This window comes from Macaca thibetana, chromosome 12, assembly GCF_024542745.1.
Source record: "Macaca thibetana thibetana isolate TM-01 chromosome 12, ASM2454274v1, whole genome shotgun sequence".
NCBI classification, from domain to species: Eukaryota; Metazoa; Chordata; class Mammalia; order Primates; family Cercopithecidae; genus Macaca; species Macaca thibetana.
In genome coordinates, this window is record NC_065589.1 from 34,570,090 (window position 1) to 34,843,675 (window position 273,586).

A 273,586-nucleotide genomic window follows, 5' to 3' on the forward strand; every position below is an offset into this window, starting at 1 on the left:
ATGCCTTGCAACTCTTTTTTCTGATAATGAGAATACTTACTTATATTTGAAGACAGATTACATCCTGGACAGAGAATGTGGAAACAGGGCAACATTAATTTATTTAGGAAGGATCAAGTGCTCCAACATGAAATGTGAATAAGTTCAATCATGAACTCTTTCGTAATAAAAATGTACAAAGCAACACTCAGAAACACTGCCGTACATGGAACCTGGTTGCAACCTGCTCCTGCCCACCGTTGTCTGGAGGACTTTTTCAGAGGCTCCAGAATGGTCTGATTCAACAGTTTTTGAATCAACTGAGTGTGAAAACAGGCTAGCATAAGTAGGTAGGGTGACTCCACTCACACAAATACATGGGAGTGAGTTATTTGCAGCTCATTAAGTATCACAAGGCCTCTCCCCACCACATACCCACCCATCACCCACATCATATGCCTCCTAGGAAGAATGATTATACTGAAGCCAACAGCATAAAAGAGCCATTTTCTGGTTCTGGGTTCTAGAAAGATATCCTAGACCAAAAAATAGTTTACTTGGGAAAACTAAAAAGAAGCTCCACTTATTTCTTACTTTCTGTAACTTTGATCTGCATGTGTTGTTGTTGTTGTTGTTGTTGTTGTTGTTGAGACGGGGTCTCACTCTGTCACCCAGGCTGGAGTGCAGTGGCGCATAAACACAGCTCACTGCAGCCTCGAACTCCTGGGCTCGAGGGATCTTCCCACTTCATCCTCCCCAGTAGCTGGGACCATAGGCACACTCCACCATGTCTGGCTCGTGTTTTTAATTTTGTAGAGATGGGGTCTCACCATGTTGCCCAGGCCAGTCTCAAACTTTTGGGCTCAAGCAGTCCTCCCACCTCTGCGTCCCAAATTATTGGGGTTACAGGCATGAGACCCTAAGCCCAGCCTCATTTTTTAAAATTTCATTTTTTACTTTAGATTCAGGGAGTGCCTGTGCTTGTTTGTTACATGGGTAGATTGCATACTGGTGGGGATTGGGCTTCTAGTGTACCCATTACCTGAGTAGTGAACACTGTACTAGAAAGGTAATTTTTCAACCCTCCCCCCTTTTGGTGCCCCCAGTGGCTATTATTTCCATCTTTATGCCCATGTGTACCCATTATTTAGCTTCCAGTTAAAAGAGAACATGAGAACATGAAGTATTTGGTTTTCTGTTTCTGAGTTAGTTCACTTAGGATAATGGCCTCCAGCTCTATCCATGTTACTGCAAAGGAAATGATTTCATTCTTTTTTATGGCTGTGTGCCTTTCATTTAAAATTAAATTTTGAACAGATCCTGTGAACAGCTTATGTGTGGGGCTCCTTCTGCATTACTTTTTCTTTCTTTTAGGGACAGGATCTCACTCTGTTACCCAGGCTGGTCTCAAGCTCCTGGGCTCAAGCTGTCCTCCCACCTCAGCCTCCCGAGTATCTAGGACTACAGACGCACGTCACCACAACTCAGCTTCCTTCTGTATAATTTAATTTAAATTTTTTATGTTATTTATTGTTAAATGCATAAACTTACAAACAATTATTTGAGAGAGATTAGTTTCTTGTACATGGACCATTAGCAACCTATCTGTTGGGTAACAACTATTTGCATAACAATGAATTAAAATGTGTGAAATAAGGCAACATCCAGCAGGAGCTGAAGAACTCAGTGTTGTGGGTGTCAGGTTGTTTTGTATCAGTGATTCCAATTCTGGTGAAAAGGAATGAATGGTATAAAAGCTCATTTGGGCCGGGCACAGTGGCTCACGCCTGTAATCCCAGCACTTTGGGAGGCCAAGGTGGGCGGATCACCTGAGGTTGGGAGTTTGAGACCAGCCTGACCAACATGGAGAAACCCTGTCTCTACTAAAAATACAACATTAGCCTGGTGTGGTGGCAGGTGCCTGTAACCCCAGCCACTTGGGAGGCTGAGGCAGGAGAATCACTTGAGCCCAGGAGGCTGAGGTTGCAGTGAGCCGAGATAGCACCTAGAAGGTAGCAACCTGGAGACCCCTCCTTCTAGATCAGGTACATGGGGCTTCACAACTCCCTGCCCCGAAAGTTCAGAGTCTGCCTCTAGGGCTGCATGGGCCTTTTCCCCAGGGTCTGTCACCCTGGGGGCTGACCCAGCTGTCAGTATGTCATCATAGGCCTGAGGAGTGACTTCCTCTGGGGAAGCAGTCAGTGAAGTCAGGACATGGCAGCTGAGGTATCTGCATACACATGTGGGTCCTTGTGGTGCAGGACAGGGTCTAGGCTGGGAATCTGAGGGCAACCATTTGTTTTCTTCCCCCAATCCTTGTAACTATCAGGGGTGTGCCTGCCATTAAGGACCTGTTCTGGCAAGGTGAAACTTGGCTCTTTGAATTTTTCCTGGCAGTTTAGTTTTGAGCAATATCAAAGTTTTCTTATACTCTGGCTGCCAGGGCAGTTCAACTTGGTTTTTTAATTTGTTTTGTTTTTCCTTTTTTATTTTTTTGTGGAGAATGGGGTCTCACAATGTTTCCCAGGTAGATCTCAAACTCTGGGGCTCAAGCTGTCCTTCTGCCTCTGCCACCCTAAGTGCTGGGATTACAGGTGTGAGCCACCACGCCTGGATACCAGGGAAGCTCGACCCAAAGATTCACTCTTGATAGGACATTTTGTAAGAAGGGAAAATAGGTCATCATTTCTGATTAAAATTCAGTACATCCTTTTTCATTATTTTTATTTTTTGCACTACTCTGCAATATGATACCTCCATTTTGCTGCATGAAATAAAAGGTTATTTATCAGAGGCCAAATATTACTAAGCACTGTTATAAACTCTCAATATGGGCTGGGTGCGGTGGCTCACGCCTGTAGTCCCAGCACTTTGGGAGGCTGAGGTGGGCAGATCACTTGAGGTCATGAGTTCAAGAACAGCCTGGCCAACATGGTGAAACTCCATCTCTACTAAAAATACAAAAAATTAGCCGGGCGTGGTGGTGGGTGCCTGTAATCCCAGCTACTCAGGAGGCTGAGGCAGGAGAATCACCTAAACCTGGGAGGTTACAATGAGCCAAGCTCATGCCACTGCACTCCAACCTTGGTTACAGAACGAGACCCGGTCTCAAAAAAAAAAACCAAAAAACAAAAAACAAAACTCTCAATGTGAATTAACTCATTTCAACAACACTTTGAGGTAGATAAGATTATTACTATTATTATGTCATCATCATCCCCATTTTACCTATGGATAAACTGAGGCACAGAGAAGTAAAGTAGTTTGTGCAATGCCTGAAAACTAAAAAGTGGTAGAGCCAAGATTCTAACCACAGTGCAATGCTACTTCTATTCAATCTTCTCTGCTTTTCTACCTTTACTTATCCTTCAGGTCAAGCTCAACCCCTCCCTCTTTATAGAAGCCTATCTGAGCAGATCCATCTGATTTTCTGGACTTCTGGACTTTTCTTTGCCTTCATCCCTCCCTGGATGTTTACTGTTTGAGACTGCTGGAAATCTTTCCAAATTTGTATCTATTAGCTCCAACATCTAAAGTAAAAGGCCTCAGAGTATATGTTCCAGGTTGAAAAAAATGTTTAGGTGAAAGGTGACTAGACTGACAGTTGAGTAGGCAGATGACTGGTTTCCCATCACAAGTATGGTAGACTCTGTGATGTACTGCCCAGATCCCCCATCAAAAAAGGACTTGTTGCTCCAGCTTTGGGGAGTGCTGTCAGCAGGTTACCATCAGTGGCCATTTTTCTTAGAGACTGTCTTAACTTCATAGAGCCACCTTGCCCTAGAGTGGCCCATATCCAATGACTAAGGGATGTGGGAATATAAAATCCTGGCCATCTGGGTCAGTGGTGTGCTGGAGGCAGCTTCTACTGATTCTTAAGGCTTGAATATGTACATTTACAATTCTGTGTTCTGTGATGATACATCCAGAGCTTGAAATTAGGCACGGTAGGGATTTTTATATTGTGAAAATTGGCAAACTCTGAAAAATCAGAACTTTTACTTTTTCAGTCAGTTTACCAGTACACCACTGTTCTTGGTTCCACATAAACTATGCTGAAGCCACATCAAGATTGAGACAGTTTTTCTTTTGTAATATTTTAACTTTCTGGACGATTCTCTTGTAATCACCCAATGGCTTCTTCCTGCCCACTGCACAGATAAAATCAATATACTAAGACTGTGGCATTGCAGTAGAGAAAGAGTTTAATTGACATGAGGCTGGCTCATGCAGAGGAACTGGAGTTATCACTCAAATCAATCTCCCCAAAGGCTGGAAGACTAAGGTTTTTATGGACAATCTTGTGGGCAGGAGGCTAGGGAATGGGTGCTGCTGATTGGTTGGGGATGAAATCATCAAGGAGTGGAAAAAGGTTATGGTGCACTCAGTGCACCTCTGGGTGGGGCCATATGACCAATTGAGTTATGAGTCACAAATCCAGGTGAGGTCAGTCTGAAACAGCTATAAACCCAGTATTCGTTTCTACAATAGTGATGTTATCTATAGGAGCAAGTGGGGAAGTCACAAATCTTGTGGCCTCCTGGCCACATGACTCCTGGCAGTAAAGGATTATAGAAACTACTTCTACATTTTATCAGAGTTCAAGCCCCTTCCATAATCCTATTCTGTGGCCTTTCATTAGTCTTACAAAGGTGGGTTTCTGTCCCTGAGCAAGGAGGGGGCATTTTAGGGAGGGACTATTATCATGCTTGCTTTCAAGTTAAACTATAAACAAAATCCCTCCCAAGGTTATCTTGGCCTATGGCCAGAAATGACCAAAGATATTTTGAAGGTCAGAAGCAGAATGGTGTCAACTATGTCAAATTTCTTTTACTGTCATAATTGAAACCACAAAGGCGGTTTCACTCATCTATAAACTGTTAATGGAGGCCTCTGGATAGTACTGACCATTATACAAGCCACCAAGAATCAATGAACCCCATACCTAGAGGACAGTGAATTCCTGTAGTAAATGCTTGTTTTTTCTGTTTTGTTTGGTTTTGTTTTCGAGATGGAGTCTCGCTCTGTTACCAGGCTGGAGTGCAGTGGCATAATCTCAGTTCACTGCAATCTCTGCCTCCCAGGTTTAAGTGATTCTTCTGCCTCAGCCTCGTGAGTAGCTAGGACTATAGGCATGTGCCATCACGCCCAGTTAATTTTTGTATTTTTAGTATAGATGGAGTTTCACCATGTTGGCCAGGATGGTCTCGATCTCTTGACCTCGTGATCCGCCCACCTCAGTCTCCCAAAGTGCTGGGCTTACAGGCATGAGCCACTGCACCCAGCTAGTAAATGCTTGTTGAATGACCACATTCAAATTGCTCTATTGATGTCTTCTGTAAATTCTATCACTTATTCTTGATTAAACTTATTTAGTTTAAAAAGCCTTGGTAGTCGGTGGTGGGGTGGGAAATCATTGAATAGTTAGCTTTGCTAATGGCTTTTCGCTTTTTTCTGTTAACTTATTTGTAGGAGAGATAGTCAAAAGAGTTAAAGACATATATGGCCTGGCCATCAACTAATCGAAAAGAATCCTAGGCCAGGCACAGTGGCTCACACCTGTAATCTCACCACTTTGGGAGGCTGAGGCAGGTGGATCCCCTGAGGTCAGGAGTTCAAGACCAACCTGGCCAACACAGTGAAACCCAGTTTCTACTAAATATACAAAAATGAGCCAGATGTGGTGGTATGTACCTTTAATCCCAGCTACTTGGGAGGCTGAGACAGGAGAATCGCTTGAACCCAGGAGGCGGAGGTTGCAGTGAGCCGAGATCTCACTACTGCATCCAGCCTGGGCGACAGAGCAAGACTCCATCTCAAAAAAAAAAAAAAAAAAAAAAAATCCTTGCCCTAATATAAGAGTAGGGTCCTAGAGATACCCACCATTTCAGCAAAATAGGGTCAGATATTAATCTTTTGTGTGTTGGATCTTAGGATGTGGGAGGTTCCTTGTAAAGAGACCTTAGGATACTTAGAATGCTTAGAGACAGAAGCTAGTTACCAACCCATATGGAACTGTTTCAATGGAACTGTATTTTAACAGCAGGTATGTCCTTGTGGGTGCCTTCCAGCTGAATAGCAGGTTCATTTATACTTTCAAGGAATAACTCTATTTGTGACTTCAATATTTGACATCTCCTATGCTTTTAATTTACCTAACGAGACAAACAACAGTAATTATACTATGTTGATCTTAATAAATATCCTAATCATTTTTACTTGGGCTTATTTTGGGAGATGGGTGAGGTATACTTGGCTTGCAAATTTTAAGCTCTAAATAGCACTAAAAAGGTTCTGATTAAGTTTAAAACACTTTTTGATGAGATTTTTGTTTTATTTATTGGAAGACAGCATTGATCTTTTTGAATCCTGGCTTGAGCATTACTTTAGTAAATGAAGTATAAAAGGAAAATATCTAATGAAAGTATATAATAATGGTACTTCCTCATATGACGTTTAACATTTTTGGAGATCATTTACTAGGTACCATAATACTTGTTGAGGAAAATGCAAAGATGAACAAGATAGGGTGCCTGCCCTGCCAGGGATGCTGAAGGGAATATGATGGGGGAAACTTTGTATTTGTCAATTAACCTCAGTAAAGCTGGGAAAAAATCAATCAATTAATTAAAAATGGGGAACCTAAAATTGGAAAAGAAGCGTTTCCAGGAGTGGGTTAAAAAAAAAAAAAAAAAAGGCTTTTTTTTGTTGTTGCCACATCTACTGCAAGAATGAAGATCATTCTCAGCAACCAGACTGCTGACATTCCAGAAAATGTTGACATCACTCTGAAGGGAAGCACAGTTATTGTGAAGGGCCCCAGAGGAGGCCTGTGGAGGGACTTCAGTCACGTCAATGTAAAACTCAACCTTCTTGGGAAGAAAGAGGCTCTGGGTTGACAAATGGTGGGGCAACAGAAAGGAACTGGCTACCGTTCAGACTATTTATAGTCACACACAGAACATGATCAAGGACGTTACACTGGGCTTCCGTTACAAGATGAGGTCTGTGTCTGCTCACTTCCCCATTAACGTCGTTATCCAGGAGAATGGGTCTCTTATTGAAATCTGAAATTTCTTTGGTGAAAAATACATCCCCAGGGTTCGGAGGAGGTCAGGTGTTGCTGGTTTGGTATCTCAAGCCCAGAAAGATGAATTAATCCTTGAAGGAAATGACGTTAAGCTTGTTTCAAATTCAGCTGCTTCGATTCAGCAAGTCACAAGTTAAAAATAAGGATATCAGAAAAATTTTGGATGGTACCTATGTCTCTGAAAAAGGAACAGTTCAGCAGGCTGATGAATAAGATCTAAGAGTTGTCCAGCTACAGAAACAAGATGCTGGAAGACTCCTAAGACCTATTTGTGATATTTAAATGATGCAATAAAAGACCTACTGATTTTGCAAAAAAATAGGTGTCTGGACTATAAAATGGGAATAAAGGGGTATGTGGGAGATAAGTCTGGAAAGGTGAAGTGTCAGTCAAGACACTTTCAGTTGTAAATGACAGAAACCAACACAAACTCCCTTGAGATAACATGGGCTTAATTGATAATAGAACTGTGGGGTCTAGGAGGTGAGGTTAGCTCCAGACCTGAGGAGATCCTGGGACTCAAGCAAGGTCATTAGCTCTTACTGTCCCACCACACCTTCCCACTCCCCTCACACAAAATCTTCATCCCTCCTTTGGTGTTACTCTCCTCTCCCCTGTCACCTTCCTTCCCTTCTTCAGCAGACAGGCATTCTCACATGGTGGGAAAGATGGCCATCAGGGGCCTCCAATTCACATCCTTCCAGTCCTGTAACCCAATAGGCAAGGCTCCTTCCACAGCTTCAGAGATGAAAATTCCAGGGAGGGACTCTGATTGGCTGGGTCATATGCCCACCCTGGCTCAACCGCTGTAGCCAAAAGACTAGGGTACTGTGACTAGTAGAACTGGCCTAGCATTGATCACATACTTACCCTGTGTCTTACAGGTAGGGGAAGTTCCCAAAGGAAGTAGGAATGCTGAGTGCAGAAAAACACAGATGTCCCCACATGTAGGAGGGAGCCAATAACGTAGAGAGCCTCAAGGTCAAGCCATGAAGTCTGAACTCCTTCTGGCAATAGGAGGCTGTTAAAAGTACTGGAGGCTGGGTGCGGTGGCTCACGCTTGTAATTCCAGCACTTTGGGAGGCCGAGGGGCGGGGGGGGGGGGGCATCACGAGGTCAGGGGTTCGAGACCAGCCTGGCCAACACAGTGAAACCCCACCTCTCCTAAAAATACAAAAAAATTAGCTGGGCGTGGCTGTAGGCACCTGTAATCCCAGTTACTCGGGAGGCTGAAGCAGGAGAATAACCTGAACCCAAGAGGTGGTGGTTGCAGTGAGCTGAGATCATGCCACTGAATGCACTCTAGCCTGGGCAACAGGGCTAGACTACTGTCTTAAAAAAAAAAAAGTATTGGAGTAAGAAAGTGGCTGTGGATTAACAATTGGATTAGATAATCTTCTAGGTTTCATCTCATTCTAGGTTTGGGGTGCTTTTTTGTTTTTGTTTTTTAAGACAAGATCTCACTCTTGCTCAGGTTGGAGTAAGAAAGTGGATGGGGATTAACAATTGGACTAGATCATCTTCTAGGTTTCATTTCATTCTAGTTTTGTTTTTTGTTTTTTTTTTTTGACAAGATCTCACTCTGTTGCTCAGGCTGGAGTGCAGTGGTGTGATCATAGCTCACTGCAGTGTCCAACTCCTGGGCTCAAGTGATCCTCCTGTATCAGCCTCCTGAGTAGCTGGAATCTTGTGCCACCACACCTGGCTGATTTTTTTAATTGTTTAAATTTTGTAGAGATGGATTCTCACTATGTTGCTCAGGCTGGTCTCTAATTCCTGGGCTCAAGTGATCCTCCTGCCTCGGTCTCCCAAAGTGTTGGGGTTATAGGTGTGAGCCACTGCCCCCAGCAAACCTTAATTACTGAGCTACAGCATGAGGCTCCATTCCGTGTTAAAAAAACATTCTGATTATTGAAAGAGAGGCCTTCCTGAATGTTAGGGTATAAAGAAGTCAAAAAAATGGTTGCCCTAACGTAAACTATGAACTTTGGGTGGTAATGATGTGACTGTCAGTGCAGGTTCATTGATTGTAGTAAGTATACCACTGTGGTGCAGGATTGATAGTGGGAAAGGTTGTGGGTTTCAGGAACAAGGCATACATGGGAACTCTGTACTTTCTGCTCAATTTTCCTGTGAACCCAAAATTGCTCTAAAAAATAGTCTATTAAAAGACAAAAGAAGACCGGGTGTGGTGGCTCATGCCCGTAATCCCAGCATTTTGGGAGACCAAGGCAGGCAGATCACAGGTCAAGAGATTGAGGCCGGGCGCGGTGGCTCAAGCCTGTAATCCCAGCACTTTGGGAGGCCGAGGCGGGTGGATCACGAGGTCAGGAGATCGAGACTATCCTGGCTAACATGGTGAAACCCCGTCTCTACTAAAAATACAAAAAACTAGCCGGGCGTGGTGGCGGGCGCCTGTAGTCCCAGCTACTCGGAGGCTGAGGCGGGAGAATGGCGTGAACCCGGGAGGCGGAGCTTGCAGTGAGCCGAGATCGCGCCACTGTACTCCAGCCTGGGCGACACAGCGAGACTCCGTCTCAAAAAAAAAAAAAAAAAAAAAAAAAGAGATTGAGACCATCCTGGCCAATGTGGTGAAACCCCATCTCTACTAAAAATACAAAAATTAGCTGGGTGTGGTGGCGCATCCCTGTAGTCCCAGCTACTCAGGAGACTGACGCAGGAGAATCACTTGAACCCAGGAGGCGGAGGTTGCAGTAAGCCGAGATCATGCCATTGCACTCCAGCCTGGGCAACAGAGCGAGACTCCATCTCAAAAAAAAAAAAAAAAAAAAAAAAAAAAAAAGACAGAAGAAGATGGTGGGACTGCTGTTAGCAGATAATCTTTTTTTTTTTTTTTTTTTTTTTTTTTTTTTTTTTTTGAGACAGAGTCTCGCTCTGTCGCCCAGGCTGGAGTGCAGTGGCCGGATCTCAGCTCACTGCAAGCTCCGCCTCCCGGGTTCACGCCATTCTCCGGCCTCAGCCTCCCGAGTAGCTGGGACTACAGGCGTCCGCCACCTCGCCCGGCTAGTTTTTTGTATTTCTTAATAGAGACTGGGTTTCACCGTGTTAGCCAGGATGGTTTCGATCTCCTGACCTCGTGATCCGCCCGTCTCGGCCTCCCAAAGTGCTGGGATTACAGGCTTGAGCCACCGTGCCCGGCCTACAGATAATCTTTTGAATGGAGATATGAACTTAAATATTTTATATTTAGAGAGGCAAAATGCTCCCAGCTGACACACAGAGGCCCATGAGCCAGTGGCTGCCTAGCTGAGATTATTCTCAGCCCTAAATCTTTCATCCTTTTTCTGGGATTATCCCCTTAATTCTGGTGCTGAGGATCTGTGTTTGTGAGAGTGAATAAAATCAGTCATTCTTTTTTTTGTTTGTTTGTGTTTTTGAGATGGAGTCTCGCTCTATCTCCAGACGGGAGTGCAGTGGCATGATCTCAGCTCACTGCAGCCTCCACCTCCCAGGTTCAAGTGATTTTCTGCCTCAGCCTCCAAGGAGCCGGGATTACAGGCGTGTGCCATGACACCCGGCTAATTTTTGTATTTTTTAGTAGAGCCAGAGTTTTGCCATGTTGGCCAGGCTGGTCTTGAACTCCTGGCCTCAAGTGATCTGCCTGCCTTGGCCTCCCAAAGTGCTGGAATTCCAGGCGTGAGCCACTGCACCAGGCCAAAAGCAGCTTTTTAAATGCATTTTATGTCCCAGACTTCATGCTTAATCCATGAAAAACAATGACAAATCACAGACTCCTGACCTCAGACTTCAAGGCTAGCTTGAAATAGTTTTTCTCAAAGGGTGGTCCATGGATCACCTACATGGGAAGCACTTGAGGACCTTGTAGAAATTATGGAATTCAGCACCCTAATGTAGGTAGACCTTCAGAATAAAAACCTGTGAATGTGTGACCCAGCAATCTGTGTTTTTTTTGTGTTTTGTTTTTGTTTTTTGTTTTGTTTTGTTTTGAGATGGACACTCACTCTGTCACCCAGGCTGGAGTGCAATGGCGTGATCTCGGCTCCCTGCAACCTCTGCCTCCTGGGTTCAAGCAATTCTCCTGCCTCAGCCTCCCGAGTAGCTGGGACTACAGGCACTGGCCACCACATCTGGGTAATTTTTTGTATTTTTTTATAGTGACAGTGTTTCACCATGTTGGCCAGGCTGGTCTTGAACTCCTGACCTCAGGTGATCCGGCCTCCTCAGCCTCCCAAAGTGCTGGGATTACAGGCATGAGCCACCACGCCCGGCCTAGGAATCTGCATTTTTAACAGCATTCAAGAACTTTGACATTCAAAATGCAGCATCACCGAGAAGATCATGACTGTTGCAGAGGCCCCATCTCAGATTTACTGTATCAGAATCTGCATTTTGACAGAATTCTTACCCATTAAAGTTTGAGAAACACCATCCTAGAAGATTCTGTTCCATGTGAGTTTTGAGAACCACCAGTTCAACGGAAGACTGATCTGTGTAGCACAATGTAATGGGTGCATTTATAAAGGAACACATGAGGTCCTCTAGAAGTGCATAAAAGGAGCAGGTTGCCCTGTCAGGCAAAGTTTCCAGAAGAGGTGTAATGTCACCTGCCGCTTTTTTTTTTTTTTTTTTTTTTTTGAGACAGCGTCTCGCTCTGTTGCTCAGGCTGGAGGGCACTGGCTCAATATCAGCTCACTGCAACCTGCGCCTCCTGAGTTCAAATGATTCTAGTGCCTCAGCCTCCCAAGTAGCTGGGATTACAGGTCGTGCGCCACCATGCCCGGCTAATTTTCATTTTAGTAGAGACAGGCTTTCACTACGTTGCCCGGGCTGGTCTCGAACTGCTGGCCTCAATCGATCCACCCGCCTCGACCTCCCAAAGTGCTGGGATTATAGGCATGCACCATCATGCTCTGCTAATTTTTGTATTTTTAGTAAAGATGAGGTTTTATCATGTTGGTCAGTCTGGTCTCGAACCCCTGGCCTCAAGCGATCCACCCGCCTCGACCTCCCTAAGTGCTGGGATTACAGGCTCGAGTCACTGTGCCTGGCCTTTTCTGTTTTGTTTTGTTTGTTTGTTTGTTTGTTTGTTTTAAGAGTGAAAGTTTATTAAAAAGCTTTAGAGTAGTAATGAAGGGAAGTAAAAGAAGAAAAGAACATCTGGAAGAAGGCCAAGCAGGTGACTTGAGAGACCAAGTGCCTGTCACCCGCTTCTTAAAGAGCAAGGAGAAATTAGCCAGGCTAAGTAAGAGGATGAGCCAGGATTGAGAACTCTCATGAGAGGGAATCACATGTACAAAGTCCTGAGGCAAAAGAGAATACTGCAAGTTTAGGTAATTAAAACAAAACAAAACAAAACAAAAAAATGTACCCCTGGCCAGGTGAGGTGGCTCACACCTGTAATCCCAGCACTTTGGAAGGCAAGGAAGAAGGATCACCTGAGGCTAGGAGTTCAGGATCATCCTGGGCAACACAGGGAGACCTTGCCTTTACAAAAAAAAAAAGAAAAGAAAAAAGAAATTAGCCATGTTGTGGTGATGCGCGCCTGTAGTCCTAGCTACTCAGGAGGCTGAGTTGGGAGGATCCCTTGAACCCAGAAGTTCAGGGCTGCAGTGAGCTATGATCGTGCGACTACACTCTGGCCTGGGCACAGAGTGAGATCCTGTTTCTAGCAAAACAGAAAAGAAAGTACCTCAAATTGCAGGGTTTAAAGAAAGTTTATTTAAACTTCGAACATCAACCAAAGGAAATTTTTTCTTAACTCAATTGTTAAAGATTTGCTTATCAATCTTCCAGAGGGTGGGAAGAGGAATCAGAGTTTTAGATGTCTGTGTTTCATCCCTGACCCCTCTGACTTTTTTTTTTCATTCCTTTGTTCATTCATTTATTCAGATATATATACATTGGACCTGTGCTAGGTGCCTACTAGATGGTGGTGAATGAAACTGAAATAGTGCCCGCCCTCTGGGAGTTTGTAGGTGAGATGCGTGAGCGTGGGAAGACCAATAAAATATATAAATGTGTACTTATACAGTGAGAAAATGGCTAAGAAGTGTGCTATGATGGAAAACAGACAGGAAACTGCAAGGAAGGTCTGTCCAATCAGACCAGCATATCCCTGCAAAGCGACCACAGTCACGGTGGGTGGGGTGTGGGTGGTCTTACTCAACAGTCCTGCCCGTGTGCACACACATGCACACTCTATTTTGCTGGGAATCCGCAAGTGGGGGTGAAGACCTCACCTCAAAACCACCCCTTTTCAACCTGCGTAGGAAAGGACGGTGAAAACGGATTTTCACTGCAGCCCCAAAACCGGAAATGAGAAGCAATCTCCAGGTTCTAATAGTCCCACTTTTGGAAATAACTTATTTCTTTGAGTAATTAATTCCCTTAGACAAGGAAGATGCTAAAAACCAGCCCGACCCTGACATGTTCTAAGTGACATTTTCCAATCGCAAACACCCATTTTGGCGTTGGGTGGAGCAGTGAGGAGGCTCCGCGACGCACGCCATTGCTTTCACAATGTGTACGAGAGGAACTGTACATAAGAAAGCAAAGAAATAAGAAGGCCTGGTGGGTGCGGTCAGGCCCGGCCGAGCTGCCCGGTCCCTCGGGCAGGAAAGACACGTCCTCGCAGCCTGGAACCTTGTGTGTCCGGCTCTGGCTGCCCGGGCCGCCGGCGGAAGCATTTCAGAGTGGAACCGCGAGAAGCCGCTTGTAAACAGAGCCGGGCCGGGATGGTCAGCGGCTGGGCTGGCTGTCACCGAGAGGCGGGCGGCGGGCTGCGGGAGCCAAGCCCCCGCCAGCAGCGGACTGCAGGCCCCGCAGGTGAAGGGAGAGTAGCAGCCGGCGCCCGGGTGAGCATCCGTCTGCTTCTGTGCTGCCTGGCCGGCCGGTTTGGGGGATGGGGTGGAGACGACAGCATTGTAAATATCTGAGCAGCTCCCGGGGTAGCGGTGATTTTGCTGTTTCTCCCATGCCCAGGTTTTTATTTCGTGCTGGAGATTGTACCACATTGCAATGGCTAATGGGTGACGGGAGATTACATGATGCATTGTCTGCTTGTTTTTGTGAATCAGGTATATAATAGGAGGAGAAAGTAGTTGAAATAGTACGTGATCTCGTTGAGTGCGTTATTAGTACCCCTGCTATCCCCTCCTGGGGATTATAAAACCAAACCCCAGCAGAGCTTTTAACCTACATCAGACTGGGGCTTCCAGAAAACGATTGTTCTTTCTGTCGACTCTGTCCGTTTTTAACGTATAGTAAATGACACCACATGACTGATGACAAGCATGGTTTGATCTTGTAGGAAAGAATTATTAAGCTAAAAAATCAAGAGAAGGAAATCTCACACCCATCCCTTAAATAAAAATAAGTTACTACTGAGATATATATTTGGATGACAAATTGAGACTGGTCTGGATGTACACCTTGCAAAGCAAGACAAATTTGAATTTACCAGGTTAAGCTGAGATTGAGCCATGCTGTTGTAAACTTATTTAGAAGTTTATTTCTCTCCTTTTTTCTTCCTTGGAAGGGACCAGAGAGAAACAGCTGGATTTTTTTTCTTTGTATTTTAATTTAAGTAATCGTAGTGAGTTGTGATTTGTATTTATAAAGTATTTTATTATAAAATACTACATGTAAATTATAATTGGCATACTTAAAATACAAGGCACTTTTTGTTTGACTGACTTCAAGAAAATGCCTTAACAAAAGCTGGGCTATATATATATATATAGTCTCTAAAAATGTCAATTGACATTTGTAACCTTGGTCACATAGTCTTTTAGACAGGAGATGAATATTAAGTTAAATTGCACCTACAATAGATAGATATACATAAAAGAAATGATACTAATTCCTGATGAGTTTTTCCTTACAGTGAATATTTTTACACTGTCATGGTTTATAGCAAAAACTATAAAGCCAGACTCCTTCAGTTTGAATTCTTGCTTGGTCACTTCCTAGTTGTGTAATCTTGGGCAGTTTACTTAGCTCTTCTGTTTCCTGATCTGTAGAATGGGAATAATAACAGTATTGACCTCATTAGGGTTTTTATTATTGTTATTTTATTTTATTTTATTTTGAGACAGGGTCTTACTCTGTCACTCAGGCTGGAGTACAGTGGCATCATCATGGCTCACTGCAGTCTCGATTTCCTGGACTCAAGCGATCCTCCCACCTCAGCCTCCCGTGTGGCTGGAACCATAGGCACACGCCACCACAGCTGGCTAACTTTTGTACATTTGGTAGAGGCAGGGTTTTGCCATGTTGTCCAGGCTGGTCTTGAACTCCTGAGCTCAAGGCTTAGAACAGTACCTGGCATATAGTAATTGCTATATACATGTTTGTTAATAAATATATAAAATAAAAATATGCCAGTGTTGAAAATGGAATGGTGATTACCAGGGCCTGGAGGGAGGGAGGCAATGGAGGATTTGTTGTTTAGTGCTGCGGTCCCCAGCCTTTTAGGCACCAGGGACCAGAAGACCATTTTTCCACAGAGGGGGTGGCGTGGGGTCGGGGAGTAGAGGGAGGATAGTTTCGGGATGAAACTGTTCCACCTCAGATCATTAGGCATTAGATCCTCATAAGGAGTGTGCAACCTAGATCCCTCACATGCACAGTTCACAATAAGGTTTGCAAAAGAATCTAATGCTGCTGCCTATCTGTTAGGAGGCGGAGCTCAGACGGTAATGTGTGGCTGGTCCATTGCTCAGCTGCCGTGTCGCCCAGTTCCTAACAGGCCATGGACCAGTACTAGTCTGCAGGCATGGGGGTTGGGGACCCCTGGTTTAATGGGTATAGAGTTTCAGTTTTGCAAAATGAAAAGTTCTGGAAATTGGCTGCACAACAGTGTGAATGTACTTAACAATACTGAACTGTACACTTAAAAATGGTTAAGATGGGGCTGGGTATGATGGCTCAGGCCTGTAATTCCAGTGCTTTGGGAGGCTGAGGCAGGGGCATTGCTTGAACCCAAGAGTTGGAGGTTAAGTGAGGTATGATTACGCCACTGCACACCAGCCTGGGCAACAGAGCAAGACCATGTCTTTAAAAAAAAAAAAAAAAAGGTTAATATGGTAAATTTCATATTATACGTATTTTACAACAGTTTAAAACTTTTAAATACCAGTGTTAGCAAACTTATGTTTTCAAAATTTTATTAGCATGCTGCAGTCCCATTCACAGTTAGTTGCCTTTGCCATTATGGAAATGCAGCTTCTGCAGTCATCAGTAAGATTCACTTTTTTAGTAGATTTGTGTCATTGAGATTTAATTATAAAGAACACAAACAAATGATAAGAAACAACACCTAAGACTCTGTGGCAGGCAGAATTCTAAAAATGCCTCTCTACTAAAATTGCTCTCTGTAATCTGTGAAACCTGTGCATATAATAAGATGCCACTTTCTTGATTATGTTATGTGGCACAGTTGAATTTAAAATGGTGCGATTTTCTGGGTGGGTCTAATCTAATCACAGGAGCCCATGAAAGTTGAGAGCTTTCTCTGTCTGGGAAATTGGAGAGACTTAAAGCAGGAGGACTCAACATGCTGTGTTGCGGCTTCGAAGGTGGAGGGGAACTGTTGAGAGGGAATTTGGGCAGCCTCGAGGAGTACTGGAGGCCTAAAGTTGGTGAGGGTGGCCCCAGCAACAACCAGCATAGAAAAAAATGGGGACCTCTGACATAGGCCACAATGACCTAGATTATGTCAACAATTCCAATAAGCTTATAACTGGATTATTTACCTGAGTTTCTATTAATAGATAAGAACCCAGCCTGGCCACTACCTTGATTTCAGCCTTGTGGGAGAGAATCTGAGCAGAAAACCCAGCCAAGCCCATCCAGGCTTCTGACCTTCAGAACTGTGAGAAAATAAATAGGTGTTTTAAGCTACTTAAGTTTGTAGAAATTTGTTATGCAACCATAGAAAACTAATACAGAAAGAAAAATTGAAACAATAGCAAAGTATCATTTTTTCCAAATCTCAAATTAACATAAATTTTCAAAACTCCTCCACACCAATTAGTGTGCAGCGCAGCAGACACTCGCAAATGCTAGGAGGGATGCACAATTGCTGTAACCTTTCCAAACAGCTCATTGCTGAATGTATGAAAAGCCTCAATGATGCTCCTACCTTTTGACCCAGTTAATTCCACTTCTAGAGTCCATCCAAAGGAATTTTTCAGAAATATTTTAAAAGTTAATGTTCAAAGATGCTCAATATAACTTTATTTAGAAAAAAACATGTGTAATAACCTGAATGCCCCAAAACAGGGGAACAAATTATGGTGTCATCAATAGATACAGTGTTATATAGACACTAAAAAGGATTTTTTTTTTAATTTTTATTTTTTTGAGACGGAGTCTCGCTGTGTCGCCCAGGCTGGAGTGCAGTGGCGCGATCTTGGCTCACTGCAAGCTCTGCCTCCCGGGTTCACGCCATTCTCCCGCCTCAGCCTCCCGAGTAGCTGGGACTACAGGCACCCGCCACCACGCCTGGCTAATTTTTTGTATTTTTAGTGGCGATGGGGTTTCACCATTCACAGGATGGTCTCGATCTCCTGACCTCGTGATCCACCTGCCTTGGCCTCCCAAAGTGCTGGGATTACAGGTGTGAGCCACCACGCCCGGCCAAAAGGATTTCTTTCTTTCTTTTTTTTTTTTTTTGAGACAGAGTCTCAGTCTGTCACCCAGGCTGGAGTGCAGTGGTGCAATCTTGGCTCACTGCAACCTCTGCCTCCCGGGTTCAAGTGATTCTCCTGCCTCAGCCTCCTAAGTAGCTGGGATTACAGGCGTGTGCCACCACACCCGGCTAATTTTTGTATTCTTTTTTTTTTTTTTTTGAGACGGAGTCTCACTGTGTCACCCAGGCTGGAGTGCAGTGGCCCGATCTCGGCTCACTGCAAGCTCCGCCTCCTGGGTTTACGCCATTCGCCATCTCCTGCCTCAGCCTCCGAGTAGCTGGGACTACAGGCGCCCGCCACCACCCCGCCCGGCTAGTTTTTTTTTTGTATTTTTAGTAGAGACGGGGTTTCACCATGTTAGCCAGGATGGTCTCGATCTCCTGACTTCGTGATCCACCCGCCTCGGCCTCCCAAAGTACTGGGATTACAGGCTTGAGCCACCGCACCCGGCTAATTTTTGTATTCTTTAGTAGAGACGGGGTTTCACCATGTTGGTCATGCTGGTCTTGAACTCCTGACCTTGTGATCCGCCCGCCTCGGCCTCCCAAAGTGTTGGGATTACAGGCATGAGCCACCACGCTCAGCCAAGGATTTCTTAATGAAGTTTAAAAGTGTGGAAAGGTGTTTGCTAGTTGTGGAAATGATTGCTAGTTGGGAAAAAATGCGTATCTATAGTAAGCTCTGAATTATGTTTAAAAAAACAAAATCTACGTAAGGGCTGAAAGGGCCACAATGGGGCAGTGCTTTTTTTCCAGTGGAGGGTGAATAGGCGTTGTTTATTTTGCCCTTTATTCTCTTCCATATTTTCAAAATGACAAGCAATGAACATGTAGTACTTATTTATAATCACAGAACTCAATAAACATTATTTTAAAAGCTGTTAAGTCTCTACATTGTGGGGAATACAATGACCATAAAACACTATACAGTCAAATACTGGAGATAATAAAACCCATAGATAAGTATGTGGCAGAAAGTGATTTTTTAAAGAAAACAAGATATAGAAAACATTATTATTGAAAAGATTGAAAATAAAGTTGGAAACTTATTTCTCAGTAGGGTAATAAGTGAAAGTTTCATGGTAGAAGGATCACTGAATGTCACATAGAAATAATAGAAAAAGTAGGCACATAGCTGAGTGTTCATTAAAAGTATTTTGTTTTCTTATAGATTGACGGATGTAGGTTTTGGGCTAAGGACTCAGGTTAATTATACTAGTGGAAAACAACTGTGAAGAATATGTAACCATTTACGGAAAAAAATGGTGCCTGATTAGGAAAACCAAGCTGGCCCTAGCCCAGTAACGTCTTCATTAAAAAACATCCAAGGCTAATATTTACTGAATATTTATGAGATACTTGACATACTCTATTACAGTTTAATCTTGTATATAGCCTTTGCTTAAGACTTGAAGTCGGCTGGGCGCGGTGGCTCAAGCCTGTAATCCCAGCACTTTGGGAGGCCGAGACGGGCGGATCACGAGGTCAGGAGATCGAGACCATCCTGGCTAACATGGTGAAACCCTGTCTCCACTAAAAAATACAAAAAACTAGCCGGGCAAGGTGGCGGGCACCTGTAATCCCAGCCACTCGGGAGGCTGAGGCAGGAGAATGGCATGAACCTGGGAGGCGGGAGCTTGCAGTGAGCTGAGATCCGGCCACTGCACTCCAGCCTGGGCGACAGAGCGAGACTCCGTCTCAAAAAAAAAAAAAAAAATACTTGAAGTCATTCATTTACATATATAAAAAGTAGGCAGGTAGACAGGTACTAATTTAATTACTGGTTTCAAAAGACCTGACTTTAATGGGAACTTGGAGAAGGTTAGATTGGGCAGGTTTTTTAGGATTCTTTATCTCTAGACAGTTACCAGCAGCACCAAGCTACTGCTGCTGTTACTTTTATTTTCCCATTGTCATCCTATCCTATTTCACGTCACCCTGTCCCCCAACACCCCTAGAAAAGTACAGAGAGTGTCTGTGGCCCCATCGGTTGCTGGCCAAATGCTGATTTGCTTCAGCAAATGTTAAGCCCTTAAAAGAAAAAGTCTGCAGGGATATCTAGATAGCAAGGAGTTGCTTTTTTCTTCTTGCTTTCTCCTTTTAGAGTACATTTGGCATTTGATTCATAAGGAACTGAACTACATCCTAGCTTGGAGTTTCTGACGCAAGCCAATTAATTCAGAGAACTCAGTGCTGAGTGACAGTGTGATAAAAATGACCACCAGCAATAAATTCCATGCGTTATGTTTGCTCTGTTTCATTGGCTACTGTGGATCATTCCAGACATTGAAAAACATGCATAATTTGCCTTCGTGCTGACAAGGTAAAAGTTTTATTTGTTCCATAAGTAATTAATCTTGATGACAGTATGAGTTATGAGCAAAAGCCAAAGTCAAAATATGGAGGCCATTGCATTAAGATGGCAGGCATGCTGTTTTCATTAACATTTTGTTTGGTTTTCATACACTCATTAATTGTTCATTTGAGTTATGTGGTTCAAATAGAATCCCCCAATCATATGATATGCCACATTTGTGACCATGGTAGAGATTTATTTATCCAGTTCTCCTGCCTAGTGTAACCAGTTTATAATTCAGTACAAACTAAAGCTGTTCTATCTGGCATTATCCAGTTTACCTGTGAATACTTATATAACTGGGAAATTGTTAAATATCCACTTCACCTTGTATTCTGTCGGGGTGATTATATAAATGTTGATTTTTCAGTCACAGAACAAAAAACATGTGTTATAGGTTAGAAACATCAGATATATAACTAGCAGATTTTTTGTTCCAGGAAATTAGCTGAATGATCTCCTCCTACATGTTCTTGATCCACGTTTACCAGCACTATCACTTTTCCAGAACAGCTTCTCTTCCACCTTCAGGGATTCATTGATTTGTTGATTCATCATGTAAGGATTGAGCACTTGTTTTGTGCCATGGCACAGTACTTGGAGGTAGGAATGAACAAGACAGGCACAGTCCATGCCTTCATGAAGTTTACAGTCTAGTGGGGGAGACCAACAGTAAACAAGCCATTTGAAAATAACTTGTGTGCTCACTTCGGCAGCACATACCTTAAAACTGGAACAACACAGAGATTAGCATGGCTTCTGTGCAGGGATGACGTGCAAATCTGTGAAGAGCGCTTTTGGGTAATGTTAAGATGTGTATGGTTTATACCAATGGTAAAAAATTATAAAGTTAAAAAAACTAGCTTGAGATGCATAATAGTGGAGGAAATCTGGGTGCTGTGGTAGCATATAAGAGGCCATTCAAAATGGACCTGGAGGTCAGGAGAGATGTGATTCCTCATCAAGGACCGGACAGCTGAATTACACTTAGCCAGATTGTTTGTGTGTGTGTGGGAGGTAAGGAGGGGACTGGTGATAAAGAAGATGAGGGTGATGGTGGTGGAAAACAGTGTTCCAGGCAGAGGAAACAAGATAGGTAAGAAAGCATGTGGAAAATTCCAGGTTTGGTTTTGTTTTCAGACAAGGTCTTATTCTATTGCCCAAGCTGGCGTGCAGTGGCGTGATCATAGCTCACTGCAGCCTCAAACTCCTGAGCCCAAGCGATCCTCCTACCTCAGCCTACTGCGTAGCTGGGACTGTAGGTTCACACCCCCATGCCTAGTTAACTTTTAAAAATTTTTTTGTAGAGATAGGGTCTCACTATGTTGCTCAGGATGGTCTTGAACCCCTAGCCTCCAGCAATCCTCCCATCTTGGCCTCCCAAAGTGCCGGGATTACAGGTGTGAGGCACCGCACCTGGTTCCAGTTTCTATAAATCTTTTTTTTTTTTTTTTTGAGATGCAGTGGCACAATCACAGCTGAAAGTGCTGGGATTACGGGCATCAGCTACTGCTCCTGGCCTGTATAAATTCTTTATAGGTAGATATAGAGTGGGGGTGAGGTGGGAGTGGGTGTGGGGTGAGGGTAGGGATAGAGAGAGAAATTAAAGAGATAAGGCCAAGAAGGTAGGTGGCCATAAACTCTTTCAGGTAATGTTAAGATGTGTGTAGTTTATCCAAATGGCAATAGGTTTTAATTTTGGAAAGAACATTTTGGTTGCAGTGTGGTGAATGGATTAGAGGAGGGTAAGACTGAAGGGAAGAAGATTGGAAGGTGGTGATTGAATGAAGGCAGTGGAGACAGAGAAATGGGTAGATGTGGCCAATGCTGTAGATGAGAATTCATATGACTTGCTGATTTGGAGTGATTGCAGGTGAGGGAGCCAGAAGGATCAAGAATGATGTTTATCTTTTGGCAACAGAGGATATGTCCTTTACTCTATGGTGAATGCTGAGAGGAGGGACAGTTTTGAGAGAAGATGAGTTCAGTGTTGCATATGCAGGTCTAGAGCATGAGAGTAATGTGTTTCTTTTTTTTGTTTTTCTTTTTGGGACAGAGTCTTGCTCTGTCGCCAGGCTGGAGTGCAGTGGCGTGATCTCGGCTCACTGCAACTTCCGCCTTCCAGGTTCAAGCAATTCTCCTGCCTCAGCCTTTCGAGTAGCTGGGACTACAGGCGCGTGCCACCACCCCCAGCTAATTTTTGTATTTTTGGTAGAGACGAGGTTTCACCATGTTGGCCAGGATCATCTCGATCTCTTGACCTCGTGATCCACCTGCCTCGGCCTCCCAAAGGGCTGGGATTACAGGCGTGAACCACTGTGCCTGGCCGGAGGGTAATATGTTTCTTGTCTGCCACGTAAATTGCAGCTGAAGCCACAGGATGAAGATCACTCAGGGAGGGCAGACGAGGAACCAGATAAGAGGGTTATGGGCAAAACGGGAATACCCACATGTACAATATGGGCATAGGAAGGGGAGCCCATAGAAGGTAGTGGGAGGAGCCTCCAGAGTTGGAGAAATATCAGGAGAGAGCATCCGTGAATTCATGAGAGAGTGCAAGGAGTGGGTGTTCAGTAGGTCAAATACTGCTGTGTGGTTAGGTCAGATGCTGAGTGAAAAGTCTTTAGGGTTTAGCAAAAAGAAAATCATTGGTGACCTTTTCCTGTGAAGTTTCAGCTGGGGCAGAATCAGACTGCTTCTTGAGGGGAGAATGAATGGGCAATGAGAAATGGAGTCAGAAAGTATAAAGAACAAGTTTCTTCAAGAAACTTACAAAAAAAAAAAAGAGAGGAAGGGGAAAATAACCTAGCTGTGGGGAAACTTGGGCGGCAAAGATGGGTTTTATTCGTTTTTTACTTTTTTGAGAAGAGATACTCCTTTTGAATTTTTATGCAACACTGCAACACTTGCGCCACTGAATCCGTCCTTTCCAAGACCACCAGAAAAGCTGATGCACAGCAACTCCTACTGCCTTGAAAATGCTGGAGGAACCTTGAGTAGATTAAAACCTTATTTCGAAGCTTCCTAAACCGAGTGCTGTCGCCACTCCCTCCACCAGTTCGTTGATTTATAATGGAGATCAAAGAGAATGTGGTGACCTTTTCGTTGGTATCAGACAACTGATGGGCATCCTGTACACTGCTTTGGAGTTCATAAAACACTACATTATGTTATTTGATTTGCACTCTGAAAAAGGTGAGAGAGGTATCCTTATTTGCCCTACATCACAGACAAATTACAGTTGGCCCCCTGCATCTGTGGGTTCCACATCTGCAGATTCAGCCAACCATGGATCAAAAATATTAGGAAAAAAAAATTCCACAAAGATCTAAAAGGCAAAACTTGAGTTTGCTAAATGCTGAATACCACATTGACTCCACCAGATGAGAGGATGTGTAGGCACTGTAATAGATATTGTAAGTAACCTAGAGATGACTTACGGGAGGATGTGCGTAGGTTGTATGCAAATATTACACAATTTTCTATAAGGGACTTGAGCATCTGTGGATTTTAGTATCTGAGGGGGTCCTGGAACCAGTCCCCCATGGATACAGAGTAACTGAAATTCAGATTCAAGTCGCTTGTCCAGAATCAAACTTCTCATAATGATACATAGAAAGTTGAGGCCCAGATTGGCTAATTCCAAATATTGTGGTTCAAAAGTGGTTGCCCTACGCTGAAAGGTTAGCTATGGCCTCTGTATTTTCATGGTAGTATGGTAATATGAAACCAGGGCATATATATATATATATGTATTTTAAACAGGGTCTCACTCTGTCACCCAGGTTGGAGTACAGTGGCTCGATCTCGGCTCACTGCAATCTCTGCTTCCCAAGCTCCTGCAGTCCTCCCACCTCAGCCTCCTGAGTAGCTGGGACCACTGCCATACACCACCATGCCTGGCTAGGTTTTTGTATTTTGGATAGAGACAGGGTTTCACCCTGTTCCCCAGGCTGATCTCGAACTCCTGAGCTCAGGAAATCCACCTGCCACTGCCTCCCAAAGTGCTGGGATTATAGGTGTGAACCACCACACCCAGCCAGCATATCATCTTTTAGTAGATTATAGAAACAAGACAGAAGGTTGTGGGTCAATTTTGTTATTTTGTTTGAACCCCACATACATTGATATTTGCCTGTCCCCCCAAAAAAAGTCAAGTTAGTTTTAGAAGGAGGCAGTTTATTTATTTTATTTATTTATTTATTTATTTTGAGATGGAGTCTCTCCCTGTCCCCCAGGCTAGAGTGCAATGGCGTGATCTCGGCTCACTGCAACCTCTGCCTCATGGGTTCTAGAGATTCTCCTGCCTCAGCCTCCTGAGTAGCTGGGATTACAGGCACCCACCATCACAGCCAACTAATTTTTGTATTTTTAGTAGAGACGGGGTTTCTCCATTTTGGCCAGGCTGGTCTTGAACTCCTGACTTCAGGTGATCTGCCTGCCTTGGCCTCCCAAAGTGCTGGGATTACAGGCATGAGCCACTGTGCCTGGTCAGCAATTTATTTCAGTATGCCTTAATCATCAAAATATGTTTGAATTATTGATCGTAACATCTAATTTGAAATATTTCTTTTAATTCTTTTGACAGAAACATTTGTTTGCAGGTTGTTTTAAGCAAACATTTTTACAAGTGTTTCTATTTATTGGCTAAATGAAAAATGATGTCGCAGGGAAACACTAGTAAAAGGTTTGGGCAATTAGGACCATGTAAACATTTGCAGAAGCACTTGTTTTGCCTAAATGAAGTCACAGTTATTATACCCTTGCAAACATTCCAAGTAATGTGTCCAAGGTCACTAAGACAATTGAGGTTAGCTATTTAGAGAACAGCTTTTTACTGTGTTTGTTCAGGAACCTGTCTTCTACCATTCCCTTAGAGAACTTATAATAATAACATAGAAGTATTATAGAGGTGATTTTTTTTTTTTAAATTAAGTATAAACTACTTCCCCAGGTGTAAATGTGATATTTAGCAATTAACTCTCTGGGTCATGGGATTAAGAAACATATTTGGAAATAAATAATATAGTTGCTGGCATTTGACATTAAAATTTGAAGCACCATGTTCATGTACTAAAATTTTAGCCATATCCCAGGGTAATTAATTTGCTCTGAATTGTCATATGGGGCTGTGTGTGTATCTTAGAGTCTTGTTTCTACTCACTGACCATATTTTCCTAGACAAGTAACTTCATCTTTTTAAATCTCAGTTTCCTTATCTGTAAAGTAGTAATAATAGCAGCTTTCTAATAGGGTGGTTGTGAGGATTTAACAACATAATGCAGTAGAGGGCTTAACATATGTTAAGTAGTAAGTACTTTAGTAAGTATGCAATAAATATTAGCTATAACTTTTTAATCTTGGTCTTAGATTAGGGCTTATAAGAACTATATTTTGTTGTTAAACATTTTATCAAATACATCATTCAACCTTTAAAATGTGTCCATCCACATTGAAGGAGTCCTCTGCAGGACATGTTTAAAGAGTTTAGCATAGCCATAGCAGTGCCTGATCCAGCTATTTATTCCCAGCTATCATATGCCTATCATCCTGATGTCAGAGCAAAACAATCCAAGAAGTATGGATCAATCAGAGCTCCAGAATTCAACTCCAGAATGTTCACACATTGTTTGATAAAATCTATGCCATGCTAACGGTAATAGTCCCTAATAAAAGAAATTCAGAAACTGTTTTAATGTAAACCCAGATTAGGGGAATGAAAACATAGTTCCTACTACTCTTTTTTTTTTTTTTTTGAGATGGAGTCTTACTCTGTGGCCCAGGCCAGAGTGCAGTGGTGCAATCTTAGCCCACTGCAACCTCCGCCTCCCGGGTTCAAGTGATTCTCCTGCCTCAGCCTCCCGAGTAGCTAGGATTACAGACGCCTGCCACCAGGGCCAGCTAATTTTTGTATTTTTAGTAGAGACGGGGTTTCACCATGTTGACCAGGCTGGTCTCAAACTCCTGACCTCAGGTGATCCGCCTGCCTCGTCCTCCCAAAGTACTGGGATTAAAGGCGTGAGCCACTGCACCTGGCCAGTTCCTACTATTCTTATCCTTCATACCTTATGCGGTTTTCTTCTGTCCTGTGTGATGGGCAGAGATTTTTCTGTCCTTCAATTTGTACATAGTTAAATGACAGAGACTCATTCTGTTATTTTGCCTTATCTTGTGCTTATCTTTGAGGGTCAGAGACAGTGTTTTGTCTGCCTTTGCCAGCCTTGCTTGTTTCCTGACTAAATTAGTTAAGAGGCTGATTGGTAGCCAAGGTTGTTGTCACAGATTAAGTCCAAAAGGGAGGGAGAGGTCATAGATGCAGCCCATCACTGCTGAGTATGTCTGCCCTTTCAAACAAGAGGTGAGTCACCTTTTTGCTTAGATCTTACCATTGGTCTAGTACTCTTGGGATGCCAGTTAACAAAGACCTAGGCTTACTTTTTAGCAGGTTCGAGTTCAGCAGAGACAGAAAATAAATCAACTAATTACTTCTCTCATACATTTACTCTGAATGCCCATGGAAACTGGTTTTGTGAGTGTGTGCTAAGCCATAAGCTGGTTGTTTTTTGAAGGTTAAAGTTGTAAGTATTCTCCCTTCTGCTGGTGAGCTGCAGTGACCAAAAGAGTTAAAGTCAACAGGAAGTGAGGGAATTATTCATTTGCCATGACATCCTCACCACCCAGCAAAGGCCTTCTATTGGACAAGAATGTGTCTGTGGGTCAGAACGACTTGAACAGCTTGTGAAGAAGGCCTTTGCATGCTTGCCTTCCGCGTGTGGTTAGTTCACATAGTGCTCACTCTTTAGTGGAACCTTTGAGGTTGTTATTGTAGGCTGACAGCTTCATGCCAGAAGCAGCATGATTTCTTTTGTTTTGTTTTTTTTTTTCTTTTTGAGACGGAGTCTTGCTCTGTTGCCCAGGCTGGAGTGCAGTGGCATGATCTCGGCTCACCACAACTTCCGCCTCCCGGGTTCAAGCAATTCTCCTGCCTCAGCCTCCTCAGTAACTGGGACTACAGGTGCATGCCACCATGCCCAGCTAATTTTTGTACTTTTAGTAGAGATGGGGTTTCGTTATGTTGGCCAGGCTGGTCTGGAACTCCTGACCTCTTGATCCGCCTGCCTTGGCCTCCCAAAGTGCTGGGATTATAGGCATGAGCCACCATGCCTGGCCTGCAGCATGATTTCTGGAGCAGGTATGATTGGTTTTGTTGTATGTTTTTGTTTCCTTTGTTTCTAATTTCTTTCGACTAAAGTAATCTCTGTATATCTATCATTGTCATTTAATTGTGTTCTGTTACTTGTAAGAATCTTTATTGTCCCTTAGTTAGTAATGATTCCTTATTTGTGCTTATATAACACGTTTTGTATACTTCTGTTGAAGTGCTTTTTATACTTGGTTTTGTGTCTCACTCTCCACTAGCTATTTAGCTCTTCAAGAGCAGGAGCTGTGTTTTGTGTCTCTAATATCTCACATAGTGTTTGGGTACTTGGTCTGTCCTCTATAAATGCTTGTTGAGGATAAATGGTTATGTGGTTAGAAATCAGCTAACTAATAGGAATAGTCATTGTTTTAGAGTTAATAAAGAACTTTCACATGCTTTGTCCATATTGTGCTTCTCTGCTTTCTCAGGTAGAAGGCAGCAGGCATTGGCAGGACTTCCATTTTGCAGATAAGAAGGGCACAGAAGCCCTGAGTCAGCCTGACTTGCTGGATGTCAGTTAGCTTAGAAGGCAGTGTGGGGACATGACCCTTTCCTGGTGTTATAAATTTATGTTCTTCCTATTGCCACACTTCTCTCACACTGAACAAACTCAATACGTAGTCTGAGTAGCTCAGGGGTTGGATTCAGCCTACTCACTCCTTGTTTATGGTCCTTCTACCAACATCAGGGCCCCTGTGTGATTTAAGGTGATTTAAAATGTAATTGAACTTGGGTGGCCCAAAGGACTCAGTAATTAGACAAGAATTTGAGGAACTTCATTTTCTTCTCTTCGGGAACACAATTGACAATAAATGAATCATCTTGGGTTCTCTTTCATCATCTTTAAAATAGTGCCAGTACTTTACTCACCTCTCTTTTTTGAGATTACTACAAGTGTTTATTAAGAAGTTATTAAGAAGGCCAGTTGCGGTGGCTCACCCCTGTAATCCCGGCACTTTGGGAGGCCGAGGTGGGTGGATCACCTGAGGTCAGGAATTCGAGACCAGCCTGGCCAAAATGATGAAACCCTGTCTCTACTAAAAATACAAAAAATTAGCCAGGCGTGGTGGTGGCCACCTGTAATGCCAGTTACTCGGGAGGCTGAGCAGGACAATCACTTGAACCTAGGAGGCGGAGGTTGTGGTAAGCCGAGATCACACCATTGCACTCCAGCCTGGGCAACAAGAGTGAAACTGTCTCAAAAAAAAAGAAAAAAAAAGAAAAATGAAGTTTATCAAGCACTTAAAAATTTTTTTTTCATTTCCGTAAGTTTGTGGGGAACAGGTGATATTTAGTTACTAAGTTCTTTAGTGGTGACTTGTGAGATTTTGGTGCACCCATCCCCCAGGCAGTATACACTGAACCGGATTTGTAGTCTTTTATTCCTCACCCCCTCCCCACCCTTTCCCCCTAAGTCCCCAAAGTCTATTTTCTCATTCTTATGCCTTTGACTCCGCATAGCTTAGCTCCCATTTATGAGTGAGAACATGTGATGTTTGGTTTTTCATTCCTGAATTACTTCACTTAGAATAGTAGACTCCAAACCCCTCCAGGTTGCTGCAAATGCCATTGTTTCCTTTTTATGGCTGAGTAGTAGTCCATCATATACATATATTTATATCTATATGTATCTATATATATAGATTATATATATAGATATCTCACAGTTTCTTTCTATTCGTTGATTGATGGGCATTTGGGTTGGCTCCACATTTTTGCAGCTGCAAATTGTGCTACGATAAACATGCATGTGCAAGTGTGTTTTTCGTATAATGACGTCTTTTCCTCTGGGTAGATACCCAGTAGTGGGATTGCTGGGTCAGATTGTAGTTCTACTTTTAGTTCTTAAAGGAATCTCCCACTGTTTTCCATGGTGGTTGTACTAGCTTACATTCCCACCAGCAGTGTAGAAGTATTCCCTTTTCACTACATCCACGCCAACATCTATTTTTTTTTTTTATTTTTTGATTATGGCCATTCTTGGCAGGAGTAAGGTGTTATCACATTATGGTTTTGATTTGCATTTCCCTGATCATTAGTGATGTTGAGCATTTTTTCATATGTGTGTTGGCCATTTGTTATCAAGCACTTTATAAGCTTTATTCTAAACCATGCATGTGAAAAATGATTATTTTCTGTAAAAACCAAGTGATTTTTTCCTGAGATTACCTCAGTTTTAGGAGGTTTGTGAGATAATTAGATAAACACAGTCCTGTATTGAATTTAGAAACACAACCTCTATTACGCAGGCTCAAGTAGAAGATTCTAAATAGTTATATAAACTGATGACATCTTTAAGTCTATTTCCCCAGCCCTTTTTGGGTATCTTGCATATTTGGTCTCACTGTACTTCTTTGTTGTTACATTCACTGTTGCAGTCAGCCACACTAGCTGGCTTGGCTCTGATGGTACCTACTTGTACCTCACCAGTTACTCCTGTTGCAGTTGGAGGCTGATATGGTTTTTATCTTGGAAGTTTTTGCCTTCTTCCTCTCAGTCCCAAGATAAAGCTAATTCAAGTGGTTCCTTTGTTTTCTAGTCAATGTTCTCTGCCATGGAGGCAAAGGGAGATGGAAAACGTCAAGTCTGCATTTGTAGACATTTCATAACTGAAGTTTGTGTCCTCCTGCTTTGTTTCTAAGAGCAGGACATACTGGATCTCTGGTGGTTTTTATGAAAATGGGCTTCCCAGCCAGAAGCTTTGGCTTTCCAATTTGACATAAAGGTGCAGTAACACTGCTGCCTTCAGTCGCAAAGCAATCTGAGATTTAAAGTGCCATGCTTATATTTAGTTAGGTTTCTGAGGCAGCAAATGTCTCAATGATTTTGCAGGTGGCAAACAATAAACATGTGCAGAGATGTGCTGAAAAATGCTTTAAGTGGATTGTTGGGGCTATTTCAAAGGGAACATCTCATCACTGGTGTTGTAAAGAGCTTGAGCTCTAAGTTGTTGGAAAATGAACCCAGCCAAGTTGCTGATATTGTAGTGGTTCACAGGACAATTCCTAAGTAATGCAAAGGTGCTTTGGTTTCTATAAAAGGTCTGAGTGAGGTTTTTGCTACCTGATCTTTGCCATGTTATTTTTAAGCCCAGGTTTTAATAGCTAGGGAGCCTTTTCTACCAAGAAAAAAATGTAAAAGTTTGAGTTCAACATAACGTTTTGGAAAATATGTCAAATTTTACTGAAACGAGCCTATAAGGAATTCAAATATAATTTTGCCAGGAAACTAGAGTGGTATATATACTTACAGATGTTAGTGGCTTAAAAATATACTGTTTATTCAGTTATTCATTCAACAAATGCTTACTGAGTACCCGCTGTGTACTAACCACAATTCTATGCCCAATGAGAGTTATACAAATGGAAGAGGGCAGAATTGCTGCTTTCAGGTTCCTCTAAGTCCAGTAGGTAGTAGTGTTACTTGATATCAGGCAGTTTACTTGATATAATTGAGCTTCCTCATTTGTAAAATGAGGGTGATAGTACTCACATTATACATTTTGGGGCTTAGAGATATGAAATACCAAGCAACTACCTGGCACAAAATAAGCTTTTGATAACTTGTAATTATTGTCATCATTGTCATTTGAGAGGGAACATGCAGCATGCAGTATATGTTATGGGGGAGGTACCAAAGATATTCTGTGGCAGTTTAAAGAAAGAACAGACCATTTTGGATCAGGGACCCAAAAAAGCTTGCGGAAGTGGTGGCATTTGAGCTGGGCCTTGAAGAATAGAATTTCAGTAGGTTGAGGTGGGAAGAGGGTATTTCAGAGATAACTGTAAACCTTTCCTGAAATAACTGGAAAAGCATAACATTTGAGCAATAGCGTTCAGTTTGGAGGTAAAGAGTGTGTGAATTGAAATAGAAAGTTGGAATGGCAAACTAGCCCAAGATTGTGAAAGGCCTAGAATGTCAGGTTAAAGAGTTGAACCTTATTGCCAATGGGAGCTTCATCGAAGGGTTTCCCTGGTGCCCAGCACAGTGTCCAGCCCATAGTAGGCACTCAGCAAATACTTATTGAATAAATAAATGAGTATAATTTTAGACAAATGGAGCTTAGTAAGCCAGGTGGAAATGTCTTACAAATAGCTGGGAACATAGGACCAGAATTCAATTCTGAGATTGAGACTGAAGGTGGAAATTTAAACAGCATGCATGTAGAAGAAGTTATTGGAGTTACACATGTGGATAAATTGATTTAAGGAGAACATCATGTAGCTCTAGCCAGAGAAGAAACTCAGACAACGCCCCCATTTGATGAGACCAGGAAGGGAAGGAAGAAGATGGAGACTAAGTGGGTAGAAATGAGAAGAAAACTTCAGTGAATGTAGTACCCTGGGAAGAAACTTAAGAAGGGACTGGTTAACAGCACAAGGAGGTTAAGGACTTTGGAAAACACTAATGGCTGTGTAACAAGGAGGTCCCTTGGTAGCTATAGAAGAGAAGTTCAATTGAGTGGGGTCTTGTGTCAGGTTGTAAGGTATAAGATATAAGTAGGCACAGCACTCCCTGGGACATTTCTTTTTGTCTATTTTTTTTTTTTTTTTTTTTGGCAAGATTAGTATTTACTGGTATTTGATTTTTTTGGCGCATACATTTAAACAAACAGTGTACCCAAACTGTATATATAGTTTTTGATTCCAATTAAATATTGGACAAAAGTACACTTACCTATTGATTTACTTTGACTGAGTTATGAGATCATGACTGATTTTTATTTCCTTTTCCATGTCTGTCACTATTTTCCAGAGTTTCTACAAGTATTTATTACTTTTAGAACTGGAAAAAAATTATATAGATTATTTTCATTTTATTTATTTATTTATTTTGAGACAGGGTCTCACTCTGTCGCCCAGGCTGGCACATAGTAGTTCAATCACAGCTTACTGCAACCTTGAACTCCTGGGCTCAAGGGATCCTCTTGCCTTAGCCCCCTGAGTAGCTGGGACTACAGGCACATGCCACCACACCTGACTAATTTTTAATTTTTTTTTTTTTTTTTTTTTTTTTGAGATAGAGTCTCACTCTATTACCCAGGCTGGAGTGCAGTGGCTCAGTCTTGGCTCACTGCAGGCTCTGCCTCCCGGGTTCACGCCATTCTCCTGCCTCAGCCTCCCGAGTAGCTAAGACTACAGGTACCTGCTGCCACGCCCGGCTAGTTTTTTCTGTTTTTAGTAGAGACGGGGTTTCACCATGTTAGCCAGGATGGTCTCGATCTCCTGGCCTCGTGATCTGCCCACCTCGGCCTCCCAAAGTGCTGGGATTACAGGCATAAGCCACCGCACCCAGCCTATTTTTAATTTTTTGTTTGTAGAGAAAGGGTCTCACTGTGTTACCTAGGCTGGTCTTGAACTCCTGGCCTCAAGTTATCCTCCTGCCTCAGCCTCCCAAAATGCTGGGATTACTGGTGTGAGCTACCACCTCCAGCCCAAATTATTTTTTTAATGGTATGCTCTTTATGTATTGTGGCAATAGTCTTCTCTTTCATTTAAACTTAGATATAATGTAGCCATTTAATGTTTTTCTCCAAACCTATGAAAATGGGATTCCATCTGTGTTTCTAGCTGTCTGTTTCATCTGACAGCCTTCTGAGCTCTTTTTATGAGGTCCACCCTGGCACCATTTCCTTTTCTGCTGCTTGTGACATGCCTGTGCTCCATCCACATCCTTACATCACCATGTAGCCTTGTGGTCCAGAAAGGCCATATTACTAGGGGCAGATCCTCTGGTGGTGTATCCTTCACATTATGTAACTCTTAAAAAATTCTCAGTCAGCCACAACCTTAAACCAAAGTGAAGACCAGGTGAGCACCCTCAATGTGGACCATCCTTGTAATCACCTTTGGCTCTTGTTTTTGCAAATTGATGGACAGACATAAGTTGTCCTAGGTATCTTTGCCATTGCAATTTTCTTCCCAGTCCAGCTGCTTCTAAAATAATATGGCCCTCATAATATTCTGAGTCACTTAGCTAAGAAGGAGGAAGTCAGTGCTTTTACCATCCAGCTCAGGAGGACACGGCATCTCTGTGTGAGTCAGTGTAGAATTATTACTCATAAGTGCTTCTGTCTCTGTGTGGGAGAACTACTGTATTCATCCTGTTCATTAGCCTTGCATAACGATCATGTAAACAACAGATTTCTTAGTTAGAAAATAGCAATACACTGATTCGTTTTGACGCATGCATAGGATTCTTTGGGTTGAGCTCTTTTATTTCCTCAATTTCTCAATCTGTTAAATAGGGGAAATACCGCTTCTTACAGAAAGGGCATTCTATACAAATATAAGATAAAATGTCTATAGGTCACTGAGTTTGGCTGAAAGGCAGCGTATTATAAATAGTTCGTTGCTGACTTTGCCTTTGTTGGACTGACAGACCTTTGTTGGACTTCCAGGGAGAGATGAGGAACACGTGATTGTTGAATGGGTGAGGTCCGGTGGAGTGCTCCATAATTATGTAGCAGTTTACATTTGTAAAGGCATGTTGGAGCAGCTACCTAGTGAATGATCCACACGCAGAGCAATTTGATATTAGCAACTCTGTGGGGTACAGGTAGCTGAGTAAGGCATGCAGAGGTTAAATGGTTTGCTAGAGGCCACCCAGCAAGTGAGTGGTTGAGCCAGATTTAGAACACAGTTCTAATTAGCTCCTGATTTCCAATTTTGTACTGAGGCAAACCACACTGCCCCCACATACTGATCTTATTCCCTTCACTTTGTCAGACGAAGGTCCCCTTTATATTTTGACCTATCTGAATGTATTATTATATTTTGATTAATTTCAAAACCAAATGAGGCAAGCTAGTAAGAACTACTCAATTATAGAAATTAAACTTGACATCAGACTCTTGTACTGTAGTGAATTTGAGAGCTATAGAGCTCAGGAAAAAGATGAAATTCCAGAGAGTAAGGTTGGAAGACAGAGCCTAAAAGAATGAAGACAGAGAGTATATAGGAGGATAAGTAAGAAGGGCATGGTGTCTGCAGTCAAGTAGCTCAGAGTTTAGAGTAGGATCTAGAGAGATTGGCTGATCATTTCAGTACAATGTAGCAAACCCAGGGTGCTATGAGAGCCTGAGCAATTAGGAAAAGCTCCCCAGCTTGGACAAAAGCATGGAGGAGTAAAATAACAAGGTGGGTGGTGTCAGGCCTCTGAGCCCAAGCTAAGCCATCATATCCCCAGCGACCTGCACGTGTACATCAAGATGGCCTGAAGCAACTGAAGATCCACAGAAGTGAAAATAGCTTAACTGATGACATTCCACCATTGTGATTTGTTTCTGCCCCACCTTAACTGATCAATGTACTTTGTAATCTCCCCCACCCTTAAGAAGGTTCTTTATAATCTCCCCCACCCTTAAGAAGTTTCTTTGTAATTCTCCCCACTCTTGAGAATATACTTTGTGAGATCCACCCCCTGTCCCCAAAACATTGCTCTTAACTCTACCACCTATCCCAAAACCTGTAAGAACTCAGGATAATACCACCACTTTTGCTGACTCCTTTTTCGGGCTCAGCCCACCTGCATCCAGGTGAAATAAACAGCCATGTTGCTCACACAAAGCCAGTTTGGTGATCTCTTCACATGGACACGTGAAACAGGTGGGTGTTGGTGAAGAACTTTAACTTGGAGAAGTGGATAGGTCATGAGGCGCTATCTCTTATGCAACACAACAGCAACACATTTGTTCAACACGTGTCTAGTACGTGTGTGTGTGTGCATGCGCTCCAAACGCTATTCCATGTATTGAGGGTACATTAGTGAACACAATGAACACAAATTCCTGGACTCGTAGAGCTTGTATTTTAGTGGAGAGAAATACTAAATGTTAAATAAGTCAATTAAATGGTATCTTAGAAGATGGTAAATGCTTAAGGAAAAAGGGTACCTCAAGACAGGTGATCAAGGTTAACGTGAACAGTAGTAAGTCATGTTCATAGTATATATCCTTAATATTATATGATGAGAATGGTACTTCAAAAACATATAGCCCTGGGTTAGTGATGAGAAAAACATCAAACAAATCCAAAATGAGGGACATTCTATGAAATGCCTGACTAGTACTCCTCAAAACTGTCAAAGACATCAAAAAAAGGTAAAGTCTGAGACACTATCATAGCCAAGACAAGGCCCAAGAAACATGACAACTAAATGTCATGTGGTATCTTGTATAGGATCCTGGAATAGATAGAGGACGTTAGGGAAATTTGAAGAATTTTGAAGAAAGTATAACTTAAGTTAATAATGATGTAACAATATTGGTTCATTAATTGTGAAAAATGTATCATACTAATGTAAGATATTACATAGAGGAAACTGAGCATGGGGTATATAGAAACTGAGTGTATTATCTTTGTAATAATTCTATAGATATAAATAACTGTTGACCGGGAGTGGTGGCTCATCCCTGTAATCCTAGCACTTTGGGAGGCCAAGGCGGGCAGATCACCAGAGTTCAAGAGTTCGAGACCAGCCTGGCAACATGGGGAAACCCCGTCGCTACTAAAAATAAAAAAATTAGCCAGGCATGATGGCGGACGCCTATAATCCCTACTACTCAGGAGGCCGAGGCAGGAGAATTGCTTGAACGCGGTGGGCTAGAGGTTGCAGTGAGCTGAGATTGTGCCACTTCACTCTAGCCTGGGTGAAAGAGCAAAACTCCGTCTCAAAACAAAAACAGAAACAAACAAAACTGTTTTAAAATGAAAAGTTTATTTAAACAAAAGCAGAGTAAGGGAGATCAAGAGTCTAGGGCAGAGAAGGGCATTATGATTTTAAAGAGGGTGGTCAGGGAGGGTCATATGAACAGTTAGCTAAGGAGAGAGTTGTCCATGTTGGGGTGTCTGGGGGAACAGCAAATGCAAAGGCCCTGAGGTGAAAACTTGCCTGCATGTTTAAGAACATCCTCTTCCCTTCTTTGGGCCTCAGTGGCTTCTTCTATGAAATACTAAGGTTGAAAAGATAATCCCAAAGGCCAGTTTCCTTGTCTAACAGTCTATGGCTTTAGACCATGTGGGTTAGAAGTATTCCACCAACCAGCATGGCCAACAATGGTTATATACATTCTTTTTTTTTTTTCTTTGAGACAGGGTCTCGCTCTGTTGCCCAGGCTGGAGTGCAATTGTGCGATCTCAGCTCGCTGCAACCTCCGACTCTCTGGTTCAAATGATCCTCCCACCTCAGCCTCCTGAGTAGCTGGGACTACAGGTGCACACCACCATGACTGGCTCATTTTTGTATTTTTAGTAGAGATGAGGTTTCACCATGTTGGCCAGGCTGGTCTCAAACTCTTGGTGGATCAAGTGATCTGCCTGCCTCCCAGAGTGCTGGGATTACAGGCATGAGCCACTGCACCTGGCCTGTTATATACTTCTAACCAGCCTGCAAATACCAAGCCAGAAGCATAAAAAATAATATATCTAGATAGTTCGATAAATCAAAAAAAAAGAGAAAGAAACAATTACTTTGAAGGTTATTTACACTTTCTCTGTCATGAGTAAAGACTGAATTTGAAACATTGGATGAGAAAAGGAATATCAGTAATCTTCAGTGAACAACTTAATACTCTGAACCTTGGAGCCTCTTATACATTGGGAAACTTGTACTTTGTTTATGTTTGTTTCAGTTTTTAGTAAGGAAAGAATGAAAAGTTTTAAGATTTATTATATTTATGTATATTTCTGTCTCTGGTATACAAGATGAAATTGAAAAATATCCCAAGTTTCAAAATTATAGAAGCACTAAAACCCTGTTACACAGTTGGAGAGACTGAAGGTTTAACTTTAGACTCAGAAAAAATAACCCTGTTTACAGCTAGAAATGTTTTATAACTAGTATATAGTTCTAAAAATAAATCTATGCCTTGCTTCATGAAGTACTAACATAATAAATATCAAAATATGTAAAAGTAGACAAATTCATAGTCATTATCACTTTGCAGGAGGTTCTATAGAGATCCTATGAACTGCAAACCTCCTTGATACATCTAAAATAAAGGTCTGTATATATGAGTTTAATTTACATATGTTAAGCTAAGTAGATTGGTGCTGTTGATATAAATGTAATGGTTTAATGACCTAAGTGGAAAAAATGAATTTAATCATAAAAATTGTGAAGTTTTTACAAAGAAACCACATCCATGTACATTTGTGACAACATGTATGTATTAGTCCGTTTTCACGCTGCTGATAAAGATATACCCCTAGACTGGGCAATTTACAAAAGAAAGAGTTTTATTGGACTTACAGTTCCACATGGCTGGGAAGGCCTCACAATCATGGTGGAAGGTGAAAAGCATGTGTCATGTGGCAGCAGACGAGAAGAACTTGTGCAGGGAAACTCCTCTTTTAAAACTATCAGATCTCGTGAGACTTATTCACTATCACAATAACAGCACAGGAAAGACCTGCCCCCATGATTTGATTACCTCCCACTGGGTCCCTCCCACAACATGTAGGAATTCAAGATGAGATTTGGGTGGGGACACAGCCAAACCATGTCAATATATAATGGAGTTGCTAGTTGCCTAGTTTTGCCTACTTGTAAGTAGTTAAGGATTTAAAAAGCCCTTGCCTAGTTGTTTTATTTGGTTTTTTTTTTTTTTTTTTTGGTAAAGGTACAAAGGTATATGTGACAGTTGGACACTTGAAATGTGACTAGTGTAACTGAGGAACTTTGATTTTACTAAATTTAAATTTGAATGGTCATAATGGCTGCTGTCTACTGTACTGGACAGCATCACTGTCAAGGTCTGCTCTAATTTGGCCCGGCCTTGGTAATCTAGTATTTGAAAGCGCGGGTTACTACTTATGTAGGATTCTTTCTGCCCAGGTAGAGATGTAAGGTTTGGAACTTGAGTTCTGTAGAGAGAAAAGGATGAACTCAAGCCTGCCACTCAGGCCGTGACTTCACCTTAAGCTCTTAGACACCCTGCAGACCGGACCCATACTCTGAGGCCGATCCTGGAAGTCTCGGGGAGTTTGGAGCCTGAAACTCTAAGAACGCCAGAGCAGTTCTGAAGTCCAGAGTCATCATCAAGCATTATATAATCTAAGTCTAAGAAGCACAAGCACAGTCACATTTGGATTTAAAAAAAGGGCAGAACCTTCTTCTCTGCTTCCCTGTGGCACCTTTAAACCCAGCAAATCATCAGTGCCTTCAAAGTTGGTGAAAGGACTCAGGTGTTTATGACTTTTAGACTGATTACGATACAGTCCCAGTCACAGAATTCCTGGTCTCTTTTGCTTACTATTTTAGGTCAGCATATCAGAGATTTGCCAGGGCAGTCTTTTCACAAATGCTCTCAAAGCATTTTCTCTGTGTGAGTAAAAGCCATTGACCTTAATTCCTCTTATCAAGTGCTCCTCCCTGCTCCGTTTAAGTTTTTATCCAAAGCGGGTAGTGATATGTATTCCTGACAATGGCACTTCTGTGTAGGTGTTGTCTGCCTTTGTGCTTGACTGCCATAGAACGGATGGATGTAGAAGTGGGAAAGCAATTCGGCAGATTTGTGTACTGTAGAATACAATGAACCATGTGCCAACGTTATCCTGTTTATTTTCTTCCAGGAAATCAAGGATTGGCATGGCGTTGCTTTGACAAGTACTTCCTGTTGTCTTCACAGAGGTCTTGCTGAAGAATAATCTCAAAGGAACATTTGGTCTCCCTATACATCTGTTAATGTCCATTAGCTAGTAGCAAATGCTTTTAATTACTGGGAAAACATCAACCACCTTTGTGTTTGGCCTGCTCCAGGAAGCCCAATGAAGGTTTCTTCCAGTTGTTTCCATAGCTGTATTGCTGAAGCACCCCTCTTGGGTGAATGTTCATGAAGCCATTTCTGGAACCAGCTTAGGAGGCTGAGGCCTCCTGGAGCCTGTGACATGGAAGCTTTGGAAGTGGATGATATCAGCCCGGCCTTAGAAGTTACGGAGGAATTCTTTAGTACTTTGGATAGTAAGCTAGAAAAGGCTGTGCAGCAAGCAGAGGTTTATGGGATCCAGGAAGTCCCTGAACTGGTGGGGCATGAGGTACTCAGTAACATAACAGACAATGGTGCTATGAGAAATGTCACCTCCCTGGGCAAGGGGGGCATGATTTGGGACCACTGTAAGAGCAGGCTCTTAGAAACCAAAGCTCAAAATGTCTTCCCTGCCAAAGAACAGTTTATGGTCCAGAGAGGGACAACCCCAGATAATCTTTCCTGGATGGAACAAAAGGAAGCATCAACCTTTAATTTTTTCAATATCTGTCAGCGTCGGAGGGACCGGCCTCGTTCTGTAAATGACTTACTGGATGAGACCTCAACTTTCAAGCCAGGGCATGCTCGATCACGATCAGATATTACCCAAGTGGACTGGAGGGTGGTCCTCAAAACCACGCCTCTGCAGCAGCAGCAACAGCAGCAGCCATCGCTTCAAGGCCCGCACGTCACCAGGCCATCTTTTCTGTTGCCCTCACCAAATAAGATAGAAGATGCTCAAGGAAATACCGGTATGTTTTTAAATTTTATTTGTTTATTTCCTTTTTTTTTTTCTTTTGGGGCTGTGACTCAGATAAGCTTATATGTTTTTATATCTGACTTCTACTGAATCATTGCTGATTTTTCCTTTGTTTCTCTTAATCTGCCTCACGAGAACCTTACGCTCCAGCATCCACATCTGGCCTTGCTTATCTAAGCTCCCTCTTCCATTTTCTTATGTACTTTACCAGACCTCAAGTCAACAGTCTTAGTATCTTCCTAAGAGGTATTCAGTGAAAAGACAATTATGGTAAATTCTCCCTTTCTAATCTTGTATGTTAGAATCAGAATACTGTCATACTTAATGTATTAATAGTATTTTCCTGTGCACATTGTATGATACTGCCTATTCTTACAGTAGATCGTACGTTGGGCTGAGCGTATGCTAGGAAGGATTTAAAGATGTGTGAAGACACAATCCCTGCCCTAAAGAACTTTTCATCTAGCTGAGGGGATCCAACACCAGCAAAGACTCAAGAAGGTACTTGGTAATGAGAGACAGTAGATGGGCCATTGAAATGTGTGGGAGGGGCTTTCATTTTACTGTCCATATAAGAGTGAGTGGCAGTGACCGTAAGAGGACAGAAGGAGAAGACACTGTGGGTTGGGCTTCTCAGGAAGGGCTTGGCTTGCAAGGGGACATGGAACTTGAGCTACATCTGGAAGGACACTAAGATGCAGACAGAACATCACAGGACATGGCACTTGGTCAGGGTTACAGTGTAAACAAAGATGGGGAGAAGAGCGTGCAGAAGAGAGCAAGCAGACCCTGGCAAGTAGAGCAAAGGACCCTGTAGCCAGCAGTGACAGGAAATGGCTGGAGAGGGTGGTTAGGTCCTCCCTCATGGCAGAGGGTCTTAAATTTCCTTTCTCCTCATACTTTATTCACATATGTGTGCACATGAATACGTACTCATGAACTTGCTCTTCTGTGAGACACAACAAACTCTCTCTCCATTTTCCCCAGAATTTCCTTTGAGATAACCTCATTTATACAGGCTATCAATTTTTGTTACTAATGACTCTCAGTCACCCTACTCAACCTTTAATGTAGATGGCTTTTACTCAATTAACTGGGAGACCATTTTTGGTACTTCACTGCTGTTTCAGTATTACTTCAATTTCTTTTTTTTTTTTTTTTTTTTTGAGGCGGAGTCTCGCTCTGTCGCCCAGGCTGGAGTGCAGTGGCGCGATCTCGGCTCACTGCAAGCTCCGCCTCCCGGGTTCCCGCCATTCTCCTGCCTCAGCCTCCCGAGTAGCTGGGACTACAGGCGCCGCCACCACGCCCGGCTAATTTTTTTGTATTTTTAGTGGAGACGGGGTTTCATTGTGTTAGCCAGGATGGTCTCGATCTCCTGACCTCGTGATCCGCCCGCCTCGGCCTCCCAAAGTGCTGGGATTACAGGCTTGAGCCACCGCGCCCGGCCTATTACTTCAATTTCTATCATTGCATGGTATTCTATTGATGCGTTCAACATTTTTATTATAAAAATTAGCTTATAAGTGTAACCCAAGGCAAGGATATAGTTTAGTATGTCTGTTAAGGAAATGCAGTGTTCCTGAAATTCATCCTTTTCAAGTCCTTTATTTTTTACACTCTAATTCATGACTTGTAATTCCTTGTCTTCTCTGCTAGGCTCTCACCAGTCTTACATCTAACCAAGGGTAGTGACCATGGGAGTGAAAAGAAAAGGACATTATATATTTTTTTTCTTCTTTTAAAATCCGTTTTTTTAGAGACAAGGTCTTGTTGTCTCCCAGGCTGGAATACGATGGTGTAATTGTAGCTCATTGCAGCCTCAAACTCTCGGGCTCATGGGATCCTCCAACATCAGCCTCTCAAGTAGCTGGAACTACAGGCAGGCCCGGCTAATTTTTTCAGGTTTTTTTAGAGATGGGGTCTTGCTATGTTGCTATGGCTGGTCTTGAGTTCCTGTGCTCAAGCAATCCTTCCATTTCAGCCATCCAAGTAGCTGGGATTACAGGCATGAGCCACCACACCTGGCTAAAAAAAGGATATTTTAAAGCACAGTACTTGATGACTGATTAGATATTAAGGGACATGGCTGGGCATGGTGGCTCATGCCTGTAATCCCAGTACTTTGGGAGGCTGAGGCAGGCGGATCATTTGAGGTCAGAGACCAGTCTGGACAACAAGGCAAAACCCTGTCTTTACTAAGAACAAAAATTAGCTGGGCTTGGTGGCACGCTCCTGTAGTCCCAGCTACTTGGGAGGCTGAGGCATGAAAATCGATTGAACCTGGGAGGTGGAGGTTGCAGTGAGACCGCACCACTGCACTCCAGCCTGGGCGACAGAGGGAGACTGTCTCAAAAAAAAAAAAAAAAAAAAAAAAAGATGTTAAGGGACATACAAGTTGCTGTAAGCCCAGTGCCTAGCAGAATGATAGCTTTGCCTTGAGCTCATGTACAAGCAGTTGCACCTTCTGATTAGCAAATAACCTCAGTAGTTTTTTTGGTTTCTTGGCATTCATTTAGGTTTTTAATCACAAAGCCTCCTTAACCATCCTAAATCCCTGGTGTAGCCCAAGTTAAGAGGGTGTCATATTTCCAATTTTATTTTTCCTAGCTTGTTTTGATTGTAAATACAAGAACTCAACCTTCCTTAGGCTCTCTAAAGACCTGAACTGCTCCTTTGAGTGCTCTACAGACCATGATAATTATTTAATTCTCATGTTTTAAAAAGTTTAATATTAAATTATGTTGAAATATGAGAACTGAGTGGTATTTTGAAAAGTCAACTGTAACAAATGGCATTTGCAAGTATCAATATAATACATTCTGACCACCATTTATTTATTTATTTTTAAATTTTTTTCCAACAGGGTCTCACTTAGTTGCCCAGTTTGGAGTGCAGTGGTGTAAATTATAGCTCACTGCAGCCTCAGTGTCCCAGGCTCATGCAATCCTTCCACCTCATATAGCTAGGACTACAGGCGTGTACCATCATGCCTGGCTAATTTATTATTATTATTATTTTTTTTAGTAGAGACAAGGTCTTGCTATGTTGCCCAGGCTGGTCGCAAACTCCTGGGCTCAAGCAATCCTCCTACCTAGGCCTCCCAAACTGTTGGGGTTACGGGCGTGAGCCACTGCTCCCAGCTATTGCCACCTTTTAGTCATCCAGGAGATAGCGAATGTGGGTAAATGGCATGCCAAGTTTTTGACACCTTTTCTTTCTGGCATTCTCTGGAGAGCAGGCAAGATAAATCATGTTCCTATTGCCCATCAGTTGAAGGGCAGGGGCAAGCAGTGGCCACCCATTTTCAGGCTGCAGTTCTAGATTGCATGGTTGATCACTTATTCTCACAAGCTGGTATTCTCACAAGCATTCGTGGAGGGGTGTGCCAATATCCAGGTGCCTGCTAGTCAAAATCAGCCAAGATCTCTGAGTAAAATTTACTTTAAAACCTTTTAAGTTAGTAATCCGAACTGAAGAAAGACTCATTGTTTCTCCTGAGGAATATGCCAAAAGCAGAGGGAGGCAGTGCAGTACCTTGGCTAGAGCTGGAGGTGAGGACCCAGGAGATTTGGGGTCAGGTAAGACCTCTTCCTTGAGCTGCAGACTCGCATCTCCAACTGCCTGGTGAGCATTTTTTTGGAATGTACCACAGGCACCTCAAATTCAAAGTATCTCAAATGACTCATAATCCTCCTTTCTCCCACTCCTGCTGTTCTTAGTTAACAAGGGTTAATGAAAGGCTGGGGGCTCCTCAGAAGAAATAAAATTTTGTCAGTGTGTTTCTTTTGACGAGGTTTTGTGTCCAGCCCAGTCATTCTCTTACTTGCGGGTGTTATTACTGCATGGTTATGTTTTCTCCAGTTAATATTCATTTTTTTACCTAGCTCCTTTTCTGAACTCACCTTGAATAGCTTAAAGGCTTATCGAAGTGCGTCTTCCCTCATCTGCTCCTTCTTCCTACCCCGCTTCATCCCTTTCCTTCCTCCTGTAACAAGTCAGAGGGTCTTCTTCATCAGGTAGGGCCTCTGCATCTTCTGTCTCAATTGGTGATGAATAATCAGGCTCTTGAGCCTTTCTGAGGATAAATGCTATTTTGGGTACATAAAGCAAATTGGGCTCAGGTATAATGAGGGCTGTGGGTAGCTAGTGTGTAGCAGCTATTTTGCTAATAGGGAAGCCTGGTCTGAAGGAGGCCTTCTGGTCAAACAAAGTAGCATATTTGTTAGAAACACTGACTCTAAACCTAGACTGCTAGAGTTTCCAACTTTGCTTTAGTACTTACTAGTTGTATAACATAGCGCAGGTTTCTTAATCACTCTGTACCCCCATGTTAATTTTTTTTTTTTTTTTTTTTTGGACATAAAGTATCAGGTAATGGTAGTACTGACCTCAATTTCTTGTGGTCATTAAATGGGTTAAAACATCTACAGTGCTTCTTAGAACCATGTTCAGTATGCTTGAACACTTAATAAAAGTTGTAAACATTGAATGATATTATTGTTACTATTATAAATTGAATTTGAAATCCATCAGTGAGAATCAAAGTGACACTAACAAGCACCTCAAGGTTTTTTTTTGTTATAAAATGGGCCTCACAATAAATATTTCTTGAAATGAATTGGCCTTCCTGTGGTATACTTTCTCATAGTTATTAACTGGTTTGTTAATGGGAAATAGACCATTCTTTCCCTCTCTCATACTGATTTGTGATCAGCTACTTAATTGTCATTCACACCAGAGTTTATAGTCACTGATGGAAGCGATTGTTTCTTACCCATTTGTTTTTCTTTCTTTTTAAAGTTACTTTTCACCTGAGAATTTTACCCATTGTTTTATCTTCAGTATCTAACTTAGTGCTTTGAACATGTGCTCAAAAATATGTGCTCGAAAATTTTTTTAATGTAAAATGAGTGTAATCCTGGTAAGAACTAAGCTGATAAATTAAAGACATTAACTCCTTTAGCTGGTTTGTGTCTTTCTAGAAAAAATGACTCCACCCTCTTTTCTGACATCCTCCCTTTCTCCACCTTCACATCAACATTAAGCATTTGTACACCCTCTCTGTGAAGCTCTGTAGCAGCAGTAAATACTGAAAAATGAAGATAGGCTTTTGTCTCAAAAGCTGCCCTGATAAGAGAAAATCAGACACTTTTGATTTTCTCTCCCCGTGTTCACTTTCCCCTCCCTGACTGTGTGTGGGTTATAAAGTGCCCCTAACATTGGAAGAATGTGACTCTGGTCTTGGAGAGCTTGGAGAGCTATTTCGATACCATTTCAGACTCCTGAGTTGCGTTGGCACAATTAAGATTTCCCTTCTTACAGGAATCTGACTGCTGTTTGATGAGCACAAAGCCTGGTGAGATCATTGTGGTTTGCCCTTTAGTCTTTCTGATGTTGGCAATCATTTGAGATAATTTTATAACGTTTTTCAACTTTTCTCTCTTCCTTGATTGTGTTTCTTTACGGAAGATTATTGCTTTGGATTTGGAGACCACTGCTTTCCTAGAATGGGAAAGGGGTATCTGAGAGCAGAATACATGAACCAGATTAACAGTTTGTTTATTACTGTCAAAGCCAACATCTGAGCACCCAGTGTGTTTGTTCTCAGGGTGAGTGAGAGAGCCCAGGTGGAAAGAGAGGGGAAAAAAAATAATAATGGCAGTGGCAGTTGCAGCTAACACTTTGTTCATTGACAATTTTAAGTGCTTTATAGATAGCAGCTTATTTAATTTATAGAACACTCCTGTGACATGGGTTTTTCATTGGTCCTGTTTTAAGGATGATGAAACTGAGGCACAGGAAGCGTAAGTAACTTGTTCGAATTCCCACAGTGAGGGAGAAGTGGAGCCTCAATTTGGATCTAGGCAGTCTTCGTCCGAGTCCAGGCTCTTAACCACTAAGCTGGTGCTGTGCCCTTACTTTGGAAGCTAGTGGTCCTCAGTCTCCACAGCCCTCCACTTTGAAAACCTCATTGGCAGTAAATCCCTATGGGGGTAGTTGGTGGGGATCAGTACGATAATGTTCACTGAACTAAAATTAACCAACTTAGGTATGGCTGAAATTATTTAACACAGAAAGATTTATGTGTGCCTTGTAACTCTATCACTGGTTCAGAAAAACTGAGGCACGCCAAAGCAATCCAGCTAAGCAAGAATTGTTTCCTACATTTAACTTACTCGCTGAAATACTCGGACACAGAGCCGGTCACAGCTTCTAAGGAGACCAATGAATCCGCAAAAGGAAGACAGTCACTTTGCCTTTCATACTGTTTAATGTTAGCGTGGCAACAGCTGAAGTGAACCGACCCCGATGGGTTTGTAAGCATGGAAGGGAGAGCTTTGGGGTTTTGCCCCATTTAAAAAAAATATATTATACATTAAGTTCTGGGATACATGTGCAGAACGTGCAGATTTGTTACATAGGTATACACGTGTTTGGCCCATTTTTTAACTGTCTTACTTTGGAGATTGCCTTGCCTCAGGCAGAGGCAGACCTAGCTCTGACTTCTTAAGAAGGAATGTCGGCTGTGCTAGTGGATGAAGGTTGCCACCAGTTGATGGGATGTGGCTTTTTTCCTATCTTAAATAGTTAACACCATTTCCATCATCTGAGGATTGAGTAGTTCTGTCTCAGGGTTAAATCATAAAGTGATGATGGGAAGAAATAGATCTAAGGCAAAGTGACAGCAGAGGCAATTATCTCTGAAGAACCTCAAGGTAGGTGGTGGACACCAAAGCTTCCTCAGGATCAGTGCCTCTCCTTACTGCCATCCCAATGCCTGCTATGCCCTTGGTAGCTATAGCAAGGTATGACTGGGAACCAGCCCTGAGAGTGGGCCCTGATCCTACTACTAGAATGGCTGATTTCTTACAAGTCAACTCCAGAAAATGAAAAAAAAAAAAAAAAAAAAAAGAATGGCTGATTTCTAGTCTTAGCACTAGTCTTAGTTGTATAAAGACATGCTCTTCACTAGTGTCTGTACTAAACCCTTTTCCCTCTGCATCACTGTTATCTGTTCTTGTTCATTGAGTAATGACACAATCATAAGCACCAAGGACTTCCCTGTGGGATAAAGAAAACAAGGTCTTAACATCTCAGAATTACAATCTAAACATAAACGTATCATAAGGTAAGAACATAAAAAGTCATGTGAACATGTGGACATATATATGAAATATAGGTTATACACACACACACTTATAACAAAGTATAGACACATAGAGGAAGTGAGGCTTTATATAGACAACTTTACTGTCTATTGCGTTTGGTTTACAAACCTACTGAGGCAGGTTAAATTATCTCTATTGTCCTTCCCAACTCCAAAATTATATCATTCTAGGATGTATTTGAACTGACCCTGACTCATGGTTGTGTGGAAGCTAATTACTATAGTCAGATAATAAAAAATTGTAATGAAAACATAGGTACGGTTGAAATTATTTAACACAGAAAGATTTCTGTGTGTCTTGTAACTCTACTTCTGGGTGAACCGCTGTTGCAATTTTTAAAATAAAAAAATTTTAAAGAAATTCTTTGCATTAGCTACAGAGCTCTGAAACTCAACAAACTGCCAGAATCTAACTTACTTTTCCATTCCTGACTGTGTTCACATTTTCATCTGCTTGGCAAGGGCAGTGGTCAACTGGGCTTTTGTTTCCGTCGGTTTCACTCTCTGCTGACCTGGTACCATCCCTATGCCTGTATTTTCTTGTTCTAAGTACTTCAGGAGAAGGTCTCAAGCAGAGATTTTCTTTAGGGCTAGAAAAACCATGGCAGTAGAGTTTCTTTATCCCAGGTTTTGTGTTACTCTGTTTCGGTTCCCTTTTTCCCCATCTTTCACTTTTTTTAAAAAAAAAAAAGCCAAATTTGGGACTTATACTAAAATGACTGCTTTTTCAATTATGATGTTTCTCAAAAGCCTTGGAGCCAGTAGAGGTGGGAATATTCCTGCAGGCTAAGAACAAGTGAGGTCACCAGGACATGGTCTCTTGCTGAATTTATGATTCACCCTTCAGCAAGATTAGTCAGTACAAAGAAGTTGCTAAAATAGGTCACAGAAAATTGATTTTATATGGTCGTATAGTTTCCATTGGTTACATTATTGAATGTTGGCCTGTGGCAGCTATTTGGAAACCCAATATGCCTCATTGACAGCCCACATTCTGATTCATAACACTTCTCTATGGGAACCTTTAAATCAAAATGTCTGATATTTTTTCCCGGTTGTCCTACTAATTTATTTTTTTTTCTTTTTGGCTAAGGAAAACTATGGTTACTAATTTCATAAACTGCTAAAGTTTTCTTTCTAAAACACAAATCTTTTCATATCACTTTGTTCTCAAAAGTGAACCACAGTTCCCCATTTCTTACAAAATCAAGTGTAAACTTTATAAAGCATCCAGGTATCTTCCCAACCTTATCACCTACACCTTCTTCCTTTTGAGCCTTTTTGCCATTTTTGAAAGTGCCATGTGCTTTAAAGCTCCTGGGCCTTTGCTGCCTCTTCATCCCAGAATACTTTCCCTGCCCTTTTCACTTTCCAAAAGTCCTCCATTATCTTTCAAGGGCCAATTCAAATGCCATATCCTCCCTGGGACCTTTCCAGATTTTTCTCAATTAAAATTCTTTTTTTTTTCCCCCTTTCACTTTATGTTCCCATGGCACATTTTACTCTGCTGTGCACGATAGATAATTGCTTGTCCATCCATCTCCCATACCAGATTGGAAGTCCTTTGAAGGTATCAGCTGTATTTCAGAAAACTCTGCTGTACCAAGCATGAGCACGTGGAAAGTTGAATTCTGTGTATTGGTGCTTAAAAGTCAGGACAGAATAGTGATGTTTTGTTTTTTATTTAAAATGGAAAGGGCTTCTCTTTCTTTCTCCTTAGTTACAGCTTGATTCAAGTTGAATGAAGTTTGTTGTTATTACTACTGTCAGTAAGACATTATCACTTAATGAGCGATAATTTTATGCCCAGCTCTGTGCTAAGAAGTGTTCATTCATTATCTTAGTTAATAATCACAACAGTTTAACATAATAGATGATATTATCCTGATCTACAAAGGAGGAAACAGGCTTAGAGAAGATGCAACTAGTATGTGGCAGGGCTAGGATTCTAAGCCAAGCCTAACTCTAAGACTGCACATAACCACTGTGTTACACTGCCTCTCCAGCCTGAGGAAGGCTAGGACTCATGCCCTCCACCACAAATAAAACACAGTGTGATCTAGATTTAAAGTCTGGAGGTTGGAGTACTACTCTCAACTTGCCCACTTTGTGGTATAACCTTGGCCAAGTCATTTTGCTTCCTGGAACCTCTTTCCAAATGTGTTCAGTCAGTTAGAATGCTTTCAGAAGCAAGTAACAAAGTACTCAACCAAAAGTGGCACAAATAGTAAGGCCAAAATAGCATTGTATTTTTTCTTTTATCTAACAGATAACTATTGAGCACTTAGTGAATGTCGAGGACTTATGCAATGAACACTTAACAAGATACCCAGGGCTAGGTGGTCTTGGGGTCATCCAGGACCTACAGGCTTTCCATCTTTTTGCTTTGTTGTCCTTGGTATATTGGTGATTTCTCTTCTCTCCCCTCGTTGGTACAAAGTGGCCACAGCTGCCCCAAGGATCATTTTTTAAAAAATTTTTCCTAACTTCCCAAGTGTGTTCAGATCATTTTCTTAAATACCAGCAGTAAAAGCCAGGAAGAAAGAAAGCAGGGCATCTCTTCTGGGTCTTTTTTCCAGAGGCTCCCAATAGCACCCGCTCCTTGGCCAGAACTGGGTCACATGTCCACCCCTAAGGCAATCTCTGGCAAAGGAAAATAGGCTTATTGTGATTGGATTAAACAAATTATTATTCTTTTCACAGGGCACGGGAGAGGCCATCTTTCCTGAGCATATTGCCCCCATACCTGAACAAAATTAGGTTCTGTTGATGAAGGCAGCTGACAGGTTCTGCCTCACATGTGGATGTACTAGTGGAATTTCTAGGATCCCTTCCGGCTCTAAGTCTCTAATTCTGTAGGCTGCATCAAGAAATCGTAATGGAATGCCATTTATGCCTCAAATCCAGCAGCCTCAGTATGGGAGGGTCTTTTATATTTAATTCCTATAGATTGGAGATATAGAGCCAAAAGCTCACCATGGCAAAGAATAAGCATGGTATGAAAGGTGATGTTTGGAATTGTTTCCTGGGTCAAAAAGCTCAACAAAGGCTAGGGCTTGCCCTCATCACAGAAGACAGAAAAACTCTGCTTTTAAAAAGTTGGGTCTGTGATCTCCTAGTCAGGTTCACACTTGAGAAAAATTGGCCAGGAATGTATTGACTTATGCTCTATCACTGTTGCAAAGAACTGGATGGAAGAGATCCCTAAACTGATATATCTAGCTAATATGTAGCCAGATATGTTACAGGTCTGTTTCCACTAGAGCTGACATAGGTAATCTTTTTTCTAGGTTTATGAGGGGAAAATGAATGGAATATCCTCTTTTTACCCAAAAAGAAAGTCTCCAAAGTAGCCATAGAAAAGACTAGTTCATTTCTACCAGAACAAATTTGTTAATAAAAATATCTGTGGAATACCATCTGTGTACTCCACTGGCCAACACTGTAGCAGGGCCTGTGGAGCGTATTTAATATGTGCAAGACACAGTCTGGCTTTGGTTGCTGTAGTATCATTCTCTTCATGTTCTTTGCTATGGACATGTGTGTCAGTGTCATGATTAGTGTGCCCTGATGTGCCTGTGACGAGGAGGACAAAGACCTAACATTAGTTCATTTTTTTCCCTTTGTTTCTGGCTTAAACATAGTTGAGTACTATAACATGAAACAAATTGACTTGGAAAACTGTGTTTTATTAACCAGGAATCAAAGAAAAGAGTGATGATTGTGATTCAGAATGCCAGAGGAGTCTTCATTGAGGAAAGGCTATTTCAGCTGAACTTTGAGGGTTGAGCACAAAGTCAAGGTGGAAAGAACACAGCGTATGTATGAGATGGTCAGGAGGCTAACCTAGAACAGGGGGACATTTTGGAGTAGTAGGCTGAGACTTTGGAGGACCTTCAAAGCCATACGAATAGACTTACTGTGATATATTTGGCAAGAAGCACCCATACATATCTTGAGACTCAAAATTAAAGGGTATTTGATAAGAAATGTGGAAGTTGGTGGGGTGAAAGGTGGTGATAGGGTAGCAGGGACCCTCATTTTCAGTGGCCTTATGTGTCCATGTAAAGGGACATCAGCTAGAATGGTACTCTTGGCCTCTCTCCATCCCTTTGCACACTCCACCCATGAGAAGGAGGAGTGACTTATTGGCAAGTTTAGGAGACGAACCAGGTAATTCAGCTGCTCTCCTAAGAGCACTAATTCTGGTCCACTCGCCCAGATCTGCTCCTCCATGCCATCAGCCCTTCATGGGCAGTTTCCCAGGAGGGAAGGCCTCTGACTATCCAGTGATGCTTGTGACTCAGAGGTAAGTCTGTGAAATCCTGGGATTCAATTTGCTGCTACGCAACTAAGTTGCATCCTCCAACTGGCTGATGTTTCGATCCCCATGTATCTGGCCACCCTCTGTCCGTCTCAATTGGTTCAAAAGTTGGGTGAGGAAAAGGAATGCTCTTCAATGGGTCTCCTCAGGCCCCAGCAGTACATGGAATGATTGGTAGGTGGAAAGAACTAAGGGATGGAAACCAATCAGGTCTGCCAGGCGTCATGATGTGTGATGAGGACTCAAATTAGGGTGATAGTGACAATGAAGAGAAAGTGGGACTTGTGAAAAGGAAAAGAAGGGCTGTAATTGGGGATAGATGGAGGATAATGGATAAAGGAAAGAGAAAATCTAAGTGAAGGCCCACCATCAGGAATGCTCTTTACCCCTTCCTTCCATCTCTGAGTATCAATTCTACCCTCTCTTCAAAGTCTACCTCAGATGCCACCTCCTTCTCAAGACTTTTAAGAACTCCCCAGGCAAAAGCCTTCTCTTTCTTCTCTTGCATGTTAGAAGGCTCTGAGTACTTTTTGCTGCATATTGCAGATACTTTGGGGCCCATCTTTTCCCCACTATGGGCTATAAACTCTATTGATAGGATCTGTGTCTGATTGGTTTGGTATCTCCACAGATTCTAGCAAAGTCCTTTGCTGATACAGTCAACAATATTTATGGAGCCAGTCTCTGGTATTCAGGAAGGAGAGAGATATCAAGGTCCCTGTTCTCAGGAGGAGAGAGTTCTTTGAAGGAAATAAAGCAAGAGGTGTGATGGAGAACAATTGAGGGGCTCTTTAACCTGAGTGGTTAAGGGATGGCTTCACTGAGGATAGCACTTTTGAGGTGAAACACTGAGAGAGGCAAATAAGGTAGTGGAACTGGGGAGAGAAGCCCCAGATGGAGAACATGGCAACTCAGAGGCCTCGGAGCTAGAATGTGCTTGGCTTGTTCAAGGGACCTAAGAGAGGATTGTGGCTGGAGTGAGAGAAGGGTTATAAGATGATGTGAGATGAGGTCAGAGCAATAGCCAGAGGCTAGGTCATGTGGACCAGGAAGAAGAGGCATTGTAAGCGTATGGAATCTGAAGGAAAAAGACACTTCAGCCATAAGGGGGTAGGATCAAGCAAATACTTTTTTAATAGACACAGTAAACCTTAGGATATTGGACGATAGAGGAAAGGAGGTTAGTAGAGAGAGAACTGCAACATGTTATAGACGAAGGGATTCTAGAGAAGTAGGAAGGAGCTTGTTAACAGTAGAGGTGGAAGGGTCTGCTATAGCAAGGAAGCAAAAAGTTTCTTCTTTTGATACTAAAAGGCTGAAACGGAAAACATCTATTGAACACTTATATAGTGTCAGGCATTGTCCTAAGAGCTACTTATTTCTTCCTCACGACAGTACACTGAGGTACATACTACTATGATAGCGCCACTTTAAAGATGAGGAAACTGAGACTCAGGTTAAATAATTTGTCAACGGTCACGTAGGCAGTAAGGGCAGAATTGGGAGTTGAACCTAGGCTGGTTGCTCCAGCAACTGAGGCCTTAACCACTAAGCTCTGTGGCACTTCTACAGGACATGGGTTAGTATGATGTTGAAGTGAAGTCAAATATCTTATATATACAAGAGCTCCCTACAGTGCACAGAGAAAGAGACCATGGAATTAGGTGTTTGAGGAAAGTGAAGATGGTATGGAAATACTGTTCTGGGGATTGTGTTTCAGATCCACAGAAATGAATAAAAGAATAGATTATCAGGATTAAAGATATGATAGAAGGTGAGCAATATGAATTTGTGTTTCCTGGGGTTAGCACTTCTATCTCTTGCTCAAGAAAGCTAGACTTAAATAGAGAATATAGATGATGGTGTGATCCAGAATTGGTGATTAAATCAGAGAGGTAAGAGAAAACGAGTTTAAACTACTGACCACAGATCTTGAGAAGCTAGGAATCCAGTGAAACAGGGAAGAGGTTGTGCGGGGTGAGGTGGAAGAGTTTTGTGATTGAAGGCCCTCGTGAAGATGGAGTGGAAGGCAGGTGAGGTGGACTGAGAAAAATGCCTGTGTAAAGAATGAAGGAAGGCCGGGCGCGGTGGCTCAAGCCTGTAATCCCAGCACTTTGGGAGGCCGAGACGGGCGGATCACGAGGTCAGGAGATCAAGACCATCCTGGCTAACCCGGTGAAACCCCGTCTCTACTAAAAAAATACAAAAAACTAGCCGGGCAAGGTGGCGGGCACCTGTAGTCCCAGCTACTCGGGAGGCTGAGGCAGGAGAATGGCGTAAACCCGGGAGGCGGAGCTTGCAGTGAGCTGAGATCCGGCCACTGCACTCCAGCCTGGGCGACAGAGCGAGACTCCGTCTCAAAAAAAAAAAAAAAAAAAAAAAAAAGAATGAAGGAGAACCAGGTTGGAATTGATAAGAACTTTATTATGAAGAGTTCTAAAAGGTCTAGGATATTACTGTTGTGGAAGACAGAATTTGTCTCTGGAGTCAAAGAGGGTAAGGAACTGTGTTGTCAAGATCCTAAAACCACAGGGCAAATGCATAACTCACATTATTACCCACCACAGCAACACCCCAGGGTTCTTTCCCACTGAGTCCACATGTGGTCTCAGCATCTTTCTCAGTGCAGAGTTCCAGGAAGTCAATAGCAGTCGATGAAAACTGACTTTTATCTTTGCTTTAGACAGTGCCATGAGGGGTTGTTACTTGAGATCAAGAGTGGGTGGAGCTGACAGTGGGGCAGTGTGTAAGAGATGAAGTTTAGTAGTCCCCTGGAATTAGAGTTGTGGCTAGAGTGGAATTTTGAAATCTAGAGGGTGTAACTAATCTTGGAGAAGTGCACAGCCTTAGAGGAGGGAGTGGGGCTGGTAGGTGGTTGAATGGTTCTCAGGAAGTCTAACCACTTTCTCTCCTGCTCTAGGCTGTCAGTGCAGTGCTGGCAGCACCTGGGCCAGAGCCGTTAGGTGAGGTTGAACCAAGTGGCATGGTGTCTGCAAAGCTGGAAATGGGGCCTAAAAGGCAAGAGGAAGTAGCAGTTGAATACAGATTGTTGGTATTGGCCATAAGTGAAGACGAGCCAAATCAGAGGAATACCTTTGTTCTGAAGTGATGCTTCTTTTCTTTCTTTTTTTTTTTTTTTAAGTTTTACACTTTTATAAGTTTAATGTTGTCACTGTATGTTTACATATTCATTGGTACAATTTACATCAAGTTTTGTACTTATCCATTTTTGCAAAGATATCTTTTCTTTTTTCTTTAGCTAATCAATTATATTGATGGAGGCCTCATGTGGTGGCTCACACCTGTAATTCCAACACTTTGGAAGGCCAAGGCGGTAGGATTGCTTGAGCCCAGGAGTTTGAGACCAGTCTGGGCAACATAGCGAGGCCCTGTCTCTACAAAAATAAAAATAAATTAGTTGGGCGTGGTTGGCGCACACCTGAAGTCCTACCTACTCAGGAGGCTGAGGTGGGAGGATCTCTTGAGCCTGGGAGGTTGATGCTTGCCGTGAGCCATGAACATGCCACTGCACTTCAGCTTGGTCAACAGAGCAAGACCCTGTCTCAAAAAAAAACCAAACGATGTTTTTAATGATGGAGAAGTCTATATTCGAGTAATTTACCACAACCAAATTGTAAGGACTTTAAGAACTTCTGTCACCTTTGTGTCTCCAACAAAGCTTAGTGCCCTGCTTTGCACGTAGTTGGTGCTCCATAAATGCGGGTCAAATTGCTTTGCTTCCTTGTCTTTGAGCCTATATAACAGTTGTAAATCCTGTTTCCTGACTTCCAGATAATATCATTTATCCTTTCAGCTTACTATAGCCTGGATAGCCTGTAGAGAAACTGAAAAGAAAGATGATCCAGTGAAAGAAGTGTCATAGATCTTCTAAACTTTGACAGAGAAGCAGTCCGGGTGAGCCTGTCTAGGACTGCATCCACTTTCTGCTCTGGCTTCTTTTCACATTTATTAATCTTATTATAATAACTTAAGTGTTTCATTTAAATTTTCCTAGATAATTTTGATTTGGAATATTGGCACCACATGGCTTTTGAGTTCTTTGAAAACATTAAAAGGTTGCACTTTGTCTTTCATTCCAACTATTGCCTGATCTTCAGAATCCTATTCCTGTGGGTTCATTCATTATTCTGACTCAGGCAGTCCAGATTTTCCTGGTAAAGTAGTTACCTAAACATTTCATTTATTGTGATCTGGAACATTGTATTTTTTAAAAAGGCAAAATTTTATAAAGTAATCAAAATGAAAGCACATTAATAGTCCAATAATTATATATGCTAATATATGTGAACAAACCTAATTATTTAATCTGTATATATTTATAAAAAATGTCTAAAGGGTTCATATCAAACAGTATACAGGCCGGGCGCTGTGGCTCACACCTGTAATCCCAGCACTTTGGGAGGCCGAGGCGGGCAGATCACAAGGTCAGGAGATCGAGACCATGGTGAAACCCTGTCTCTACTAAAAATACAAAAAATTAGCCGGGTGCGGTGGCGGGCACCTGTAGTCCCAGCTACTCGGGAGGCTGAGGCAGGAGAATGGCGTAAACCCGGGAGGCGGAGCTTGCAGTGAGCCGAGATTGCGCCACTGCACTCCAGCCTGGGTGACAGAGCGAGACTCCGTCTCAAAAAAAAAAAAAAAGTATACAGTCTGGGCAGGAGAATTTTGTGGGTGCTAGGGTGTAGAAGTGGAAACTTTTTTTTTCCTTTTACATTTCTTACTGATTTGGGGAATAATTTTTATTATAAAATTTAATAAATATTTGATGAGCATGAAATAGTATTTGAAGGCAAAAATGACTCTGAGTCATCAGAATGGTATAGACATAGAGCCGTGAAGGTTCAGAGCACAATTGTTTTCAACTAGAAGGGATGAAGAAAGGCTTCAGGAATGGATGAGATTTTATCGTAGCCCTCAAGTATGGGGAGAACTCGGACAAGCAGAGACGAAGGAAGATCTAGGTGGGGGACTGTGGAGAAAATGCATGAAGGTCAGGAGGAGGTGAGCCATGAAAACGGTGATTTGGTCAACTGACAGAAAGATGGTGGAGTTAAGAGGGGCAGCACTGTGTGAGGGGTTTCTGAGGAAATGTATGATGGAGGGGTCAGGCTAATATACCCTGAACCCCCTAATTATCTTAACATCCCTAGAAGTGGGACAACCACCTGTGACATACTCTTGCAAAAACAAAACAGATACAAAACCAAAAAGCCGCCAAGAATGAAAACACAAAAAACCTCACTGAACCTTGAGGTTCAAGTAGCAGTTGACAGAAAACGTGGGAAACAGGAACATTGAAGTAATTCTGTGAAGATACACTCAGCCAAATCCAGAATGTGGGAAATTCTGCAGGATAAATGAACCAGCTTCTTCAGGAAATACATGGCATGTAAAAAAAGGAGGAAGAGAGAACTGTTATAGATTTTAAAAAACTTAAAAGACATGTCAATGAAATCAACATATGAACTCATTCAAACAAACTATCTATATTAAAGAAATGTGCCTGGGTGTGGTGGCTCATGCCTGTAACCCGAGCACTTTGGGAGGCCGAGGCATGTGGATCACCTGAGGTCAGGAGTTCGAGACCAGCCTGACCAACATGACGAACCCCTGTCTCTACTAAAAATCAAAAAATTAGCTGGGTATAGTGGCACACGCCTGTAAACCCAGCTACTTGGGAGGCTGAGACAGGAAAATTGCTTGAACCCGGGAGGTGGAGGTTGCAGTGAGCCGAGATTGTGCCACTGCACTCAAGCCTGGGTGACAGAACGAGACTCCATCTCAAAAAGAAAAGAAAAGAAAAGAAAAATGTTTGGGACAACCTGGGAAAATTAGACACAGACTAGGTATTAGATAAGGAATTATCAGTTTTGTTGGGTGTGAAAAAGTATCGTATATATTTTAAAGATCTTATCTGTTAGACTAGAAATATACCCTGAAGTATTTACAGGTGAAATGAAACTAATGTCTGTGATTTGCTTTCAAACATACCAGCAAGAAAAACAAATAAAAAGCAAGAGTTGGAGAGGGATAGGAGAGATGAAAGAAGAATGGCAGAAAATTGCAATTTTTAAAACTGAACAATGCGTACCTGGCGTTCATCTTACTCTTCTACATGCTTTTCAAGTGTGTTTGAAACTTTCCATAATGAAATGTTTAAGGCCAAGCCAAGGAGTATGGACTTTACTGTGTGGCACCCAGAAACCTGTGAAGAGTGTTAGCCTGAGGAGGGGTGTGAGAGGGACTGTGAGATACCCATAGAGTTTAGCCTGGCAACAATGGGTGAAATGGCCAGGAAGGAGGAGGACTCAACCTTGATGAAGGTGGCCATGAGCATGGAAACTTTTTTGAGAACAGATAGAGGAAATAATGGCAAAAGAGAAACTCTTTGGGGTGTTGGCAGTAGAGAAGTGAATCAGGTGCATGACAGGGAAAATTCCCTTCTTCCTCTTCAGTAACTAGCATTTATTGTCCTGAAACCACTGCACTGGATACTGTAAGGATGAGGAGAAGGAAAAGGGGATCTTCGTTGAGGAGGAACAGAACCAAGTCTTTGTGTTAGCCACAGTAGAAAGCAATGGAGAAATAGTTGTTTTTTGTTTGTTTGTTTGTTTGTTTTGTTTTTCATGAGGAATTTGTCTTGTGGTTTCAGTATGAAATTCACGGGTACAGTGATTTGTTTTGCTCGCCTTTCTCTGTTTTCTTTGGGGAAATGATGATATTCTTTGTCAGTGATCCTATCTGGATCATTTGTGATATTAGATAATTTACTCATTTGCAAAATAAATTATATTACAGTTGACTCTTGAATAACTTGGGTTAGGTGTGGCAGTCCCTCATGCCGTAAAAAATCCATGTTTGGGCCGGATGTGGTGGCTCATGCCTGTAATCCCAACACTTTGGGAGGCTGAGGCAGGCAGATCACGAGGTCGGGAGATCAAGACCATCCTGGTTAACACAGTGAAACCCCGTCTCTACTAAAAATATAAAAAATCAGCCGGGTGTGGTGGCGGGCGCCTGTAGTCCCAGCTACTCAGGAGGCTGAGTCAGGAGAATGGCGTGAACCCGGGAGGCGAAGCTGGCAGTGAGCCGAGATCGCGCCACTGCACTCCAGCCTGGGCAACAGAGCAAGACTCCCTCTCAAAAAAAAAAAAATCCATGTTTAATATTTGACTCCCCCAAAACTTTATTAATAGCCTACTGTTGACCAGAAGCCTTACTGATAACATGAACAGTCAATTAACACACATTTTGTATGTTATATGTGTTATATACTGTATTCTTACAATTGAGTAAGCCAGAGAAAAGAAAATGTTATTAAGAAAATCAAGCGGGGTGCAGTGGCTCATGCCTGTAATCCCAGCACTTTGGGAGGCTGAGGCATGCAGATCAGGAGTTCGAGACCAGCCTGGCCAACATGGTGAAACCCCGTCTCTACTAAAAATGCAAAATTAGCCAGGCGTGGTGGCAGGTACCTGTAATCCCAGCTACTTGGGAGGCTGCGGCAGGAGAATCACTTGAACCCAGGAGGCGGAGGTTGCAGTGAGCCAAGATCATGCCATAGCACTCCAGCCTGCAGGACAAGAGCAAGACTTCATCTCAAAAAAAAAAAAAGAAAGAAAGAAAGAAAAGAAAATCAAAGCCGGGCACAGTGGCTCCCACCTATGATCCCAGCACTTTGGCAGGCCAAGGTGGGAGGATTGCTTGAAGCCAGGAGTTTGATACTAGCCTGGGCAACATAGCAAGACTCTGTCTCTACAAAAAATTAAAAAATGGACCAGGTGCGACAGTGCATACCTGTAGTCCCAGCCACTCTGGAGACTGATCTAGGAGGATTGCTTGAGCTCAAGAGTTCAAGGCTGCAGTGAGCTATGTTTGTACCACTGCTGTCCAGCCTGGGTGACAGAGTGAGACCCCATCTCAAGAAAGAAAGGGAGGGAGGGAGGGAGGGAAGAAGGAAGGAAATCACAAACAGGCTGACAGGTGCACCATGGTGGCCATAGCCATCTACATAAAATAAGTAAATAATCAGGATGAGAAAATATATTTACTATTCATTAAGTGGAAGTAGATTATAAACGTCTTCATCTTCTTCATCTTCATGTTCAATAGACTGAGGAGGAAGAGAAGGGGCTGCTCTTCCTATCTCAGTGGTGGCAGAGATAGAAGATTTTCCAGGTAAAAGTGGACCTGCACAGTTCAAACCCATGCTCTTCAAGAGTCAACTGTATTCATTTGTGATGATATTCATTTATGAAGTCAAACACTTTCACTTCATTATTATATGATATTCATTTATCAAATTAGTCATTGTGAGATTTTATTATTTATGAAATTGAATACTTTAAAAGAATATGTGTGGGGTTAATTAAATGAGTTGGAATGATATAGCCCAGAGAAACAAAAGGTGAACTATGGTAAATTAATGAAAACTTAGATTTAAATACATAGCTTCTGATTTGTTAGTAGCAAAAATATTAAAAATAAACTTCAGTCTGGGTGCAGTGGCTCACAACTATAATCGAAGCACTTTGGGAGGCCAAAGTGGGAGGACTGTTTGAAGCCAGGAGTTCAATACCAGTTGGGGCAACATAGTGAGATTCCTTCTCTACAAAGAAATAAAGAAATAAGCCAGGTATCATGATGTGCGCCTATACTCCCAGCTACTTAGGAGGCTGAGGCAGGAGGATTGTTTGAGCCTCTAGGAGTTCAAGGCTGCAGTGAGCTATGATTGTGCCACTGTACTCCAGCCTTGGGGACAGGGTGAGACCCTGTCTCAACTAAATAAATAAACTTCAGATCCAGTAGAAAGAGTTGTTAGAGAAATGGTAGTTCTCTAGCACTTTATGATCAGATATGTAACTTTTATATCACACACAATATATTAATAAGGTATGGTATAAACAGGTCCTCCAGAGAGGAATGGATACTGCAGAAAATAGCTTCCTGATCACCTTTGCTATTTTTCTTATTTTTCTTTTCTTTTCTTTTTTTTTTTTTTTTTTTTTTTTTGAGATGGACTCTCACTCTGTCGCCCAGGCTGGAGTGCAGTGGCGCGATCTCGGCTCACTGCAACCTCTGCCTCCTGGGTTCAAGGGATTCTCCTGTCTCAGCCTCCTGAGTAGCTGGGATTACAGGTGCACACCACCACACCCGGCTAATTTTTGTATTTTTAGTAGAGATGGGGTTTCTCCATGTTGGACCAGTCTGGTCTCGAACTCCTGACATCATGTGATCCGCCCACCTCAGCCTCCCAAAGTGCTGGTGTTACAGGGGTGCACCAGCGCGCCCAGCTGATTCTTATTTTTCAAGAAATTACATGACAAACAGCAGCCTATAAGAATACACCATTTCCCCAGCCTGGGCAATATGGTGAAACCCTGTCTCTATTAAAAACATATAAAAATTAGCTAGGTATGCTGGCATATACCTGTATTCTCAGCTGGCTGGGAGGCTGAGGTGAGAGGATTGCTTGAGCCTGGGAGGTCAAGGCTGCAGTGAGTCATGATCATGCCATTGCACTCCAGCCTGAGTGAAGAGTAAGACCCTGTCTCAAAAAAAAAAAAAAAAGCCAGTTCCTAGGATTCTAGGATTCACAGTTTTTTTTTTCTGTTTCGATTTAATGTACCACTTAAAGAGGGCTGAAGCTGAGTTGGGAGAACAGAGATAGGAAATGTTGCTTAGTGAGTGGGGAAAAAATGTTGGAACCCAGTGCATTTTTTTCTTCTTATTCTGCATCTAGAAGGTGAGGGAACCTTGAAAATTCCCTCGCCGGTCTTCTCATTCAGTCCACCCAAGCTGGCACCTGCCACCATACCTTCTATAGTTAGAAAGGAGTGAGGTTTTAGCCGGGCTTGCTGCTGGTTTGGGCCCAATTAAAGTAGAATTTTTAATTCCTGGGAGCTGTTGTTAAAAGCTCGCAGAGAGATAAGAAGAGGGGAGGAAAAGTCCTAGCGAAAAGCAGGAGAGGTGGTTTTTATTTTACTCCGTGGACTCAGCTGAGCCGTCGGGTCACAGTGGGGATGGGGATAGAGGGACACATAGTTTTAAGTCTTATTATGGAAAAGATTGAACTATCATCAGTGCTTGATGGAAATGAGACCAGGAGAGGTGGCAGCAGTGTCGCTAACAGCACTGCCTCCCTTATTGCATTATCAGAAGAAAAAGATAACCTGCAAATAGGCATCCATTATCTCTTTCTACAAAGGGATTAGTGTGGGTTGCAAGAAATTAATGGCTTTTGAGTTACCACAGAAATACTAATGAATGTCAGGACCAGAGATGTAAAGCAGGTAAAACTGGCTTTTCTCAGCCTCATTTCTCTCCTTCTCTCTTTTGGTTTGCTATTTTAAGATCTAGACCTATATTATTCTTTTTTTCTTTAGCCAAAAGCAGAAATCTTTAGCCAAAAGCAGAAATCATACCCTTTGGCAGTATGATTTATCTTTTTTAGGGAATGACTCAATTAGTTTATGACTGTCTCCAATGTGTGTCGGCAAAGAGATTGAGAAACATTTCAGAAATTAAAATCTCTACCAGGGAGGAGATGATTGACATCTCTTACATGGATGTCATTTTTTCTTTTCTTTTCTTTTCTCTTTTCTTTTCTTTTCTTTTTTCTCTTTCTTTCTTTCTTTCTTTCTTTCTTTCTTTCTTTCTTTCTTCTTTCTCTTTCTTTCTTTCTTTCTTTCTTTCTCTCTCTCCTCCTCTCCTCCTCTCCTCCTCTCCTCCTCTCCTCCTCTTCTCCTCTTCTCCCCTCCTCTCCCCTCCTCTTCCCTCCTTTCCCCTCCTCTCCTTTGAGACAGAGTTTCACTTTTGTTGCCCACGCTGGAGTGCAATGGCATGATCTTGGCTCACTGCAACCTTTGCCTCCTGGGTTCAAGTGATTCTCCTGCCTCAGCCTCCTGAGTAGCTGGGATTACAGGCGCATGCTACCATGCCTGGCTAATTTTTGTATTTTTAGTAGAGACGAGTTTCGCCATATTGGCCAGGCTGGTCTCGAACTCCTGACCTCAGGTGATCCACCCGCCTCTGCTTCCCAAAGTGCTGGGATTACAGGCGTGAGCCACTGTGCCTGGCCGGATGTCATTTTCATGTCTGATAAGAATGTCAGGAAATCTCTGAAATGATAGTCCCCTTTTATTAAGTACTAAACTAGTATATATTGCACTAATCATTGATTACGGATGGCATGACTAGTAAAACAGTGGGAAAGAGAGAAAAGAAGATAGGAAGGGAATTATACCTACTATGTGCTGAGCATTGTGCTAGGTGCTTTATTTCTAATTCAACAAGTACTTACTAAGCACCCACTATGTACAAGGCAATGTTCAGTGTGCTGTGGTCTAAGAATGAAAAGAGAGACCCTACCCTTGCCCTCAGTGGAACTGATTGTCTAGCAGGAAAGACAGTCTTAAAAAAAATTTAAGACTTATTTTATTTGTTCAGACATGTAAATAAGCTATTATAATATAGCCTGAGCTAAGAGCCCATGATAGAAGAATAATTTAGTAGTGATACCTGATACTGACTCAGGCATGCATGCACGTGTGTAGGTGAGGTTGGGAGAATCAGGACAGACTCTTTTTCTGAAAGAGGGTAAGTGTGCAGTTGCTGATTGAAGCCTTTGGAAGGAGCATTGCAAGCTCAGGGGATAGCATAAGCACAGTCAGGCTCAGAGAGAAAACTGCCATCTAAGCAGAGACCTAAAAAGTGAGCTAGTCGGGTCAAGCTTGGATCTCTGGTTCCTAGACAGAAGGCCCATGAACTGGCCTTGAGGGCTGCTGAAGGTATCTGAGAAATGAGAGTTTGTGAGCAGCACATTTTATGCTCTCTCCTATTCATTGACCCTTCCTCGCTTTACCAACCTGAGAAAAGATAAGAGTATTAGCAGAGAGTTAGGTCCAGTGGCAGAAGGCACGTTCTCTCTTGTGTATTTGGTACTGTTAGGTTGGTGCAAAAGTAATTGCAGTTTTTACCATTAAAAGTAATGGTAGAAATAGACTGTTAATAGACTAATAGACTGTTAATAGTCTATTACCTAGAAAACATGGAACCCTGGCAAAGTGTGATTGATTCCTAGATTCACAAGGCATAACTAGTCACAGTCGTTCCAGTATTTCTGTTTTCCACACAGACCTCTGCATCTCACATTGATGTTGCACACTCCATTGGTGTTGCACGTTCCATGCCCCATACTTATTCTCGTACATGCGATTCCACCCTAGTTCTAGTTTTTATTTTTATTTTATTTTTAAGACAGAGTCTTGCTGTGTCTCTCAGGCTGGAGTGCATTGGCATGATTACAGTGGCTACAGGCATGTGCCACATGCCCAGCTAATTTTTTAATTGTTTATAGAGATGGGCTCTCACTATGTTGCCTAGGTTGGTCTTGAACTCCCGTGCTCACGCAATCCCTCCCACCTTGGCCTCCCAAAATGCTGGGATTAGAAGTGTGCGCCATCACACCCAGCCTGCTAATTAAAGTTTTTAGACTCAAGATTTCCCCAGCTATTTCTTGCCAATTAGGTACCATCTTGGGATTCTGCTACTTTTACTTTGTTTAATTTGAACCAGAAGACTGTCAGTCCCTGATCTGTGTGGTTTCTTGGGCCTGCCTTCTTATAACTAACTAATTCTAATTAATACTTTGCCTTTCTTTTTCTTTCTAGAACACAAGCAGACATTCCCAAACATTCTAAAGAAGGGTTACCTGGAGATTAGAAAGGACCATGACAGTTACTGGCAAAGCTGTTATGCAGAACTTTCACCTTACAACTTATACTTCTACAGCCTCGACAGCAGTGGGAATCAAAACCTCTATGCCACGTACCAGCTTTCACACTTCCAGAGCATATCTGTTTTGGGCAACCTGGAGGCCAGGATGGTGGATACTGTTTTGTATGACAACACTCAGCTACAGCTAAAGGCAGAGTCACCATGGGAGGCTTTGGACTGGGGGCAGAAGCTTTGGGAAGTCGTGCATGCTGCTGTGCCTGGTTACATGGGGCGGCAGAATGAGCTGACAATCTCACCAGGGCTTAGCCATCATGATGACTATACACAGTATCATTGTTTCCAGAAGAAAGCCAGTGGGCTGCTGTCACCGTCCCCTGTACTAGATAGCCCCAAACAGTACCAAAACATCCTCAAATCAGGGACTCTCTACAGGCTGACTGTCCAAAACAACTGGAAGGCATTTACGTTTGTGCTGAGCAGGGCCTACCTTATGGCTTTTCAGCCCGGCAAGCTAGACGAGGATCCACTGTTGAGCTACAATGTGGATGTGTGTCTGGCTGTCCAGATGGACAACCTGGATGGCTGCGACTCTTGCTTTCAAGTCATTTTCCCCCAGGATGTCCTTCGCCTCCGAGCTGAGACCCGACAGAGAGCTCAGGAATGGATGGAGGCTCTGAAGACAGCTGCCAATGCGGCCAGGAGTTCAGAGCAAAACCTGCAAGTCACACTGAGGAACAAACCCAAGGATCAGACGGGTGGGCATGAACTCAGGAAGAATAAACGCCAATCTGTGACTACCAGCTTCCTGAGCATTTTGACGACTTTGTCTTTGGAACGAGGACTCACTGCTCAGAGTTTCAAATGTGCAGGTATGAAGCAGATTTTCAGCCTAAAGCTCATTAAAGAACAATCCTGAACCCCACAATTGGAATTCACTTTAAAAATCCCCTTAAAAGGCTAGTCACAGCCACTTCCTGTTTATAGAAAGCATCTCTCCTCGAGGAGCTTACTATGTTAAAGCATCCGTCCATCCTTATCCCATGCTGTTGAAGTAAATAGAAGCAGCTATGATAAACCCCGTTGAATCAAAATGACTTGGCTAGAGCCTAACGAGACTAGAATTTAGGCTTCCTGAGTCGGACGTGATTCTATTCTCTCTGCCTTCTTGAATAAAGGTCACTGTGAATATGCATGTCACAAATTGTCTCATAAGAGACATTCAAGTCCAAAGCTGACTACTAAAACTCCTTAGGCAAGGAAAATGGCCACAGTCAGTAACTGTCATTGATCTTGACCTTGTCAAATCCTCTTAAGGTGAAATCTAGAAAATCAGTCTTGACAGAAAATGTGGGGGTGGCTAAAAGCAGGGTAGATGATGATTCAGCAGATGACCGCTGAGTCACTACGGGCTTATGCCCATCATGGGAAGCCCAGGGCTTCTGGAACTGCTATGTAAGGATGAGATGCAAAGAGGAGTTTGAGGTCAACAATCTTATTTTGTAAAAGCTTATTACTGCATCTTTCCTCTACTGCCCATTCTTCCACCTTTCCTAAAACAGTAAAATTACCAAAAAAAAAAAAAAAAAAAAAAAAAAAAAAAAAATTGTGCCAGGCACGGTGGCTTACGCCTGAAATCTCAGCACTTTGGGAGGCCGAGGCAGGTGGATCACTTGAGGTCACGAGTTTGAGGCAGCCTGGCCAACATGGTGAAACCCCATCTCTACTAAAAGTGCAAAAATTCACCAGGCATGGTGGCGGGTACTTGTAATCTCAGCTATTCAGGAGGCTGAGGCAGGAGAATCGCTTGAGCCCAGGAGGCAGAGGTTGCAGTGAGCCAAGACAGATCACACCACTGTGCTCTAGCCTGGGCAACAGAGTGAGACTTCATCTCAAAAATAAAAAAAAAAAAAAAAAGGTTTTAAAACTTCACTGAACCTGATCTAGATATCTGTTATAAACTAAATCAAATTATTTTCCTTTCATTAAACCCCAGTTTGTGACATTAAATTTACCATGAGAATGGCTTTAAATGGAAACCTGATTTGGAAGGTTTTAATTCAAGTCTATTAGATTTAAGTATGTTGTTTAAAAGTGATCAAGAAGCTCACCACCAGCCAAAACCACATTTAAAATTTTGTCCTTGCTCCTGCATTGAAAAAAGCCAAATAGGGGTGGCACATTGAAAACCCACGTTTTGAACTTAGGTTAGTTATGATGCTGGTCTTTTCTGTTGGAAAATAAATTACCCAAAGTGAGGATTGAGTGAATCATCCTTGCTTTGACTCAAGGACCTCAGTGACTGTGGACCAGAAACTTGCGGGGTGGGATTGGAGAGACCAGAAACACTGAGCCAGTTAAGAAGCTCTACTAGACCTGGCGTGGTGGCTCATGCCTGTAATCCCAGCACTTTGGGAGGCTGAGACGGGCAGATCACAAGGTCAGGAGTTTGAGACAAGCCTGGCCAATATAGTGAAACCCCGTCTCTACTAAAAATACAAAATTAGCCGGGTGTGGTGGTGGGCACCTGTAATCCCAGCTACTCAGGAGGCTGAGGCAGGAGAATCACTTGAACCTGGGAGGCGGAGGTTGCAGTGAACCGAGATTATGCCACTGCACTCCAGCCTGGGTGACAGAGTGAGACTCCATCTCCAAAAAATGAAAAAGAAAAAAGAAGAAGAAAGAAGCTCTACTAGTTTATATAGATGTATCTGTAGGTATGAAAGACCTGTATTAAGTCACCCAGATACTTTTGGAAAATGGTTTTGAAATAAGGAGATACTAGTTTTAGCAGTTTTTTAAAAAATAGACATTTCAGTGTTTTATACTAGTATATATTTTTTTAAGTTCAGGCATTCAATAATAATTTACTAAGTGCTTACTCTGGACATCCTGGAATTATGGTACACTTCCGTGGCTTTAGATTACAGATGTGGTCAGCAAATCTGTTGTGTTATTGGAGTAAGGAAGAACAGCTCAGCTTAGTTCTCAAGATGTGGAGATTGGAGTAGCTGAATCAAGAAACTTTCTAGTAAAAGAGGGAAGAAAAGCCTCAGGTATTTCACAAGAGGTATTGCCTAATTCACCTCCGTCTCAGAAGTGTGCCTTCTGATGGAGGGTGCACTGCCCATGCTCTGCACTGCATTCATAGCATTCCTGACACTCAAGAGGAAGGAAAAATGTAGGTAGAAGGTGCCATTCAGCAAGCTCATCGCATCCGGGAACTGGAGAAATGAAATCAGGAAAAAAAAAAAAGTGAGCAAAAGAGGGAGAAGGAAGCTGAGTAGAAAAGAACAGGAAACATATTATGGGCAGGAATAGAACTTTCTGGCAGCTGCCTTAGGTTCCATATAATAGGATGCTTCCTTTTGCTGTCTAGATTTTGTGCTCACTAAATTTGGCTTGTGGAGGATAGGTTGGATAAGGGTAGTAGTAGGGAATCAGGGGAGGAAGGCAGTCTAAAATTCATTTGCACTGCTCGACTTTTAACTTTGTGCTTTGGTTCGGAGTTCTGATGAATGGGGCAGAGAGAGACAGGTTTCTAATTTGGGACAGGGAGAAGTTGGTCTTAATTTGTATAGTATGGCACATTCCAAAAAAAAAAAAAAGGAAAGAAAGAAAAGCTGTTCCATTTATATACCCCTTCTTCCCTCAGAAAGTGCTATATTCAGTTGCTTTGTGATACTTGTGGTTTACCAGGTTGTTTTTGTACCAGCACTTGAACTCTGGATTTCTTTCTTTCTTTCTTTCTTTTTTGAGATGGAGTTTCGGTCTCATTGCCCAGGTTGGAGTGCCATGGTGCAATCTCAGCTCACTGCAACCTCCGCCTCCCAGGTTCAAATGATTCTCCTGCCTCAGCCTCCCGAGTAGCTGAGATTACAGGCATGTGCCACCACACCCAGCTAATTTTGTACTTTTAGTAGAGATGGGGTTTCTCTTTGTTGGTCAGGCTGGTCTCGAACTCCCGACCTCAGGTGATCTGCCCACCTTGGCCTCCCAAAGTGCTGGGATTATAGGCGTGAGCCACCGCCTGTGCCCGGCTGAACTGTGGTTTTCTAGGTAAGAATACTTTATTTCCTCATCTCCTGTAGGGGGCAGAGTCTCAAAAGAAAAAGGCAAAAACCTGTTAAACAAACTTCTAAATGTTTTTTAAATTACCTGGGAGACTGTTCATTATATCAGAGATTATTATAGCAGATGGAACGTTAAAAATTGATCTGTGTTTCTCACAAACACAGTTAATCTAAACCAGCTGCTTCTTCCTTTTGTACCTATGTCTTCTAACTTTGCATCCTCATAAAAACACACCTTCAGTGAAGAAGCTGGTAGCATTGCATGTTGATCTTCCAAAATGCCAAAATCTTCAGCAAATTGTTTTTGATGAATTTTGGCTTTATGTACTATTTTAAGGAGAGGCATATTCACTGTATGTCGTGGTTTTAGTGTGCCCCTTTATACTATAAGTTTTTATGTCTACTTAGTTCTTCCCCCTTTAAATAGTTTGGATGAATAAACTTTTAAAGTGGAAGATTGCACAGAGTAGCTCTTTATTATGATGTCATTTACTTGCTATTCAGGGGAGCCACAAATGTTGGCTTTTAAATCTACAAAATAGTGCAATTGGCCTTATTTCATTAAATTCTTTCTGTAAGTGAAGAATTTTCTATATCCTTCTTTAAAACTTAAACAGCCCCTGCAGAAAAAAATGGACCATGGTTATCCAAAAACGCCCGAGGTTATGGTTTTAAAAATATATGCTGATACATAACTGTATGTTTTAAATGTGTACTTGATTTTTGATAGTTGTATCTGATTATGCGTGACTGTTCCATGGCTTCCTCTGCAGCTCCAGGGTTGCACTGAGCTTAGGAAGTCCCAGCCATAGTGGTCTGCTTTTTTTTTTTTTTTTTTGAGACAGAATCTTGCCCTGTTACCCAGGCTGGAATGCAGTGGTGTGATCTCGGCTCACTGCAACCACCGCCTCCCGGGTTCAAGTGATTCTCCTGCCTCATCCTTCCTTGTAGCTGGGATTACAGGCATGTGCCACCATGCCCGGCTAATTTTTGTATTTTTAGTAGAGACGGGGTTTCGCCATGTTGGTCAGGCTGGTTTCGAACTCCTGACCTCGTGATCCGCCCCCCCCCGCCCCCGCCGGCCTCCCAAAGTGCTGGGGTGACAGGCGTAAGCCACTGCGCCCGGCCTCATAGTGGTCTTCTTGCTGTTCCTGGAACCTACTATTATCATGCCTACCTCTAGGACCCTTACACTTTTGCTAGTTCTACTTCTTGAAATTTGAAAACTTAGTTATTTCATTCATTATATTATTTGTTGTGTGCCCAGAAACTTGGAAGCACCTAGATGGGTCAGTGCTGCAGGAAAGCCAACATGGTCCTTGCCTTCATGAAATTTGCAGTCCACTAGGGAAGACAAGACATGAATCAAATAATCACATCAGTGAATGTCAAAAGGCAGCTGTGACAATTGCTACAGATGTGAGGCCATGCATTGGGTTAGAGAACTCTCAGAGATGGTGCCAGGTAGAACTATGTGAAATTGCAGATTTTCAGTCATTTTTGACCTATAAAAATAAAGACAGTTCAGATTACATTTAATGTTTGACCCTGAAGTCACAGAAGGTTCTTGAGCAGAGAAGCACTTGATGGGAATGGTATTTAGGAACAGTTAATTTGGTGGTACAGCTTTTCAGGGACACCTCTGTAGCAGCAAATGAGGCATGCTTCTTCAGTGAAATTACTGGTTGAGGTTTAAAATTATATTTGGCAATGAGGAATCTGTGCTGTTATAATATTAATGCTAAAACAAATGACTATACAGCTTATTAAAGTCTTTATGAATTATGTACCTGTATGTGATTCTGAATTAGGCTATTCACAAAATGCTCCGAAATTAGATTAAGGCAATAGCTCTGTTTTTTTTTTTTTTTTTAGTTTAAAAAAGTTTTAATTGACACAATATACATCTTTATGGGGTACACAGTGATATTGCAATACATATATATAGTGATCAGATCAGGGTAATTAGCATATCCATCATCTCAAACATTTATCATTTCTTTGTGTTGGGAACATTCAGTATCTCCCTTCTAGGTATTTGAAACTACATATTATTGTTAACTATAGTCATCCTACAGTGCTATTGAACACTAGAACTTGTTCCTCCTATCTAAGCAGCTCTGTTTTCTTTAGGAATTTGACATTTGTACCTACCTATTTGCACTTAATAGATACATGGTTTTCTTGGCACTAGCACACACACATATTTTTCCTAAAATTTCCCAGCAATCAAGAAACCTAGCAATTGATTACTATAATAAAAGGGCCCAGACTTGTTTCTGAGTGTGACAAGAGATGCAAAGCTCACCTTTGGAAGTGTTCTCTGTTTGACTGTTTTGTAATCTGGAGATGGAATTGGATGGCCCACTGTAGGGCAGTGTTCCCAATTCTGAACCGAATTTGAACATGTTAACAGCAAAGACAGCAAGAAAAACAGTGAGCCTGGGAGATCCTCTATGCCATTTTCACTGTGTCAGGTTTTATGGTTTTACTCCTTGGCTGCTGTTTAACCTCTTGGGACTGCTGTTGGTAATTACATCTCTCTGGCATTAAGAGCTTTTTTGCTTTCCTTTTTTTCCCTCCAACCCTTGGGAGGAGTAAACCCAAGAGGTGGTGGGGAGAAGTTTTGCTGTGAATTCTTCAGCCATTTAGTGCAAATTCCTGTAATTACCAGCATTGTGTCTTCTCTGAATGGCACATAATACAGCAGAAGCCATTCCTAATTGAGACCTTACAGGAGGTACAAATCCCCTCTTTGTTCAGGCTGACAAATTAGTGCCAGAAAGTGGCAGGGTCTGAGTGGGAATCAAAGGCAAGAAACACAAAGATGGAACTTAAGGCTACAGTAATAACCCTCTCTTGTCCTGAAGGGAAAAAAGTAATGACCAATGAAAAATGAAGTTTTTTTTGTTATAAATTCCCTTGACATGACAGCACCTCGGGGCTGCTCTATTTATTTAGCAAAAGTGATTAAATAGTAATACAACAGGGCTGTCCATTGTTTCCCTGGGTGCCCCCCCTTCACAGACCCCTGCTGCCTGGGCTAATTGATTGACAATGAACCTCTGATAAAGAAGTATGTTGTTAGGACCTGGGGTAGGGGGTGTGGGGGCATTTTCCTCCTCTTTGTGTGTTTGAGAGAGAGAGAGAGAGAAAGAGAGAGTTTCATTTTTGTTTGAATTGCTCTCTAGTTTTTCTTTGCCCCACCCCACCCCCTCTTTCCCTTCTTCTCTCTCTTGTCTCCCCTGCCTTATTTTCCTCCCTGCTTTTTTCCTCCCAAAGCTTTTCAGCGGTTGCTCCCAGCTAACATTCACAAACAGGTAGAGGGCAACTAGAATTGTAGGGCAGGCTTTCAATGAGTTTATCTTCGTAGCTAACTTCCTCTCCCTGTACTCTGTTTCAGCCTGAACAGCAGTATGAGAAGAAAGAAAAAGAGAAGGGGCCTGATTATTGGTGCTTTAAGGCCAGAAAAGTTGTGCTTTTTAGTTTTTTATTTGTGGGAACGGATGTCTGAAACTAGACTTTGCACTAAGATTTTGTCTTAAATTCCTTGCTCAACTTTAGAAAAAAATCTATGTACTAATAACATTTATATGCTTAGTGGGGGGAGTTGTGGAATAAGAAATAAAAACTCAAATTTTTAGCCTCCCCTTAGTAACCAAGAAGCCAAGATTAATTCTTCGAGGATAAAATCTGGCTGCTTTTGGTGTAACTTAGTCCTCCAAGGATGCTGTAAGTTGTGGGAAGATGACCAAAGGCTTCTAGGCAGATAATTAATAGCTCCTAGTTATATATGCTCATCTAGCTAAGCTGAAACTAAATCCCTAATTTAACTCTGTTACAGCTGCAAAAACAAATCATTTCAAGCTCCTATGAAAGCAAAATATATTGAACAAACATTATCGACCTTGCTAATACCACATGGCATTTCATATGATAAATGAGGGTGTATTTCTGGCAAAGGCCTGTTTTATGGCATCATTTCAACATAAAGGATACCTTTACCCTAGCAATACAAGCATCCTTGATAGAAAGTATGGGGTGGTTAATTACTCATTAAATGGCTGCCAGTCTAGAAGTAAGCAGTATTTCTGGTTTGGACCTAGTTAGTTACTTATTGGCTTCTGGGTAAATCATGTAGAATAGCAATTCTTCAGAAAAAGGGAAATTGAATTTGGGAACTTCTTATGCATGTGAGTCTAGGTGAGGAAAGATCTGTTGGTTTCTAAGTGCCCAGAAGGGTTATTGTGTATTATGCTCTTGAAAAACAAGAAGTTCTAGGGTAGCCAAAATCTGTTTTCATTCCCATGTGAAAAATTAGGGGGTCCTTTAGTAGCCAAAGTGCCAGATCTTCTAAGGAAATGAGAGGTAGAAATAAGGAAATTGACTTTCCTTGGTATCTCCAATTATTATCTTTACTATTATTTTCAAATTTGTCTCCCACTTAGAAGTAATAAGGTGAAGATTTATTAGAGTTAGGGAATAGGTATGTAGCTAATTGGGGGAGGAAAAGACAACAAAGGAAGAGTCAGATATACCCCTCCCCCAAACATATAAACAGCTTTGATACATGAGAAATGTTTAGTGCATTGTTGCTTCTTATGTTGTATTGTCTAAGTCATTTTCTCATTGAGTGTTTTGGATTGTTGTCTCCCAGAGGAGAAATCCCTAGGTATTTATGTGTGATAAAGGGCTAAATTTTATTTTTCCAACTTTGAATACAACCGTGGAGGGGTTGCTTATAAGTAAAATCCTTAAGTGAAGTTTTAGTTGGGGGTTTTCAAACCCCTCTGGTGTGCTACACCCACTCTGACAGGCACCTTGGGATATGCAAATAAGAATGAGGTGCAGATTGTGCTCTTCAAATACTTACAGAAACACCCAGCCCCGCAAGGCTATGGAGGGCTTGAAGGGGGTGAGCTGAAGAATGGGACAGGGTGACCAAGGGTCAAGCCATCATGGCCAGTGGCTTGGAGACCATTACATCCTTGTCTCTGCCTTATGTCAGGGAATCTGTACTAGAGAATTTGAAAGCTAAAGAGCTAAAGTGGCCCCCCCGGCCCCCAACTCCACTTTAAACTTTGTCCTTAGTTCCCACAGAATTTAACTCGGGGAAAATCTCCTTGGCTTTTGCTACCATCTGTCAAAGATAAAACTTTCTGTTGTGTGTTCATGATGTAGTAGGTGCTCTGGGAGATATAAGAGGAAGTGTAGTTGTGGTCTGTAACTCCCAAGACTTTACAGTCTGAGGGCACACAACAGAAATTGAGGAATACTGGATAAGTAGGTCAGGTCTGTGCTGTATAGCACTTAGTGTTCAGAAAAGCATTTGGCAAAGCCCTCAAAACAACACACATACTACAATCTCTGTTAACTTGGGTTATCAGAGATTGTAGTATGTGTGTTGTTTTGTGAATAATTGGCAGTTTTACTCAACGATTGTTGTCTAATGGTTCCCTCTTAGTCTAGAAGTTTGTCAGTAAAGGTACACAATAATAATGAGAAGCAGCACAATTTAGTAATTAAGAGCAAGGATTCTGGAGCCAGACCGCTTGGGTTTCCAGTTCTGCTCACGAGCTCTGCGATCCTAAGTAAACTGCTTAACCTCTCTGTACCTCCACTGTTTCATCAGATGTGAGAAAATAATCACATCTGCCTTATTAGTCTGTAGTGAGAATAAATTGAGTTAAAGGACTTAGAACGCTGCCTGGCACATAGTAAGTGTCGTATAAGGCTAGCTGTTATTATTAGGTTTGTACAAAAGTAATTGTGGTTCTTGCCCTTACTTTTAATGGCAAAAGCCGCAATAACTTTTGCACCAACCTAATGGTATCTGCTCACTTACACTATAATTACCTGGATAAAGATACCATAGGCATACTTATCAAATTTGCAGCTATCACAAAACTAGTTTGGAGAGCTAATATGTTGAATGACAGAATTGAGATTCTGAAATGTAAGCTAGAGGATGGATCAAAACAAACAAGATGAGATTTAGTAGGGAGAAGTAGTCCTCTATTTGTATTCAGAAAATTAACCACAAAGATAGAAGGTAGAGAAAACCTGAGCTAACAACAGCCCATGTGGGCATACAAATGAGGCAGCTGTGAAGCCAGGATTTATGTTGCATAGCTACATGAAAACCTTTTACAAGACTGGTGCAGTAGCTCACACCAATAATCTCAGCACTTTGGGAGGCTGAAGTGGGAGGATTGCTTGAGGCCAGGAGTTTCAGACCAGCCTGAGCAACGTAGCAAGACCCTGTCTCCACCAAAAAAAAAAAAAAAAAAAAATAGCCCAGCCTGGTGGCTGATGCCTGTAGTCCCAGCTATGCAGGAGACTGAGGTAAAAGGATTACTTGAGTCCAGGAGTTCTAGGCTGCGATGAGCTATGAACATGACACTGCTCTTCAGCCTGGGTGACAGAGTGAGATCCTGTCTAAAAAAAAAGAAAGAAAAGAAAAGCTTTTACAAAACCGGTCCAGAAAGAAGAGATAATATTCTCACTGCTATCTGCCCTGGCCAGATCGTATCTGGAAACTTGAGTTATGTATGCTGTACTTTAAGAATACACATCCTAGGCTGGGTGCGGTGGTTCACGCCTATAATCCCAGCACTTTGGGAGGCTGAGGCAGGTGGATCACGAGGTAAGGAGATCGAGACCAACCTGGCCAACACAGTGAAACCCCATCTCTACTAAACATAAAAAAAATTAGCTGGGCATGGTGGTGGGCACCTGTAGTCCCAGCGACTCAGAAGGCTGAGGTAGGAGAATCTCTTGAACCCAGGAGGTGGAGGTTGCAGTGAGCCAGGATCGTGCCATTGCACTCCAGCAGCCTGGGCGACAGAGCAAGACTCTGTGTCAAAAAACAAAAACAAAACCAAAACAAAAAACCACACACATCCACATCTATTGATGTGTGGTAGTGAAGGAACTAAAAGCCATAGCTTGCAAATCAATGTAACCTCGAATAGGGAAGACACAAGTATTATCCCCTCATATTTGAAGGCTGTCACTTACAGGAGAAAAGAGGGTTACTATGTGTAATCCCATTGGGCCAAGGTAACAAAAATATCCAGAGTGGATTGGATTTTTTTCTTATTTAAGAAAACTTGATGGCCATGAGTGGGTGAAAATGAGTAGAATGGCAAGAGGCCTGGAATTTTGACCTCAAGACAAGTCATTTAATTTGTCTGTTCTAGAGTTTTCTCCTCTGCAAGATAGAGATTTATTCATTCAGCCTTTCTGCAAATGTTTATGGAAGCCTTACTATGTGCTAAGCACTATGCTTTCTGCAGAGTGAACAAGGCAATCAGTCTCATTTTGTGTCCTTACAAAATTTGAAAACTGGAAGCCAGACAAATAAATAAGTAATTGTAACACACAGTTGAACTCAAAGATGTTAGACTTTCCTTCCAACTCTTCCACCTCTGTCTGGCATATTTTAGAGGGACCGACTTTGGTCTGTGTGGTTCCTTTTATCTCTCATTTTGTGATCCTTTGAATGTCTATAGACGGTTAGAGAAAATGAGATTAATGTGGTCCTTCGTTTAAACCTTATTTAATAAGGAATACCTTTTTCCTTTAGGGAAGAGAACTTAAACTAGTAGAAATATCAGTTGACTAAGGAGACAGGACATAGGAATTCTTTTCCTGGCTCTGATGTCTATCATTAAATAAATTACTTTTTGCAGTCTAAGTTTCTAGGCCAGGAAATAATTTTAAATAAAAATAAATGTATAAGAAGAATATGAATACATATTAAAGTAGTAATGCAAGTCTATGGAAGAAGAATGTTATATAATTTGTGTTTTAAACTATTTCATATCCTAAAATTCAAAGAGATTTGATCACATTATATAAGTAGGCCCTTTGATTTTATAGGATATAAATTTGCTTTTTTGATTTATTCCTGGTATTCTCATCATAGAAGTCACATGTTGGTCTTTGATATGTTTCAGAAGAATAAAATCATTTTGAATTTCAGAAGATACAGATCTTTTGATGGACCTTCCTGAACTTCATAGGCCATAGCTGTGCTGTCGTTTTTTTTTTTTTTTTTAAGCCGTTCATTTCTCGTAGTCTTTGTTGCTATACTTTGGTCTGGAAAGTTCTTGTCCCTTTTTGTAGCTTCCTTTTTGGTTAACATTGTTCTCATCATGTGTTCATTTCCGGCGTAACTTCTAAAGAGAGTGTTAATGTACCATTGGATTCCACATTGACTTCAAAGTTTTTATTTACTGACCTTTCGCTGGGAGAGAAACTGGTGTAGGTACAGTTTTAAGATAGACTTGGGTAGGTTAAGATTCTCCTTAATTTCTAGCTAAGTTCCTTGAAAAACTAAGCTTTTCATGGACCTAAGAATAAAAGCCTGAGAGGTTTTCTAAAATCTATTATACTCCCTAAAGACAGAAACCTGCTTAAGTGAAAAACTTGCCATTTTAAAATATATCACTAGGTAAAGAAATCTAGTAATATAGCAGTACCAATTTATTTCTTGCATTAATATTTTCATCTAATCATTTATATATTCAGCAAACTTGGACCACACACAGTCCCAGAAATTGAGGTGTAGGGGTAAAGTACAGGTTAATTTTGCAGTAGGATAGATGCCTGTATGTATGCCTATCCATCTTTTTACCTTGAAATATGTTAACATAAAAAAGTTTTAATTAAATTACATTAATAAAAAACCAAAGAGCGTGAAACTCCTTCCCTTTTTTCAGGTGAAAAATGGAGCAAGCCTGAAAAGCAGTGAGATCAGGAGGACAGCTGATGTTTGACCATGTTGATTATGGTTCTGGATTGTACTTTGTTGAAGACTTCTGGGTGTGAAAAATCTTTTACACCCCTAAAGACATTTTTGCAAGACTTTATTGACTGCCCTCCCCTCCACCCCTAATTCTAATGCTCCAGATATAATCGAACATTTATCCTTTGCAACCTCCCTTCCTCCACTCTAACGGACTCCTGTCATGGGCCTATGACTTTGTGTTTTACTTTTGTGAGGGCAGGGCCCCAGCACCAGTGTATCTACCCCAGGATCTCTCAAAGTGTGATATGAGTACCATTTACATTAGAATCATGAGTGTGATTTGAGTAGGGATAACTGGACCCTTCCCGAGACCTGTTGAAATCAAAATCTCTGGGATTTTTTAACAAGCTTTCCTATTGATTTGTGTACATACAAAGTTTGAGAAACAATGGTTTGGCCCATAGGATGTTCCTTTTTTTCTTTTTTTCTTTTTTTTTTTTTTGAGACGCCATTGTACTCTGTCACCCAGGCTGGAGTGCAATGGTGCAATCTCGGCTCACTGCAACCTCCACCTCCTGGGTTCAAGTGATGCTCCTGCCTCATCCTCCTGAGTAGCTGGGACTACAGGCACGTGCCACCATGCCCAGCTAATTTTTGTGTTTTTAGTAGAGACAGGGTTTCACCATATTGGCCAGGCTGGTCTCAAACTCCTGACCTCAGGTGATCCGCCTGCCTTAGCCTCCCAAAGTGCTGGAATTATTAGGCGTGAGCCACTGCGCCTGGCCAGGATGTTCTTAGTGAATGGGTCAACCCATACTTCAGTTTTCTGTAGTTTCTATAGGCACATTTCCTTTAACTATTTCTTCTACATATATTTAATATGTTAGCCATTGGGGTATCAATCTGCTGAAACATCTCCAGGTTTCCATGTTTTCCTTACATTCTGGAAATGTCAATGATGTTCTGACAGGGTCTACCTGGTAGCGAGTACGAAGAAAGGAAGGAGTTAGCCCGAATTCAGCTTCCTTTTTAATACATCCTAATGTCATGCCTAATTTTTATTTTATACTCGGTAAACATAGTTGGCGTTTGAGTTTTGAGATCTCCTTTACCTCCCTCACTTTATTTGCTGCATCTGGGTCATCTTTCACCAGGATGACCATAGTGGTCTCCTAACCAGTTTTCCTGCTTTTATTCTGACTTTTTCTAAATCTTGTCTCAACTGCAGCAAGTGTGATCTTATTAAAATTCAGATTGACCCCTGGTAGTCCTCTCTTTACAATTCTTCAGTGGCTTCCCACTTCTTTTGGCATGAAGACCAGCATCCTTAGTGACCCTGCCCACCCCCTCAGTTTCAACTCTCGCCTTCTTGCCACTTTCTCCCTTACACACTGTTCCAGCCACACTGGCTTTCTTCTGTTCCTCAAATGCACCACTTTCTGCTCACCCACCTTAGAGCCTTTGTATGTGCAGTTGCCTCCTCAGAGTATTGCCATCCCCAGCACGACCCGCAGCTCATTCTTCAGGCCACTAGCTTAAATGTCACTTTCTCAAGAACACCCTCTCCATCCCAGCACACCGACTTAGGACCTATCAGATTCTCTCCACTGTAATGCTCGAACTGCCATCCCCACACCCACCATTAGGTTTCCTGCTTTCACCATCTTTTCTAGGAATCCTAGGTTGGAGTCATCTGTAGATACAGTTAACATGTTTCCTATTTAGCAAACCAGTTACAATCTTGCAAGTTTCCAGGCACTTTTTTTTTTTTTTTTAATTTTTGACTGTAGGACCTCTTAGAGCCTTTATTCTACTAATGTGAGATAAAAGTATACAACATTTCCTAACTTACTTAACCATAATACCCTCATCTGCAGGACTAGGATTCTTCAGATATAAGGTACAATCCCCTACTCTGGGCAATGCACTGTCAGAGTTTATTTGCATGGTTTATTTGCACATAATCTGTTTCAACTCCAATTGGATACTGCAATTCAGTTCTGGCGCTGACCACCCAGAATTAGCACAGACCTGGCAAATTAAAGGCTCAGCCCTCCACAAGACTGCTCCCACTTCAGATGCCAGCGCAAGTTCAGGGGTTCCCAGGACACCTGCACAGGGACTGACTGGCTACAAATCTGAGGGTTCCTACCCCTCCTCAGGTTTGATAATTTGTAAGAACAATTCACAGAACTCAGGAAAATGCTATACATACAATTGCAGTTTTATTATAAAGGATAAAACCCAGAAACAGCCAAATTAAGAGACTCAGAAGGTAAGGTGTGGGAGGGCCATAAATGCACCGCTTCTGTGCCCTCTCTCTGTGGAATCGGGCTGCATCACCTTCCCATCAAATTGATACGATCCTCAATGAGGAAGCTCCTCTGAGCTTCAGTGTCCTAAGTTTTTACTGGGGCTTCATTATGTAGGCATGATGGATTGAATCATTGGCCATGCAAGTGAACTTAATATCCAGCCCCCTTCCCCTTCCTGGAGGTCAGGCTGGCTCAAAGTCCCAACCCTCTAATTGCATGGGTTGGTCTTTCTGTTGACCACCCCCCATTCTGAAGCTATTTAGTGGTCCACTATGACTCACTGTTAGCAGAAACTCAGGTGTGATTTTAGGGGCTCGTGAATACCAAAGATATTCATATCACTTGGGGAAATTCCAAGGGTTTTAGAAGCTCCCTGCCAGAGATCAGGGACAAAGACTAGACAAATTGTTATACAATAGCCCAGGACATTGAATGGACATTTCCACAGCAAAAATGGAACCTGGATGAAAGGAGGATGAATGATGGATATGATTCCTCCCCAGAGAATGAGGAAGCTTTGGCCTACTTGCCCTGTTTCCTCATTTCCAGTCAGCTATTCCAACACTGACAGCATCCACCTGGGGAAGGGAGATTTCTGGTGATATCTTTTTGGCTGCTTCTGGGACCAAGCAGACAAGAAACTGACCAGCTCTGGACTGCTCAGCCTGTCTGCAGCCCTCTCAGAGCCCCAACTCAGAGTGGTGGGATGATGGGCAGGCACACTTAGTGACTCTGTGATCTCCACTATCTAACCCAGATATCACTCTTAAATCTTGGCTAAAAATAGAGGGTGTTTCTTTCTTAAATGGATATAAAAGGAACCACAAAATTGATTTTATTTATTACCTTTAACTGCAAAAAAAAAAAAAAAAAAAAAAAAAAAAAAAATGTAGTACTTACCATATACCACTTCCAGAAGGAAACTAGGATTCTAAAACCTAAGACATATGGGTTTGTATCAATTTCCAAAAGATTGAAAAATCACATTCTAACCAGGTATATACCAGTGTACCAAGGATTGTGTCTTACCCATATTTTTTCTATGAAGGAAGTAAATAATGTAGGGCTGAACCAAAAACTTTGCTGAAAATTGCTCCCTTTTAAATCAGCAGACTTGTACCTCTGACACAGAGGATTGACTTAGTTTGAGTCTTGGTCTCCTTCTCCATCTTCATCAATAAAGATGTTTTTCTTGAGCCCCAGACCAGACAAAATAATAGACACATATGATGTAGTGGCTGGGAGGCATCCACACTCAGTGGGATAAGTAATAAATTAGGAGCACAAGAGCTCGGTCTTCTGTTTATAGTTCTGCCACTGATTTATTATATGGCCCCAAGCCAACCTTTTCACAGTCTTGTGGGTCAGCCTCTTCAACACTCTATTTTGAGGGAAGATTAAACTGTCTTGACTATGTACAATTCAAATGTTACAAAATATCAGTTGAACCAAAAGTGACATATCCTAATTCAGTAATTAGTACATCACTGCAATTTTTTCCCCCAGAAACTACAGGGAGGCTTCCCAAACGATCTCTTAGATAAAGAGAAGTCTTATTATGGCCTAATAATGGATGGAAAACCTTTGGGAAAATGACATTTCTCATCCATTGTTAGGATAGGGAGTTTTAACTTGAGTAAAAGGTGCCTGATAATGGTAAAGGTTTCCAGGCAGCCCCTTTAGCCCAACTTTCCTGTGTGATCTTCGTCTCTCAATAATGTCACCCGCCGACATGGCGTCTGAGTGCCTTTCCCTTTCCTCTCTACTCCCATTATTAGATGCTGTCTGTGTGAGCCACCATCCTTGCAGGAGTTTTACAGGTTAATAAATGAATAATACCTCTTCTTTCTTATGCCAAGAGACAGGAAGATGGGGATTAAAATATCACATATATTGCTTATAGATCACATTTATTTTGTAGAGTGGACCCCTAAATTAGATGGACTTACCTGGCCACAGCTGGAGTCCTGAAGGGCATGATGTCCTCTTACCACAGCAGACAGAAACCTGCTTCCTGAAGGGCATGATGTCCTCTTATCACAGCACACAGAAACCTGCTTCCTGAAGGCCATGATGTCCTCTTACCACAGCAGACAGAAACCTGCTTCCTGAAGGCCATGATGTCCTCTTATCACAGCAGACAGAAACCTGCTTCCTGAAGGCCAAGTTGAGCATGCCTGGGTCCTTCTTCTTAACTCGGCAGTCAGATACCTAATTTCTCCATCTGTGAGGAGAGTTGGATAAGGGACGGGGAGAGAAGCTAGGACTATCACTCTGGGGAATTCCCCAGAAGCAGGAGTTCCAGATAATAGGAGTTTTCCGCTTGTGTCTTGCCTACTAAGTCTAAATAACCTGATACAAATAGCTTATCTGCAAATACTAAACATATAGTTAAAAGATTAGCTTTGGAGGTGTTCACAAACATGTGCTTCTAAGGAGATAGAAAAGCCTGGAAAGAAGACAAAAAGGAAAAGAATAAAGGAAGGGAAAATAGACCAAGACAGTTCCTAAACCTGGTACAACATAAAGAATTTGGTTGGGGTAAAAATGAAGAAATTCAAGCGTGGATTTAAAGGAAGCTGATGAAAGTAATCTTTTTCACTTTGAGACTGTTCCTAGCACTACTCAGATCCACTCTCATGACTTTAATTTTATCAAATTGTTATCATTACCAAAATGGCTCAAGTAGAATTACTCTAAGAAATGCCGTCAGGGTTTTTTAGGAGGTTTTAGCAAAGAAGAGGACAGGTTTTGTTTTAAGGATACTGTAAAGTTCAAAGAGATGAGATTCTTGTAAAATATGAGGAAAGAGAAACAGGCATTAGGAATGGGGAGTGGCGTGAAAGAGAAGTCAGAAGGGACCCTGGTAGGACACTGTATGTGATAGAAGCTACAGAGTGGAGGAGACTGATGTAGGAAGTGACTTCTAAATCCAAGCTCGGAGAAGATATAAGTTCCAGAAACAGTAAGAAAAGACAGGTTGCTTTTCAGGTAACCCCCAAAAATAATCTGAACCTTTAAGCCAATAGGAGGTTCTTGGCCTTTTGAAGCAATCATAAAAGAGAGATGTAACTGGGGAATCATAAAAAGAGTGGTGGTTTAATATAATGCTAAATACCAGGGGAAATCACTGTAGAAAATGTTAAGTGCAGCATACATTGGATTCTCTCTGAGGCAAAAGTGTTCAGAACAGGACTGGGACTAGGGTAAGGCAAGCGAGGCATGTACTTTGAGTACAGAATTTAAGGAAGTACCGAAAAACTCTTAGTAATCAAGATTTTAAAAATATGTTGATATGATATTCTTTTTTTTTTTTTTTTTTTTTTTTTTTTGAGACAGAGTCTCGCTCTGTCTCCCAGGCTGGATTGCAGTGGCCACATCTCAGCTCACTGCAAGCTCCGCCTCCCGGGTCTACGCCATTCTCCTGCCTCAGCCTCCCGAGTAGCTGGGACTACAGGCGCCCGCCACCTCACCCGGCTAGTTTTTTGTATTTTTTTTAGTAGAGACGGGGTTTCACCGTATTAGCCAGGCTGGTCTCGATCTCCTGACCTTGTGATCCGCCCGTCTCGGCCTCCCAAAGTGCTGGGATTACAGGCTTGAGCCACCGCGCCCGGCCTCTTTTTTTTTTTTTTGAGACGGGGTCTCACTTTGTCGCCCAGGCTGGAGTGTAGTGGCGTGATCTCAGCTCACTGCAAGCTCCGCCTCCCGGGTTCACACCATTCTCCTGCCTCAGCCTCCCAAGTAGCTGGGACTACAGGCGCCCGCCACCACGCCCGGCTAATTTTTTTGTATTTTTAGTAGAGATGGGTTTCACCATGTTAGCCAGGATGGTCTCAATCTCCTGACCTCGTGATCCACCCATCTCGGCCTCCCAAAGTGCTGGGATTACAGGTGTGAGCCACCGCACCTGGCCTAATATGATATTCTTTAAAAATAAAAATTAATGTAAAAAGTCCATGATGAACAAAATATAAAAGCTTAACTAGAGACAGGATGAGAATTCCTGATTTCTCCTTTTGTTTTGGGTTCTAATATGGCTTGGCATTGGTTCAGAGAAACATTCCAGTAAGATAGTTTATTTATTTTATTTTATTTTATTATTATTTTTTGAGATAGAGTCTCACTCTGTTGCCCAGGCTGAAGTGCAGTGGTGCAATCTCAGCTCACTGCAGTCTCTACCTCATGGGCTCAAATGATTTTCCTGCCTCAGCCTCCTGAGTAGCTAGGATTATAGGTGGGTGCCACCATGCCTGGCTAATTTTTGTATTTTTAGTAGACATGGGGTTTCATCATGTTGGCCAGGCTGCTGTTGAACTCTGGACTTGAGGTGGTCTGCCCACCTCGGCCTCCCAAAGTGCTGGGATTACAGGCGTGAGCCACCACACCCAGTCGAGACAGTTTATTTAATTAGACATCTTCCTCTGAAGCTCTCAGTACTCCAAGTAGCCCAGCCCAGCATTTGTCTTGTTTCAAGGATGGTGAGGTTGACCTTCATTCCCTATCTGGGATTGCAGGAGAATATATAGAGAATCCTGGTAGCCCCATGTTGAAGATAGAACTGATAGAGAAAGAGGGAGATCAACTGTGACAAGAAGCATTCTTTCCATCCACCACTAGCAGCTTTCATGTCTGAAATCAGCTCAGCCAAGCCCTGATTATGCACTTGTTTTTCGAGTAACAGTTCTTGTTGAGCAGTGTTTCACCAAAATTAATTTGTGAAGAAAAGAGCCAAGCTTGGAGCAGATGTTACTAGCAGGTAGTCTAGTGGATGATGGTGCCTCTTTTTCATGGCACTATTTAACCTACCAGCATAAATCATTTTTTAAGGTAAGAAAGTAGAACTGGTGAAAGGGCTTTTCCTCCTCCCTGTAATAAATGGTATATCCATTGCTGGCAGAGAAAAGTGAGTGAGTAGGGTCAGCATACTGATCTCTTATTTTGCCCTGTTGTCTTTCTGTTGTCATAGGGTTTTTCCAACAGTGGCACTATTGACATTTTAGGCCAGATATTTCTTTGTTGTGGAGGGATGTCTTGTGCATTGTAGGATAGTTAGCAGTGTTCCTTGCCTTCATCCATAAGATACCAGTAGCTCACCCACCCACCCTACCAAAAATGTCTGCGGACATTACAAATATCCCCTGTTGGGACAGCAATCTCCCCTGGTTGAGAACCACTGTGCTACCAAAGGTCAAGGCCTACCAATGATGTCTTCTTTTCTTCATCCAGCTTTTTCTCACTTCTTTGTAAATTAATAAATGTCTTCTGCTGAAATAGATGTTGATTATTTCTACCACATAATTTTTGTTGTCGTTGTTGTTGTTGTTGTTGTCATCGCCCAGGCTGGAGTGCAGTGGCGCAATCTCGGCTCACTGCAATCTCAGCCTCCCGGGTTCATGCCATCCTCCTGCCTCAGCCTACCGAGTAGCTGGGACTACAGGCGCCCGCCACCATGCCCGCTAATTTTTTGTATTTTTAGTAGAGATGGGGTTTCACCGTGTTAACCAGGATGGTCTCCATCTCCTGACCTTGTGATCCGCCTGCCTCGGCCTCCCAAAGTGCTGGAATTACAGGCGTTGTTTTGTTTTTTGAGACAGAATCTTGCTCTGTCGCCTAGGCTAGAGTGCAGTGGTGCATTCTTGGCTTACTGCAACCTCCGTCTCCTGGGTTCAAGCAATTCTTCTGTCTCAGCCTCCCAAATAGCTGGGATTACAGGCTCCCGCCACCACCCCTGGCTAATTTTTAGTATTTTTTAGTAGAGATGAGGTTTCGCCATGTTGGCCAGGCTGGTCTTGAACTCCTGACCTCATGATCCACCCTCCTTAGCCTCCCAAAGTGCTGGGATTACAGGTGTGAGCCACCGCGCCCAGCCACCACATAATATTTTATAATCTGAGACCTCTGCATCTTAGGTAAATTTAAGTAAAAATAGTAGGTTATAAAAACAGGACCTTCACCAACCATCATTTGATATCAGGTATATCAAATGCTTTCGGTAACAACTAATAGAATATACAGTTCAAACTGATTTATACAATAAGGGGAATTATTCTCAATCACCTGAGATTTAGGCATCAGTAGATCTGGTAGCTCAAATTTTTCGAACTTTTTTTTTTGATTAAATGCTTCAAATAGCATTTTCTCCCCCAAACCATCTGCTCCTTTTAATTGATGGATTTCTCACAGGAGTCACAGGCTTGAAACATCATGAGCCTCTTTAACAGTCCCTTCGCGTGCCCCCAGCATCGGTCAGTTGCCAGATCATCTGCAGTTTGTCCCCATGCTATCTCCTTCTCTTTCTCTCTTCCTGTTTCCAAGACCACCACCTAATCAAGCTCAAACTGGTGCAGTAACTTAACTAGTTCCCTCCCCTTCCAGCTTTTCTTGCTAATTAATCTTTTCAAAGCGTACATTGCAGCTGGTCATGGTAGCACATGCCTGTAATTCCAACACTTTGGGAGGCCAGGGCGGGAGGATAGCTTGAGGAAAGGAGTTCAACACCATCCTTGTGCAGTATAGCAAGACCCCTGGGTCTCTGCAAAAAAAAAAATTTAAATCAGCCAGGCGTGGTGGAATGCACCTGTAACCTTTGTTACCCAGGAGGCTGAGGTGGGAGGATCACTTGAGCCCAGGAGGTTGAGGCTGCAATGAACCATGATTGCACTACTGTACTCCAGGCTGGGTGACAGAGTAAAACCTTTTCTCCAAATTTTTTATTTATTTATTTATTTATTTATTTTATTATACTTTAAGTTCTAGGGTACGTGTGCACAACGTGCAGGTTTGTTACATATGTATACTTGTGCCATGTTGGTGTGCTGCACCCATCAACTCATCAGCACCCACCAACTCGTCATTTACATCAGGTATAACTCCCAATGGCATCCCTCCCCCCTCCCCCGTCCCCATCATAGGCCCCGGTGTGTGATGTTCCCCTTCCAGAGTCCAAGTGATCTCATTGATCAATTCCCATCTATGAGTGAGAACATGCAGTGTTTGGTTTTCTGTTCTTGCGATAGTTTGCTGAGAATGATGGTTTCCAGCTGCATCCATGTCCCTACAAAGGACATGAACTCATCCTTTTTTATGGCTGCATAGTATTCCATGGTGTATATGTGCCATATTTTCTTAATCCAGTCTGTCAGTGATGGACATTTGGCTTGATTCCAAGTCTTTGCTATTGGGAATAGTGCCGCAATAAACATACGTGTGCATGTGTCTTTATAGCAGCATGATTTATAATCCTTTGGGTATATACCCAGTAATGGGATGGCTGGGTCAAATGGTATTTCTAGTTCTAGATCCTTGAGGAATCGCCATACTGTTTTCCACAATGGTTGAACCAATTTACAGTCCCACCAACAGTGTAAAAGTGTTCCTATTTCTCCACATCCTGTCCAGCACCTGTTGTTTCCTGACTTTTTTTTTTTATAAGTTTACATTGATACTCTGCTTCAAACTCTGGTTGTTCCTATGTCTTTTTTTATTTTTATTTTTGAGATGGAGTCTCATACTGTTGCCCTGGCCGGAGTGCAATTGCATGATCCTGGCTCACTGCAAGCTCCACCTCCCGGGTTCACGCCATTCTCCTGCCTCAGCCTCCTGAGCAGCTGGGACTACAGGCACCCGCCACCATGCCCAGCTAACTTTTTTTTTTTCTTTTTTTTTTTTTTTTTTTTTTTTTTTTTGAGACGGAGTCTCGCTCTGTTCCCCTGGCTGGAGTGCAGTGGCGCAATCTCGGCTCACTGCAAGCTCCGCCTCCCGGGTTCCTGCCATTCTCCTGCCTCAGCCTCCCGAGTAGCTGGGACTACAGGCGCCCGCCACTACGCCCGGCTAATTTTTTTTTTTGTATTTTTAGTAGAGACGGGGTTTCACCGTGGTCTCGAACTCCTGACCTTGTGATCCGCCCGCCTCGGCCTCCCAAAGTGCTGGGATTACAGGCGTGAGCCACCGCGCCCGACACTTTTTTTTTTTTTTGTATTTTTCACATCACCATGTTGGCCAGGCTGGTCTCAAACTCCTGACCTCATGATCCACCTGCCTTAGCCTCCCAAAGTGCTATATCTTATTAATTAGGACCCCTCACTCTGAGCACTCAGGATTCTTATGTTCTAGCTTCACTTTATCATTCCAAGCTCTTTTCTTCATACTCCTCTATCTATAAGCCTCAGACAACTAGAATATCCAGTGTTTCCAAAGATGCTCCCATTTTTCTGACTTGAGCCTTTATGAATGAATCTCCTCTCTTCTTCAAGACCCAGCTGAAATGCCCCTATGTCTACACAGCCTTCCTCGATCTTCACAACTAACAGTGATTGCTTCCTCCTTTCCTCGTTTCTTACCTTCTGCTGTTTAGTTTATAGATTTGTATTCTTCTTCCCCTCACCCTTCATCTTCAGAGGTGATGCTAATGCCTGTGAGGTCCCAGGCTATATTCATTGATGAGCTAAATTATGTTCTTTTATGTAAATTGATTCATATTTTTTGTCCTTGTTGTTTTGTCATCTGCAGGGGACAGTTTTTATAATGTCTTACAAAGGAAGATTACTACTTGGAAATTCACCTTTATAGTTGATTGGTGTTAGTCATAAAATGCCACATTGCCACTTTTATTAGGCTCTGCCTTTTAAGCAGCTGTACAACTGTGGACAGAATTACTTTTTCACCTTCTGCGTCAGTTTCTTATTCTGTAAAATGGGCATAATACCTACCTCATATAATTGGTATGAGGATTAAATGAATATAGACATACACATATATTTACATATGTTCATTTGTGTATATGTAAGGTAGTTATGACAGTGCCTGGCTTATAGTAAGCCTGTCTTACATAAGATGTTTGCTTATAATGTAAGTGTTTATCCATTTGCTTATTTCTTTATTTTTATTTTTAAATTGCTTACCATTTTCTTGAAAGACTTTGGGAAAAGAACACAGAAGTAAATGAGAAAGTCTAGTCATAGACTGTTAGGGAAAAACAGGATGAAAAAATACTAAGTTTAGACTGATTTCAATAAACTAGAAGCTGAATTTGTAAGATTTTATTATTAATATTAAACTTACCTGACACCAATAAAAGCACTATTGAAGCATCTTATCCTAAGAAAAATTAAAAGTAACTCAACAACTCAAGTCATGTCTTGGGAAGTGAAAATCTGTGTTACAGATCATTATATTTACAACTTTTGGGGTGGATATTTCATAGATAGAAAGCAGTCAGATTCTCTAAAATGGTGTACATATTTACTTACGTGCTTTAGCAAAAATCAAGATTTATTGCCTTTCAAGATAAATTTTGACTAAATATTGACTTTAGGTTCTCAATCATTGTTTACCTGAAAGACCAATAAATCTTGACACTTCTCAACTTGAGTTGGAATCTACTTGGTATTTATTAATTTGTTTCACACGATTTATAATCTTAATAACAACATTCCATGAGATTAAATAAACGTTGTAGAGTTTAGCAAGTTTATATTTTCAGTCAGCAGTAATTACTTGACATGTGATTTTCACTTCATTTCTTACTTACATATAGTACCTCTAGCACTGTTAACACAACATAGGTCCTACGTGTCAAAGCTGACTTAGCTATTTAAATATTCAGAGGGGGAAAACCCAAATAACTCTTAACAGCTTATGTAATTACTTTACATTTTAAACCAATTAGTATTCAGATTGGAGTTTCTAATCTGAATTGATTTTATTTTTTTGGTTGCTTTAGTTCTGCAAGTATACTCTAGTAATACATGATTATACTTCATCGATGGCCTCTGTCTTGGATGGTTTATGTCTGTTGGTTTTAATCTCTGTTTCATGCATCTGTCTGTTCTTGTCTGTCTCTCTAGGTATAATGTGTATTGAACATTCACTGTGTCTCAGCACAGTACTAATACTTTACAAACGTAATATTTGCCATATCGTTGTGTTGAGAGGGTTTTTAGAGACAGGGTCTCACTCTGTCACTTAGGTTGGTGTGCAGTGGTGCAGTAATAGCTCATTGAACCCTCGAACTCCTGGGCTCAAGGTATTCTCCTGCCTCAGCCTCCAAAGCAGCTGGGATTGCAGGTGCAGACCACCACACCTGGCTAATTTTTAGAAACTTTTTTATAGAGATAGGGCCTCACTCTGTTGCCCAAGCTGGAGTGCAGTGGTACGATCATAGCTCTCTATAACCTCGAAGTCCTGGCCACAAGCAGTTCTCCCAGCTTGGTCTCCCAAAGTACTGGGATTACAGGTGTGAGCCACCAGTGCCCGGCTGGAAATTCTTTGGTTAGGTACATTCATTGTGTCCAGGAGGAGTTACTTACTTCTCTGAGATTCTTAAGGACAGAGCTGTCCTAGCTATAGCAGCAGTCCATTCTACAAGTACCAGCTGAAGTTAACCTAAATGTGTGTCACCCATGGTAGGAACATGCTTTTTAACATGTGTCAGCTCTCTGTGCAGTGGAACTTTTTTTTTTTTTTTTTTTTTTTTTTTTTCCAGACAGAGTCTTGCTTTGTGGCCAAGGCTGGAGTACAGAAGCACAATCTCAGCTCACTGCAGCCCCTGCCTCCCAGGTTCAAGCAATTCTACTGCCCCAGGAGAGGCAGGGATTACAGGCGTGTACCATCATGCCCAGCTAATTTTTGTGTTTTTAGTAGGGGTTTCACCATGCTGTTTTTAGTAGGGGTTTCACCATGTTGGCCAGGCTGGTCTCAAATTCCTAACCTCAAGAGATCCGTCCACCTCGGCCTCCCAAAGGATTATAGGCATGAGCCACCACACCCGACTTGTGCAGTGGAACTTTATGAGTCAGTTTCAGCCAACAAGGAATGACAATTTCTCATATATAATCTCTCACTGCTATAAAATTTGTAGATGAAGCTGGACGCGGTAGCTCACGCCTGTAATCCCAGCACTTTGGGAGGCTGAGGCGGGTGGATCACCTGAGGTCAGGAGTTTGAGACCAGCCTGGCCAACATAGTGAAACCCTGTCTCTACTTAAAAAAATACAAAAAATTAGCCAGGCGTGGTGGCGCATGCCTGTAATCCCAACTACTCGGGAGACTGAGGCAGGAGAATCGCTTGAACCTGGCAGGCAGAGGTTGCAGTGAGCTGAGATCACGCCACTGCCCTCCAGCCTAGGTGACAGAGCAAGACTCGGTCTCAAAAAAAAAAAAAAAAATTTGTAGATGAACATAAAACGAAGCCCATCAGAAAAAAAAGAATCTGATGAACAGAAATGAACTTTTGTGTAGCTTTGGAAACAACCATCAGTAGATTTCGGGATTGTATTTGAGCATGTGTATTTCCTCCCAACTGTGAAGTTTTCGTCCCCTGGGAAGAGAATTCACTATGAAGGGACTTAAAGCCTTATGGAGAAAATAATTTTGAAGTGTTGCAGTCTAAAGTCCATGAACTCAACCCAAAGACTGTCAGCTGTATGTCATGCTATCCACATTAGCAATTACACGAGGCACACAATTGATTTTTTTCCGGATTTCCCCTATTGTTCCTTTAGTTTTATTTGAGATGCTGTAGATACTATTTGCTTTGTAACTGACAGAATGCATACTTAATGGCATGTGCCTGATTCTCCATCCAAATGTTTAATGTCTTAATTGATTTATGACTAAATAGATAGCTCCTACTTTATGGATCACCACCTTGTCCCAAAGACAAAATAACTTGGATGCTTGGGATGCAAAAAGTTTTGGATCACTGGTTTTTGAGTAGATGTTTCTCAATGGCCCCCACTCTTTATGCCCTTTCCACTCTACAGTTACATAGAATTCTGTAGCCTCAGTTTCCCCATGTTAACTTCAGAGTACATATGTGTGTGTGGTCAGTCTCAAACTTTATCTCTGTTCCCTCTGACAGTGGAGGATGCAAGTCTGGGGCTCAGGTTTGCTTTGCCTCTGCTTCTTTTAATGGACCTCAAAGCTACATTGCAAAAATTGCTTGTGCCCTGTGTCAAATAATCCTTTCTTTATGCCCAACTTTGTGCTAATCCCAGGGAGGACTTTGAATTGTATACCAAATGTAATACCTTATTTTTTAAACTATAGGTTCAAAATTTGACTACTTAGTGAGGCAATTGTTAGAGACTATAAGCTAGGAAAGCTAAGTTCTTTATGACTTTAACCCCTAATTCTTGCAAAATAGCAACTCCTTGAACCTGCATGTCTATTTTTCTTCATTTTGGGAAATCTGGTCTAAAGAGCATATGATTAACGTATAGGCCTTTAAGCAATATTTTACACAGTGCTTACTGCAGCTCACTGTCCCCAGCCAGGAAAATGGAGGGATGGAAGGAGGGACAGGAAAGTCTCGTTGCTCACTCCTGTGGACATCTCTCCCTACTTGGTGCATAAAGTAAAAGAAGATGTGAAACTCGCCAGTTTTTTTGGGTTTTTTTTTTTTTCTATTTTTACAGAGAAAACGACAATGTGTCCTCTCGCCCTCTTTATCTCTTTTCCTTCCTTTTACAAAGGCACCTTCTCTTCTTTTCTATTTGCCCTTGTTCTTTTCCTAGAGCATTTCTGCCTTCTAAATGCAAAAGACTGGATTTACCTTACTGAATTAGGTAAAAGCTTACTTTAAGAGATGGAAAGTGAGTGGCATAACTGACCACACTTAGCACTGTATGAGGTCCTTCCTTAGTGAGAGAGATTCACTTGGATCCAGCCATGGCTTTCTTGTTCTTCCCTCTTATGCCCATGAGTTTTCCGACTGCTGGTCAGGGAAAGGAGAACTGAAGATAATAGTCATAAAATAGAGGGAAGGTGGCTGGGTCTTCCTCAGGATCGCAGCTTCAGTAACAACTGCAGCCAGTTGAGCTAAGTAGGTACACTTGTTAGAAGAAAGATTGTGCTTTTGCGGAGAAGTATGCCAAAGTTTTCCACAATCCTCAGCAACAGATTCTTTTTGGTGTGTTTAGTGAAAGGCCATTTGGGAAATGGACTGTACATGCAGCAAATAGGATTTTGGTTAAATGGTGACATTTGTTTCCAAGAGTGTATCAGAGGGGAGGCTAAGCTCTTCAGAGCATGTGTTCATTAAAGATTTGAAGTGGAGTGGGAAGCAATAATAAAAAAAAAGGCCAGTGGGTTCTCTGGTGAGATAGTTTTTTGTTCCTATGAATTGAATACACTCTGAAAAGTTTCAAAAAGAGTCTGGGAAGAATGTATTTGCTTTGATCCAACATATGGAGTGTTCTTTACTACAAATGCCCTTTAATTTAGAAACATTGCTGAAAAGCCTGTTTGAAAGTATGTAAAAATATAATATGTAAATAAGCCCTAATTAGTTATTTCAATTAATTACTTTTTGTCTCTACTTTACAGCTCTATTTTTCTCCCCATAATGTCGCTTTTCAGAGTCCAGCTTTGGCACCCTCTAAAAAAATGGTTTTTTGTAACAGTGATTATTAAGAAAAAATTTTCCTCTGTTAAAAACCCCACAATGATAAAGTAAAATCCCAGATTGTATATTTTTATGGGGAATTGTTTTAGACATTCTTAGTCCATGATTTGCTACTGTGATGGTAAAGGAAATCTCGCAGTTAATTGAAAAAACTCGTGTTTCCTTCTTCAAATAAATGGCATGTGTTGTTTTTTAGAAAATGAATCTACATCAGGCCACTAACTAGCCTCTAATCTTCTTTTCCAACCATTCTGTGTTCTTTCAAATACAAATACTTTGGATTTGGGGGTTAAAAGTTTTCATTCTTTTTAAAGTGAATAGGATACTCCCAGTGGAGACAAGAATGCTCTGGAAAAACACTGGCAAAATGAAGTCAGGTTGTTTCTACATAGCCAGTTTTTTAGAAATTGACTAAGCACCTAAAGTATTGATTTTTTTGAAGCCTAGAGTGTAAACTGTGTGACAAATTCTGAGCTTTTCACTGAGCAGTCTGCATACCCTCTGCACTTTTGTTGAATAGAAGCAGAATTTTAGAGCTTGAGGGACCTTGGAGGTCACCTAGAAATCAGGGAGCAATCCTCAGCTTTTAGCCATCAAAGTCCCGGGTGTGAGTTGGGGATAGGATGGGAGGGGAGAGGATGCTCATTAGAAATGCAGATTTTTGGTCCCTACCCAAGATCTACAGAGTCAAAATCATCTCAGTGGGAAGAAGGGTCCACATTTCTCACAAACATCTCCAGAAAATTCCATTGCTCACTCAAATTTGGCAACTCACCAATTAAAGCTAACAAGTTTATTTTGTGGTGAGGAAGCAAGGCCTAGAGAATTTCATGGGCAGGGTCACAGTGGTGCTTAGGCAAGAACAGACTCAGGCTTCCTGCCTTTAGACTAGTGATGGTCTGTATACCATGTGCCTAAAGTAGTTTTAAGCATGCAGACAGGTTCATACCTACTTCTGGGTCATTAGGGTGATTTCAGCACCAAGAGTAGGATAGCCTGGTTCTAAATAAGGTATAAAAGTAAAGACACCAGGCCGGGCGCGGTGGCTCACGCCTGTAATCCCAGCACTTTGGGAGGCCGAGACGGGCGGATCACGAGGTCAGGAGATCGAGACCATCCTGGCTAACACGGTGAAACCCCGTCTCTACTAAAAAATACAAAAAACTAGCCGGGCGAGGTGGCGGGCGCCTGTAGTCCCAGCTACTCGGGAGGCTGAGGCAGGAGAATGGCGTGAACCCGGGAGGCGGAGCTTGCAGTGAGCTGAGATCCGGCCACTGCACCCCAGCCTGGGCGACAGAGCAAGACTCCGTCTCAAAAAAAAAAAAAAAAAAAAAAAAAAAAGTAAAGACACCCAAGGACTAAAGGTAGGTGTTTATGTGCTGCTGCTTTTGTCTAAACTAAAACCTGAATGGACTCTATCCACGTTCTCTCATCCCTCTGTCTTTTATGAGCCTGGAGACCTGTGCACAGTTGCGAGGATGTTTAACTCAGTTAACTGAGTTGATCCCCCAGCATGGTGAGCTTTGGATCTGTGTGCTTGGTTGATGTGAACATTCTTAGGCTATAGGCTTTCTTAAAATGCGTGTTTGTGTATGTTAACATTGCCTATGTGTGTTGCATCCAGAAAATTAGAATAAGCTCATTAAAATTATAGACAGATAAACCCAGTAGTGCCTACTAGGGAATATATAAATATCCAGCAAATGCTTACTGATGTCTGTTATATCCAATTTTTTTTTTTTTTTTTTTTTTTTTAGTGTTCTTTGGTGAGAATTTAAACTATAATGATGATCCTGAATTTCTGCAAGATCATGATCACCTTTTAAGTCATTAGGAAAGATTGGATTCTACTCAGTGTCATTTTAGTGTTCAGTCAATTTGTCTACTGATTTTTAGAAACAGTATCCCACTGTCTAGGATATGTTAAGTTCCACAGAACTCTATTCCACAGTTTGTTCTTTCTTTTTTTAATTTTTTTTTTCTTTTGAGACAGGGCCTTCCTCTGTCACTCAGGCTGGAGTACAGTGACATGATCACAGCTCACAGCAGCCTTGACCTCCTGGGTTCAAGTGCTCCTCCCACCCCAGCCTCCCAGTAGCTGGGATTACAAGCCCATGCCACCATACCTAACTAATTTTTTTGTAGAGACGGGGTTTTACCATGTTGCCCAGGCTGGTCTCAAACTCCTGGGCTCAAGCAATCCACTGGCCTCGGCCTCCCAAAGTGGTAGGATTACAAGTGTGAGCTACCGTGCCTGGCCAGTTCCACAGTTCCTATGTGAACACGGATAATATATAGTCCTTAGAATGGGCAACATATTTTAACAGGGATGTTAATGAAAGGCTGTTTTCAGAAGCAGGTGATCAGGTTAAGAGGATCAGTTTTGGAATCACTATGGAAAATTAAAATTTCTATATATACAGTTTATGTGAGTGTACATGTGCCAGATAGTACTCAGTTTATCATCCCTTTAACATAAATATTTATTGATTGTCTGCTATGCGTAAAGCTCTGTGTTAAGTGCTGAGGATAAAAACATAGATCTGGGCCAGGCACAGTGGCTCACGCCTGTAATCCTAGCACTTTGGGAGGCCGAGGCAGATGGATCACGAGGTCAGGAGTTCAAGACCAGTCTGGCCAACATGGTGAAACCCCATCTCTACTGAAAATACAAAAATTAGCCAGGCATGGTGGTGCGTGCCTGTAGTCCCTGCTACTAGGGAGGCTGAGGTAGGAGAATCACTTGAACCCGGGAGGTGGAGGTTGCAGTGAGCCAAGATCGTGCTACTGTGCTCCAGCTTGGACAACAGAGTGAGACTCTGTCTCAAAAAAAAAAAAAAAAAAAAAAAAAATCTGAGGAGATTCTAGCGTGGTGCTGGTTGGACAAGCCCATAAAAAGGCATGATAATTTAAAGAGGCACGTGCTAAATGCCAAATGAGTAATGCAGTAAGTCAGTGAGTGCAGTGAACAGCATTCCAACATTCACAGCCCTGTGACTGTGGCAAGGTCTCCTTTATCAGTCAGGAGCTACATGTTTGTTGGTTCTAACTCATCTTTCACACATTTCTCATTCCTCAGCCAGTCTGAAGAACAGGCGCTTATTATGATTTTTTTGCTGCTCAATAGTAAAGAAATAGCCATTCTAGAAAGGAACTGGATCAAGCTCTGGAAGCCTAATACCGGTATATTTATTTATCTTCTTCCCATTTCTCATGTATTTAAAAACAATGAGATCTAATTCTGTTTCTAGAGGATGCACTGGGAAACTGATTAATTACTGATGCCATTGTATTTGTGATGAAAATGAAAGTTCTATTGAGTCTTGTGATAGTTTCATTCATGGAGCTCATGTGAATCAGAATCTTCTTAGGTTGGTAGTTTGTTAAATAAATGTGTTTGACCTCCTTAAAGTGGAAAAGGGTTACAACACTGATCGTTATATTAGTAGCAGTAGTAGTAGTCGTCGTCGTCGTAGTCGTAGCAGTAATTGTAGTAGTATTGAAAGAGTAATTCATTTCTGCCCCACTTCATGAAATAGGCTTAGTGTCAGATCTCTTTGATTCATGTAGTTCTTGGCACCCAACCATAAAATGGGCCACATGGAAGGATTTCTAAAATGAAAACTGTAGACCGGAAATGTCAGATTAATGATGCTGTTTGTGTATTCTTGATTACCTGTTCTGGATCTGCTGGGATTTTGTCCTTGGGGATGATTGTGATGGAATTTACATACTCAGTAGAAGGTAATTCTTCCTATCTAAAGAAAACGAATGGCTTTCCTTTGGAAGGGCTGTGATTATTCCCAGGTTCCTGAGAGTACCAAGACAGCGCTCACAGTCATGGACTTTCTTGGATCTGAAAAGGACATTGTAGGCAACCAGTAGTCTTGGGCAAGATTTGTTGAAGTAAAGAGCAGAGAAGAGGGTGCTGTGTAAGGAGAAGTAATACGTGTTAATATACGATGGGTGGAGTAAGCACGCTGTGTTTATTTGGGGAACAATGAGGAGAGTTCTCTGACTGGAATAAAGTGATTACATTCCCATTGGACAGTAGTGGGAGGGAAAGTTAGAAAGGTGAGGTGGAGCCAATCAGAGGCCAAATTCCTTACGATGATTTAGTAAGCAAAGGAAGGCTACATATCAGTTTTGGGGATTATTTTAGCATCAAATTTAGAGCCAAATCCAAACTCTGGCTTTTTTTGGCTAGGTGAACTCAGACAAGATACTTAGCCTCATAAAAATCTTAGATTATTTATCTATAAAATAGAGTCAATAATATCTTCCTCATAGAGAAGTTGTGCTGGTTAAACAAGATTCTGTATGAGATGCCCTCAGCAAAGTGCTTGGTGGAAATGGAGTTCTGAGCAGGGCAGTGAGGTGGTAAAGGTGGGGTTGTAGAAAGACTGATCTCTGGCAGCTGTATGCAGAAGAGATGGAATCAGAAGAAACCAGAGATGGGACCAGTTTTTGACCCTTACAGCAATACCCTAGGAGGTGAAGGGACAGGCTGTCAGACTAGGAAGAAAAGGACACAACTGTACAACTCTATTCTCTGTAACTTCTTTTTTTGTTGCAGACTTTCATTTACCTTGAGGTAAATGAAATATAACCTTGTTCTATGATGTTAGAGCTCTATAACCTTGTTCTGTCGTGTTAAAAGTACAGCAGCAATCATAGATTCTTTCTTTTTCCTTGAACAGGCTGCCAGCGATCCATAGGTCTTTCCAATGGGAAGGCCAAGGTGTGCAACTACAGTGGGTGGTATTACTGCAGCAGCTGCCACGTGGATGACAGCTTTCTCATCCCAGCACGCATAGTCCACAACTGGGATACTTCAAAATATAAGGTAGGTACAAAAACTCAGTTCACTTAATAATAATAATTCAGGCGTTCGTATGTTCTCAGGTGGATTATAAAGATGGTGATCAAACAATGTGAAGCAGATATGATTAGGTAGTCTCATAAAAGGTGCAAGACCTTACCTAATGCTTCTTATATATCTCACAGTTGAAAGGCTTCTTAAGTATGACTCTTATTAGTTTCCTCATTTAAAAAGACATGTAGAGCAGTTTTTACTTCTGGTGCTAAGAGAATTCTGAGAGAGGAGCCTCTTTTATTATTTTTTATTTGATCTCCAACATCACAACACTATGGGAAGATAGAAATGGGAAAATAATACACACATGAGCATGCTAGTGATCTTTCTAGGCAAGGACTTATATAATCCAATATATTTCTTTTGTTTGTTTTGTTGTTTTGTTTTGTTTTGTTTTTGTTCATTTGTTTGTGTCGGGGTTTTTGGGTTTTGTTTTTTTTTTTTTTTTTTTTGAGACATTGTCTCACTCCATCACCCAGGCTGGAGTGCAGTGGCATGATCTTGGCTCATTGCAACCTCCACTTCCTGGGTTCAAGTGATTCTTGTGCCTCAACCTCCCAAGTAGCTGGAATTACACACGCATGCCACCACGCCCAGCTCATTTTTGTATTTTTAGTAGAGACAGGGTTTCACCATGTTGCCCAGGCTGGTCTCAAACTCTTGACCTCAAGTGATCTGCTTGCCCTGGCCTCCCAATATGCTGAGATTACAGGTGTGAGCCACTGTGGCCCGAGATATTTCCTATAGTAGAGTAGTGCTCCTACTCACGTGAAGGTCAGTCTTCTAGCAAATCCAGGCCTTTGGAACTAGAACCAGAACCTTGAGAGAAGCTATGAAGACTTCTGAGTAGGGGCGAACAGCAAGGAACAGTACACCAAGCCATCCTCAGGCCTTCATCAGCACTGTTGTTTTTTAAAAAGGAGAGCAAGTGAGAATCTCAGGTATATGCTAATAGCTTTGCAAAGTAACTGCTAACAGCCAAGGAGGCTATTCAGGAAGTATAAATAGCAGTCTTAGTGGCTATAAAAATGCAAGTCAATAGAGGAGAAAAGGAATAGTAAGCATGGGGACACTCCAACTTAGGAGCCTAGAGGCAAGAGGAGGGACCAGCAAAGGAGGCCAAGAAGGAGTGAGCAGTGAGGTAGAAGGATCCCAGGGTGTCTGACAAGCCACGTGAAGAAAGTGTTTCCAGATAAATTGTGACAGATGCTGATAGGTCAAATAAGATGAGCACTGAGAACTGACGATTGGCTTTAGTAATGTGGAGGTAATTAGTGACCTTAATGAAAGCAGTTTGAATGGAGTGGTGGGAGCAAAGGTCTGATTGAAATGGGTTCAACGTAGAATAGAGAGAGAGAAACAAGAAACAAGAATAGACAACTCTTTTGAGAAGTTTTGCTATAAAGGGAAGAAGAGAAGTCAGGAGTAACTTGAAGGGAAGTGGGGTCAAGTTAGGTTTGATTTTTTGTGTTGTTTTAATGGAAAAAAGTAACCGTATGTTTTCTATGCGGATGTAAACTACCCAGAAGAGAGAGAATTGCTAGAATGATATGGTTGAATCAGTGAGAATGATGGAATTGTGTGAACGATAGGAGGGTTTGGCTATTGCTTGGAGCATGGAATAAGAGAAAAAAGCTGTCTCCGGCCTTGGGGGCCAGTAGGTACTTAGATGTGATGTTGGAAGCTTGTTGAAGTTGTATTCCATTTATATTCAGTAGCTTTCATCAGATTCTTTTATTTCAGCATCTGTGATCTTAAAGAGAGGAAATACCCAGTCCAAGTTACCCTGTGAAGTGCCGTTATCTTCTACTTCATAGAGAAAATAGGGGTGATTATGCAATAATCCTGTCAACTGACCTATTAATGTGCCTACATCTGCATCTATCCTCATTGTCCTCTTTCCAGCCACCAAAGAAACATTACTTGTCTTATGAAAGTTTATCCCTTCTGCCTGTGTTCATGGTCTTCTCCTCTCTTCTCCATCACAGTTTTGCCGAATCTCGTCTCGTCTCCATCACAATTTTGCCAAATCTTGTTGATCCTTGGCAGTTTCTTATTCTACTGGACTTCTCTAGGATACACTATTTGACCAGATGGACCATGCTCCTTTTGAATTCTCTTGCCTTGGTTTTGATAACATACCCCCAGTTCTCCTCCTTCTAACTCTTGTTTTTCAATCACCTTCTCTAATTTCTCATCCTCTGCCTATACCTTTAATAGTGGGCTTCCTTAAGATCATTATTTTGTTACCCACTTTATACTCTTTCTATTGGGCCTCTCCCTCACTTACATGGTTTTAACTACAAGGACTCTTATGCTGATAATTCCTACTTTTATCTGCAGCTCCAGTTTTGCTACTAATATTGAAATCTGTGGCTTTAATTGCCTATTGGACATCTCAACTTTCTTTTCAACCTAGTAGTCTTTAAGATATATAAATTGGTTAGCTATATGGTACAGCATTTCAACCCTTGCATAACAAAGGTAGTAGAATTTGGCGAGTCCAGGAATCTAATTCTCTACTGGGGTAGCACTCTAAGCTTAGGATTCTGTTATGATCCTGCATCTTACACACATATTAGATAACATACTTCAATTCATATCAATTCTGATATGACCAGAAGCTTTTCTGATCCTTCTGCCAGAATGTTGTGACATCTGCCTTGAATGTACCTTCTGTGCAAGGTGCTTCAATATGGAAACAGGCTGTATGACTGCTTTTAAAATTGATCCATAATAGTTGTACATGTTTATGGGGTATACGTAATATTTTGATACACACATACTGTGTGTAATAATTAAATCAGATTATCCATCACCTCAAAATATTTATCATTTCTTTGGGTTGGGAACATTCAAAATGTTCTCTTCTAGCTATTTTTGAAATATACAATAAATTGTTATGAACTGTAGTTGCCCTACTATGCTATCAAACACTAGAACTTCTCTTTCCAACTATATTTTTATTATTTTTTTATTTTTTTATTTTTTTGAGATGGAGTCTCGCTTTGTCACCCAGGCTGGAGTGCAGTGGCGCGATCTCGGCACACTGCAAGCTCCGCCTCCCGGGTTCACGCCATTCTCCTGCCTCAGCCTCCGAGTAGCTGGGACTACAGGCCGCGCACCACCACGCCCAGCTAATTTTTTTGTATTTTTAGTAGAGACGGGGTTTCACCGTGTTCGCCAGGATGGTCTCGATCTTCTGACCTCGTGATCCACCCGCCTCGGCCTCCCAAAGTGCTGGAATTACAGACTTGAGCCACCGCGCCCGGCTTCCAACTATATTTTTATACCCATTAACCAGCCTTTCTTCATTCCCCTCTTCCCCCTACTTTTCTTAGCCTTTGGTAACCACCATTTTACTCACTACCTCCATGAGATCAATTTTTTTGCTCCTACATGTGAGTGAAAATGTGTGATATTTGTCTTGTCTGTGCCTGCCTTATTTCTTTTTTTCTTTCTTTTTCTTTCTTTCTTTCTTTTTTTTTTTTTTTTTTTTGAGACGGAGTCTTGCTCTGTGTCTCCAGGCTGGAGTGCAGTGGCGCGATCTCGGCTCACTGCAACCTCCGCCTTCCAGGTTCAAGTGGTTCTCATTCCTCAGCCTCCTGAGTAACTGGCGCTTACAGGCATGCACCACCACGCCCAGCTAATTTTTGTATTTTTTAGTAGAGGCGGGGTTTCACCATGTTGGCCAGGATGATCTCGATCTCTTGACCTTGTGATCCACCCTCCTTGGCCTCCCAAAGTGCTGGGATTACAGGAGTGAGCCACCGGGCTGAGCCGACTTATTTCACTTTAATTTCCAGTTCTATCCATGTTGCTGCAAATGAGAGAATTTTATTCTTTTTTTTTTTTTTGAAACAGGGTCTCACTCTGTCACTCAAGGTGTGGAGTGCAGTGGCACGGTCATGGCTCACTGCAGCCTTGACCTCCTAGGCTCAAGCAGTCCTCCCACCTCAGCCTGCCAGCTAGCTGGGACCATAGGTGCACACCACCACATCTGACTAATTTTTATATTTTTTGTAGAGTCAGGGTTTTGCCATGTTGCCCAGGCTGGCCTCGAACTCCTGATCTCAAGCAGTCTTCCCACCTCAGCCTCCCAAAGGCATGAGCCACCACACCTGGACAAGAATTTTATTCTTTTTTATGGCTGAATAATATCCCGTTGTGCAGATATACCACATTATCCATTTGTCCATTGATGGGCACTTAAGTTGATTCCATATCTACCTTCTTTTGGATATATATCTAGCAGTGAGATTGCTGGGTCATATGTTAGTTCTATTTTTAGTTTACTGAAGAACTCCCGGACTGTTTTCCACAGTGGTTGTACTAATTTACATTCCCACTAACAGTGTTTGAGCATTCATTCCCTTTTCTCCACATCCTCACCAGCATCTGTTATTTTCTGTCTTTTGAGTAACAGCCATTTTAACTGGAGTAAGATGATATCTCATTGTGGTTTTGATTTGCATTTCCCTAATGTCTCTTTGACCCGGGCTAACAGTGGCCATTTCAAAGCTGGGGTTCAGCCTAAGTATGGGACTATCTCATTCGCCCGGCTAAGTTTTTGATTTGCATTTCCCTATGATGACCTCGTGATCCACCCGTCTCGGCCTCCCAAAGTGCTGGGATTACAGTTGAACCGCGCCCGGCTGTTGAACATTTTTTAACATACCTGTTGGCTATTTGTATGCGTTTATTGAGAATTGTCTATTCAGATCTTTTGCTCATTTTAAAATAAGATTTATTTTTGTTGCTATTGGGTTGAGTTGCTTATATATTCTGTTTATTAATCCCTTGTCAGATTAATGGCTTGCACATATTTTCTTCCATTTGGTACATTGTCTCTTCACTTTGTTGGTTGTTTCTTTTGCTATGTGGAAACTTTTTAGCTTGATGTAATCCTACTTATCTATTTTTGCTCTTGTTGCCTGTGCTTTTGAGGTCTTACCCAAAAAATCTTTGCCCAGGCCAATGTTCTGAAGCATTTTTTCAGTGCTTCCTTCTGGTCATTTTATTTGTCAAGTCTTACATTTCAGTCTTTAATACATTTTTATTTGATTTTTTGTATATCCTGAAGGGTCTAGTTTCATTCTTCTGCATATGGATATCCACTTTTCCCAGCACCATTTACTGAAGAGACTGTCCTTTCCCCAGTGTAGGTCCTTGGCAGCTTTGTTGAAAATGAGTTGGTTGTAAAGGCGTGGATTTATTTCTGAGTTCTTGTTCTGTTGCATTGGTCTGTGTGTGTATGTCTGTTTTGATGCCACCTTGCTAACAGATGTCTGAGACTTACTTTCATTGGAGCTATGTTACCTGGGAGAAAGTAGGTGGGGAAGGGTCCTAGAGCTGTCCCCTACCTGGAATCTTTGAAGTCTTATAAAACAAACATGAAAATTGTGAGTGGTCAATTGGCTTATGTCCTTTTCTAATATATCCCTGGGCAACTCTCTTTCCATTTCTACCCAATAATCATCTAAATCTTCACTGTTTTCAAGATGCCTCTTCCTATTTATTCTCAGCATATGACCTTGTCTCCTATTCAAGGAGAAAAATGAAGTTATGAAATATGAATATGAATATCTACAAATCTGTCTGTATTTGTACCTATCCTGTTTTCCCTCCTAACTTGAGAGAAAGAAGAACCCCTTCTCTTGTTTAGTGACCATCTTTCCACCTGTGCTCCAGATATTTTTATCCATCTGGGGAATCCCTGCTTATTCTTTGAGAGCTAAAGAAGGCATGTCCTCCGTGGTGACAGTTTTTTTGTTGCTCCCTACCATTCCCCGTTGACTACATTGCTGGCTCTCTTCTTCGTGCCACCATCGTGTCATGTGGACCTTGAGAATTGGACTGTTTTTTTTTTTTTTTTTTGAGATGCAGTCTCACTCTGTCACTCAGGCTGGAGTGCGGTGGCACGATCTCGGCTCACTGCAAGCTCCACCTCCCGGATTCACGCCATTCTCCTGCCTCAGCCTCCCGAGTAGCTGGGACTACAGGCACCTGCCACCACGCCCTGCTAATTTTTTTTGTATTTTTAGTAGAGACAGGGTTTCACTGTGTTAGCCAGGATGGTCTCGATCTCCTGACCTCATGATCCGCCCACCTCAGCCTCCCAAAGTGCCGGGATTACAGGCGTGAGCCACCGCACCCGGCCGAGAATTGCACTTATTAAGGGATTAATAGCAGGAACTTGGAGTTAAAACCTCTACCTGTTATCAGGTGCTTGATTTGTTGGGGCAAATTGCTTGAATTTCCTAGAGCCTCAGTTTTGTAATCTGTAAAACCAGCCCAGACTGCCAGGGCCCAAGTCTTGGCATTGTCACTTGTTAGTTAGCTGTTTAACCTAGACAAGTTATTTAGACTTTCTAGGTGTCAGTTTCCTCATATGTAAAATGAGGATATTAATGCCTTATAGAGTTACTGCTGGGTAAATGGGTTAATGCATGTGTCATGTTTAGAACAGTGCTTAGCACATAGTGTGTACCAAATAAGCATTTGCTTCCATCATCATTTCACATATTTACCTAAAAGAGTTGTGTGAATTGGGATAATATAAGAAAAGCACTTAGCAAATGACTGTGATAAGTACTTAATGAATGGAAGCTGTTACTATTTTCATTATCATAATAACATCTCTATAACAGCTAGTTGCTTGTCTATTTTCTCTATAAAGGTGAGCTCTCTGGGCATACAGAATGTGTTTTAGCACAGTTCTGGCATATAGTAGATAAGCAGGAATGTATATTAAATGAGTGAAAGCATGAAGCCTGTCCCCTGGGAACATCAAACTCAACATTTCCCAAATTGGCCTTATCACATCACACTCACCAGATGTTCCCCCGAGTGCACATTACCTGTCTTGGTGAATGGCCCACAGTCACCACTACCAGATGTGGGAAACATCCTGGACTCCTCCCTCTGCCACACCTACGCTGCCTAAGCAGTTAGCAAAACCAAGCCTTCATTTTAGCTCTTGAGACCATGCTCTCCACTGTACTCCAGTCCCACCACACTAACTCAAACCCTCAGTCTCACTCACATGAAGGAAGTTAGGAGCCTCCTATTTGCACTTCCTGCCTTTAAGCGTCGCTCGCTGGTTAGTATATTTCAAAAGAAAGGTCCTAATCTTACCTTAAGTAAGTTTCTTACTCTCTCTCTGTCTTAGTTTCTTCAACTTTAGAATGGAAATAATAATAGAGCCCAGTTCATAAGGTTGCTGTTTGCTTAAATAAGTGATTTCACAGAAAGCACCTGGCACAGGGTGTGGTGCATCATAAGCCCTCAGTTATGGTTAGCTTTTACTACAATTGTATACAGGACAAATACAATTCTCTTAGCCTCCGTGATCCTTAGCCCCTGCCTGCCTTCCTAGCTCCTTCATCCATAACCGTTTCCCAGCACCAGTCTCTTCATTAATATTACAGCCATCCGTCTATATCCCTGTCATGCCATGCTGTTTCATACCTCTTGTCTTCCTCTTGCCCTCACCCACAACAGCAAATCCTAAAACCCAGCTTAAAACCTCTTTTCCTCTCCTGATTCTTTCTTTCTTCTCTGCCAGACAAAATTATCATTCTATCCTCTGCTTCTTGTACTTGACACTTTGAATATAGACTATAAATATATTTGCCATGTGTGTATTAGATAAAAAATTATTTAGAGGGAAAGAATGCTAGTTGAGCTTGGCTTAGAAGTTTTGGATTAATCTGGTTGGAGCGGGGCTTTGACAACTATGAGAGGTGTCTAGAGAGGAAGTAAGTGAGGCAGTCCCAGCCCTGTGATCCATTGAGAGTTTAGGCGTGTAGTACCTGCCACCAGAGTACACACCAATTAGTAAAGCAAAAGCAGAAAACGTGGCACTGAATAAGAAAAATGAAAATGGAAGCATGGTTGATGAAGGCATGAAATGGAGGAGGAGATCCGAGTCTGTTTGCAATGAGCTCTGAAGGTCACAGAAATCACCAATTTAGCCATCATTGACACTCAAAATCTCTCTGTAAAGCAGGATGTTTTGTTGTGGTGGTCATTCAAGTAATTAGATTTGATTTTGAGAGGATAGGTAGGTAATTGAAGATATTAGGTACACTCGCTTTATCCATGTTGCACATGAGGAAAATCTCCTTTGTCAGACCACTCCTTCCCAAGTTCTTAGTGGACCAAGGAAGGTTTTAAAGCAAAAAGGGAACTGGTGGATTTTATCTGGATCATCTCTTACTGGCATTAAGTAACTGTATTCCATTTAGTCCAGTGTCTGTCTGTCTTTGCTCAGATATCAGGATTTAACTTAATTCTCCTAATTGTGAGGATCAATTCAGACCTATCAGTTTTCAAGACCAGACATTGTTCTGTTAGATCTGCCTGCTATCCTTAATAGCAAGTATGTGACTGGCTTGAATATCCATTTAAAAGAGTAAAAAAATGGTTTTGCTGAACAGAATGAAATCTGTCATCTGAAGCATTTCTTGGCCTGCCCTCTGGAATATTAATAATCCTAATTATTTTTAAAGCAGTATTTCATCTATTTTCTGGTGTTATACTGAAGATTGAATTAAGCTCCAAGATTAGGAAGCAGCTAAACCCTATCCTCAATTTCTATAGCCATTTTCTAATAAAATCTCTTTGAATATAACTTTCCCTGTCCCCCTAATCAAAAATATCAAGCGTCGCAAAGAGATGGGAAGGAAATCAAACAACCCCAACTCTTCCAAATAGTTTCCCTTAGTTTTGTTTTTAAAAAAAATTGTTTGTATCCTAGCTTGAATATTCACATTCCATTTAGCTAGGGGTTTTCCATGTTACATAAACCATTTCCTATCTCTATATCTTGAGAGGTATTCAAAGCAAGCTCTACTGCCCTTGCGGAGCTGAGGAAAAGCTCACTGATGGGAAAAACCTCTTGATCAGAGTCATTTGGAGATTCTGAGAACAAATTGTAATTAAACTGAAGGTTTCCTAATTCCTCCTCCATTAGCCGACAGTGACTATTTTAACAGGACTAAGAAGCGTTACCGTTAGAATTGATTTTATTATGATTTTGGCTATGAATTTTTATGATAGAGATGGGAATAAATACAGGAAGGAAATGTTTTACCAAAGCAATAAGTGGTTATTTTATTGTGGTAACATTATAGATATATTTTTTCTCTGTTGATCTTTATTCTCCAAATTTTCAGTAATGGGATTATATTACTTATATAATTTTATAAATTTTAACTGTCACATTCTATTTAAAAATATATATATTAAAAATTAACTTTTTTAATGCCTTGGAATCATAATTTTTTTTTTTTTTTAGAGACAGGGTCTTGCTCTGTTACCCAGGCTGGAGTGCAGTTGGCATGATTGTAGCTCACTGCAGCCTTGAACTCTGGTGCTCAAGCATTCCTCCCACCCCAGCCTCCTGAGTAGTTGGGACTACAGGCGCATGCCACCACACCTGGCTAATTTCTGAATTAGTTTTTGGTGGAGACAAGGTCTCGCTGTGTTGCCCAGGCTGGTCTCAAACTCCTGACCTAAAGCAATCCTCCTACCTTGGCCTCCCAAAGTGTTGGGATTATAGGTGTGAGCCACTGTGCCTGGACCAGAATTATTAATGTAAATGATTGTTCTGTCCTGTGATAGATAACTTGAGGGTTTAATGTGGTAAGTGAGGCTGTTTTTCCCCTAAATGCCTTGCACTGCTATATTTTATTCATTCTTCTTTTTTGGGGAAAGAGGGGCTGGAGTCTCGCTCTGTCTCCCAGGCTGGAGTGCAGTGGCATGATCTCGGCTCACTGCGAGCTCTGCCTCCTGGGTTCACGCCATTCTCCTGCCTCAGCCTCCCGAGTAGCTGGGACTACAGGCATGGCACCACCTACACCCGGCTAATTTTTTTTTTTTTTTTTTTTTTGTATTTTTAGTAGAGACAGGGTTTCACCGTGTTAGCCAGGATGGCCTCGATCTCCTGACCTCGTGATCCACCCGCCTTGGCCTCCCAAAGTGCTAGGATTACAGGCATGAGCCACTGCGCCCAGCCTTATTCATTCTTCTTTTTTGAATATAGTATACTTTCAGTAAGTTCAAGGTTCAAAAAGTAAAAGGGGGCATGCGTACATATATAAATAATCTCCTTTTTACTCACCCCATTCTTCTCAGAGGCAACCAAAACACTCCTTTCTCATGTATCCTTCCAGAGATATTTTATATACATGTATTTTTTCAAACAAAAATGACAATATAGTATACACCCTGTGCTTAGAGAGCTTTCCATTTAGATAATAAAACTCTTCCTTGCACTTTTTAAATTATTTCATCATGAATCCTACACACACACACTAATTTGTCTAACAAGTTCTTTTTTTCAATGGACATTTAGATTTTTCCCGTCTTTTGCTATTATAGACAGTAATTCAATGAATAACTTTCTACATAATATTGAATATAATTTTTTTTCACTGATGAACAAAACTGTCTGTAGATAACTTCCTAGATGTAGGTATGTACATTCGTCAGTTTGATGGATAGTGCCAAGTTGCCCTCAATCAGGGTTGTATGCTCTTTGTTTTCACCTTGTAGCTTCCTGTAGTTGCCTCTCTTCTCTTGGTGCCAGGATGTCAGCGGTCACTTCTGTTCTCTCCGTGCTGCCTCTAGCTATCTTTTCTTCTTTTTTTTTTTTTTTTTTTTTTTTTTTTTTTTTTTGAGACGGAGTCTCACTGTGTCTCCCAGGCTGGAGTGCAGTGGCGTGATCTTGGCTCACTGCAAGCTCCGCCTCCCGGGTTCACGCCATTCTCCCGCCTCAGCCTCCCAAGTAGCTGAGACTACAGGCGCCCACCACCACGCCCAGCTAGTTTTTTGTATTTTTAGTAGAGACGGGGTTTCACCATGTTAGCCAGGATAGTCTCGATCTCCTGACCTCGTGATCCACCCGCCTCGGCCTCCCAAAGTGCTGGGATTACAGGCTTGAGCCACCGCGCCCGGCCTCTTTTCTTCTTTATTGACTCTAAGTTCATTGCATTTTAATATGTTATGAACTTAGAAACAAATAACCAAGCTGTAGGAATTATGTCTAAAGCAAGAGTGTGTGCTTCAAAGTTATGGCCCGAGCATTGTAAATTATTCATTCATTTGTTCAACAAGTATTTATTGGATATTTATTGTGCTCACTGTTCTAGGCACTGGGGACATAGTTTCTGCCCTCATGGATGCTCTTATTCCAGTGAAACGAGAAAGACAGTAAAAAAAATACACAAATAGACTGGGCGCAGTGGCTCATGCCTGTAATCCTAGTGCTTTTGGAGGCTGAAGCAGAAGAATTTGCTTGAGACCAGGGGTTCAAGACCAGCTCGGGCAGCATAGCAAGACGCCATCTCTACAAAAAATTTAAAAATTAGCCAGGCATGGTGGCATGCACCTGTAGTCCTACCTAACTACTCCAGAGGCTGAGATGGGAGGATCCCTTGAGCCCAGAAGTTTGAAGTTACAGTGAACTTTGACCATGCCACTGCATTCCAGCCAGCCTGGGCAACAGAGCAAAACCTTGTCTCTAAAATAAAATAAAATAAATTGCACAAACAAGTAACTTTTATATAAATGAAATGTTACTGAACTTCAGTTTTATTTTAAAGTTAAAATCAAATGGGATCCTACGTGTCAGTGTCCTGCTTAATCACATTATAGGTGAGTCATCTTTTGTTGCCTACTTGCTGTAAGATGGAGAAGGGGCAGGAAAACTCTTTTATGGAGTGATAAGCTGATAGAGTATGGTAACATGATTAAAAAATAAGAATTGTGGGCCGGGCGCGGTGGCTCAAGCCTGTAAGGACTTTGGGAGGCCGAGATGGGCGGATTGCGAGGTCAGGAGATCGAGACCATCCTGGCTAACACGGTGAAACCCCGTCTCTACTAAAAAATACAAAAAACTAGCTGGGCGAGGTGGCGGGCACCTGTAGTCCCAGCTACTCGGGAGGCTGAGGCAGGAGAATGGCATGAACCCAGGAGGCGGAGCTTGCAGTGAGCTGAGATCCGGCCACTGCACTCCAGCCTGGGTGACAGAGCGAGACTCTGTCTCAAAAAAATAAATAAATAAATAAAATAAAATAAATAATAATAAGAAGAATTGTGAATGTAAACAATGCTAAAAAGCACAGAGCAGAGTATCCAGGGATCTGAGTTCTGGCTCTAATTCTACCATGACATGACCACAAATAAGTTACTTACGCTCTTTGTACTCAATTTTCTCTTCTGCTAAATACAGGCAATGGATTAGTTCAGTGTTTCTCAAAGTGTATTCCATGGAGCATCACCAGATTCTTTCGTGTTAGTAGGTGTTACACAAAAAGGAGGGCCACAGCTAGGCCAGCTTTACGGGAATTGGAAAAGGGCGCCTTCAGAACACAGCTCAGCAAGCTCATAGCTTAGCAAGAGGATGCAGCGAGGTAGAGAAAGATACCCTTTCTTCTGGCTGGTGAGTGGGGGTCCAGGCTGGATCTTATCTCCCACACTCCCACCGCCCATGCATCCTGTGCAGCACTGAACAGCTGCCCTGTCTATAGTCAAATAGCTTTGAGAAGTGGCTGGGTTAAGCAGGTTTTCTTCGGTACGAGATGTCTCAGTTTTTTTTTTTTTTTTTGAGACGGAGTCTCGCTCTGTCGCCCAGGCTGGAGTGCAGTGGCGCTATCTCGGCTCACTGCAAGCTCCGCCTCCCGGGTTTACGCCATTCTCCCGCCTCAGCCTCCCGAGTAGCTGGGACTACAGGTGCCCGCCACCTCGCCCGGCTAATTTTTTTGTATTTTTAGTAGAGACGGGGTTTCACTGTGTTAGCCAGGATGGTCTCGATCTCCTGACCTCGTGATCCGCCCCTCTCGGCCCCCCGAAGTGCTGGGATTACAGGCTTGAGCCACCGCGCCCGGCCATGTCTCAGTTTTAATATGCAAACATGCTGTGCTTTGAATCTCCAAGGAAAGAAAGTGGTGTGTGGCATACATCTTATTGGACCTCAGAACGACTTTTTTGTGGGACTAGTGTTCCTTGGAACGCAAATTGAGGAAAATTGAATTAGATTATCTTTACTAGTCTGTTATTCTATGAGTCCTTCTTATTCATGTTTCATTCTGATACATTTTCCTCCTTTAATAAAAATAAAGTCCTCACTACCACCACCATAATACCATGTCATCTCCAAATTGCTATCTATGGTTAAACATTCCCTTTGCCCCATTGCGTTATCACCAGGGGCTATTTTTGTGGGGGAGCATACCAGAACACTCTCCCTCAGGATTACGCAAACCTGAACAACATTCAAGAACTTTGTTTTTAAGAGGTGGCTGTCACCAACGTAACAAAAGTTGTATTATGTTTGAATCTACACTGGTGATACTTAATAATGTTCAAGTCAAATGACATATGTGTTTACTTATAAATGTATATGTGTAAATGGTAATTATTAGTTTGTAGCTAATCATAATGTGATTTTGGCATTTTCTTCAACTCCTCCTGAATGTGAGGTAGGGCAGGAGGCCTGTTTCCTCTTGGATTCCTCTCTCTCATTTCTCTTGAATCATGTAGTCTGCAGGGTTGCGAAGAAATAATCAGTTCATAAACTGCGGCATAATCACCGTTACAGTGTTGAGTTCTTATAGCTCAAACTATTCTGTTTATAAGCTACAAAAGCTATGGAAAGAAATTCATTCATATGAATAGAATGAATATCATTAATAAATATTAAATATTATTTGGTAAAATACTAATAGGTCAATACTAATACTAATGTGAATGGAGTGGTATCGTGGAAAAGAGTGCCAGTCCAAACCATTCATTTTTTAAAATAGAGTTTTGAGCTCATTCATGTGCACCTGACTATGAGCTGAATTTTTCTTTACATCAGAATTGGCAGCAGGCTTTTTAGGTTTTTCATAGTTTGGTTGGCAAGAAGTAGGACAGTAGCTCTTAGCTCTTAGTTGGAACATAGTCAGTGTTCACATATAATTCATGTAATATTTATATTAACAAAATACTTTTTCTCACATAAACTTTATCACCTAAGAATATCTTTGGCTTTTGTTCCTGATTAACTTTTTTTTAACATTTTCTTTTTTAATTCGAGTTGAGTTTGAGAGTGCAATCCTCATGCCAGTATAGAGGGTCATTTAGAACTTAGGAAATCAGTGGGGATACAATGCTCTATTTTGCAAAAATAGTATCCCATGCCAGATTTTGAGTTCTCTCAAAAATTCCCTCACCGATTGTTAGTGGCTGATTCTCAAAAATGAGCTCATGCGCTCAGCCTTGCTGCCAAAAATGGCTGAACGTGGTGGGGATTTGTTCACGTACTCAGGCAGCAGCGGTAGCGATGTGCACCGTATGCCTGCTGCTAGTAACAACTGGTGAAGGCAGCGCCTCCGACATGGTTGAAAAGAGCTCTGTTTTTGTTTTTTGTAATTTCAGTTTATGAATACTGATGTCAGTGGCTGCTGTTCCATTTGTCTCACTGCTTTTACTTTCTCTGTAAAAGATTTTTTTCTTCCTTTTGGGCTTAAGTACCACCTGAAGAGAGAAGCCTTTTAAGGCCTGGGAGACTGGCCAGTGCCCTCTGTTGCTCTGTTCACCTACTAAAAGGTAGCATTGTTAACCTAATTCAGCAGGGCCCTGACTCCATATAAACACTGCTCAATAGAGCCAGGAAGACTAATTGAATTGTACAATACATCATTTTTTAGCAACAGTTTCAAGTGGGTTGTACTTCATTTCCCAAAACACCATCAGTCTTTTCCTCATTTTAAGATATTTAAATATCGCAAATATTTAATCATGATAAATAAAATATTTAAACCCAATTCTTTCTTTCCCACCGAACTGTGGGCTCTTATACCTAAAGACAGGGCCATGCTTGTTTTATTCTCCACTGGATGCCTAATGCCTGCTACGGTATCTGGCATGTACCTGTGTCTATTCATATATGCCTCAAAAATAAAAGTGAGGAATAACTGTTATTTCCAATCTGGTTAGATAGTTGAAGATTTTGGCTAATTCTAGTTGCCTCTTTGTGGCCTGGATTTTCAGAGACTGTAAACTTCTCTAATTCTGTAACTCTAACTCTGCAGGATGCTATAGGATCACACAACACAACAGGTACCTCAAAAATAATTGCTTATAAGGAAAAAAATTAGATGTTTATTTTTTAAATGATGTATTTTTTTGCATTCCTATAAAGAACAAAAACTTTGATATAAGCTTTGCAATATAAGAAAATGGTCATATTGAATTCTATGTTTATGTACAAGAAATTTATAATCAACATATAATAGCCATATATTTAATTATCACATATACATACAGAGGGGTTGTTATGTTTGTTTCTGCCTGTTGTACTCTCTTCTGTCCCGCATTTGTTCAGCAAGTGAATATCTGTTTATCTTCTACACTCAGATCCAGTGCCACCTGCTTTGCCAACCCTCTCCCCACCAGGAGTGTTGATTTCTCCCTCCTCTAAGCTACCAGTGGGCCCCATCCATACCTCTTTTGTAGCAGATGACAGGCTACATGCTGCATGTTTCATGCGGTTTTGTTTTAAATATTTGTCTCATACTAAACAGTGAGCCACTTGAGGGTAGGAACTGTATCCTATATATCTTTATTAATGTACTTCTAGCCTAGCATATGAAACATAGTAGATTTTTTATTTTCTTTTTAATAAGCAAAGTTTTTTATTTTAATGTTGAATTCTAACCTTGCTCCTAGAGAGATTTTAATGGGAACTTTTTAGAGAGGTTTTACTTTCCATAAATAGAAACTGAGCCAACTTTCTATGTATTTGTAGCCAATCTACATCTCACTATCAGTGATTGATATGTACAGATTCTGAAAAATTACCCTCACGTTATGCATTATTTAAGCCACTCCCTCTGTGTATCTGAGACATTGTGTTTCCATGTACTATTTATTTCTCTGATGACAATGACATTATAAAATGAACTTTCATAGTCTTGTGGATCACCATGGATTACCACTCGAGGTGGATACAGAATTGGATGGATATATTGGCTGGAGTTAGCCCAAGTTCAAAGTTGTAATAAGAGCAACTCCTTTCTGGTCACTGAAGCAGGATATTTGAGCTTGTTTGCTAGTCAGTCAGATTATTCTGCAAATGATATCCTTTTATCCCTCTTGAATGTTGTAATATGTACATGATTTACTCTTTTTTGTTTGTTTGTTTTTTAGACGGAGTCTCGCTCTGTTGCCAAGGCTAGAGTGCAATGGCATGATCTTGGCACACTGCAACCCCCACCTTCCGAGTTCAAGCAATTCTCCCACCTCAGCCTCCCAAGTAGCTGGGATTACAGCCATGTGCTACCATGCCTGGCTGATATCTGTATTTTTAGTAGAGACGGGGTTTCACCATGTTGGCCAGGCTGGTCTCGAACTCCTGACCTCAAGTGATCTGCCTGCCTCAGCCTCCCAAAGTGCTGTGATTACAGGCATGAACCACTACACCCGGCCTTGATTTGCCTATTTTTTAAGTGGCTACTTTTTAAAAGTCTTATGGAATATTCATACATATATATGCACATATAAATCTATGTCATTTTTAAAAATCTGGATTTATATTAAGACAGTCTTCTTAATTAATTCCTTTTTTATTTTGAAATAATCGTGGATTCACAGGAAATTGCATAGACAATTCAGAGAGGTTCTGTGTACCTTTCACATAGTTTCCTCCCTTGGCTACATCTTAGGCAACTGAGGTACAATATCAAAAACAAAAACAGCAAATTGACATTGGTCTAATGGGTCAGTGTAATGGCACCATACTGTGCCCTTCTATCACATATGTTGGTTCCTATAATCACCACTGCAGTCAAGATGCAGAATTAATAAATTCCTTCCTAGCTTACAGTTGAATGTCTGGAAGAGAGAGAAGTCAAAATTTACATTTAATTCTACTACAGACTTTTTCATTTGTCTGTATTCAGAAAATAATGGTATTCCTTTGATATATCAGCTATGGTTCCTAGTTTGAGCAAGTGTGGAGAGCCAGGTGCTTCTCCAGGACTGACTGACAACGCTTGTTTTATAGGTGTCGAAGCAGGCCAAGGAGTTTCTGGAGTATGTGTACGAGGAGCCGCTCATCGACATCCAGCAGGAGAACGCCATGCTGTACCACCACGCAGAGCCGCTGGCCGCCGTGCTGCGGCTGCGGCAGCGGCTGAAGTCGCTCCGAGCCTATTTGTTCAGCTGCCGGGCAGCGGTGGCAGAGGATCTCCGCCGCAGGTAAGAGTCATAAATCTCAGACGGCTCCCGTTTGTTTTTCTTTCCCGCCCATGGAGGGTGGTGAGATGATCTCCAAAGGGCCTTTCCAGCACAGACCGCCTCTAATTCTGTGGCTCTCCCTCCGCCTCTCCACTGCCAGCCTCTCTCTGGGCTCATCTTTTTACTTTTTTTACTCCAAGGTCCCCATTTGGTTAAGCCAAGCAAAATGAAAATAACATTCACCGTTACTGAAGGCTTTCACCCATGGATCGAGTGCCCAGGACGGTGAAGGCTTCTCTTACCAATATGTTAATTTGAGATAATAATCATGGAAGTATCTATATTGGTCACTTATGTAGTATTTTATACTTTTTCCAATTTCAATTCCTGTTTCTCATCAGCAAAAAATAAGCATGTTTAAAATTGTTCATAACTAAAAAGCATTTTCAATGGAAAATAAGTAAATGGTTATTCAAATTTTATTTTATTTTATATATTTATTATTATTATTATTTTTAAAGAATATAGACAGAGACTCATTCTGTTGCCCAAGCTGGTCTTAAAATCCTGAACTCAAGCGATCCTCCTGCCTCAGCCTCCCAAAGTGTTGGGATTACAGGCGTGAGCCACTGTGTGGGCCTCAAATCTTATTTTCTGTGCAGAAACAAATACCCAAACTTGGTCAATGATGCAGGCAGTAGAGCTATAATTAAAATGCACAGGCCCAGGATTCTGCCTTTTCATCTTACCATGGGTGCAGGCTGCTTTCCCGTAACTTAGTTAGCTCATAGTTCATAGAACACCAAGTCCAAAGCAGGCTCAGATCCTTAAAGTTGAAACTAAAATGTGCCTGCTCTCATAAAATTCCTTTTTTACAGACAGATTTTATAGGCATTTAAAGTCTCACCCTTGGCGTATACAAACTAGCTTATACTTGAAATAATTGTTGATGGCGTTCATAAGTCTCTAAAAATACCTTTTAATTTTTTTTGTTTTAATAGAAATGACCAGCCGCATGCATTAGTCATGTTAATGTTTTTGGAGGTAAGCCTACCTGCCTAAGAACCTTTGGAAAGTATTGAAGTGATGGAGTTTTGAGATCCAGTTAGATCCAAAGAAACTGACATAACCCCAGGCATCTAAAAAGAACTAAATGTAGATAGTGAAGGATATATAATATCTAGACTAGCTCTCATAAAATAATAATGAAAAGACAGCTGCCATAAAGCAAAATACTTCTCAGTGGTAGTCATTCTATTACCTAGTTGTTTTTCAGAAAGCACAGAAAGTGGTCAGGATTTATTCTTATAAAGTCTAGGCATATCTTAATTTTAAAAGATCAAGGCTTTCCTTGGAAGGCAGTAGAATTATATGTCTCAAACTAATTTACCAACCAAACCAGATACAAGATTTTTAATGTTCAAAGTATGTTCTATTATTTTCAGTACCTTTTGGCTTTGCTCAGAGCTTATTTTTCTTGTGCCTGTATTTCTAGACAATATTAAAATCTGTACATGGGAATCATGTTAGATACCTTTGTGGTATAATGTTTTGCTCTGCTTAAAATATGCCAAATCAAGGCACACATTTAGAAATTAAATAGAAGGTCCTCTCCTCATTTGGATGACTAAGAATCTCTACTCAATTCCAGCAGTCTGGTGGTTTACCACCATGTACTGTGCCTTATGGCCAGACCACCAGGAAAAAGATGAGAGTTCTAGAAACAAGGCACTCCCAAAGCTATGAGAATGAAGACAGCATTTTTCCCCTTCATTCTCCCTTTTCCCTATATTTTTCTTTCCTGGACTTGTTCATAACCATTATATAATGCAATGCCTGGCACAAGGTAGGTGTTCAGTAAGTACTGAATGGCTAGATGGAGGGAGGGATGGATGTATATTAAGCGTCACTTTAGACCACTGAGTAATGGCTAGTAGCCCAATTTTGGGGAGGGAATCATCTTCAGGGTCTTCTTTTTCTTACCTTCTTATTTTTCACTTAGCATAATGTCTGACCCATCCAAAACACTGAAAAATAGTTGTTGAGTGAATAAGCAAATGAATGAAGGAGCCATCAAATCAGTCCAAAAAATTTTAGATGGTTCTGTTTCTGAGATAACTCTCAAATCTTTCCTCTCCTGTTTACTTCTTTTTTTTTTTTTTTTTTTTTTTTTTTTTGAGACGGAGTCTCGCTCTGCCGCCCAGGCTGGAGTGCAGTGGCCGGATCTCAGCTCACTGCAAGCTCCGCCTCCCGGGTTCACGCCATTCTCCTGCCTCAGCCTCCCGAGTAGTTGGGACTACAGGCGCCCTCCACCGCGCCTGGCTAGTTTTTTGTATTTTTTTTTTTAGTAGAGACGGGGTTTCACCGTGTTAGCCAGGATGGTCTCGATCTCCTGACCTCGTGATCCGCCCGTCTCGGCCTCCCAAAGTGCTGGGATTACAGGCTTGAGCCACCGCGCCCGGCCCCTCCTGTTTACTTCTAATACACTACCCTGGTTGAGAATCTCAAGGCTATTGCAGTGTCCTTCTAACTAGCCTAACATTTCTTCCCTCTTCAATCCAACCTTTGCGTTAAATTATTTAAAATAGAAGTATAGAATTCAAGATCTGCCTAAGTCTAACCCAGTATATTGTTCTACTCTCAAATACCCTGCCCTTCCGGCAAAAATTATTACTTTGCTCTCAAGGCATTCCCTTGTGGGAATTAAATGAGTCCACACAACTGAAGTGCTTAAAACCGTGCTTGGACATAGTAAGCACACAGTAAATACTATTATTGCTATTAATATCACTTTCTTATCCTAGACTGTTCTTATATTTGACTTTTAAAATATCTGATAAAATATTGCACTTAAAAGCCACCCCCTGTTATTCTCTCTACTAGAATTAATCCTCTTTTCCTGCTGCTATGTCAAGAAAGGAGTGAGCAAGGGAGAGTCGGATGGAACGCTAGCTGGGCCCAGGCCTGTAGTTTCTGCTTATACAGTGCATGCTTCTCCATGTGACCGCTTTCATAAAATGGGTGGAGGTGTCTCCCTACGAGCCAGCAATGAGACATTGATTCCTATGGAAACTGAGGAAGCACTGCTTTATTTTCAATTTTGTTATTTTGGATTTCCTATGCTTACATGTTGTTAAAATATTATTTAGGGTTACCATTTCTCTCAAACCTGAGGCAGAGAAAAGTGTGCTGGTAACAAGTAGTACTTTTACAGTTTTTGAGGGAGGAGGTAAGTTGAGGGGGCTGGTCTTGAATTTTTTTAAATCTTTTTTATTAAAAAATTTAAAATATAATTTTTAAAAATTGTTTTTCTAGCCACTAAACAACCAGGGATGATTTATTTTGAAATATGACTATTTAGTGAAATAACCTCCAAGAGTTTTGCTGGGGTGTCCATACTTCCTGCAGCCAGGCCACACTTTTTTTCTTTGAGACGGAGTTTCACTCTTGTCACCCAGGCTGGAGTGCAGTGGTGCAATCTTGGCTCACTGCAACCTCCACCTCCCAGGTTCCAGCAATTCTCCTGCCTCAGCCGCCTGGGTAGCTGAGATTACAGGCATGTGCCACCACGGCTGGCTAATTTTTTTATTTTTAGTAGAGACGGGCTTTCACCACGTTGGCCAGGCTGGTCTTGAATTCCCGACCTCAGGTGATCTGCCCACCTCAGCCTCCCAAAGTGCTGGGATTATAGGTGTCAGCCACCACACTCGGCCAGCCACTCTTCTTTTTTTTTTTTTTTTTTTGAGACAGAGTCTCACTCTGTTGCCCAGGCTGGAGTGCAGTGGCATGATCTTGGCTCACTGCAACTTCTGCCTCCTGGGTTCAAGCGATTCTCCTGCCTCAGCCTCCTGAGTAGCTGGGACTACAGGCACCCGCCACCACACCTGGCTAATTTTTGTATTTTTAGTAGAGATGGGGTTTCACCATGTTGCCCAGGCTGAATACGACTTCTTAAAAACAAAGTTAGTCACCAATACCTTTATATGTAATGAGTTTATCCAAAATCAATATCTATGGCTCCCTTTGTTTTACCTGAGGATACAACATCTAAAGTGGGGGAGTTTAAACACTGAGGTGAACTTGCTGGACTTAACTAATCTTATATATCCCTGATAGAAATTAAAAGAGGGAGGAGTTGATGGGGAACAAAAAAAAGCAAGAGAATCTAGTTCTTATCTAGTCGTAAAAGGCATTCTCTTCCTGCCTGGTTTTTACCTCAATATGAGAGTGGCCATTAATCTCCAGCAAGTAGGCCCAACATGCCGAAGACCTGTCAGCACCATATAAACAGAATAAAGCAAACTGTTAATATTGCTGTCGTGAGAAAACTGAAAACAGACTGATTAATTGTATTGGCGCTCGACCGCCAGGGAGCCAGCTTTGGCCGTCGCCTTATTAGGGAAGTCACAGTTTGCTTTTAGGCCTTTCATTATGATGGCTGTCCGGTTTTCATCCTCACTGTTTTTGTTATTGTTGTTAAATGAACGCCTTGTTCTTGAACCCATGCTGCACATTTTGACTGGCAGGGGTGATTAGTTTAGAAAAAGTCAGTGTCCTCCCCGAAGCTTAAAATGTTTACAGTGCTGACAATTCACTGTTTCTGAGGACTCCCAGATGGCGGCCCTGCTGAATTAGTTCAAGGTCTAGTTAACTTTTCATGAGAAGAATTATTTACAGTGTCCACACATGAAGGTGCATGAAGAACTCTGTGGAAAATCTGGGCATACATGGCAATGTCAGGACACATCCGGATCGGCAGCTGTTAGGGAAATGTCTGGGAGGGACGTTAAGAACTGCTAGGAAGAGCCTCAGCTCTGGCTGAACACGGGAACGGCAGGATATGTCACACACAGGAGCAGTAGAATGTGTCGCCTCAAGGCCAGATTTGGCCAGCAGACATGTTTTGTTTGGCCTTACGGGGATGGCCCTACAAAGTTTTGAAATTGTGAAATAGTTGCCAACTTTAAAAAATCAGGCGTTTTCATGCACACACAAAGTAAAGCTTTCTGGTTTCTCTTGGGAAATGAGTTCTGATTACACAGAGCTTCCCTCATTCTGCGTAGCAGAGATCAGCTTTAGACACTCGACTCTCCGCTTTGCCGTAACTTCTTCTGCTCTAGTTTGTCTCCCCAAACCCAGTGCCACTTGGCATATAACACATTGCTGCCCTGTTTTTCTCATCTCCAGCCCATTTAATTCATTTATCATGGTTCCCCCGGCCTAGGCATTTAAGGTTTTAACTCCAAGGCCATGTAATTAAATATTAAGAATAGAGTTTGCAGATGTCTCAGATACTAGATCCATAACTCAGTCAGGAAGTCCATCTCAAAGGATGCCGAACGTCTAGATGTGGTTCTGTCAAAAGACAGACATGAAGAGGCTTGTAGAACTAGAAGAAATAACACCAGGTCGACTTCAAAGTTCCTCAGAAGATGGGTTGGGGTGTTCTAAGGCTTGGGCTAGGCCGTTACAACGCGCCCCTCCGGCAGTTGCAGTCCAGTGATTTGAGGGAGGGACCATTACCTGGAGCAGCAGCCTCACCACAGAGCTAAAGATTAGAGCTGGGTTACCAAGCCCAGGTGGGGCAAACTGAGAAAAAAGAAACAAGTGAGGACACAAATGGAGGTGGTTTATTAAAAACCCTGAGTTAAGTTGGACTGCCTGAGCTCAGAGCGTATTTCTGTCTCTGATAGCTTTCAGAGCCAGTTTTCTCACCTGGAGACAATACCACCTCATAAGGAAAGTGCGAGAATTCAGGGAGTTAATGCCCAGAACAGAGCAAGCTCTCAGGACATATTAGCTGCTATAACTCTTATTTTAAGCAGATCATAATTCAGGAGGAGCCAGGAGGTGAACAGGGGAGAAGAGGCAAAAGGAAGATGAGCCTGGAGGCCTCCAAGAGCCTGGGATTCAGGGAATTGCCATGCCTTTCTGTGCAGAGCACACAGCATCAGTAGAAGTTATGAGATGCAGACTCTGGCCCATCAGTAGTGATCCACCTGGATCCTTTAAGGACCATGCCCCTTAATCCTCCCTCCCTGCTTCTAGCATATTTAATTAATGTCATACTCTGAGTTTTTTTTACCTGCCCTCTCACTAAAAAAAAAACCTCTCCCCTGTTCGTACTACCACCTAAGATCCCATCTTAAGCACTCAGAACTGTCTCCATTTCCCTTTTGCCCTACTCACTTCTGACGTGGCCCCTTGCAGGCTGACTGTGGATTGCACTCTTCTCTGACACCTTGACTTCCTGAGGCCCTTGTTTCTTTGGCTTCCTGGGCATTGTTGGTCACCATTTCTCCTAGACCTCCTTCTCCCTGTCCTTCTCTGCACTCTGTCCTGTCCGGGTCTCCGCCTTCTCCTTGCCCTCACTGCCTCCACATCCTCCTCCAGCTCCCTAATACTAAGAATACCCAGCACCTCAGCTGCCCTTCTGCATAATCCTCCAGCCTTGACAGCAGCCAGTGTGGCAACTTTATGTGAACTGGCAGAAGGTGCCCCTTTCTCAGGGCACTTGGTTTTTTGTTGTTGTTTTTTTGTTTGTTCGTTTGTTTGTTTTGTTTTTGAGACGGAGTCTCTCTCTGTCACCCAGGCTGGAGTGCAGTGATATGATCTCAGCTCACTGCAACCTCCACCCCCCAGGTTCAAGCGATTCTCCTGCCTCAGCCTCCTGAGTAGCTGGGATTACAGGCATGCGCCACCACACCTGGCTAATTTTTGTATTTTTAGTAGAGACAGGGTTTCACCATGTTGGCCAGGCTGCACTCAAACTCCTGACCTCAAGTGATCCACCTGCCTCGGCGTCCCCAAGTGTTGGGATTACAGGCATGAGCTGCTACACCGGGCCTTATCAGGGCACTTTGTTGTCATCTGCAGGGACAGAGTCATGGTCCCTCTGTAAATCGACACTGACTATAAGGTGACAACGTTTGGCCCAGCACTCTTCCTTGAGGAGATCACTCACTAGTTTGTTATGTCCAACTGCCTACTGGACATCCCCACTTCAAATTGAAATTATCTTTTCCCTGAAAAATATATCCATGTGGGCCAGGCGCAGCAGCTCACACTTGTAATCCCAGCACTTTGGGAGGCCGAGGTGGGTGGATCACCTGAGGCCAGGAGTTCAAGACCAGCCTGGCCAACATGATGAAACTTGTCTCTACTAAAAATACAAAAATTAGCAGGGCGTGGTGGCAGGCACCTGTAATCCCAGCTACTCGGGAGGCTGAGGCGGGAGAATCGCTCGAACCTGGGAGGTGGAGGTTGCAGTGAGCCGAGATTGCACCACTGCACTCCAGCCTGGGAGACAGAGCAAGACTCGACCTCAAAATATATATATGTGTGTGTGTGTGTGTGTGTGTGTGTGTATATCCATGTGGTCAGGTGTGTTCAGTTAATCATGGCATTATTGCCTTATTTTCCCCTAGTTTGAACCTTGACATAGTTCAAAAGTTTTGCTTTAAGGTTCTCTAAGAGCCAGTCAAATTCTTCCCTTATTTTTCATTCCCATTGCCATCCCCCTTGTCTCTACTCTCATCACCTTATTTCAGTGATTTTCTTTTCTTTTGTGTGTGTGTGTGTGTGTGTGTGAGAGAGACGGAGTTTGACTCTTGTCGTCCAGGCTGGAGTGCAGTGGTGCCATCTCGGCTCACCACAACCTCCACCTCCTGGGTTCAAGCAATTCTCCTGCCTCAGCCTCCCAAGTAACTGGGATTACAGGCATGTGCCACCACACCCAGCTAATTTTGTATTTTTTTGTAGAGATGGGGTTTCTCCATGTTGGTCAGGCTGGTCTCGAACTCCCAACCTCAGGTGATCCTCCCACCTCCGCCCCCTAAAGTACTGGGATTACAGGCATGAGCCACCGTGCCCAGCTATTTTAATAATTTTCTTTTTTTCTTTTTTTTTATTTTAATAATTTTCTAACTGGAGATCCTACCTCCCCATGGCACCCCTCCTCAGTCCCTCTAACATATGTGCTACTGTAAAATGGTCTTATTAGACAGTGAGTAGTTCAGCTACCTACAGGATAAAGCAACACTCTTGGATGGGTTTTCAAGGTTCTCTGTCATCTGACCCTGACCTACATGCACAACTTTAACATCCACATGGTTCCTATGTGGATCACACCACGAGCCAGAATCTTCCACTGTGTTGCTGATGGACCACAGCCACCCCAGCCCAGCCAAAGTGACATACTCATTTCCTTGACACCAGCTGCCTCCCAGTCCTCTCAACTCGACTTGACTTGGCTTCTCTTACTTTAAAGCCAACTCAAGTGCTGCCTCTTCCCACCTGTCTTCAGTAGCTGATCCCTTCTCTGGTCTCTTCCAGCAGTGATCATCTGGACCACACATTTGGCACTTAAGGGCTTGGATGGTTTTCATCTCCTTATGTATATATCCTCTCTTGCTGGCTAGATCAGAAGGCCCTTAAAGGCCACGATTGTCCTCGAAACCTAAAATAGAAGACCACACATGCTAGCGGTGCAATAAAACCTTGTTAATAATCGTAATTATGTGTAGAATAGTTTACTGTATATAAAGATAATTATGATTTCATTAGTCACAAAGTACTTTCCCTTAAATATATTATTTGTTCTTTACAGCAGCCCTTTTAGATAGGTGGGGCAGATGGTATTTAGAAAGAAGAGAAAGCGTCACTAAGCATCAGGGAAATGCAAATCAAAACCACAAGGAGATACCATCTCACCCCAGTTAGAATGGCTATTATCAAAAAGACAGAAAATAACAACCACCAGCAAGGATGTGGAGAAAAGAGAACTCTTATAAACTGTTGGTGTGAATGTAAATTAGTACAGACTCTATGGAAAACAGCATGGAGCTTCCTCAAAAAACTAGAAATAGAGCTACCATATGATCCAGCAATCCTACTATTGGGTGTATAGCCAAAAAAAAAAAAAGGAAATCATTATGTCAAATGGATATCTGCATCCTCCTATTTGTGGGGATCCCACTATTCACTGTGGAAGTGTCCATCAAATGGACAAAGAAAATGTGGTAAATATACACAATGAAGTACCATTCAGCCATAAAAAAGAGTGCAATCCTGTCATTCACAGCAATATGGATGAGCCTAGACAATGTTAAGTGAAATAAGCCAAGCACAGAGACAAATACTCCATGTTCTCACTCATATGCAGGAACTCAAAAAGTGGATCACATAGAAGTAGAGAGTAGAACAGTGGTCACTAAAGGTGGGGAAGGGTAGAGGGATGAGAGGGTTAGGGAGAGGTTGGTTAACAAATACAAATTACAGTTAGAGAAATAGGTTCTGGCATTCTATAGCACTGTAGGGTGAATATAGTTAACAATAATTTGTTGTATATTTTCAAATAGCTAGAAGAGTACATTTGAATGTTCCTGCCATAAAGAAATGATAAACGTTTGAGATGATAGATGTGCTAATTACCCTGATTTATTATACATTGTATAATGTATTGAAATAGTATATTGTACCCTATCAATACATATAGTCATATGTCAATTAAAAATATTTAATAATAATTTTTTAAAAAGAAGAGAGGCCAGGTGCGATGGCTCACACCTGTAATCCCAGCACTTTGGGAGGCTGAGGCAGGCAGATTGCGAGGTCAAGAGATTGAGACCGTCCTGGTCAACATGGTGAAACCCCATCTCTACTAAAAATACAAAAATTAGCTGGGTGTGGTGGCACACACCGGTAATCCCAGGTACTCAGGAGGCTGAAGCAGGAGAATCACTTGAACCCAGGAGGCGGAGGTTGCAGTGCGCCGAGATAGCGCCACTGTACTCCAGCCTGGCAACAGAGTGAGACAACATCAAAAAAAGTAGGAAAGAAAGAAGGGATGGAGGGAGGGAGGGAAGGAAGGAATGGAACTATGACTCTAAGATGCTACACTCTGAGAGTGTAAAGGAAGGCAGGGAGGTGACAGACAGTGGTGTCCCTTGAACAGGGAGGCGGATCGCTGAGACAGCCACTCCTGTGCTCGTTGGCAAGCTTGATCAGCCGTGGAGAACCAGGCATGACAATTGGGTTAGTGCCAGCAAATGCATTTACTCCAGGTCAGCATTTGCCAGACCTTCCTACGTCCCATACCTGTAAACTTAAAACAAAAATGCGAAGATAACTATAGGATTGCCGTATAAATATCTTTAGCCAAAACAGAAATAAAAACGTGACCCTCTATTTCTCACCATCATTTCACATAAGAACATAGTAATACTAGAAAAAAAAATAGGCAAACTGCTTTAGAAATCAAATAGCTTTTTAAAATCAAGTAGATTTAGAAATTGTTCTACATTTTTTTTTCTCTAAAATTTTTCTTTGGACTGCTAAAAACATCACCAGACTGACACCAGCTGTTTGGACTAGCTTTTCAGAAATCCCAGTTTAAGTCGTATTTTCTCTTCTGAGTGCTGAAGTGAAATCCAGCCCAGGGAAATTTATGTGGATGCTTCAGTATTTCACATTCTCAATCATCAAAAATGTGATTTGGGGGCTTGGGGTGCCTGACAAATCCACAACCCATTATGGTATAAATGTAAAACTCATCTCTCTCCAGCACTAGTTAAGGGCAGTAGGCAATATTAGGCCTCTTTCCCTGGTTGCTTAGGACAGAATTGTGTTCTCAGGGAGCATTTGCTCCTACATGTTTGTCAGGTTAAGTCCTTGACTTAGACCATTCCGAAGCAATTTAATGGCTTGGCTTGAGAGTCTCAAGAGAATACCCAAAGTGATTCTTCTAAGCCATCTCTTCCTGTCTTTGGTCTCACATTTTATTTGAAATTATGATTATATCCAGCAGGAGTTCCCACTGAAATATCAGTTTTACCGAATGGTGAGAAATTTCTATTATAAAGATTGCCATTTTTATTAACACTGTCCCGGTGAATACCAGAAAAAAAATGTGTGTGGGGTGTGTGTGTGTGTATGTGTGTGTGTGTGTGTGTGTGTGTGTGTGTCCTGACAGACTCTTGTTGCTTCCTCTTCCTTCAAGCAAAATTTAGCAGCTTACTCTGCTCTTAGACCCGTCTCCATAAATGTCACTTGATTTACTAAGACAGCCTTCTCCCTCCTTCCCTTGTTACGCCAGAAAAAAAACTGTCTTTCTAGTGAGTTCACTTAGCTGAGGCTAAGTCCAAAGGTTGGAATGCTCTTTGGCCGTCTAATAACGTCTTAACCTTAATATGTCCAAAACTGAGCTCCTAGTATTCCCACCCACCCGCACTCACATTGCAAACCACTCCTCCTGCAGTATTTCCCATCTTGCTTCATGGCATCTCTGTCCATCCAGTAATTCAAACCAAACACCTCTCATATTCTACATCCAGTCAGCAAACCCTGTCAGCTTCAGCTTCAAAATCTATCTACTTTTCACCACTTGCACTGCTGCAGGTGGGGTCCACCATCACCTTTTGCCTGAATTATTCCAGTAACTGGTCTCCTGCACCACCCTTAGCCCCCTTCAGTCTGTTCTTAAGACTATAGCTAATGTATAAATTAGATGAGTCACTCCTGGCCCAAATGAATAGTTTCACCTCGCGCTCCAAGTGAAAGCCCAGGGCATACCTGGTCTCATCTCCCATTACCTCTCTGCCTCATCGCCCACTACTTTCCCCTCATTCACTTTGTTCCAGTCACACTGGCCTTTTTGTTGGTCCTTGGGCATACCAAGCTGGCTGCTACCTGAGTTTCCATCCTTGCTTTTCCGTTCCCTCTAACTGCTGAGATTGCTTCCTTTTTTTTTCCTTTTTCTTTTTTTTATTGGTTTGTTTCTCAGTGTGAAACCAAGCTTGCTTCCTAACTCCTTTAGGTCTTTGAGCAGCCATCACTTAATGAAGCATCCTTGACCACTCTGTTTTAAATGGCAACACAGTGTCTATTTGCACCCCACTGTCCACCACACATGCCTTCTGTCTTCTTTCTCTGCTTACTCATCACCATAAAACCTGGTATTTTATTTTGTCTGTCTCCATCTCTTAGGCCATCAGGTGTGAATGTAGACGTTTTGCTTTGTTCAAACTATGCAGCCACATGCACTGGCTCTGCCCTTTCTACTAGATGTAAGCTACGAAAGGTCATGACTTTTTATCTGTTATATTCACTGCTTAGAGCTATACATATCGTGGGGGCTAATAAATACTTGGTGAATAAATTAATTAAATGAATGAAGATTCTGCCCAATTTGGCCAAACTTATTTTTTCTCTTATTACAAAAGAATACTGTTCATCATAGAAAACAAAAATAAGAAAGCCACCCATATCCTACCACTTTGATGCATATCCTCCCAGACCTTTTCCTCTGCAGATGATTTTTCCCCATGAAAGCTGTTTTTGTTTGTTTGTTTGTTTGTAATGGAGTCTCACTCTGCCACCCAGGCTGCAGTGCAATGGCTCGATCTCGGCTCACTGCAAGCTCCGCCTCCCAGGTTCATGCCATTCTCCTGCCTCAGCCTCCGGAGTAGCTGGGACTACAGGTGTGAGCCACCGCACCCAGGCCTGAAAGTATATACTGTACATACTATCCTTAACCATTTCACTTAGTATATTGTGAACATTTTTATGCTGATAAATATTTGTCTAAACATCATGAAATGAGTGAAAATGGTGTTTTGATATGTGGGCATACCTACATGTCATTGATCTTGGAAGAAGTAGGTGGGGATTATTCAGTGTACTCAACAAAAGATTGCATGAGCAATCTAATACTAAATGAGCTGGTAGAACCACTTCATATCAACACCCCCTCTTCTCCCCTCACCGCCTAAAAAATCAAATATATTAGGTAGAAGGAATATCTAATACAGAGAGAAAAGATTGCATGCTGTTGTAAATCAAATACACTTGATCTGGGAGGGCAGTTTATTAAGAGCACATCTCTTATGGCAGAATTTTCTGTTTTGTTTTGTTTTTTTTTCTTTTTGAGACAAGGTATCACTGTTGCTCAGTGCCGTGACATGACCACAGCTCACTGCAGCCTCGACCTCCCAAGCTCAAACAATCCTACTTCAGCCTCCTGAGAGCTGGGACTACAGGTGTGTGCCACCATGCCCACCTAATTTTTTTATTTTTTATTTTTTGTAGAGACAGGGTCTCACTATGTTGCTAGGGCTCCTCTCAAACTCCTGGATTTAAGGGATCCTCTGCCTCAGCCTCCCAAAGTGCTGGGATTACAAGCATGAGCCACCCTGCCTGACCAAGGCGGCCTAACTCTAAAAGCACAATCTACACAGACTGGAGTTGCAATGTCTCTGAACTGCATATGAGGAATATCTTACAAGCAAAATCTGAGACTGAAATGTGCAAAGTCTGGTTAATACTGAATTTTAGAAGAATAAGTCTATTTTAGCAAAAATATTAGCACTAAATTAGTCTCATTAAAGACCAGTAAGTATTAGCTCTTCAAACTTGCTGATAACACTTCTTTAAGCTCAGTAAATGAAAACAAGTCTTTATGTTTTCTGTAAGATTTAAGGTTACTCAGACTTTTGTGGCTACTTTTCCAGTTAGCTAGTTAAAAATTTCATCAGCTGCAGCTGGGGCTTTAGCCTTAACAGATTAGCTGCAGAATCTATCAGGACTCAGAAATAAAGGAGGTCATTTTGGTAGTTTTGATAGCAACCATTCTTCTCATTCTACTTCAAGAATTCTTTTCCATTAGATGACTTCTAAAAGTATGGTTTTCGAGTCATCTATCTTCCTGATATCCTAATAGCTCCTCCCTCTCCCTTCTTTTTCTCCAGAGATCTAATTCAGCAAATTATGTATATACCAGTATCAGCACTGTAAAAGGGTGCTACAGACTGTCTGCAGTGTCATTCACGACTAAACAGATTTGAAAACTTTCAAAAGGAACTCTGGGAAGTTATACGTTAATTTTACTAATCTGCATAGATTCATAGCTCTTATTTACTCAGAGATCTTTCAAAAAGCCAGGATGTTATTTTCTCTTATTCTGAGATTAAATGAAATATATAAATTCTCTAAAATCATTTTCTTTTTTTTCCTTTTTTTTTTTTGAGACGAAGTCTCACTCAGTCACCTGGGCTGGAGTGCAATGGTGAAATCTTGGCTCACTGCAACCCCCACCTCCTGGGTTCAAGTGATTCTCCTGCCTCAGCCTCCCTAGCAGCTGTGATTACAGGTGTAAGCAGCCACCATACCCAGCTAATTTTTTTCTTTTGTATTTTTAGAAGAGACAGAGTTTCACCAAGTTTGCCAGAGTGGTCTTGAACTCCTGACCTCAGGTGATCCACCTACCTTGGCCTCCCAAAGTGCTGGGATTACAGATGTGAACCACCATGCTCAGCCTCTAAAATAATTTTCTAAGAGAAAACAAAAATAAAACTCACTGCAGGACAAGTGTTATATTCTTGCAACTGTTAAACACCGTAAAAATTTGAGCTAGGTATATAACAGCTATGATATAATCTATCATTTTTATAATCAGATGCCACAATAATCACAATTAAAATTACATCCCAAATATTTCCACTCGAGGCTTTAGATTGTTGCTAAGAAACTTAAGTACGATTTCTGAATGAGCAGGTAAAAGAGACCCTTATTTCCTGTAACTACCTGCCAAGATACAATATCTGGTGCAATCTTGCCATTTTTTCAGCCAATGAGATTAGCAAAATGAGGTACCTAGAAAAGTGATTGAAGCTTGTTTCTTTCACATAGGCTGCTATCGAAATATGTGCCTTTGATTTAAAATTGTTTTTCCATTAGCTCAGAGTATGGCTGGACATACAAGTCCTGTCCACATCCAGCCTAATGTAACTATTTCAGAAAGAGTTTGCAGCTCATATCAAGAACACCAAATTGCATCTCCCTGGGGATGCTTCGTAGTGCTTTTTGCTGGTTTCGGTGTGGGTGTATGTGCCCTCCAAAGGAAAGACACTGGCCATCTCGACTTAGTACAAATTACCTACCCTGGAGCACATATTCTTGGAAGACAGTAAAACTACATGAATAAATGGTTTCCCTTTTAAAATTATTCCTTATGCATCTTTATCCATATTCTTTATTTAGACCCTTATCATTTAGAATCAAATTGTGGAGTTTGCTTTTGGTGTTGTGCTATCATTTTAATTTTACATGTGTGTGTTGTGGGTCTTTTCTTTAAAGCCTAAGATATTTCCATTGCAAATTTTTCCTCCATTTTAATCATTGAGTCTTTAAATGCGGGTTGTGCATCTCTAAGAACTGAGCTTCAGGAAAATGGTAATATTATCAAATCTATCAGAACCTTGCAAAGGGTCTGCCTACTTCACAGCCTGACCCAATCCCTTTTTTCTCGTGAGCACTGGGGCTTGGTGGGAGCTGAGTTGAACTTCTCAGAAATTAGTCAAGTTAAATGAGTCTTGATTTATTTGACTTAATGTCATGGAACAAAATGGAATGAGGCCCTTCTACCTTTTTGTTAAGATTACTGCCTTTGATTTCATAGGCAATTATCTCTGCATTTTTAACCCCAAGTACCAGCTACATCATATAAAGGCTCTGAATCATATATGACCTTTTTCCTTTTTAATTTTCATCTTTTCTCACCTTTCTCATTAGAGCAATCTATAAATGAAGCCTAAGTTACCTTCCCAGTGTGTCAGGCGATTCTGAAGATGATAAAATAGAAAATGTTAGCACTAGAAGCGATTGTGCTAGTTGGTTTTCATGATCTTCTAGCACGTTTCTTCAATGTTTTTTGCTACCAGGAAACTCGGTAGTGCTACCTGCTAGTGATACCATTTCCTTTGATGGGTGGGTGAAGTGTGGAGTTGACTCTTCTTATTTATTCTTTGGCTCTGGTGTCAGGGCTTGCATTGGTATAAGCAGGGCTGCCCACTGCAGAAATGCTGCCAGACATGATGATTAATAGCCCTGCAATACAGTGAAGTCAGTTAATGCACAGAAGGCCCTAAACACAGCAGCCTCATATGCAACAAGGATCCTGTTTACTAAAGGACTGCTAAACCAGATAACCTTCAGTTAGTTTGTAGCTTTTGGTTCTTAATATAATGAAGGTTATGGGTTAAATTTAATAAATTAGTGATTACTTTTTTTTTTTTTTTGAGACAGGATCTTGCTTTGTCACCCAGGCTGGAGTGCAGTAGCATGATCATGGCTCACTGCAGCCTCAACCTCCTGGGCTCAATTGATCCTCCTGCTGCAGCCTCTTGAGTAGTTGGGACCACAGGCATTCACCACTACCCCCAGCTAATTTATTTTATTTTTATTTTTATTTTTATTTTATTTTTAATTATTATTATTATTTTTTTTTTGAGACAGAGTTTCATTCTTATTGCCCAGGCTGGAGTGCAATGGCGCGATCTCGGCTCACCGCAACCTCTACCTCCTGGGTTCAAGCGATTCTCCTGCCTCAGTCTCCTGAGTAGCTGGGATTACAGGCATGCGCAACCATGCCCAGCTAATTTTTTTGTATTTTTAGTAGAGATGGGGTTTTTCCATGTTAATCAGACTGGTCTCGAACTCCCAACCTCTGATGATCAGCCCACCTTGGCCTCCCAAAGTTCTGGGATTACAGGCGTGAGCCACTGCTCCTGGACCCCCAGCTAATTTTTGTATTTTTTGTAGAGACGGGGTCTTGCTATGTTGCCCAGTCTGGTCCCAAACTTCTGAGCTTAAGTGATCCTCCCACCTTACCCTCCCAAAGTGCTGGGAGTACAGGTGGGAGCCACTGTGCCCCATTGAGTAATTATTAATCTTTTTTATATAACATTTTAGTAACAACTTGAACCGTTTCAGTTAATAAAATACTGTGTGTAGGGAGTGTCCGTGTGTGTGCGCGCACGTGCGCACTGTGGGGGGAGTGTGTGTCTGTATGTTTTCCTGCACGCACATGCACATGTGCAAATGTGTGTATTTGAAAGAGCTTCCAGCTGGGTCCACATCCCATTTCCTTTAGGCCTTTTGAAGACCAGTCTTCATCAATTATCTCTACTTTTGTGTCTTCTGCTTTTGTTTCTATGTAGCTTCTTTTTTTTTTTTTTTTTTTTTTTTGGGACGGAGTCTCGCTCTGTCACCCAGGCTGGGGTGCGGTGGCCGGATCTCTGCTCACTGCAAGCTCCGCCTCCCGGGTTTACGCCATTCTCCTGGCTCAGCCTCCCGAGTAGCTGGGACTACAGGCGCTCGCCACCTCGCCCGGCTAGTTTTTTGTACTTTTTAGTAGAGACGGGGTTTCACCGTGTTAGCCAGGATGGTCTCGATCTCCTGACCTCGTGATCCGCCCGTCTCGGCCTCCCAAAGTGCTGGGATTACAGGCTTGAGCCACCGCGCCCGGCCAGTAGCTTCTTAATGTTAGCGTTTAAGTATGCCCAAGTCTCTCTTATTTAAAAAAAAAAAAAATCCTTTCTTTTTTTTTTTTTTTTTTTTTCTGAGACGGAGTCTCACTCTGTCGCCCAGGCTGGAGTGCAGTGGCCAGATCTCAGCTCACTGCAAGCTCCGCCTTCCGGGTTCACGCCATTCTCCTGCCTCAGCCTCCTGAGTAAAAAAATCCTTTCTTAGTCCTACATCCTTCTTTAGCTGTGGCCTGATTTCCCTCCTTTTCTTTAAAGTTGACTTCATAAAAGAGTAACCCACAATCCTCACCCCTCTCCAGTCTTTCCTCCCCCTCCACTGAAACCACCCTGTCTGAGGTCACTGATGGATTCCTGCTTGCCAGCAGGCACTTTCCAGGCCTCATGAGAGTCTTCCTCACGTTATCTGACCTCTCCACTACTGTTGATGCCATTGACCACCTTCTTCCTTCATGAAATTATCTCCTTCCTTGGCTTCCCTGGTGCTGGCTCTTCTGCTCTTTCTCCTCCCTGTCAACCTACTCCTTCCCAGTCCTCTTCCTGTTTATCTACTCCTAAATATTAATAGTACTCTTTCCCCCGGAGCCAGTCTTTTCTCATGTCCCAGCATGTGCCCCCCTGGGCTATCACTTTTTCTCAGGGCTTCACCTAAAACCTATAAGCTGGGGGCCCACAAATCACGCACTTGGACTCACAGGTGACTCCACTTGAGCCTTCCAAAGACAGTTCCAACATCTGAGCTACCCTTTCCCCCACCAAGACAACTCCTCTTCCTTAGTCCTGTTTTTCAGACCCCTTTCTACTAATCAGAGTTTAAGGCAAACTGGCTCTGGGAATCTACTTTTCCCATTCATTTCCTAAAGGACTCCCGTCAGGCCCGCTTGTAGGACCTCAGCCACAGCAGAGGAAAGCCCTTGGAGTCACCCAGATGGGAAGTTGCCGCAGCCCACGCTTTCCCAAGCTTGGCTTTTAGGTCCATATTTACCCTGAGTTTCCCTGTGTTTGGTCTTCCTAAAGAAAATATTTAGAGAATGTCTTGCAAATTCAGTCTGCCTTAGGGGAAACAGGAATAAATGGCAGTGAGCGTAAGTTATCTGGCCCTGCCTTGGAAACCCTTACCTCCTCTAAGCAGAAGACTGAGTCCCTATCTCTAAACAGCTGCAAAAAAACCTTTTTCTTCTTTTATTTACGTTAAAAAGCATTACTATAAGAGATGCATTTTAATACCTACCAGTCTTCCCTCTCAGGAAATATATTACCATATTTGACTTTAGTGCTTTCATACTACAACTCCCGTCCTCCAGGGAGGAAAAAAAGATGATTGGCATTATCTCTCTTAAAAGTCTTTATTTTTAATGGCCACCACTAAATCTCTTGGACACAACATCTTCTCCAGACACAATAAGCTGGGCTCCTTTATCTTTCCTGCATATATTGCATTTTCCAGTTCTTTGTGTCTGTTATGACTGACCTCATGTAAATTATAGTATTAGACATTGAAGCGTGATGGAGAAGACAGTAGAGGAAGTGTTTCTGGAGGGGCTTAGAATCTCATATAAAAGGAGAGAGAAAATAAACATATGTGAAATATATATACACAAAGAAACATTAAATAAATACATAGCCACTTTAGCTTACTGTACAAATAATGTTGAAGGAATATCAGAGATGATCGTGACCAAAGTTGGTTAATTTTTGTAAGAAGAATAATGAATCGTGTTTGGAAGCAAGAAGGACCCTGCCTAGTAAGGAGAAATTGGAAATTCTCTTTGTTGTTCATCAGTTGTATTCATTGAAGTATTCATCTCCGGCATGTAGCACAATGCCTTATTTTAGACACTCAGTAAGTACTTGTTGACTATATGATTACCGACTGGGCATAGTACTCCAGGAAGAGTATGCCAGTATGATTTGGTTTGTAAATTTGTAAATAAGTCTGATATCCTGTATATCCCTAATCATAAAAATTTTAGAATTTTAAAGCAGAAAGGATTTTTAAGTAGCGAAACATTACAGATATGCTCTCCTGCATTTGTCCCTGCCATAGATCATTTCATCTTCCTTTTAACTCTTTCTCCAGCTGACCTATGTTTCTACAAACCTGAAGAAGAGGCAGGAGCTAGTCTTGAAATGATTTTGCAGCCTTCTTACTGGACTCCATTTCTTAGCACTGCTGCCACATTGCTTTCATTTTACTTTATTTAAGGGATTTCATTATTAAGCATTTACCTTTCAGTAAGATTATTCCTTCCATTTAGTCACCCCTAAACATCCTCTGTCTCTCATATTGTCATACCCTGCTCCCCTTGAGTCCCACTGAAAGACTGCCCTAGTTTTCCTTTCCTGCAGATAAGTTTGGGTCCTTGGATCTTGGAACAGCGAAAGGACATTAGTGAAACAACTGGTGAAACCTGAATAAAGTCTATAATTTGCATAATGTTAATTTCTTATTTTTGATCAATATGCCATGGTTGGGTAAGATGTAAGCATTAAGGGAAGCTGGATAAAGAGTATGAAGGTATGAACATTTTACAAATACAGAGAAATGTTAAAAACTGAGGAAGCATATGTGAACATTCTAGTTATTTTCAAAAACATACTTTTCAAAATATAATGAGAAAATTGCAGACTACCAAAGTACACTTTTAGATAGTTCTAGATTGTAAGGTAAACAAAGTAAAAACAAGCACCCCTCGTCTGGGTTCAGCCACCTTCCCATTCAGGTTTTTCCTCACTCCATTCCCTCCATTCCCATGGCTTCAGCTGTCCGCTCTGTGCTCCCATCAGAAGTGCCCTGAGTCTTCTACATCTGAGGCCCAGATCCATGCTTGTCGTTCCCCACACAGGCACTGGATATTCGGCACATGGGAAGCTCAGTTTTTTATTCCCTCCCCTGGAAGCCTACCCTCAGTTGGCCAATGGCATCACCATTCTGATCCCCAGGCTCTATACTTCAGGGTCATCTTAGACCCCCTTCTCCTTTTTCACTTATTCCCAATGTTCTCACTTCTTCCAAAAAGTCTCCGGCATCTACCCACTCATTCCTTTCACTGTCCGCTTGCCTACCCTAGAACAGACTCTCACATGCTTTGTCACCTGTCTGTAGTCTCTCCACCCTCCCTGCTGCCTTCAGAGGCATACCAGTGTGGCTTTCCTGCCTCAAAAAGCATCAGTGGCTCTATACTGCTACCGGCCTAAACTACAGTAATAAACATCCATCCAGAAGAGATGTGCATGATATTACTAAATTAGATGGTCAGCTCAAACCTACCTCCCTCCTTCCCCCACCCCTAGCCCCAAGAAATTAGAAGGAATGTAGGCCTTTGGAGTCAGAAAGTCCTGGCCTTGAATCTCGGAAGACATCCCTTGATCATTTCTGTCATGTGTTTGTGTTTTTGAAAATGGAGGTTGATTACATCTCATGGTTCCTCCAGAGACCATGGTCTACCTTCCATGACAGGGGCCTTCCTGTGGAGAACCTAATCCTACATGAAGGAATTGAGTACTTTTCCTATGCCCTACCCAGCTGTGCTGGGCCTGTGCTCTGCTTCCTGTCACAAGTGCAGCCCTGAACCATTAGAGGTGAAGGGAGCCCAGCCTTAGGAACTGCATTCAGTTTCCCAGAATATAATGCCCTTGTCACTTGTCTCATTCCTGTGGGTGAAACAGTGCTTTCCAGCAGAATTCTTCAGCGACTTTCCTACTTTCCAGGAGAGGTCCTTACTAGAATACACCTACCCCAGTCCTCCGTCCAGTCAGGACTTCGTCTAATTGGTTCAGTGCTCCATTTTCAGTAGTCTAATACAGTGCCCGATATGCAGTATGTGCTTAATCAATATTGGATGGATGGAAGGATGAATGATTTAATATCTAGGATTTGGCAACTAATGCATACTTAATTGAAAGACTGAATAATGATTTTTCCAATGAGCAAGATTATTAGGCCAGTGGTTCTAAACCTTGACTGTACTAATCACCAAGAGAGTTTTTGTTTTTTTTTTTTTTGAGACGGAGTCTCGCTGTGTCGCCCGGGCTGGAGTGCAGTGGCCGGATCTCAGCTCACTGCAAGCTCCGCCTCCGGGGTTTACGCCATTCTCCTGCCTCATCCTCCCGAGTAGCTGGGACTACAGGCGCCCGCCATCTCGCCCGGCTAGTTTTTTTTTGTATTTTTTTTAGTAGAGACGGGGTTTCACCGTGTTAGCCAGGATGGTCTCGATCTCCTGACCTCGTGATCCACCCGTCTCGGCCTCCCAAAGTGCTGGGATTACAGGCTTGAGCCACCGCGCCCGGCCGAGAGTTTTTGTTTTCTTTAACACTGATTTATGAGCTCTACCCAGGCATATACCCTGTTGTTTTCTAAAAGGTCTCCAAGTGATTCTAATAGACAGCCAGGGTTGGAATCCACCGTGTTAGACTACTCAAAAAATATGTACCCCATGCATAACTCTTTATCATTTTCAATTACCACATTGTATTGTAATTATCAGCTTCTGTGTCTTTCCCTCACTTGACTTTATGCTCCTTGGCCTCATACTGGGGCTGTCTTCCTAATGCCTGGCATAGTGCTTGGCATATAATGAATAGTCATAAATGTGAATTGGATAAATTGGTGGTTTCTTTCATTTAAGACCCAAGAAAATTGCATAGTACCAAATAAGACAAAGAGAAAAATGCTAGTATCATGGATTTTGTTTTGGGTTTAGTTTGTGTGTATGTTGTTTTCCAGTCATCTACACTTTGGTAACCTGTTTGCTTGCCCATGATGGGTTATTTTTTTCTGTTCATTCATTTTCATCTATTCAGATGCTGTGAACAGACAGCAGCTAAAGATATTGGACTTTGTTGAAGAGTCCTAATTTAAAATGTCTTGTCCCATTATTCTCATTTGTACAGAGGTTCTAAAATTGCCATCACTATACATATGAGAGGATAGTTCATTAATGTGATATTCAGTATCACTCCTCCTCATTAATGAAAGCCATAGAAGCCTCTAGACACGAGTGGCCACTCCAATTTTTCTGAAATCCAAAATCAGTATATTTAGATATAGAATAATACAGCTAGAAAGATATTTAGAGACATCACATTAAACCACCCTCATTCTGCGTGAAGAAGCTGAAGCCAGGTGGGCATTTGAGGACTTGGCAGAGATCACACAGCTTATTATGAACACAGCTGGTACAAGAAACCTGATGTTCTGGTCCTCAGGCCTGGGCTACTACACAGTGCTTGTAGCTCTTAAGATTACATTAGAAGTCAAAGATCAAACTTTTACCTCCATTCTGGTGTCGTATTGGGAAGAAAAATATCTGAGAAAAAGATATTTCTCAGAAGGCTTAGGAGGAAAAGTATAGGTGGAAAGTAGAGAGGGCAGAGGAAAGGAATTCTTGAATGAGACTTTGAAACTTATCAGAAAAATGTGTGTTTTGGCAGCACCGCAGTTCACTTGTCTATCTGCCCTTGTTTTCAGAATTTTCCCCAGAGAATACCTCCTTCAACAGATCCACCTGTATTCCCTCGCCGACCTGCAACAGGTAAGCACTCAGAGGGGCTGTTTCATTTTCATTGTTTTCCTGGAGAAGTCTCTTTGTCGACTTTGGTCTTTGCCATCATTGGGGTAGTTTTCATCACAAACCCTGATAATTCTTATTCAGAATGGGGGGAAAACTTAGTATAAAAAGATATATAGGACAATACCAAATGTTGGCAAGGATGTAGAGAAACTGGGGCTCTTATACATTGCTGATGGGATGCAAAGTACGTCAGCCACTTTGGAAACAGTTAAAAAATTAAACATAGAGTTACCATATGACCCAACAATTTTACTCCTAGGTATATACCCAAGACAGCTGAAAACATATGTCCACAGAAAAACCTGTACACAAATGTTCAGAGCAGCATTATTCATAATAGCAAAAAAGTGGAAACAACCCAAATGTTCATCAGCTGATGAATGGATGAACAAAATGTTTTGTAGCCGTATAATAAAATATTATTCTGCCATAGAAAGAAGTGAAGTACTGATGCATGCTATAACATGGATAACTCTTGAAAACATCATGCTAAGTAAAAGAAGCCAGACAGAAAAGAATACATACTGTATGATTCTATTTACATGAAATGTTTAGAATAGGCAAATCCATTGTGACAGAAAGTACATTAGTGGTTGCCAGGACCTGGGGAGAGTAAAGAAATAGGGAGTGCCTGCTCATGGATAAAGAGTTTCTTTGGAGGCTAATGAAAGTGTTCTGGAATTAGACAGCAGTGATGGTTGTACAGTCTTGTGAATATTCTGAAAACCACTAAACTGTTTACTTTAAAAGAGTAAATTTTATGGTGTGTGACTTTTACCAATTAAAAATTTGTATGAAAAGATGTAAAAGGCTACAACTTAAAGTATAATAATAATAAATAAATTAAAAAAAAAAAAAAAAAAAGAAAGAAAAGATGTAAAAGGCATTGAATGTGTTAAGCCCTTGACTTGTGCTCAAGCCAAAAAGTTGAATGGCTTTTAAAGTTTAGTAAAACATAACATAGCATGTAAGAGTTGAAATCATCCTTTTATACTTTTATTAGCACATGTACTTTTTTTTTTTTCTTTCGTTTGTGAGACAAGAGTCTTGCTCTGTTGCCCAGGCTGGAGTGCAGTGGCGTGACCTTGGCTCGCTGCACCCTCCACCTCCCAGTTTCAAGCGATTCTCCTGCCTCAGCCTCCTGAGTAGCTGGGATTACAGGCATGTGCCACCACACCTGGCTAGTTTTTGTATTTTAGTAGAGATGGGGTTTCACCATGTTGGCCAGGCTGGTCTCGAACTCCTGACCTCAAGTGATCTGCCCACCTTAGCCTCCTAAAGTGCTGGGATTACAGGCGTGAGCCACCATGCCTGGCCACACTTGTACTTTTAATGATTGACCAGATTAGCAGCTAGGAAGAAACTGGCCTCTTGTGTGTTCAGCCCAAAATTCTAAATATGTTAAGCTTTGGTTAATCATTTAAATCAACAACTCACTCCTAAGAACTGTTGGACACTAGATAATGATTATTTTAAGAGTTCATTAACTAATAATAATAATTGTGACAACTTTCAGTGTATCTCAAACTGCTGTGATTCTGTTCTTTCGTTGTTGTTTTCCTCTCTGGTTGTTTTATCCAGAAGAATTTAGGTCAACTTAAAAACCATACTTATAATAACTTCAGTCATTTTTCTGGCTTTAAATTACTTTTCAAGGATTTTTTGTGTCTTTTAATTTAATAACTTAAGAATTTTATGTTCTTTTTGTCCCCCCAGAGCTAGGAAAGTTATTTATTTATTTATTTATTTATTTATTTATTTGACAATCTCACTCTGTTGCCCAGGATGGAGTGCAGTGGTGTGATCTTGGCTCACTGCAACTTCAGCCTCCTGAGTTCAAGCAATTCTCGTGCCTCAGGCTCCTGTGTAGCTGGGATCACAAGCGTGTGCCACCAGGCCCGTCTGATTTTTGCATTTTTAATAGAGACAGGGTTTCACCATGTTGGCCAGGCTGGTTTCGAACTTCTGACTCAAGTGATCCACCTGCCTCAGCCTCCCAAAGAGCTGGGATTACAGGTGTGAGCCTCTGCTCCCTGCCAGAAAGTTATTTTAAATTAAATGGCAGACATGATGTTAGAGCATTTAATTGGAGAGCTCTAAGAAAAGACTAAGGTTTTCATTTCCATTTATGTGTCAAGTTGAAACCTATTTGCACATACCAGCTCTCCCAACTTCTTCGGTCCTGCCTGATCTTTACTACATAGTCAGGCAGCAGTGGTCTGCTGGCAAGGGTGGAAAGAGGTATATTTTTACTTAAAATTGTTGTTCAAGGGGAAGAGTTGGTTAAAACACTTGTTATACATTTATCTATTTTCTGGAGTCCACCTGATCATAGTGCCTGAGGACACAGACTCTATCGTTTGAGAAGTATGTTTAAAGGCACTGAACATTCTTGTAAAGCTGGTTTAAAATAGAATAGGTGGGCTCCAAAGTGAGTACTCTTTGAAGGAGCCTTTCAAACATGAGTTTCGATATCTGACGAAGAGAAAGAATCAGAGTAATTCCATATTCATTTTAGGGTGTCAAAGTAATGTATCCATTTGGAATCGTACAGCCTGCTTTTTAAGGCTTTCCTATACCCTGCTGTCTTTCCCTCCACCCCCTTTTCTTTTTTTTCCTCCTTTAATAATCAAACTATACATGCCAAGCAACTTACTGAAATCAGTGGCAGGGGTATTCCTGGTGGCCAGGCCATTAGCCCCTGGAGCCCCATAAGCAGCTTAATCAGTTGTCAGCCTGGGTAGTAAAGTGATCGAGGCAATCAACAGCTTATCAAACACGCTGTGGGCGGGGCAGCTAGAGCTCAATGCATCCATTTACTTAACAGCTCACTCTAACCTGGTTCTTTGTGCCTGGCTTTAAGAGCCCCAAACTTATCATATTTAGAGGAAGTTTAATTCGATTACTTTTTCTGCCTGAGGTGGGTTAAATTGGATTTAGCTTTTGATCTGTCTGCATCTTGGCTATCAGCACTGAAGGGCATCCCCTGTTTCATCTTTCGTTGGTTTCTGAGTAAATAACAAGCATGTTTTCTAGATCTGAATTGTTCTTGCAAATATGTAAGGGAAGGGACACAAGGAGAAACAACAAAAAATACCATTGCTTTGTGAAAGGGCATGTAGTGGTATGGGGAAACCCAACCTAACTGACCCAACCACCAGCCTGATGGCATCCTAGGCCATTTTGGCCTCTCCTGGACTGCTTCATCATCCCACTTATTGTCAGTGTCAGGCGTTTTAGAGTAAATTATTTTCCCCTGTTTGATTTTTCTCCTCACTGCTAAAGGTTTCTGTAAAAACAGACCTGTCTGTCATATCAAGTAACTCTAGAAAAGGGGCTTTTAATGTTCAGATTTTGCAGGGGAAAGGAAAATAAACTAAAGCAAGTGACTCAAGAGTTATAAATCAGAGAAAAACAATAAGATGGATATTCTTCTTAAATGCACAGATTCCTGTCTACTTTAAGATTTCTCTTGGCCGGGCGCGGTGGCTCAAGCCTGTAATCCCAGCACTTTGGGAGGCCGAGACGGGCGGATCACAAGGTCAGGAGATCGAGACCATCCTGGCTAACACGGTATAAATCCGTCTCTACTAAAAAAATACAATAAAACTAGCCGGGCGATGGTGGGCGCCCTGTGGTCCCAGCTTCCGGAGGCTGAGGCAGGAGAATGGCACCTGGGAGGCGGATTCCTGTCCGGCCACTGCACTCTTTAAGCCAGATTTCTCTTGTTAATTTGATTTTTCCCATTAGCTTTTATTTAAAAAGCAAAACAGCCATTTTCCTCTTCAAAAAGAAAAAAAAAAAAAAACAGGTAAGAATTTAATAAACATGGTGAAAGGAGATTTATAATTTAGAGATAATTTAAAATAATATAGTACACAAAGCACTAATAATACTTAAAGATGCTGAAAGAATTCTGGTACCAAAAAAATTGCAATCTTATTGTCTCTGTCTGGTTTTATGTTTATAAGTAACAATCCCTAAAATTTTCGCAGATAGACTCAATTCAACAATTTGGCTGAAGATTTCAAGCTGCCTTACCGCTGCTTTTGTTACGTTCAAGACACTTTTCCCCCTTTTCATGATTTGAATTACTGTCCTCTTTGCATGCATTTTCCTTTACTATTGTACATTTAGATGTGAGGAAAGAAATAGCAAGGATTGACAATTGCTTTGCAAAGGACATTCCCTCCAGTTGTTCAGGAAGGGCTGTCACCTGCTCACTGTTCACTGAGTACCGGTTATTGGCAAAATTAATGCTCAGACTGAGTCCCTAATTGTCTGTTTCACCAGTGATTGAATTGCTCACTGGTATGACTTGCACATCGAAAAAGTAGTAGTTGTATATAGTCATTATCTGACTACAGTCAGTTGGTAGCATTTAGCCATAACCTGTAAAATAGAGCCAGGTACACCTGGCCTAGTAGCAGGGCCAAGGAAGACGCATAAGACAGGGGCAGAGGCTCTCCAAATCCTAGGAGCTCCAGGGAGCATGGCCTTCCTTTGCTTATTTCTTGCGTTTAGAATTCCAGGTGAATTTCTGTTCTGCGAACTCGATATTGTTAGAAAAATATACTCAAGGCCGGGCACGGTGGCTCAAGCCTGTAATCCCAGCACTTTGGGAGGCCGAGACGGGCGGATCACGAGATCAGGAGATCGAGACCATCCTGGCTAACACGGTGAAACCCCATCTCTACTAAAAAATACAAAAAATTAGCCGGGCGAGGCGGCAGGCGCCTGTAGTCCCAGCTACTCGGGAGGCTGAGGCAGGAGAATGGCATAAACCGGGAGGCGGAGCTTGCAGTGAGCTGAGATCTGGCCACTGCACTCCAGCCCGGGCGACAGATCGAGACTCCGTCTCAAAAAAAAAAAAAAAAAAAAAAAAACATATTCAATTCCATACTCTTTGAATGTAACTCTGACAGAATGTACTGTTCATTTTTTAAAAAATAAAATCTTACAAATTTTCTTTCAGGAGGTACGAATGCATGGTGGTTTTTGAACTGACGAAGTGCTTCCTTGTAAAGGAGGTAGAAGGCAACAACTCAGCATGTGTGAATGCACGGACTAGTATTGGTGCATGTTTTGAATGGGGAAACTGAGGCACTGCTTTTTAAGGGCTTTTCCTTGGTTAGTTACTTTGGGAAGAATAAATAGAATAGAATTTGTGTTTGGTTATTTTCAGTCTATCCAGCATTATCACAAATCCATGAGAAGGCTTTAAGACAGGAATGCAATAAAAAGATATGCTCACCTGAGATGGAGAGAGTTGTACCGTAACTCTCAGTGCCTTAACTTTCGGCGTCAGCTATCCGCTTTCCCTGTTAAGTATGTGACAAACCATCTCCTTACTCCCCTTGGCGCTTTTAACACTGATGAAAAGGTTCCAGATTTTACCAGTAGAATACATTAGTATATATAAATAAATGGTCAAGAGTTCTTAGTTGTTCTTAAGGAGCAAATCAGAAGTCTGGTTTAATATGTCATTCTTTGGACTGTGTAAATGATAGCAGGTTTATTCTAAAGTTCCTTCTATTTGCTGAAAGAAAAGGTCAGATTTGACTTCTAAATTTTGGCTACCTGTGCTCTTGTGACAAAACCTAAAATGTATATTAATGACTAACTCTTCTGGTATTACTCACCTTTGGGGGCATATGTAAGTTAAGCATTGAATGATTCTATTTGTGGCGATTCATGAGAAAGGATACTGGATGATCCCATGGGTGAGGTGGCTGGTTAGAGTAGGCCCTCCACCCTACTCCCTCCACTGCCCACCACCTCACTCCCGCACACACACACCCCTCTTGTGAGACAACCTAAGGAGCTAATTTTCTCATTATTCACCTTCCCTGGGCCCTACATTTCCAAATGAGACCCTACCTTTAGGTGAAGGCATTTAGATTGTAGTTAATAGGAAATATATTACCCAAGAAAAATAAATTATTATTTTGGCAGAAATTCATTTGAAAACATGGCATGATATTGAGGGTGGGGAGACATATCAACAGATAAGTTTTATGAAAGAAAAAGGACAGGAAAGTCTGGAATTTGGAGTACTTACTAAAGAGTTGTGAAGTGGGAAGGATGCCAGGTGGGAGGACCCACAGCACTCAAGAGCTGTGAAAAGAGAGAGGAGTGACCAGATGTACACTACCTTTCTGGAATTGCCTAGCACTGCCTAAACTGTTTAATACTAAAGCAATAAACACTTACACTCAGCAACTGATGTAACTTATGCAACATAGAAATGTCCAGTGGATGGATGGATGGATGGATGGGTGTATGGATGGGTGACAAAGGTGTATATGTACATATGTTCATACATACGGTATCGTGAACTCACTGGTTCTCTCTCCCCTAAAAAGCAAAGCAAACTGGTTAATTTAACAGCAGTCGCTAAACAAAACAAAATTAGAAATGCTGACTATGAAATATAACAATGCACAGAATTCTAAAACAAAATAAAAATATCTGCTTATGTCAGAATAATAGTGAGTTGTTTCGTGTTGCAAACTTTCTGAACACTCACTCCATATCCAGAACAGTTAACTCTTCGGTTAACTTTTTTGCTAGTCCAGCATACCCACAGAGCTTAGGAATTGTCATCCGTGTGACCTCAACATTTGTTAGAATTGGCCCCTGAAGAAATAAATCAAACGGTGGTCTTACCTCAACTGTTTTCTAGCTGGTAAGATCACAAAAAGGCAATGTTTAAGACATTTCAAGGCCACTTTTAAACAACATGCTTTACTGAATTCTTCTTCAAGGAAGTGATGTGAGTTATTTTGCATGGCCCTGACCCACCAAGCAAACCCATAATCAGAGAACGTTTTTCTCTATGGACGCTCTTCACAGAGTCAGCAGACAAAGGCCACGCCTAAGTGGGCACCCAGCACAGCTGCCCTTTCACCAAAGAAGTAACAGGTGATGACCTTTATTCACACAGGGGTTGACATCTTTGAATCCACAGCCCACAGGAACACAGCGCCTCAGTACCCACAACCGAGTCACCAGTCCCAAGCCTCAGGAGCCCAAGGAACTTGTATTCATAGCTTCTCAGCAGCCCTGATCCCTACACCATTGTCCACCCAGGCATTAGCGGCCAGGATAACTAATTAGGAGCATTCGGATTTAACAAGCAGAAAAACAAAGCGTGACAGCTCGCTTGTGTTGTTCCATGGCCTGTGCCTGTGTCCGCTGCAGCCGGCACTGCCTTCAGAAACCCCTGAACGTAATCTGGGGCGAGACGGGAGCGAGGCCTCCATTAAAACATCACTAAATCTCTGTTAGCTATTTTAGCCACAGCTCTCCCAACCAATTAATGAGCTAGGAAAGAGGACCGTAAGTTATTTGGGGAGCAAATTATGCCTTTTAAACAAGTGGGTTTTCAAAAAATGAATGCACAGGCTAAGATCTTGCTGGGGCGGAGGAAGGGATTGAGTGTTATTCTTTGAAGTTTTGATAGGCAGGCAGCGGAGCAAATGGAAAAGCCCTGTTCCTCAGGAGAGCAGGTGTATCTTGAGTGGGTGCCGAACAGTTCATGCCTCACACTCAGTCTCCCAGGGTGTTTCACGTTGTACAGGGAGGGGAAAGGGAAGAGTGACAACTGCTGCTAGGTGCCAGGACTGGAGCTGGGTCTTCTGACTCCTCACTTTCAGTCTTGACATCTTTACTACCTGCTGAGCATAACTACTAGTTTTCTGATGTTTTGATGATGGAACCAGTTAGCTGAGTGGGTTAAAGCAGGTGATTAGCAAGGTGCTGGTGCAGATTGTTCTCTATGCAAGCTGACTTTTCTGTTCTGCAGACCCAGGCGCCGCAGCCAAATTCCACAGATGATTGAAGGATCGGGGGAGCTTGGCATGGGCTGTGGCAGAAAATGTGCAGAGCTAAGGACAAAGTCACTACCTTTTGTGGAAGCCAGATCAGAAAGATAACTGTGCGTTGTGAGTGGTGGATAGAGAGCCCTGTTGCCCAGGTGAGAAGGAGCTCAGTTGAGATAAGGATTCCAGGAGCCAACTCTAGCCCCTCAGGTAGAGACAACACAATACCGGTTGAGGCTGCAGCTGTGGAATTGGATGGTGTTTAGTCAGTGCTGAAATTACTCTCCTGGGAGTCCTTTGGCATGCAGCCATCTGAGTGCTGTTGTTGTTGGGTTTTTGTTGTTTCATATTTTAAAAGAGCAATCATAATACTGACAAAGTGAGGGCCTGTTTTCAAAGAACATTTACTTAAAGATATAGAGTAAGGTTAGCGTCGGTCTTGCCAGTGGTAGAAACCTATGCCACCAACAGCCATTGTGAAAGGGACCCAGTAGTCTTTCTGGTTCTTCATTTCTATTCAGTTTGATTCAACAAGTGTGTATTGATTGAATGCTTTCTGTGTGCTAATCATTGAGCTAGCCACAGAGGAGGCAAAGGTGATTAAGCCACAGTCCCTTCCCTCACTGAGCTCACAGTCTGATGAGAGAGGCAGATAGGCATTAAGTCAGGGGAGTTGAACCTAGGGTACTTGGGGAATACATCTGACCAAGTATGTGGTAGATTGTATTTTGAAAAGATAGCCGCAACAGTATCTTCCATCCCACATGTCTTTTTTACACTGTGACTCTGTTGCTCCTCCTATTCAGTAGTGGGATCTGTGTTCCTTCTCCCCAAATTTGGGCAGGCCTGTGACTATGGAAGTGATGCCATGTGATTTCCAAAGCCAAGTCATAAAAGGTAATATAGGTCCAACCTGGTGCTTTCTGGAGATGCTCACTCATGGCAACCCAGTGGCCATGTTGTAAGGAAGTCCAGATGAGCCCTCATAGAAGAACCACATGAGCAGGCCTCATGGTGGTGGTTCTAGCTGACAGCAATCATCAGCCACCAGAGAGATGAGTGGAGACAACCCCACATGATTCCAGCTGCTCTAGCCTTCAAGTCTTCTCACCTGAGCCTATAGATGAGGCTGCAGATATTATGGAGCAGAAACAAACCATCTCCATAGTGTCCTTCCTGGAGTCCTGACCGACAAAATGTGTGAGCCCATAATAAATGATTGTTTTGCACCACTAGGTTTTTGTTGGTTGGTTTTTTTTCACCACTACGTTTTGGAGTAATTTGTTTTGCAGTAATAGTAACCAGAACACCCAGTAACTTGGCCATCAGGGAAGGCTTCTTAGAGGCTGTAAGTTAAAATTTTGGCCCATAATCATAAGCCAAAGAGAGAGGACTAAGAGGAGAACTTTGAGGCCTTGGTAGCCTTAAACCATTCTAATGATCTGATCTACAGTGTTTCTTCCATGGGGGCAAGCTGAAGAAAATTTTTACTACCAACTGTGACTTTTTTTTTTTTTTGAGATGGAATCTCGCTCTGTTGCCAGGCTGGAGCGCAGTGGCGTAATCCTGGCTCACTGCAACCTCCACCTTCCAGGTTCAAGCGATTCTCCTGCCTTGGCCTCCTGAATAGCTGAGATTACAGGCACGAGGCACCAAGCCCAGCTAATTTTTTTTGTATTTTTAGTAGATATAGGGTTTCACCATATTGGCCAGGATGGTCTTGATCTCTTGACCTTGTGGTCCACCCGCCTTGGCCTCCCAAAGTGCTGGGATTACAGTATGAGCCACCGCGCCCGGCCAACTGTGACATTTCTTAACATTGTCCGCATGCTTCAGGATTATTCTGATAAATTGTCTCAACGAAATATTCATAGGATGAGTAAAACGGTATTGCTTCACTTCCCTCAGAAATGAAAGATTCTGGGATGTGCCTTGAGGTGCAAAGAACGAGGAACTGAGTTTTAAATCTTTCCATCCCACCTGTGCACCTGAAATATGAGCCCGACTCTGTCATCAAGCCCCTCACTGGGTGTTTTCGCCCTATTCATGTATTCATTCAGCAAATATTGATTAAGCATGTACTATGTATCAGGAGCCATGTTTCCCCTGAAATTGAAAGGGCACATTTTCTCAGAAATAGACTGGTGATTCTTACTGATTATGGTCAAATTCCTGCACTCTGTCCGTGTGCCAGGAACTTATAGTCAAAGCTGCTCATGATTCTGTTCCACTTGGTGATGTCCAGTGGGATTTCATCCCTTGATGCCTTGGACTAGCCATCCCACCACACCCATAGTTGGTCTTCAAGGGACCAGAGGGATAACCAGAAGGCACTATCTATTCAGGTGTTTTAGGGCTGAGGAGGTTTCCAGCACTTCACCCAATTCAGAAATGTAACCAGGATGCATGGCAGCCTCAGAAGACAGCATTGCCACATGTGTCTTAGCGGACATCATTGTCTCCATGTGATAGTGGCCTGCAATTCCCTCCATATTTGGAACTTGCAGCTTTTGAACAACATTACACCCGTCCTTGTGGGGAAACAGAGAAGGCTGATGGGGGCAGCTTTTCATATTGTTGTTTGGCTTTTATTTGAACTTCTGGCTAAAGCCTAGTGGACCATCAACACATTTGCTCCTGGAATTTTATTTTATTTATTTTTTTGAGACAGGGTCTCACTCTGCTGCCCAGGCTGGAGTGCAGGGACATGATCATGGCTGGCTCCAGCTTTGACTTCCTGAGCCCGAGCAATCCTCCCATCTCAGCCTCTCAGGTAGCTGAAACCATAGGCATGCGCCACCACGCCACGGCTGATTTTTTAAATGTTTTGTAGAGATGGGGGTCTCCCTATGTTGCCCAGGCTGGCCTTGAATTCCTGGACTCAAGCAATCCTCTCACCTCAGTCCCCTGAATAGCTGGGACTACAGGCTTGCACCACCATGCCTGGCTAATTTTTGTGGGGTTTTTTGGTAGAGACAGGGTTTTGCCATGTTGCCCAGGCTGATCTCGAACTCCTGGGCAAGGGATTTGCCCGCCTCAAACTTCCCAAGTGCTGGGATTACAGGCGTGAGCCAGCACGCCTGGCCCATCTCACGTTTTAAAGGAGGGAATTCTGGCTCTAGAACAGAGCTATGTTGACTGGGATTCCTGCAGAGACCAGGCAAATGGCATCTGTGCCTGAAGCAGGCCCAAGGGGAGACTCAAGTTGGGCAGATGAACCAGAGAGAGCTTCCATATCTGAAGGCAGCAGCTGTTACTCAGTAGCCCCAGAGTTGTCTGCTCTTCCCGTTTTCCAAGAGAAGCCGGAAATCTGTATTTTTATGTGAAATTTCTCAATATTTAAACACTCTGCAGGCCAAACAAAACACAGCCACCAGTTTTGACCTCTGCTTTATAATAGAGAATGCCTGCTTTTGTTCCGTCAAACTAATGAATGCTCAATTACGAGAAGGAATTTGGAGGTTAGTGTTAGATTGTGCTCCTCAAAAGGCGGCAGACCCCATCCCAAACCCTTGAGATACTAATTGACAGACTTGCACAGGCTGACAGCTGGGCTCTGAAAGTGGACACACACAAGGAAACAGCCAAGCTATTCCAGGTCACTTTGCAAGGTCAGGGCAGCAATGCAAACATTAGGAAGGCCGAAGACAAAGGTCAGGTGGCAGCAAGGAAGCCCTGCATTCCCTTAAGCTGTTGGTTGATAAATCATATTCTAAAGGTATCACCAGACTCCCTCTCCCTGGCATTGCTTTGTGAGGTGGAAAATTAAATAGAAATCAAAATTAAGATGGCTGTCAGGAGCTTTTAGGAGGCCAGCACGCCAGTGTGAGGTGAACATGGGATGGAGTTTCTGCCTGGAGCAAAGGTCTCCAAAGGGATGATGATATCCGACATTGGGCATTGCAGAGGTGCTGGCCACTGCAGCGGTCGCACACTGGAGCTTTGGAGGCCGCCTGCCCATATTCAAATGCCAACTCACCCCAGACACACTAGGTGACCTTGGGCAAGTCACTTCTCTTTGTGCCTTAAGCACTTCATCTCTGAAGTGAGGATAATAGTTGTTGTGAGGCCTTAGAGTTAGTATGCATAGAGCACTTAGAACTTTGCCTGTCACTTAAGGGCTTAGGGGATAGGCGCTTTACTAGGGGTAGAGTATTGCTATTAGTGTTGTTGTGAGGTGTGGGCCTTGTATAAATGACTCCTGGGAGCTTTCTTCGGCGTCATCAAGACACTGCATCTGTGGACACTAGACGACAACCATCACCACAAAAGTAATGCTTGCTGCGTCCCAGTTTTGCCCCTCATGTTCTGTAGGGGAATCTAGGCCATAGACACCTGCTATAGCTGCAGCTATACAATCACCATATGGAGCATTACCTTGGTAGGGGACGCAGAAAAGCCTCATTTCCTCTTGCCTCCAGGATGGTCCTAGACCAGACCTCCCCAGTGGCTCCACAGGGGAATTGCACCTGGACAGCCCCTACCCTCTTGAGCCAGGGTATTGTCCCTAGTCCTGCACTTGAGTGAGTGGTACTACCTACCCTCTGAACCTTGCCACCTGTCTTTGCTCTTGCTGAGAGAGGTCTTCAGAGCTTGCACCCGAAGGTGGGTTTTGGCTTGCTGAAAAAGGGAAGCACCTTCAGCACTTGTTTCTTGGAAGAATGCATGACCTTTTGGTGGGCTATGCACAGACATCTTTTCTATTTTAACAGAAAGCAGTCTTTCTGTAAATTTTGTAGAATCCTGGAGTACACATTTTTGTGCTTAAAGAAAACCATGGAGTCCACACTCTTTCTGCAGCTGCAGAGAGAGCTCACCAGACTGAAATGTTGGCAGAAACAAAGAGACGCCATGTTCCTTCCCACCTGCAATTATAGTTTTACTAGCTTGTAAAGCACACATAGAATTTGCAGTACATTCTTCCCTTGCAGTAGGGGAGAGGCCCTGCTGTGAATGTAATTGGCTTTCTAGCTTCCTTTAACATTGAGGTGGAAGGGAGCTGGACTGAAGGGCCTTTACTCTTAGAATTAACTGATGTTGAATTGTGTTTAAATTCCATGCATCTCCCTGAATGCATTTGTTCCATTAAGTCTTAGTCAGAAGTGGAGGCACAGCTTACCTCTGAAAATATCCCAATCCCTATCATTTCTCATCACTTTGTAAAGGCTGAGTTTCTTTCTTTTTAAAATATGAATTTTTAACTTAACCCTGGTAGGGATTATTTTCCATCCTGTTAACCTCTGTTAAAGATGTATGGCATCTGTAAATGACAATTTCATACAGTATAGCCCATTTGGGTCACTTTTTATTCTGACTTTGGCCTTGCAACTATATCGTTTCCCAGGAAGAGGACCACAGGCATGTATTTGGATGGAAACTGTATTACTTTACTTCTCAAGTCTTCAGTTTCTTCATTCATGAAGTAAGAGGATTGGATTAAACAATCTTTACAGCCCCTTCCAGCTCTAGGGCCCTTGTTCTGTGCTTTCATAGACCTCGAGAAGTGATGAAATTGTGGAAGTCTTTCTGCATGTATCTGCTTTCGGGGACCTCCCAGCCAGTTTGCACAAAGTATCCAGGCTTCTGGGTGCAGCAAGCAACCTAGAATGCGAGCCAGGCCGCTGAGTGTCAGCTCAGCACCTTCAGTTCTAACTGACAAATGGCTGGATTTCCATTGGCCAAAGGTCAACTATTTCAACTTTTTGTCAGGAAATAGCAGCTTTAAGCATTTTGACAAATATGATCTGAAGGACAGCTTATTAAAACAAGTTAAATATATTGATTTTATATTTTCCTTAAAGACAAATTGTCATCTTAATACCTTACAATTCAGTGGCCGTTAAAATAATGCCCAGCAAACAAAAGTTGGCCAATAAAAATGTGCAGAAGATAATATGCCACCTAGTGGGTTTCCTCCTAAGACGAGCAGCACCAATCAGGTTATCTGGTGAACTGTGAGTTGGCATTTGTGTTTGGGCTAACAGCAGAGAGGCCATTGCCGCTGAGGTTCGCAAGAGGTGGAACTATTTAAGAACTTGGGCTATAAGGGACATTAAGGGAATGGGGCACCATAAGGGAAGCTTTAGAGCTGAACAACAAAGGAAATCAGGGGAAAGAGACTGTGAAAGGATTCTTGGTTAGAGCAGAGGTCAAGGGCACAGAGAGAAAGTAGGCTAGGCAATCACGGGTAATAAAACTACTGATTTGAGTTTCACCTTTTTCTCTTTTCTCTGCCTACTGCCTGCTGGGGCCAGGGACTGATCATCTGGCAGACAGGCAGATATGCTGAAAGGGGCAGGATCCTCGGCCTGTGTGCTCCACCCCTGGCTTGGTATGGTGCAGTCTCTTGGAAGGCAAGGGGCCCGCCTGCTTCACTCTCATTTTGTAGCACTTAGCCAAGAGGAGAGAGGGAGAGGTCAGAAAACCCACGACCCAGGATGACAGCAACAGTTTATCCTTTAGCAAGTCACAAAATACCTCTGCTGCTTAAAGTCTTTCTTTGTAAAATGAGAAGGTTGTACTAAATAATTAGATTAATAATAGCTCCCTTTTATTATATGCTCAAAAAATGTTACTCACTTTTATTATCGAGTGCTTACTTTAGGCCAGACCCTGTCCTAAATCTACATGGATTATCTCATGTAATCCACACACTAGCCCTATATAATATACCTATATTAACAGGTACTGTTATTATCCACATTTCACCAATGAGATTTACTTGCACAAAGTCATCCAGCTAAAGTGGAGGAGCTGGGATTCAAACCCATCCTGTTCTAGCACAAGTCCTGTTTTGTTATTTTTGTTCAATTTTGTGTGAAATGTTTCAAACTTATTAAAAGAAAGAAGAATGAATACTTCCAGCTGCACAGTTGCTCCTGCAGTGGAAGGACTCCCTTCGTTAGAGAAATAGGCACACACTCTGAACCACTAAATTGGACTGTTTTCTCCCAGCACGCACATTCTCTATTTCTGGAGGTAAACTGCTATCAAATCTACCTGGCAGCAAAGCAAACCCCTCACCCTAACCACCACCATTTCTGAAACTACCATGTCTTTCCACTGGGTGGAAGGCAGGAATAATAGGGCAAAGCGGGGGAAAGGAAAGGGCAAATGCACCCATCATTAGCCCTGGAGTGGCAGCACCATGCATAGCAAAAAACCCAGTGCTTGGAGAGACTCTGTAGATATTGGGATTTTATCGGTCAGGCCCAGCTTCCTGCCCAGTTTCCCCCAAAGAGACTGTAACCCCTAAAATTATTTACAGGTCAGTTTTAACTGGTGCCATGGTGGTCAAAATATTTCATTCTGTCTACACCAATGACCTGTAGTCATCAAAAACAGCAAGATGCTAGAACAAAGGAACTGGATAACCCACAGAATATATTGCAGTCCACAAGGGAATGCAGCCTAATTAGATATGGATTTATGATGCTGCAAATTTGCTTTTTGCTTTTTTGTTTGTTTATTTTTAAGACCAGGACTCTTTCTGTCACCCAGGCTGGAATGCAGTGCATGATCCCAGCTCACTGCAGCCTCGACTTCCCAGGCTCAAGCAATCCTCCCACCTCAGTCTCTCATGTAGCTGAAACTACAGGTGTGCGCCACCACACCCAGCTAAATTTTTTTATTTTTAGTAGAGACAAGGTCTTGCTATTTTTCCCAGGCTGGTCTCGAACTCCTGAGCTCAAGTGATCCTCCCACCTCGGCCTCCCAAAGTACTGGAATTACAGATATGAGCCACTGCACCTGGCCTTGCTTTTTGTTTTTGTTTTGTTTTGCTTTTCAAAATTTTCAGGTTAGCACATTCTGTATCTGTAGCTTTGACTGACCCGTGTCAGTGTGTGGTTTTGTATTTAGAGCTGGCATGATTCCAAAAAGGACTTTTGAGGTAGAGCTGCTCTCTCTGTCTCTCTCTCATGCATGTGTATGTGTACGTATTTATAACTGTGACTAATTTTAATTCCTATCCCCTTCCATTGGTTTGAATTATTGACATATACACTTATCAAAGATGAGTCTTTGCTACCCAGGATCCCGCGTGTCTGGAGTTCTGCTAGCATCCATCCCCCAGTTTATGGTTAAAAAACCCAACTTCTAAAATTGCCATCAGCCTGAAGGTTCTCTTCAGCCATGCGAAAGATAGCAAAAATCTCTGATGCAGCTGACATTTTAGGTGTGTGTATAATTTAACAAATTGTTGACCACTCAGCTTTTAGTCAGTGGTCACAAAAGGAATTAGCAGCCCTCCCCTGCTCCCCCAAAACCCAAAGAAGGAAGGGTGTTCCTTGGCTTTGGCCCAGAGGCCTGCTGGCACGCAGTGTCAAACAGCAGCACAATGGTACATTTTGGCCACAAAAGGCTTTGGGGTGGCAGAAAGGGCCAAAATAGTTGTGGCATAAGTTGGCTGGGATATTAAGTAAATCTGAGTTTAATTTAACATAGAGATAACAACCCTTTTTTTGTTTTCCAACTGGCTGCTGCTTTCTCTGTCTCCATGAGACCAAAGATTGGAGCCAGGAGTTAGTTCATGAGGGTATTCAAGCCCTTTCAAAGTGAGACATGCAGTGGTCTTTACACAGGCTTTCACGTTTGTCTGGGCAAGATGGAGTAAGGATAAAAAGGCACATGGGTAGCTGGGGGAGGCTGAAAATGGATCTTGAGGCTTGAATTCCTTCTATGAGTTTGCTTAAGCCACATTGCCTGAGCTTAGAATAGCGAGGCAGGCAGTCTGTCTCCTTGGGATAAGGAAGGATTTGGAACTCGGCGACTGTGAGGTCTTGGCCCCTACTGTGTTTTCTGGTTTGTTTTGTTAACAGGAGCAAGTTATTCTAGTTTCTTGCTTCTGGGTTTTTCTTCAGCACACTTTAAGCAGTGAGTCTCCACCCCACCGATGGCAGTGGGGTGGATGGAATGGGATAATGAAAGGGGTGGCGAGAGAAGTTGATTCAGCTGCCTCGGATGAGGGAGGCAAACTTCGGACCTTGGAGTTAGCTTCTGAATCTGTCAAGGGTGGAGAGGGAAGCGGTCCACAGGATTGAATCACCTCAGCGTAGGAGAGAAGTTGAAGTCTTTCTGAGAAACTGATATGGCCAGCCGTGCTGGTTAGGAAAACCAGCTTATTGTCTCAACTGCAATTTTATTACCCATGAAATGGTTAACAGTGGAGGAGAAGCTATAGTATTTTAAAATGCAATCTGTGAAATGTAACCAATCAAAAATGATTATGATGCACCTAAAATGGTATGCTGTGTACATTTACCACAATAAGAAAAAGAATATCATCCCCTTTACAAAAATGATTATGAGCACCGCAGGAAAGTACTGGCACTGCATGACTTATGGAGTCTATTTCACAGCCTTTTCAGTATCTGTTAAGTGCTAGGTACAATGTACTGTGAGGCAGTGAATTTGAAAAGAAAGTAGAAGAGAAGACACACATTCTAGGTGGGAGTGTGCTGAGAGTCCTCTGAACTGAGAGGAGAGGAATACAGTTAGGAGAAAATCACCAGCCCCTCATACCCAGGCTCTGGAGGAGCTCACCTTGAAGGGTGTCCTCAGTTTCAAGGCCAGGGAGTCTAAGAGGGTACAGTTTTATGTTTCTTGCCAGGACTGTGTTATGCCTTCCCCAAATAAAATGTCACCTGAGTTACTTCGTTCTCAGGCGTGCTTGCAAGAGCCTTTAAAAATAATCCATAAATGAAAGATTCAGCCTTGGAAGCAAGTCTTGATCTTATCCATCCTGGACCCCAATCCCAGGAGCAGTGCCTGGGCAAGAAAAAGTGCCTCATAAATATGGGGTGAATGAATGAATCAGTTATAGGAAGAGGTGGTGAGGGTAAGAATGAGCTCAAAGGGGGCTGTCTGTTCATTCAAACTGTGTTATTGCGTAAGTGAGCATTTGCGAACTGAAAACCTCTTTGGTTTTTTTCTTTAGGACTGCTTGGTCCCGAGTTCAAGTAAACAATTGACTTTCAAGTAAATCTTTAAATAACCCTGGTCTATTGGTTAACTTCAGCATGGCCTCTGAAAAGCAGTTTAGCATAATAGTTGTGGGCAGAGAGTCTGGAGCCAGACAGCTTGAGTTTGTATCTTGCCAGCACCCCTTACCTGCTGTGTGACCTTGAGAAATTTATTTAAACTTATCATGCCTCAGTTTCCTTTTCTGCAAAATGAGGATAAACTACCTACCTCCCAAGGTTGTGAGGTTAAGTGAGTTACAAATATGTACAATGCTTAGAAGAGTGTTTGGCATATAGTGAATGCCCTATGAGGGCTGCAATTCAAAGTCCCTTAACAAGAGTCACTTGATTTACAGCTGTAATGAGGCTTTATCACACCCCCATGACCACAGATTCTTTCTCTCCGGTTTGCATTCTGACCAGCAGTTAAAACTATCCCTGGATAGCAAGAACACCTTGAGTGATGTTAGAAACTATCTCAAATGTTACAAAGGGTATTTCTTACATGAGCAATTTGACATTTATTTCATATCCACCACCACTACTAATCTTTTTTAGTTTCGGTGGCTTCAATTTTTCCATCTCTGACATGGATAATAATTTATTTCACATTACTGATAGGAAAACTAATAAAATATGTATTAAAATTTTATTAAAGTTTATTAGCCAATAATAAAGTGTAATAAAAATGCTTTTTCAAATGGCCTAGCAAGAATTACTTATGCTGGCATTTTTAAAAAAATACAATGAAAATAGTAGTTGATTTGCTTTGGTGATCATATCCTCCAAAAGCAACACTATAAAGCTAAGTGACAATGGCCCAATAGAAGAAGCAAAAATAACAATATGTAGCCATCATGATATAGACTGAAACTCAGTATCAGAGATGATATTGCTAGCAACTGAGCCCTTAAATGATGGCCTTTTCTATTGTCAGGTCTTATAGTATATTCTTGCTTTTTCGTTTTTTTATTTTTTGAGACCAAGTCTCATTCTGTCACCCAGGCTGGAGGGCAGTGGTGCCATCTTGGCTCACTGCAACCTCCGCCATCCAGGTTCAAACAATTCTCATGCCTCAGCCTCCCAAGGAGCTAGGACTACAGGTGCACGCCACCACATCCAGCTAATTTTTTTATTTTTAGTAGAGATGGGGCCATGTTGGCCAGGTTGGTCTCCAACTCCTGACCTCAAGTAATCCACCCACCTCGGCCTCCCAAAGTGGTGGGATTATAGGCGTGAGCCACTGCGCCCAGCTCTATTCTTTAGTATTAAGTTACTAATATATATTATTCACAGTCATGTATTTAAGGAAACCATTTCCTTTCCATAATTTGAAAATTTCTGGTAACTCCGTTTTGTTTTATTAACACACATTCTCATTTGATGTTAACTACCTGTTTTCTAGGATGCCCTATAATTTATTCTTCTGGCATCACCTCGTGACAGGAATTATGAGCACTAAAGCCAATTTGCAATTCTTAAAAAATGAATGAATAGGCAGGGCGCGGTGGCTCACACCTGTAATCTCAGCACTTTGGGAGGCGAGGCGGGCAGATTGTCTGAGCTTGGAAGTTCTAAACCAGCCTGGGCAATATGGCGAAACCCCATCTCTACTAAAAATACAAAAAATTAGCCAGGTGTGGTGGTGGGCGCCTGTAGTCCCAGCTAATCAAGAGGCTAAGACAGGAGAATCGCTTGAACCCGGGAGACGGAGGTTGCAGTGAGCTGAGATCGTGCCACTGCATTCCAGCCTGGGCGACAGAGCGAGATTCTGTCTCAAAAAAAAAAAAAAGAATGAATAATAAGAGGGAAAATGTGTGAATGTAGGAGGGCTGGGGGTGGCAGGAAGAAGGGAGGAAAGCAACTTGGCCCAGGAATGGCATTGGAAATGGGGAGAAAGGAGAGAGCTGACTGCCCCCAAGACATGTTATTTTTGCTGTGGCTTCTTGCTCCTTTCCACCCCCACCTCTTCCAGTCTGAGCTTTGAGCTTTGAGTACACTTGAATTTTCACCACAGAACTTGGCTAGGCCTCCTAAGGGACTTTCTCTTTCCCATCTTTCCATAAATTATAGGTTTGCACATGAGAGCAGAACACATGATTCCCATTATCTTTTGGGTTTGGTTAGGGGGGTGTGTGTGTGTGTGTGTGTATGTTGAAAAAAACCTTCTGCCTGCTCTTAAATGTGTATCCTAGTTGAGGGAGGTGGAGCTTTGTTAACATAGTGGCCTATCTGCCAAAGAAATGGTCCTCTCCTCCTCTCTAAGGTGTTTTTAACCTGATTTCCTTGACCAGGGTTGACTGCAATCATTTTCCTTGGCCTTTCAATAGGAAGTCATGGCCCCACCATAGCAAGGCCTTGTCTGGCTTGTTCACCTACATCCCCAGCATGTGCAACAGTGCCAAGCATACTGCAAGCTCCTCCTGAATGTATGGGGAGATTTTTCTCCCTATTTTGGTGACAAAGTGACATTTCTAGGACACTTCTTACTTTCATAAATGACCCATTCAGATCACCATAAAGTAATTGGACAGATCCAAAAAAGTTGATTTACCCCAGAACATAGAGGCCATTTATAGGTAGAGTGTGGAACTCACTAAAAGCTGGAGCCACCGCTAATACTAGTTAAGTTTAGGGAGCTCCACTCCTGGGTACTCATTTTGATTTGGTACCCAGACCAGTGCAAACACAGTAACAGACAGGGAAAAGAGTTTATTGCATTGCCTCTGAGTTTATTCTGCACTTTTTGGTATCCTCAAGTACCGAAGCCTCTAAGAGAAATAGGTCCTAGGGAACAGGTACAATGTGGCCTACCAAGTAAGGGGAGTAGACTGTAATTCATGTCAGAGTCTGGAACATTTTATTACTTATAAACGTAATAGAAGTAGAGTGAAGGCACTGGCGCAGTGGCTCATGCCTGTAATCCCAGCACTTTGGGAGGCCGAGGCAGGCAGATCACGAGGTCAGGAGTTCGAGACCAACCTGACCAACATGGTGAAACCCTGTCTCCACTAAAAATACAAAAATTACCTGGGTTTGGTGGCGGGCGCTTATAATCCCAGTTACTCAGGAGTCTGAGGTGGGAGAATCACTTGAACCCAGGAGGCGGAGGTTGCAGTGAGCCGAGATCACGCCACTGCACTCCAGCCTGGGCGAGAGAGCAAGATTCTGTCTCAAAGAAAAAAGAAAAAAAGAACTAGAGTGAAGGAATTATCCAAGTGTGTTTGTGTGTCTGTGTGTGTGTGTGTGTGTGTGTAGAAAAGCAGGAAAAGGCAGACAACATTCATCAAGAAAGAATAGTTAGTGTGTGATGCACAATTCAATAGAAAAGCTGAGGGTCCTGCCTGAAAAAACAGAGCAAGCAAGGATAGTAACTTCACCCACTCAGAGGAGAAGCAGCCTAGCAATGAAGAGGTCTGGAGAAAAATGGAGGATCATGACATCAAAAAGGAACAGCAGAAAAAGGAACACCTTGAGATGCTGGAGGAAGGAAGAGCCAGAACTGAGTGGAGAGGAAAGGGAAGTAGTAAAGATGTTACCAAGAAGCCTGTTGCAGAGCTGGAAGAAACTGTCCTACAATGAATGGACAGGGACTAAGAAAGACAGATATTTTTATAATCCAGATCTTTCTGAATGAGACCACGATCAACATAGGCCCAATATAGGGTCTAGAGATTGCCATAAATTTCCAATATAACCTTATCTTGTAGTTCAATAAGCCAAATATTTACTTGTCCACTATCTCCTGCCCTAACCTTGACCAGCTTCTACTAAATTAATGCCCTCTCTTTCTACTTGACTGCCCTGGCAGTGCTGTTGTTCTCTGTGTACTAAATATAATTCCAGGGACAAAAGGGATGAGACACATGAAAGGCAACAGCTTAGATATGTTAGTATATGTCTTTCTTGTTCAGGACCAACTAATCCATCTTTGGAGCCCCCTAGAACTACTGCTTTTTGATGTTAGCATATTTATTTGGTTGTTTACTGATAAGTAAATCCTCCCTTACTGTATTTCATAACATGAATTAAATTATAACATGTGTAGCCACTCTGACAATTAAATCCTATGTTAATTCTATTGTTTGCTTCAAATAGATGAGACATTGATTTCATAATTTAACAGCTAATATATTTGGGCAGCCTTGTTTACCTAAATAGTGACTTACAGTTAAGATCCTAAAATCCTTTCTCTGTGGTGTGACATTTTTGTGTCAAATGCATCGCGTACTATGCCCTAAAGGCAATAATATATCATTCAGACTTGCTGTTGGTCAAGTAAATGAGGCATGGAAGGAAACATGAGCAAAATGAACAGTAAATTGCCTTAGATGCATTTGTTGTAAGTTATTCATTTAAATTTACATCAGCAAAAGAATTGTCATTCTTATTCCCTAGCCATATGTTCTTTCCAGAAATGTGTTGCTGTATTACTGTATGCCTGATACAGTCTAACATAGGCGTAGACAAGTATCCTAATTTGGTGTTTCCCAAAGTGTGGGATAGTGAGAATAATAACTAACATTTTTCAGCTCTTAATATGTGCTATTTACTGTTCTAAAGGTTTTACTGTATATACTGTACTCATTTGATCTTCACAGTGAATCTATGAGGTGGGTATTATTTTCCCCACTTGGTAGATGAAAACCTTAGGCACAGAAAATTATCCCCTTCAATTGTCTTTCTGCCCTTCAGGTTAAATCAAACAGAAAGTTTCATTCTGGTGCTGGTGTGACTGGAACCCCTAACACCTGCTGATCTCCCTTTTCAACAGAGAGTTGGCTGCAGGCTCAGGGCCTTCCAGCATCTGTGTTAGCTTCATTTTATGGCAAGGGATACTGGCTTCCCATTTATGGTATTTCTATAAGGCTTTCATTTTAAATAAACTTTTAAAAGTAAATGACTCAATTTAAATAAAGCATTAAATAAATAACACAGGTGGGAATGCAGCTGTGACAATACCTGTAAAGGTGTTTACACCTTGACAGTGTTGTAAGCACTGTCCTGCTTCTTCTGTTTTGAAATTCACTTCTATGCAATGACTTTGTCTTTCAGTTACTTTTAATGGCTTTTAATCTATAGGTTATTTCTTTGTCCTTCTTGTTTTGATCCCCTGGGCTCTTATTACAAAGATTCTCCATTTCCCTCTGTGGGCTTGGGGCTCATCTGGGATGGAGTTTTCACCAAATTTTAATAATATCACATGTATTTAGTTTAAAATATTCCTGTTTTTAAAAATTATACTGTTTCCACTTTTTTTGGTGTTAAAATCCCCTTTTTTGTGAAATAATGGTGAAAATATATGGTAGCTTTTGTTTTGTTTTTAGCATCTTTACTTGGCCAATTTAAAATTGGAAACTTAAAAAAAATTATGCTGATCTAGAAGACAAAAAATTGGGGTGCCACTGTTCAGTCGCTCTCTGCTCAGATACGATTCCTCCCAGTTGCCTAAGCATTCTTGAATATTTCAGGAAGGATGATATGGACTCACGCTAATCTTTCTTTCTAAAGTATACTCAAGCATTTTCTTCAGGGAAATTGTTAAAGAGTTCCTGCTTATGAAACTCTCTTATGTCTACTACCCTAGGTTTATCATTTTCCCATCAGAACTGCAATCCTAATTATTAATAAAATCATTTTTAAGTATCTGAGATAACTAATTATTGTGAGCAATCAATCCACTGGAATACTTACACAGTACTTACTAAGATGTGTCTATTTCATACACTCTTCCAAAATGGAAAGTTCATAGCACAGTTGAGAAAAACCTAAACAGTCATTGGTTTTTGTTTTTATTTTTCTTTAATGTTACTGGGATTTAGGAGAATAGAGAAGCTACAAAATCTTGCACATATTTAAGAAAATTTTTAAAAACTATCTTTTCTCCATCCGCTTCTTTCTTTCCTGCTTTGATGAACACATTATTTTACATGGGATTTCAGAATTGGTCTAGAAAGACATCATTTGGAGGTGCCGACAGATTTGCAAAAGGCCCAAAACGCCCCATGTCAAGCAAGCTAGAGTTAGAAGAGCAGGGCTGAAACACAAACAAGAAGCAAAGTTCAAGAACTCCAGGAAACTTTAAGGCAGTTTGTCAGGATATGTAATTGTCTGAGTTAGTCAGGGAAGATCTGTCAAAGCCAAGGCCAACATAGGCCAGTAAACCCAGAGCAACAGGATCACTGCCTCCAGAGAGTAGAAACTAGTCAGAGCTTTCAAACCAAAGCATTCCCACACCACCAGGTCGCTCCGTAGATTCAGTGGATATGACTAGCTGGTGTGCAGCTTTTATTTGACTAACTCTGTGGTGTCTGAATGGCCCTATCCCTTCCATGACTTTCCTTGTGCCTCAAAGGATTTTCATAGAGAGACAGGCAGGTTCTCAGCTTCATCTACCCAAGGAACCCAGTTTCAGCAGCACATGATGATGGCTTGTTTCTGATCTTACTCTAGGCCCCGTGTTCATATGGAGCCTTTCATGGTCCACTCCAAAGGGACCTGGAGCAGGCCTATCAGACCAATATCATCTGTTCCCTTGGGAGTAGGCAGGGCCAGACTGAACTATGTGGGCACCCAGGAAGGCTGGTCATTTGACATCCTGCACTTTGACACCCTTTAAACATATTTTCAATACATATTTAAATAGTATTCAATATATTTAGTAGATAGGGGAAGAGAAACTGATTTTCTATTAATAAAATATATATACATCATCTTTATGTTGAAAATGAAGAATGTATTACATGCTCTGACAGTAACACTAACTTTTTGACTTATTTGGAATGAGATTCCTTAATAAGCTTTTCCATAACTCTGAGCTGGACAGGGTTAGCCATTTAGTCTCTTCAAGAGTAGAAGCAATATACATGGATATAGTTACAAAATCTTGTTCCAAATATATTTAAAAGTTTTTTTTTTCCTAACTTTTGTATCATCAAAATGTTTCCCACTTTCCTGTATACCAGAGCTTGTCATCTGAGACTAGAGATAGTTTTACTTCTTCCTTTCCACTCTGGAGTTTTTTTTGTTTCTGTTTCTTGCATGATCGCCCTGGCTAGAACTTCCAGTAAAATATTGAATAGATGTGGTGAGAGCAGACGTCGTATCTAGTTCCTGATCTTCCTAGGAAAAAAATTGAGTCTTTCACCATTAAGTGGGATGTTAACTGTGAGTTTTTCAGATATCCTGTATCAGATAAGGAAGTTCATTTCTATTCCTAGTTTGTTGAGTGTTTTTTTTTGAGGGGGGTGGGGACAGGGTCTCGCTGTGTTGCCCAGGGTGGTCTCGAACTCCTGAGCTCAAGCAATCCTCCCACCTCGGCCTCCCAGAGTGCTGGGATTACAGGCATAAGCCATCACACCTGGCCTGTTGAGTGTTTTTATCAAAGAAGGATATTAGATTTTGTCAAATGCTTTTTCTGTGTCTATTGAGATGATCTTTATTAATATGGTCTGTTACATTGTTTGATTTTCAGATGTTAAACTAACCTTGCTTTACCAGGACAAATCCCAGTTGGTCATAGTGTATAATTCTTTTTATATGCGGATGCATTTAGTTTGATAGTATTTTGCTGAGGATTTTTATATCTTTTTCCATCTTTTATGTAGTTATTTTCTCTAGTTTTTTCTTCACAATTTTTACTGAATCAGTCCATTTTAACATTTATGTAATAAAACCAGTCGCCTGGACCCATGTTAGTTGACTGCTGACTCAGATGACAGTCAGCTGCCTCACTCCAGGGCTGCTTCTCTGGTTTATATTTGCACTCTATACCTTACACATGCTCACCACCAAAATGCTGAATGCTCACTATATAAAGAAATGTTTAAACACTTTCACTGCTATCTTCTTATTCTCAAGTGAGACTAGTTCTCTTTTGCCAGTAATTTAAGGAACATATGTGAAAACCTGAGCTCACTAGCACCTTATTTCCAATTATTTGGTGGTGATTTAATGCAGTTTACCAGTTTGTGTGCTGGGGCCGCCTGGGCTATACCTTAATCTAACTGTAATGGCAGGAGCTTGAGAAGAAGAACCTCACCTTTGGACTCTGATGTTTTGATGCCTAGTCCCTGGTAGTCAGAACAAATCTAAGGCCACAGAAAAGAGCTATCTGAAATTCTTTCAGTTTTGTATTGCACCAGCCATGGTTTTGGAAAGTATAGTCACAAAACAATATTCTCATCTCATCTTCCCCTTTCAGCCACTTCTTTTAGGGGGAAGGAGACAGAACACTCAGCTGAGCACATGGTACCAAAGCCTTGCCAACCAATGGTAACGTCACAGGTGTGGAGCCTCCTAAGTTGAGAATGTGTAGTTCAGCCAGGCACAGTAGCTCATGCCTGTAATCTCAACACTTTGGGAGGCCAAGGTGGGTGGATCACTTCAGGTTAGGAGTTCAAAACCAGCCTGGGCAACGTGGTGAAACCCTGTCTCTACTAAAGTATAAAAGTTAGCTAGGCATGGTGGCAGGCACCTGTAATCCCAACTACTCAGGAGGCTGAGGCACGAGAATATCGGGAAAAAAGAAAAAATAATAAATAAAAACTATAATTACTGGCTGAGAATATGTAGTTCAGTATGACCAAGCTTATCTAGCTTGTATAACAGGTACTTAGACATAGACGTAGTCTGCCTTTTAGTCTGAATAAACAACATCATCAGTAGACAATGACTTTTACTATTTGATTACACTATAGGATTAACCAACTCCCATTGTGATAACCCAGGCCTTTTTTTTTTTTTTTTTTTTTTTTTGAGATGGAGTTTAGCTCTTGTCGCCCAGGCTGGAGTGCAGTGATGCGATCTGGGCTCACTGCAACCTCTGCCCCCCAGGTTCAAGAGATTCTCCTGTCTCAGCCTCCTAGGTAACTGCGATTACAGGCACCCATGACCATGCCCGGCTAATTTTTGTATTTTTAGTAGAGACAAGGGTTTCACCATGTTGGTGAGGCTGGTCTCGAACTCCTGACCTCAGGTGATCCACCTGCCTCGGCCTCCCAAAATGCTGTGATTACAGGCGTGAGCCACTGCATCCGGCCAACCCAGGCCTTTTATAACTGTTTTCAGAGAGAGAGAGAAGAGAAAACAAGAGAGAGCAACTCTGACCATGGTCTAAGAGCCAGGTTTCTGTCACTAAGCAATAAAGAAAAAAAGCTCAAGTAGCCCTTGCATAAGTGGGAATTTGTGGTTTCTAAAGCTGCCCATTCCCCAAACGACTAAAATATGTTACTGGCATTTGGCACTGTTTCCTATGTTTTGCTCTCCTTAAATTTCTCTTTAAAGGGGTTTGAGTTTAAAGGCAGAACCACTGAAAAATGCAATTTAATCATAGAACTGTGAAAGGCCAAGCCCAGAGTTAACCCCAGGATGCCCTGTGTTGTTTTGTTAAACCAGGACCTTGAACCAGGCTTATTCCCAAGAGGTGGTGGAAAGCCTAAGGGCAGGCAGGAGGGAGAAAACCAGCAGGCCAGACTGACCCCAGGATGGTGCCTCCAAGCAGCAAGGGCTTCCCTCCCTCACTAGGCCCAGTAGCTCCATGATTTTCACTGGAAAGAGTAGGAGAAAGGGAAGGGAAATTGAAGGAAGGGAGCCCACAGCCAAGGAGAAGAGTAAGAAGACTCAGTGGTGGACTATCCACCATACCGCAGGCTGTCACGGGACAGAACACGGAACTTCAAAGGGCCTTCTTGGCCCTAATTCCCATTTTTAAAGTTATTTTTTTCTTGATTATAAAAGTACGCTGATTACAGAGAATTTGGGAAGCACACATCGTTACTGAATAGAAAATAACACTCCAGGCAGCATGGCAGAGATTCAGACCTTACTTAGCCTTTGGTAGACCTGAGTTTGAGTCCCACCTCCTCTGCTCAGCATCCTCATCTATAAAACAGGAGTAGTAAGACCCCCGTAATGATGTGGTGAGGATTCAATGGGATCAACACCTGGCAGAGGCTAGCTGCCAGTGCTATAATCATTATGATGGCACCAAGGTTAATATTATCTAATGTTACACATCCCGCTTATTCTTTTCTGTGAATGTGTAGGTTTAAAGTATGGCTCATTCTTTATAGTACATCAGTTTTTATCTTGCCTTTTAAAAAAACTTACTAAATAATCTTCAGAAGAATTAGCTAGTTTGAATGCCTGTATAAGATTCCATTGCCATAATTAGTTTAACCTTCTCGTTTGTATTGGGTATTTAGGTTTCCAATTCTGTATTATTATATATAATACTATTATATATATATCTGTGTAAAACCATTTACCTTCTGACTAAGATAAATTCGGAAGAGGATCTACTATATTTAGAGTGTTTCTATATTCAGAACTACTATATTCTGAACCTTTTCAAAGCTCTGGAACAATTATCTGTACCCATCAACAGTGTAAGCAAGTTCTCCATATCACTAGAGCATAACCGTTGTCATTAAAAAACACAAATCTTTGGTCATTTTGGAGGTTAAAAAAAAAAGATTTCTTATGATTGTTTGACTTTGCATCTCTTTTTTATTTGTGAAGCTAAACTTTTTATATGTTTATTACTACATCAATTTTGGGTTTTGTTTTGTTTTGTTGTGTTTTGTTTTGAGACAGAGTCTCACTCTGTCGCCCAGGTTAGAGTGCGGTGGCATGATCTCACCTCACTGCAACCTTCGCCTCCTGGGTTCAAGTGATTCTTGTGCCTCAGCCTCCCCAGTAGCTGGGATTATAGGCACATGCCACCACGCCCAGCTAATTTTCGTGTTTTTAGTAGAGACGGGGTTTTGCCATGTTGGCCAGGCTGGTCTCGAACTCCTGGCCTCAAGTGATCCTCCCACCTCGGCCTCCCTAAGTGTTGAGTTTGCAGGCGTGAGCTACCATGCCCGGCCCGAATTGTTTGATTATATCTTTTGTCCATTTGGGAGCAGGCGAATTTTTTAGTTAAACAATTAACTTATTTTATAATCTTAAATACAAGTAAGATTGAGTGATGACAACCAAATGCTGCCAGAACTTGTCAGGAAGCAATTACAGAACCACTTCCTGACAAGTCGAGAGACTTGTATAGATTGTACATTAATATTCACTTTTGATATACAGAAGGAGCTGAACATGTACCAAATGTTCAAATGTTAGGGTATTTTTCTTTTACCCTGCATAATCAACAAGAATGTTAGCTATTCCAATAATAAAATGCTTTTCACGATCAATTTAAAAATTGCCCATTATGGCCTTTCTGGCAGCCCACAGAATCCACCCTCCGTTGTCCTCTTGTTTAGAGAGCTGGCTAGCTCATTCCTCAGGAATGACCCATGTCCCAGGAGCTTGGGAATCATACATCCCCCAGAGGTTCTTCTGAAGTCCATGTGGTGCTCGAGTGGCAGCAACTTCTCCATTTGCCCTCTGTGTTCGTGCCATTAGGCCATAACCCCGTCTGGTCAAAGACTTGCCATTTTGTTTGGACAAAGTCGCAATTTAAATGTTTGGATCCAGGGCTTGCAGTAGGAATGTTCCAGAAATACTTAGTTTAGCTTTTTGAATGCAAAGGTTGAATGCACTTGGAAAGGCCTAGAATAGAAATTAGGCAAGAACACTTCTTTCTTAACAAGTGATCTGTTCATAACTATGGATAGCAGTGGAGCAAGAGGAGGCAAACGGGTGACCAAAGTCACAAATGCCTTAGGAACTAGGTGACATTTGAGCCAGATGTGAAAGAGTGTGACTTGAGAGGAATTTGCATAAAGGAGAAAGGAGAAAGAACCGAGCATTAAAATCAGACAGGCCTGAGGTCAAACTCCAGTTTTGATGCATATTAGCTCTCTGACCATAAACAAGTTCTTTAATCTTTCTATGTCTCAGTTTACTTATCTGCAAGATGAGTATAATACTCATTTGGGGAAGTTACAGAGAGAATTGGAATGAAATACAGGAAGCACCCAGAACTCATACATGGTAATAGCAATAAGTGGTACTTACTATCATAATAGATTTTTCAGGGAATAGGCAGGCAACACGAATGCAGAATATGAATACGTGGTAGATAAAGACTAGAAGCAAGTGAGGAAAAAGAGGCTGTCCCTAGCTTGGGGAAGACTTTATAGGGCATGCTGAGGAGTTAAACCTCATCCTCCAGGGGCAGAAGAGGCTTCAGGGGCTTTTCATTAAAAAAAAAAAAAAACAGCTCTAGCAAGACAGTAAAGCTTAGTGCTTAGGGCTTAAGCTCTGGGAGTCCAGCTCCCTACTCTATACTTCCAAGCTGGGCAACCCTGGGCACATGACTTAAGCCTTCTAAGCCTCAGTTTTATCTCCTATAAATTGGTAATGACAAAAATATTGACCTCTTGGAACTATTGTGAATAACAGAAATAATAGTTTTGTTTGTTTGTTTTTGAGACAGAGTTTCGCTCTTGTTGCCCAGGCTGGAGTGCAGTGGCGCAGTCGTGGCTCGCCACAACCTCCACCTCCCGGGTTCAAGCGATTCTGCTGCCTCAGCGTCCCCAGTAGCTGGGATTACAGGCATGCACCACCACGCCCGGCTAATTTTGTATTTTTAGTAGAGACGGGATTTCTCCATGTTGGTCAGGCTGGTCTCAAACTCCTGAGCTCAGGTGATTCGCCTGCCTCAGCCTCCCAAAGTGCTGGGATTACAGGCGTGAGCCACTGCACCTGGCCAGAAATAATAGTATTTTTTCAATGCTCACTGTGTGCCTTCCAGTGTTCTAAGTGCTTTGCATGTATTATCATAAATGAGCATTGAATTAAAAGCCTAGGGCAAGGCTGGGTGCGGTCCCAACACTTTAGGAGGCCAAGGCAGGAGTATCACTTGATCCCATGAGTTCAAGACCAGCCTGGGCAATATAGGGAGACCTTATCTCCAAAAAATGTTTAAAAATTAGCTGAGCATGGTGGCATGTACCTGTATTCCCAGCTACTGGGGGAGCTGAAGTGGGAAGATCGTTTGAGTGCAGGAGGCAGAGATGGTTGTGGTGAGACAAGATTGTGCCACTGCACTCCAGCCTGGATGACAGAGGGAGTCCCTATCTCAAATAAATAAATAAATAAAAGCCTAGAGCAGTGACGAGCACATATCAAACAGTCAGTCGGTGCTACAGGAATGGTGGTAATTGTTGCTGATGTCATTATTAGTATTCTTTGGTCAGATCTATCTTTTAATAAGATCTTTCTGGTGATGGCATCGAGAATGATTTGGAATGGTTGCAACTAGAGGACAGGAGAGCAGATAAGACAGTGGTAGCTTCACATACATGTTTAAAAATTCATTGAGTTATGTATTTAAGATTTTTGCACTTCACCTTATATATGTTATACTTCAGTTTTTTTAATGTAATTAAAAAAAAAAAAAAGATAACCAACAAAACCTCTTCTCTCAGTTTATGTAAGCTAGTCTACAGCTGCTTGGAGTTTCAACTAGCTGAGTTCTCTTCACTTAAGAAAATGGATGGACAGTGGCCGGGCGTGGTGGCTCATGCCTGTAATCCCAGCACTTTAGGAGGCCGAGGTGGGCGGATCACCAGAGGTCGGGAGTTGGTAACTAGCCTGACCAACATGAAGAAACCCTGTCTCTACTAAAAATACAGCTACTCGGGAGGCTGAGGCAGGAGAATCACTTGAACCCGGGAGGCAGAGGTTGCGGTGAGCCAAGATCACACCATTGCACTCCAGCCTGGGCAACAAGAGTGAAACTCCGTGTCAAAAAAAAAAGAAAGAAAGAAAAAAGAAAACGGACCGTGAGGAGCGAAGTAAAATCCTTTTTCTTCAATTAGCCACATTCATGAAGGACAGGGAGCCCAAGGAAAACTGAAACCTCTACAACTCCTACAGAATTGTGCCCCAGTGGATGGTTTCCCTCTGCTAGAGCTGCTAGCAGGAGCAAATGAATCTAGATAGGCGCCAGCTCTCCCTCGCTCTGGGCTGGTGTTGCAGGGAAGCTAGCATGGGAAAGGCAGCTGATCAAGGTGGTGCAGAGAAGGACATTAGGGGCTGAGCCAGATCACAGACTGTCTGCCCTCAACCCTCAGGAAAATTGGCTGTTTCCTTTTTTAGGACTCTTTTCTATTTAGATTTTACTGAACCTCTGAACATGTCTCAGGTGGGCATGCTATTCAAAATGCTTTTCTTTTTGAAACTAGTCTTATCTTTGAATGCCCTCCTATTGCAAAACCATGGTTTTCGTTTCCTTCTTCGGGCCAAGTCTAAGGCAGGTGGGTCAGTACATTGACTTTTCCTTGGATTGACCTCAAACTAAGTGGTAAAAAATCTTCAGATTGGGTAATATACTTCCTTGGCACAATACTTTGAGTGGCATGAAATTATTGTGACCTCTGAGTAGATGAGGAAAGGAATTTAAAAATCTGATACCAATACTGTTTCTCCTCCTTTTACTGTTCATCACAAATGTGCCTGAAGGGATGGAACCAGTAAGAGTAGGTCATCTCTGTTAGGACAGGGAGGAAAAAGCCCTGGAGGAGCAAACCTGAATCTTGGCTGGAAGAGGGCATTTAAAACATGTGAGCGAATTCCTAATAGAAAACAGCAATATGCATCCTAACTGGTTACTTAAGTCCCAGGCAAGTGTTTAAAGAGATAAGATTAAGTGTCTAGAATTCAGTGTTAATCATGTAAACAAAAACCATCCTTAAATCGCCTGGTATTAGATATGGCTGTTGACACTGCATAAGTCATTCTAATTGAATGGGCTACCTTAGAAGCCTGAGAGACCCATAAGTAAGGGAACATTCTGATTAGGCAGACAAGGCTCATGGGAAGCAAACAAGCCTGATGTAGTCATGACAGATTCACTGATAGGCAATTTTCAAGTACTTTTGTGAAAATAAAGATGTTATTAGGGACACAGGTCATCTAAAACCAAAAAAATCAAGGTTTTCTACGTTTTTATAATGTTTATGTATATGCATATGCAAATTATGTTTGTTTACTTCTAAAGCCATGCTTTGTAGAGCTGTCATTGGTTTTTTTTTTTTTAACAATTTAAATATTTGTTATAAAAGTGACGATTCATATTCATTATTTAGAAATCAGCCAGGTGCAATGGCTCACACCTGTAGTCCCAGCTGCCCAGGAGGCTAAGGCAGAGGATCGCCTGAGCTTTCCAAATCAGCCCTTGTCTCCCCTACATCCCACTACAGTGGTAGCTTTTCTTCACTGTAGCCAGTCTGTGTCCTTCCAGATAATTGTACACAATTACAAATGTTACATTTTTACAATGGGATCAAACTATGCCATCTTTCTGTGCTTTGTCTTTTCCAGTTCATGTTATACTGTGGGCATTTGGGCATTTGGAAGATTTACCTATTCTTTTCCAGTTCACACATTATACACATTTAGTACACATGAAGATTTACCTCATTCTTTTTACTGGCTGCATAACAGAGTTATCTTATATCTAAAGTAACTGAGCTGTAAGCTAGGTAAGTTAAGCGAGGTAACTTAAACTTGTTTTGTTGTTGTTGTTGTTTGCTTTTTTTAAGAGACAGGGTCTCACTATGTTGCCCACCTGGCCTCAGAATCTGAGAGTCAAAGGATGCTCCCACTTCAGCCTCCTAAGTAGCTGAGACTACAAGGTACACACCACCCACACTGCCACGCCCAGCTAAGCCTAAGTTGTGTGTGTGTGTGTGTGTGTGTGTTTAAGCTGTGCCAGTCTTTCTCTTTGAGAACCTATACTGCAGTGAACACCCTCTACATTTCCCTGTACACTTGTGTGAATATCTCTATAGTGTAAATTCATTAAAGTGAGACTGCTAGGTCAAAGGGTATGCATGCTTTGCAGTTTGATAAGTATTGCCAGTTGCCTTTTGAAAAGGTAGAACCAATTTAATACTTCCATTCACTGTCTTGAGAGTGCCTGTTTTTCTGAACACACATTAATTTTCCATATTAACAATATTTTTAATCCTGGACAATCTGATAAATAACAAATAACTTCACAGTGTTGTTTTAATTTGCATTTTTTCCATGAGAAGTAAAGTTGAGCATCTTTTTAGTATCATCATTGGCCATTTGTAGTTTTTCTGAATTGCCTTTTTATTAACCTGTGTTTAAGTTATATCATTGGTCTTTTCCTTATTAATTTAAAAGACCTTTGTGTATATTAAGGAAATTGGCACTTTTTTCATATAAATAGGAATTTTTTTTTGTTTCCGTCATTTGACTTTTAAATTATATTTTATATTGAACTAATTGTTTACTTTATATATTTAGATTTATTACTCTTTTATAGCATCTAAGATTATAAAATATTTACCCCACATAAATGGGGCAAATTCTATTTTTCTAATATTCTAAATTTCTAATATTTTCCCTAATATTTTGTTATAATTTTAAAAATACTTTTATGGTTTTCTTTTTATATTTTAAGTCTTCAGTTTATCAGAAAATACAGTTTTTAAAGGCCAGGCGCAGTGGCTCATACCTGTAATCCCATCACTTTGGGAGGCCAAGGCGGGCGAATCATGAGGTCAGGAGTTCAAGACCAGCCTGGCCAATATGGTGAAACCCCATCTCTACTAAAAATGCAAAAATTAGCCGAGCATGGTAGTGTGTGCCTGTAGTCCCAGCTACTCAGGAGACTGAGGCAGAAGAATCACTTGAACCCAGGAGGCGGAGGTTGCAGTGAGCCAAGATCGTGCCACTGCACTCCAGCCTGGGCAACAGAACAAGATTACATCTGAAAAAAAAAAAGAAAGAAAGAAAGAAAAGAAAAGAAAATATAGTTTTTGTGGTTTTTTTTTTTGTTTTGAGACAGAGTTTCACTCTTGTTACCCAGGCTGGAGTGCAATGGCACAATCTCAGCTCACAGTAACCTCCGCCTCCCGGGTTCAAGCAATTCTCCTGCCTCAATCTCCCAAGTAGTTGGGATTATAGGCGTGCACCATCACACCTGGCTAATTTTGTATTTTTTATAAAGATAAGGTTTCTCCATTTTGGTCAGGCTTGTCTCGAACTCCCGACCTCAGGTGATCCGCCCACCTCGGCCTCCCAAAGTGCTGGGATTACAGGTGTGAGCCACCATGCCTGGCCTGAAAATACAGTTTTTATGAGATGAGTTAAGGATCCAGCTTATTTGTTTTCCCTGCTGCCTAACCACTTGCCCCAACATCATTTGTTAAAAAATTCATCTTCCCCACCTTTATTGTATAGCAAATTCCCATGTATTTGAATCCATATTCTGGGTGTACAGGTGCCCAGGCATACAGACACTGCAGACACAACAGATAATGTTCTAGAAATACAGGACATGTGAAATCATAATCACTACTGTGTTGTAAGTTGTGGCTTCTACTTGTGGACCTTGAAGTAAAGAGTAAAAATCCCCAACCATCTTAGACAACGATATGCAGGCTGATAAAAGCACCTATTTCAGTGTATATGCAGGGCTTGTTTTTCCTCATCAGTGAGCCAGCAATGTATTCGATCACAGCCTTCTAACCAGGGACTCACTTTAGTTTCTCATTTAATCTCAGGAATGGCTGGTCCCATAAAAGCTGTTAAGTAATAATAATGTTGAGCACTTATATTGTACTTTACATCCCAAAAGTGCTATCTAAACATTAACTAATTAAATGCATTGATGAAAGGAAGGGATTTGCAGAGGTTTTCAGGAAAACTGGTATCTGGTTGCACACCTGTGAGGGGATGATTCCTAGAAGGCCTTACTTCCCTCTTTGAATGGAGCTCAGCAGGCAGGGGAACAAAAAGCTGGTGACATTATTTCACTTTTGTTGAAAATTTCCTGGAGTATCTTCTAATTAGTCTGGTTAAACTCACCTTTTATCTAGCTCCGCAGATATTCCCTTGCAACATTCCTGGAGCTATTCAACAAGTTTCTTTTGATGTCTTCCTTGTTGTTTCATTATAAAATCATACAATCTTCAAATTGAAAGAGATCCTTATTGATCATCTAGTTTTGAATGACTGAATAGAATCACTTTATTTTGCAGATGAGGAAACTGAGGCATGGAGAAGTTAAGTGATTAACAAAAAAGGTCGTAGAGCTTCCTGGGGACATAACTGGGAATAGAAACCAAGATTTCACCCTCCCATTTAAGTTCTCAATCAGCGTCATTGAGCAATGAAACTTTCTTCCCTCTTTGTAAGCATCTGTATTCTCTATTTTTTAAACTTAAAAAAAAATTGCCACAGAACCATCAAGCCCAATTTTTTCTTTTTTAAATTATCACTATTGTTATTATCATTATTGCTTTCATCCTTCCCTACTTCTTCCCTTCTTTGTTCTCAGCCTTTTATGTCTCTCCTCACTCTTATGGTTCATTCCCCCACGTGATCAGGTAATGCTACTTCTGTTTCTCCTCTGTTTCTGAAAAGCCATATTTCTTTAGTTTCTCCCACATATGTACATACAGGGAGTTGCTTTGTTTTGCTTTTTCTTTTTCCTCAACTGTAGTTGCTTCTCGTTTTAATAAAGCTACTTCTCTAGTTTTGGCAAATAGCCTAGGGTGTTTGTTTGTTTGTTTGTTTGTGACGGAGTCTCACTCTGTTGCCCAGGCTGGAATACAATGGCGCGATCTTGGCTCACTGCAACCTCCGCCTCCCGGGTTCAAGTGATTCTCCGGCCTCAGCCTCCTGAGTAGCTGGGATTACAAGCATGCACCACCACCCCCGGCTAATTTTTTGTATTTTTAGTAGAGACGGGGTTTCGCCATGTTGGCCAGGCTGGTCTCGAACTCCTGACCTCAGGTGATCCATCCCCCTCAGCCTCCCAAAGTGCTGGGATTACAGGCATGAGCCACGGCGCCCGGCTGCCTAGGGTTTAAGTTGATGATAAGTCCATTTCTGTCACAGAATTTTGCGTTACTTTATGAGTTTCCTAGTAGTTTAGCCAATCAGATATTGTTAAAGATCATCTTCATATTCAGAAAATGGCATGAGATGTGACCATTGAGAGAATTTTTATACAAGAACTTCATAGAAGGACTAGAGGTATTATTTTTCAGTAAGCCAAAGACAGATCCAGTTCAGATCAAAATTGTGGATCTAAACCTGGACTAATTTCGTCTGCACAATCCTGCTTCTGTCCAGGGTCTCAGTATTAGAAATCTTCCATTTCTACAAGGTGGGTCAGTAGGCATCCAGTGACTTCAGAATTCCTGGGCTGAACCAAACCCTGGGGCTACACTCTGACCTCAGATACCCTCAGAAAGGCTCCTTCCTTGGAATAGTAAAGGGTGCTTAAGGAAGCGAGTCAGAAGCTGTCACTAATCAGCTGGGTGATCTTAGGTAGAGCGCATTACCTCTCTGGGCTCAATTTTCTCATATATTAAGTAAGGAAGGTGAGTTAAAAAGTCCACTTAGGACTTTTCTTCATTTACTGCTCAATGAGTCAATAATGTCAGAACTCAGGCTAAAAGGAATAGTAGAGACCTAAATCAGATTTATTTCAAACATGTAACTAATTAACTCAACAGAGAAGCAAAAATCTGCTGACCATCTATGAGAATTTTCTGGAATTGTCTCCATTTAAAATATTGTAGTTTATTTTCCTCATAAATAAAACACATGTACCTGTATCAGATCATATAACCTGTTTTGGGCTCAGAATATTTGGACCACATTCTTGTACTTACTCTTTGCAAATGCCTCATTAAGTTCCATGGAGATGTGGTTTGACTAAGCCACACCCCTTGAGGCACTTAGTGCAGAAAAACTGTCTGAAGTAGACCCCATCCCATATATTTTTCTGGATAAGAAATTTGCATTCTTGGTTTCGTCTTTGCCATTCTAGCCACTGAGAAAAATGAAATTGAAATTTTTAAAATCTCTTATTCCTTAAGACCTAGTTAGCAGGGAGCAAAATGTAATTTGATAGGAACTATGGTGGCCACTCATAAATCTACCCAATTACATTAAACCGGATTAAATTATCACATAGTTTCCCAGCTCTAAGTAGAAATTATCACCTTTGGCAGAGGATCAGATAAGAGCTAATTGGTGGCATCACAATCCACCCTCAGTAAAGTGCTTGATTAGCCAAAATTTAAGTCTTGTTAGAGCAGTCCCATAATGGATTGGGAATGGTGAGGAGCAGCTAATTAGAAAAGAGAGACTTTTATGTTTATGTACAAACATCCCAGCACCGAGCCATGATAAAGAACTCAAAGGTTAATTATGGGAAAAGTGAGTTTTAAACAACTTTTTGAAATAGGAATATCCCATATACTTTGGTGATATTTATTTATTTTGAGACGGGGTCTTGCCCTGTCACCCAGGCTGGAGTACAGTGACCCAATCATAGCTCATAGTTCACTGCAACCTCAAATTCCTGGGCTTTGTAGTGAAAGCCCACCTCAGCCTCCTAAGTAGCTTGGACTACAGGTGCATACCACTGCAATCGGCTAATTTTTTTATTTTTTACAGAGATAGGGATCTCACTTCATTGACAGGCTGGTCTGGAACTCCTGGGCTCAAGTGATCCTCCCACCTTGGCCTCCGAAAGTGCTGGGATTACAGGCATCAGCCCCTACATCCAGCTTACTTTTTATTTTCTATTTTTAAGGATTTACGAGTAAGAGGAGTAAAATTTAACATTGAATGAGGATTCAGAATAGTCTCGTGAGGTGTGTTAGGGTTTTCAAGCTTGAGCAGAATCCACAGCCTGTTTTTTCCTAACTTCCCATGAACTCATCTGGCCAAGGCCACTAGACTTCACTCTACCTACCTATTAAATGGACTGAGAAATGACACTAGAGACAAAATGCAACCTTTCAGGGTTGTCTGGCCAGGCAAATGCAACTAAATTATATGGGAAATTATTTCACAATATGTGACAATTTTGATTCTTCCATTTCGTCAAGCCAGCCTGTTCCTAGTGAGTGACAGGTGACTGTTCACCATGAATTGGGTCTTTTGGTTAGACTTTCAGAGATGGAGTTGTTTGTCAAGTGCAGTAGCCCTCTTCACCAAAGCATTCCCAACCGTTGCTCCGAATCCAGATGTTACACGATGGCTAAGGAAGCTTGTTTTGAAATGGAAGGTAAATTGACAAATCAGAGGGAAGGAATTAGCTGATGCATAAGGAAATTTGATGAGAAAGAGCTTTTTCCTTTCTTTTTTCTTGTCCAGGTTACTAGTGCTCTGTCTTCCCCCAGCCCGTAAATTTTGAATTTTGTGATGGTTCCAAGGGAGTGAAGGTAACCAACATAAAAGATTCATTTGTGCCCTTTTCCCAATCCCACAGATCTCTATTGGCTGCAGACCTTGAACATGACACTGCAATTTCCTGGTGCCACACATGAGTAATAAGCAGCTGTTTCTGAAACTGTGGTTTGGGGAAGGCAGCACTAGGTTATTTTTTAACTTAATTGTAATTTTTGATTGGTCTGCAAGAAAGTAAATCAAATAAAGTCTGTTGTCTTAGTCTGCAAGAAAGCCATAGGCCTCAAATTCCAATGCTGACCATCTTGACCAGAATAGAAGAGGGAGGCAAAATGTGTGTATCCCTGAGCTGGAAGTTCAACCAGGCAGCTTTCATGGGCTTCTTTCACACAAGAAGGGTAAGCATATTTGGCATATTTATCAGGGACTGGATGGTGGAAAGTGATATTTGACAGTTCCTTGAGTTCTAGAAGTACCTAAAATGATGGTGAAAAGAATTTATAGACAGACTGCAAAAGTGAAAAACAGCGAAATCTGGAAGAAGATATCAGCTTGTTGCTACATTTTGTCCTTGTGCTACAGGGCAATAAGGTGACCTAATTTTGTTACAAATGGAAATGTGTCTTCTTTGAATATCCAGTTAGTGTAACACCTCTGAAACAGTCATATATACACACTCCCCAAGTAAATAAATCAGACTAGTACCTTCCTTCGTACAAGACATTAAGTTTAATGGAAAACAGAAACAAACTTTCACCCTATTTTGGACATCTGCCTTTTCTCAAGGAGATAGGGCAATTTGGTATATGGAGAAAGGGAAGGGGGTTGAGCACAGGGAAGCAAGGAAATGGGGAAAGAGCTACACGTGTTTCCTTCTAATTACGCTGTCATGATTTTGTTCACCTAGACATGCACTTTGAGGGAATAAATAGAGATAACTAAACCTCATCTCAGGTCTGTTTCACTATCACTAATATACCGAATGACCACCTGGTTTAAACTAAAAACTACCGGCCTTCTAATGCTAAAGATGAAGTGTCCTTTTGACTTTTGAGGGGTTGTTATAAAGTTATATTAGCCTGTGACTAATTTAAGTATAAGTAGGAAAGGAGTAAGACACAATTTCCAGGTGTTGCTAAGATATTATCTTACATAAGTGATTCAAATCAAGTTTGAGCTGTGTTAAATGTCTTCCCCCTAGCATTTTGGCCTTGGCAAAAGTAAGTATGCTTGTACCAGCCCTGTTCTCTTATTTACAGCAATATCAAAAGAAGTGGATGTGACTGCTTTAGATTCATTTCTACTGATCCCATCCAAACAGACGAACAACTGGATGCCTTCCTTTAAAAAACTAAAAAATAAAAAAAATGACATGTGATGTCTGAAGTAGCCAAAGATGGCTTTCTAGATCAAGACAGGGTAGATCTAAGCCATGAAGCCTACATGAAATTTAAGTAAGGGTTAAGAAAAGTGAAACTCCAGATAGAGGAATGACATGGACGAAGGCACAGGAGCAAGAGCAAGCATGTTCTACGTAGGGGTAAATGTGCTCGCAACAGGAGGTACATGTTAAGAAATGCAAAATGAGTTTGAATGGCTAATATGGAATCCACTTGCATACCAGGTAAAATGTAAGCTCCAGTTTTTGTGCAGTTCACTCTACACTGAGTGTCTAGTACATAGTAACTCAATATAATTTTATGAAATGAAAGAGCAAAGAGTTTTGATTGATGATACACTAAGAATTTGCCAAGCCCAGTGGCTCACGCCTATAACCTCAGCACTTTGGGTGACCGAGGCAGGTGGATCACACAAGTTCAGGAGTTTGAGACCAGCCTGGCCAACATGGTGAAACCCCACCTCTACTAAAAATACAAAAAATTAGCTGGGCATGGTGGCTCGTGCCTGTAATCCCGGCTACTTGGGAGGTTGAGGCAGGAGAATCGCTTGAACCTGGGAGGCAGAGGTTGCAGTGAGCCTAGATCACACCATTGCCCTGCAGCCTGGGTGACAGAGCAAGACTCCATCTCAAAAATGAAGAATTCACCAAAGGTTTGAGGGAAGAGATGATACACGATGAAAGTGGTGTCTAAAACTGATTAATATGTATGCATGCTGGATCTAGGAAAAAAGACTGACATCTAGAAATAAAACTAGGAGATTATTTTATTAATCTAGAGAGGAGTGATAAAAGTCTAGGGTAAGATGGAAAAAAGAGACTTATAGTGAAGGCATTTAAAAGAAAATCAGCATGAACCTTGAACGCTTTATGCTGAGTGAAAGAAGCCAGTCATAAAAGACCACATATTATATGGTCATATTTACATGAAATCTCCAGAATAGGCAAATCTATAAAGACAGAAAGTATATATATATATTTTTTTGAGATGGAGTTTTTGCTTTTGTTGCCCAGGCTGGAGTGCAGTGGCACCATCTCAGCTCACTGCAACTTCTGCCTCCTGGGTTCAAGCAATTCTCCTGCCTTAGCCCCCCGAGTAGCTGGGATTACAGGCATGCGCCACCATGCCCTGCTAATTTTTTTGTATTTTTAGTAGAGATGGGGTTTCACCATGTTAGCCAGGCTGGTTGTGAACTCCTGACCTCAGGTGATCCGCCTGCTTCTACCTCCCAAAGTGCTGGGGTTACAGGTGTGAGCCACTGCACCCAGACAGAGAGTAAATTATTGGTTCCTTGGGCTTGCAGGGGCATGGTAAAGGGAAAGTGACTACTAATGGATATAGAGTTTTTTCAGAGGGTTAGTGGGATCCCCTAGAATCGATTGTGGTGATGTTTCACAACTCTGTGAATAAACTAAGAACCATTGAATTGTAGACTTTAAATAGGTGAATCACATGGTATGTGAATTATATCTCAGTATAGCTGTTATTTAAAGAGGGGGAAATAAATGAAATGTGGTGAATGACAGGATATACATATTTGATGGAGAAAATTAGTCATTCACTATAAACTCCATAAGTTCCAGTTTGATTCTTCCTGAAATAATAAAAATAACCACTAGTACCATTATTAATATTGTTTTAGGAGCCCTGGGTGGTGCAACAAGAACTGAAACATAAACAAGAGATATAGTACTAGAAAAAACAAAAGAATCACCTAAAAGTAATTAGCATCAATGGAAATTCAGTAATTACTGTCATATAGTAACATGCACACAAATGTCAATATATTCTAATATACCAGCAATAGCTAATGAGAAAAATATACAAAAGTTTAACCTTAAACTAAATAACAAATGTGAGTAGCTTGTACAAGGAAATAAATTTGTATTAAGCAATAATAAGTGAAGATTTAATGAAATGCAGATATGTATCACATTGTTTTAAAGGAAGACTGAATATTATACTGATATCAATCCCCAGAGCTTATTAAGGTCCCTATTTAAGAATAAATATACATTGCTGACAGTGTAAATTTGGTGAAATATTTCAAGAGCCTTCAAAATGTTCACACCCTTTCTCCAAGGAAATCTAAATAGAGAAAAAACTTTATGCACAAGATGCTCAAACTTCTCCTTTAGATCCTGGATGATAACTCTCATGTCTTCCTCAAGGTCTTTTCTTCCCAGTTTCACCAACCTTTACTCACCTGGTTTCCAGACTGTTCTCTATCCTGGTTGTTTCCCCCTAAATGGACTATAGTTTGTTAGTGCCTCTCTTTAAATGCCTCATTCAGTTTGGTTGTTTAGAGAAGAGTAAAATGAGGAAAACCAAACTCAACTGAAGTGCTACCATCACAATTTAGAAATAACCCCATCACGCATTGAAAAGTGTTTACTGGTGGTTGGGTATATGATGTGTTAGAAAGGTTGGATATACGGCTGTTTCTTAGAAAGTGTATATCATGTGTTGGTATTAGGAGCATGCCTTACTGGGGTTTATTGGAGTTAATGGTTCCTCAGAGAACATAAATAAAAGAAGGTCTATCTATGGCTTCGTAAAGGTAATGGAGAGGAAAGTAAGTTGAAAAATGGTGGGAAATGTATGGTTGACTAAAAACAGCCAGGATAATTTCTACCCCCTTTACTAAGAAAAAAACTCTACTCTTGCAAAGTAATAAATCTGATTTTTCTGTTCACCTTCTGCAGTTTAATGCAAAATTGTTATACATTGTTTTTTCAAGTGCAAAAACACAGCTATATACAAAGTGACAATTTACTTGCACCAGGAGTTACATATTAAGAAATAGAAAATGAGTTTGGATAGCTAATATATATATATATATATGTGTGTGTGTGTGTGTGTGTGTGTGTGTGTGTATATATATATAATACAACTTTGTATATAGTTGTGTTTTTGCTTCTCTGACTTATTGCCCTCCCTAGAGTTAACCAGCATTACATTTTTTTTTCTTTTTTTCTTTTTTTTTTTTTTTTGAGACAGAGTCTCACTCTGTCGCCCAGGCTGGAGTGCAGTGGCACGATCTCAACTCACTGCAAGCTCCGCCTCCCGGGTTCATGTCATTCTCCTGCCTCAGCCTCCCGAGTAGCTGAGACTACAGGCGCCCGCCACCACACCTGGCTAATTTTTTTGTATTTTTAGTAGAGACGAGGTTTCACCATGTTAGCCAGGATGGTCTCGATCTCCTGACCTTGTGATCCGCCCGCCTCGGCCTCCCAAAGTGCTGGGATTACAGGCATGAGCCACCGCGCCTGGCCCTATTTATCTTTTTTTCATAGAAAAGTTATTCTTTTATTATTTTAAGGAGGTAATACATTGCCCAATATGCCAAAGTGTAGGGAATTAGAGGAAGCAAATGGCCAGGTTTTTTTAAGAGTCTCATGCTAGCCAGGCACGGTGGCTCACGCCTGTAATCCCAGCACTTTGGGAGGCTGAGGTGGGTGGATCACCTGAGGTCAGGAGTTCAAGACCAGCCTTACCAACATGGTGAAACCCCATCTCTACTAAAAATACAAAAATTAGCCATGCATGGTGGCCAGCACCTGTAGTTCCAGCTACACGGGAGGCTTAGGCAGGAGAATTGCCTGAACCTGGGAGGTGGAGGTTGCAGTGGGCTGAGATTGTGCCACTGTACTCCAGCCTAGGTGACAGAGCAAGACTCTGTCTCAAAAAAAAAAAAAAAGCCTCATGCTGCATTTCTGAGCTCCTGTCTGCCCACAACCCACGGCTGCTTACATGAAGTCAGGGTCAGTGGACAGATGACCCAACTCGACACCCATTAACTGAGAAAGGGCTCGATCAGCAGAGGCACTGCCAGGTCCCAACACGCCAGGTGGCACCCAATAAGGCTAGTGCCTTATTGGCAGCCAGTGTGTCTAGCACTTGATTTTATTTTTGTGAACCTAGAGTGGGCAGGACGTGAATAAATCCTGAGTCATAGATTAAGGTGAAAGACTTAGTAGTGTTAATACTCTGGGTGAGAAAAGACAACACTGTCTCGGAGGAGAGTGGGCTTGGAGTCTGGTGGAAGAAAGATGGAAACCCCCAGAAGGGCCTTGGCCTGCAGGCACTGCCTTGAGGCCATCAGAGGGGTTTTCACAGTACATGATGGGGAAGGGCAAGGCAGGGTAGGCACTGGAGGGCTGCTTCATCTGGCACAGTTGAACTAGAGGTTCATTTTCCACTCATAATTGGTTTCCTAAGTCTAAGTCACCACACCTGGGGCTGAAGCAAGTCTTGCCTACGCACTAAGCATGGCCTTGGACCTCGAAGAAATGCATGACTCAGTATCCCAGTGTTGAAGGGGAGGCACTTTCAATTGAAGGAGATCTTTCTCCCTGTACCTCCAGCTCCTTTCCCTTGCAAATGACCAGGGTGGGAGGCAAGAGGGAAAGGCGCCTCCTGGTGCAGCCTCACCACAGCCTTCCAGAGAAATCATCTTCGTGGGACCTAAAGCCTAGCCTTGGCTTGGAGCAGACTTGTTTCCACCCTTGGGAGGGTACCCTGTCTGGCAATTGAATGGAACCACCATTATATTTATTTCTAAAACATGGATCATTCCATGATGTTTAAAAACCACTTCAGTTTTTATCTCCGGTATTATATATAGCTATTATGTATAGCTTCATTTTTTGCAAAAGGCATGATTACATTTTTTGTAGTCTTTTGTTTTTGTATTACCAGTCACTACTACCTACTCACCTAGACATTGTAATTTCTCTTTAGGTATGATTTATACTACATTTCCCTCAGATACTATTTTTTTCTTTTTCTTTTCTTTTTTGAGATGGGAGTTTCACTCTTGTTGCCCAGGCTGGAGTGCAATGGTATGACCTCAGCTCACTGCAACCTCCACCTCCCAGGTTCAAGTGATTCTCCTGCATCAGCCTCCTGAGTAGCTGGGATTACAGACACCTGCCACCACGCCCAGCTAATTTTTTGTATTTTTAGTAGAGACAGGGTTTTGCCATGTTGGTCAGGCTGGTCTCAAACCTCTAACCTCAGGCGATCCACCTGCCTTGGCCTCCCAAAGTGCTGGGATTACAGGTGTGAGCCACAGCACCCGGCCTCCCTCAGATATTATTTTTATGAAAAATTATAATGTAACTATATTCATTTGAAAGAAACTATTTTCAGCTATTTCCAAATTAAATGTAATCTTCAATTATTTTCTTATATCAAAACCAGCATGTATTTGTATCTGCATTAATTAGAAGTAAAGGCAGATTTTATCTAGCTGGCGTGTGAAATACTGAAGTCTTTGAAGCCCATGGGTATTAGTAAGTGAGAAATGATCAACAGAACGTGAGTTCCAAACTCAGGGATGTATGCACGCCAACAGGCGAGGCCACTGTGGAAGGCAGGCAGATGCAAGACCCTGGGGCCTGGTGGGAACAGCTGTCAGGCAGAGAGCGGATATCTCAGCATAAACAGGCAGCCCCTCGCATGGCCAGGTCCTCATCACGCTGAATCCAAGCCTAGTTGTGCTGGATCATCTGATTTTTCCAAAAATCTGGGTTTTTATGTAAAATTTCCCAATTTTTAAATTACTTCATTTTAAAAACCACCACGAGTTAAAAGAAAAAAACCCGACAGGCTGAAAATGGCCATTAGGCTGCCAAATTGCAAGCTTTTTTTGCTATACTTACCATCAGCAAAAGAAACCTATTTTTCCCCATTTACTGTATGTTCTTGGGGAAGATGGTGAAAAAACTATCCCATTAATTCATCAGAGAAAAGGTATTATTGCATTTACAACACAAACTTATGCATCCAGATTTACTCTGTATGTTTTCAGTGTACTTTAGGAAACCTACCACACTCTTCTTGTACCACACCCTCACTGTGAAGTTGGTCTATCCAAGTAGGGTTCCCCATCTGTTGGGCCTCAATTTTCTACACCACACTGCAAAGCAAGAGGAATACAAAAGAAGTTTCAGCATCTTAATTTACAACCTCCAGTGGTTTAAACCAGAAAGTTCTTTTGGAGCAGAACTACTATGTCTTTTCTTCCTCAGAGTTGCTGAGAAATTATAATTAGAGGTTTTCCTGTTGTATAAAGGAAAGGAATTCCTTTCCTTTCCTGTGTGTACAAGACTTCTGTTCTCAATAAATGTGCTTCCCTGTCCCATTTCTCTTTCTGCAGGTAATAGAGGGAAAGCTGGCTCCATTCTTGGGCAAGGTCATTAAATTTGCCACCTCACACGTGTACAGCTGCAGTCTTTGTAGCCAGAAGGGGTTCATCTGCGAAATCTGTAACAATGGAGAGATCCTCTACCCTTTTGAGGATATTTCAACAAGCAGGTACAGAATATCTTATTTCATAAAAGAACACCCGAATGTGTAATATGCCATTTTCTTTGGCCAAATCAGGCCAACTTTTAGTCAAGTACTGTATCTCTGTCTCTCACCCTGGATCAGGTTTTCCTTGTCCTTGGAGAACATGTTTCCCCCTCTGGTTTCCCATATTTATTTCCACCCCTTAACCTCGCTACCTTTATCCAGAATGAGATGACAGAGCTGCAAAGAAACATTGCCGAACTCCGCCTTATTAGGTAACAGAGAGTCTTCAGGTTCAATTTTAGAATGAAGATTGGGGAGGAAGCATCTTAATAATTTTTTAAGGGCCAAATGATAGGCAATGGGAAACTGCAGTCTCAGAGGCCCAAACTGGACCTACCACCAGGGGTGAAACTAGAGGACACTGGTGAGCAGCTACTGCCTGGCCATGTGCTTTTCTCCGCAGATGCATATACTGCAGTGGAGCGATGAAAGTTTTAGGATCCAAAGGAGAGAAAAGTGGGAGTTTATGTGGGATGATTTTTCTAACCAAAGTAATATTTGGGCATCATCACATCCATGGATTGATGGATGATTCACAAAATGATACATATTACTTTTCCTTTCATCCCAAAAGCGCAATAGAAATCTACACGGTATGTGTGTGCACTGGCTTCTTTGGGTATGAATGTCATGGCTCATTTCCCACCCTGCAGGGCTCACTTATACTGTGGTTCAGAACAGAAGGTAAGGCATGTAGCCAGGGAGAGTTGAAGCATGTAGAGTAGAGCTAAGATATTGAGAGTTGACTCAGCCCTTTTGGCCTCTCCTAAAACCTAAAGACTGTTTGTAAACATGCAGGAATTTGGGTTGGCCCACACACAGAAAAACAGACACGTAAACACATAGACATGCAGATACACAAACACACACGTACACACACACACACACATACACACAGAGGCAGAGTTCAGCCTCCCGTTTCCTGAGCAGGTACTTAGCTTATAGAGCTTATATAGCCTAGAGATTAGGTACCTTTTAAAGGAAGGAAACTCCTCACAGCCTTTTTAGGGCCAAGTGAGACACAGTGGGAAATTGCAGTCTCAGAGGAAGGCCCAAACTGGACGAACCACTAGGAGTAAAATTAGAAGACACTGGTGAACAGTAACTTAGCCCATAGCCTAGAGATTAGTTACCTCTAAAAAATGTACACCAGGCCAGGTGTGGTGGCTCACACCTGTAATCCTAGCACTTTGAGAGGCCAGGGCAGGAAGATCACTGAGGTCAGGAGTTCAACACCAGCCTGTCCAACATGGTGAAACCCCATCTCTACTGAAAATACAAAAATTAGCTGCGCATGGTGGCAGGCACCTGTAACCCCAGCTACTCAGGAGGCTGAGGCAGGAGAATCGCTTGAACCCAGGAGGCAGAGGCTATAGTGAGTTGAGATTATGCTACTGCACTCTAGCCTGGGCAACACAGCAAGACTCTGTCTAAAAAAAAAAACACAAAATGCGGCTGGGCACAATAGCTCATGTCTGTAATCCCAGCACTTTGGGAGGCTGAGGCGGGTGGATCACAAGGTCAGGAGATTGAGACCATCCTGGCTAACATGGTGAAACCCCGTCTCTACTAAAAATACAAAAAATCAGCCGGGCGTGGTGGCAGGTGCCTGTAGTCCCAGCTACTCAGGAGGCTGAGTCAGGAGAATGGCGTGAACCTGGGAGGCAGAGCTTGCAGTGAGCCAAGATCATGCCACTGCACTCCAGCCTGGGCGACAGAGCGAGACTCCGTCTCAAAAAAAATGCACACCACATAAAACTTGTACACAAATGCTCACAGCAGCAGCATTCGTAATAGCTAAAAAGTAGAAACAACTTAATTGTCTATCAACTGATGAATGGATAAACAAAATGTAGGATATCCAGACAATGGAAAATTATTCAGCTATAAAAAGAAAAAAAGTACTGATACATGCTGCAACATGTATTAACATTGAAAACATGCTAATGGAAAGAAGCCAGATACAAACCACATATTACATGATTCTATTTATATAAAATGTCCAAAATAGACAAATCCATAGAAACAGAGAATAGATTAGTGGTTGTCTAGGGCTTGGGGGAAGGAGGAAAAGGAGTTACTACTCGTGGGTATACATTTCTTTTTGGGGTGAAGAAAATGTTCTGGAATTAGATTGTGGTAATGGTTGCGTGGTCTTATGAGTACACTAAAAATTAGTGAATTGTATACTTTAAAGGGGTGAGTTTTATGGTACGTGAATTATATTGCAATAAAATATGTTTAATGGCTGGGCATGGTGACTCACACCTATAATCCCAGTGCTTTAGGAGGCGCAGGTGGGTGGATCACTAGAGGAAAAGAGTTTGAGACCAGCCTGACCAACATGGCAAAACCCCATCTCTACTAAAAATACAAAATTAGCTGGGCGTGGTGGCAAATTCCTGTAATCCCAGCTACTCAGGAGGCTGAGGCACAGGAATCACTTGAACCTGGAGGCTGAGGCTATAGTGAGTGGAGATCACGTCACTGCACTCCAGGCTGGGTAACAGCAAAACTGTCTCAAAAAAAAAAAAAAAAAAAAAAAATCATGTTTAGTAAAGAATTTCTAAATGCCTAAATGCTTCTAACTGAGTATATCCAATACACTGGGCCACAAAACAAATCTCAATTAATTTTGAGACTATACCAAGTATGTTCTCTGGCACATGGAATTAAAGATTCACAGTAGAAAAAAATACGATTAGTTAGGCATGGTGGCGCACACCTGTAATCCCAGGCACTCAGGAGGCTGAAGCAGCAGAATCACTTAAACCCAGGAGGCAAAGGTTGCAGTGAGCCAGGATCACACGACTGCACTCCAATCTGGGCAACAGAGTGAGACTTCATCTCAAAAATATATATATATACACACACACACACACACACACACACACACACATGAATATATATGAAACCCCAAAACATTTGGAAATTAGACAATATATTTCTAAGCAACTCATGGGTCAAAGAAGGATACACAAGGGAAATTTTAAAATATTTTGAAATGAATGAAAATGAAATATAAAACATATAAAAAACTGCTGAAGTAGCACTTAGAATGAAATTTATAACTATAAATACCTGTATCAGGAAAGAAGAAAGCTCTGAAATCAATATCATAAAATTTCACCTTACGAAACTAGATAAAAAAAGAGCAAACTGGCCGGGCGCGGTGGCTCAAGCCTGTAATCCCAGCACTTTAGGAGGCCGAGACGGGCGGATCACAAGGTCAGGAGATCGAGACCATCCTGGCTAACATGGCGAAACCCCGTCTCTACTAAAAACACAAAAAATTAGCCGGGCCAGGTGGCGGCGCCTGTGGTCCCAGCTACTTGGGAGGCTGAGGCAGGAGAATGGCGGGAACCCGGGAGGCGGAGCTTGCAGTGAGCTGGCCACTGCACTCCAGCCTGGGCGACAGAGCGAGACTCCGTCTCAGAAAAAAAAAAAAAAAAAGAGCAAACTAAATCCAAAGCAAGCAGAAAGAGGAAAGAATAAAGATTAAGGCAGTTATCAATGAGATAGTAAACAGAAAAATCACAAGTTCATTCTTTGAGAGATCAACAAAGTTACCAACCTTTTAGCTACCCTGATCAAGAAATTAAAAGAGAAGATACAAATTGCAAAAATCAGGAATGAAAAGAGGTACAGAAATTAAAAGAATTATAAAAGTATTATAAACAATGTTATACCAGCAAATTAGACAAATTTAGATGAAATGGACAAATGACTAGAAAGACAAATTACCAAAACTGACTCAACAAGAAGTAGAAATATCAATAGACCTAAAACAAGTAAAGAAATTGAATTAGTAATTCTGAAATCTTCCCACAGAGAGGCCAGATGGCTTCACCAGTGAATGCTACGGAATATTGAAAGGAATAATAACAAACTTTCACTCACTACTTTTATCTCCAGAATGAGATATCCAGAGTAAAATATTCAGAATGAGATACTAGAGTTGCAAAAAAAAAATTGCCTGACTCCACCATATTAGGTAACAAAGAGTGTCCAGATTCATTTTTAGAATGAAGATTAGAGAGAAAGAATCCCCAAGGATAAAGATGGGTCAGTTCTCCAAAAAAGATGTAACAATCCTTAATGTATGAATAGAGTCAAAATATGTAAGACAAAAACTGATGGAACTGAAAGAAGAGAGAGACAAGTTTACTGTTGTAGTTAGAGCCTTCAACACTTCTCTGTTCATAACTGACAGGTCCAACAGGCAGAAAATCAGTAAGCATATAGTTAAACTCAACAGCACTGTCAACTAACCCGATCTAATTGACATCTCTAGAATACTTCATTGAACAACAAAATATACATTCTTCTCAAGGTCACATGGAACAGTTACCAAGAGAGACCACATTCTGGGACATAAAAAAAAATCTGAACAAATTTAAAAGAGTAGAAATTATGCAAAGTATGCTCTCAAACCATAATGAAATTAAACTAGAAATCAGTAACAAAGATACCTGGAAAATCCCAAAATATTTGGACATTAAACAAAATACCTCGAAGTAACACAAGTTGATAACGTATATCCACACAAAAGCGTGCATATGGATGTTTATAGCATATGCTTTATTCATAATCACTGAAAACTGGAAGCAGCCAAGATGTCCTTCAGTACCTGAACGCATAAACTGTGGCATATCCGTACAATGGAATATTATTCAGCAACAAAAGAAATGAGCTGTCAGGCCACAAAGAGACATGGAGGAAACCTAAACGTATATCACAAGTGAGCAAAGCCATTCTGAGAAGGCTACACACTGTACTATGTGATTCCAACTATATGACATTTTGGAAAAGACAAAACTATACAGACAGTAAAAAGATCAGTGGTCACAGGGATTTGGGGGCTGGGGAGGGATGACTAGGTGAAACACAGGAGATTTGTAGGACAGTGAAACTATTCTATATGATGCTTCAGTGGTGTATACATGACATTATACATTTGTCAGAACCTGTGGTTTCATACATCACAGAGTGAGCCTTAACCTAAATGGCAGACTTTAGTTAATAATGATATATCAATATTGGTTCACTAATTTTCTAACAAATGTATCATAGGATTGCAAAATGTTGTTAATAAAGACAACACAACAGGAGGTGGTGGGGTGGAATATGGGAACTCTGCCCAATTTTTCTGTAAATCTAAAACTATTCTAAAAATTAGTCTATTATTAATAAAAATTTAAAAGTTGTTCAATTGAACAGTTGACTCTAAGATCAAACATGAACAATTTTTACCAAACCTTATTGGAGCAATTTTAGGCTCATGGAGAAATCACAGAAATAGTACAGAGTTCCCATATACTACACACTCAGTTTCCCCTATTAATATTTTACGTTAGTATAGTACATTTGTTACAATTAATGAACCAATATTGATACATTATTAGTAGCTAAAGTTCATAGTTTTTTCAGATTTCCTTAGTTTTCACCTACCATCCTCCTTCTGTTCCAGGATACCACATTATATTTAGTTGTCACACCTCCCTAGGCTCCTCTTGGCTGTGACAGTTTCTCTAACCTTGTTTTTGATGACCTTGACAGTTTTGAGGAGTACTGGTCAGTATTTTCTAGAATATCTCTGTTGGATATGCCTGATGTTTTTCTTACGTGTAGAGTCGGTTTTATGGGCTTGAGGAGGAAGGCCGTAGAGGTAGTGCCATTTTCATCACATCATATCAAGGGAGCATACAATCAGCATGACTTATCACTGTAGTGTTTGTGTCAGGATGCTCCACGTGAAGTTCCTCTTCCTCCCCCTCTTTCCATGCTGTTCCCTGTGGAAGGAAGTCACTATGTGTAGCTCACACTTAAGGAGTGGGGAGTTATGTTCCACCCCCTTGGGAGCCAAGTATGGATAAAGTTATTTAGAATCCTTCCACACGGGAGATGTGTCTCTTCCTCACTTATTTTTTTCAGTTGTTTGTTTATATCAGTATGGACTTGTGCATAGTTCATTTATACTTTGGGTTACAGTCCAGTTCTATATTTTATTGTTCAGACTGTCCCAGCTTTGGCCGTTCAAGCTCTCAGCAGGCTCCTTTGTTCCCTTGACATACCCCATTCATTATGGGATTTTTGCTGGGGGGAGCAAAAATGGGATTTTGTTTTTGATTTGGTTTGGTTTTCAGCATTTCCTTACTTTTTGGCACCACCAGATGCACCAGGCTCATCTTACTTATTTCCTGCCCTAATCCTAGGAACAGACATGTGTCCAAGGAGCCTTGGTTTCTTTTGTTAAAGAATGTCATTAGAAACTGAGATCTAGGCACTGGGTTTTGCACACATGTTTAAAGCCCTCAGTTCCTGGACTTGTGCCTTGACTGGGGCAGAGGTGCTGCCCTCTGACTGTACATCAGAATCTTTTTTGAGACTTGGCTTTTAAAACTCCAGAATCTGTATCTTCAAGGATTCTGTATGATTATGAATCACCCCAGAAAAAAGAATCACTCCTCTAAGGTAGCTGTGGTCATAGTTAAGATGCTGGATTCTCACCAAAATAACCACATTATCATAGCTGTAGGTTCATAGGGGCCTTTACTCAGTAGTAAAAACTATGGAGAATCCTCCTTCTTCCTTGATCAGATGCAGTTCTCTAAGCTTGTACAAATGTCTGAGTCAGAAGGAACATTGACCAGCTTTCCTGGAATTCCAGGTTAACACTTTTCAGAAACCTGTTGAGCTTTCTCTTGGTGGTGTTCAGTTTCCGGTTAAACACCAAGAGTGGTTTATACAACCCTGTGACAAGGCAAAAGGAAACACTAATAAAAAATTTATTAAAAGAAAATTTTAGTCAGAAATAGAGTTGCTGATTCAAAACATGTCTATAAAAATGTTTTAAATAAATGTGATAAATAAAAATAGATTTGAATAGTGAAGTAAATTTTAAAATCTCAGTGTAATTGAAATCTTTATGGATTAAGTAATATGATGTCTGGGATTTGCTTCAGGATTATCTGATGATGGGGTAGGGGGATGATACAGATGAAAGAAATTTCAATGTGTTGGCCGGGCACGGTGGCTCACGCCTGTAATCCCAGCACTTTGGGAGGCCGAGGCGGGCAGATCACGAGGTCAGGAGATTGAGACCATCCTGGCTAACGTGGTGAAACCCCGTCTCTACTAAAAATACAAAAAATTAGCAGGGTGCGGTGGCAGGAGTCCTGTAGTCCCAGCTACTCGGGAGGTTGAGGCAGGAGAATGGCGTGAACCCAGGAGGCAGAGCTTGCAGTGAGCCAATATCGCACCACCGCACTTCAGCCTGGGCGACAGAGCAAGACTCCGTCTCAAAAAAAAAAAAAAAAAAAGAAATTTCAGTGTATTAATAATTGTGGCAGCTAGGTGATAGGTACACAGGGATTTGTTATATACTATTCTCTGTACTTTTGCATATGTTTGAAATTTTCCATAAAAAAAAGTTTTAAAATCTGTATGTAAAAATTTTAGAAATAAGGTATTTAGTGAATTTGTTACCACATACCCTTGACTATCCTGCTAAATTTGGCATTTTTGTGTCCTCAGAGATATACTTAATATCCTTTCAGGTCCAAATATCATTTGAATAGCATAATTACAGTTCAGTTAAAAAAAAAAAAATTCAGGGTTGGGCGCGGTGGCTTATGCCTGTAAATCCCAGCATTTTGGGAGGCCTAGGCTGGATCGCTTGAGGTCAGAAGTTCGAGACCAACCTAGTCAACATGGTGAAACCTTGTCTCTAATAAAAATACAAAAATTAGCTGGGTGTGGTAGCACACACCTGTAATCCCAGCTACTCGGAAGGCTGAGGCATGAGAATCACTCAAACTTAGCAGGCGGAGGCTGCAGTGAGCCAAGCTCATGCCACTGCACTCCAGCCGGGGCAACAGAGTAAGACTCTGTCAAAAAAAAAAAAAAAAATTTCACAAGCATGATAACGGTTTGTACTTGTTTGTTGGTTTGTTTTTGTTTGTTTGTTTTTTGAGACGGAGTCTTGCTCTGTCGCCAGGGCTGGAGTGTGGTGGCATGATCTCAGATCACTGCAACTTCCACCTCCTGGGTTCAAGTGGTTCTCCTGCCTCAACCTCCCAAGTAGCTGGGATTACAGGCACCCACCACCACACCTGGCTAATTTTTGTATTTTTAGTAGAGACAGAGTTTCACCATGTTGGCCAGGCTAGTCTCGAACTCCTGACCTCAGGTGATCTGCCCACCTCAACCTCCCAAAGTGCTGGGATTATAGGTGTGAGCCACCACACCCGGCCCTGTACTTTTAATAAATGATTTTTTTTTTTTTTTTTTTTTTTTGAGACGAAGTATCACTCTTGTTGCCCAGACTGGAGTACAATGGCATGATCTTGGCTCAGTGCAACCTCCGCCTCCTGGGTTCAAGTGATTCTCCTGCCTCAGCCTCCCAAGTAGCTGGGATTACAGGCATGTGCCACCACACTCGGCTAATTTTGTATTTTTAGTAGAGACGAGGTTTCACCATGTTGGTCAGGCTGGTCTCAAACTCCTGACCTCTGGTGATCCACCCGCCTCGGCCTCCCAAAGTGCTGGGATTACAAATGTGAGCCTGACCCTAATAAATAATTTATGGAGTATATCACGTAATGTGCATTGGGCTAGGTTCTGGAGACACAGTGAACACAGCATGAACTGTGAACTCAACAAAGAGTTGAGTTTAGTAGGGACAGACAGGCCAGTAGGCAGTTCTATGAACGTGTGGGAGGAGCACAGTAGAGGGATGGACCCGAAGCTCCCAGAAGGGCTCCATCATCCACAGAAGTGATGTGCATGTTGAGTGAGAAAGACGTTCCACAGTTTCTAAAAGTATTAGGGAGCTCTGTGTTTTTTAGGTTTGGGGGTTTTTTTGGTTTTGTTTTTTCTTTTTTCTTTTTAAATTTTAGATTCGGAGACCCATATGCGGATTTATTACAAGGATATGTGGCATGATGCCAAGGTTTGGGTTTTCATTGATCCCGTCACCTATATAGTGAACACAGTACCCAACGGGAAGTTTTTCAGCCTTTCCCTGTCTCCCTCCCCTCTTTTGAGTCCCCAGTGTCTATTGTTCCCTCTGTCTATGTTGAACTCTGAGTCACTGATTTATGTTCTTCAGTACTAGAATATACACAGTTTTAACGTGTTCATTTGATTATCACTATATAGCAAACATTCGTCAACTCCTTCAGGCTTTCTTTTCCGTGTTAAATTAATTATTATGCAGGAGGAAGTTTCATGACTATGTAATTTGAAAATATACCCCTAGTATTTTAGGACCCCACCTCTGGCAGATATAGAGAAGGTGCTGGGATTGTAAGGGAATGGCACTAACATTTATTAGTACTAGTGCCAGCAACTTATATATCTTATCTAATTTTTCTGCCAGTCCTCTGAGGAAATAGTGTTACTTTCATTTTAATAATGAAGAAACCTAGGTTCAGAGAAGTCAATTAACTTGGCCCTAGAGATAAGGCCAAAACTTGGATCCAAATACATCTGACTCCAAAATCCATGTTTTTTCCATTATATCTCACTGCTCCTTCTGTACCTGAAGTCTTCAAAACATTTTGCCATATACCCCCTCAAATCAATTTGAAAAAGTATGTACCTCTGTCATTAAAGAAGTCTTCTCCAAAACTGCTATTTTGAAATATCATTTTATTTGCTGCCTTGGGAGTCTTTACACTCGGAGCAGTAAGCCATGATTAGATTGGTTTGGGGGAAAGATATGCCTTCCTTCTGTAAAATGTCCAACGTAGTGTTGTGGAGACAACAGCAGAGCTTCCACCTCCTGTGCATCCCTTGGTAGGTCAGGTTTTGCAAGGGGTGCCTATGAAGCTGAGGATCTGCCTAAACTGGACTTCCATAGGCAAATCCCTGTTTGTTGCACCAAAGCAAACTCCCCTCCATTCAGAAGATAATGCTGACAGTTTTACCTTGAGATATCCTTTCTTCTCAAACACACTTTTTTTTTTTGAGATGGTTTCACTCTTCTTGCCCAGGCTGGGGTGCAATGGCGCGACCTCAGCTAACTGCAACCTCTGCCTCCTGGGTTCAAGCGATTCTCCTGACTCAGCCTCCGGTGTATCTGGGATTACAGGCACCCACCACCACGCCCCACTAATTTTTTTGTATTTTTAGTAGAGACTGGGTTTCATCATGTTGACCAGGCTGGTCTCGAACTCCTAACCTCAGGTGATCCACCTGCCTCGGCCTCCCAAAGTACTGGGACTATAGACATGAGCCACTCCACCGGACCTCAAACACAAATTAAATACATACCTCTCTTTAACCTAAATAGAAAAACCCTAAAACCCAGATTGCAAGATTTTTAAATACAATAAGAATATCCTGAATCATAAAACTGCTTTGCTAAAGCCTAATCAAGCGTTTATCCTCCTAGAGGATTACAAGGAAAGCATAGCCTTGGGAGAGATAAACATTTTGATAAAACAATGATAAAATTCCATGTCCTAAAAAAATAGAAATGACGAAACATGCCCTCCTTGATTGAGAATAAGAAGGAAGGGCTCTAACTTTTAAGAATTGCAAATCAGAAGATTAGCCTGACACTGCTCTACAATTTAAGGGAAAACAATGAATATAAAAGCAAAAAAGTCACATACATCCGCAAAATGACCCAGGATTTAGATTTTTTTTTAATCCTTAAATTGCCTCCTATGCAGCTTTCTTTCTGACATCTTTACACATCCCTAATCTTCTCTCGTTATTAAGATCCCCTTCCTAATGCTGCTAAGAAGACAATCCTGCTTTCTACATTTCTGCGAAGATGCTATTTCTGAATCTTAAAATGCTTCGAGATTACAAGTACATAAACACTTCATCTTAAAAACCCTCAGTGTGCATTTTTAACATAGGACTTACAAAATAAACCAACTGTGATAAATCAGTTTCATCATTTCTGTCCTGTCCATTTGGCTTTCATGAGTTTTTCATGTGACATGTAACTCATCCTCTTAGGGTTTTCACTCTGAAGAATGTTGCACTTAAAGACTTTATGACCTTTATGCCACTTGGCACTGTATTTAAATGTGAGTATTCTATGAGAAGATTCTACTGAAACTGATTTTAGTATCCTCCAGCTGGTAGGCATTTTCTATGGTTTGAATATGGTTTGTCCCCAGAAAAACTTGTTGAAGCTTGGTCCCCAGTGTAGAGGTGTTGGGAGGTGGTGCCTTTAAGAGGTGATGAGGTCGTTAACATGGATTAATCTCCTTCTGACAGGAATGGATGAGTTCTGGAGGGAATGGGTTAGTTCGGTGATAGGGGGTTGTTAGAAAGCGAGTTGCCTCCTGCGTTCGGTCCTTTTCCACGTGCCTGCTTCCCCTTCCACTTCCCTGCCGTTTGTGACGCAGCTCGAGGGCTCACCAAAAGCTGAGCAGATGCCAGTGCCATGTTTCCTAGACCTCCCAGCCTCCAGAATCAGGAGCCAAATAAACTTTAAAAATAAATTTTCCCTGTCTCAGGTATTCTGTTTTACCAACGCGAAATGGACTAAGCATTACATAAATACTTACTGTTTGGTTTAAGCTTGCCTAAGTATATATGCATTCATAAGAACACTGACAGTGTTTTTTAAATAAACTAATTAGTTAAGGGAATATAAAATACCTCCAGAGATAGAGGAGCATAACACAAGTCTGAGGTAACACTGCAGCTTTCTATATAAGGTTGAAGCAATTGGTGTACCATTTAAGGTGTTTCTCTGGTGACAGCACAAGCCTGCCCTGGTCAGCAACATTCACTGACACCAGGGAAGGCATCAGAGGAGGTATTCTGTGTTAGCAGGGCATCGGCAGCTCCGTGGTTACTCTTCGAAAAAGGGTTGTTTTTTAAAGCGCTGGAATTCAGAGGTGTAGACTGAGCATTGCTTGCCAGTTTTTCTTTATGCACAAGTAACTGAGCACTCCATCCCCTCTTCCAAGAAATAATGGTGGCACACAGGGCATTGAACTTATTAACACCAAATTCTTACCCGCTTACCACTTGAGTTAGCATACTCTACTACTACATCTAGCCTGTACACCTCTTTTTTTTTTTTTTTTGAGACAGAGTCTCGCTCCATGGCCCAGGCTGGAGTGCAGTGGCATGATCTCGGCTCACTGCAACCTCCACCTCCCAGGTTCAAGCAGTTCTCCTGCCTTAGCCCCGAGTAGCTGGGATTACAAGTGGGCACATCCACGCCTGGCTAGTTTTTGTATTTTTAGTACAGACGGAGTTTCGCCATGTTGGCCAGGCTGGTCTCAAGCTCCTGGCCTCCAGTGATCTGCCCGCCTCGGCCCCCCGAAGTGCTGGGATTCCAGGTGTAAGCCACCACGCCCAGCCTGCACACATTTAAAGAATATTTTCTACATCAGTCTTGAGAACAAACATCAGCCTCATGGAGAAGTGCATAGCAGATGAGCTTCTAACAGAGTTTATCTGCTTTTTCATTTTTAAAATCTATTTTGTCAGGTAATCTTACCAAAAAAGAAGGCCTCCCATGAACCTTAGTCCAAGCCCCATTGCTTTCATCCATCTGGCCAAACTTCAGAAATGTCCAGGTTGTCCTGAAGAACATGGAGACTCCTCCCAACACGCTCGACGCTTTGAATTGGTCTTTGTCATTTTCCGTTTCACTGCAATCCATACCACCCTGCTTCTGAGGACCTAAACTTGTTGGGGCATGGACTTTGTTCTTTGCCTTGGTACTTTCTTCCCTTCTTTAAGGCTCATGTACACATGAAGCTTCAAATACCTAATTGTACTCAAACCTTTTAAAGCCTTGTTTAAAAAGAGGAATCTGCTTTATTATAAAATGTAGAACTACTTCTTCCCATAGATGATGCTGAGATGCCTAATTGTTCTCAGCACAGCTTGAACAATCAATCCGTCAAGAGCTGTGTTTTCTGTTGCCCTGTTACCCGTAGATTTGCCCCGGGCACAAGGCATGGAGAAGGCTCCAGGGAGGCTGAATGTGGAGATGGTTTTGCCTAAAGTTGTCACATAGGTGCCAAAAAAACCATCAAGCCCCAGATGTGTCACTAACCTTACAAAGACTCTCATTTTTCTGAGGAACCAGTTGTAGTTTGTCACTTTTTGAAAGAGACTTTCATGTTAAGTGTTTAGGCAAGAATTTTTTGGTGGGGAAGGGGTGGAGACAGAGGCAGGTGGAACAAAACTCCTGAGGAGAAGGGGAGAGAAGCACTGCCCAGAAGCTGGGCTTTCCCCATGGCTTCCTATTTGCTCGGCCTTCGTTTTTGTGAGTCCTTGCACAAACAGACTGAATACCTGGATTATGCCCTCATCTGGACTCAAATACACATACATTACATACCCTTTTCTCCCTAATCAGCCTGACACATTCCTTTGTTGGTAAATGGTTCCAAAACAAACACTGTCAGGGCACCTAATTAGCAGGTTTGTGGGCTGCGCTTGGCAGTCTTGTTACATCCTGTTCAACAATAGAGAACAACAGCCTTGGCTAGGCCGGGCTTCAGGGAGGGAGCAGCTTCCCCCAATGTATATGCCATTTTTTAATGATATTTCCTTTCTGTGGCTTTTCTTGGGAAGCAGCCACTCAGTGAGTATTGCAGTGAGGTGTGGGATCCTAGAAGCAGCTAAAGGAAACTTGTGCTCCTCTGTAGAGTACCTTTTCAGAGGAGCTGTTTGTTTCTAATCGTTCTTTTCTTTCTGTGGAATTGAAGAGGAACTTTCTCAGTGGTTCTCTAATACCAGTGGTGGAGGACCAGACTCCTGCTTGTGTTTTAGAATTATAAACTAACAGAGATAGAAGGGACTGTGGGGACCCTTTAGACATTTTGGAGGTGGGAAACTTGAAGCCCAGACAGCTCACATGTCTTGTGCATGGCAGAGGCAGGGTGATGACTCCCCAGATGGAATTTGACCCTTCTTCAGCTCTGACTGCCCACTCCTAAGTGTGTTTATTGTGTCAATGACAGTTTTCTTTAATGAAAATGCTTCAGCACAATGCTAGTTTTTCTGGATTTTAAACTTTGGTCAAAGAGTAACTTGGTAAATAACATTTCACCTTGGCCTGGTGGCTTCTGTATTCACACGTCAAAATGTTTCAGAATGTCTGCTAACATAGCTGAGACTTTTGTGAAACCCTCAGGGTTGACCTGGCCCTTTATGCCAGTAAGCCACTTGATAAATATGGTGCATTTATAAACACAGTCCTAGCTGCTGAAGCCACCATTGTGTTTTGAGGCCATCTGGTCACTTGAATAAATGGCTGTCACCTAGATACATTTCTTACCAAGCTTCTAGTTAGGTGTCTGGTTAATATTGTGTTGATCATCTTAGCTTTGCGCATTTCAGGCAGCTTAATTTTTTTGCTGTTCATCGTTTAACTCATTTTAAGTTTCTAACTATAAAATTAGTTGATATTTATTATAGAAAATTTGAAAAGTACACAAAATAAAAGAAAATATTCTCCATTATTTCTCCATTTTTTCTACACATCTGTATTTTTAAATGAAGTTGGAATCATATTGAATATACAATTTTATATCCAGCATTTTTTATCACATTGTATCAGAACCAGAAAAATAGTCACATTTAATCTATAAACTTATATTAATGGGTACTTTTAAAGGAAAAAAAAAATTTTTTTTTTTTTTTTTTTTGAGACAGGATCTGGCTCTGTCATCCAGGCTGGAGTGCAGTGGCACCATCTCGGCTTGCTGCAACCTCTGCCTCCCAGGCTCAAACGATCTTCTCACCTCAGCCTGCCGAGTAGCTGGGGCTACAGGTGCTCTCCACCACGCCCAGATAATTTTTGTATTTTTTTGTAGAGATGGGTTTTCACCATGTTGCCCAGGCTGGAGGAAAAAAATTTTAATTGGCTCTAAAATCATTAAGATCCATCAAATAAAACACAAGCACGCCAGTCCATAAAAAGATCACTGGGCCAGGCACAGTGGCTCACGCCTGTAATCCCAGCACTTTGGGAGGCCAAGGCAGGTGGAACATGAGGTCAGGAGTTCAAGACCAGCCTGGCCAATATGGTGAAACCCCATCGCCACTAAAAATACAAAAATTAGCTGGGTGTGATGGCGGGTACCTGTAATCCCAGCTACCTGGGAGGCTGAGGCAGAGAACTGCTTGAACCCGGGAGGCGGAGGTTGCAGTGAGCCAAGATCGTACCACTGCATTCCAGCCTGGGCAACAGAGCAAGACTCCATCTCAAAAAAAAAAAAAAATCACTGGAATAGGAACAAAGAAGTCTCGATGTCATTCCTAGCCACTAACTTGTTGTGTGACCTTTGACAAGCCACCACTCCTCTGGACCTTCATAGCGGTCATATGGCACTGTTTTAAGCTTTTATTGACAAAAGGAGTAAGATCTTGGCTTCTGCTCCATTGCTCAGCATTTTGTATTTGTGTTTCATAGTTTGTCATGATGTTGTCAGTAAAGTTGGCTGATTTTTATTCTATTTACCAAAAGGGATTTAGATACAAATCCAAATTGCAATTCAGTCCACCGTTTTGAAATAATGTAAGCACCATGAGGAAATAGACTTTTTATATTTTGGTCACTGCTCTAAGACAACACTTAGTAACTGCTCAATAAATAATTCATGAATGAATAGAGCGTTTGCTTTATTCTGTAATTTTAACTATAATCTGTAGTTATTAACATATTTTCTTTTAAATGCTTTTAAAGTGATTTCAGGAAATTCATTATTTAAGTAGGCATTACCAAGATATGTGACTTTGTTGAGTGATGGCTAACATTCTTATCATATGTTAGAGACAGATGTGTTTTACTGGGTCAATGGAGACTTTAATGTCAGGAGAGAGATGATGTAAAAAATGTAAGCTTTGCTAAGCTACTCAGATAATTTCATTTTCAAAACATCTTTTAGGTCGGTTCTTAGCATGTGCTTTTTCTTCCCCATGGGACTGTAAATAAGTAACCTGAACACACAATAGGGAAGAGAAGGATTATTTACCTTTCCAAACAAAATGTGTTGACTTTTCGGACTGACCAAAATGTTCTGAAATGAACTGTTTTATGCTTTAGAATTACAAAGGATACAATAGTATCTTGGTTTTGTCAACATATGTTTGTTATTTTTGAGACTTCTTTCATACAACCAATTATAGGAGTTCAAATAGTAATACCTCATTAAATTTGTCTTTCAAGAAAATCTTTTTTAAGTGTCTAATATATATTATCATACCTTTACTAAGCCCCTGCAGAATTCTGAATATTTAAACCACTCAACAATGCTACTTCAGGAAACATCTTCACAACTATCTAGAGCTACCATTAATAATTATCTTTTCAGCTCCTGATGCTTTCAGAGCACTTAAAATAGAGAGAAAGGTGCAACCCGTGTTAACTCTGTGTACGAAGTTATAACAGAGCATAGAACATTTGTAGAGCTGGGGGAGCTTAGCAATGTTCTGCCCATGTCTCCCACCTCCTTGGAAGCCAGAATCCCCCTCCAAACCACACCTGGAGCTACTGGAAGATTCAGGCTGCTGAATCCTTTCTGCCCTACCCTCTTGTCACTGCAGTAGCGCTGAAATCTGGGAACCCACAAACCAGCCGGAGAGGGTAAAGGATTCTGCCCCCTACCTTTAACTAGTCTCACTTACGGTGGTGGTTGATGTGTAGTTGGGATCATCACCACCACATTTAATGGGGAGAATTTTGTAGCCTTTTGATGAGAAAACAAGGGAAGATAGCATTAAAAAGTAATTCATATGACAAATAAATGTGTGAATTGTTATTTTATAAAACCAATAGCATGATAGAGTACACAAATAATGAACCTGGTTCAAAGACTGCCTTGGAAATATTGGAAGCCACTAACTTGAACTGATTTAACTTAGACTGAAAGATCTAGTTTGGCTCTGAGAATTGGGAGGTTGAAGTATCTTAAGACCATTCTTTGAGAATGGAGTTAAGTCCTACTTTTTTTTTCTTTTCTTTTTTTTTTTTTTTTTTTTTTTTTTTTTTTTTTTGAGACAGGGTTTTACTCTGTTGCCCAGACTTGAGTGCAGTGGCACTATCAGGGCTCACTGCAACCTCCACCTCCCAGGCTTAGGTGACCCTCCAGCCTCAGCCTCCCAGGTAACAGGGACTACAGATGCACGCCACCATGCTTGGTTAATTTATCTGTGGAGACAAGATCTCAATATGTTGCTCAGACTGGTCTCCAACTCCTGGGCTCAAGCAATCCTCCTGCCCTGGCCTCCCAAATTGCTGGGATTACAGGAATGAGCCACCACTCCCGCCCCAAATTCCACGTTTTTTTCTAGAAAGCAAATGTTTGATGGTGGAGAGAAAGGAAATTTAAATGAAAAGACTGAGGAAAAAGCAATTTATATCAATGATTGGAAAGAAAATCTTCAAACTCTATAGATTGCAAAGAGACAAGCAAATTTCCCTTGGTAGCAGAAGACACAGGAGTCGGGGAGGGAGCACGGCATGGAATGAGCTCAGAGGCCTGAGGTAACAGCCTCTTGGGCGGAGCGTGGTTTTCCTGCAGTGCTTGACATAAGCACCAGCTCAGGGGCTTAGGGACAGAGATGATGTGAATGTCAAAGCAGCAAGCAAGATGACTTTTCCCTTCCTCTGGCTTCCCTAAAAGCACATTTAAGATATACTGTTTAAAAGTGAGAGATCTAATTAGGCGGACTTTAATACTTACAAAGTACCTACAAGCAGTACTCAAGTCTCCTTCTCCCAGGCTAACCCCCCCGCCATTAGTTTGTTACCTCACTTTTTCTCAGAGAGCGGTCTGGGGAGTTTGCTCAGGCAGGCTGCTACCCAAAGACAATGAAAAGGAAAAGCCCCTGGTGCCACCGGTGGCTCAACACTTTGGGAGGTCAACACTTTCGGAGGCCAAAGGAGGCCAACACTTTGTGAGGCTGAGACAGGCGGATCACTTGAGCCTAGGAGTTTGAGACCAGCCTGGGCAACATGGTGAGACCCCATCTCTCAAAAAAATACAAAAATGAGCCAGCCGTGGTGGTGTGCACCTGTAGCTTCAGCTACCCTGATAGCTGGGGTGGGAGGGAAGATCACTTGAGCCCAGGAGGTGGAGGTTGCCGTGAGCCGTGATCGCACCACTGCACTCCAGCTTGGGCGATGGAATGGGACCCTATCTCAATAAAACAGAAAAAACTTAGTTCTTACTTAGCACAGCTGGATGTTTCAGCCTAAGTTAGAAGCTCAAATTGGGCTCCCAATGTGACTGCTGCTCCCTTTGAGAGATTCCTTTGCTGAAATACTGCTATTTAGCCTTCTCTGTCATATTTCTGTTTTATGAGTATGTGTGGTGTTGAAAAAAATAAGGTTTTCAGTGACTTCTTACATATCAGCTTATGGCTTGGGCATGCAGCAGAACTGTTCTTATTATTGTGACTATCAGTTCCATCCAACATTTACCAATACGCAGAATGGAAACAAAAGTTCCAACGAATGTTCTCACTAAATGAAAGGGACTGCTAAAACATGCTTTGCTGTCCCTTCTTCCCTCTTTCAATGTTAATATATATCAGGCTGAAAGCATTATTGCAGTATTTTTCCAAGGTAATACATGTTTGGTTCATGCAAAGTAGAGTAATTTTAATTATTAAAAGTGTATACATTATTAAACAATTGAACCATGTTTGCTAATTTTATAAACATATAAAGAATCAGTCTAATTAGTTTAACCCACCAAACTTGTACCTTTATCCTTATATAAAAATGAAAAGCATCTGAGATTTTCAGAAAGTCCAATATCTAAAGCCAAGATTAATTCTTAACTACCTGAAGTGTTTATTATACAGATGCATCTCATTTTAAATAAACCTTATAAATAAAACTATAATATAAAGATCGGGGCAGTAAACTTCCCTAGTATATTTAATATACAATTATATAGAATTTGACTTCTTGAAGTTTTATGTACATGAAGGGAGACTTTCTATCAGATATAAAAATGTATTGTCAAACAATATAATGGGAATAAGGATACAAAGATCACTAGACAAGAGTCAAAAAGATTCATAAAGTATGGAAATAGACCCAAGTAATATGGGAATTTAATCTATGATAAAGGTGGCATAGCAAATTGGTGGAACAAAAAAATGTATTATTCCATAAAAGGAATTGGGAACTAATTAGCCATTTGGAAAAAGGAAAATAATGCTGCCCATACTCCTTACATCAAGATAAATTCTAGGTGGATCAAAGATTTTAATGTAAAAATAAATGAAGCCCACAAAGTACTAGAAATGTACTAGAAAGAAACGGTGGTGAATATATATATATATATATATATTTTTTTTTTTTTTTTTTTTTTTTTTTTTTTTTGAGATGGAGTCTCGCTCTGTCACCCAGGCTGGAGTGCAATGGCGCGACCTTGGCTCACTGCAACCTCCACCTCCGGGGTTGAAGCCATTCTCATGCCTCAGCCTCCCAAGTAGCTGGGATCACAAGCGCGCATCACCACGCCTGGCTAATTTTTGTATTTTTAGTAGAGACGGGGTTTCACCATGTTGGTCAGGCTGGTCTCAAACTCCTGACCTCGTGATCCACCCACCTCAGCCTCCGAAAGGGCTGGGATTACAGGCATGAGCCTCCACTCCTGGCCTATTATTTTTAAAATATTAAAGTGTGAAAGGACTTTCTAAGCCATGGAAGCAAAATGCTTTTAAATACATAAAAAGTTGTCCGGGTGCCTGTAATCCCAGCACTTTGGGAAGCCAAAGCAGGTGGATCAGTTGAGGTCAGGAGTTTGAGACCTGCCTGGCCAACATGGTGAAACCCTGTCTTTACTAAAAATACAAAAATAGGCCAGGCACGGTGGCTCAAGCCTGTAATCCCAGCACTTTGGGAGGCCGAGACGGGCGGATCACGAGGTCAGGAGATCGAGACCATCCTGGCTAAAGGGGTGAAACCCCGTCTCTACTAAAAAAATACAAAAAAAACTAGCCGGGCGAGGTGGCGGGCGCCTGTAGTCCCAGCTACTCGGGAGGCTGAGGCAGGAGAATGGCGTAAACCCGGGAGGCGGAACTTGCAGTGAGCCGAGATCCCGCCACTGCACTCCAGCCTGGGCGACAGAGCGAGACTCCGTCTCAAAAAAAAAAAATTCAAAAATTAGCCAGGCATGGTGGCACACACCTGTAATCCCAGCTACCTGAGAGGCTGAGACATGAGAATCACTTGAACCCGGGAGGCGGAGGTTGCAGTGAGCCGAGATCACACTATTGCACTCCAGCCTGAGTAACGGAGACTCTGTCTGAAAAACAAAAACAAAAACATAAAAAGTGTTAAATGCTTAAAATTCTATAGATAAAGACAAACACAAACAGGAAACTTGGAGAAATAATTTCAACACATGACGAAGTATTGATTTCCTTAATATGAAAGATATATTTAAAAATTAGTAAAATAGCCGGGTGCAGTGGCTCACACCTGTAATCCTAGCACTTTGGGAGGCCGAGGTGGGCGGATCACGAGGTCAGTAGATCGAGACCATCCTGGCTAACATGGTGAAACCCCGTCTCCACTAAAAATAAAAATAAAAAATCAGCTGGGTGTGGTGGCATGCGCCTGTAGTCCCAGCTACTGGGGGAGGGCGAGACAGGAGAATCGCTTGAACCTGGGAGGTGGAGGTTGCAGTGAGCCGAGATCGCACCATTGCACTCCAGCTTGGGCGACAGAGCGAGACTCGGTCTCAAAAATAAATAAATAAATAAATAATAAAAATTTGTAAAATATCAATAGAAAATGGGTGGAGAACATGAACCGATTTACTGAAAGAATATGCAAATGGCCAAAAACTGCATGAACAACTCCATATTATAATTAAAGCAAAATTAGATTTTAACCTATGATGAGAAAATATTAATAGATATGAAATGTAAAGTCCTATGTAAAAACAATAGTTGGCCGGGCATGGTGGCTCACACCTGTTATCACAACACTAGGGGAGGCCAAGGCAGGAGATCCACTGAAGCCAGGAGTTTGAGCCCAGCCTGGGCAATATAGCAGAAACTTGTCTCTGCAAAAACAATGTTTTCTTTAATTAGCCAGTCGTAGTGGCACACACTTGTAGTCCCAGCTATTAATACTTGGGAGGCGGAGGTGGGAGGACCCCTTGAGTCCAGCAGTTCGAGGCTGCAGTGAACTATGATCACACTTGCACTCCAGCCTGGGCAACAGAGCAAGACCCTGTCTCTAAAACAAAAAACAAAACCCACATTAGTTAATATCACCTCCTATTTTCATTTTGCAAAGTTCATATTTTTTGTTTTAAATATATTATATGACAAATAAGAGTCTTGCTGTCCTTACCAATGATTGACTTAGAAGTGTAGTTCTCAAACTTTTGTGTTCATCAGAATTCCGAGGAGGACTTGTTAAAACACAGATTGCTGGGCCCCACCCCAGAGTTTATGATTCACTAAGTCTAGAGGGAGACCCAATAATTAGCCTTTATTTTATTTATTTATTTATTTAGAGACAGGGTCTCACTCTGTTGCCCAGGCTGGAATGCAGTGGCACCATCATGGCTTACTGTAGCCTCGACCTCCCAGTCTCAAGCAATCTTCCCACCTCAGCCTCCCCAGGAGCTGGGACCACAGGTGTGCACTACCATACCCAGCTAATTTTTTTCTATTTTTGTAGACATGGGATCTCCCTATGTTGCCCAGGTCTTGAACTCCTTTCTAACACATTCTCTAGTGATGCTGGCTTGGCTGCATCACATTTGGTCCAGGGACCACACTTTCAGCACAACCAGCCTAGAATAAATTGAGTATTAGAAAATTATAGTTACCATCTTTTAAGAGCATTGTCTTAGAGAGACAAATAGAATAATCTAAAGTAATGGCAAAACAGTTTAGGTCTTTTATTTAAATGCCTTTCTCCTAAATTTACATCAGTAACCAGTAACTTATTCCTAAGCAACTAATCATGCTGCTCATAAAAAGAAATAATAATGTAACAGGAAGATACCCACCCAAGACTCTGAATGGGACTCTATTATTTCTTTTTAAAAGACTTACCTCAAAAACTTGCCAGGTAAATGTTTCAATTTTACATTAAAAAGGTAGACTGGTAAATCATGAGAAGTTCATATGTAAACCAATATCATTTGTTTGAATCTGCATTGGCCTAATAATCTCATATTCACTCCCTTCATCTTAGATGTAGCAAGACAATTCTAAACACCCCTTGGGCTCTTAGGCATTTTAAACCACTTTAGGAATTTCTACAGAAAACCATTTCTCTTGTTTATAGTTCTCTATGGCTACAATTATAATATAGTCTAGCTTTTTCCCAGAAATGGTTAAAAATGTTTAAATCCTCCATCAGTTCCTTTACTTTGTCTAATATTAAACAGATTTGCCTAAATACCAAGATGGGTATTTGTTTCTTGAGAATTATATTAATTACCAGATGAACCTTAAAATAAAAACTTAGAAGCATCAGAAATATTCATTTTCCCTTTCCCAAGAAAACTATTTCATCAAGGTGAAATCTATTATAATTTTATACACATTCTTAGAATATAACTGAGAAGTTCAGTCACCATCCACAAATTAGCAGGAAGCAGTCATTAAGCATTTGCACAAAAGATGACAGTGAGTTAACGTCCCCAGTAGGGTAGCAAAATTAACAAATGAATTAATTAACCCTTATTTACATTCTATTTTAAAGCCAAGATTTAAGTAAAGCTTTTGTCAAAGTTATTTAGCTGAACTTGGTTTACAAACTAAAAGTGCAAATGCTTTGTGGGCTGCCATCAGGGAAAGCCTCTCCTTAATTAACTCTGGGGCTTAAAGTGTAGATAAAAAGATCATTGCAGGACATACCAATTGTTCTTCCCGGATTTGGGTCTTAGCAGGTATTTGAGCACGTGTTGAGTAACTTAAAGGACCAAGTTGCTAGTAACAGAAATAGGGCCACATTCACGAGAACACTGGAATCAAGTAGGCTTACTAGCTCTGGAACCAGATAAACCTCCAGTTATTATATTATATTATATTATATTATATTATATTATATCTATTATTTTCTTACTGACTGACTTAATAAAAATGGAAAAATTGCTCACGCCTGTAATCTCAGCACTTTGGGAGGCCAAGGCAGGCGGATCACCTGAGGTCGGGAGTTTGAGACCAGCCTGACCAACATGGAAAACCCCGTCTCTACTAAAAATACAAAAAATTAGCCGGGTGTGGTGGCGCACGCCTGTAATCCCAGCTACTCAGGAGGCTGAGGCACGAGAATCACTTGAACCAAGGAGGTGGAGGTTGCAGTGAGCTGAGATTGTGCCACAGCACTCCAGCCTGGGCAACAAGAATGAAACTCTGTCTCAGAAAAAAAAAAAAAAAAAAAGGGAGAACTCAGGCACAGTGGCTCACGCCTGTAATCCCAGCACTTTGGAAGGCCAAGGCGGGCAGATCACGAGGTCAGAAGTTTGAGACCAGTCTGACCAACATGGTGAAACTCCGTCTCTACTAAAAATACAAAAATTAGCTGGGTGTGGTGGCACGCGCCTGTAATCCCAGCTACTCAGGAGGCTAAGGCAGGAGAATCGCTTGAACCTGGGATGCGGAGGTTGCAGTGAGCTGAGATCTCACCATTGCACTCCAGCCTGGGTGACAGAGCGAGACGTAACCTCAACAAAAAAAACAAAAAGGGAGAACTTGCTGGGCACCGTGGCTCACACCTGCAATCCCAGCACTTTGGGAGGCCAAGGCGGGCGGATCACGAGGTCAGGAGTACAAGACCAGCCTGACTCCATCTCAAAAAAAAAAAAAAAAACACACACACACAATGGGAGAACTGTTGTAATTTTATTTTATTTTATTTTTTTGAGATGAAGTCTCACTCTGTTGCCCAGACTGGAGTGCAGTAGTGCAATCTCGGCTCACTGCCACCTCCGCCTCCCAGGTTCAAGCGATTCTCCTGCGTCAGGTTCCCAAGTAGCTGGGATTACAAACATGAGCCGCCACGCCGGCTAATTTTTGTATTTTTAGTAGAGACAGGGTTTCACCATGTTGGCCAGGCTGATCTCGAGCTCCTGATCTCAGGCAATCTGCCTGCTGCAGCCTCCCAAAGTGCTGGAATTATGGCTTAATTTAGCCAGGCACAGCTAAATTAATCCTATTAATCATATTTAATTCATTTTACCTTAGAATGTCTAGTATCCTGTATATGTCTATAAGTACATGCATAGCACATAGGTTCACATGGAAGCATAAACTATACATGATATTGGCTGATTTCCTATTCAAGCAAATTAAAAATTGCTTGCTTATGTTTACTTACACAATAACAAAAGAAAACACCAACCCAAAACATTTAAATAACCAGGATCCAGTAAGTACCCTCCTTAGCTAAGAGATTTAAGTAATCATCTTGGTTTTTTGGAAAAAACAATAGCTAGTGACTGTATGGGGTGCCTTGCATAGTAACCATACGCAAAACCGCACTCACATGCCTGATAACGTGCACTTATTTCTGAGCCCCACCCCATTCGTTGTGGGCTCTGCAGAGTGGAAACCAGCCAAGGCTCTGCCCTGCTCTGCAGGCCTGTCCTTTTGCTTGTCAGAGATCCAACCAAACTGAAGCCTGAATTTCAATCCAAGTGAAGTATCTGAGGCCATTGCCTGAGCCAAAAATAAAAATGCAGCAGGAGAAGAACCCAACATGAACATAGCAGAAGCATTTCAGTGACCTCAACACGGGGCAGGCGCCTTTAGCAGTTTCCTGTGACCTCCCTGTGTGCAGCTAGAATCTGGAAGGGTGCAGACAAAGCCACTGGGCCTGTCTCTAATTGGTCTCACATCATCAGCATTCCACAACAGGAAACTGTCTGCAGCCAGGAATTCTTGCTTCTTTGCCATAACATTTGAGAAGCAAACCTTTTCCCCCTGCACATACTTAGTTCTGCTAGTTTGCAGCAGGTTCATTTTCCTGGTTTCAATAGCTACAATAAGAGCATCATGTCTGGCCTATCTCTTGGTGATGGACTATTAGATTTCCAGGGTATGAACTTCTTCTTCACTTGCTATGGGTCAGTAAGCTAATGTTTGGGTCAAAGACTTCATAAAATATATAGTCTCATTCCATGGTGCTTTTTTTTTTTTAGACAGAGTCTCTCTCTGTCGCCCAAGCTGGAGTGCAGTGGCATGATCTCGGCTCACTGCAACCTCTGCCTCCTGGGTTCAAGTGATTCTCCTGCCTCAGCCTCCTAAGTAGCTGGGATTCCAGGCATGCATATGGTGCTTTTATTGAAATTCAAAGTGAGATTTATGCTACCCCAAAATGGGGGAGATATTCCGCTGCTCCTATCCCAAGGAAGGGGACCAGTTTGACAGGGCACACACGGATAATTAGGAGTGCCCCCAAGAGCATCCACAGAAGCCGAACTCCAGTCCCCGCTTCCTGGTCCCATGTCTTGTGGTGTATCCAGTGTTGACATGCACCCAGTTAACTCTGGTGCAGCTGTCCCAACAGTTAAAACACAAACATACTTCCACATAGGCTGGTAAATGGCTGTCGTCTCTAGCTGGCCCTCCTCGTCCCCACCCCCACAAAAAAACTTGACAACATTTAACAATTACCTTTTTTTTGCTTGGGAAGAAGGGGTACTGATGAGGATTGGGAGAAGGCTTAAAAAGGAACCCTTAATTTTTAATTGAAATTTTATTAAATAGGGGCAAAGTCAGTTCCTTTTGGCCAAATTCCTGAGAGTCAGAGCTGTATATACTAGTTCATATAAGCTATTTCATGGCTTGATTAATCAGTGCAAATAAATAAAATAAAAAGTAATACTTTACCCCTTAAGGTTTATCTCATGCAGTCTCAGCTTATGAGTTTGAGACTCTCTGGGGAGGTGGCAAAGCTACGTTCCTACTCATTCACCCACAGACCTTGGAGCAAGACAGTTTGGAGAGAGGAGAGTACGACCCAGAGTAGCTCCCTCAGCCCCTCAAATCCTGCACAAAATCTGCAAGTTGGAAGAAACTTTAGATATCATCTAACCCAAGCTTATCTTTTACTTCTGTGGAGAGTGAGGTTTAGAGATAAAGTAACTTACCGAAGACCCCTATGACACCAAGGCCAACCTGGGCCGAGGACTCGGGGCTCCTCACTCAAGCTGAGGTCTCTTCTGTGCAGTAAGCACCCCACTGAAGTAGTGTTGGTCTCCGTTTTACTGCAGAAGTTGTTGAAACTGGCCAGGCGTAGTGGCTCACACCTATAATCCCAGCACTTTGGGAAGCCAAGGCGAATGGATCACGAGGTCAGGAGTTCAAGACCAGCCTGGCCAACATGAGACAGTGAAACCCCGTCTCTACTAAAAATACAAAAAAAATTAGCCGGGCGTGGTGGCGGGCACCTGTAATCTCAGCTACTCGGGAGGTTGAGGCAGGAGAATAGCTTGAAACCGGAAGGCAGAGGTTGCAGTGAGCCGAGATCGTACCACTGCACTCCAGCCTGGGCAACAACAGTGAAACTCCACCTCAGAAAAAAGAAAAAAAAAAAAAAAGCTGTTGAAACCAACTTCACAGTTGCGTAAAAGCAATTTATTTTATGAAGTAGATGTAAAAGTTTTAGCTTTGATTTGCTAGATGGCCCAGGTAGGACATAAAGAAGCAGAAAATACAACAGAGAAACAGCCCAGAGGTTCCTGGCCAAAGAGCAAATACATGGGACTAAGACGCGCTACCAAGACGGCTTTTAGATAGAATTGAAAAGTCAGGCTGGGCGCAGTGGCTTACGCTTGTAATCCCAGCACTTTCGGAGGCCGAGGTGGGCGGATCACCTGAGGTCAGGAGTTCGAGACAAGCCTAACCAACATGGAGAAACCTCGTCTCTACTAAAAATACAAAATTGGCCGGGCGCGGTGGCTCAAGCCTGTAATCCCAGCACTTTGGGAGGCCGAGGCGGGCGGATCACGAGGTCAGGAGATCGAGACCATCCTGGCTGACACGGTGAAACCCCGTCTCTACTAAAAAATACAAAAAAAACTAGCCGGGAGAGGTGGCGGGCGCCTGTAGTCCCAGCTACTGGGGAGGCTGAGGCAGGAGAATTGCGTGAACCCGGGAGGCGGAGCCTGCAGTGAGCTGAGATCCGGCCACTGCACTCCAGCCTGGGCGGCAGAGCGAGACTCCGTCTCAAAAAAAATAAAAAAATAAAAAATAAAATAAAAAAATAAAAAAATAAAAAAATAAAATAAAAATACAAAATTATCTGGGCATGGTGGCGCATGCCTGTAATCCCAGCTACTGGGGGGACTGAGGCAGGAGAATCGCTTGAACCCAGGAGGTGGAGGTTGCCGTGAGCCAAGATTGCACCATTGCACTCTAACCTCAAGAGCAAAACTTCATCTCAAAAAAAAAAAAAAAGAAAAATCAGAGTGGGTCAATAGGGAGTGACTGAGTGATGCACAGAATTGTGTCACTGATATTGACTTCTTAAATGATGTTCTAAATGATTTCCATTTAGGTTCGTGCGACAGCAAGTGCGGTTTTTGCCATTAGAAGTAACAGAAATCACTGTTTGGTTAATATTAATATTAGTGGTTTCAACTATTTTATCAAATGATGTGTTTAACATATGTATTTGTGAAAGTTAAATGAATAAGTACAGTACACTGGACCTTATTGGTTGGTAAGAACGTAAGCCAGCAGGTGACACTTGCAAATTCAGTATGGTGTACCTGGGTACCCCCTCTGTGATGCATTTTTCACTAGATTAGGTCAAGGTTGTCCACAGGGATGGTTTTGCCCTCCAGAGGCATTTGGCAGTGTTTGGAGATATTGCTGGTTGTCATAACTGGGAGGAGGGGGTGATGTGGCTACTGGCATCTAGTCGATAGAGGCCAGGGTTACTGCTACACATCCTCTGATACACAGGACACCCCATCACATCAAAGGATTATCACCCAAAATGTCAGTGGTGCCAAGGCTGAGATCCCTAGGTGTGAAAAAAAGTGAAGCAATGAATGTTTTCAAGAAGAAAAAAAAAAAAAAACACATTGGATGACTTTGGTCAATAACAAATGTCTCCCTGCAGTTACGGACACTGCAAAGGGAGGACGTCGGTCTTTGTTTGCTGTGATGTTCAGCAACATCCAGCAAGCAGTGAAACTGCTCATCGCTGGACTGGATGACTCAGAAATGAAGAAACCAGCTTTCATTTGATGTATCACACAGGAACACCAAAGGGACATTTCTCTTTCATTACCTGTTGCAATTTTCAGCAGAGATGATTACATTGGCAGATTTGCCTTATATGAAAGATGTGTTCCTGAAAAGTTGTATGTGCTAAATCATATTTTAAATACAGTCAAGGAACTCAGTGAGCACTAAGGAGGACCAACGAATCTTTTTTTTTTTTTTTTTTTTTTTTTTTCCTGAGATGGTGTCTTGCTCTGTCGCCCAGGCTGGAGTGCAGTGGTGCAATCTCAGCTCACTACAGCCTCTGCCTCCCGGGTTTCAGCGATTCTCCTGCCTCAGCCTCCCGAGTAGCTGGGACTACAGGCACCCGCCACCATGCCCAGCTAATTTTTGTATTTTTAGTAGAGACGGGGTTTCACCATGTTGGCCAGGCTGGTCTTGATCTCCTGACCTCAGGTGATCCGCCTGCCTCGGCCTCCCAAAGTGCTGGGATTACAGGCATGAGCCACTGCACTCGGCCAATGAATCTTTTTAAAGTAAGAAAATAAAATCCTATTCTCAAAGAGGAACACTCCCATATATTACATTTTTTAATGTAAATATTTATCCTGAACTTTACATTTTTATTACAGGGCTCCATAAATCTTATGTAAGAGAACAATTTCCCTTTCTCCTTCCTTTTCCTCGTCTTATTCTTTTCCTTTAAAGAGAAAAGGGTTGGGGGAGGGATTAACTATAGATTCTCAGAATTTGGAAAGGTCATTGATCAATCTATCCATACTACAGTTTAAAAGATACCTGCTGGGTTACAAATTGTTAGAAAATAGGATTTTGTTCTATTTTGAAATCATTAATTTTTTTTTTTTTTATCTCATGCTTTTTTTTCAGTTACTGACCTTTGGTTAGAAAGAGCAGGTGCGCTCAGCTCTTCCATCACCCCATGGGTGTTTGTTGCACCAGAAATATCCGATAAGACTCAATCTGTTCACTCACTGGAGCCTGGTATCAGCAGAGATAAGGGAGTGGTACTGAAGGAACCCAGGGTTTTTCCTCCTTATCAATCACTGCCCTGGGGCTACATCCCTAGGTGTATAAATCACTGACTAACCCAGCAGGGGAAAGGGGGCTGAAAGGAGGAAATTTATATGATAAAGCTACCATTAGTGTCACTTTAGTGATAGAAGGTTACAGAGGTGTGACCAGTGGGGACAAAGCCATTGCCACTAGGAAGGAGCTGGCCCAGATGAGAGAGGCTCTAGAAGACATGGGTCTGACCTTTATCCTCACTGGAAGGAGGAGGGGACTGGGAAGAGGAAGATGCTAGAGGTGACCCTGCCATGTCCAGGATAGCGCCTGTGTCAAGGAGATGGGTACTAGAGTCACCTGTGAGGGGTGGCATCACAGCCTTTGCATAGTCCTTCCACTTACAAGTATGTTTCTTTTTATGTTTTATTTTTTTATTTTTTTAAAATTTTTTTTGAGATGGAGTCTCACTTTGTCACCCAGGCTGGAGTGCAGTGACGCGATCTCATCTCACTGCAAGCTCCGCCTCCTTGGTTCACGCCATTCTTCTGCCACAGCCTCCCGAGTAGCTGGGACTACAGGTGCCCGCCACCACGCCCGGCTAATTTTTTTTTTTTTTTTTTTTTTTGTATTTTTAGCTGAGACGGGGTTTCACCGTGTTAGCCAGGATAGTCTGGATCACCTGACCTCGTGATCCACTCGCCTCGGCCTCCCAAAATGCTGGGATTATAGGCGTGAGCCACAAGTATGTTTCTCATTTTAGTCTCACAGCAACCCAGTGAATAGGAAAGGGTTCACCATGAGCAGCATTTTACAAATGAGAAAACCAAAGCACCGAGAACTTAAGTGGTAACTTGCCCACTGTCACTCAGCTACAAAGAAGGATTTGTGGTTTGACACAGGTGTTCTGACCAGAAGCCCCACGTTTCCCTATGCGATAACTCCCTGCTCTCATTGGGATGGCCAGGCCTCAGCCAGGCAGTGTGGCGCTCGGTAAGAGCCTTGGCTGGGCTGCCAGGAGCCCTGGGCTCCAGTCACAACTCTGTCTCCAACTCACCGTGTCTCCGGTAGGCAATCCCTAACCCTCTTGGAGTCTCTTTTCTCATCTAGGCAAGGAGGGGGTTGACTGAGATGTCCTCAGGTCTCCATAGTGACATGGGTGAAGTCAGGCTGCAATGCAGCCATACAGAAGGCAGCAGGCAGCCTGAGGGGCACCCTGGCCGGAGCAGTCCTTGCTGTTTGCTAAGCACTTCCCACCACGGCCAGGAACTGGGAATACACTGCATCCATGATGTTACCTGAGGCTCGCAGCACCGCAAGAGGTGGGTGCTATGTAGTCTCCAATTAGCTGATAAGGACACTGAAGCGCAGGAAGCTCAGAAAGGCAACGTGACTTGCTTAAGGTCATTAGTCTACTCAGACTGTCACATGGAATACGACAGACTGGGTGGCTTAGACAACAGAAATGTGTTGCCCCCAGTTCTGGAGGCTGGAAGTTTCAGATCAAGGTGCCAGCAGGGTTGGTTTCTGGCGAGGCCTCTCCTCCTGGCTTGCAGAGGACCCCTTCTCTGTGTGTGCCCACATGGCACTGCCTCTGAGGCATGCGGAGTTGGGGAGAGCAAGCTCCCCGTGCTCTCCTTCTAAGGACACTTATGAGCTTGGATCAGGGTCTCACCCTCATGACCTCATTTAATCTTTTTTTGTTTTTGAGACACAGTTTTGCTCTTGTCACCTAGGCTAGAGTGCAGTGGCGTGATCTTGACTCTCCACAAACCAACACCTCCCGGGTTTAAGCAATTCTCCTGCCTCAGCCTCCCAAGTAGCTGGGATTACAGGCGTGCGTCACCACACCCTACTAATTTTGTATTTTCAGTAGAGTCGCAGTTTCACCATGTTGGCGAGGCTGGTCTCAAACTCCTGACCTCAGGTGATCCGCTTGCTTCAACCTCCCAAAGTGCTGAGATTATAGGCGTGAGCTGCCACGCCTGGCCAACCTCATTTAATCTTAATTGCCTCCTAAGCACAGTGTCTCCAAATATAGTCACATTGTGGGTAAGGGGTTCAACATATGAATAACAGAGACACAGTTCAGTTCATAGCAGTCACACAGCCAGAAATTGATGTGAAGCTCCTTGCCGGCTCACTTCACTTGACCCAGAGAGCTAAGCTGGGGGTAGAGCTGCTGGGTGAAGGAAGTCCTGTCTTCCTGTCCCTCCGCTGGAATAGGTGTACACGCACATACACACATACACGCACACACTCTCTCTCTTTCTCCCCCTTCCAACCCCCACTCCTCACAACAGTGTCTCTCCATCCAAGTCACTGCCTCCTCTCCAAGGTATGAGAGTGGGTAGAAAGATCTTCCTTTCACTAAGCCCTCTGGGTCCTGAATGGTGCTGGGGTATGTCAGTGGCAGACTAGGAGATAATGTCCCCAAGACCATCCTGCACCCACACTGAAACTCAAGACCTATGGAAAAAGCAAAAGAAGCCTGAGGCTGAGCCCTCGGGACTGGTTCCTTCGCAACCCTCTTTGAACCCAGTCCAGTTCTGGACCCTCCCTGAATGCTGCAGGCTGAACAAAATTACGCGGGCACAATTCCCTGGGCTCCTAGGACTTGGTACAAGTTTCCTGTTACCCTTATGGAAGGATGAAAACTCAGTCCATATCGGCAAACCACTCACTGGAGCAGCTGTATTTGAGCTTGTCAGTTACTCATTATTAAAAGCTTTGCAGACCAAATGCAGTGGCTCATGCCTGTAATCCCAGCACTTTGGGAGACCAAGGCGGGTGGATCACCTGAAGTCAGGAGTTCCAGACCAGCCTGGCCAACATGGCAAAACTCCGTCTCTACTAAAAATACAAAAATTAGCCAGGTTTGGTGGTGGGTGCCTATAGTCCCAGCTACTCAGGAGGCTGAGGTGGGAGGATCACGTGAGCCCAGGAGGTGGAGGGTGCAGTGAGCTGAGGTCACACCACTGGACTCCAGCCTGAGTGACAGAATGAGACACTATCTCCAAAAAAATAAATAAATAAATAAAAACTTTGCTGTAAAAACAAGTTATTCAGACTCCCGTGCAGGTTTCCACCAAGCCGAACAACAAACGAGTCATCCACCTGGAATGTTTCCTCTCTACAAATGACAATATCTGTCATATTGTTGGGAAAATGTGTTCTCCCCACTGTCTCCTGCTTTAATGTTCACGCTCATGTTATAAAAGTAGACTTACAAAGGTAGGAGTTTTTTCCTAATTTTTAAAAAACTCACAAGATTTCATAGACCACAGGATGTCATTCAGAAAATGAAAATGTGTCATTTTATCTTTTCAAACTGTCAAATAAAGGCAGCTAGTTAACAGAACCACTTAGCTCGTGTTAACGGATGTAGAAAGCTACCTTGCCACAGATGTAACGCGGTGGCTGTCACTGGTGTGCCGAGCGTTTTCACGAGGCACTCCCCCCTCATTTCTAGGGTGACTTCACCCTAGAGTCACTGCCCCACTCCCTTCTCAATGGAGAGCTTCTGGTGTTCTGTCCATTGTCACTATGACCAGAATTGCTGGGTGACTGCGGACTCCCCCCGACTCATAAGCCTTAGTTCAGATCAGAAAAGCAAAAATGTTTTTCAAGTGAAATTCAACCTTGAGCATTTTGGAAAAGCAAACAGTTCATTTCAGTGAGTCATTTCTCTTCCCATTGGCAGGGTTGTCCAGAACAGTAGATTCTGCCGCCAGCTGCACCCGAGGCCACAGGGCTTCCCGTTTGTCTTGCTGGCTTCAGTCTTGCTCATCATATCCATGGTTGACTTTTGCAGGTGTGAAAGCTGTGGAGCCGTTTTCCATTCTGAATGCAAAGAAAAGTCTGTCCCCTGCCCGAGGTGTGTTCGCCGAGAGCTGCAGAAGAAGCAGAAGTCTTTCTGGCAGAGACTGAACATGGACGAGAGTCTAGAGGAGGCTTGCACCATGTTCGAGCTGTCCTACCAGAACACCTGACTCCGGCCGCCCCGAAGGCCAGGGATGCACCAGTCAACAACCCATCAGCCCCAGAGCGGCTTCCTAACTAGCCAGTTAGACCCCTTTGGAAGAAGAGTATGTCTCCTCTTCAGCTAGATATAGAGAGAGATATATATTTATTTATATATGCACAAATACCTATACGTCCTGTACGTATGCTCTGTGTACATCATTGTCCAAACGATCCACAGAACCTCTGTGGCTTGAGAAGCTACCAATAGCTGGATTACACTTAGCCAAGAATTTCAGCTGCTTGCTCCCAGACAAAACGTGGTCTACACAATGCTTTATAGTTCAGACGTTTTTTTCTGTCTCTCGGGACATTTTATTACCCAAGACACAAGAGGAAGCATTTCCTGCACAAAACAGTGATTTAGGTTATTTTTGTGTTATTTATTTTTAGCCTTCACAGAGGCTGAGGTAACTGAGGCAGGCACCCATCATCATCTGTTTCATAAGAAAACCTTCAAAACACAAGAGACGGCTGGGTCCTTCCAGGACCTGCTGTCCCTGGCGCTCCCGCCTCAGTTCCTCCCGCGGAGGCGGGGAATCACCTAAGCAGAGCCGAATGGCTGGAAACAGGAGCCAAGCTCCCTCTGACAGAAAGCATACACCCCTAATTTATGAGGAGAGCTGGTTCTGGTTTTGAAGTTAATCTCAGAAGTTTTTTCCCCGAGAAGAGAAGAAACCTCTGCGACCAATAACTGCGTGTTGTCCGTCTGTCTGCCGGTACGAATCCCAACACCTGCCTGATGATGTGACACTCCACCATGTTTTCCAGGCTGTACACATGGCTTTCTGAAGAACAGTTTTCAACGGGTGACCATGGTTGGTATTTATGATTCTCATGATGCTGGCCGGAAGAAATGTCCTGGGAGTGTATTAAAGACATCGGCGTGTAGACTGGTAGATAGGGCTGTATGGTACGTATATTCACAGAGAGGGTCGTTTTAGTTTCTTTTCTCAGAATCCTGTGTAGGCAGTTCCTACCTATTCGTTTTAAGTGCTTTATTTCTCATTGTTCTTCCTGCACTTTCATTTTGACCTTTGTCAATGTAACCGTTCCTGCTTTCTCATTTTTTTGTTTAAAAAATCAGAGTAATGTAGAACTTCAAAATATCAACTTTGGACTATTAAGAAAATACCAAACTTACAAGTATAATTAATGAATTAGATCTAATATTATTTAAATAAATATGTATGTACACACACACATATATAATTGCCACCTTGAAGTAAAGCAAAGAGTGCTAAAATAAACAATAGGAGTAAGAGAGAGAGCTGCTTTGCTATTTGGCAGGTAGCGTTCTCCCGCTGCAGTGCCCTTGGAAGAGCGCGTGGCAGTCACTGTGACCAAAACGGCAGGTAGGATAGCCCTGGGACCCTGACAGCTCCCATTCTTTCCCCTTAACTCTCTCTAGAGCAGGAAAATACATTTATAATGAAACAGTTCTCAGTAGATGTTATGAGAAGATTCTGTATCTTTCGTGCTGAGCAGATGCCTTCTATGTCTTCATGGTTTAGTAGTTTTGCTGCTATTAGGATCAGTGGCTCACAAAATACTTGGTACATTCAACCCCATTGCTCCTTTCCCCCACACCCCGCTTCCCCAAGACCCCAACTCATGATACTTCCGTCCATCTAGAGATGTGATATTTCAGACTGACTTTCATGCAGTTAGATGTAAGCATTTTACCTCTCAACCCACACCAGTTCCTTTGGCCCCAGACCACACATTTCACCTTAATAGCTCAGCACCACACATGCATTTATTTTCTGACTATACAGTAGCAGCAACCAAGGCTTGAAAACTTGTTAAAAGGCCAGGGCCCTATTCATGAGACGCCTCACGGTGCCTTTTACCCTTAGAAAAGCAGGTTGACTTTCCCCCCACTCTAGTTAAAGAGAACGTTGCACACAAAAGAAAAAGGGTGGAAAATCTCAAACACTTGGCAACAGGCAAACAAATTTGATCATCTCCTTTCCTCCTCCCCTTGGTAAAATACAGTATTTATATTTTCCAGCCTCAGAGAAGATAGCAGAACATGATCTTTCACAAGAGAATTATAGACCTGCTTATTATAAAACAGATGTGCTCCCATGGCAAAGTGCCTTCTCCCTCCGCCCCCAGTTCCCTGTCACTGTAGCTTACTTTTGCCTTCGCTGTAATTAATGTATCCGTGATTCCAACTGTCAGCGAGGCCGTTCCCAGCACACTGCATCTGGAGACCTGAAGTGCAGGGCCATCTCCTCCCCTTGTAACAAGTCTGCCCGACGTACAGAATTTCCTTTCCTAGCTCACAGGCACCCAGGGTCATACCTGCCGAGAGTCAAGGGCGAAATTCTGGATCCCTGTTCAAAACATCTTTGTTTTCACCAGTCCCCATTCAGAGGGCCCTGCTAAATATGAGCAGTCCCTGTAAACTCCTAACGAGGACTTTCCATCCACATCATTTTCTACTTATTTTCAAAAGCGAAAAAAAATCGATGTGTTATCACTATCAGCTACCCAGAGCTGGATCCATGTCCAGCTACTCCTGTTTCCTCTCCTTTTCATACAACCCTGACAGCTTGGTCGGTGCCAGCCACAAGCCTGTGACATTCTCTGCCACCACCACCAAAATCTGATAGGACAGAGTGGAGCCAGCTTAGGAGTTGGGTCTGCCATGAAAATTCAGAATTGCTGTTTTCAGCCCAGAATGCCTTGGCGCACATGAACGCCCTTACTGTTTTCAACTCTTAACAAATTATTTGGTGCACTGTTAGGTAATTGTTCCACTGCTTAGAAACTGTCGAAACAAAAGCAAATCTGTGGATTACCACCTCTTTCAGACCCAACTAATACCTGCTTTTCCTCGTGTTCCATTTTTCATCCCATATTAAATATCTTGCACATAAAACATGAAAAAATGGCCAATTAATCTCCCGGAGCTGGCAACTGACTCCGGGGAACCGCTTTTTGCTGAAAGGCTCACTCCCTAGTGTATCACTTGAGGAAATCCCTCCTAAAAGTGCCAGAAACTCATGTGTGAGATCGTCCAACCCTGGTGAAATGTTGGCATCTAACCCCGCAGTAAAGAAGCCAGTTCCTAAAATAGACCTCATTTTGCACCGCGGCAGGAAGGCCACAAAGTACTTAAAAAGCAGTCAACTGGAATGGGAGTAGTGTTCTTTCCAGGCCCGCTTTTTCCAAAGTTAAAAGCCTCTTTATATGAAAACCATGTAAACTCTCAGCGGCCCCCTTTGCTTCACTGCCTTTTCTAGGGACTGCACCATAGTCATTTTTACGTCTATAGTGCTAAAATGTCACCTAGTTAGGAGCTTTACCATTGGATTCACTGAGAGGGTCATCACTTTTGATTCTTCTAGAGTAGGCCTCCACCAAGAAGGGAATACGTCTAATACTTGGGATCTGTGGTTTGCAACACAAGTGATATCCCTCAGACTCCTGAAAAGGGACTATGCCGTGACTTCCTTCCGGCTGCAGTGAGATCCGAGGTGTTTATACCACGCTAGTTGCCGAATGCAGCCTTTGCTCAGCCAGAGTGTGTCGTTTGACGGAGCCTGGCCTCTGTTTTTGTCTCTGTGTGTCGTGTGTACACACTGAACGTGGACATTGGATAGTTATTTTCTGTGCTTCCTCAGAGAGGCTGGGCTTGCAAATCTGGGAGTTGGTTCTCTACCCATTGGCTAAAAAAGGCCGTCCATAAATTAATTTTGATGCCACACACACTGAACATTTTCTGCAGAGGGGCATTAGCAGAGGAAGTAGAGGGCATTCTGCTCCTCCTTTAGAGTCAAGCCAATGCTGTTGCTCGTGTGTTTGTGCAGAATTATTCATCTCCGTTGATCTGACACTCTCCTGAAATCACTAGATTATGAAACAAATCTTCACCTCCTGATTCCAATACTGCCTGGTTTCAACACAGGGGTTATTTTATTTTTTTTACTTCTCCTAGTAAATAGAGATGTGTATAACTTTTGCCCACTTTATTTCTTGAGTTTGCTGCACCACTTCTTTTCTTACTCTGAAATAATGTGAAAATGTGGAAAGGTTGGAGCAAGACTGAAAGAGCCCCCCTCCCTGGCATGACCTGAATCCGTAGCGGCACTCTCCGTTTCCCCTGCCTCCGTGTCACTTGTTAGTGACAGGCATTAGGAGCTTCGTATGTCGCACACCTTGTACCACTCTTCCGACCCTGAGTCAAGTAGGTCGAATCCAGTGACGCGTGAATAAGCTCTGCTGAGTTAATGTAAACAGACAAGTGTTGATTTCTGTCACGTGGAACGGTGTTTCGACAGTTAAGTCTAGCACCCAGCAGTCTCCTTTAGTCTAGCACCCAGCAGTCTCCTTATTGGTAGACGATTCTAATTTCACTGGATTCAAAAATCTCTGACTCAAGGGTCTTTCCTTAGTGCTTTTTAATGGATGCATGGGTGAGGCAAAATCCAAGTCATTGTTAAACTCTAGGTAAAAGACAAGAGTATGGGATACCCTCCTAAGCATGCCAGTAGTTGTCAGTTTTATTTAAAGTGGGTTCCACTTGGCCAGGATTGGTGGCACGCCTGTAATCCCAGCACTTTGGGGGCAGGAGTTTTAAGACCAGCCGGGCCAAAAAATGGTGAAATCAGGTCTCTACTAAAAGTACAAAAATTAGGCTGTGCATGGTGGCTCATGCCTGTAATCCAAGCACTTTGAAGGCCAAGGTGGGTGGATCACTTGAGGTCAGGAGTTTGAGGCCAGCCTGGCCAACATGGTGAAACCCCCTCTTTACTAAAAATACAAAAATTAGCCAAGCGTTGTGGTGGATGCCTGTAATCCCAGCTACTTGGGAGACTGAGGCAGGAGAATCGCTTGAACCTGGGAGGTGGAGGTTGCAGTGAGCCGAGATCGCGCCACTGCACTCCAGCCTGGGTGACAGTGCAAGGCTCGGTCTCAAAAAAAAAAAAAAAAAAAAAAGGTTCCAAATGATCATGTTTTGTGGCACTGTCCTCGTAAGTGGCCACTGGTGTGACAGAAGGCATTGCTAAACTCAAGTGAGACAACTGCTATTTTGCTTCGGATTGTCCCGGTGAAAAGGGAAGCCATTGACTGCTCGTCTTGTTAGAAAGACAAGACATTGAATGAAGTTCGAGACGTTGAATGAAGCTGGTTGTTGCCCAGAGTAGAAGATTCAGGCACCTACAGCAACTCACAGCAACTCCTAACTCTTGGGAGGGCTCCCTCCTATTAGCCGTGAAGCTGCAAACCAGCCTCTCTGTTTTCCCCAGATCTTCCTTGCCCCTAGTTCTGAGCCCCAGCCCAGAGGCAGGCCTCATGGCTAATAAACCAGCTAGTGGACAGCTGGGACCTGTGGCTCCTTCTCCATGTTGGCCTTCCCTTGTGTCTCTTGTAGGAGTGCCTTATAGTATTGTCTCATGCTTCTAGTCTAGTCTGTCTGAACCACTTGAAGCCTGCAGGACCCTTCAAGGGATCCAAGCAAAGCCTGGATCCCTTTGCTTCTTCCCCACTGGCTAGTCTTCACATAGATGCTCTTGGAGCCTGTGCATTCCGTGATGCATGTCAGACCTCTCACCTTGTTCAGCCTGGTGTGCCTTAACCTCAGGAGTAAAGGAGTAAAGGGAATCATGTCGGAAACACATCGTTAAAGTGGAATGGTAGAAACATTGGCTTCTTAGTGCCGTTAGCACTTTTACCAGGAAATAGATGCAACCACGTAATGTTTTCACTTTGTTTTATGCTGTTCTTAAATCGCTCTTTTGTTTATTTGTTTGTTTGCTTTCATTAACCAAACTCGGGAATGTCATGATGTCACCAAGGCCAATGGGTAGAGAAATAAAAACCAGCCATCCAGAATTGAATCTGTAAAGTCAGTGAACTTAACCTTTTCAGGTTCAAAATTACACAAACACAAGGATTTTCTTATCCTTCACCTTTCGAAGGTTTTCTTTTTATTTTGCCACCTGTTTTCCAAATAAGAAGTGGGAAGCCTCTTAGCTAAATTGTGATAAAAATGTCTCTTTGTGTGGCGTGAGCTATCAAATTAGCTTTGTGTGTCCACTGAGCTATCAAATTAGGCTTTGGCTGCTGGAGGCCTAGGTTCTAGCTTTGGTCACCTATCAGAATCTTACTGTTACGCTGGGCATGGTGGCATGTGCCTACAGTCCCAGCTATTTGGGAGGCTGAGGTGGGTAGATGGCTTGAGCCCAGGAGCCTACACAATATGGTGAGACCCATCTCAAAAAAACAAACAAAAAAAGAAGTAGAATCTTAATGTGAAGAGCTACTAGCCTACCCTAGAAGATATATATTTTAAATCTGTTTCTTAGGAATAGTAGCTAAAAGAAGGAATGGTCAAAGGAGGGAAAGTGACTGGCCACAGTGGCTCACGCCTGTAATCCCAGCTCTTTGGGAGGCCAGGGTGGGAGGATCACTGGAGCCCAGGAGTTCAAGACAAGTCTGGGCAAGATAGCGAGACCCCATCTCTTTAAAAAAAAAAAAAAACAACGCTTAGGTTGCGAAAAAAAGAAAATGCTTAGGTTGCAAATGGAGAGTATTGAACACGGTGACATCAAAAACTTCTGCACAACTTGTTCTCTAGCTCCTGGGTCTGATCTATGCCATTTTTTCTTATATCTGCTCACACAGTACAGAAATGACTAAAATTTTGGGTCTGGGTTGTTATATCACTTTGTGTTATTTGTAGTACCTAATGTGCTAACTTATATGTGTTCTCTCTGTTTTTTTGATGTTATTTCCTTTTGTTTTGGTATAACTTATCTACATTTTTGTTTACATTATTTTAAAAACATCAGTAACTGTAATAATATAAAATTGAAGTTGTATTGTTGACAATACCTCTAGTTTTTAAGGTCATCTGTCACATAATTTAAGTGCACTAGTTCCTAATGTATAAAGTTCTCTCTCTCTCTCAATAAACAATGCAGAAAATACTTTCCTTTCTCATAACAACTTCATTAAAACACTGCTGTAGAGGGGGTGGTGAAAGCCCAAGGTGAGCCCTATATATTAATTCAAAGTCAAGATTTGAGCTTTATTGAAAATGAGTCACAGCCGGGTGCAGAGCCCGAGGCAGGCGGATCACCTAAAGTTGAAAGTTCGAGACCAGCCTCGGCCAACATGGGGAAACTCCCTCTCTACTGAAAATACAAAAATTAGCTGGGCATGGTGCTGTAATCCCAGCTACTCGGGGGAGGCTGAAGCAGGGAGAATTGCTTGATCCTGGGAGGCAGAGGCTGCAGTGAGCTGAGATCATGCCACTGCACTCCAGCCTGGGTGATAGCACGACTCCATCTCAAAAAAAAGAAAAAAAAAAAGAAAATGAGCCACTTTTAATGTATCTCCTAATATCTCACAGATAAACTTTTTAAAAAATTCATCAACCTACAACATTCTCATCAGCCCTTTCCATGCTTATGAAAAATGTAGTGTAACTTTTAAAAAGATGCAGATGTAGTGTCATGGGTGTTATTTGCTGAATCTAAGCATGATTACTTTCAGTTCCAAGACAAAGCTGCCAAAGCTCATGCATGGATGTTCTCCCACCAAAGCTTTTCTCCAAGCCTTCTGGCCCTGATTCCATTTCACCATTCCTGCACTCTCCAAATTAGATGGCCAAGTGCCAGGTGGCCAGCTAGGCAAAAGCACTGGTCCTTCCTTCGGGGACCATATTTTGGGAGCAAAGAAGAAGCAAAGAGTGGAGAGTAAAGAGAAACTTCCTCCTTGAGACGGCAGCTCTCTGGGAGTTGAGAAACGATCAGAAATATCTGCACAGCCTCATGCCTGGGCTGACCCTCACCCACTCAGAAAGCCAGGGGTACAACAACTATCCACTTGGAAACTTTAGAAGGCTCCGTTTAAACTCACTTTCCCAAAGGAAGACATGGAAAAGAGACTAGAACAGGTTCTTCTGGTAAAACATTTACCAAGATGAACCCTGAGCCTTACACCCTAAGACACACCTAAACAAGTTTATGCCCAGCCCCTCCCACTCCACCCTCAGGAAATCAGCCTGGGCGCATACCCACTCTGTCCAAGAAATAACTGGACTTCATCGTCACACGAAACCTGCCACAATCCACGATAAAGAGAAGCGGGTTAATGTTTCACTGAACCAAACTAGACATACGATGTAGTCAGAGCCTGGATTCATAATCAGATGAATCACACAAGACAGGTTAGCTCTCCCCCAGTTGTAGGAAGCTGGCGAGGCTGGATAACTCCAGGAAGTTTTGACATCAAAGAGGAGATAGGCAAAAATGTCAGAAGCATGGAGAGAGACACTATTTTGTTCATCTCTTACCTCAGGAGACGAGGATGATTGAATCTCCCTTAATTGTTTCCCATGTCCTGTCCTTTGATGATGACTCAAGATGATGGTTTAAATCCATGGTTCCTGCATTTGAAACACAGAAATAAAAGCAAAATCTCAGGGCCTCATTACAGACAATTGACTCAGAATCTCTCTGGATAGGGCTTGAGTATTTGTATTTTTTAAAAGCTCCCTGGGTGACCCGATGCATTCTGGAAGTGAAGAACCACTAGTTTAAATGAAGCGAGTTGCCTTGAAATAAACATTTGTTTGCTGTATCCATGGTCCTCAGTGGGAACAGTGCCAAGAGGAATTGGGATGAACGGCGGTAGCTGCCCTGCAGTTAACAGCTGTTGCTTCTCTTCTTCCCAAAAGTCACAGCACTTTAGAACTTGCTGCTCATGGACTGTAATTGTTTACATAAAACCTTACCTTTACACCCCCTTTATTTTCTTCCAGGGTGTGATTAGTGTGTGTTTATCAGTATATCTCGTTGCCAGAGAGCATTAGTGAATAGAAGTGTCCAGGTCACAGCTGCAGGCAACTAAGCTGGCCTAAAAAGGGAGCTTTGTACACTCCCATTCATTTTTCCATTCCTCCTAGTTATCCTGTGATTGGTCCTCAAATGCATGTGAGAGTCCGCTCCCAGTTCAGGCCCATCCAATGAATGTGAACCTCACCACTCTGGATGGTGGTTTTTAAAACAGAAAATCACACCGGACAAGGTGGCTCATGCCTGTAATCCTAGCACTTTGGGAGGCCAAGGCAAGTGGATCACCTGAGGTCAGGAGGTCAAGACCAGCCTGGGCAACATGGTGACACCCCGTCTCTACTAAAAATACAAAAATTAGCCGGGCGTGGTAGTGTGTGCCTGTAATCCCAGCTACTCAGGAGGCTGAGGCAGGAGAATCGCTTGAACTTGGGAGACGGAGGCTGCAGTGAGCTGAGATCGTGCCACTGAACTCCAGCCTGGGCAACAAGAACAAAACTCCATCTCAAAAAAATTAATTAAACAAAATAGAAAATCACTAGGTGCTTCTTGCCCAGAAAGGCTTAGGAAATTCAGGAAATCTTGAGCTATGTCCAGATTCATCTGGCGAGACCACCAGGCGAGACCACCCTGACAAACATGGAGAAACCCCGTCTCCACTAAAAATACAAAATTAGTCAGGTGTGGTGGCACATGCCTGTAATCCCAGCTTCTTGGGAGGCTGAGACAGGAGAATCCCTTGAACCCGGGAGGCGGAGGTTGCGGTGAGCTGGAGATCACACCATTGCACTCCAGCCTGGGCAACAAGAGTGAAACTCCGTCTTAAAAAAAAAAAAAAAAAAAAAAAAAAAAAAAAAAATAGCTGGGCGTGGTGGCTCATGCTTGTAATTCCAGCTACTCGGGAGGCTGAGGCAGGAGAATCATTTGAACTCAGGAGATGGAGGTTGCAGTAATCTCAGCACTTCAGGAGGCTGAGGTGGTTCGATAACCTGAGGTCAGGAGTTCGAGACCTGCCTGGCCAGCATAGTGAAACCCCATCTCTACTAAAAGTACAAAAATTAGCCAGCCTGGCCAGGCACGGTGGCTCACGCCTGTAATCCCAGCACTTTGGGAGGCCGAGGCGGGCGGATCACGAGGTCAGGAGAACAAGACCATCCTGGCGAACACAGTGAAACCCCGTCTCTACTAAAAATACAAAAAAAATTAGCCGGGCGTGGTGGCAGGCGCCTGTAGTCCCAGCTTCTAGGGAGGCTGAAGCAGGAGAATGGCATGAACCAGGGAGGTGGCGGAGCTTGCAGTGAGCAGAGATCGCACCACTGCACTCTAGCCTGGGCAACAGAGCAAGACTCCGTCTCGAAAAAAAAAAAAAAAAAAAGAACCAGAGTTCATTCACATCCAGGCATCTGTTGAACTGATGATTTTCAACTTCAACTGCCAGCTACAGGTGAATAGATACTTAGAAAGGCAGTTCTTTCCCTTTCCTCCCTTTATGAGGTCAATAACTAATGACAAATATTCCTCATGGATGGAATAGTTCGCCAGAGTTCAGAGTCTCCTACCAAAGATACTATTCTATCTCCATGCCCACAATGCTGAGCATATCAGGTGCAGCCACAGCAGCAACAACTGGATTCTCAGTCCTCGTAGGAAGCAAGTGCCAAAGGGCAGATATGCAACTAGAAATGAACTTGGGTCTACTGGGGCTTTACCTGGGACTTGTTCCAAAGCAGCATCATTAGAAACCACATTCCTCATTGAGAAAAAAGTATTTTGCATATATTACATTATTATATTGGATTCTAATTGGGGTAGAAGATTCCTCCCCCACATAACAAAGGTCCCTGGTACGCAATACTTAGGAAGCCTGAGACAAAACACACCTAAGAGAAAGATATAGTTTATTCTCCCTCATTTGCATCTATTCTCTTGTAGCTTGGGCAGAGAAGTCTGGCAGGAAGACCAGATTTTTCCCATAGCTGAACATACAGAGATTCTGATTTATGTGCACTGACATCCAATTTACCTGGACAATGGGGAAATTCATTATTTTTCCACCTTTATTTCATATTCCTCCATTAAGGGCTATTGATTTTAAGCAAATCAGCTAGAGTTCATGAGTTCATACAGTATTTCAGATCCTACCATACAACCTCAGGCAGCTGTTGGTCTGGGGGAAATTCCTCCAGCTTTTGTCCAGACTCTCCCAACACGGTCTGTTGTTCGGAGGCTGAAGAGCTGCTATTAGCACAGTAATTTTTCCAAATGAACACTGAGCTAAATTATCTCAAATGTATAAAGGAACATCTCTCACTGTGTTATGGAAAATTGCCTCCCAAATTACAAGACTATACAAAGCACATATTAATTCTAGGACCAAGGACATCCAAATTGCCTTAGATTTTGTGCTGTATTGTGATAACACACTCTTAATAATGTCAGGCTCTGAGGATACTGCAAGGTACACGTTGTTAGGAAAATAAACCAGGGTTTTTCTCCATTAGGATCACCACACGCACACCCAAGCCCAGCTACAGGTATTTTGCTCTGAGATTCAAGCCTTTTGCAGAGGAAATAAATTCCAATTGCACAGACAGGGAATGAATTTGAATTCTAAACTGGGTCAACCGTCCCAAACGGCTTTCTCACTGCTGCCCATGAGTGAGGCAACCTAGGAAGCAGCTGTGGGCAGCCGTAGTGCTCGGAAGAGATTCCTGACAGCCGATGTCTCAGGGAGGAGCTCCTGCTCACGCGTGTTTAATTCCACGACAAGGGGAAATCAGAGGCCAGACACCAGTTCACAGACTGCCAAATGCCAGTGCTGTGGTCAGCGTGTGTGGACAAACCCCAGAAACTAGTGCTACCAAAATTGCCCCAAACCAGTCCCCCAGGCACCGAAACAGCTCAAATGTAGTCCACACAAGGTGTTTTCAATAGATATTTTCAAAAACAAGGTTTATTCAGTTTTTCACCTTGTTTTATCTACTCTTGTTTTTCTTTTTTTTTTTTTCTACTTCTCTAAGGATATATTACAAAGCAAATCCCAGATATAATGGCATTTTATCCCCACATCCCTCAGTATGCATCTAAAATATGGGTTTCTTCCTGTGTAGTCACAATGCCATTACACACCTAACAAATGAATAATAATTCCTTCTATCATCTCAGTTCCAAATCAAATTTATCTAATTGCATCAAAAATGGTCTTTTCTAGGCCAGCACAGGTGGATCATGCCTGTAATCACAGGCCTTTGGGAGGCTGAGGCAGGCAGATCACCTGAGGTCAGGAGTTCGAGACCAGCCTGGCCAACACAGCAAAACCCCGTCTCTACTAAAAATATAAAAATTAGCCGGGTGTGGTAGTGTGCACCTGTAATCCCCGCTACTTGGGAGGCTGAGACAGGAGAATCGCTTGAACCCAGGAGGCAGAGGCTGCAGTAAACCAAGATTGTGCCACTGCATTCCAGCCTGGGTGACAGAGTGAGACTCTGTCTCAAAAATAAATGAATAAATAAATAAATGTAGGAAAATGAGTACCCCTCCTGAAGGCTTGATAAAATGTAAAAGGCTGTGGGGTCTCCCCAGCATGCTACCCCCTTCTTGAAGGTAATGGCACCCCACTTTGCCCTCAGAAGGCAGTAGCCATCCCACCCTTATTCCACGTAGTCCTGGTGGCCTGTCAGCAAAGTCCCCTGCCTTCAGGGTGGGACCCATAGCTCAAGCTTGGCCAGCAGGAATTTGAATCTTGTGAGCACTAAGGACATGCATTGACTGCAGCCTGCAAAGAGGTTGTCCATTGGTTTCTGCTCCCTTGAAACTGCCTGAATTCTCTTCTTCCGAAGACCTGATTTTTTTATTCCGTAAATTGTGTCAACTGCGCAACAAATAGTTCTCTCTTTAAGTCAGCCAGCCCAATGGCTTTCCTGTACAATTTCTCACTATGATTTCCTTCCTGGCTCTATGTTTTTGCAGTCTCACTCTGGCCTATGCACTCAATAGACACAGCAGCATGAACATTCAACAAGAGTGAGCCGGGCACGGTGGCTCACACCTTTAATCCCAGTACTTTGGGAGGCTGAGGCGGGCGGATCACCTGAGGTGAGGAGCTCAAGACCAGCCTGACCAACATGTAGAAACCTAATCTCTACTAAAAATACAAAATTAGCCAGGCATGGTGGTACATGCCTGTAATCCCAGCTACTCGGGAGGCTGAGGCAGGAGAATTGCTTGAACCTGGGAGGCAGAGGTTGCAGTGAGCCAAGATTGCGCCATTGCACTCCAGCCTGAGCAACAAGAGTTAAACTCTGTCTCAAAAAAAAAAAACCAAAAAAAAAACCAAGAGTGAACCCTGCCAGGGTACACCATTCCTGGCCTCTGTATTCACAAAGCTATAACAGGGCCAGGAAAACTTTCTCTTTTTTTTTGAGACGGAGTCTCGCTCTGTCCCCCAGGCTGGAGTGCAGTGGCACAATCTCAGCTCACTGCAAGCTCCGCCTCCCGGGTTCACGCCATTCTCCCGCCTCTGCCTCCCAAGTAGCTGGGACTACAGGTGCCCGCCACCACGCCTGGCTAATCTTTTGTATTTTTAGTAGAGACGGGGTTTCACCGTGTTAGCCAGGGTGGTCTCGATCTCCTGACCTCGTGATCCGCACGCCTCAGCCTCCCAAAGTGCTGGGATTACAGGCGTGAGCCACTGCGCCCGGCTTTTTTTTTTTCTTTAATGGAGAAGACATCCTACTTCAGAAGCTTGCAACATTGCTGACACAGTCACAGGGACTTAGCAAGGCTGTTAAATAACTTGATTCATTGAAACGATCTACTCAAGAAGTAGGGTTGGTTCCTCCAGAGCTGAGTGGAAAGAGAACCTCAGGGTGCAAAAGTGCCTCTCTGTTCCTTCGCGCCACATTGAGATCCAAGGCGTCCTGAGCCAATTCCTGACCTGTCTCCAGCGCTGCCCCCACCAAAAGAGTTTAGGATTCAAGTGCTATTTAGCTCTTGAATTGGATGAGTATTTGAGTTTAGAGTATTAAATATTCGTGAAATGAAATTTAAAGGCACAGGCTGGGTGTGGTGGATCCGGCCTGGAATCCCAACACTTCGGGAGGCCAAGGGGGACAGATTGCATGAGCTCAGGAGTTCAAGACCAGCCTGGGCAACATGGTGAAACCCTGTCTCTACAAAAAAAAATATTTTTAGGCCAGGTGCGGTGGCTCACGGCTGTAATCCCAGCACTTTGGGAGGCTGAGGCGGGCAGATCACTTGAGGTAGGAAGTTCCAAGACCAGCCTGGCCAACATGGTGAAACCCCATCTCTACTAAAAATACAAAATTAGCCAGGCGTGGTGGCATGTCCCTGTAATCCCAGCTACTGGGGAGGATAAGGCAGGAGAATTGCCTGAACCCAGGAGGTAGAGGCTGCAGTGAGCCGAGATTGCACCGCTGCACTTCAGCCTGGGTGGCAGAGAACTCCTGCCTGGTCTTGAACTCCTAACTTCAGGTGACCTGCCCGCCTCGGCCTCCCAAAGTGCTGGGATTACAGGCATGAGCCACCGCTTGGCTCTTCTACTTTCATGCTGGGTAAGCTTGAGCAAGTTACTTGACTTCTGAAAGGGGTTAAGAGGCCTCAGTTTCCCCATTTGCCGTTTCTGTAGGGATAATAGCTGTTATCAAGTTACGGGGCTGTCGTGAGATTTAAGTGAAATAAAGACACTTGGCACCAGGCCTGGCACTCAGGAAGGATTAGATGTCAGGGTCTGTTATTTTCAGGGTGCAGTGGGAGAGCATGGAAAAGGATGGGAGTCGATGCAGCCAACCAGGGAAAGCCCCCCGCCCCGGAGAGACACGCTGGGGGCTGGTCTGGGAAGGTGAGTCACCACGTGTGAAGGAGGGCATAGGCTGGAACTAGAAGTCTCTGAGACTCCAGGTGACCTTGCAGGGCTTCTCCGGCATTCTCCAGCAGGCCCTGAGCCCCAGCAGCATGATCTGGCCACGAATTTGTTCTTATCTACCATCCAACCCCACTCCTCTTTACGGTCATTTTAAAGGACAGATTAGCCTCCCACATCTCCTGGACTTCCTGGGAGTCTAATACACCATAAAACAAATGACAAAACCCTTACCCTGTCTGCCTTGCCCCCCATTCGGAAATGTGGTTGAAATGGGGACTTCTCCATGCCCCTCAACATCCTGACCTTCCACCATCCTGTCGAGAACTTTCCCTGGAGCCTTTTCTCACCAGCCTTTCCACTTTTCCATGGGCTTGCAGAGACCCAGGAGCACTGGCCGTGGAAGTCAGCTCTGTTCAGACCCCGCTTCCCATAGGCTTGTCCTGGAGGGGTGTTCACCCACCCCCGCCACCAGGGGTCTAAAGCTGTCTGTAGCAAAAATCTAAATATATTTTTTTCCAAAGAAAAGATTTTCTCCTTTGTTTTTATTATTCATTTAGAAAGCCCAGTACAAACCAGAGCCCTGCGCCCTCTCTGTGGGTCTATTCCCCTCACTATCAGGAACCTGGGCCTCCCGTCCTCCTCCTCCTTCTCCTCCTCTCCTTTTATTTCGGTGGCTCCCTGATTGGAAGAGGCGGCCCCCTTCTTCCTCCCCAGCTCCACAATTGTCACCGCCAATTAGTGCATTGTTAGGACACACAATGGCGTTACTGTAGCCAGTGGAATGGGAGGCCTTTGTGCTTCTCCAACCGGCCGTGGGGACAGTCAAGTTTCATTTAGAGACTTAAAACACAACGCCAGAAGAAAAACGCTATCAGAAAAGCCAAAAGCAAAAAAAAAAAAGGGGGGGGGGGGGGGGCAGGGGTGGAGGAGAAAGGGAAAAAAAGCACAAAAAAAAAAAAAAAAAAGAAAAAGAAAAGAGAAAGAAAAAAGAAGGTGAAGATGAAGATGAAGGAAAAGAAAGGCGGTGGCAAGCAAACGTTGAAAGGGGAAGGAAAAAAAAATCAGCTATTCAGGAGTTAGCCCGAACTCATGAAAAGACCCAAGTGGTTGCTACACACTGAAGTCCCCCTCAGAGCACAAAAAGGGGCTCGAGCTTAACAGTAATTAGTGGTCTGATTGTGCTTGGAACACTGTGTGTCTTTAGAGGATTTTTCCAACTTTTTTTTTTCAGTCTTCACCAATAAAGGGGATGGGAGGAGAAAGGTAGGGGATAGGGAGGGAGGGGCCTACAAGCTATATCCCCCACCCCCCCGCCAACAATCAGTGTGGGAGGGGTGCAATTCAGCCTTTCTCTTTGACAGGTAAATTGGATTTTATTCTCTAAAGCTTGTAACTAATTACAGAAGGTCTTTTCTCTAAGAATGTGACATATGGGTGCGTTTTAGAGTCACTGTTTTATTTGTTTCAAGTACCTTTCGAGCAGCCTAGCCCTTTTTGCAGCCCAGAAGATAACCCCAGAGGCCCAGGCCTTTCGTCCAGAGCCCATGGGTAGTAGACTTTTTCTGTCAGCAAAACTTTTATGTCTAGGAGATCTTTTCCTACCTGTAAAATTAATATCCCAGTTTAAATGAGCGATTGGCCTGAGAAAGCAACCTTCTCCTCTGAGCATCCGCGCAGATAGCCCTCCTGCTGGAAACACCACCTCTCTCCTGGCGTTCCCCCCTCTCTCTTCCTCCCCCCAGATCCCTACAACAATCGGATCCGGCCCCTGCTTGTTAGAGCTCAAGGTACAGGGAACGATCTGTGGGGAAGGGAGCCGCCCTGAAGTTAGGCTGGTCTCATAATTGTCCAAGTTCATTCTCCCTCTCCCACTTGCCCCCACCACATCCCCACATTTCTAGAAAGTCCAGAATTACCTCACCACCTCAAACTTACAAGCACATTCATGCATTTTTCTTTAAAAATTTCAACCAACAACCTAGCCCAGTGCAGCCAATTCACAACTTACACCTGCTTCACTCTGTTGCTTGTGCTTCTTATTTCCCCTCAAATGCTTTAACTATGCCTCCCCTTTCCCTCTCTCCGGGTCAGACCGGACTCCTAGCTTTTACTTATTCATTTCTTTTTTACAAATAAGCTAATGGAGCTGTGCGCGGTGACTCACGCCTGTAATCCCAGCACTTTGGGAGGCCAAGGCAGACAGATCACCTGAGGACAGGAGTTCAAGAGCAGCCTGGCCAACATGGTGAAACTCTATCTCTACTAAGAAGTTAAAAATTAGCTGGGCGTGGTGGCGTGCGCCTGTAATCCCAGCTACTTGGAAGGCTGAGGCAGGAGAATCTCTTGAACCCAGGAGGCGGAGGTTGCAGCGAGCCACCACTGCACTCCACTGCCACTCACGCCACTGCACTCCAGCCTGGGCAACAAAGTGAGACTGCGTCTCAAAAACAAAGCAAAACAAATACCTAATGGAGACATCCACTCCATGCAAGGTTCAAATAAAGTCTCCCTCATCTTAGAAACAAGACAATCAGGCTGGGCGCGGTGGCTCAAACCTGTAATCCCAGCACTTTGGGAGGCCGAGATGGGCGGATCACGAGGTCAGGAGATCGAGACTATCCTGGCGAACACGGTGAAACCCCGTCTCTACTGAAATATACAAAAAACTAGCCGGGCGAGGTGGCGGGCGCCTGTAGTCCCAGCTACTCAGGAGGCTAAGGCAGGAGAATGGCGTAAACCGGGGAGGCAGAGCTTGCAGTGAACTGAGATCCGGCCACTGCACTCCAGCCTGGGCGACAGAGCGAGACTCCGTCTCAAAAAAAAAAAAAAAAAGAAAAAAAGAAACAAGACAATCAGAATTTACCCAAGACAGTCTCACAGTTGCACCTCTTAGTTTTTTTTGAGACGGAGTTTCGCTCTTGTTGCCCAGACTGGAGTGCAATGGTGATCCACCTCCCAGGTTCAAGCGATTCTCCTGCCTCAGCCTACCGAGTAGCTGAGATTACAGGCGCATGTGCCACCACGCCTGGTTAATTTTGTACCCAGGATGACCCATGGTTGTTCCTAGGCACTGACTCCAGCTGGGAGGGGCAGTTGGGGGTGGGGCGGCCATCCGGAAATGTGAAGACAAGAGTTCTAATCCACATCCCATCAACAAGTGACAATGGGCAGGTAGCTCCAGTCCTAGGACAGCCTGAGTGCGTTCATGTGTAAAAGGCTCGTTATGCACACCTTCAGGCATTGTAATGAGGATTAGGAGAGAGATGTTATCAAAAGGGAGGAGTCCTGGCACTGAATACACACTGGCTTCCTTTTTTGTCTGGTAGTCGAGGAGGGCACGTTCACTTCCTTTTCACCCCTCTCTCCTGTGTTGCGGAATTGCCCTGTGCTCTTGGCGGACACCTCATTGCACACAGGCTCCCTCACCACCACCACTCCCCGCAAAAGGGGCACGTCCTGATTCCACCAGGAAATGAAAAGTGAAACCTTCTGATAATGACCCCTGGAATGTCACAAATATCCAAGTCAGGAAATGCAAATCCAGGGGAGGGGTTATTGAAGCGACGATGATTTGGCTTCCTCAAAATGCTGTATTTCCAGGGCTGGAGAGGACAGGGGGCATTCTTTGGCTCCGTTTAGATTTACTCTGTTTTCCAAAGGGTTTGGAAAGTCCAAAAGGTCTTGGAAAACAGAATAGGGGGATTCCTGAAAGAGTTACTGGCAAGGGGTTTGTGGCAAGTGCGGCATCAGCCCTTCCCATTGTCCCTGCACCCTTGGCCTTTGCCCTGCGTGGGCAGTGGGAACCCAAAGACTCCAGAGTTTGCAAAGGAGGCACGAGAAATCTCAACAGGAGGCAGCTGGCTGCACGTATGCTCTCCAAGCTGGGGCCTGGCATCAAGTTCACCACCTACATAGCTCTCAGAGCCTCAGCACCTCTCTGTCCCATGGAGGGTGGGACATCCTCTTGTTCTCATCCTGTCTCTCCAGACCATTCCAATCACTTCTGAGCCCGCCCTCCTGACAGCTCCTTCCGTGCTGCCCCAACATGGTCTTTGTAAAAATGCAAGCCCGATCTTGCCTCACCCCAGCTTAAGAATCTCTTATGGCTCTGTCACCTTCGGGACACAGCCCACGCTCCAAAGCATGACTGGGAAAGCCCTTGATAATATGGGCCTACCTTCCTCTCTTTAACTTCATCTCCTGCCACCAGGATAGCTTGGTTCATGAACATGCAACCTGTGTGCTCACTGGATTTAATGCTTACCTGTCTCCATCTTGAAATTCTGAATAATTTTTGAGCAAAAGGGTCTCCAAGTTTGCGTTTTGCACAGGCCCCGCAAATGTGGTGGCCGATCTTGCCACTCTCACTCCTGTTCCACATTCCTCTAACACCAAACTTTTTTTTGTTTTGTTTTTTGAGATAGAGTCTTGCTTTGTCGCCAGGCTGGAGTGCAGTGGCACAATCTCGGCTCACTGCAACCTCCAACTCCCTGATTCAAGCAATTCTCCTGCCTCAGCCTCCCGAGTAACTGGGATTACAGGCATGCGCCACCATGCCCAGCTAATTTTGGATTTTTTAGTAGGGGGTTTTACCAAGTTGGCCAGGATGGTCTCGATCTCCTGACCTCATGATCCACCCACCTCGGCCTCCCACAGTGCTGAGATTACAGGCATGGGCCACCATGCCCAGCTAATTTTTGTATTTTTTAGTAGAGACGGGGTTTTACCATGTTGGCCAGTATGGTCGCGATCTCCTGACCTCGTGATTCGCCCAAAGTGCTAGGAACATTTCCCCCAGCCTATTAACAATTTTCTTTTTTTATTATTATACTTTAAGTTGTAGGGTACATGTGCATAACGTGCAGGTTTGTTACATATGTATACTTGTGCCATGTTGGTGTGCTGCACCCATCAACTCATCATTTACATCAGGTATAACTCCCAATGCAATCCCTCCCCCCTCCCCCCAATTTTTTTTTTTTTTTAAGATGGAGTCTCACTCTGTTGCCAGGCTGGAGTGCAGTGGCACCATCTTGGCTCACTGCAACTTCCGCCTCCCTGGTTCCAGCGATTCTCCTGCCTCAGTCTCCTGAGTAGCTGTGACTACAGGCGCATGCGACCACACCCAGCTAATTGTTGTATTTTTAGTAGCGACGGGGTTTCACCATGTTGGCCAGGATGGTCTCGATCTCTTGACCTCATGATCTGCCCGCCTTTGCCTCCCAAAGTGCTGGGATTACAGGCGTGAGCCACCGCGTCCCGGGCCCAGCCTATTAACAAATTTCTAGCCACTCTTCTAAACTGCTCACATAGCCCTTTCTTTAAGAATCTTCCTTGATCCCTTTCTCCAAAAAATCTATTGCCCCTTGGCAAATGCTCACTTTTCAGCTTATCACAGCTTATTATTATTTATTTCCTACCTCAACTTGAAGGTTATGAACTCCGAGGGACAGAAATTGTGTCTTGCACAGTACTGGGGTTTCTGATGCTTGTTGGAATAACATATAACTAAGTGCTACGTTTAAGAAATAGGTGTTAGTTGAAAGTGTCATTAAGTGTTCATTCCAGTGGCCAAACCTGTGCTATCCATGTAGCATTACTGTGACTCCACATCTCACTCTAGCCTCACTAGGGGTCCTGGGGCCATGGTGCAGCTCACCACTGCTGGGACCAGTAAGACAGCCTCTGCTGAGTGGTTTGCCTTTGAATAACACTGTCCGGTAGAACATTCTGGAATGATGGAAGTACCCTATAGCTGTTCTGTCCAGCACAGCAGTCACTAGTCACATGAGCTTTTGAGCACTTGAAATGTAGCTAATGCAACTGAAGAACTGAATGTTTGATTTGACTTCACTTTAATTGATTTAAATTTCAGTAGCCTCGTGTGGCTAGTGGCTCTCACATTGGAGGCCCCATCTTTTATGACGTGACTGATCTTTGCTATGAGCCAGGGAACAAGTCAGCTCAGAAACCTTGTTGCTTCAGAAAGACTTCTTTGCAAGTTACCAGCCTTTGAGTACCTCCTGAGGAGGTTTTTCAATGAAAAGAAACACAGTCTTTTCTGTTTTCCTTGATTGATCCCGGCAACGTCTCTCCACACACATTCTGCTGCGGACCACAGTTTGGGCAAATATGGCGTAAATATGAGACAGGACAGGATGGTTGCAGGAGAATAGAAAATTCTAGGCAACAATTTCACATGACTAGCAAGAGGAAACTGCTGAAATAGCTGCAGAAGGTAGGGACAGCTAAGCCCCTGAGAAACCAGGGTGTGGACCATGCTGGCTAAGACTGACTGGGTCTAACATGGCACTGGGTTTGACCTTGGTTTCTCCTAGGACCTCATTATATGCTCATTAACATACTAAATGCACACCCACCACCAGCACCAGCACGGCTCCGGGAACACCCATATTTGATGTAAAAATGGGTGGCCCTGGACTGGGTGCAATGGCTCATGCCTATAATCCCAGCACTTTGGGAGGCCAAGGTGGGCAGATCATTTGAGGTCAGGACTTCGAGATCAGCTTGGCCAACATGGTGAAACCCCACCTCTACTAACTAAAAATACAAAAAAAAAAAAAGCCAGGCGTGGTGGCAGGCGCCTGTAATCCCAGCTACTGGGGAGGCTGAGGCAGGAGAATTGCTTGAACCCAGGAGGCGGAGGTTGCAGTGAACCATGATCACACCATTACACTCCAGCCTGGGCGACAGAGCGAGACTCCGCCTCACCAAAAAAAAAAAAAAAAAAAAAAAGATGGCCCCACAATTCCAAGAAATCTCCATCTTTTTCCAGAAATCTTCATGAAAAATCCATCACTTAGTTAAAGAACCCCATAAAAATAGAAACCCTAAGCCTCACTGTGAGACTCTCGTGAGTCCACCGCCCTCCCTTTCTTGCGAGTATATTTTTCACTTTGAGACAAATCTCTGTACTTTCACTGTTTTCTGACTCATCCTTGAATTCCTTCTCACCAGGATGTCAAGAGCCTGGACACCACTGGCATTTGGGGACCTCCCCCAGCCCACCAGTATCAGATATACTTGGCCTTGTTATCTGTGAATTGAAGGGGAAGAGCCTTCCACACCTGGGAGGGAAATACATGTTGAGGTCAGGTATTTGTTTTTTCTTTTCTTTTTTCTTTATTTGAGATGGAGTTTCATTCTTGTTGCCCAGGCTGGAGTGCAGTGATGCCGTCTCGGCTCACTGCAACCTCCACCTCCCAGGTTCAAGCGATTCTCCTGCCTCAGCCTCTGAGTAGCTGGGGTTACAGGCACGCGCCACCACGCCTGGCTAATTTTGTATTTTTAGTAGAGATGGGGTTTCTCCATGTTGGCCAGGCTGGCCTCCAACTCCCAACCTCAGGTGATCCGCCCACCTTGGCCTCCCAAAGTGCTGGGATTACAGGTGTGAGCCACCACGCCTGGGCAAGGGTCAGATATTTCTGTTATGGCTACCACAGGCAATAAGACCAGTCTCCACTCCTTTGCTACGAAGTTTTCAAAGGATTCCTAGCAAGGTTAATCATAGCGCCACAGGGCCTGTGCTGTCAGGAGTGCAGTACTGAGCAGGACGATGTGGAAGAGGCTCCTCAGACACTGGGTTATTAAAGACTGAGTGAAGGGGAGAGAAAGAGGATTCCCTTTTCTTCTCTTTTTTTGAGATGGAGTTTCACTCTTGTCGCCCAGGCTGGAGTGCCGTGGTGCGATCTCGGCTCACCGCAACCTCCACTTCCTGGGTTCAAGTGATTCTCCTGCCTCAGCCTCCCCAGTAACTGGGATTACAGGCATGCACAACCATGCCTGGCTAATTTTGTATTTTTAGTAGAGACGGGGTTTCATCATGTTGGTCAGGCTGGTCTCGAGCTCCCAACCTCAGGTGATCCACCCGCCTCAGCCTCCCAAAGTACTGGGATTACAGGCGTGAGCCACCGTGCCTGGCGAGGATTCCATTTTCAAGGTGCATTGCTTCTTTCAGTGAGGACTTCTGTAACTGATACAGGTAACAGAAGATTGCCTGGGGACAATTTCACAGATGAGAGCAGCTGGCTTAGAAATCACAACAAATCTCTATGGCCAAAAATCTGCAAGCAAATCACAGAAAAGCAAGTCCCCCATCAGCCTCACAATGGACTTTGGGGACCTGCGGGGAAAGGGTGGGAAGCAGGTGGGAAGAGAGGGATAAAAGACTACAAATTGGGTTCACTGTATACTGCTCTGGTGATGGGTGCACCAAAATCTCACAAATTGCCACAAAATAACTTACTCATGTAATCAAATACCACCTGTTCCCTAAAAACCTATGGAAATTTAAAAAAAAAATTTTTTTTTAATCACACACACACACAAAGGAAAATGTGGTCTGAAAAAGAAAATAAAACAAAATGTTTCACAAAGTTGAAAAAAGAGAAAACCCCTACAGGATTTGAATTATAATTCTATATACTATTTTAAATTATGATCATCAAAAGGATAAAATAGGCTGGGTGCGGGGTGGCTCACGCCTGTAATCCCAGCACTGTGGGAGGCCAAGGCAGGTGGATCACACGAGCTCAGGAGTTCTAGACCAGCCTGGCCAACATGGCGAAACCCAGTCTCTACTAAAAAAAAAAAAAAGAAAAATTAGCCGGGCATGGTGGTGCATGCTTGTAGTCCCAGCTACTTGGGAGGCTGAGGCAGAAGAATTGCTTGAACCCAAGAGGCAGAGGTTGTAATGAGCCAAGATCGTGCCACTGCACTCTAGCCTGGGTGACAGAGCAAGACTCCCTCTCAAAAAAAAAAAAAAAAAAAAAAAGCATAAAATAATTTGCAGGGCTCCAAGGAAAATGCTGGTCCTTCCCTTCACCTTCCTGCCACCACTCCCGCCACCATGGCTTCTAGATTCCCTAAGGCACTCCCTGTTTTCATAGGAGGTGCTAGAAAACTAGCTACATCCCAGAAGTTAGGATGAGAACAACAGAAATGATAGCTGAAATTGTGTGTTGGGTGAAGAGGGGTAGGGTTTCCCTTAAAGCTCTGCTGGTTGCGTTTAAAAATAGATACAGGCTGGGTATGGTGGCTCTTGCCTATAATCCCAGTACTTTGGGAGGCCAAGACAGGAGAGTCTCTTGAGGCCAGGAGTTCCAGACTAGCCTGGGCAAGAAAGCAAGACCTCTGACTCTACATAATAAAAATTTTAAAATGAGTCATGCATTGTGGCATGCACCTGTAGTCCCAGCTAGCCGGCAGGCTGGGACAGGAAGACCACTGGAGCCCAATAAGTTGAGGCTGCAGTGAGCCATGATCGTGCCACTCCCCTCCAGCCTGAGCGCTGGTGGGACCTTGATCCCAGTCTCATAAATAAATAAATAAATAAATAAATAAATAAATAAATAAATACAGATACACAGCATTCTTTCATTCGTTCCGGAATCATAACATTGAGTTTGAGGGGTTTGTCCTCCTCTTTTTCCTCTTCTATGAGAACAGCTGTTCATACCAATTATTCTTAGCTGACTCTTCCAGAAGCTCTGAGATGGCTGTCCACTACAAATGTACTCAACTAATAGTTGAGTCTAGTGCTCTATTTAGGAAGGGTTGTGTACAAAAAAAAAAAAAAATGTAACGCAGGTCTCTGGCCTCAAAGGGGTGACTATTTTTCTTTTGTGACAAGGAACAAAGTTTAGAGAGCAATACAAGAATGAACATGAGCCCTTATTAACTCTTTCCCATTTAGAAACAAAAGTGCAGCTCGCAGCCAGCACTCATTTCATTTTACATAAACATGATGTTTGAGGCTGAAGCAAATCTGACTGACTTCAATGTAAAAATAAAATATAAAAACTGTTCTCAGGCCGGCACAGTAGCTCATGCCTGTAATCCCAGCACTTTGGGAGGCTGAGGAGGATGGATCACTTGAGGTCAGGAGTTCAGGACCAGCCTGGCCAGCATGGTGAAACCCCATCTCTACTAAAAAAAAAAAATAGCCGGGCCTCGTGGTGCACATCTATAATCCCAGCTACTTGCGAGGCTGAGGCAGGAGAATAGCTTGAACCAAGGAATCAGAAGTTGCAGTGAGCCAAGATCACGTCACTGCACTCCAGCCTGGTGTACAAAGTCAGAGTCTGTCTCAAAAGAAAAAAAAAAAAAAAAAAAAAGCTGTTCTCAGAGTTATTTCTAAATAGAACTAACATCAGAATTGTCTGAATCATCAGAATTATCTATTTCAGAAAAATCGGATTCATCAAAACCATCCAGCCAACAACTGTTCCAGAATGATGTTAACATCACACGTAGGAATGCTGTGTTTTCTAGGATTTGACATTTTCAGTGAGAATTACTATATTTTGTAAATGGAAATACTATTACTAAAAACAGAATGTTAAAAATAGAATGGCGTCTTTTGTTTCCAAAGTCAATATATTAGAGCGATGCAAAAATAGTAATAAAAGCAAGATACATTGTGGCAAAGTTATCTTGGGGGTAAACACTGCACAAGCGCTGCCTGCGAGTATTCTCAGGGCAAGTGGGAAAAGGGTTAAGTATGGGTTACAAACTGGTGTGGTTAGGGTTGGAAAAGACAAAGATCTCCATGGGCTACAGTTAGGAGGCAGCTTCACAGAGGAGATAAGCAGAACCATTCCCAAGGAATGATAACCTGGAGACACGGTGCAGTCACCGAGGCTCCTCCAGCCCCAGGGCAGTCCCAGAAGGAGGAGGTGCTCCGCCAGTGAGGCTGTGGACTTTTGGGGCTCATGGACACATAGCCACCCCAACCTGGGCTCCCGCATCCAACCACAGGGCCCCAAGCAAAACCACGGGACCCCCTTGCTGTCTCCTTCTGCACACACACATGCTTGCAAAGTCACCTATTCCTGGCCATGGTTCTTGTAATACCCCAGATCCAGTGTCAGGGATTCCATGAGCACAGAATAGGATAACAGTGCCTCCACCAAAGGGACAGGGCTGAATTCCCAGCTCCGCTGTCTATCACAATGGTGACCTTCAGCGTGGGACTCAGCTGTCCTGAGCCCTCCACACTGTTAAATGGGGATGATGATACTTCACTTGCAGGATTATTATGAAGACTCAATCAGATATTAAATAATAGCTCCTTAGTGTTCAGCAAATTATTTGGCATTAACATAGTAAGCCTGTAATACATGGTAGCCATTACAACTGGAATTACCCTTCCCCAAACATTGGTGGGAGGACAAGTTAAGAACCTCTGTCCCTTTGCCACCATGGTTTTTTTTAATTTATGGGTTACTTGATCACCAACTCTTCTCATTTTGACAAATCCATTTGCAGTACAGTTTCCCTGTACTGCTTTTCAAATAGCAGAAACTTGAATTATCGACTATTTTTATAGCAGATTTTTAAAAATTTATTTTCTTTTTTTTTTTTTTGAGACAGTCTTGCTCTGTTGCCCAGGCTGGAGTGCAGTGGCCGGATCTCAACTCACTGCAAGCTCTGCCTCCCGGGTTCACGCCATTCTCCTGCCTCAGCCTCCCGAGTAGCTGGGACTACAGGCACCCGCCACCTTGCCCGGCTAGTTTTTTGTATTTTTTAGTAGAGACGAGGTTTCACCGTGTTAGCCAGGATGGTCTCGATCTCCTGACCTCGTGATCCGCCCATCTCGGCCTCCCAAAGTGCTGGGATTACAGGCTTGAGCCACCATGCCTGGCCTAAAATTTATTTTCTTTTTCTGAGAGTGGTAGACCAGGTTAAACTTAGGGAAAACTGTGTAGAGAGTTATGAAGAACTTAACTTAGTTTCTGGATTTGACTGATCATAGCAAATCCTAAAAAAAGAAACACAAATGAAACCATGTGTCCTCCAAAAGGAATTTAGTCATTCAGCAAACATGTACGGAGCACCTACCATAAGGCAGGCCCTATGCTACATACAGATGGCTGCCTGTTTCTGTGCTTTTGTTTTTATAATAATAAAAATTCTTAGCCGGGCATAGTGGCTCACGCCTGTAATCCCAATACTTTGGGAGGCTAAGGCAGATGGATCAACTGACATCAGGAGTTCTAGACCAGCCTGGCCAACGTGGTAAAACCTTGTCTCTACTAAAAATACAAAAACTAGCCAGGCCTGCTGGTGGGCCCCTGTAATCCCACCTACTCGGGAGGCTGAGGCAGGAGAATCACTTGAACCCAGGAGGCAGAGGTTGCAGTGAGCCGAGATCACGCCACCGTACTCCAGCCTAGGCGACAGAGCGAGACTCCGTCTCAAAAAAATAATAATAATGGCCGGGCACATTGGCTCATGCTTGTAATCCTAGCACTTTGGGAGGCTGAAGCGGGTGGATCACCTGAGGTCAGAAGTTCAAGACCAGCCTGGCCAACATGGTGAAACCCCGTCTCTACTAAAAAAAAAAATTTAAAAATGAAAAATAAAAAATAAATTAGCCTGGTATGGTGACACATGCCTGTAATCCCAGCTACTCAGGAGGCTAAGGCAGGAGAATCACTTGAACCCAGGAGGTGGAGTTTCTGGGCGACAGAGCAAGACTCCGTCTCAATAATAATAATAATGGCTAGGCACGGTGGCTCACGACTGTAATCCCAGTACTTTGGGAGGCTGAAGCAGGTGGATCACCTGAGGTCAGAAGTTCAAGACCAGCCTGGCCAACATGGTGAAACTCCGTCTCTACTAAAAAAAAAAAAAAAAAAAAAAAAATTAGCCTGGCATGGTGGCACATGCCTGTAATCCCAGCTACTTGGGAGGCTGAGGCAGGAGAATTGTTTTAACCTAGGAGGCAGAGGCTTCAGTGAGATGAGATCATGCCACTGTCCACCCTGGGTGACAAAGCGAGACTCCTTCTCAAAAATAATAATAATAATAATAATTCTAATCAATAAGTATTCCTTAAAGTATCGAAGAGCTCACGACAAGCACTTTCATCTGGAATGATGTGGAAACATTTTTAAATGTGTATAATTTGCCACATATACAATAGATAAAAGAAAAAATATTCAGGTTATATAAAGATTATCTACTTTCGGAGGCTGAGGCAGGCAGATCACTTAGGCCAGGAGTTGGAGACCAGCCTGGCCAACATGGCGAAATCCCATCTCTACTGAAAATACAAAAACTAGCCAGGTGTGGTGGTGCACGCTTGTAATCCCAGCTACTCGGGAGGCTGAGGCAGGAGAATCGCTTGAACCCGGGAGGTGGAAGTTGCAGTGAGCTGAGATCAAGCCATTGCACCCCAGCCTGGGCGACAAGAGCGAAACTCTAAAAAAAAAAAAAGAAAGAAAGAAAAAGAAATAACCCAAATGTTTATCAACAGATGAATGGATAACCAAAATATGGTGTGCATATATTATGTGTGTATATATATGTATGTTGTGTATATGTTATGCATACATATATGTATGTGTATACGTTACACATTATATATAATTATAATATATATTATTCAGCCTTAAAAAGGAATTAAATTTGGACATATGCTACAATAGGAATGAACCTTGAAGATGTTATGCTAAACTAAGCTAGACACACAAAAAACAAATACTGTAGGTTTCCAGTTATGTGAGGTACCTAGAGCAGTCACAGAGATATAATAGAAAGTGAGTGGTGATTGCCAGGGGTAGGGAGAGGAAATGGGGATTCCGTGTGTAATGAGTACAGAGTTCAGTATGGGATGACAAAAACGTTCTGGAGGTGCTGATGACGGATGAACAGCAGTGTGAATGTACTTAGCCACTGAACTATCACCTGACAATGGTTAAACGGTCAATTTAATGTTATGCGTTGTTTTATCCTACCACATTAAAAACAAATATTTTCAAACTTGGATTCCAAAAGAACTGTCGTTTTTATTACCTTTAATTACACTTGAGGAATATTCTTCCTTCCCTCCCATCACTGAACTTCTTCTGTGTACCTTTTCTATTAAAAATACAAGGGAGCCTGGGCTCAGTGGCTCACGCCTGTAATCCCAGCACTTTGGGAGGCAGAGGCGGGTGGATCACCTGAGGTCAGGAGTTCGAAACCAGCCTGGTCAACATGGTGAAACCCCGTCTCTACTAAAAAATCAAAAATTAGCCAGGTGTGGTGGCACATGCCTGTAATCCCAGCTACTTGGGAGGCTGAGGCAGGAGAATTGCTTGAACCTAGATGGTGCAGGTTGCAATGAGATGAGATCGCACCATTGAACTCCAGCCTGGGCAACTCCGTCTCATAAAAAAAAAAAAAAAGAAAAAAAAAAAAAACCAAGTGAGGCCGGGCGTAGTGACTCACACCTGTAATCCCAGCACTTTGGGAGGCTGAGGCGGGTGGATCATCTGAGGTTGAGGGACTTGAGACCAGCCTGGTCAACATGGTAAAACCCTGTCTGTACTAAAAATACAAAAATTAGCCTAGCGTTGTGGCGCATGCCTGTAACCCCAGTTACTCAGAAGGCTGAGGCAGGAGAATTGCTTGAACCTGGGAGGTGGAGGTTGCAGTGAGCCGAGATGGTGCCATTGGACTCCAGTCTGGGCAACAGACTGAGACTCTTTCTCAAAAAAAAAAAAAAAAAAAAAAAAAGAGAGAGAGAGGAGAGAAAAGGAAAGTGGGGGCCGGGCGCGGTGGCTCAAGCCTGTAATCCCAGCACTTTGGGAGGCCGAGACGGGCGGATCACAAGGTCAGGAGATCGAGACCAGCCTGGCTAATACGGTGAAACCCCGTCTCTACTAAAAAATACAAAAAAAAAAACTAGCCGGGTGAGGTGGCGGGCGCCTGTAGTCCCAGCTACTCGGGAGGCTGAGGCAGGAGAATGGCGTAGACCCGGGAGGCGGAGCTTGCAGTGAGATGCGGCCACTGCACTCCAGCCTGGGTGACAGAGCGAGACTCCGTCTCAAAAAAAAAAAAAAAAAAAAAAAAAAAAAAAGGAAAGTGGGGAAAGAAGAAAAAAAAAAAGAAAGGATCACTGCTCAAAGATGGGGCAGAAGGATACCCGAAACAGGAAACAGGGATGCCTTGGCATTTAAATTAAAAAAAACTAAAGATCGCTAAATATCCCATGTGATGGGCAGACAGACCTTTGCATCCTCTGGGACAAAATGGGAAGAGTTTTCCAGTTGTGGGCATCTCTCATTTCTGAATGAGAGAAAAACGGGCTAGAGAGAAGAGGTGGTGGATATGAAGGGAGGCAAACTGACAACCCAGGACAGGATAGGACATTGCTTGAGTGGAGTTCAGGCCATATAAATAAATAAAAATAAAAACTTGCCTAATGCTTTTTTGGTTTTCCTGCTGCTTTACAAACACCAACTAATGAATTCACCTGTCTGGGACAGCCCCTCCAGGGGGAGGTAAATAGTTACAGGCTCTTAGGTCCTATCTGCTAAGTAAACGAGCCATACAATGGGCTAGAAGTTCCACGGCTTGTGTGGTGAGAGGCTGCAGAAAATTAGTTAATTGCATCACGTCTGCAGCTGATAAAGCAGATCTAGTGGGTGGCACATTTTACGGTGACAGTTTCAGGTGGAAGCTGAAAATTCAAATCACTGCTTCTCTAAGAGATTTGAGGCTCCAGGATCTAATCCTGTTAAAAATTAGGCTCCAAATGAAGAGAAACCTGAGGAACTGGGGTTGGTGGGGGGCGGGGTGGGGGAGCAGAGCTGCCTGTTAAAGGCAGGAGCTAATGCAGCCATTATCCTGGATGTTTAATTCAAAAGGCAACACAGATGCATGCACAAGAATCTGTTTTGTCTCACTCTATATCCAGAGGTCCTCTAGCAATGACCCTTCCCGCATTATATGTACACTCCTCCCTTCCAATGTGCTTAATCATTTCTTTTAGCTTTTTATTATAGAAAATTTCAAAGACACATATGAACTCCCCACCCCATGAACCTGTCACCAGCCTCAACAACTATCAACCCATGGTGAATCTCGTTTCATCTAAACCAGTGTTTCTCAAGCTTGAATGTATGTCAGAATCAGCTGGGGGGAGCTTGTTAAAACACAGATCGTTGGACCCCATCTCAGATTTTTTTATTTTTTATTATTATTATTTTTTTTATTTGAGACAGGAGTCTCTCTTTGTCTCCCAGGCTGGAGTGCGACGGCGCAATCTCGGCCCACTGTAAGCTCCGCCTCCCAGGTTCACGCCATTCTCCTGCCTCAGCCTCCCGAGTAGCTGGGACTACAGGCACGCACCACCATGCCCAGCTAATTTTCATATTCTTAGTAGAGACAGGGTTTTGCCATGTTGGTCACGCTGACCTCAGGTGATCCGCCCGCCTCGGCCTCCCAAAGTATAGGGATTACAGGCGTGAGCCACTGTGCTCAGTTTTTTCTTGGGATTTCGGATCCACTAGGTCTGAGGTGGGACCTGTGAACTTGCATTTCTTTTTTCTTTTTTTTTTTGAGATGGAGTCTCACTCTGTCACTCAGGCTGGAGTGCAGTGGCACAATCTTGGCTCATTGCAAGCTCCGCCTCCTGGGTTCACGCCATTCTCCTGCCTCAGCCTCCCCAGTAGCTGGGACTACAGGCGCCCGCCACCACGCCCAGCTGATTTTTTGTATTTTTAGTAGAGACGGGGTTTCACCATGTTAGCCAGGATGGTCTCGATCTCCTGACCTTGTGATCTGCCTGCCTTGGCCTCCCAAAGTGCTGGGATTACAGGCGTGAGCCACCACGCCCGGCCATAATTTGCATTTCAAACAAGTTCCCAGGAGATGCTGATGCTGCTCTTTGGGCAGCCACTTTGAGAACCACTAATCTGTACACCTAATCACTTTTCCCTTCTGATATTATTTTTCTCAAAGCCAATCCCAGACATCAGATCATTTCATTTCTTCTATAATATACTTACTCAGTTGGATACATTAATATGAACAAAAAATACACTGAAAAATAATAATTCATTCATATCATTAAACATCTAATGAGTGCTCACATTTCCAAATGCTTCATCAGTTACATAATTTTTTTGCACTTCATGTTAATCAGAAAAAAGTGCACATACTGTGATGGCATGATACGTCTTTAAGTCTCTTAACCTTTAACCATTAGCCCTCCTTCAAGTCTACTATTTCTTAGAAATTAATTTGTTGAAGACGTTCTTTTTTTTGTGAGACGAGGTCTCACGCTTGTCGCCCAGGCTGGAGTACAATGGCACAGTCTCAGTTCATCGCAACCTCCACCTCCCAGGTTCAAGCAATTCTCCTGCCTCAGCCTCCGAGTAGCTGGGATTACAGGTGCCTGCCACCACCCCCAGCTATTTTTCATATTTTTAGTAGAGACGGGGTTTCACCATGTTGGCCAGGCTGGTCCGGAACTCCTGACCTCAGGTGATCTGCCCGCCTCAGCCTCCCAAAGTGCTGGGTTACAGGCGTGAGCCATCACGCCTGGCCCGAAATTATTCTTTATTATTTTTGAAGAGATAGAATAGCACAGCAATAAGTGTTCTGGAGTCCACCTGTCTGCTTGCCTCCACCATGAGCCTTGTGGTGACCTCTCTAAGCACTAGGGTACCGGTCAATGTGTAACAACCAGCACTCTGCCCATCAGTAGGAGCTTGGAAAGAAATACAAGCCCTGATCTGTACATTTGCCAATTCTTGTGGTGTAAATACCCACACTGTTACCGGAAAGGAGCCCCGATACAGACCCCAAGAGAGGGTTCTTGGATCTTGCGCAAGAAAGAATTTGAGGTGAATTCATAAAGTGAAAGTAAGTTTATCAAGAAAGTAAAGGACTATAGAACGACTACTCCATAGGCAGAGCAGCCCCAAGAGCCACCGGTTGCCCATTTTTATGGTTATTTCTTGATCATATGCTAAACAAGGGGTGGATTATTCATGAGGTTTCCAGGAAAGGGGTGGGCAATTCCTGGAACTGAGGGTTCCTCCTCTTTTTAGACCATACAGAGTAACTTCCTGACATTGCCATGGCATTTGTAAACTGTCATGGGGTTGGTGGGAGTGTCTTTTAGCATGCTAATGTATTATAATTAGCATAAAATGAGCAGTGAGAATGACCAGAGGTCACTTTCGTTGCCATCTTGCTTTTGCTGGGTTTTGGCCGGCTTCTGTACTGCGCCCTGTTTTATCAGCAAGGTCTTTATGGCCTGTATCTTGTGATGACCTCCTATCTCACCCTGTGACTTAGAGTGTCTTCACCTCGGGAATGTAGCCCAGTAGGTCTCAGCCTTATTTTACCCAGTCCCTATTCAAGATGGAGTCACTCTGGTTCACATGCTTCTGACACCACCATGACCAGTTTCAAGGTACCAGCATGATGTCGCTGAATGGAGAGCTGGGAAAAGCAGTAGACCTAGCACACTATATTCCACAGCACTTCTACCATACAGATACAATAGACGTAACCTCCAAAGCACAGATAACAAAACACAGTCAAATAATTAGAAAGTGATGAATTCTGCGTATCTATTACCTTTGTTCTAAACATAATTTACTTAATTATAATTTTATGTAATAAACTTTTTATTTATTTATTTATTTTTTAGGCAGTCTCACTTTGTTGCCCAGGCTGGAATGCAATTGTGTGATCTCGGCTCACTGCAACCTCCACCTCCTGGGTTCAAGAGATTCTCTTGTCTCAGTCTCCCGTTTAGCTGGGATTACAGGCATGTGCCACCACATTCGGCTAATTTTTGTATTTCTAGTAGAGACGCGGTTTCACTATGTTGGTCAGGCTGGTCTTAAACTCCTGACCTCAAGTGATCTGCCCACCTTGGCCTCCCAAAGTGCTGGGATTACAGGTGTGAGCCACTGTGCCCGGCCTATTTATTTATTTTTTGAAACGAGGTTTCGTTGTGTTCCCCAGGCTGATATCAAACTCCTGAGATCAATCAGTCCTCCCACCTCAGCCTCCTGAGCAGATAGGATACAGGCCCATGCCACCTGCCACTGCCTGGCATACCAATGGCTATGTTTAACCTTTCGCTTACTAAATTCTTTTTTTTTTTTTTTTTGAGACGGAGTCTCGCTCTGTCACCCAGGCTGGAGTGCAGTGGCGCAATCTCAGCTCACTGCAATCTCTGCCTCCCGGGTTCACGCCATTCTCCTGCCTCAGCCTCCCAAGTAGCTGGGACTACAGGCACCCGCCACCATGCCTGGCTAATTTTTTGTATTTTTAGTAGAGACAGGGTTTCACCGTGTTAGCCAGGATGGTCTCGATCTCCTGACCTCGTGATCTGCCCGCCTCAGCCTCCCGAAGTGCTGGGATTACAGGCTTCAGCCACTGCGCCTGGCCACTAAATTCTTGAAGTTTAAAAATCAGCTCTGGCTTCCTCACACTGCTCTAAGTCTGTTCTTTCTCACCTGTGAATTGGAAAGCACAGCAAGCAATCATGCTTAGAGGCGAGGATTAAAGAAGAGTGTGCCCTTGAGCACACAGGAAAGAGTTCGTGAATGTTCTTGGCCAACAGGACCTCAAACAGAAAGCTACTCGCTCCCCCGGCTGGGCCAGGAGAGCAGCCACGTGGGGCTTGTAGCAACTCACCGCACACGGCACACGGGGCAGCTGTTTTCAGAATTCCAGGGGGAGAAAGCAGCCAGAAAAGGGTGTGAGCTCACCCTGTAGGCCCAGGAATTGACCCTTGGGCCTGGCTTGAGAAACAAGAGCCAAGCCGTCAGGCAGCCGGCTCCACCCCTCCACTTTACACAGAGACCACTTACACTGTTTGCTAAAATCAAGACCCTTCTTTTGAGGTAGATCAGGTTACAGGTAAGGTGATTATTGTTTCTAATGGTCTGCAAACAGCTTCTCAACTGCTAACCCCTCCAGCCTCTGGGGACACTAGGACAATCCCTGCTTGGGCAGAGCTACTGAATCCCCCGGAGCTCAGAGGACTGAGATATGTTCCAAGAACGGGACCGGAGTTAGTGGGGTCCCAGGCCAGCCAACAGGTTGAGGCTGAGTTCTCGGCACCTCTCTTCCCCAAATAGCCTGTGACTTCCTCCTGGCAGTCTCATTCCTGGGAGTTTAAGCCAGGGACTGGAGAACTCATAGGCAGCCAAACCTTGTCTGCAGAGCACGTAAATAAAAGAGGCAGACTCTGAATTCTGGGTCCCCTCTGCCCATCAGTGGGAGCTTGGGCAAGTTACTAATGTTCTCTGTGCCTCAGTTTCTCAGTTTCCTCATCTGTATAATGAGGGTAAAATGGTATCCACCCTGAGGAGTTATGGGCCAAATTATAGGCAAATGCATGGAGAACACTTAGCAAAATACCTGGCACATAACAAGTACACAGTAAATAGTAACTGCTATTACTATTATTTCAGTAATATTTTAATGCATATAGATAGTCTTTTTTTTTTTTCCTGGAGGGACAGTCTTGCTCTGTCACCCAGGCTGGAGTGCAGTGGGACAATCTCAGTTCACTCCACCTCCTGGGTTCAAGCGATTCTCCTGCCTCAGCCTCCCAAGTAGCTGGGATTACAGGCACGTGCCACCATGCCTGGCTAATTTTTGTATTTTTAGGAGAGATGGGGTTTCACCATGTAGGCAAGGCTGGTCTCGAATTCCTGACCTCAGATGATCCACCCGCCTCGGCCTCCCAAAGTGCTGGGATTACAGACGTGAACCACCGCGCCCGACCACATGTAGATATTCTTATAGTTAATAAAATGCAAATCCATTTAGAAGTTTTGCATTTAATTAATATGCTTTTCTTTTCCGTATTTTCCCATTCAGTAGACATAAAAAGTGTCATCAAGGGCCGTCTTTGAGGTGTTTAGACTTTTAAAAAGAGTCCTCATTCTTGGGGGGCCACTGATCTAGCCTATGAGAGATCAGCATTGTCTCCATGTACCTCAAGAGGGCTCAGGCCCATGAAAGATGACAGTATTTTGCACAGTTGAAATGGAAAAAAAAGGCCAGGGGTGGTGGCTCATGCCTGTAATCCCAGCACTTTGGGAGTTTGAGGTGGGTGGATCACCCGAGGTCAGGAGACCTCCGAGACCACCCTGACCAATATAAAAATACAAAATTAGCCGGGCATGGTGGTGCATGCCTGTAGTCCCAGCTACTTGGGAGGCTGAGGCAGGAGAATCGCTTGAACCTGGGAGGTGAAGATTGCAGTTAGCCTAGATCGAGCCACTGCACTCCAGCCTGGGTGACAGAGCAAGACTCCGTCAGAAGGGAGGGAGGGAGGGATGGAGGGAGGGAAGAAAAGAAGGAAGGAAGGAGAGGTCAGGAGTTCGAGACCAGCATGACCAACATGTAGAAACCCCATCTCTACTAAAAATAGAAAATTAGCCGGGCGTGGTGGCACATGCCTGTAATCCCAGCTACTCTGGAGGCTGAGGCAGGAGAATTGCTGGAACTTGGGAGGCGGGGTTTGTGGTGAGCTGAGATCCCACCATTGCACTCCAGCCTGGGTAACAAGAACAAAACTCCATTCCCGCACAAAAAGAATAATTTTTTCTTACTTCTTTACTTCTATATAGTTTTGCAATAGTCATGTACTACCTTTTCTCCCATCTTTCAAATGTAGATATAACTTATGATATCCAAGTGCACAGATCTTGTGTACAATTTGGTCAGATATAACAAATGCATACATCCGTGTAACCCACACACCTATCAAGATATAGAACATTTTTTGCTGGGCACAGTGGCTCACACCTGTAATCCCAGTGCTTTGGGAGGCTGAGGCAGACAGATCACCTGAGGTTAGGAGTTCAAAACCAGCCTGGCCAACGTGGTGAAACCCCGTCTTTACTAAAAATATAAAAAATTAGCTGGTCATGGTGGCAGGTGCCTGTAATCCCAGCTACTCGGGAGGCTGAGGCAGGAGAATTGTTTGAACCCAGGAGGCAGAGGTTGCAGTGAGCCGAGATCGCGTCACTGCACTCCAGCTTGGGCGACAGAGAGAGACTCCGTCTCAAAAAACAAAACAAAACCCGAAAAAACAGGATATGGAACATCTTTAAGACGAACCCCAAAAACTTTCCGCATGCCCTTTTCCAAGTAATCCTCTCCTCCTTCTGTCCTCTGTGGATCTTCCTATCCTTCCAGCCCCTGCAAGCAAACATGGACCTGATTTCTAGTTTTGCTTGATCTAGAACGTCGTGTAAGCAGAGTCATACGGCATGTACTCTTGTCTCTAGCTTCTTTCACTCAACATAATGTCTTAAACTTCATTCGTGCGGTCATATAGATCGGTAGTTTGTTCCTTTTTTTTTTTGAGGAACCACGTGGGTGAACCATGGGCCACCACGCCCAGCTAATTTTTGTATTTTTAGTAGAGACAGAGTTTCATCATGTTGGTCAGGCTGGTCTCGAACTCCTGACCTCGTGATCTGCCCACCTCAGCCTCCCAAAGTACTGGGATTACAGGTGTGAGACACCGCGCCCGGCTAGTTTGTTTTTTTAATTGATGAGTAATAGCCTGTTGCATGTGTCTACCATAATTTGTGTATTCATCTGTCAGTCGACACCTGGACTGTTTTCAGTTTTTGATTATTAAGAATAAAAATGCAGAGAAAGGCCGGGCACGGTGGCTCATGCCTGTAATCCCAGCACTTTGGGAGGGTAAGGCAGGCAGATCACCTGAGGTCAGGAGTTCAAGACCAGCCTGACCAACATGGCAAAACCCTATCTCTACTAAAAATACAAAAATTAGCCAGGCATGGTGGCACACACTTGTAATCCCAGCTACTCGGGAGGCTGAGACAGAAGAATTGCTTCAATCCAGGAAGCAGAGGTTGCAGTGAGCCGAGATCACACCACTGCACTCCAGCCTGGGCAACAGAGCAAGACTCTGTCTCAAAAAAAACAAAACAAAAAACACAAAACCCCATGTCTAAGTCTTTTTGAAGATCTGTGTTTTTTCTCTCTTGGGTGAATATCTAGGAGGAGAATGGCTGGATTAAAGCTGACTGTTTTCCGCATTCTTCCTGTCACTCAGGACCTCAAGATTCACTGCCTGGACAAAATGGAGGCAAAGAGAGTTTTTGGGGAAATATAATCTGGAATGGGAGGCGGCAGCATTTTAGAGTAGGAGATACCGGGAACCTGGATTTGTAAGACCTCAACCAGCCCTTGCTTCTCCTGGCACTGACTTTGTCTTTGGGGGAGTCAATCATTCAGGACCCTAGTCTCCTCATGTGTAAAGAGAAGCAGTCATGCTTAAGACCTCCAAGCAGGAGCACACATTTTCAAAGGTAGATGCCCCAGGAACGAAGCTGGGCCATTAGCCAACTCCTTGCCCCGTCTTGGAGGTGAGAAGACGTGGTCAGTCTCCCCATCACTGAGCCCAAGTGAGGAAAATGGCATGTTCAGCGTGGCTTTCTAGAGGTGGCTAGGAAAGAACAAACCAGCGACTCATCTAGATCCAGGAAGTTCTGACTTTGTTCAGCCTCCAGCTCACAGTTGACATGGTAGGGGTTGGGGGAGGTCCTGGTCTTCTGCACCTCCTCCTATGTAATCTGGAAGGTAAGCTTGGATTCTAGTCCTGGCCCACTACTGACCAAGGGAGCTTGGGCAAGCTACCTAACATCCGGGCTCTTCAGGGAGCTTCCATTCAGCAACAGGTATAAAGCAGTCCCATGATAAAAGCAAGGAAATGTGTTATTAGAAGTGACAATGAGAAATGCTAAGGACTAAGGTTTGGGGATGTAGAGATAAGCAATTCAGGAAACTCTGCAAACAGCAACTTCCCATCTCTCCCAGTTTTCTCTCTCAATATCCTTATTTCCAGTTCCCCAGTCAAATGGAACAGCTCCCCCAGCTGCCCCCCTCCAACACACACACACACACACACACACACACACACACACACACACACGGACACATGAGTGAATGCCTGCTGGGCTCCAGGTGTTTATCTGGACTGGAATGCCCCCATCCCTGGAGGGTCAAATACTTCCTTGCCAGGTAATGGAGCTCCAGGAGGACAGGGTTGGATGCTAAGAGAGGCAGGCCTGGGCTGGAATGCTGACTCCACTTGCTAGTGGGCAGATGTGGAACTGGGCGTTAGCTCATCTCATTTTTCCCAGGTGCAAAGTGGGACCAGTGTTACCTTCCTTGGAGGAGTCTTGTGAGGACTAAATTAAAGGCTATAGTTTAGCATCATGCTAGTACATCGTAAGTGCCGAAATAAACATTTGCACCGAATAAAAGTAAAGAACGATCCACAGATGTTTTGGGGGAGCTGTGAAAATAATTTGTTTAGGGAAGTGTTAGATATGGATCAGAGATCATGAGCTCCATGAATTTAAGGGACCCTGTCCTTCAGGTTTATCTGGCACAGTGCCTGGCATATCACTGGCACTTGATAGTGCTTTTCCAATGAATTATTCCATAAGGAAGACCTCGGATAGCAAATTTTCAATTTGCAAATCCAGTGATTGTTTTGTCCTTTTATTTAACCAACAGTGATTACATGCTAAGCTCTAAGGCAGGCTCTGAGAAAGGCACAGAAGCCAGACGCTGCCTTCTTGGGGGTGCTGCATAAGAGCCAGGTTTCATGATGTTAGAGATGAGGATTTGGCTGGGGAGTGGATCAACTGGAGCACAAGGGACACTGATGGGTGGGAGGCTAGTCGGGAGGCTCTAGCTGTGGCTGGACAGGACCAGGCAGGGCTGGGAATGTGGCCAGAGGCACTGGTTTGAGAGACAGCACCAGGGCAGAGTTCTCAACTGGTGGAGGAAGGGAGACCTCAAGACAAGTTCAGGTTTTTGTAGACAGTTTTCTAGCCATGTGCTTGGCCGCTTGAGAGTAGAACCTTCCTTGCCATAGTGGTGACAAGGTGTTGTGTCTTGGGGAAGAAGCCTCCCCTATTCCAGAAGGGCAGCCAGCTGGTGTGAAAGACCCCCACAGATGGGGCTCCCGACCTTCTGGGAGTCTGATTCTGCAGAGCAGGGGGTTTCCTGATGTTCCTGGGAGATGGCAGAACCTTCAACTGCCCGTCTCGCTGCTCCACTGCTCTGTCCTGCTCACAGCAGAGAGACTGAGATTCACACTGGCCTCCAAATGTGGAGAGCACTTTTCCAGGGAAACCCCAAATGCCATAGCCTGAGGCCCAAGGCCTAGAGGCTTTCTGAAGAGGGGAGGAACTGGGCTGAGCTCAGAGGAGCTTGTTGAGATATGAAACAAGCCTCTTTCTCTACATCATCTCCGGAGTTGGAATTTGTGTCTCCTTAATGTGCCATTAATTGTTCCATGTATTCCATTGTATTTTATTTCTCTCCTCCTCCCCTACACCCATGTTGGGAGGTTTTCAGCCATCTATTCACTTAACAATTATTCATGGAGTGCCAACATGCCGGAGATACAAAGGAAAGCAAGAGACGGGGAGTGGTGGCTCACGCCTGTAATCTCAACACTTTGGGAGGCCGAGACAGGCGGATCACTTGAGGTCAGGAGTACGAGACCAGCCCAGCCTGGCCAACATGGTGAAACCCCATCTCTACTAAAAATACAAACATTAGTCAGGCATGGTGGTGCACACCTGTAATCCCAGCTGTTGGGAGGCTGAGGAAAGAGAATCGCTTGAACCTGGGAGGCAGAGGTTACAGTGAGCCAAGATCTGCCACTGAACTCCAGCCTGGGCAACAGAACAAGACTCCGTCTCAAAAAAAAAAAAAAAAAAAGGGAAAACAAGGTAGAATTTCAGCCCTCCAGCTTGGCAATTGCTAGTAAAAAGTTAACTATCATTACAGATTTGACCCAGTAATTCAATTTACAAAATATTTATTTTAAAGATATACTCCCATAGGTGCCAAAGCTTTTTTTTTTTGAGATGGCGTCTCATTCTGTTGCCCAGGCTGGAGTAGAGTGGCAAGATCTCAACTCACTGCAACCTCTGCCCCCAACCCCAGGGCTCAGGCAATCCTCCTACCTCAGCCTGCTGAGTAGCTGGGACCACAGGGGCATGCCACCACACTTGGCTAATTTTTTGTATTTCTAGTAGAGACAGAATTTCACTGTGTTGCCCAGGCTGGTCTTGAATTCTTTTTTTTTTTTTTTTTTTTTTTTTTTTTTGAGACGGAGTCTTGCTGTGTCACCCAGGCTGGAGTGCAATGGCCAGATCTCGGCTCACTGCGAGCTCCGCCTCCCGGGTTCACGCCATTCTCCTGCCTCAGCCTCCGGAGTAGCTGGGACTACAGGCACCCGCCACCTCGCCCGGCTAGTTTTTTTTGTATTTTTTATTAGAGATGGGGTTTCACCGTGTTAGCCAGGATGGTCTCGATCTCCTGACCTCGTGATCCGCCCGTCTCGGCCTCCCAAAGTGCTGGGATTACAGGCTTGAGCCACCGCGCCCCGCCGGTCTTGAATTCTTGAGCTCAAGTGATCCACCTTCCTCAGCCTCCCAAGTGCTGGGATTACAGGTGTGAGCCACCGCGCCCAGCCTAGTGCCAAAACTTACATGTAAAAGGACAATCCCTGCACTATTTTGAATAGCAATCCAAAATTAGGAGCAATATAGATGTCCACCAGTGGGGAACTGACAAAATAAAGTATGATAAATCTAAATAATGGAATGTTACAATTGGCCCAATAAATTATTGATCTTTGTAGAATGGTAGGGAAAGATCTCTAAGAAAGATGATTTAGTAAAAAGTTATTGTACTACTTTTGTTTTTTAAAATATATGTAATTGGCTGGGCACAGTGGCTCACGCCTATAATCCCAGCACTTTGGGAGGCCAAGGTGGGTGGATCACCTGAGGTCAGGAGTTCGAGACCAGCCTAGCCAACATGGAGAACCCCTGTCTCTACTAAAAATACAAAAATTAGCTGGGCGTGGTAGTGCACACCTGTGGTCCCAGCTACTCGGGAGGCTGAGGCAGGAGAATCTCTTGAACCCAGGAGATGGAGGTTGCAATGAGCCGAGATCACACCATTGCCCTCCAGCCTGGCCAACAAGTGAAACTCCGTCTCAAAAAAATATATATATAATATCATATATATAATATATAATATCATATATAATATAATATCACATATATAATATAATATCATATATAATAATATCATATATATAATATATTATATATAATATATATAATACATAATATCATATATATTATATTATAATATAATATAATAATTAATATATATATTTTATATATATATGTAATTATGTGCATACAAAGACAATCTAGATTCTTTTTTTTCTTTTCTTTTCTTTTTTTTGGAGACAGAGTTTCGCTCTTGTTGCCCAGGCTGGAGTGCAATGGCGCTATCTTGGCTCACTGCAACCTCTACCTCCTGGGTTCAAGCGATTCTGCTGCCTCAGCATCCCGAGTAGCTGGGATTACAGGCATGCACCACCACGCCTGGCTGATTTTGTATTTTTAGTAGAGACGGGGTTTCTCCATGTTGGTCAGGCTGGCCTTGAACTCCTGACCTCAGGTGATCCACCCACCTCAGCCTCCCAAAGTGCTGGGATTACAGGCATGAGCCACTGTACCTGCTGACAATCTAGATTCTATAGCTCAGCTGCCCCATAGATGCCCATTGAACATGTGAGATGTGGCGGGTCTGTATTGAAATATATAAATGTATAAAATATACAGCAGATTTTGAAGATTTAGTAAAATACAAGAATGTAAAATATTTTAGTAATTTATTATTATTTGATTATTTTTGATTTTGCAATGAAATAATATTTTAGGTATATTGGATTAAATTAAACATAACATTGAATGTTAAACATAACATTGAAATTGATCTCAGTCTGGCGCAGTGGCTCACGCCTATAATCCCAGCACTTTGGAAGGCTCAGGTGGGTGGATCACCTGAGGTCAGGAGTTCGAGACCATCCTGGCCAACATGGTGAAACCCCGTCCCTACTAAAAATACAAAAAAATTAGCTGGGCATAGTGGCATATGCCTGCAGTCCCAGCTACTCGGAAGGCTGAGGCAGGATAATCACTTGAACCCCAGGAGGCAGAGGTTGCAGTGAACTGAGATCGTGCCATTGTACTCCAGCTTGGTCAACAAGAGCAAAACTCCAGAAAGAGAGAGAGAGAGAGAGAGGGAGAGGGAGAGAGAGAAAGGAAATTGATCTCATCTCACCTTTATTTAAACTACAAGAAAATGGAAAATGTGGTTCCCATTATATTTCTGTTGGACCGCATGGTTCTACGGCAGGGGTGGCACACTGTGGTTGCAGGGCCGAGTCAGGCTGACTCTTGTTTTTGTAAATAAAGTGTTACTGGAACACAGCTACACCTATTTGTTTAGGTGTTGTCTATGGGCTGCTCACAGAGACGCTCTCCTTTGACCAAACTTGAGTCAGGCTCCCCTGAGTCCTCTGCCTGACTGAGCTGACCTTGGGCTTCCCTTCCTGTCCTTGTAGAATCTACTTTGAGCAAGATCCCACTACGTCAGTTTAGCGAACATCCCCCACGCTCAATATCTTTATCACCCTGGCCTGCCTTCAACAAGAATTCTACCGAGTTTGTCTAGCAAGAAGCCCCCTTACTCCTGATGTTTCCTTTTAGTAATTTTCCATCCACTGCCACCAAGCCTGCTCCTCGGCTGTAAACCTCCACTTATCCTTGCCGGAGTTGAGCCCACTGCAAGACCCCACTGTGGTGGTCCCTATTCCTATGGTGATAGTTGCCTCTTAAGTAAAATCTCCCTTCCCATATTTAACAAGTGTTGTGAGCCAGGTCTGGTGGCTCACACCTGTAATCCCAACACTTTGGGAGGCCAAGGAGGGAGGCTCGCTTGAGCCCAGGAGTTCAAAACCAGCCCAAGCAATATAATGAGAACCTGTCTCTACAAAAAATTAAAAAATTATCAGGCCATGGTAGTGCAAGCCTGTAGTCTCAACTGTGATGGAGGCTGAGGTGGGAGGATTGCTTGAGTCGGGATGTTGGGGCTGCAGTGAGCCATGGTCATGCCACTGCACTCCAGCCTGGGTGACAGAGGAAGACTCCGTCTCAAAAAAAAAAAAAAGTGTCATGAATAAGTTTTCCTTAACATTGCTTTTCTGCTCTAAGGGCAAAATTGAGTGGTTGCAACAGAGATGGTATGGCCACAAAGCCAAAAATATTAACTACCTAGCCCTTTACAGGAGAAAGCTCTCAGTTTTGCCCCAACAGTGTTTAGATAATCTACAATGATTATCTTTAGAGATTGAGATTAGGGCAGATTCTTACATTTCTTTTTTTTTTTCCTTTTTTCCAGAAAGAATGCATTATTTTTGTCAACAGGGGAGAAAAACAATTAAAAGAACTTGAAAAAATCTGCCCTCATAGGATGCACATCCTAACAGAGGGGTAAGCAAATAAAAATCTAAAGAGTCAAGGGAAAGTAGAAGGTCACTTAGATATTTGATATGTTAAGTAGATAATAACAGTAATAGCCGGTATTTATTGAAAGCTTAACTGGATGTTGGCCACTGTGTGCAAAGTGACATTTTAAATATTTATTTTTTTCTTTAAGATCAAAATAGCTTTATTGGCTTTTATGATTTTAAATGTAACACATGCTCATTGCAAAAATTCAGAAAATATTTTAAAAAATGAACTCCGTGTATAATTTTAATGAAGTTAGCCTATAAATACTGTTTGATAACTTGCTGCTTTCACCAACAATGTATTTTGGACATCTTTCCATGCTAGTGAATATCAATCTGTGGCTACGGATTACATCCTTGTATGAATATATCAAACTTAATGTCTATTGTAATTTAATTTATTTTATTTAATTAATTAAATCCCACCTCACTTGATCACAATATGCCCATTTTACAGTTGAGGAAATTGAAGCCCAGAGACATTAAGTAACTTGCTCAACTAAATAAGTCCATGCTCTCTCTTTTTTTTTTTTTTTTTCTTTTGAGGCAGAGTCTTGCTCTGCCACCTAGGCTGGAGTGCAGAGGCATGATCTCAGCTCCTACAATCTCCACCTTCTGGGTTCAAGAGCGATTCTCCTGCCTCAGCCTCCCAAGTAGTTGGGATTATAGGTGCTCACCACCATGGCCAGCTAATTTACAAGTCCATGCTCTTAACCACACTATAGTATGTTGGGGAACTATCCTGGAGGAGTCCATAGAATCAAGGAAGGCCTTTACTATTGCTCTCCCTGCCTGCATTTTCCTAAGCAGCATTTCTATTTTTCTAAAGTAGTCTTGAGCTTGAGAAAGGCAGTATGAAGGTTACCTGCTCTGGGATGTTCTGAATGCTTTAAAAAAACCTTTCCATTAGGAGCATAACCTGCTTATAAACTACTATAACAATGCAGAAGCAAAAAGTGGCTTTTCCATTCTGCCCCCTTCTTCTCCACAACCCTGTCCCAGACCTGGAGAATGGCCTCCCAGGCTTCATATTTAAATAACGTTAAATAATGCTTTTAGCAGAAGCAGTGCACATGATACTGTTTTTACTTGCTTTTGTCACTCAACAATAGAGCACAGGCCTTTTTACATAATAGCATTCATAATCAACTTAATTTTTTTTAACAGTTGCATATTATTTTAATAATCCCCCCTTTTTTTTTTTTTTTGAAACGGAGTCTCGCTCTGTTGCCCAGGCTGGAGTACAGTGGCACGACCTTGGCTCACTGCAACCTCTGTCTCCCAGGTTCAAGCGATTCTTCTGCCTCAGGCTCCCGAGCAGCTGGGACTACGAGCGTGCCACCATGCCCGGCTAATTTTTGTATTTTTAGTATAGACGGGCTTCACCATATTGGCCAGGCTGGTCTAGAACTCCTGACCTCATGATCTGCCTGCCTTGGCCTTCCAGAGTGCTGGGATTACAGGCGTGAGCCACCGCATCTGGCCAATAATCCCCCTTTTAATGAAATAATCAGTCAAAATTCTAGAATTTTGAATACTAGAAAAACAACTTTTAAGAACTGCTTTTACCCTTTAGTCTTTGCTTTCAGGAAGTGGATTTATGTTTCTGATTTCTCGGTGGACACAGCCAGCAAGATGGGTGCAGTTCTGAATCTGCTGGAAGACACGGCCCCCATCAGTTTTCAATCTGTGACAACCTGGAAACAGAGAACCAGAGACGGAAGCAGAACCTGATGATCTTTGACCCTCAAGATCTTGCACAATCACAACATTATGCACCTGCAAAACTGGAGACGATAACTGTCATGGTAATTATGACTTGCTGGGGAGGGATGCGTGTTGTGGAATGTCAAAGTCGTGTCCAGGCAGAGGAGGCTGAGGAATGATGGCTTCGTGTCTGCCTGTCTTTTTCTACCTTTGCACACACCAGCCTAGCTTGGGCCTCTCTTCACTTCATTCCTGGGCTTCTATCACGGTTTCCAGGAATTTCCTAAACTGAAGACCTCCTCTGCAACAATCCGCTTAGGCTAGGATGGCTAGATTACACTCCCAACACAAAGTTGTATGCCTGCTGCCTCTCACTCAAACACTTAAACAAAATTCCAGATCATTACCTTGGCATCCAAAGCCGTCTCTAGTGTTGCCCCATCTACCCTTTTCATCTTATCACTGAGTCACTCTTTTTTTTTTTTTTTTTTTTTGAGGCAGAGTCTTGCTCTGTCGCCCAGGCTGGAGTGCAGTGGAGCAATCTCGGCTCACTGCAAGCTCCACCTCCTGGGTTCACGCCATTCTCCTGCCTCAGCCTCCGGAGTAGCTGGGACTACAGGTGCCTGCCACCATGCTCGGCCAATTTTTTTTTTTTTTTTTTTTTTTTTTTTTTTTTTTTTTTTTAAGTAGAGATGGGGCTTCACTGTGTTAGCCAGGATGGTCTCAATCTCCTGACCTTGTGATCCGCCCACCTCAGCCTTCCAAAGTGCTGGGATTACAGGCGTGAGCCACTGTGCCTGGCATCACTGAGTCACTCTCTACATCTGTCTCCTCGGTCCCACCAAAGTGGACCTCTTTGCCCCCACCCCGCCTCGCTCATTCCAGGCTCTGTCTCTGACATAGTTCAGTAGAAACGACATATATTTTAGGGTAAAAAAAACTTAATTTTTATCTTTCTCATATAAAGCGTGTGACTTTGGACAAGCCACTTAATCTCTCTGAGATATAATTTTTCCCTCTGAAAAAGGATCTAGTCATATATATATAATGTGTGTGTATGTGTGTGTGTGTCTGTGTATGTGTGTGTGTGTGTGTGTATATATATGTATATATGTTTGTTTGTTTGCCCAGGCTGGAGTGCAGTGGACCAATCATAGCTCACTACAGCTTTGACCTCCTGGACTCAAGCAATCCTTCCACCTCAGCCTCCTAAGTACCTAGGACTACAGGTGCATGCAACCACACCTGGCTAAGTTTTTGTAGAGATGGGATCTCCCTGTGTTGCCCAGGGGCTGATCTCAAACTCCTGGGCTCAAGCAATCCTCTCACCTCAGACTCCCTAAGTTTGGGGATTACAGGTGTGAGCCACCGTGCCTGGCCTAGTATTACATATTTTGACATGAATGACAATATATGAGAAGTCTGTCTAGCCTGAGTTGGTAGCCAGCTCAGGAATCACGTGTTCACCATGTTATCCCCAGAGTCCGGAATAATTTCTGGAAGGGATCATGTAATCAGAAAGGAATGAATAAATTAATCCTATTTTATTCATTTGTCCATAAGATAGGTGATTCGTCCAAGGTCAGATACTGAGTGACCAAGACGAGCTAAAGGTAACTAAGGAGGGAGCATCTGACCGCTAGTCGGGCCTATTATCTCTCCACCTGACCAAACACTTCATCATTGTCCCCAGCTTTGCTTTATTCCAAGGGAAGGCTGTCAGGAAGGTGCCTTCTAGAAGCCATTTTCAGGGTCACTCTTCTCTCACATACTCATTCATGTAGCCCACACTTTCAGGGCAATGTCTTTGATCTCTGGGGAAGTGAGACTATTTTACATCTGGGCTTCAAGACTACCTTTCAGCTTTAATCAAACATTTTCTTCAAAACTCTGCAATTCACAACTCAACAGATCTGCCCCTTTCATTTGAGTACAGTATTTTATTTTATTTATTTTTAAGACAGGGTCTCACTTTTTTCACCCAGCCTGCAGTGCAGTGGCATGATCTTGGCTCCCTGCTGCCTCAGCCTCCTGGGCTCAGGCAATTCTCCCACCTCAGTCCCCCAAGTAGCTGGGACTACAGGGTATAATATTTTATACTCAAAATTCCCTCTAAGCTTTCTCCTACCTTCCTCACCCCTTCCTCATCTCTGCCAATGAAATTCTAGGAGCCATATTAATTTTTTGACATCCTCTGAAGCTCTTATGTTTTGAGTTGGCAAGTCAGCTCTGTAATTTGATGGTAAGACCCAGAAAAGTGAAATTATTTGCCCAACTCTACAGAGTGAGCTTAGAGTGATGGTGAATTGTAACTCAGGTTTTCAGGCTTCAGAACCTGTTCAGTCCACTCTCCAAGTTCCCATGGCTGTACATTTGCAAAGTGCTTTTGTTTCTAGTTGCTCAGGTAATCATCGTAAGCCTCAGAGAGCATGACCTCATTGCTATTGCTGGAGAGCAAACCACCTCAAAATTCAGAGGCTTAAAACAACAATCACTTCCTACTCCGGCTCCTGCATCTGCAGTTCACTGGAAGGCTGGCTACGGAGACCTGATGATCCTGGCTGGGTTTGTTTATGCACCTCTGGCTCAGCTGGGCTGCTCTGTTCCAGGCAGGGCTGGGCCTGGGCAGCTTTCTTGGAGCAGCTCTGCCCGACATATCTCTCATCCTCCTGCTGGGACCAGCGGGCTAGCCCTGGCACCCGGGCATACTTTTCTCATGGAAAAAGCAGAGAGGCAAGGGAGCAAGTCCAATCACACAAGAACATTTTCAAGTCTCTGCTTGTGTCACGTCTGTAACATCCTATTGGCCAAAGCAGTTGTCATGGTCAGAATCAATGTGGAGGGAATATACTCATCTCCTGATGGAAGGAACTGCAAAGTCCCGTGGCAGAGGGTACGGATACCGGGAGGGATGAAGAGTGGAGGCACTAGTGCAAACTTCCACAGCCTTCAAATATCAATTAGCCTTCAGCTAATTGTTTTTTCTTGCCTCCAAGCACAAACACATTCTCTAAAACATGGCGTTCCCATCACATAGGTACCCCAAGCACATAAGTGTAGCAGAAATGGGCACTGAAGGTACTTCCTTGGCTGGTGACTTCAGCACAAAGGCTGCACTTTGGCCTGCTGCAGCAGGGTAAACAGAGAGTGAGGTTGACAAGCTGGCACTGGCTCGAACCTCTCAGCTCTGCATCCAGCTGCCCCCACCCTAATGGCTTTTTTAGAATGTGATTCACTGCTCTAGGAAGAGAAAAGTAATCGAGAGTGTAATTTATATTGAGAAAATTGCTATGAAAAAAAAGTTAGTGAGCAACAGACCAGACACTTCGTCTCAAAGGGAGTTTAATACCAAAAAGTCTAGGAAAGACTGAACAAAGCAGGATAAGGGTTGTGGGTAACTGGAAGAGTAGATATAAAGCTGAGGATGTGAGGGGTGGGAGAGAGATCTAAAACAGAAGAAAACATTTTTTAACAATTCTGAGAAACTCTGAAATCATCTTAGAGGAGAAATATGGACAAGCAACAAGCCTCACATTTTCTGAGATTTGTTTTGCTTCCTGGAAGTGCTCAAGAAAACACTTAGATGTGTAACACCAAGTTTTCAATGAAAACTTCTCCAAGAGATTTCTTTCACACACCCTACCCCTTTCACTGCCAGAATAAATATGCTAGGAGGCCAGTCACATATGACATGAAATCCAAAGAAACGGAACACATTCAGTGAAACCCGAGAGAACCCACTTTTCAACTCAGATAACTGTGATCATCAGCTCTCTCTCTGGTTTAGATTATAAGCTCACTATACAGAGACCTACAATTCTATAAATAATAATATTCACTTGTGACGAATGTCAAACCAAATAATAATAGTAACATTACTGGCCACAAAGTTGTATTTACAAAGGCCACAGACTTGCACATCCAAGGGTGAGAACAAATAAGTCAAAGCCCCTACTTGCCCAGGGAAGCTTTACCTGGAGTTTCCCCAGCAGTATTTGGACTCTCTAATTTTCTCTCATTCAGTTTAAGTTTATCCAAAACCTTCTTTGGCCCATTTCTTCATCTGTAAAATGAGGAGGTAAAAACCACAGGATCATCAAGGTCCATTCCAGCACACACAGGTGACTGTGATTTTTCCCACCATTATCCCCGCTCATTATGCTGTACACTGAAAGAATGAAATTGATGTGGCATTAATCTTTGCCCAGGTATTTAATAGCAGAGGTAAGTTGGCAGAGATATTTAAAATAAAAACACAATAGAGTTCAGAGGAATCCTTGCAAGTGAAGCATTGTCGATTACACACTGAGTGGCCCTAGGAGAGCTACTTAATCTCTTCATGCCTTGGTTTCCTCATCTGTAAAATTGGGAAAATAAAAGAACCTGTTATTATTGGATGTTGTGAGGATTGAATGAGATATGCACGAAGCATTTAGCCAGGGGCTTGGTACATAGAAAGCACGCCATAAATCTTTTATTGCCATCTGCAAATATGATTTTGGCAACCCTCAGGATGGCATATTTTCTTTCACTAAGAGGTGAATCTGAGAAAAGTTGTTGTAGTTTAAATATGTTGGTGTGTGGGGTTTGGGGTTTTTAAAAAAACTTTTAGGTTCATGGGGTATGTGTGCAGGTTTGTTACATGGGTGAATTGTGTGTCACTGAGGTTTGGTATATGAATTATCCCATCATGCGGATAGTGAACATAGTACCAGAAATCAGCTGGGTGTGGTGGCACGCACCTGTAATCCCAGCTACTCAGGAGGCTGAGGCAGGAGAATCGCTTGAATCTGGGAGGTGGAGGTTGCTATAAGCAGAGAATGTGCCACTGCACTCCAGCCTGGCTGGCAGAGTGAGACCCTGTCTCAAAAGAAACTCCCTGGTCTCCAACTCCCAACCTCAGGTGATCCGCCTGCCTCAGCCTCCCAAAATGCTGGGATTACAGGCGTGAGCCACCATGCCTCTTGCAGAATTTAGAGACTATTTTTTTTAAAAAGCTTGGAACTAAATCTGTGACTAATTAGAATGGAGTGTTCCACCACCTTTAAGTCACCAACTAAAATCCACTGCTCCATGTCCCAGTGCGCCCGAGGCCTTCTGGGTGACCAGCTCAAAGGAAAATTATTGTCTCAACTCAGGTCTCTGTGTGTAGGTACCCACAGAATGGAAATCGCTTTACTTGGGGAAGAACAAGAGGACAAGATGAGATAAAAAGGAAGCATGTTTAAATGGATAAAAGGAGGTACTTTTTTCCCCCACTACACACAATTGACCCGGGGAACTCACTGCAGCAGGATATTAAGATCAATGGTGAAGATTTGTGTTTTAAAGGATTAGACATTTCACATGCATATCATCAACAGTGAGGCTCAATAGGATAAAAGTACAGCGGATAAAAGTTCTCAAGCTTCAGTGTATAAGTTGATCACCAACTGGGTCAGGCAAAAAGAAAAAAGTTGTCTACCTGATTATCTAAGATGTCATGGGAGGGTGGGTTTGGGGGTATTTGGGTATTCCAGTTACCACTACTGTGTAACAAACCACTCCAAATTAGTGGTGTAAAACAAGAGCCATTTAATTATGTTCATGGATGCTGCAGATCAGGAAGCGCGAGAGAGCACAGTGGGGATGGCTGGTTTCCGCCCCATGCTATCTGGGGCCTCAGATGGGAAGACTCGAACGGCAGGGAGTGGCTTGAGGCTGGGGGTAGAATCATCTGGGAGCTTCTTCAGTCATGTGCCTGACACCTGGCCTGGGATGACTCGAAGGCTCACTCCGCTGGAAACATTACATGAGGGTTCCAAGAGGGAGTGTCCTGGGAGAACAGTGTTCTAAGAGAACCAGGTGGAAGCTGCATGGCCTTTTGTGATCTATCCGTAGAAGTCCCACAGCATTACTTCCTACATATCCTATTGGTCAGAACCATCACAAGTCCACCCAGATTTCAGGAGAGGGGACCTAGGACATCTTACCTTCCCTCTTCCAAGGAGGGGGATGGCAAAGTAACATTGCAGAAGACAAACGGATACGAGTTTTTGCACCTATCTTTGGAAAATACAGGGGTGGGAAATATGAGATTGCAGGAACATACAATCTAGTGGAAAGAACCAGCATATGAACAGATAATCTCTCTACAATAAAATAAGTCACAAATAGTGACTTATTTTAAATGCTATCGTAGAATTTTTTTTCCCCCTTTTGGAAGTTATCACATTTAAATTTTTCATTCATTTTCTGTCCTCCCTCAAGAGAATCTCCACGCATGTGACTAGTTCCCTGCTCTTTATCCTATGCCTAAAGGAGTACCAAGTACATAATAGGTGCTCAATAAAGATTTGTGGAAAGAGCGGATGGGTAAAGTGTTGTTCATAGAGGAGGGGCAGAAAGGCTATGGAAGTACAGGCAGTGACAAATAACTCAGGCTGATAGAAGTGACATTTGAGTGGGTCTTGAATGTTTTGGGTGACAAACCGGAAAAAAATTCCTGTCCTTAAATCTCCTTCAGGGACTTCCATTAACCAACTGTAAGTGGGCATATTCTCATCCCAAGTGTACAGGCTACATGAAGTAGTCCGGTTGCTACTGGTTGCAAATGACAGAAAACACGGATTCCACTGGCTTTAAAAATAAGTAATGAATTGATTGTATCACATAACAAGAAGCGTGGAGGCAGGCAGTCTTGGTGCCACTCCTCCTCAGCGTGTCGGCTTCACTCTTGTGTGGTTGCAAAATGGCTCCCACAGGAGTAGGCGTTGCATGCAGACAAAAGAAAACAATGCCCAGCAGGAAGGAGGACCCTTTCTACTTTTGAGTAAAGCTTTCCCATAAGCCCCCAATGGACTTACCTCACATCGGTCCCTTCCTCTGTTGGCCAGAATTGTGTAACATGCACCCGTGTAACCTCAGTACGTATTAGAAGCTGGGGAGCCAGCGTGGTGGCTCTCACCTGTAATCCCAGCACTTTGGGAGGCCTAGGCAGCAGGATTACTTGAGCTCAGAAGTTTGAGGCCAGCCCTGGCAACACAGGGAGACCCTGTCTTAACAAAGAAAACAAACATTAGCCAGGTGTGGTGGCGCGTGCCTGTAATTCCACCTACTCAGGAGGCTGGGGTGGAAGGATTGCTTGAGCCTGGGAGGTTGAGGCTACAATGAGCCGTGGTCATGTCACTGCACTCCAGCCTGGGAGACAGATTGAGACCCATCGCAAAAAAAAGAAAAAGAAAAAAGAAAGGCCGGGCGCGGTACCTTACGCCTGTAATCCCAGCACTTTGGGAGGCCAAGGCAGGCAGATCACCAGGTCAGGAGATGGAGACCATCCTGCCTAACACGGTGAAATCCCGTCTCTACTAAAAATACTAAAAAATTAGCTGGGAGTGGTGGCGGGCGCCTGTAGTCCCAGCTACTCAGGAGGCTGAGGCAGGAGAATGGCATGAACCCAGGAGGCAGAGCTTACAGTGAGCCGAGATCACGCCACTGCACTCCAGCCTGGGCAACAGAAAGAGACTCCGTTTCAAAAAAAAAAAAAAAAAAAAAGAAAGAAAGAAAGAAAAAATTGGGAAAAAAAAAAAAGAGGGGCAGGAGGGAGCAACATGGTCAACTGGACCAACTACATGTTACGTCTATGGGCTTGGACTGGAGTTCCTGCCTCCACTGAAGCACATGGCTGTGAAAAGAAGGGTAGATGCCTACAAATCAAAACACAAAAAACCAACTGGGGTTCTGTTAGGAAATTGAAAGGAGAGATAACTCGGGTAGTAATCAATAGTGTTCGTAGCATGAAGCCTGGGGAAGATTAAGGCTCTGTTTTCTTTGTGGGTGAGTATCACCCAACACTCTTGTTTTTTCCCTCTTGTGCTCTTTGCTCCTTTCCTCTGTCCTTTTGCATTAGTAATGAGTTGGATAATCAAACACTGTATCAATAAAGAAGTGTTTTAGGTAGAGTGTGTATATGAATTTAACTCATTAAAAAACACTTTGGCCGGATGTGGTGCCTTACACCCTGTAATCCCAGCACTTAGGGAGGCAGATGTGGGAGGACAGCTTGAGCCCAGGAATTTGAGACCTGCCCGGGCAATGTAGTGAGATCCTCTTCTCCACAAAAAGGGGGAAAAAAAGACAAAAAGAATACTTTGATTAGACAGGAGTGACTAATCAGGTACAAGTTTGACTTTCAGATACAAACCATGACTCAGTTGCTTCTGTTACTTCTTGATAACCTGGCAATCCCCAGCTGTTCACCACTTGTGCCAGCCTCACTCCTGGCTCTATGCCCTTTGCCTGGGCTGATTCCTCCATCCAGGAAGTCCTTCTCACTTTTTTTGCACACATAGTAGACACTGAGGCTTCACTCTCCTGGCCTCCTTTCTATCCTTCTATTCCTCTAGTCTAGTTGGAGAGATTGGAAACCTCGAAACTACATTCCAAGCACCAGGTGTGGCAGTGTGTGCCTAGAGTTTCAGCTACTCAGGAAGCTGAAACGAGAGGCTCACTTGAGCTCAATTCAAGACTCAGCCTGGGCAACATAGTAAGACCCCATCTTTTAAAAAAACTACATTTCCCAGAATCCCTTACAGCTTGGGTGTGGATCTGAAATAAATTCTCGTGTGAGATTTGGCAGGCAAAGCAGAAGCCACCATTCCGCCGTTGCTGTGGCGGCTGCTGCATAAAGCAAGCGGGGTGAAGGCACTGAATGCTGCTGGACTCAGTGCCCCTTCTGACTGGATGGTTGCCAGCTTCGTGTGGCAGTTGCCTTTGTCACAGGCAGTTGCAGCAACAGCACCACCATCCTGGTTTTGGGAGCACGGCTACTGTGGTGGGCCCTTGGTGGGTACCCCCTGGCGTGCATCCCTCCAGCCCTCCCGATAATTGTGTAATCTCTGCTTGATTCTCAGTATTAAATTTTTCTGTGCTTGAAATACCTAGAGAGGCCAGACGTAGTGGCTCACGCCTGTAATCCCAGCACTTTGGGAGGCCAAGGCAGGCTGATGGCTTGAGCCCAGGAGCTGGAGACCAGCCTGAGCAATGTGGCAAAACCCCATCTATACAAAAAATCAAAAATTAGCTGGGCATGGTGACACAGGCCTGTAGTTCCAACTATTCAGGAGGCTGAGGTGGGAGGATCGCTTGAGCCCAGTTGTTTGAGGCTGCCGTGAGCCTTGATTGCACCACTGCACTACAGCCTGGGTGACAGAGCAAGACCCTGTCTGAAAAAACAAAAAAAGAAATACCTACAGAGGTTTCTACTTCCTATACTAAACCCTGACGGACCAACTAACTCATAGGCCAGCCTGGGTCTTCCCTGAACCACCAGGCTGTTCTAAGTGCCTCGTGTGAGCTCCCACTATGCCCTGCATCATAAGTTCCTGCCTTTTCATCTTGTGACCCTGGCACCAGTGCTTGGCTCACAGCAGGTGCAGAGTCAATGTTTAATGAACTGAAGCTCCCTCTGCCAAGATACCAGGAGGTTCTATGATCTAGCCTAAGGGGCAGTCCACCTCCTGCTTGCTCTGCAAAGCCCAAAGAACGTGTTGCCTCTGGACGCTTACTGGATTCAAGATGAATCCCAGGTCCTCAGCTTTTCCACACTTGAACCATCCCGCCACAAGAGGCCACACCAGAATTGGAGAGTTGACCTGGTCCCAGGAAAAAGGTGCTAAGGAACAAGAAAAATTGCTTATCTCAAGATTGACCATCTGGTGGTTCTTAGGGTCCTGTACTTGATGAATGGTGGCTGCTAGGCTGCAGTGAAGGCTGTAGTGGATGAGAGTATTGGCTTTGAGGCCAGGAAAACCCTCCAAGTTGGAAGGTGTGCAAACTTCAGCAAGTCACTCAGCTTGTTTGAACCTCAGGTTTTTGTTTGTTTTTGAGACAGGGTCTCACTCTGTCGCCCAGGCTGGAGCGAAGTGCAGTGGCGTGACCATGGCTCACTGCAGCCTCAACCTCTGGGGCTCAAGTGATCCTCCCATCTCAGCCTCCTAAGCAGCTGGAACCACAGGTGCCTGCCACCATGACCCACTAATATAAAAATAAAAACTTTTTTTTGTGTGGAGATAGAGGTCTCCCTATATTACCCAGGGTGGTCTCAAACTCTTGAGCTCAAGAGACCCTCCCACCTCAGCCTCCTAAAGTGCTGGGATTACAGGCATGAGTCACTTGCCCAGCCATGGTTTTTCATCTATAAAATGGGAATAATAAAATCAATCTTACAGGATTCTTAGGCATAAAAAGGTATGCATAAAATATCAAATGCTTACTACAGTGCATGTACATAGGAAGTGCTCAATAATTATCAGTAGCTCTTATAATGGTAATCATTGTTGTCATTTTATCACAATTCTATTACTTTACATAATTTTTCCTTCAGCCTAAACAGACTTGGATGCAATTAGCCTCGAATGCAGTTCCTTATACCTTTTCCTGGTGTTCCATTTTACACACTGATGTGAATAACCCTCTTTGCAAAAGACTCAGCTAGGCCC

General features: G+C 42.8%; 1 protein-coding gene and 2 pseudogenes across 4 annotated transcripts; all 3 read left to right on the forward strand.

The window, feature by feature from the left end:
* Positions 1-6,710: 6,710 nt before the first annotated feature.
* LOC126933098 (60S ribosomal protein L9-like) lies at positions 6,711-7,282 on the forward strand (annotated as a pseudogene).
* A 5,988-nt stretch (positions 7,283-13,270) lies between these two features.
* On the forward strand, positions 13,271-218,724 carry PLEKHM3 (pleckstrin homology domain containing M3). Of its 4 annotated transcripts, XM_050752639.1 has the most exons (10): positions 13,271-13,905; positions 16,825-16,925; positions 19,849-20,067; positions 38,875-39,799; positions 63,992-64,927; positions 97,304-97,449; positions 114,536-114,729; positions 137,497-137,560; positions 184,083-184,240; positions 217,281-218,724. In XM_050752639.1, exons 4-10 carry the CDS (start codon positions 39,190-39,192, stop codon positions 217,456-217,458), a joined length of 2,286 nt encoding a protein of 761 aa, XP_050608596.1. In that variant the 5' UTR covers positions 13,271-13,905; positions 16,825-16,925; positions 19,849-20,067; positions 38,875-39,189; the 3' UTR covers positions 217,459-218,724. The 4 variants fall into 4 exon arrangements, with proteins under 4 accessions (XP_050608596.1, XP_050608597.1, XP_050608595.1 ...); XM_050752640.1 differs by lacking the exon at positions 16,825-16,925; XM_050752638.1 differs by lacking the exons at positions 16,825-16,925; positions 19,849-20,067.
* LOC126933239 (uncharacterized) lies at positions 20,801-20,899 on the forward strand (annotated as a pseudogene).
* Positions 218,725-273,586: the final 54,862 nt, after the last annotated feature.

Coding starts and splice junctions, on each gene's coding strand:
- PLEKHM3 (XM_050752639.1), top strand. CDS start 39,190: ATGGAAGCTTTGGAAGTGGATGATATCAGCCCGGCCTTAGAAGTTACG. Junction 97,450..114,535: donor GGGATACTTCAAAATATAAG/GTAGGTACAAAA, acceptor CTTGTTTTATAG/GTGTCGAAGCAGGCCAAGGA. Junction 137,561..184,082: donor CCCTCGCCGACCTGCAACAG/GTAAGCACTCAG, acceptor CTCTTTCTGCAG/GTAATAGAGGGAAAGCTGGC.